The sequence below is a fragment of the Anopheles nili genome, chromosome 3, assembly GCF_943737925.1.
Source record: "Anopheles nili chromosome 3, idAnoNiliSN_F5_01, whole genome shotgun sequence".
In the NCBI taxonomy this organism is placed as follows: Eukaryota; Metazoa; Arthropoda; class Insecta; order Diptera; family Culicidae; genus Anopheles; species Anopheles nili.
Window position 1 is genome coordinate 21,893,654 of NC_071292.1, and position 288,358 is coordinate 22,182,011.

The 288,358-nt window shown below is 47.1% G+C and overlaps 12 protein-coding genes across 16 annotated transcripts; 4 read left to right on the forward strand and 8 right to left on the reverse strand.

Moving 5' to 3' along the window:
* Positions 1-14,365: 14,365 nt before the first annotated feature.
* LOC128727160 (protein quick-to-court) lies at positions 14,366-22,714 on the reverse strand. Its single transcript, XM_053821037.1, has 5 exons — positions 22,149-22,714; positions 18,133-19,131; positions 17,818-18,057; positions 16,657-16,746; positions 14,366-15,901 (listed from the first exon to the last, which is right to left on the reverse strand). Exons 1-5 carry the CDS (start codon positions 22,707-22,709, stop codon positions 15,698-15,700), a joined length of 2,094 nt encoding a protein of 697 aa, XP_053677012.1. The 5' UTR covers positions 22,710-22,714; the 3' UTR covers positions 14,366-15,697.
* A 14,250-nt stretch (positions 22,715-36,964) lies between these two features.
* On the forward strand, positions 36,965-38,755 carry LOC128723534 (prolactin regulatory element-binding protein). The gene is made up of 3 exons (XM_053817287.1): positions 36,965-37,105; positions 37,173-38,286; positions 38,366-38,755. Exons 1-3 carry the CDS (start codon positions 36,965-36,967, stop codon positions 38,449-38,451), a joined length of 1,341 nt encoding a protein of 446 aa, XP_053673262.1. The 3' UTR covers positions 38,452-38,755.
* A 3,023-nt stretch (positions 38,756-41,778) lies between these two features.
* On the forward strand, positions 41,779-72,433 carry LOC128726292 (stathmin-1-A). 3 transcript variants are annotated; one of them, XM_053820091.1, is made up of 6 exons: positions 47,868-47,943; positions 55,625-55,708; positions 65,949-66,304; positions 66,453-66,602; positions 67,887-68,042; positions 68,515-72,433. In XM_053820091.1, exons 1-6 carry the CDS (start codon positions 47,868-47,870, stop codon positions 68,590-68,592), a joined length of 900 nt encoding a protein of 299 aa, XP_053676066.1. In that variant the 3' UTR covers positions 68,593-72,433. The 3 variants fall into 3 exon arrangements, with proteins under 3 accessions (XP_053676068.1, XP_053676066.1, XP_053676069.1); XM_053820093.1 differs by lacking the exons at positions 47,868-47,943; positions 55,625-55,708 and adding an exon at positions 41,779-41,905; XM_053820094.1 differs by lacking the exon at positions 67,887-68,042.
* A 217-nt stretch (positions 72,434-72,650) lies between these two features.
* LOC128725201 (inhibitor of Bruton tyrosine kinase) lies at positions 72,651-76,942 on the reverse strand. The gene is made up of 6 exons (XM_053818926.1): positions 76,706-76,942; positions 76,087-76,632; positions 75,906-76,006; positions 75,518-75,832; positions 74,564-75,448; positions 72,651-74,493 (listed from the first exon to the last, which is right to left on the reverse strand). The coding sequence occupies exons 1-6, from the start codon at positions 76,940-76,942 to the stop codon at positions 72,693-72,695; spliced, it is 3,885 nt and encodes a 1,294-aa protein (XP_053674901.1). The 3' UTR covers positions 72,651-72,692.
* A 2,049-nt stretch (positions 76,943-78,991) lies between these two features.
* Positions 78,992-131,931, reverse strand: LOC128727156 (ankyrin-3-like). Its single transcript, XM_053821033.1, has 16 exons — positions 131,728-131,931; positions 101,373-101,480; positions 100,992-101,288; positions 100,749-100,904; positions 99,617-100,470; positions 98,518-99,545; positions 97,418-97,534; positions 92,603-92,852; positions 90,375-90,470; positions 89,447-89,677; positions 87,686-89,373; positions 87,347-87,616; positions 84,323-85,450; positions 82,616-82,957; positions 81,406-81,541; positions 78,992-81,341 (listed from the first exon to the last, which is right to left on the reverse strand). The coding sequence occupies exons 1-16, from the start codon at positions 131,929-131,931 to the stop codon at positions 80,873-80,875; spliced, it is 7,374 nt and encodes a 2,457-aa protein (XP_053677008.1). The 3' UTR covers positions 78,992-80,872.
* A 2,832-nt stretch (positions 131,932-134,763) lies between these two features.
* LOC128723902 (60S ribosomal protein L10-like) lies at positions 134,764-135,219 on the forward strand. The gene has a single exon (XM_053817666.1). It carries the CDS (start codon positions 134,764-134,766, stop codon positions 135,217-135,219), a length of 456 nt encoding a protein of 151 aa, XP_053673641.1.
* Positions 135,220-135,805: 586 nt separating this feature from the next.
* LOC128725339 (cyclin-dependent kinase 8) lies at positions 135,806-137,686 on the reverse strand. The gene is made up of 6 exons (XM_053819074.1): positions 137,465-137,686; positions 137,146-137,397; positions 136,681-137,084; positions 136,249-136,612; positions 136,125-136,184; positions 135,806-136,054 (listed from the first exon to the last, which is right to left on the reverse strand). Exons 1-6 carry the CDS (start codon positions 137,684-137,686, stop codon positions 135,806-135,808), a joined length of 1,551 nt encoding a protein of 516 aa, XP_053675049.1.
* Positions 137,687-138,105: 419 nt separating this feature from the next.
* On the reverse strand, positions 138,106-145,567 carry LOC128722880 (uncharacterized). Of its 2 annotated transcripts, XR_008410807.1 has the most exons (5): positions 145,439-145,567; positions 140,325-140,584; positions 140,129-140,252; positions 138,767-139,825; positions 138,106-138,639 (listed from the first exon to the last, which is right to left on the reverse strand). XR_008410807.1 is itself a non-coding variant. In XM_053816564.1 (4 exons), the coding sequence occupies exons 2-4, from the start codon at positions 140,516-140,518 to the stop codon at positions 138,532-138,534; spliced, it is 426 nt and encodes a 141-aa protein (XP_053672539.1). In that variant the 5' UTR covers positions 140,519-140,584; positions 145,439-145,567; the 3' UTR covers positions 138,106-138,531. The 2 variants fall into 2 exon arrangements, 1 of the variants encoding a protein (XP_053672539.1); XM_053816564.1 differs by lacking the exon at positions 138,767-139,825.
* A 25,052-nt stretch (positions 145,568-170,619) lies between these two features.
* On the forward strand, positions 170,620-173,285 carry LOC128723294 (serine/threonine-protein kinase meng-po-like). The gene has a single exon (XM_053817019.1). The coding sequence runs from the start codon at positions 170,620-170,622 to the stop codon at positions 172,141-172,143; it is 1,524 nt and encodes a 507-aa protein (XP_053672994.1). The 3' UTR covers positions 172,144-173,285.
* A 6,677-nt stretch (positions 173,286-179,962) lies between these two features.
* Positions 179,963-207,957, reverse strand: LOC128723311 (unconventional myosin-Ia). The gene is given in 12 exon segments (XM_053817038.1): positions 179,963-180,313; positions 180,996-182,404; positions 182,926-183,089; positions 183,186-183,421; positions 183,835-184,197; positions 184,411-184,583; positions 184,797-184,968; positions 189,454-189,665; positions 189,711-189,800; positions 191,383-191,557; positions 191,705-192,054; positions 207,810-207,957. Coding segments are annotated over 12 exon segments (3,843 nt in total).
* A 2,887-nt stretch (positions 207,958-210,844) lies between these two features.
* LOC128723903 (uncharacterized) lies at positions 210,845-216,681 on the reverse strand. The gene is made up of 3 exons (XM_053817667.1): positions 215,858-216,681; positions 215,581-215,783; positions 210,845-210,867 (listed from the first exon to the last, which is right to left on the reverse strand). Exons 1-3 carry the CDS (start codon positions 216,679-216,681, stop codon positions 210,845-210,847), a joined length of 1,050 nt encoding a protein of 349 aa, XP_053673642.1.
* Positions 216,682-259,378: 42,697 nt separating this feature from the next.
* Positions 259,379-265,278, reverse strand: LOC128727883 (calcitonin gene-related peptide type 1 receptor). 2 transcript variants are annotated; one of them, XM_053821837.1, is made up of 10 exons: positions 264,982-265,278; positions 264,481-264,591; positions 264,304-264,410; positions 264,109-264,200; positions 263,157-263,283; positions 262,848-263,074; positions 261,803-261,976; positions 261,276-261,399; positions 261,026-261,148; positions 259,379-259,423 (listed from the first exon to the last, which is right to left on the reverse strand). In XM_053821837.1, exons 1-10 carry the CDS (start codon positions 265,082-265,084, stop codon positions 259,379-259,381), a joined length of 1,233 nt encoding a protein of 410 aa, XP_053677812.1. In that variant the 5' UTR covers positions 265,085-265,278. The 2 variants fall into 2 exon arrangements, with proteins under 2 accessions (XP_053677812.1, XP_053677811.1); XM_053821836.1 differs by having other exon boundaries at positions 259,379-259,438.
* Between the last annotated feature and the right edge of the window lie 23,080 nt (positions 265,279-288,358).

The window sequence follows — 288,358 nt, forward strand, 5'->3', positions numbered from 1 at the left end:
GCGAAAATAAAAAAGAATTAGAGCCCTTTTCTATGGTAACAATGACACATTTATTGAAAAATGGCGTAGAAAATGAATCGCTTTGTTTCGACGCAAATGCAAATATGCTACACTTCGTTACCTTCATTGAGACTTCGTTTGAACAAGTGGAAACTTGATATAATATAAAATTTGTGATGCGTACACTAAACTAGCTCGCCTGAAATGTTTCACTTTGCATTGGCATACACAGAAGATGCTTTTCAATTACGAAAAGCAAAATACAGTATTCCAAATTGAATATCCCATCATCCACTTCATCGTGGAATATAATCTATAAACGAAATTACAGCGTTACACGATCGAACGTCAACAGTGTCCTTGACAAATTGAATAGCTATCGTTGGCACCAGCTGCCACAAGCATCGCTAAATTGAGCACATCCCACCAACCTGCAGCACTCTTCGTTTCAATTCAATTCCACTGTACCATACTGTGGACCGACAAAAAAAACATAATTATTTCTACTAAGCGCGTCAAACACGGCATGGTATTATTTTAGCCTCCATTTTCCACTTCTTCAACGTTGCCAGCACCGCCGAGAAGTGCTTTCTCGTAATGTAGTTCTCATTTCGGTTTCCCAGCCCAAAGCAGTCGCATTTTGCAGGACATCGGCAGCGCTCGGGGAGGAAAATGTTAATGAATTCGTCCTCCAAGTTTCCACACACCCGTTCCTTTTTCCTCCACCCGAAAGAAAAGCCGCCCGGGGCCAACCGGTGGGTTGCGATCAAGCTCCACGTCGTTACACGGCATAAGGAGCCGGTATCCGGTTTCGTTCCGGTTTCCGGTTTCCAGCTTCCCCGAGCGGACAGTGTCGGGGACAAAAAGGGTGGCCCAGTTGGCAATCGGACGATCCAGACGGTCCCGCCTTTAACAGCAGTATCGGTCGGGAAAACCCGGAACCGCCCAGACCGGAACGCACTCAGAAAAGTGACCCGCGAGGGAAGCGAAGAAGCAAATAAAAAACGATTTTGCAATCGACCAGTGAGAGAAGGTTGGCTGGAAACTTTGGACCCTTTGGCGGGAAACATTGAACCTGAACCAAACCATGCGGCAACCTTATTGTGGGTGAGTTCCGGTTAGGCTGGATAAGTTATTTTTGCTTTTCAGTTTAGTCTTATCCTATATTTGTCCGGCCTATCCGACCATGTACAAGATTGTGTAAATCTAGCAAAATTCAATATTTTCGCTATTTTAGCATGCAATTTTGTCAAAAGAATTTTTGAACACAGAAAAGAAAACAGATTCACATTCCAACATGGACAAAAAAAGGCCGATCCCGAGCGCCCGTCACATTCGAAGCACATTGAGGAGGTTCGAAGATGGAAGCATGCTAATGAAATGAAATGAGTTTTAAAATTTTCATTGGCCTTGTTCCAATCGAAACCAGACCCTTTTTTGAAGGACCTCGGAGGGTGAAGGGACACGACAAGGGTGTCTCCGCTTCTCGTCATTACGTGCAAAAACAATCTTCATGCGGCAACGTGCGATCGCGCCTCCAGCAACACGGAGGGAAAGTGTAAAAATGGCACCGAAATGGGATCTGTTTTCGAATGGAGCCGAAAATAAATCGACAAAAACGAGCTTCCGCCACTATTCGGGTGCGAAAGAGTGAAAAAGAAAGAGGAACGGGAAAAGCCAGCAGACTGCCAGGGTCCAGGGTGTACATTTTTGCAAGGACACAAACCGTCCCAAACCGACGGCTGGTATAATTTTTCCTTTCAGTGAACACATTACTGGCCAAAGAAATAATCGAATAAAACTGAAACACGAGTACAACCCATCTCATTAAATCGAACGACACACCGAAATTGTTCGCGCATCTGGAAGTGGCCCCAGAGAAATGCCTATGGCGTGAAGTGATTTGCAATACGGTTTGATTTCAAATTCGCCTCTAAGTGGGTGCAAGAAAACGGATCTTGATGCTTAAATAAAATTACAATGAATCCTAACTGCGGGGAGAAATAGTAGCAACGCATAAACTTCAATTTTCGAACCATTCTCCTAGCATCTTGTGTTCGTTGGCAAAAATTAAAATTGAAATCACTGAGTTTACAGCGAATCAGCCATAGTTAAACCACACATCGAAACAGCAATTGGCAACTTATTTTGCAATTTCAATTTTAGAACACAATTTTGCAACAAAAAACACCGATCAGGCACACAGCGCATAACGAATCACGGCACATCCCCGTTTGTAGTGGTAAGCATAACTTGAAAGGAATGCTGGCACCCATACCATCCGTCCCAACTTGGGGTTGCACAGCTGTGCAACTCGTTTGGTTTTGGTCCCGATCATCAATGATTCCGCATACGGGCCGACATACAAATACGAGCGAGAAAAAAAACTAATAGAACCCAGCGCTCTTGAATGGCCACGTATCAACACCAGGCCGCCAGAGCATGGCCGTTGGCAGACGACGGCAGTTGGAGGGCAATTTTCTCATTTATCCAAACCGGTCCCAGCCCCTCCGATCGTGCGTATGTGTATATTGCGCCCCAACGAGATACTGCATTCGATCGCGACGGCAAAGTATGGAAGTGTGCATGTGTAGTGAAAAAAAAATATGAATCTGTATAGAGGAGCAGGCATGCTCCATCGATGGGCTGCCCAGGCTGGCCTTCGTGACGCACCTAGAAGGGCAGGGTACCTTCAACCGGCAGCTAAAAGGTATGGCAACAATGCTATACCATGGGTGTGCGATGAAGATTCCGTTTTAATTCCATTTAAATGACATGATTAAGATGGTTATGCAAGCTGGTACGTCTGATTGTTTATTTAAAAGTATGCCAATATTTACAATTGGAGTTTCTAATAAATAACTAAGATATATAATAAGTAAATAAACGAAAGGTATATAAAACTAATATATAAAGCAATATTATATACAATTTAACAAACAATATATGGGTTCAAACCAAATTATGCCATACCAACACGTAATAAATGGCATATTCGTATCCAAAGCGTACGTAACAAAAAAAACGTAGCATCAAATGCACGATTGCCAAGAACCCATTTTTTGTCCTATCGCCAACAAGCTCATTCCCATCGTCTGTCCACGACGGGCCATGGTTGACTACAGCAGAAGTTTCGCAAAGTTCCACTAACTTGCCGAAATGTCTGGCATTCTTCTGAAGCCAAGAGGGAACGCGTTCCACGGGAGTATTGGATCATTCTTCACGTCAGCAACTTTGGCGAAAGATCGCCCAACGTGGTAGTAAAATTCCTTCCTACGACAGAAATTTATCCGACCTCAACCCATACCTACCGTTCGTCTTGTACGGAACAAGAAGAAGAAAAAAAAAACTTATTGATTCGCCCAACGGAAACCATCCAAGCGAAACGCGAGATGGTTGCATCGTTTACTGCGACGACAGGAGCACACAGCATCCAATCTTGTCACTTTGTAAAGGGCAGATGTGCGAGAGCGAGAGATACCGAGAGAAAGCTGCGACTTCCAGCGCCCATGTCGCCGTGATTTTGACGATCTGGCGACAGGCGGCTCACGCGAAGATGCGTCTGACAAAACGTGGACGAACATAGCTCCCTCGGCCGCCGTGTACAATGGTGAATAGCAAGGAAAAAATATGCGACACCCAACAGATCATGCATAAAACTGTCTTTGTCACCTCATCGATGCTTGTTGGCTGGAGTCGGGATACTCCCAAGTCCAACGTCGAAGATGGTCCGTGTTATAGGGAGTTTTGGTTCAGCTGTTGCTCCGACTCGTAGTTCGAAGTGCAACGCGCCACGAAACGACGCTGTCAACGCGGCATGTTTATGATTTGCGTTCATTACGGAACGTCTTCGCCTGTTCGCCCTCCAAGCTCCTGTTCGGGTGGGGTGACGCGTGAGGGGTTATATCAAACCTTGCCTCAAATGCCAAAGATTCACACGCACACGCGGAGAGGATCGTATTCGTCGTTTGCTATGCAAAATTATTCCGACAAGGGCGTATGCGAAGCACTAGGATATGATTAACATGTTATTGATTTACTTTAGAACCGCCCCACGGACCGCTCTCGTACTGCTTATTATTATCTGTCCAGGTGAGAGCACCAAGTTTAATTCCTTTGCATAATAGGGACTATCCTACGTCCTTTGCATATTATAGTTTGTTGGGCATGGAGAGTAAGATTAATCCATTCTCAGATTCATGCACGGTTGCACCACAAGAGCCAGAGTTCATTTGACAAAATTGTACCATCATCTTCTTTAATAGTGAACGCCAAAATTAGTAGCTAAATTTAAAAGCTTCACTCTAAAACACAAACGTACTTCCTTTGCAATGCTCCACAATGCGTTGGGTTTGCTCAATATGGAAGACAAATAATTTCCTTCTCCATCATTTGGGGCGACTCTTAATGCACTCCGTTTTTTCCGTTTCAACAAATATCCAATTTGTGTCGCTTCCGCACCCGTAAAAGCTTAACGGAAGTAGTAAAATTGAAATCACTTTACTCGCAATTAATCCTCCAAACATTTTACGATTCCCGAATGCTCGTTTCAGAGCCCAAAATGTTCCGGCGACGTTGGTTCGAGCAAATTTCCTCGACTTGAACACCAGTTTTTCCACCCCAAAAACAGAGAACCCAAGTCACAAACGTATCTCGTGTGGCTCGGCGTGGTTTCGTATCTTCTCCTTCCTCGACTCCATTTCGACACCACCTAATAATGTCTGATTTTTATCGCTCAAAATTTTCACCAACTTCCCATACCCTGTTACATTTTTTTTTTCTCTAAGCGCTCGCTGGAATTGCTCCCGCACGTTTCGTCCTAATTTGTTACGACGATACGATGCCCGAAACGGGCGCACGTAGCCGCGATCGACACAGAGACAGACAGATAACCGGCAGTCGATACGGAACGGAATGGCAGCAAACGGACCCACCATGGAACGTACATTCTTTCCACACCCGCTTTTCGCTACATTCCACTTCAGGGTAAACAACGCCCTCGGTGAAGCATGAGAAAAAAAAGCAGATTTTAATGATCGGGAAAATTAACCCCAGCTTCAGTTCCAAAGTTTCAACGGGTCGAGAGAAGCATGGTGGAATTGCCCAAAAAAGCTCAACCAAATCCCACCGAGTTTAATCCTCCCCCCTCCCAATTGTGAGTGTTAATTCAACAGCTGAGCCCTACGCTTTAAAAATGGCGCCACCGAAAGGCACACGTCGGGTGAAAACCCACCGGCACACGAAACGGCTAACAAGACACACAGAATGGGAGTAACATTAACAACAACAAAAAAATACACACAAAAATCCAAAAGAGCACGCCAGCATCATTAGATTTGGCATACGGCTCGGCAAAACGATTAGGAAACCAAATACTGGCGCATAAACGGAATCAAAAATGGGGGGGGGGGGCTCCTTTCGAAAGCACCGCCTCCGGGGGCAGAAGCAAAACCACCGCACCACGTTGAACTCGGCAGTCTCGGTCCGGCAAAGGATCCCTTTTTTCCCATAAAAACCTAAACGGCACTAAAGCTCCTCGATGATGCTTATGACCACACAAACAAGGGTGCACACACAGCCACACGCACGCAATCGCTCCATCACACACAGCAATACAGGCGGAGTTAAAGCCCCGAGAAGGCCCGAGAATCACGAGGTTGCCGGTCAGCACACGCGAGAGCACGGCTCCTACTTGTCCGGCCTGCCAGAAACTAATCCAATTAGTTTATCAGCGTGCTCCAAACCGCAGCAGGGATCATCGGAACCGGAAACGAACCGAAGAGGCAAGGACCGGGGCGAAACAGAAATGCACACCGGGAAACGTGGATTAGGTTCAACGCTGTGGCCTCTCTGCTTTTCCTGCCTGTTACAGTTAATCTCCTTGTTGGGTGGGATGAGGAGTCGCGCTCGACTACTAAAAAAAAGCGGCCAGAGATTAGTGCGGCAAAGAGCGGCCGGTCCGCAAGAAAGACGAACCAGAGACGACATAGGTTTATGGTTTCAGCGCAGAGAAATGACAGCGATACGAATGGGGTGAATCCCTCTTGCGTCTAATATTTTCCTCCTGTAAGCGCCTTTTTCCTTTCCGTGCCGAGCGTCATATTATGCTCGGTGGCCGGTGAGGCTGAGCTAACTGCGGGAATTCAACCCGCTCGGGGCGGTTTTCGGTAGCGTCGCAACAAGATTTGAGACACACACAAAAAAACCCCTCTTCAAAGTCCTTGGAAACGTTCGGATGTTGGCAATCGATTCCATACCGAGAAATCCTTTGACGATTAATTTATTAGACCAGAAGTAAAAATGAAAACTGATATGTTGAAATGGAGCTGATAGCAAAAGCTATCCGGATGGAGTTTCATTTCTTGCAAATGCAATGGAGCTTTCATTTGATGATCGAGAGTGTGCAATTATTTATAGGTCATCTTGAAAAAAGTAAATAAATGTATTTCTGATGGATTTATGAGATGAATTTAAGAAATAAAATAACTTCCTATGGTACAAAAACAATGGATATATGATATCAATCATTTTAAGCACAAATTTTGAGAAGAGTTATTAAATTAAACTGTACGAAAAAATAAAGCCGCCTAATTTCAGTGAGCTATCTTTATGTGCATCACGTTCCAAATAGCAATGCTCACGAAATGGAGTTATCATTCGCTGCCCTGACGAGTGGGATTTCCAAAACCGACGAAAAATTCCATCCCAATCTCAACCCACAAAAAGCAGCTCTGCTCGTGGCTCGCCAGCACCAAACGGCTCTAATTGACCGTGTTTATTACACATCCATTCCCGGAAGAAGATGTACTCGCGCAACTGCACCCGGAACTGGTGGTCCGTACCGACTGACCATGCCGTCACGCACTCGCCCAGTGACCAACGGCGGCCTTACGCCAGTCGGTCAGTTTGTTTGTTTTTTTTCCTCTTTTTGCAAACGGCCTCCATGTCCGCATCATCCTTATTATTGGTGGTAGCACTGGACAACGTGGAGCACGCGGCTTTTCCGTGGACACCGGCAGTTGAGCACACGAAGCCACGTTTCACCTACTGAGCTTATGTAGCAGGGGTGGTGGTTTTGGGTGAAGAAGGAAAAAAAACCCACCCGACACCCAACAACAACAAAAACGGCCGGACATGAACTAGTTCACTTGGTCCGGGTGGTGTGTGTTTTCCTTTTTGTTTCCCATTTTCTCCGGCAGCTAGTTTTTTTTTACTTCTTTTATTTGTCAACGCAGAACAAAAGCGCAGAAGTGAGCCATTTGTGTGCCACGAATGGAAATGGTGGAAAGAGAAAAATGAAGGGGAAAGCGAGAATGAGAGAGATAGTGAAAACTCGGGAAAACGAATGGGGAAAGCTAGTGCGGAAGGGAACTTTTGGAAAACACAAGCTGTTTTCACTCGATGACTAACCTTTGGATGAACATCGGTTAAACAAACGAGCAGTTACAGAAACTTTATTGTTACAGTCGAATTTTTCAAATAACAACGGTAGCAACGTATTTGTTTGGTTATTTTTGGGCGCAACAATTTTCAAACAATTCATGTTTCAAACAACTCGAACCTCTCAACCTAAGGGTTTGCAATTTAAATAGGCTACAGTACACAGCAAAGGACTGGTCTACGTGCTATCGCGGTTCAAAACAGCAACCAGCAAACAGGCGCCCCCACCGATAACGCAAAAAAGGGGAATAGTGACGCGCGTGCTGGTGGTTTTTAGTGCCATTTTTACATGCCTTTATTCGGCATCTATTTTGTGCACTGCTTTCTGCGCATACCATTTTGCAGCTAATCTTATACCCCAGCGATCAGATGCCAGCAAGCAAACACCCGATGGTAACGAGTTCGGTGGGGTGGCAGAAGATCTGCTCGCAGGTTCTCCCTTAATGTCATTTGCCCTGTGAAACGTGATCGCGGGGACCGACTTGGGCCGGGAAAATGGACTGCAATGTTCCGGGCATTGAGCCGCTAAGAGCCGGACATCTTCGCGAGCTCAAACCATAAGCATAACCGAGCCAACGATTCGGTACCGTACGACGTGGACGCTCGCTAGTGTTGCTGGGCCGCGGAGAAAGTTGTTAAAGACCGGCCCAACGCAAACGTCACGATCCGAAATGCGGCTAACGATCGTTTATTTTATTAAGCGGACGAACGCGGGAGAAAAGCGCATCGGCGTCGTGCTAAACAGCGAAAGCAAACGCTGTACCGGGATTGGGGTGTGTTTGTGCGCAAAGAGGGCTTGCATCTGATGGTCCATTGTACGAAGCTTCAATGGGCTGGAGGCGAATGATGTGACGGTTTTATTTTAATGGCCAAATTATCATTTGCCGGAAATTGTTTTACCGGATGCAAAGACGAAGAGACCCACAGTCGTATGAATGGGCGAAAGTGGGAAGATGGTCTAAATATAGTCCACTAATGGTCTAAGACAAAGGCAACGAGCGTATTTACGTTCTTTGAAGCTTTTCAGCACAACAGCTGGTACACCAGTTCTGGGAATATATCATTCGTGGTAGTCATGCGAAATATCACAAGAAAATTTTCACTAGAAAACCAAACAATCGATACTACCGGAAACAAAATCTGTTCCGGATTATGAGCTTTCCATTCACGTATTGTTAGCTCGGTGTATAGATTCCACCTTTCGGGAACCCGTTTTCTATACGTACCGTAACTTGTACGAGGAGGAAAATTTTCCCATGAATAGGAAAATCAGAAACCGTACCGTACCGTACGCACCGTTCATCGACGATGGTGGTCGCGGGACCAATATCGCTTCATTAGTAAGTGCGAACGCCTAAACTGAATTTAATTAAAGGTTCCGGGTCCGTTGTTCCTGGTCCATGTGAAAAGTTACTCCCGAAATGCTACGAACGGATCGAGCCATAGCTAAGTTCATAAAACCACGCACACGTGCATGGTTTTGGTGAACAATCGGGATGCTGCAAAAAGGTTCTTCCAGCGTATGGCTCCCTACCAGGGAAAGGGTGGAATAAAAAGAGGTGCAAAATTACCTAACAGAAGAAAGGAGGTGGCTGAGAATCACTTGAAACTCATCGAACCTAAGCCACGGAAGCGCACGTGATTGTTGGCAGCGTCTTAGTGGTGAGCCGCAATTTTGAGGCTGCCAGCAATTTACCCATTCCCCACGTGGCCCCCAACGAAAGCCGAATCTCGAGCCTCTTCGAAAGGATTAAATAGCTCGGCACCCGCGCCTACCATGCGGACCTCGGCTTTAATCGAAACAAGTACCAAAACCCACCCACTGCTCCTCGAGCCCGCCGTACCAGCAAAATTTTCGCAGCATGATGAACCCACCAACCGGTGATAAGACTTAAGGGATAATTTTTCGCTCAGATTACCCGTGCTTTTCTCTGGCTCCCCTGGCCAACCGAGTATCCCATTCACGAGGCGCCATCGTCTTAGACGGGCGCCAACGGAGGAGTAATTTAAAGTTCTTCAAATTATGATCGATAGCAATCGCGAGCAAAAAGGGCGGGCTGCGAAGCGTGGTTCTTGAGTTGCTGAGAGCTCTCAGCAACAGGTTTCGGGCGAAAAGTCTATCGAACCACTTGGAAACCCGATATCGGCTCACGGAAGCGCGGCATTAAATAATACAGCAGCGAGTAAATGTTGTTGAACCGACTTTAAAGCGTTCAATATTATTCTAGCTTTTGATGATGATTTTTTGAGATTTTTCATCGGAATTCCCTTCGATTGCATTTACTTTGTGCCTCGTTACGAATACTCAACTCATGTTCCACAACACCTGAACACAGCTGAAGGGGTTTTCCGCTCCAACTTCACCATTCGCGAATAAAGCTAAGCATTTCCATCCATGCTTTTCGCTCTTTCTTTTCCCCCCTGACCGGCAAAATCCATGTCGACAGCGATGTATTTGCGCCCGAGAACATAATTATTGCCTCCCTCATCCGCGTCGAACGCGGCGTCTACGCAATCAATCAAGAAGATTTCCCACCGAACCACCAACACTCCCGCCTCTTCGATGGGCTCGTCAATTTTCACTTTCTTCATACTGGCCACGCTTAACGAATCGACGAATTCACGCCACGCTGTAATGCACCCGCCCTAGGAAGATGGGTGGGTGAGTGGGAGTGGTGGGTGGAACGGAAACAATATACCGCTACACCTCCGTACACGTGTTCGGCCCCTCCATCTCACCAATCAGGACCACCACACGGTGGCCAATCAAAGTGTGTTGTTTTTTTTTCTCTTGCTTTTCTTCATTTCCACCTAAGTTTTCCCCCGAAAACATGCCGGGATTCCCCCCCCGGTTTCGGTAAAACTTTCGGCATGTTATATTGCATGTGCAAACAAGCGCCGGTGCAAATCGGCGGCCTCGGTGGTCGTAGGCCGGAAAAGCTGGGAAAAAAGCGAACTCCATTGCCGCGAAACCAGGTGGAGCCGGCGGTAGTCCGTTTCCTTGATACCGCCACTATGCTTCCGGAATTGTTTCAAGTTTAGTTGGCACGCGGGGTGGGTGATTTGGTAGCCGGTTTCCTTGTAGGCCGTAGACGGCCTGGGTAAAACAGCCGAAAAGTTTACAAACGAGCCACGGTCCGTTTGGCGTCTTTGGCCTCCACCACAAGTGAAGGCGCGCACACGACCTGATTCACGTTGCGCCGGTGCATGGAAACGCGCAAGGAAGACGGAAGTTGCTGGGGAGACGTCTACAAAACTAACTTGCTTTCGTGTGGATGTGGTTGGTGTATCCGCGTTTTTGCTGAAGCCGGCGATTTTGTGGAAAAGCATGGCTTTTCTTTCCGTCTGTCTAAAGATCGCTTTTTTTTGCCTTCTTGCGATGCATTACGAAAAGTTTCTGATTGATCTATCCAGGCCGAAACGCAATAGAGGAAAATTACTGCCTGCTCGCTTTGCCCTTTGGAGGCTCCCGCGCGTGTGTTCGTGCGGAGAGAAAAACGCTTTCAAGAAATTAAAAGTGCACAAAGGCAGAACAATCGAAAACCACGCAAAAATATAGCCAGTGTGATCAGTTTTTCAGCTGAAGGCTGAGAATTTTAATTACGAATACAAAGATATTAAATTAATTTTGAATCTCTCAGTCTCTCCATAACAATAAAGATTATTAATAAATTAATATTGCGTGCTGCCACACTGATCCGCCAACTAGTCGTATATCTTCTAATTAGTTCCACTGGAATAAGCATCACGCCGGTGGCGCACATTAATCGATACTTATTTCTTGCAAAATCACGGGTTTGCTCCACGTTTTAGTTTGCACTAGTCGGTATCAGTTCCGCCATCAATCAAGCAAATCGTGACAACCCTGTGCCAGTTTCTGTTCTTAAACACGACGCTAGGCTAAGCTCGCTAACGGAGGCAAATGGAATGGTTCGTTGACAGACTTGCAGCCTTATCAGCAATGTTTCTACATCGCCTACGTGGACCTGCATTAGCCAACCTACACCCACAAACGAAGTTCAAGCCATGCAGCCTTAATCAATTACTCCCAACAGCAACGCGCCACGTGTCGTTGGAATTTTGGCCCTTTTCCTTGACACCCACAGGTCACTCGAAATGCACTTTACGCACCATTCCCTTTTATTGGGAAATGAACCAAGATGTCGCTATCCAATCAAGGTTGGCATTGAAATTCCACCGAATTGGCCTTGCACAGGCTACTTGGATCGCGTTTGGTGATGGTAAACGTAGGAAAGGAAGCTATAAACGCAGCAACTTCAAACAGTCGACCCCCCACTAGAAAGGGATCCCCATTACAATGTCGAATACCCCCGAAAAGTACTCACCTCTCAATCTTGGGGGTTGCTTCAACGTGGCCATCCGCTCCCTGGCGATTCAAACCCCTTGCCGTTCCACGCTGGCTGGGTTTTCCCAGCTCTGGCACTTCTCCGCCTACTCCACTCGTCACTCAGGCACAGGAGAGTCCGGCGCCTGCTGCCCTCCTGTTGCGCTTTTCCTCATTTGAGTATGCATCTTCGTGCTTTCGGTGGGGAACCGGGCGGTTTCACGCCTTCTTCGAAAATATACACACCAAATTCCGCACACACACGCACACGCGCTGGCTGGTATGCTTCACACGGTCTTCCCGGCGGACGAAAATAACAACAAGATCCGGCTTCCAGGCGGGGATGAAAACTGACGCACTCTCAGTCAGCCCGCCTTAATTCGGCGCTTGGCTTCTCGCAAGTAGGAAAAAAATGGGCAAGAAGCGTAGAAAAGGAAATGGAAAAGACCGGACCGGATCGGGCCAGCGTGGCGCTGGTAGCGGGGGTGGGGATGTGCTGTGAACGAAAAACACTCAACACGAATAGGAGGAACCCATTTCATGGATAATTTTACGTTTTCGGTTTTCCAGGCCAACACAGCGACCACACCAGCGCCACCACCACTGCTGGCTACCGTTTCTCCCCATCGGTCAGCCACGATCATCATCATCATCATCATCATTACCACCAATCAGCGCTAACTCTTGGGCCACTTTTCCACTTCACCCCAGTAGTTTGCTGCCTTCACCATGCCACAATCACCGGACACTTCGAGGGCCGCATTTTTTTTTGATTCTTCATTCATGCCTCATTTTCCCCCCTGGCTGGATGTTATCTCTTGTTCATCGTGAAAAAAAAGAAACTATGCTACAGTGATTGACTGGAGATAAACTTTTCGCGAATTTTGGTTTGCCCAATTTAACAGCCACGGGGCTTCGGGCAAGCAATCTAGGCTGAGCAGGATATCTAGCTGGGTGATAACGGGATCTTCAACACAGTAGGCACTTTTATGGGAGAATTTCCAGCGTGCTTAAAGTACTACGAATTTATCTAGCTCCAAACTACCGTCGTGCGTTCTTTGAGCAAAACTGATGGAGCTGGACAAAGAATGTGGGTACGTTTACACTATAGTTCATAGTTTTACTATCTGATTCCTGTTTTGGGCCACGGTCTGGCAAAACGATACACCGGACTACATTGGTTTCCGTCCCCTCCCCCCCGTGTACACAACCATGCGTGCAAGAAATACGAGCTGCACCCTTGTACCCGCTTTGCTCACACGCACGCATTGCATCGGAACGGCGGCCGCGGAACCAGACCCTTCGCGACAACGCCACCCAGATTCCGTGGAGTCGAACGGGAACGCACACACTCGAGAACCTGTCAACAACCCGACGGACACGTCCGCCCGGCCGGAAGCAACGGTGGCACAAGAAACGGAAAAACGGTCTTCAAGCACCTGGAATCTGCGTGGCCGGTGGCCTTCTCTTTGACGGACCACGGAACACACGAACACGGTTCTGGCTGCACGGACTGGTTGTTGTTGTTCGCGTTGTCACGGACGACCGACGGAACGTTGCGCTCGCGATTACAACAACCCGACGGACAACGCGTTTTAGAGTAAACACTCAACGTCATCAGCTAACGGGCCCGTTTTGTTATGGCTCGGTCGGACGGCGCGAGACGGTCTCGAGGAGCCGTCAAACGTCAAACTTGTCAGCTAGCACTGTAGGAGGCATCTTAACTGAGCGAGATCTAAGGCGAGACACGTTTTTCTGCAATCTGACTTTTTACCAAAGAACATGGTAACATAGTTGAATGAAAATAAACTTTGAAAGATAAATGATTTTAAAAGCATCTAGTGCAAATTTAAAAGCTTTGAACCATTTTGTGACTGACGCTACATTCATCTACCGTCTCGCTTAACATTTAGTGTATGCACTCCTAAAGGAACCCTCCATTGTACCATTTGACAGTATGGTCTCAAATAATGGTGGCTTTAGGATGAACATCAATATGGCTACAAATCATTGTTAGTACGGTAATTGTACCATTTATTAGAGCCGTTAAATTACATACATAGCTGAAACTATGGTTTCAGATTTTTATTAGCTTAGCTTTTTGAAAATCGGTCTTCAAATTGTATGATTTTACACCCGCAACTCTCAAATGGAAAAGGTGGCACAAATTGTTCCTTCTCAATCTCGTTTATGCACGAGGTTTAATACTCACTTCAACACGTTACTGATTGCATTAACTTTTACACTACTTTTTAGTAGTAGAGATAGAATACAAATACTTCATTAGCAACGGAACATAAAATAGTAAGATCTTTTGATTTAAAATTAAATACTTTACCACAATAAAAAAAGTTGTGATGCCTAAGACAAGTACATTAAACAACTACTTTTAAATGAAGGATTTGAAGAAATTTAAATACTTAAGAACGAAACCAATTGTAAAGTTGTATCATTCTATATTAATTTTGTAAAACATTGAACGAAAGCAAAAAATTAAAGCATGCAACTCATTATTCAAGATTTAAAGATTTTTCTTTCCAGTTTTAATTTCTTTCAAAAATTTTTCCATCTTATGCCGCATTTTGCAACAATAACGTCTCTTAGTTTTATTTTACTTTAATGATGTAATATTATCTCTCAATCGTCGTAATCAGTTGCATTACCGAATACTTGTATAATTTTCTATCATTCCCTTGCCAGCATGCACCGCTTAGATGCGTTAAGCAGCCTGTAGTCCGAATTATGCTCTACCCTGCCGTTACTGCCATAAAGCGCTGACAAAAATACCTTGCATACATGCACTTCGTTGAGGCACTATTGCATGGATTGCAAACTACTGTTTCTCTCTCGCTCTCTTTATTTATTTCTCTCTCTCTCTCTCTCATTATCTTTCACCTTCATTTTCACTGATCGTGTGTCGAGAAATCACGTTTTCCTTACTGATGACTTTCCTTGCTCTGTTATGTTTTTCCTAGGATTTCGATCGTACAAACCTGAATAGTTCTACGAGGGAAACCTTCAGTAAACGGATTTTTCTGCTCATACGAAAAAAAAATAGGCTCCTTTTCTCACTGGCGTCTGTTATATTTTTTGGTGATAGCTAAATTACTTATCTAATGCATTGAAAGCTGCTCCATCTGGACGTACGCGTTGTTTCGTGTCTATCTTCAAGCGGCAACACAGCGGAAAATTGCTCCGCATCTCTACGGACAACGATTCTATTCTGTTTGTCTACTTTTGTGTCTGTGTTATGTAAAAACGTGGATGGCAGAGAATATTTCATTTCTTTACTTTTGTGGTAGCGTACACGAACAGAAACCTGCAACAATCTTTTTAACGTATAAAATGGAATTCATTTAAAGCACCCGTTTCGTCTAGTCTCCACGAATAATACACAAGAAAAGGAGAATAAGATCATCGAATAAAATCGGTTCTTAAGATAAAATCGTACCAAAACCAACGGTAGCTATCTTTTACGAATAAATACTAAACCGAGAGTAAAGGAACAACGGAGAATGTCTTAACTCGAAATGTTTAAATCTCCGTCACAATTATTCAAAAAAAAAGATCGTTGCACACTCATTTCATCACAACTGTTTGGGTGATGGATAATTTTTCTATGCTTTTTTCAGCTTATAAACTTTGTTAGGCTCTTCTTAAAGATCTATCCATAAATCCGTTCCAGAGTTACTCTCTTGATCGACCACTCGATTCCTCAAGGGCGTAGAATAGTTAACTTGCTATTCAAACTCATTTCAGTACTTCGAGCTGCATTCTTCATAATTCCATAACAATTGTAAAGAGCGTTAAAATCTTATCTACATTTAAGTTTCGGTGTTGCCTAAATTTCTGTGTGTTTGTGTGTTGCAGTAAAACAACTTAATGCTTCTTTGTAATCTAACCGCGGTAGGTCTACTTGTACGCCCGGGCCTTATCAATGTTGGAGCGCTCCACATCCGAAAAACCCAGAATACTTTCGATAGCATTTAAGTGACCCTGGGAATTTTCCTTGTCCGTCAGGAAGTAGTAGATAGCGCTTTTCAGGAATTGCAGCGTTACTTCGGGATCAACCTTGTTCTTAGTCTGCTGGGCGTCTATCAATCGCTTATACATGGTCTAAAATAGAAACGGAGACAAGAAGTGAAAAAATGGAGTTTGAATCCAGACAACAATAAAAAAATATAAAAATAAAATCATTAGGTTCGTTTATATAGTTGTAGAAGCAAAGAGAAGCCAAAACTATGAAAGCAGAAACTGAAAAAAAAGCGCAAGAAATTCAAAGAAAAGATGCAAAGTGTAACTATAGAAAAGCCAGTTGATGTGCAGGAAAAAAATAAAACGCTAGAAGCTGTACCGAACATGACACTGTGCGTCATACATTAGTACACGGTTAACAAAAGCATAACAATAAAAACCTTACAAAAACAGATTATTAGCATGCATCAGGACGGCTTCGCATCAGCCAACCATATTTTTTTAAAGCAGACAAATAAAGATTAATACACTAATATCCCTTACGTATAATACGGATAAGTGAATGGAATCGAACTAACTAATGATAGGTAGATATTAACAAAACCATTAGACAGGCTAACATTGTTTTAAGAATATATTTTAGATCCTTAAGCATTCCCCCTCCAGTCCCTCGTAGCTAAGCTATGGTAATAAATATAAACGCAAAACCCAAGCAAAAAAGCTCTCATGTTGCCAAAACTCTCTTCGCGTGTGGAGATGATGGAAAATTCAAACCAAACATATAAAATCAAAATTAAAATCAAACATTGCTCTAAATGTTCAATACAAATATTATTGCTGCTTAAAGCATGGATCTGAATGGTTTTAGAAAGTTGATTTTTTGTTTTACTACAAACCTTACGGGCACCGAGAAGCCAGAGTGAGATCGCTTCTTTTGCGCTCAGTAAAACCTGCGTACCGCCGTATTCTTGCTGATATTTCGTATCCTGGTGAGAGTGATCGACAGTGGGGAACATGGGGAAAGAGAGTGAGTTATGATGAGTGGTTTTTGAAAGAACGAAAGATGGCTATAAATTTAGTTCTATTGTCCAAATGAAAGCTGCTACATTTTTGCATTCTGCAATTTCCTCAACAGCCCATAACTAGAATTTTTATTGATTGATTGCACTACATGTTTGTAGCTTCGAGTGACCGTGAATGAGCTCAATGTGAGGAGACAGTTTATAGAAATGAACAGGCGGACAGAACAGGGAGGTAACAGCAATACAGAAAAGCAACAGTGCACATAGATATTAGACCTATCCTACATTGGCGAACTTGCTCAGCATAATCAAGCAAACCACGACCGGATAATATGCATGTTTTGCGCACCCAAGAAGCCACTAGTGCTGCTTGCAGGCAAAATAGTACACCAGCATAGCCGAAAAAACATGATTGGAATTTTTCTGGATACATATAACACAACTAAATCCGTTATTAAATGTCTCTTTTTTACAAATATAGCAAATCCATTAACATAGAAAGCCTTCTAATAAGACGCCAGAAGACAGAGAAGAATTACTGAATTAGTAGATCATGAAGCAATAATAATGCTGTCCAACGATTTACATTTTTCCCACTGAATTGATTCAATTACAACCATAAAACGGCAGTGTGAGAAAAGAAAATTTCAAATAAAGAACTTTTGAGTATCGTACACCTTCTGCTTTCTCATTTGAAGCCATTGAATTTTGCGTTGATAGTTCTATGTATATTGGCACTTGAGGCCACCGTCCACAGTCTCCACGTAGTCACACTAAATTCCTTACCAGTGATCACAACCACGACATTGGATATGTGCAAAGCACTCACGAGATTAACATAAAACATAATACATCTTTGTGACACTAAACATCGAATAGTATTCACCATAAGAAACCACAAGATTAAATGGCCCATCATATAGGCCATTATACTAGGGCACCTTCAAAAATCGAATTTGGATAATAGTAACGAAGAACGGCGGCTGCAAACGCACAAATAGACCGTGTCTGCGATAACCGGCCCTGCCTACTTACCCGAATGTTTTCCAACTCGTCTTGCGTGACCTGGAGCTGCTGCAGAAGCTCTGGAACGGACACACGGTTGGGCGAAGCTTGGGCCATGTCACTGACACGATCCGCTTGCTCCAGTCGTTCCCCTTCCTGATCCTTGGTGTACATGTGAAGATACATCTTGTTTGCCTTGTCTTCCTGCTCCTGCAGTTGTGCCTGCAGTTTTTCCAGCTGCTTCTCAAGCTCTCGGATGCGTTCCTTAGCCTGCAACGATTGCAAACATTTACAAGTGAGAGGATCTGGGCAGGTTTCGGGATGTACGCATCAGCTTTGACCTACCTGCTCGTAGTCCGGCACCAGATCGCAATAGCGCGTGTTGGACTCGGCCAGCTTTTGCAGCAACACCTCGAACCGATCGTTGTTCGACGTTCGCAGCTGCTGCTCCTCCGACTGGTGTTGCTTGATCAGCTCCTCGATGCGCTCTTCGTACAGGGCAACCAGACGCTTCTTCTCCGCGTCCATCTCCTCATCGCTGCCACATGCACGATCCTGCGTGTGCACGTACGAGTCCTTCGAGTGGATCGACGAAGTCGTGATGTCTTCGAAGTGGCCAGAATCGGCGAACGAGCTTTGCATCTCCGACGTCGACAGCTTGTCGATGAACTGCACCTGATGGATACCAGCCTGCATGTGATGGTGATGGTGGCGAGGACTCGCCTTCGCGACACCCTCATCAATCTGATCGACGATGGGCGAAATGTCCTGACTGGAGCTCGGTGTGTTCACGTCGTTCGTTGTATTCTCTCGCACCGTAACGGCATCGCTCGAGTTGCTACGCTCCTCCGGGGAGCTGAGCGATGCCTTGAACAACCGCAACTCCACCACCTCCTTAGTCAGACGAAGGATCTCGCTGTCCCGCTGCTCCAGGTCACACCGAGCCTGGGACAACAGCTCCTTTAGCCGCCGGATCTGACGTTGAGCGCGTTGTGTCGGTGTTAGGTAGTCGCCTCCGGTCTGGCCGGCATGGCTTGAACAGTGCACCACGTACTTCATCTTACGGCCACTAAAGGTGGTCCCGTTTCGAGCCACGTACGGATGGTCACACGACATGCCGCTCGCCACCGAGCTGTAGCTGTGCAGGGAGTCTAGATCGTCATCCAAGTAGCTGTTGATCGGCGATTCCGGCGATACGGGCGGCGTCTTCGGGCTCAGTCCTCCAACAATACCTGAAGCGACTACGCGCTGCAATCCTATTCCTGGGCCTCCGTTGGGCGTTTGCGGAGTTCTTGGCGTTCTTTGACTACTGCTACTGTGTCCAGAGTTGACAAGATTCAAAGACTGCGGCAAAAGAGACGAAGAAAATAAGAACGCATCAGCCATTTTTGCTCTGAACCCAACTACCCAAACTCCCCGCTTAGTGTAAATCCTTCTTTAGCTTTATGATTCCGTGCGTACCATCATTTTCAGCACTATTGCCCATAATCTGCGTGCCGAACGAAACACACAACCACTCCACTTTTTCGCGTCCTCTCAAGGTTTTCCTTTCTCTGCAAAACTTCGGAGCACTATTCCTCAAACACAACGTCGGGATACGCTTGACCACGTACGTCGCCGACTCTTCGTACTTCAGTAATAAACTTCTGCCAAGGGAGAAGTTCAACGAGTACACGGCACTTCCCTACCAGGACACAGCCTACTATGCGCGGAGATGCGTTCGCTGGTACACTACACGCACAGCCAGTCTTTGGACGTACAAAACCAAAATGGAGTTCGCTGCACGAATGTTTGCACGCCGTCGGCAACCGTTAGTTTCACCTCAGCCAAAGTCAACTTCTCCAATCGATCGTACGTACGGCGTGGATCGGCTCCGCTCCAAGGGTGCCCACCGTTCGCGGCAAATCGCATCGGAATTGCCCCCAAAACACCAACAAAACGCGTTTCCGATCGCTAACGCGTTACAACACACCGCGTTAAGGCTATGAGCCGTACCGAAAACAAAAAGGAAAACAACCAAAAAAAAACCTCATACACACTATCACTCTAACGATCGATGTCTTCACCGTCCGATTGCAAACGGACCCCCTCTTAAGACCTTAAGAGACCACACAATCAACCTCCCAAAGCGCTAAGAGCGTCAGTTTTCCACGTTTCCACTAACGACCCGCGAACGGCGCTTTCGGAGAGTTCACCTTTTTCGTTCACAGTTCGCTAACTTGCGGGATCTGTTGGTGGTCCGCGTAACGAGACCGATTCGGTTCCGTTTTGGAGCACCGAAACAAGGCTTTTGGCACCTCCAAACACCGCGAGCGCAACACCACTCGGGGATGGGCTTTTCTACTTTTCTGCAGCACAACTAACGAGCGCCTCGCTGTCCGTTCCGTACTCTTCACGCATGCCGGTCACACAACCACCGGTGGGTTCTTACGATTGTTTTGCTCCATTTTCCATTCCCATTTTCCCACTTCTCGGTCGTTAGCGATACACGGGACGAACGGAGGGATGTTTTCCCCAAAAATACCAAATACAAAACGTGTTTCGTTTCGTTCTTCTGTCGGTCGGTCACTTGTACGAACCACTCACCGCGATGGCCAACTAATTAGCCACCAGCGGTTGAAAGATGGCCGAGAAAGGAAACGAAACGCCACCCGGTCACGCTTCCGTCCGATCGCACGGAATGTCCACGGGAGAATGAACGGATCGTGCAGCTCGTGGCGCTGATAAGCCACGGTATTGGGCCGATGGTTTTGGATGCGGATTTCCAAGCCGCCTCCACACGGAGCAATCAGGCGCATCTCAGGCTCGTTTCGTTGGCAAATCGGTGGGGAAAGAAAAGCAAAAGTTTGACTGCCGTTTTTTTTTCGCCTCTTGCATTTCCCCAGCCGTTGATGAGCATCGGATGATGGAGTATGATGATTCCAGTTTTTTTCTTTATCCGCTGGCATTGTTGCTTTCTCACATCACCCACCGGTAATGTTCCCAAACAATCCGGCAATCGTGGTCTTCCATACCCATACCGGTCCATCTCTATTACGGGCAACATCTTTCTTTGCACATAATTATGCCGATTTTCCATCGCAAACCCCCCCGTTCCCAATCTTCAAAAGGCTGGATTCAGTGCAATCTGCATTGGCCCCCTGGCCCCGGTGGAATCCGAACGATTCGTGTTTCGCCAATGCCAGTAGTGAGGGGTGAGATTTTTTTAGGCTCCACACCCCCAGGCAGCTTATTTTTTTTTTTGCGCCCCATCAGTGAACGGACCGTGAGTTCGTTTGGTTTGGTGAATGGTGAGCGGAGCGCATGTTGTGTTTATGTTAAATGTAGATCAGCTGATGATGGAAAATCAGGTCCATAATAATCGCACGCGCGAACGCAACTGCAGCACCCATGTTGCGCTGAAAACACACAAAACAGCCTCTCGCTTATGGTAGGTAGATAGGGTACTATCGCGATAGGTGCGCGATGATTTACGATTACCGACTATTAGTACCAGCCGATCGTGCTCTATGGTCCGTGGAAGCCAACACATTCCACAACGTTTGATTACTTTCATATGTTGCCGTTTTTTTTGTTTTCTTTCCCACTAACCGTGCTGCATATTTCTGATTATTGAGCATTAATCAGGGAGAAAACAATTTTTCTATTGACGTTCACAGCCTGAAATCGATAGCTGCTGATTGTGGAGAATTTAATCTACGGTTGCCTTCAGGTCGTGGGCTTAAAGTGAACGGTGTTTGTTGCAGGAGCAACGGAATTCGTTACTTTCGATTTATGCTGAAGTCTACACGTTGAGGTTCATCTAAAATGTAAGCAAAAAGAAAATTCTGCGCAGATGAAAACACCTCCACAAGGTGTAGGTGAGGTCAGCTTCTCGTAAAACCAGCTGGTGACTCAGTAAACGGTTGTTTTTGGTAGTACGTGCGCATAACGTATTGATTTTCTCTCTGACACAGGATGCAGACAGGATATCTCTTCCACCATGTCATCGTTACCTCAAGGATTTGCCACATTTGTGGTATCATACGATGTGACGATTGAAGAGGAAACCTTCCGGTGGTCACTTTGGTTCGTTTTGTGCGACCATTGAAACGGATGTCCTTATTAGCTGAGCACTATGCCGTGCCGGATGTAACTATTGCTCACAATTCACCATTTTGATTGCCGTTCTCTCACTCTCTCACTCTCTCTCTATCTTTTTCCTTTGAACAACTTTGGTTATGGTGAGCACACACACTGGACACGGTTCTTCAATGGCCCACCCAAGTCTCACGCAAGGAACTGGGTCATCCGCGGATATGACCCGGTGTCGATGTCTCCGTTATGTAACCCCGGTGTCACACACCCCGCAAGGAACTTACCATTCCACGTTCATGGTGATTCTGCTGCTGCTTCAGCTGCTGGCAGGATCCCTTCGCTTTGCACAGCGCTCCCAGCGACGACGACGACGACGGTGACGAAATACAGTTTCCAAGGACCTGAGGGCCATCACCGTGCGGTATCACACCGTTCGGTACCGACCCATCCTTTCCGCTGGTGGTTGGAACGACGAATGAGTCCACCTCGTCGCCAGGATTCGAAGTCGCCATCGTCGGTGAATGCTGCTGCGACTGGTGGTGGTGGCCATGGTAGCCATGGGAAGCAATCGATTTATTACCACCGGACGGTGCCACGGGCGCACTTTTCGTCTTCGCGCCCGATCCTTGCATGACTAGGTTGCTTGGATGGCTGCCCAGCTGCTGAGCGATACCACCGTCACAATCGCAGCACTCGCTCCGGTAATGTTGGTAGTCATGGAAGCTTCGGCTGGTGCGCATGCGCAGCGAGTATGACCGGCAGAACGGTTGCGGTATCCTGGTGGATTCGCTTTCGCCGGGATACGGCCGACGCTGCTGGACCGGCGTTACCGGTTTCGAGGACATTTTCAACGTACGGCGTGGTGTTAGCAGGACGTTACCGGATGGTCGTTACCAGTCGTTTGGCGGTGTCGCCGGTAACATCAAACGAGCGTTACGGCGCTGAACCGTAGCCGCTCTAGCGGTTTCGAACGTTTTCCGACGGGCCGGGTCGGGTGACCGCAGCAAAACGAACAGTTTAATGAAACCAAAAACAGGAGAGGAAAACAAAAACAAACAAAAAAACAACAACAAAGCTACGAAACCACCCCCTTCACTGTGGAATGTGCACCTGCAATGGAAGAAGAAGAAGAAGAAAAATGCATAAAAAAATAAGATGTGATGAACAACAACAGCAACCACCCGAGAAAAAAAAACCAACAAATGGAGAAGAATACAGTACATGTTTTAGAAAGTGCCGCTGTAAAGCGATCACATGGCGCCATGATGGGGTGGGACGGGGCGCATGCGATGGCCAAATGGACAATAACCACCATCCGGGCGATGCTTTTGTGTTTTCCATCACCGAGAGCCACGTAATCGAGGGCTGCAAAATGAGCGTCCGTGGTGGCGTAGCGGAAAAAGCAAATAAATAAGAGGCCCCAGATGGTTTTCACAACATCCACATCCACGTCAGGTTGCAAACGTTCATGCGGTTCCATTTAGTTTTTTTTTGTTTTTTTATCTGTGAGAAACCACTTGGATCACATATTTTTTGTCCCACTCACATATTCATCAATATTATCAATCGCATTTTCCCTGGAACTCGCTTTTCATCGTTCCCTCGACATTCGACGTGGAAGCGATCGGACGTTCAAGGTTGCGTGTGACCTTGCGTGTCTCGAAAAGAAACTCCCACTAGTGCGGTACAACGTATTGCCTTTCCACCAGGAAAAGCTGGTCCAGGATAAAAGGTAAACGACGACAACAGTCGGCAGGGGTGCAATTTAATCGCTACTACCAGTGTTGTTTGCTAGCAAAGAAGTTTGCTGTGTGTACCTAATAATATGCTGGACATAATGTTTGAGCAGCAGGCTTTGGTGAAGCCAAGCACTCCCAACGGGGGTAATGTCCTCAGCACGCCATTCCTCAATTAATTTAGAAGCGGTCCTGCAATAGATATTATGCATTCCGTCGGCCCAAATGGCTAAAGGTGACGTGATTAAGCCCAAAAGCGCCTCGTTGCTGTATAGTCTTCCAACAGTCTATGCCCGCACCAGCTGGCTGGCTGAACAGGCGGTTATTTCCAAACAATGATCGCGTCCGTGGCCAACGGCTTAGCACGGTATGCGATAAATTTTCCCAACAATTTTTCACTGCAGAGAACTTGACAGACGATTTACCGTGTGATTGAACAACAAGTAAATGGTTTGTTCTTTTAAATTTCAACCATTTTTCCCATTAATTATGAGAAGGATAGAATAGCAAAGCTTCAAGATGTACAGAGCGCTTTTTCGTCTGATTTTTAATGCCATGCATAAGACTAATTAAGAAATTTCAGACAGTGAAAAATTTACACTTTTCTTGAACAATTATTTCCTATTTATTCTACTTTCCATTCATAATTAATTAACTAGCTTCTTATACCTTTTCCTTGCTAAAAAGTTCATTCACATTATCATCCTGATGCTTTAAAGTATTTCTTTTGCCCGGATCGCGAAAAAAAATCATATTCTTTTGATGAAGTTGAATATGGATGTTTTTTTTACGGATGATAATGAAATTTGGCAAATGGAAAATTCATTTTAAAAAACCCCAAACTGATAGAGCAAACCTGAAGAAAGACGTCAAATGTCAATTATGAATACACAAATTGGCAAAAAATGCGCAGCACGGAAACTCGCACACTCGAGATTTCTTTTAGATGAGAAAATGTTAATTGACCCAAAATTATCCCACCGGACACCAGATGCAGCCGCTGGCATTTTTTTGTTGCTATTGTTCCGTTTGCTTAATGCTTTATGTTTGAAATGTGTTTTGATATCTCTTTACTTATTTATTTTTCTTCCCTCCACCTTTGTGCGATACTTTCTAGTTTTCTTTTCGATATCGTACCTCGAGTAAAAGATGCCGACAAAAATTATGCTCCATATCTCTCCGGTCACTTCGAATGTATGAGTATACCTGGAGTTTTCTTGCCGTTTCTTTTGAACGATGAAAAATGTTTTCGATTCAGTTCTTATTACCGCTGGAGATGTTTGATAGGAACACTTAGGCGCCACGCCACCGCAGAGGTAATGCTTTAATATTTATCGTGAGTAATCCCCTCCTCACCGGTTTGAGGTATGATAACAAACGGCCAGCGCCAGGCGGACGTGCCCACGAAGGATGGACACTATCTGCCAGTCATTATGTAAATTTCGCTAAAATTGGTCCAATCCGGAAAGCTCGAAACAAAAAGCCTCGGCTGAGTCAAAGAAAAGAAAGGAAAGAGATAGAGAGAGAAAGAAGGTGGAAAAACAAACACCGCCACCATTTCCTGCCACATTCCAACCCGATAACGATCGTAAACAGTTGGAAAAAGGCTAGCGTTTTTTTTTCGCCCCTTAGCTTAATGCCTCGGACCTCAAGCACTTCCGGTCGTTCACCTTCCACGGATTATAGTGCATATGGGTGTTTTCGGCATGATCGTGAGCGTAGAGGTTTGTTTTTACCTCTCATCTCCCCTTTATCAGTTCACTTTTAGCGCATTTTCGTGCGTGAGTGCACACCAAAGTGGCTAGGGGGGGAAATTGGGAAAAATAGGAAAAGAAAATGTTGCCACCCCACGAAACCTGGCCGTTGCCGTTCCACTGGGCTGCAGATTTGTTTTGCACCGACCGTCGTTGTTGCAGTGCCGATGAAAGAAGCAGAAACAAGGTAAAAATCATTACACCAGACAAACGACTCCTTTCAATCGACATAGTTGATCCAGTGCTCCACTAAAAACTAGCCTCGTTCAAATTAGTGCACGTCGATGCTGGTTTCAGTAACCTGCTTCCGGTAATGCAGTGTGCTTGATTCAATCGTAAATACCTGCCGTATGCGTCAGGGTACGTCAGAGTACCATCCTCATGCTCAACAGAATGCGCCAAAATCCGTGCCGAATGCCAAAATTGCACAAAAACCTGCGTCAGTATGTAATTTTCTCGTCTCCAATTTATCTATTCCGGACGCGTAAAATCATACCATCCGCTAACGAACGGACTGTTGTTGTGGGCTTTGCATTTCCCTCGTTCGCAATTCCCAGCTAGGAAAGCTGACCAGGAAAGAAACGGTTGATGTTTTAAGTATGGAGCAAAAAAAAAACCGCAACACACATCATTATCTAACCGGTGAGATTTAATCTACCACTCTCGGCTGATCGCGTTGATGGTGCATACGAGCTAGAAATTGATTGCATTATTTCGGCTCTCTCATTCCTAGGCTTGAGTTTTCCTAAAATATTGCGCAATTGGCGTTCGCGAAAGGAGGTGGAAAATTTCGCAAATCAATACGTCTTGGCCCCACATAAACCAAACGTGGCTCCAACTCCAGCAACAACGAGTGTCAGTTAAAGAATATAGTATCGCTTTAGAAATATGTTATTAATTTACTTTAATGTAGATTTAATTACGCCAAAAAACTATCATTCATCTTGACGTGGGGAAATTTTCGACGACACTTCCGCTCCGAATACCTCAGCGAACTAATTAGCCATACGGTTAGGGTCGAATTTTACTTCCAAAAGTCGATTACGTCGAGTGACGCTTTCCACGAATGTCCATTTCACATGCCAGCGATCCCCCTGGTTCTGGTGGTTAGCGGAAAATTTTCCACCACATAATCCATTTGCCGGCTGATTGACGATCATCCGTAATGGGTTGGATTAATATTGATGAGCTAAAGCCATCGTGAAAGCCTTCGAAAGTTGGGCTGATAACCAGTGTGCGGTCCTTGGACATAATTTAAAATCCATCTATTATGTATGGCTGCATGCGGTAGAAAAGCCGTTATGTATGCTGACTGTTGGTCATGGAAAATTATTTTTTAATACTAGACGAAGAACATGTTCCTAGCAATTACAACAAAAGAATTCACTGCAATACAAAAAAGCCCGTTCAAATTAAAACGCCAACCCACTGTTGAAGATGAAACCCAACCAAGACCAATCGTTCTTCACGAATGGATTAGCGAACAATAATTTGTTGCAATGCCATTATCGTTTTTTTTTGTTTCGCATAGCACGTCAAACTCGATTCAGAGTGCAATGGGAACTAGAAAATAACTAAAGAAAAACAAAATGATTTTCTTACGGTGAACCAATTTCGTACCACAACCGTGGCGCTTCTAAAGCAGCCTGCGCTGCACTTGAGGTGTTACGTAAATTAAATTACTTTTGCTCTGCTTGCAAGGGTTGAGAAATGCAAACACTCGACAAGCGGACGAACGTCACACGAATTGCAACGTCGCTGCGGATATGCTTGCATTATGCAGTTTATGTAACGGGCAAATCAACAAACCCCGGTATGACGTTATCGTAAAGTCTCCTGGTTGTTGGGAGTTTTGGAGTTTCGCCAAAAATTGTGGCTCGTCGATGGTTCTTTTTCGATCGTGGCACCTGCTACTAGCGCGTACGGCATGTGTTCGTGACATTTGGTCGTTTCGGGTCAAAAGATGTATGCAAACATGCCAACCATTTCCTGGGTTTGTCAGATTTATGGCTCCTAATTCGCAATAACTTCCCTAGTTGATCAAAAGCAGCTCTCTAACAAGAGGATAAAGTCAGGCAGGCATATTGAAAAATAAATAACACATTCTTACATAATGTTAATGCATCAAAATTTCTCATAAAGATTGTTTTCGTGGTCGTACTTACATTGAGAGTGTAGCAATAATAAATCAAACGGCGGCTTGTTATTGAAACAGCTCAAAACAACCGTAAATGAGGCTCAATAATAATGAGGCAAAGTAAAAAAACCTTAAAAGCCCCTCTACCAGGGAACATCGGACGGACACCATCGCCATAATTGCCCTTTTCCTAGGACGCGGATCATCAACCCGCCACGGTTTCCATCATCATGATGTCGAAAAGGGGAGGGAAACAATCCCATTGCCCACCATTATTCATCATCGGTGTTGTTTTTTCGAATCACCAAAAACTCATCGAAATTCCTTGCAATTACAAAACCGTATATAAACCCGTTCCAATTTCGACCCAATTGTAAATCGGAGCTATAATATTACGGTGCGATCATAATATAGCTGCGCCATGATATATTACCAGCGGCAAGCCGGGAAAAGTGGTTTTAATTTTGTTGACCTATATCGAACGCCTACTGGAACTGAGAGCTTTTTTAGGAGTAGTTCGGTAGCAAATAATCTCACAAAATTATACAGCACTAACGGAGCTCTGCCTTTGCAAGGGCGAACTAACGCCTTGTTTGGTAAGTCAACAACCCCGGCATCCATTTGTGGCTGAAGTTTGTCTGAGTGTGTAGTTTCTTTCAATAGAGACATTTTCAGACACCACCCTTCCGTATTATCTAGCGGGCATAATTTTGCACAAAATTAAGCTCGTTACACGGGAAGAGTTGAAGGTGCCCTCGGACATACCATTGGTAATTAGCTCGATGGCGGCTGGAGCTCGATATTAACGACCATCCGTTTCACAATGCTTCGCCCCGGAACAGGCGTCGAATTACTTCGTAAGGTCAGCTAACTTCCTGCCCCACCGTACCGTGTAAAGCTTGGCCAGTGAATGATCATCGGTGCTGGATAGAACCCAAACCACCGACAATTAGTACGATAACGATCCTCTTCCCATCAGGGGTGACGCACGTTTCGAACTACTCCATCGCAACCGACCAGACCCATCACTAATAACGGGCTCCAAAAGGGGGTGGCTTTTCACTGTGAACGCGGGGTGTGCTTTTCACGCCGCTCCTCCGCACAGCGAAAAGAAGGAAGGAAAATTCTCTCTCCCCACCATCACGCCGGCACGCTTTCGAAATGGGGTCGGTAGCGATTATTTCTCTTATTTTATATTTTGTAGGCCGCCTCAAGGTGGCTGCCGACCGTTTCGGGGGCACCATTTTGCGCGCATTTTATTTATTTTTTTTTACCTTGCTTCCCTCTCCACTACCTTCTATTTTTCTTCTCGAAAACTCGCGCGCAACCTTGAGCTCGGCCCCGGAATGAGTTGCGGTTGATGGTGTTTTTTCCTTCGCTACACCGTGTTTTCCATCAGTCGGTGGTTCGGGTTGCAGTTGCAGGCGAGGAAAATGCAATGGGAGAGGGAAAATGAAGTTGCGAGCTTTGCCGTTCGATGCGCGCAAAAACGCATTTACGATTCCACAAAGTGTCTAATCGTTCGATGGAAATCGAATTTAACGGGCTTTTTTTAGGCTGTTGCGGCAGCTTTAAAAGCACCTGCCGTGCGGCGAATTGCGTCGGTATCCTTTTGGATGTTTTTTTGACGTTGGATAGGTAATGAATTGTTTCAAAAGCCCCAGATTGGATGCATTTCTAATACAAATATTCACCTTATGCTAATCCAGATGGTATACTTCGATGAGAAAAATTATTAATACACACTTTTCAAATGTATATGATTTTGAAAATATAAAAATGTTCCAATCATATATCCCTAACACAGTATAAAACTCATAATAATGAAGAAAATTTTATCTGTATCATTTTTATTCGTGTTAGCCTTTTACAAGCCAATAGAAAACTTTGATTTTAAGCATGTATGCCGGCAAAGGTCAACAAAGTATCCTTCGCCACGTATTCCAAAGCCTACTGGCACGTGAAACCAAAGAAAAGCAGAACAACCTCTATCGATCAACATCACCATGGCGCCCTTACACGTAGCACGGACAAGGTTGATACGATGCGTGCGAAGGGTGTGAAAATCAGAAACCGTCAGAAGATATTACGTAAGCGTTTCCGTTTATAGAGCCTCACGCCTACACGCGCCATATTGCCGAAGGATCCCAAACGTCCCTACCGATTACGTAAGCCAACCGATGGCTCGCAGCTCACGCACTCGAACGTGGAACTTGTTTACCAAAGAACTGTCTGCCAGCTGGGAGTACATAAAACCACCTCAATGCATTTCCGCATGAAAACATAAACTCACTGGTTTTCCTCATGAAAAATTCACCTACCTTCGTGGCAACAAACTCTGCACAAAGCTCGCTATCTATACACATGGTTGTCATCACAAACGGGCAGCTGCCGTTCCCGCCGACAGATTTTTTCGTGGCAAACAGCACTCAGCAGCTGACGAAGCTACCAGCGACAATAGCGAGAACGATGCCATGGCAACGGTTTCCATGACTGCCCACGGTGACTATTGCTCTCAGAGCTGACGTAGCAGCATCTTCCGCCCTTCGGATCGTTTCAGAAACGCGAGCAAGAATAACACCACGGAAAGCGAACTAAACTCCCGGACAACACCAGAACCTTCGCGCGGGAAGGTGCTTTATATGTCGCTGGACCGATATATGCCGTAGGCCTTACTCGTGCGGGAACATATCGTGAGAAGTTTGGAAAAATCCGAACGTTTCTTCCAGCGCGCGTTTCCGCAGAGGTTATGCAACGTTTTCTTCTTCCGGCCAATGGAGCACTGTCAACTACACTACACCTTCAAGCGTGCTCCAAAACCGTTCTGAGGATGCTTGAAGCTGGGAAGCCTCCGGTCCGGATGGAAGAGAACTACCGGCGACCAACGAACGCACGACATCGACTACGATGGTGAACTTGGCAACCGCTGAACTGCAACTCACTGCACTGGTTTCACGCTATCTCGCTCTCTCTCTCTCTCTGTCTCTCTAACTCTCTTTCACGCGGCCTAGCTGTCTCTCTCGCCTTCGCTCCTTGCACTACTCGCGAACCGTCGGCAGGAAAATGTCCAGTTCGAATCGAGGTTTTCCCGCACCGCGAACGGTTGGTTTACCACCGCTGGTGGAGCACTGCAGACCAACCGACCGCGCCTCCTGAGCTGAACCGAGCGAATGAGAGCGTCCACATCGTAGCATGCGGGAAAACCGTAACCACGAAGAAACCAAAAAATAAAGCCCCCAAAAACGCGCACCCGCTGAAGCTGATCTCCCTCTCTGCCCCTCCCATCGGACTCCAACGGTGTAGTTGGAGGATTGGATGAAGTAAAATGCCTCTTTTTCACCGCAAAAAGCTTCATGTTGTTGACCTATGCTGTGGGGTGGCGTTCCGTGTTTCTCCCGAAGCACGCGCACGAGCCCCTTACCAACCAACCGGCACGCAGGTGATACCCACCGAGCGCGAAATAGGTAGCAGAGCGTGGCTCTGATGGAGAGGGCCACTTTTTTTCTGTTGCGCCTCTTTTGACTTACCAGAATAGGGAGCAATAGAGCGAGAAGCAGCACACAGGGGTGGTTAAGGTAAGCGAGAAAGGAAGATCATCCCTCCCCTGGGCCGGTAACAAGGCGTTATGTTGGGTTCTATGTTGCAATCCGGTCGATTAAACAGTGCAAAATCCGCTCACTTTTAGCGGGCGAAAATCGTGAAAAAGTGCCTTTCCACCGTGCCTCCTGGAACACTGGGCCCGCTTTTAATGTCCTTTTTTTATCGTAGCATGTAACGGAAGACCTTCAAAAGTTTGGGTAGACAACAACAAGAAAGCTGGTAGCGCTGCCCTTTAATGAACGCACGTAGGTTTTTGAGGGCCGATTTGGCGAAGAAGGCTCCCGGAGTTGTCCGTGTTTTTGTTTCTGGAGACGGCGGTTTTTGTGGTTTCTTCGCTGCCCCGCAAACGTGATGGAAGGTAATCGTGAAAGCAGACAGGACGCCCTTGAAAAAAGGGACTGGCGCGACTGCTCGAGCACGTTGCCATGCGATAATCCACTTTAAGCGGTTCCTGGGCTGGCTTCCCGGCAAAAAGCGACGTTTTATTCGCGCACTTTATCTATGCCATCTTGTGCTTGGTGTGCTCTGTGAGCATTAAATAGCCCAACGTTCATGAAGCATATTTCCGAGCCAGCTGCACTTATTGATGGTGTGCGGAGAGCGCACTCCATTATTTTAATGCGTCCCGGCAAATGCAACTGCATCGAAATGCCATCTTCAACCATCCACCAGACGCCTGTCGATTTCGTATTAGTCTTTCATCGGTTTTTTCACAGTCATTTCGTTGCACCAGCCGCAGATTATTATCACGCGGTAAATCGCCTTTCAACATGACGATCGCGGCACCGAAGCGATGGAGCCGTTTTGCGACATGCGAGGTGCATTTTTCATCGTACAATACCTTCTTTTACCATCCCGCTTCAAGGTATCCTTTCATTTTTTTTGCACCAACGAATGAAAATAAAACGGCCACAAAACAATCGCAAACCCACTCCGAATTGCGTTCTCCAAATAATTGAAATGGCATTTAATTTGTTTCTGTTTTGTTTTAAGCAGCACCAGACGCCATGACGACAATGGACGGATCGATGTCGTGAATATAAAATGGCGAAAGAATGATCACAAAATGGGAGTCTTTCAACGCGAGAGTGCGTCAAACATTGATTTCGTTTTCAGTTTCCTAACAATCGATGATTGTAAAAGGCGACGATTCAAAATAGCATTCATCGAACGATACCTTCGTTAAGGAAAATGGCGACGTTGCTTCGTAAATTTGGCAGTTCCACGTCCACCGCTTGGCTGAGCATGGAATGCAGATGTCATTTTTCGTAGTAGGAAAACAACAAAAAAAAAGATAGCCTACTCGGGTTTCTTTACGTGAATGTAGCCCAGTCGAAATAAACCCTAAGGCCCACTTCACGGCGCTCCCATGCTCGCTCGACGGAACGGCAATATGGTAAATCATGCGAAAATTATGGCACTCTGCGATGCGGTTAACTTTTCACCGGCTAATCGGCATGGGCTACTTTCTACTTCCCAAGCGCCAGCTGCATACCAACCGTCTAGGTTGGCTGCGAGATATTTCACGGTGACATATGGAAATGGGCAGACCTCATGCGGATGTAGAAATATAGTGCACTAACATGCCGTGCATACGGATTTTTTTCCAAAACTGAAAATGGACATCATTTCGACACCTCAACCAGGTCTTTTCCACAGGCCCGTAGGTAGATGTGTAGGTTTCGATGCCTGCATGGAAATTTGTCGCAATTTTGCTTGCAATTCAGCGGTCAACTCGACACACATAGGTCAACTGCGTTTAAATTACACTGCAAGCCCCTTCCCGATCGCGAAACCGGCGCGAGAAGGAAAGTGAGAATTTCGACCCTGAACGCGAATGGGCACGGTGGTGCGTGAAATATGGTACGTGATGAAATGTCGCTTCACTTTTTGCTGGACACACTTGCATGGGGGAACATCCGGGAGTGGTAGCAATCTGCGCAATGAATCAAACGAACGTTCTTCCTGTGTGAGGACATGTTTTTTGGGCAGCTAGTTTTGGACTGTTCGTCGCCGTGAGATCATCATTTTCGTACGTTGGTTATTGAAATGGGCCCCACACAGTACGATTAATTATTCATTCCTTCCTTGAAGCTTAATTGAATATTGTAATGTGTTTTCAAATGTTCTTTTCGATTTATATACTCCTGAACGTATACGTTTTTTTTTTGTTCGAATAAATGTGATGACATCCTCGTGAATTTTTGCGCGATGAATGACTTCATCGATTTATATACCAGCAGCTTGTGAGATTGATACATTAATCGATTAATCGATTTGAATGAAATTTTTCTCAACTTCACTCCATTGAAAAGCTAACTTCAAAAATAGTCATCACGTGAACTTTGGATTTTCGTTTAAATTAGATTCCTTGTCATCTATATTCCCCTATCTTCAATGGCAAATCTTTTCTAAATAAAACAAAAGCAAACAAACACCGATTATCAACTAAATCGGCTGTTCGCCAATCACGCGCCATTGAGCGAACCCCTCGTAATACACCACAACACGATTACGACCGTTGGTTGTAGCACGCGTTTATAGGTCACGAGAAATTAATTAAATCAAAACCAATCACTCGTGATCGTTTCGCGGGTGGCGTGTGGCCAAAGCCATTTTCTCGTCCAGCCTCTCACCCGCATGGCGCCTGTGCGAGCGTTTGAAGGCGGCGTGTTTTGGTACCGAAACTAACACGCCACTAATGTACGTTACATGATCGAACAAGGGTAGATGTTTTCGGGGGTTTTGCCCCTCATGTGTTGCCTTACCTTGTAATTGTTCAGGTGCCCCGTCGGAGGTTGGAAAACGGAAAGGAAAAACGGCTCACAAACGGCGTGCGTAACGCGCTTAATTCGATTGTCCTCCTATCTAAGCGCCAAACCGTTTTCGCCAAAACCGGATCGGTTTGTCAAGGTCCTGACCGCACAAAGCTCGAAAACGTCGAAAATGTCACTTCGTTTCACTTCACCTTCACCGGTGGTATTCTTATCTTATCAACATCGATTAGTTTTAAATAAATTGTGCTATCGCACACACCACTCGTGGACCTGTTACTTTGCCCCAAACCGATAGCATAGATTGATAAAAAGCCACTGTCTTCGATGTCAATAAAAGCACTTCATCAAATTCATCTTTGCTCTAAATATTGCTTAACGGAATGCTCCATCGCGGGCTTATAGGCGAATATACGTGGCACAGTTTTACACCCGAAAGACACATATTGCTATTCAGCGACAAACTACTCACTGGCGGGAGTGCATTAAAAATCGACTCGAAATTGCGTGCTACCAGCACCGTGGGTCACAACCGGGACACGTTTTGTATGGCGTACCGGAGTAATACGTTAACCGACACGCAACCACTGCCACGCTTGATTTAAACAGATGTTTAGCGCTCGACAATCATCATACAACTCATCATCATTTTGGGCCCTAGAATAGTCCACCCAGGTTACACCGGTGTACGCCGGGGTGTATGGTAGCAAATTTGTATGCCGGTGGTGCCCTCCCCACAAGCACTATGGTGTGGTTATCATCAGCTGGGAGGTCGAATTTGTTTAACTTGTGCGTACGGTGTCATTGGTGTCCTGATCCTTGATTCGAGATCATGGGATTTAGGAAAGATACATTGATATATTCAGTGCTTTATCATTGCAGGTTGATCATATTTTAATTTGTGTAAGGTTGATTTTTCCATCCTTTCGAAGGACATTTATTTATTAATTTTTACCGGTATGAGGTTTATTTGTTTATGTTTTAGGAAAAAAAATGTATAGCAAACTTTACGAATTTTCTGAGCGAGATGATTCGCCAGACCAGTGTGCATTCACCTTTTACCACAGTCCCTCGGATTTCCGACCACTATGTCGAGTGATTGTACGATGCCACGGGCACAATTACCCTCACGTGCGCCTATCAGCAGGAACGTTATGTACACCTGCTCCAAGTAGTGTGTAAACTCAAAAGCTCGACGTGAGTTTTTACAATTACTAACCACCGAGCGTAGGTTAGTAGTATGTAGCGGTCGCGCGAATGGTCTTTCGCTAGTATCGTTGCAAAAACGCACTTCACACGTGGACCGGTACAGTGTTTTTGGCTCGGACATGTCAACCATCCCTCAAAATTTGAGCTGCTGTAGTTATTCATCTAGCATAACCGTTCCATTCCCGGGCTGAAGCCAGCGTTTCGAAACCATACCTGCCTAAACCGAATTATATTACCGAAACTGGAGATCGTCTATATGAGATGTACTGAGAAACGGAGCGACCTATCGCTCGAGGACACGTTTCGCCACGCTGATTGGCCGTTGGATGCAATTTCAAACCTTCACCTAGCGCAATGCTGAAGATGCGCACGAACCACGCCGACACGAAAACATGGTCGACAATTTGCAGAAATTAATAGCTCCATTTCCAGCCCGACGGGCCCACCTCGCTGGGGGCATTCGTCTCAATTCGAGTGCAGCCAATCCGTTTTCACAATGCATTTAGCATTAAGGCAGATATTTTCCCGCCGCTTCAGATAGCGTGTATTTTTACGATGGAATGGAAAATTGGGGACCGACATGGAAGCATCGCACACGTTGTTATTGCAGTACATATAAATTGTTTTATAATTGCAATCTTGCGGGACTCTCGACGTCCATCGCATTTATGAATATCAAATGCCTGGACAAAGTGTTTTAGAGAGGATTTAGTAGGGTAGTATTGGACGAGCACTTTGTGCTCTTTTGAATAAAGTTCCTATTGCGGGTTTGCGTTAAGTAATCCCGAATATTCAGTTATTATTTGGAGCCATAATTCAAGCAGATAGGCACCTAGTTTTTTGATAAAAATATATTGTGCAACAAAAGCATAAAAAGAAAGGCAAAAGTTTTCCATTCAAGTTAAAGAATATGTTATACAACAAAATGAGAACGTTATATCAGCTATGTTACAATGTAAGAATTATTACCATTAAACTCAATTTTTTAACAACATAGTGATATAAAATACAACTTGATTTTTTCAGTTGTTAAATTTATTACTAGAAGCATTTCCGGCTATTCTCAGCAAAATGAACTAAATTGAATGCACCTTTGTTGCAATAAGGAGTTTGAATAAATATATAAATATTGTTTATTACTTACTAATGATACAGAGTTTCATACATGTGTTACATTAATGTATTTTATTTTGAAATTATCTTCCGTTTTTTAACATTATAAATGGTTTAGGTACAACACCAAACGATTTCTACTATTTATTAGCAACGTTTAAAATTTCGAAAAGGTAGATCGATAGCCCACCGGTTGAAATGACATGTAATGTCATTTTAATGTCGATATAGAAGTAGCCAGGTGGGACAAGTAATGATTTTCATATTTTTCAGCTTTTTGGTTTGAAAAAAATTCAAAATAATTTGAGCTGGATTACTGGTATTACTGTAAATGTGGCTATGAGCTACAAATTAGGCTTATGACTCACAATTCCCTCATTAAAATTGACCTAGAATCGATACATTGCATAAGTCTGAGTTCTGTGGCTGCATATACTTAATCTGTAGGGGCTGTTCGTAGATGTTCTCACTCATCTCAGGGGATCATCCGTAGTGATTTTTGCAAAGGTGGTCAGGAGAATGAAATAACAGTACTTATTTTTAAATATAACCAGCTTAATTACTTCTGCGGCTCTCTTTTTAGTGTGCGGTGTGTAGGTTTGCTCTAAGCAATGAAAATCATCAAAACAGTCAACATGACAGTAGCCATATGACAACAAACCGATTACGTGGAGGTGAAAACAAAACGGTGTATGAACGGTGTTTAGTTTAATTAAATTTATTCCATGAAAACATTCCCATTTGCTGGAAAGTAGAGTTTAAGCTAAAAGTGATACCATGTCCGCGGATCGTAAACCCACGGATTCCGTGCTGACACGTGTGAAGTTCCCGCTGTATGCCATCGAAATGCTTACCAGCCGACACGTCCTGGTAGCTGGCGGTGGTGGAGCCTCGAAAACTGGAGTAGCAAATGGATTTGTAAGTGTAAATCGTGCGCATAATTTCAGCTTTACGAACTCTTACTCTGGATGGATTGCTTTTTTAGGAGATTTATGAAATCTACCATGACGGCGAAAAGTACATCGCGAACGAGGTAATAAGGCACGAAACTGGCCCAACGGTGGTGATGAACTGTGCAATCAAGAACGATGAAAAACGGACACTACTGATGGCCGGTCAGGAGAGCCACTGCCAAATGTATCTTGTGAATACTGTGATCGATTCCGGAGAATATCAGCCCGCAACGGTTCCTCCGAATAAGTCTGAATCCGATGGTTTGCGTAAGCGAAGAAGCGTATCCCAGCAACGATCGTTTACTTCAACCGCACCGCCTTTACCGTCGACAAATCCTGATGCGGGACCAAAGAAATCTGACGGTGATCAACCGAGCCCAACGAACCGGAGACAAATCCGTTTCGAGATCAAAACGGCTGACTCGGTGCAGACGGACTTCACCGAGGCGGAACCACTGCAACGGGTTGTGCGGATCAGCCCGAACGGGCGATTGATGGCCACGGGTGGCATGGATGGACATTTGCGCGTATGGAACTTTCCCAAGATGACGATCACCTCGGACATTGCGGCGCACACAAAGGAGATCGACGATCTGGACTTCAGTCCGGACAGCAAACACATCGTGTCGATCGCGAAGGACGGCCTTGGCGTCATCTGGTCGATCAATCCGGACAAGGAGTCGAAGAAGCTGAGTTGGAACTCACCGGCCAACTGTCGCTACTTGCTGAAACGTTGCCGGTACGGTCTGGTCGAGGGGCAGAAGGACAAATTTCGGCTATTCACGCTTGCTAATCCATTCGCCAAGTCGGGCAAGGCGAAGGGTCTGTTGCAGCAATGGGACCCGGAAGCTGGTCGGCTGATGAGCGTGGTTGAGATCGACGAGTCGCTAGCTGCGCTGGCGGTGCGAGACGACGGCCGTTTTGTGGCGATCGGTACCATGTTTAGCGGTTCGGTATCGATCTACATCGCTTTCAGCATGCAGCGAGTACTACACGTTCCGAATGCGCACGCTATGTTCGTGACAGGTTTGGAGTTCTTGCCAGTTACCAACTTTGACGGTCCGTCGATAACCAGCAACACCGAGGCTGCCGTGTTGTCTATCTCTGTCGACAATCGGATCTGTGTTCACAGCTTACCCTATCGACGTAAGTGGAGAAGAACCCACAGAAAAGCTGAATAGCGAGAAACTCTTTTCATTGTGATGTATGCCTCTTTTCTTTTTAGATTCACTGCCAGCGTGGGTAGCTATCATTGCAATCATCTGCATACTGTTCCTCACGTTCTGTTTCTGCTCATATGTTGGGTTGTAGCCTTAAAAATACTTATGATAACCCAAAAAAAGTCAGCTGGAAACTAACGGAAACACTTGAAACCGATCTGATCATAGCCAGCAGGAGAGGGATAAAAATAGCATTTTAAGCACCAATCAGGCAACCTGGAAGGAAGTGCAGGCAATAGGGGTTTTCAAAAACAACGCACCGAAGCACATGTCGTATTATAGTTTATGTAGCTGTTTTTTTGTTTGTTTCAAGCTTGTGGTAAATCTAATTTATTTGACACATAGCATTGTACAGAGATAGAATATGGATAAATAATAAACAATGTTACTCACAGTTAAAAGAAAAAACATGAACATAGTGTGATCATTCTTTGTTGTCTGCCAGGAAATGTTAATCCCCCTGGATAAAAAAGGGAAATCGAGCTAAGCAATGTGTAGAGTAATTTATTTTAAAAACTACACGCAAGTTGTATTTTAATTTACCGTGAGAGTACATACAACTTTTCCAATAGTTTTGAATCGCGAAGTATACTTCTTTTATTCATCAAGCGGAAGTTTAATCCTTCTTTGTTTTACGGCAATATCTGCATGGCACTTTTTCCTGCTTCCAGTCAAGGACCAACGACCGATCGGTACGTTTGAAATTGATCAGCTGTGAAGGCCAAAGCCTGCAGCACACAGTGGGAGAAAAGATTGATGGGTTCATCTTATTTCCTCAAAACATCATACAAAATGATATTTTTCCTTCCAGCAAAAATATAAATTCATAAAATGCTGCTTATAACTTCATAACCGCATCTCTATGAATAAAAGTAAAAAATGTCCACCAGTGCGTTCTATGCTTTCCCAGTGTGCGATTCCGCCGTAGGAGCATCGCAGCAACCGTCATTCGAGCAACCGTTTATATTCGGACAATAGGTGCAGGATAGGTTTTAATTCAAACTGAAATCGCACAACGAGCGCAAGTGTGTCTGAATTTTGCTGTGTTCCGTTGTTCTCGTCCTGTTCACATTGTTCGTGGGTGAAGTTTTAACGCATTAAAAACGAAGTGATAACGCTATTATACATCAAATTTTAGCAGTCGTTTTTGCTGGTCAAACTATTTCGTGCCAAAAAGGGTGAGTACCATCAAAGCGTGAGTCTTCTCGAAAGCACCTTTTGTTCGATTAGAACAGTAAGGAGCGCCGCGCAAAACGTTAGGTGCCTGCCCTAAAATAACGTGTCGCGACGTGTTACCGAGAACAAAAGGAAACAAAAATGACGTCGCAATTTTTTGGGGCCTCATTGCTTTATGCCCTTTTCCTACATGCTTCAGTTTTCGGTAGAACCAAATGGCCGGATTCGCTCTTTCGCTCATCCTGCTACGCGATCGTACGAGCAACGGGTTGCTTTTGTTTCGTTCTCTCCCTGCTGGAATCGCATTGCATATGGCGGATTCTGGTTCACTTTCACGGAAGAACAAACGCTTTCAAAGGGGAATGACGGATTATTTGTTGCTGCTGCCCGTGGCTGTCGGTCACCAGCTGTGTAGTTGGTTTATCGAGGGTGCATCTTGTTTGTTCTACGCACTGCGCATTATCTGTGGCAGCAAACTGTGGTAAAAGTTGCGGTAATTGTAAGATCCAGTGTGCTCACGGAATACGTGCAGTTTAATCTCTCGCGGATCATTTGATTCCATCTTTGTTACGGCGTCTATTGGCTTACTTCACGGTAATGTATCTAATTATCGCAGGCGTATTTAATTTAGAAAAAAACGAAAGGAAACACTATTCAGGAGACCATACTCCCTGATATTTCAAATATCCCGTTTGTCATTCATTTTTGTGACACGCCAAATCATCAAAAAAAATATTTTATTTTCTCCTGAAATCTTGTTCCGGCTTCCCTTCTTCTTCTATTGTGCGTAGTAGTAGTGTTACAGTAGAGAGTACACCTTACCAGATTAGGTAGAAATCTTAGGGGCGTGTATTGCAATTACGATAAGTAAGGTTATTAAATTTACCTATCGTAATTGCGATCAATTTTCCCCTTATCTGCCGATCGTTAAGTGCCATCGATGTAGCGCTTCCTGTCCTACCCCGTCCGACCACTTTTGCTATCTCTCGAGCAGCAGCAGGATGCTTCAAGATGCAACCCGCCAAGGCGACATTGCCCCCTTAAACTTGCACTTTCTTTCGCGCCGCGGCTGGAAATTCTGGTTTTGTACGCATAAAAGGAAATCGAACGACAGCGAGAGAGAGAGAGAGAGAGAGAGAGAGAGAGAGAGAGAGAGAGAAGACCCCACTTCCATGTTGGGTCGGCGCTTCACCACACAAGCATCATCAGCAAACACAGGCAACAAACGGCAATGGCTCGATGGAACTGCACTGTTTTCTTTTCTGGCGTCTGGCTGCAGTCTGGCCCCCGCAAAGTCGCATGAGTCACGGCTACCGGAGGTGCTTTCCCGCATTTGCCAAAGGCTTAGTATTCACGTTCAGTGCGCCTGAGTTTACTCGATCGGACGAAGGGAGTGTTAGGTTCCGTCGGGACAAAGACGACACCCCGGCGATGCCTCGAGGCATTCGAGTTTAAATGACTGTTTTTGTCTTCCTTTTCCAATCGTGCCCATCGTAGCAGTTCTTTGGCCCTGCGATCTTGCAGATCGACATCAAATCGTGCATGTCGTTGCCTTCCGTCCCTTCCACGACGTGTGCTGGTCAAGTCGAGTTGGAAATAGGACCGGTTGGCTGACTGGCACCAAGCAAAGGGAAGAGTAGCCCACGCAGATCGCAGTTCAGTCGTGTCAGTCTTCTTGTTTCGCGATCGCATGCCGAGAGCCGTCGATTGGCTTCGCACGAGCCATGCTTCCATCTCGGGGCAATTCATCTCGTTGCTAGCGAAAAAGGAACTCCCTCACTAAAAAGCTTACCCTCCAATCAAGCACTGCGGGAAGGATGGTGAACGGCCATAAAAACACCGTCCGACAATGGCGATGGGACCATATTTGGGATTAATATTTCTTCTTCCGCCTGCCTGAAGGAGAAGCTGATGGTGGTCTGCTACGATCGCGAACCCAGAAGATGGGCTTTATTTTGAGGTTCTCCTTTGTCCACCCATTTCTAGAGATTCCATCGGCGCTTTCCCTAGATGCTGGCTTCCTTTCGATTTCGATCCTGCTAATGTATTTCGCGCAGATGTCTCATAAATTTCACTTCTGCATTATATTTCCGTCTGCGATCGACTTGATCTCATTGGTTCAGTTTGCTTACCCCTTCTGCGTTTCGTATCTCTTTCAGGGTTAAAATCTGTGTGTGCTTGTCCGTCTATCCGAGGTTCGAACGAAGCGTATCGAGAGCTCGTTGAAAGGACGGCAGATCGCAACAACGTACGTAGTACATCTGTAAATTGTCCCGCACTCTCCTGTCGCTTGCAACAAACCACAACCTCTCTCAACGCCTACACCTTCAAGATGTCGGCCGAACAAGCGAATCTATCCAGCGCCGAAGGTAAGTGCACGCCACGCCGGTACTTTTGTGCCTTGATTATCTTATTGATTTTAGTCCACGGTAAGAAATATTTATTCGCATTAATTATCGCGAAACCCTGATCGCGCTGCGTGCGAGAAACGACGTAGCAACGATGGTGCCCTCGGAGGGAGGTTGCCTTTGTCGGATGGACTCTGACACGGCAGGCAAACAGCATGAGGAAGTGATTCTTTTGCTGCATTGGGCCTCTTCTGCCCACGTGCAATGACGGCTTTCTGGTATAAAGGAACACGATACCTTTAACATCCGTTTGCCTTTTTTCGCGATCCTTCCTGTGGTTGAGGGAAATGAATAGCTAAGCTTTGTTAGCGTGCAAGATTGCGTGTTAACCTAACCACGAAGTTTGAATTTCATCTTCGATCTGCGCTGGGTTTTTAGTCGACATTTGAATGTGTTTTTCGTAGGAGCGCATGTTTGATTGATTTCACACCGTTGGCTCCAACATTTCTTTTCTCCGGTTCCTTATTAGGAATGTGCTAGAAAGTAGTTTACGTAGGAATACGTTTTTTGAATGTCTTTCCATCCAGTGGTTGAACCCACCTACTTGGTTGCCCACATTATACGATTGGGTCAAGCATAACCTTGTTTGCGGAATAGCCAGTTGTACGTAAGTGAATCATTCCCTTAATAAATGGGTAAAAAAATTTGGGTCCGAATATTTTTTTAATATAATGTGCGCTGGTTACCTAAGCAATACGAAAGCGAAGACAAATTAAGAGACAAAATGCTTTATGCCGAGTGCATTTACGATAAATCGTTCGAAGCCATCTATAGATTTGTTTCATGTTCAATTAGTCAAATGAGTTCTTCAAAATCAAAGCTTTCCCGATAATAGTCCATTCTCTGTCCTTTTAGCAACCAGTAGATTGCGTGACCATAAACCGATTATTTCGAAATGTTATTACAGACCCTTCAACAAGATGCTATCTAAATCAATTATGTGTGATTCCTTCGAAGCACCAAAAGGAATTATCTTTTGCGAAGAACAAACACCGACTTAAGCAGATGGTTTAATTTACTCGAGCCTTCGCACTTTCGTTTGGCCGTGGCATCATCCTGCACGTGCCGCGGTAGTTGTCCGTAATGTACACAAATCCAAAAACGCGCCTCCATGAAAGGGATAAAACCTCGGGATACGGTTCGTCGGGGGTCTCCTTTGTCGAGCCTCATTAGTATTATCGCGGTGGGCTCGTTAGGTGTGATTGAGCTGGCAAAAGGGAAGTGCGTGCTAAATTATGCGCCGTAAAGGTAAGGTACCGGTGGCGCGTAGCGATGGCAGATTTTGTTAGGTGGCTAAAGAACGAACGTCTGAGCAGGAAGAATATAAACATACAAGAAAAAGAGTGTGACCTTTTTATGTGAAATTCGGCGGGGTTTCATAATGGGGCAAGGTCGTCTCCCAAACGATTAAGCCCTTTTTTGAGGGTGGATTTGTTTGCCAAATAAACAAAACCACTGCATCAAGCCTTGATTGGATGGTAACACGGATTAGAAAAGCTGTGGATTAAATTAAAATCAATTTGTTATCCGATTGTATATTCCATAGATTCATTCTATAAGTGTACATTTTGCTAGTCTTTATCACCGATCAGAAAGATTATCTGGCAAGTGTAAACTTTCGACCCGATTACCTCGTCACAAGATGAGCGGTTTCACCGAAGGGTGAGCATCAAACGTTCAATTAATACATTCCACACACCATCATCATCGAGCTCTGGGGCGTTATCTTAACGCTGCATCTTGACTGGCGGTTTTCGGGAGATTTTTTGCATCACCTTGGCTGAACCCTCCCGGGCATGATACAAATCGATACGCCTCTCGATAACATTAGCCGCCTGCTCAGCATTTTCTTTTTCTCGGGTCACCCATGGCAGCGAGGAAAATGTTAGCTACGTTTAGCGACAGTTTTCGTTTCTTTTTTTTTCTGTCGCGCTTTCCTTCTCCGTTTCTCTTTCTCTGCTTTCTCTGTCTCACAGCTGGGGGAGCACGTTTGAAACTCACGTCACGCATAATCAGCAGCGCGGCAGCATTGGCGAAGAAACAATGGCAGTGTTATTGGTCATAAAAAAGGCATGATCATGATGCGAAACGGGAGCGCGTGGCTCCACGGGAGGAAGCAGGATGACGCGGGTTTGCGGCGTCTCCACGTGAAAAAAAGGGTCGTTTATGGAAAAAGGTGTGGGTCTTGGTTATAATCGAGATGTATTGGGCAGGTCTTCACGAAGAGGCTTGCCCAGCGACAAGAGGCTCGTCTTGTGTGCTGGTGTTTGCTTGTAGGGCTAGTAACTGGAAAGGCGTAACCAACCAACGCCTATTTTTTCTCCTGTTTCCTAACCTTAAATTGTAAGAGATGATCTGAAGGGTGGTTCTTGTGACATCATTCTTACAACTTGATTTTTAGATGGTTTGATTTTTGTTTAAGAGAAAGGATGCCACTTTTCCCATGATGATGCCTGATGAGGGTCGAATCAAAAGCAATTTGTGATGTTTAAAACAGTGACTATTCATGCTAGACAAGAAGAGACCTGTCGTTCTTTCGAAACTGGATATATTTTCTTTATTGATTTACGCCGTACGAAAAATTATCTAAATTTCAAGATAGCAACAGTATTATGTTAGTTTATGGTGTTGTAAATTAATAGTATTGTCGATCAATTATTCCTGAAAAAAACAATGTAAAATTTTTTGTTCGATCTGTATACATTCTTTAATTTGCTACATGCCTCGGTGCGATGGCCAAGCAGGCCACTTCCCTTCAGCTTTTACGCATACACCATGTTGTTATGTTAAATGTTGGCGACGACATGGTGCGATTGTCGTCACTTATCTGCACGCGATAGTCGTGTTGGGTGTTAGGATGGCCATTGTCCTTAGCCATTGGTCTGATTTTAACAAACCTTTCCGATTTGTTTGTTTGACTCTAACGTAGACTCTTATGTTTTATTTGTTTCTACTATGAAAAATGATATGTTAGTTCTTTTGCTTGTATCGTCTTTTTTTATTTGTTCTCTCCAACGATTACACATTCGTGAAACGAAAATGGCAGAAGCATAAACTGCCTGCCCGCGTGACTTCGTCGCTTGTCCAGCATTACATAAATGCATTTTTCAACGTTGCAAACGCCGGACGTTGTCCTTATTCTGAAAGATGGTCATTGGAACGGCAGAAATGGAAATGCAAGTGGTGCGCGCCAGAGTTCTAATAATATGGTATGGCGACGTGTGGTATGGCGTCGACCCAGTCCTGTTTGCATGAAGTATTGAACCGTCCGTCGGTGACCGACTGGCACCAAAGGTTTTTACATTTTTTTCACTTCATATGTTCTTGATTCCATGTTCCATGTCAGCAGGATCTTTGCGAATATAAAAAACATTACATTTGTAGCTAGTAGTTCTTTAATTTGTTAAAATGTGTTTAATTCTAACAATGCATCAGTCAGTCGAGAGAGGGGAGTGCAATGAAACTAAACTAGATTATTCTTTGTTAGTTTGTGAAAATGTTTGAAATGTTTGAAACAAAACGTTTTCAAACAAAGATTTTCCATCGCCAGAAAAATCTTCTCCGACATCAACAAGCTGCCGGGAGCTGCATCCGCATCAGGAGGAAGTGTTTCCCCATCGGGCTGAAACGGCCAAAGAGAACGGTCTCTGAACCTCCTTCTCCTCGTTCCTTCACCGTCACCTCCGCACCTGTCTGAGTAGCAGATTGGGCCGATTGGGGGTACTTCAAAAACCGGCCCGCTGTCGGGGTTTGTTTTTTTGTTTGCTGTGCTGTTTACGAGCGTTTACCTTATAACGCGACAGCAATCTGCCCCTTCCAGGCGTGTGAGTGTGAATCATAGGGATATGGCAGCTTTTCCTGCCGTCACATGCCGGTGTAGAAAGCTCGTCCTGCGCACAGACAACACGCACTAAAACCACTTCATGCGCCTCCGTTTGGTGCTAGTGTTGGTGGCAAATTTACGTTTGGGAACGTTAGGATATCGATCGATTTTCCATCGCGTTTCACGATGAGTTTTGTGTGTCCTTCGGGTGGGAAAGGTGCACGCTTATGCCTGAGGCTGCCGCCGGACAGTGATAGAGACTTTGGGCGAGACAAGCGCGTTCGGGTTTCGATTTTCCACATCCCGAAGTCGCATGAATGCTGTCAGTTTTCCGATCTAGTGAAACTCGCTGCTTTAAGATTCCTTCGCCTACAAGCACATTCGTGAACGGCTGTAGTCCTGTTTTAGACGCCGATCCGTTTGGGTAACTTTACTGAGGTTAGTCAATGAATAGCAGAACTGCGTAGAGTTTTTCGTTCAAGTAGTGAACTAGGATATGTGCAAGGAAGAGAGACAGAGAGAGAGAGAGGGAAAGCGAAAAAAAACGAAATTTGTAATACAGGAAAAAATAATGAAGAACTAGAAAAGAGACATAGCGCTGTGGAAAAGTACGAGGACATTGGTGTATAAGTATATCAAATACGTAGAGCAGCAAGTTTTGGAGAGATTGTATTTTATATTACTCATATTGCTGCATATGTTTGCCTGTGGATATATTTATGTACGAGTGTATTACGAGTAATAACAATATGTATTTTTTATTTGCAAAAAAAATAAAGAAGCGTATGATGTCGTGTTAGTGCTCCATCAATAATTTAAATCACAAACATAGTGGTTAAACATTTTAAGAGCTTCTTTGCAATGTATTATTTTTGGAGGATTTTTTTTTTGAGACGGTCAGCTCAGCGACGATAAATGTGTCATTTAGGTGAATATTTCCTCAATGCCATGTTTCTTAAGCAACATTTTCTGCTGGCACGACAATTCCTGATGGTTACTACGTCGAGCTGGCCGTTCAACGAAGGAATGCCCCGCCCTGGCGAAATATCCTCTTGCACTGTGCATATGTGTGTGTTTTTGATTGTGTGCGCATTTTTCCGTAAGAATACGTTGTGTGAGTTAGTGCATGCGTAAACGCTGTACATTACTGACAGCTTCTAACCATGCTGTCAGTTAGTTGGTCAAACTTTTAGGTGGAAATAGTATCCTTTCGCTTTCCATTCGGCTCACAAACACATCAACAGCCGAGCGCGTGAATAAGTGTGCGTGTCCAACCGAATGATCGAAGCCGGTCGAAGGGGAAGGAAGCGCACACATTTTACACCCGGAATTATGGGATGCCGGCAGGAGTTGGCAGTACTTTTCTGGAGAGGATGCCTCTGTAGGGCGAGGTAGGAAGCAGTGGCGAGTTTCTATTGGGGCTTTTCCGACTGACGTTTGATTATCGGCCGGGTTTTTCGCTGGGTTCGCTCGTCACTGCCATTGCTCAGAGTTGGTACGTGGAGTTGGGTTCTCTTCAGGGCTCGAGAGGTATGTGGAAATTGAGGAGGTTTGAATGCGGATGCAATGGTAGCGAATGCGTTTCGCTGGAGGACCATTTTAAGAGTGCAGGAATCGATAAGACTGGTTGAGTCATCCTCTCTCGCAAAGTGCAGTACCAATAGAGATTTAAGCTCTTGTCAGTGTAGTGCGATCTGAATGTAATAAGGACACAGAAACGGAGAGAACAATGATCAGCTTAGACGAGATAGAAAATAAAGCGTGTTATTTCTCTTCCTGTAAATAGGTGAAATTGATAAATCAATTGAAAAAAGAACAACCGTTTAAACAAATCCACCCTTTACGGGCACTAGTGATTATATGAGCAAAAGGCAATTTGAATAGTTCTGTATTTCGGTTTCACCAACTACTGCAATTGCCGTCGGATAAAACGTCGAATCTTTCGCAAGTGGCGATCCCTGCGTAAATCAGTTAGTGTTATCCAACTGTGCGGAGATACTTCCAACAGCAGATCCGTGTCTTGAGTGTGGTAGTCCCTACTACTAAGCGAATAGGGTTCGATTCCTTTTTGGACTTTGAGAATCACTTACAACCTGCAAAATGCTGATTGGATTAGTGCGAGATTCCGTGATGCAGTGCTTCTGCCATACGTGCCGAGCACCGGTGCTGCCGGCAGGTAAGAAATCAATCAAATGTCTGCGCGTAATGTGAAATGTCTGGCGAGCGAGCGAATGAAAGCGACCAGAGAGCCGGAGGCTGAGTTCAATCTTGCAGTGTGTGTCTCAAACCAGCCGTTTTATGTCCGAGGAACGATGCTACCCGTTCAATATATTGAGGTGACACTGCAAGATTGACAGGTCTAGTTTCTCCAGGACGCCTGCTTTCGTTACCATTTCATGTAACGTTTAAAACATATGCATACCTGCGAAAAATTGTTTGGCATTTATTAAGACGTTTTAAGAAACATTCACATTTTATTGTTTAACGCTTGGACTGGACGTTTTCTAAGGACTAATTGACGCCACTAGTAATCGTTACACAATGGTATATAGAGCTTTAATATCCTGATTCACTCGCAGCGGGTTGAAAATGCTCTACTGCTCCCTCGGAGTAATAGAATAAACAGCCGCAATTGATTACATTATGGGTGAATGTAGTCTCTATCAAAAAGAACCGCAAACTACCGACAGCAACGGAACGGCAGGTAGGCACACTCTAGGCCTTCTGCTGGACTGGTCTGCTGCTGGCCCCAAGTGGTCACTGGTGGCCATGAATAAGTAATATAATTCCCTGTCTGCGAAACGAAACGAAATGGTATAACTTTGCACAACCGAGGTACGCACATCCGTTCGCAGTTTCTTGTCCTGTTGGGGGCAGGTGTTTCCTGTCGCGGATCCATACGAACGGCAACGCAGGCGGGCATTTTTTGTGTTCTTTTTCCTGTGTAGAGCACGCGCAGCCACCACAAAACGCCGCGACCGAATATTCTCGGGAAAACGAGGGTGAATGCCGGGCGATGGATTATATAACTTTATGTGTGCAAAATAAATAAGAAACGCCAAGTCGGTTTCGGCTTGGAGAGGGGGTCTCTCCATTTTTTCCGTGGGTCCTTCTTGAGTCTGCCGAGGCCTTACCATCATGAATCCCTTTCCCCACACAACGCAGCTTCGTGATGACTCACCCGAAAACCAGACGACGGCCGACTCTCGCAGTCGTTTTATCGTCTTTGGCTGCGTCGTCTCGGGTCTCTGGCATCGTTCGCAATCTTTACCGTCGCCTCTCTGGAGCTTTCGATTTTTCCAGCCAGCCTTTCGGAAGACGGTATAATTTTTATTTCTTCATTTTGTCGGTCGAACGTAATTTCCACTGCGGAGCCGTTGGTTTTTTACTGATGTACTTTTAGAAGCCTAATTCTAGTGGTTTTCGGTGTGTGGATTCATAAGCAATTTGTTACTCCACTCAATGCTTTTATTTTGCTTCAGCTGTTGAACGTGCTGATTCCTTTGTCGGAACATATTTCATCATACATCTATGTAGCGTTTTATCTCTGAAGAATCGTAAATTTTATTAAGTACACATAAAATGTTGTGATATATTTAAATACTATATCCCAGACATGAGACGGATATGCACACGAATATGTTCTTACAAAAACCATTAAATTTTGCCTATCTTGACATTTTAAAAGCCTTAGGTCGTGAACATATTTGTGACCTAAAACCGCACGCTATCTAACCGTATTCCAAAGCAAACTGATGTTGTACAAGGGCTCTTTCTTATATCTGGCCATCCAAAGTCACCTTCAATATGGTAGGTCTCTAAACATTATCTCTGGCCAGCGTAGGATGGGGGTACTCAATGATGCCGACCACGTACAACAGCTGATGACGAAGGAGTTCGGTACGGTTGTCTTCTCTTCCTCACTTGAGTGAAGAATATTTTTTGGGGCTTTGAGTTGTTGGAAAAACGATGGATTGTAAAAAGGTTCCGAACGCTGGAAAATCGTATAGCTTTTTTGAGTTAAGATAGGAGACCGCCCATGATGGCATATTATGTGTGTGTAGCTTTTTGTCGGTATCCATTTGGTTCAGTTTAAAATTACCGAAATGATCGTTTTCATATTCTTGCTAGATTAATCTTTCACGAAAGAGAAAGCCAGGTAATAATAAAGTTCCCTTCCCTGAAAATTGTGTACTTCACCACAAAAGACTAATTTTTTATCTTAAGCCCAACACTTGACGAGAAATGTTGGATCTGATGGTATGGTGTACAGAGGCATTTACATAACCCTTGTCTTGCGCGATGTGCCAGCTTGGAAAATGAGCAGAGCCTACCTCCTGGTTTGTGACGTGACAAAGCCGACATTCTCCGCACGTTGAGTCATGCCGTCGGCTTGAAGCTTCTGGCACGGATCCTATCCATCAAAACCTCCCCAATGTTTGAACCGTTTCGATTATTTTGCGTTGGTACAGCACGCTAGAATCGATCCTTCCAAAATTATCCTGCATTCGTTTTCTCAACGCTGGTCTCTGTTCAGCAACATGAAGATGGGAAGGAGCTGCTAAACCGTCGGAAACTGATAGGTAGTAGCTGCGGTTTGGACTTGGCGTGCGCGGAGCTTTTAAGCTTTTCCACCTCATTACCTCATGACGCTACAACTCCAGTGGGTATACTCCAAGGGTGGGTCGTTCGTTTGTATTTTATTCATCGGCTTTTGATGATTCAGCTGTCTACCACTTACCCGAGATCCGTAAAACAATCCAGGTGGTCTTCATAGTGCCGGCTTATGGGTTTCTACAGTTCTTGTTTATGCGGTACTAAAATACGATTAACACATACATATATCGTGCACGACTAGTGGTGCAAACTGCGAGCATCAAGTTGTGCGATAAGCAGACCCCCTTTTTTTGCTTGCAAATTGTTTATACTAAAGAGAAACCTGGCTTGGCTTTTATACGTGCGCGAGTGTGGCGTTGCGCGACCAGCGAGTTCCTCATTAGCGCCGAAGAAAGGGCTTCCGCGTTGATGAATGTTTTAATAAGGATTCTTGCAGCCCCTTCTATCTCTTGGTGCATCCGTCGTTAGATAGATGCATTTCGCGATGGTTTGCGTACGTGTCGGAAAAAGGACGAACTAATGCTCTCTAACAAATACGTCATAGAGAAATGTGCGCGGCAGTTTCCATGTTGCACGAACATTAAAAACTGCCGACCCCCAACCGGGGCCCACGGCATGATGTGTGCACCCTCGTACACTACACACACGTCGGCTCCAGCTAAAATGCAGTCGTATGGGCACTGCAGTTCTTTCCCGTTGCACCTACTTCCTTTCCTGCAGAAGGGCGCCAACCCTTCGTACCGGTTGTGTGATGCGAAATGGTTTGAATTGCCACCTGCAAAGGCTCTGGTAGACTCCACTCTGGCTGGCCTCCCTAGGGTAGAATTAGTGGAGGAAAACGTGGAGCCTGAAAACTGTGCGCGCCCCACACAAGGTGAGACCATAGTGGTGGTCCGGGCGAAGGCGGGCTTAAGGGTACAAACATCAGGCGCCACTCCATGAGCGAGACACACAAGCAGCCCCAGAGCCTTCATTTGATTTTGTGTGACTCATCGCGTTACGGCGCCCCAAGGGGCAGACTTGGCGGAGCCTCTATTTGATTTTGGATAAGAAAAAAAAACATCTACCGTATTCAGGTGCGCGCTTTTCAGGATTATTGTGTGATATTTTTCCACACATTGAAACATTCTTTTTGCGTACTCGGAAAGCATATCAAATCGTGCATCGTATTTGTTTCTTCAGCTTCGACGTGTACGCGAAAGTATTCGAAGAATGTTGCAGCCTTTTTGATATTAGAAGTTTGCTGATGAATGTTTTAACGAAGAACAACCCCGCCACTTCTTCGTGTATGATTGTGGCGCAAGACTAATGAGCTTCGGTTGAGTTTGCTCTCTCTTGTTTGGTTTCAATTATGCCGCAAGGTAGGAAGTTTTTTCTGTACTTCTATTAAAATTGTTTCCAGCTGTCGTGTGGTTGTAGCATTGTTTTTGTGTTTGGGCGTCCTCTTCGTGCAAGAAAATGTCATTGCTTTCACAAGACTCATCCCTGTGTGTGTGTTTTGTCGAGGTGTTTTGTTCTCCATTGCACCCTTGTCATATAATGGATAAGTTACCGTACGTGTATGTATCTTGAAACGTTATCAGAGCAACTTTTGGAGCGATTGCGGAGGGTAATTTTTTCACCCTCTTTTTCGCCAAAGCTTACCGAATGGACTCCTCTGGTAATGAAAATCCCAGTTTCAGTTTCGACTCGCAATTTTCCCCTTTGCAATTTCTTTCGTTCTGTGCGGGGTTGCTTATTCCCCCTTTGGTTGCTGAGGTGGATTTTTTCTCCCAGCGTATGTTACCTTTAGCATTCGTAAGGAAGGAACGATATGTATGGAGCAAAATTGAAGGACAGCGTCGTCGTGTGCGTGACCATTTCGATGGAGGATATAGCGGCAAATGGATTAAGGAAAAGTCAGAGAAAAACTTGGACTAAAAGTGTATTGTTGTCGGAAGAGAGGGAGTGAAATTGTCAAGCAGTAGCGTCGCTGGTTAATGTTTCGTGGTTGGTTCAAGGTTTGTTATATACGAACCCCCATTTTACCAGGCGTACAGTGTGAATCTTGTGTCTTGCAAGAGGGAGTTAAAGCCTTATCGTGCCAGGCTGCCATAGGGACTAAACGACACGGTGACATTCGCCCCCGCTTCAAACGTCAACCGGAACTGTGAAGTTTTTTTGTTTTCGCTTCGTGGGTAATGCGGGTATTTTGTGGTGTGAGTTGAATTTCCAAAGTCAAATAGTTTTTTTTATTTGTAGAACGTTGTTTGAAAAATCAATGTTCATACTCAGTAAATATGTCTTTTAAATGGTTCTGTCTAGCTATTGTTCTTTCGCTTTTGATTCGATCGAAAGCATAAAAATAAATTGTACAACCTATTGCAATTTAATCCATTATTATATACTTTTTACATATCGCTTACATTTATTGAACCGGAAATCAGAAAAAATCGTTCCTCGTTGAATAATGCAAAAAATCTCCAGTAACGAGTTGGTCAATGTTTTATGGCTTCCCGGCTAATCCAGAGAATTGCAAAGATAATGCGCTGCGCAGAGGATCCGAATTTCAAAGCTTTTTTCAAATGGTCGGTCTCTGTCACTATCAAATTTCAATCATCCTGTCCTTAAAGCCTCACCAGTTATGTGTGGATTTTGTTTTTCGGCGAGCGAGTACATAATCATAATGTATTTAAGATTTGCATTGGTGATTAACAAACCTTTGCCATTTCGGAATCGTGTTCCATATCAAATACAACATGAAAATATAAAAGTGAAATTAAATATGCCGTTCTTTTTTTTGGTCCGTTGGATTATATTCGCTTCTTAATTGCTTCCCATGCGCTAGGGAAGAAATATCGGCTCAGCAGCAGTAGGATATACTTTTTTGATTGAGTGCGAGTAAAATATGCATCGCTAGGCAACGGATTCATGATTTCGGTAACATAAACCAAGGCGAGGAATAAAATAAAGCTGCTCAAACAAAAACCAAATCCACGTTTCAGAGCTCCAAGCACCAGTTTGGTTTGTTTCTTGCTTCTGGCATGAATATCGATTTTTCTTCAGCTTTGAAAATTTGCCTAACCAAGGCTGCTTAGTCGGGTTGATTAGCTTTTGTTATGCGATTGGTCGAGTCGAACGGTTTGCACACCGGAAATCTTTCCATAAACTCGCCTAGGTATGTGCTTGAACAGATTATACTAAATTTGCTAATGCATTTTACTCGAAGAATTTCTAATGGTTTCTCGGTTTCTAGTCACAGCGTAACGTATATCATTAGGATTGATGATTGCTATTCGAACATCACGTAATTATGCTGGTGGAAAATCAAACATACACCATCTACCATTGGGAATTTGTCCAAATGACTTTTGGTTCCGGTCCAGCAGCATATTTTGCTAACGACTTTATTAGATATGTCTCCATCTATGGTCAGTGGCTATTTCTCGGATGCTATGGCACTACTGCACTGGATTTGCCTTTGCTTTGCAGCAGTTTATATTAGATCACTGCGGAAGTTTTTGTCACTGGATGTTTGTGTGTGTTCCTGATGCCGGTCAAGGTTGGAAGCGGTAAAAAAAAAACAGCAAAGAATGCTGACTATGTATTTCCCACAGGTGGGGGAAAGGGGAGAGGCATTATGCACATCTAAAATGAGGAGAATAATTCTAATCTGAATTAAATTGATTCGTAAAATGGAGCCTAGATCTCGTGAGTTAGGATAAGAATGCTGCGCTAGAAAAAGAGAGTGTTCAGCGTTGTCATAATGCAGAATGCGCACAGATTTTATATGCAATGTTTGTGCTGTCGCGATAAATGTTTATCGAGAGTTATGTTATCGATAAATGTTCTGATGACAAACTAATGCAGCAAGTAAAATGCGGCCATGCGCGCATTATTAATCCTAAAAGGCTTGGACACTGTTGCATCTATTGAATGATGTCCGCCTTTATCGCAGACCCTGCAGACGCGCAAGCGTGCGAGGTGTTTAATTCGGTCGTTTCGCTTTAGATAATTCACCCAGATGCGACCGAAAGAAACAAAAGCCCTTGGAAGAGAGTCAATATCATCATCAACTGCATCATCACCGACGAGTGAAAAACATCCTCATGGGCTTCCATACCCTCAATACCGTCGCCTCATGATATCCGGCATTTATCGAATCAGCGGTGGCAATTGTGTGTGGTGGTGCTACTCGATGGGGTGACTGTGATGCCAGTGACGGTGCTGAATTCCCCATCGTACGGTCGGTGGTCCAACGGAATGGGGTTGAAAAGCACATTTCGAGGAAGCACTCACTGTGTTATGATGTGGCACCAGCGCGCCTGGGACGCTTTCCGGCGCTAAATTTTCCATTTTCCCGCGAGAAGGGAGGTTGATTTCCGTTCTCGCTTGGTTCCGATGGACCTTCCTTCATCTCACAACTGTGCCGATGCCCGTTGGCACCGTGTCGAGGAAAATGAAATTAATGAACGGAACTGTTCTCGGGAATTGTCACAAAGGGGAAATGATGGTCAAATCGAATTAGCTGCGCTCGCCTGTGGATGGTGGTTGAAGTTCGCTTTCCACACGGGTGTGGCACGTTTCCCTTCAGGAAAGAACACTTCATCGCTCGTCGTTAACGGTCGGTTTGCCAGTGTTTACGCGAGTGTGTCCTAGTCGGAACAGAGATTCGTTGCAATGATGGTCTTTGGTTGTGTAAAGTGACGCCAGAAATCTCAGGTGTCTCTTTAGGGTCGTTCCACCTCCGATGCGGTTTGGCTGTTCGAAAACGCGCTAGAACGTTGCGAATGGGAAGGATACAGTAGTAAGCCAATTATTTCTCCCGACAGAGCTGTTGCACTAATGGATGTAATAGGAATTTATTTGTTGTGGAAATAAACACGGAACAAATGTCACTTTGTATGGCTAGGCGGAAAAATGGGAAAAGTATAATTCGGAGGGAGAACGTTAAAACTAATGAAGATTTTCGTGAAAAACTGTACTTAACCGTTACTTAGTTAATTATCGATCCTAACATCAACAACGTTATGACCGTTTTAGCATTCTTGAAGATCATAAAATGTTATTATTTGTCATTTTAAGACTATCATGACCATGACCTACTCGTACTCCTTATTTTCGTCAAATTTTTTGTTGACTCAACTATGTCCAATATCCTTGATTTTTAGCGCCAAATAATTTTTCACGGGTCATCAAAACATGAATGGTCCGTCGATAAGCTTTACTAACACTAGAACACTAATCTCACTACCTCGCAGTCAATCGACGATCTGCTCCCACAAAAAAGCCAACCAAAACTCGGACCAAACAGCCAAAATCGTCCAAAAAAGTGAAGTTCATAAGTAAGTACATAGTTCGGTTATTGTTGGTTTTCCTACTGTGCTCATTCTTGCGGAAACATGTGACAAAAATAAATCCTATAAATGTTAGACGAATATGATGATTATACAAAGCATTAGATTCTAAACATAAATCTCTGGAAATTAATAAATAGCTTTCACGAAATAATCGTAAAACACCAACGTTGTGGTATCGAATGTAGAGCGCTTCCATTTTACAGACCTAATCACCGGATTTAGCCGTAATTCTTCGAAAGATGTTTCCATTTACGTCGAGGGATTGTACATCAAGGCTATTATTAACTTTTCGAAAGTAGAACCATAAGCTTCAGCTCGTGGCGGCCAGGATACCTCATCTTGTTCTATATTCAAAGCCCGGCTGTTCAACGTACCATGTTTGCCATTATCGTTTACCACGGTGAACGTTCTCACACTTGATAAAAATGCCATAGAGAAGAGCAATTTAGGTTTGTTGATATTTAAAATTGAATTTTAAGCCATAATCAAATTTCGCTATGTTTCGATAAATTAGCAATCATAAACATTTTGTATTCCTTTTAATTTCCAATCTTTCTAAGCATATCTAACTGTGATCCATAAAAAAGGTGCTCAATAGTCAATTCGCTCGACAGTAGTAGTATCTATGGTTCGTTTTTTATATTGAATTAAATAATGTATTAGCTACATTTTCCCAGCAGTGCCTAGCAAATTGACGCCATATTTCTACGTTCTTTATGGTCTCCGTCCAATTGTCGTCGCCATCGTTGTGTCGGTGGGGGCTAACGTGTACGGACGATAGAGTCAAGCGCCCGAGAATAGACCATCCAGAAATGTCTAGCCAATACGTCTGGTCACGCAAACGGATTGCCAGTTTTGCTGGGGTCGGCATATAGGACCTTATTGCCAGTTGGTTAGGGTTGCTGCTGCCAATGGAAATCGATCCCTCCGGGGCACTTTGTTCTCCACCGCTTTTTGCCCACGTGGGGGCCGAGAAGCGGACGATGAGATTTTTGATACCTTTTATCGATTGGTTTGTTATGCCGGCTAAGCTTCTCTATGCTGCGCATTCGAGGGATGATGGCTAATTCCGTATTTCGGAATCGATTTGTGACGCCTCGTTTTGCTCTACTATCTGTTGCAGTTCTAGGGTTTGTTGATTTGTTGTTAGTTGAATATAGACAATGTGTCACGGTTGGAACGCACAAGCGTTGTAATTATAATTTATTTTTACCGTCCACACGCGTCACCCTTCTAATCGGGAGTTAATGAAATCATTGGGTTGTAAAGGTGTCACCGTTTTGGGACTCCGTTGTTCAGTTGCTCTTTTTTCGGGCTTAAATCCTTCCCATTCTCCTTCACACCGCTGTATCGTGGATGTCGTTTTCTCTTTGGTAGTGAATATGAAATGAGTCAATGAACGAGCCCCCTACTCCGTATAATTAATTAATCCATCAGGGTGTTTTGATGAATGTTTTCATCAGCGCCTCATTCCCATCATCACTCTATTATGCGTATGATAAATGCCCGATTACCATATGTATGGACTTCCAGATTTTTAATGCTGCAATTGTATTTGAATTTTTAATCCTAGTGAAGTGATTTTAATATTTTCGAAAATTTATGGCGCCTCCATTCGGCACCACAACTGTCGACGGGGGAGTAATACAAAACGGATTGGCTCACCCGGCGACATTTGACCAATATACGTTGCGACAATGCTTGGTAATGGCAGCCGGTAGGTATGTGTTTTGGTAGTTTGAGATTCTAACGCTTTCCACCTTTTAGTCAGCAATCGCATAAGGTGCGTTGCTATATTTTGATAGTCCTTTTTATCCGTCTTCAAGCTGACTCCCAGATGTGGCATGCCTTCCAAAAGTTTTTCCATTTTCCTTCTGCAATATTGCGTTAGCGAAGTGTAAACGGATTGTGTGTTCGTTCATTTTCCTGGGCATTGTTGCCCCTGCTACGCCTGCTTTTGCGTTCCTTATTTTGGAAACGTTGATTAGACGGAAATTAGTATCATGGTAAGGCGGACGGGTTCGCCGACGAGCGGACGACGCTGTCGAGCGATATAAGATTAATGCCGCGGCTCAAACCAACCGTGTTTCATCCGGCGAGCTCCATGCTGTCCTGAGTATGCTTTATCAAACTGTCTGCTCCGTGGTCCACTCGTCATGGGAGGTTCTCTTAGAGGTCGACATGATGAGTGGGTAAAGCAAGGATATTTTGGTTCGGTCAGGCTATGTGATTACACTCCGCTATCTCTAACGCATACGAAGGGTGATGGCTCGTGCTAGTTATGTGCTACGCTGTTTTTTCGTCATCTCGCTAAACGTGACATCCACTTCCGTTACGGATAGCGAGTGAGGAGCAGGGACAATTATTGTGGGACATAGCTCTAAGTCTGGAATCAAATGGGCCTTAACGTCGTTCAAGACACTGAAGGCTTGCACAGTGACTGGCCGCTAAAAAGGATTTCGATGTGCTGCTGAAGCTGGAGCTACAAAAGCTATTGTTTGTTGTGTGTTCAGCAAGATTCTCACGGTATAAGTATCAAAAGGTCATCCAATTGATAGGCGAGTTAATAAGGATTATATTTAGGTGATCTGTTACAAATCTAGCTATTGGATCATGTTGCACGTGGATCTGGTCAATGGTTAATTGGGAATGGATATTTATTGTATTTTGTAACAAAAATAAATTATTCATAATGACTGAAGAAATTTTAATCATAAAATGTTATGTCTATCAGCTGGGAATCGCTTTTCCAATTGTTTCCTATTTCTTTTGAATGTACTTAAAATGCTTCATATATTTTAAAATGTCTCGCATTATATCATGTTTGTCACTATGTTTCAAATATATTTATCGGTTAGCTTAGTAAATCTTTTAATTACTCGTACCGTTGAGCACTAAAGTCATTGGCAAAATGATTACCCGTGAACCATAAGTGACGGTGACAGAGATTGCAGCTCAAGAAGTAATTTAATTTAATTAATGTCTATCGAAGGAAACCTTCCATCTTCGCTAAGCGAGTGGGAAACACATTTTCGTGGTTCGAAGGATTCGTAAAACCGCGTAGCCATTCTTCGCTACCTGTGCCAGTTGTGTCTATGCTGGAGTTAAAGAAGAAAAGGGATTTCGAATGAAAATGTCGCAGGTCATGCAACAAGAAGCAAGCGAGCGGAAAAGTAAGCGATCCAAAAGGTAAACTAGTGAAGCCGAGGTTTCGGAAAATCTTCCATTATAAATGGAAATTTTGAGAACTGAAAGGCACGGTCGGCGTGCTTTTTGTCAGTTGATTATTGGTATCGCAGTAATGGCCCGAGGCATGACAATTCTTTGCTTATTTACCGTAAATGTTGCAGTACTGTTTTGTAATTCAATTGCATTATGATGATTGCGTGTCTGAATCAGATTTGATGTTGCGTGTTGAATTCGTGTTCGATGAGCACAATGATTAAAAAAATCATTTTAACCAAGGGGTTTATTACTAAAAATATTTGTGACACTAGCTGTATCGAACAACGGTTAACATAGGAACTGTGATTTTATGGAATTGATCAATTCAATTTTGTAATGTATATTTTTCACGCTTCACTCACGTATTCAAAAAATTTAAAGCAGTACTTACTGTAAATTATCAACGGATATAGTATGCATATAATCAGCTGTGGATACGCAAGGTGCTATTTCCTTGGAAATAAGCAGCATTGCAATAGTTAACGAGAAACGTCTGTCGCCAACTAATGGTTACTAACATTGAGGGGATCGGAACATCGCAAGGCAAATGAGTCGTAAGCCAATTACTTTTGGCAAATCCTTCGCCGTAGCTTGCCAAAAGTCAATTTCTTAGCTTGTTCGGCAACAGAACTTGGCACAGTCCTAAAAGTGCAAAAACCCATGTTTAGAAGGAAACGTACTGAAATTGCAGAGAAATATCTATCAGCTATCGACATCGACGTAAGCAGTAAAACCGGTCTTAAAGTGAATCGTTCGTTAATATATCTGTTTGCTTCTCCCTGCAAGAATTCGTTCCCTTTGCTTCGAAACGATACCAGCGAGGGGGTTGGCTCATTTCGTATGGTATAGGCGTAGTCGTCTTTAATTTATATGAAAATTTATTAGCCTATGTCAGGGATCTGCAAAGCCGCACCTCAGGCACGGTGGTCTGGCAAAAGCTGGTGAAGAGTAGAGGGTGTCTCTGGACATCTGCAGCCACGAGGGAGTCTGGTAGACCGAAGCATTCTGTCTAATTTCAAAGCAGAACGCCGGTCCAAGACTTCTCCGGCGTAAGGCGAATGGTTGCTCACCATCAGCCGGTTTGGATTTAATTCATCTTCTGTAGGGTGATTGTAGAGGACACCTGGGGAAGACGCGTCGGTTGGACGGAATGTATTAAACTTTCGACATGGAAGCCAGCAACGTCGTCACCAGAAGGCCACAAAAGCAACACCTTTACGCCCCCTTGGGCATACGAAATTGCTCAAATTCGAGTTTACAGTTCAACTCAACAGCACTTCTCCGTGCATCTATTCATCCCGTTGTTCAGGACACAAACTCAACTTCTGAGGCCAACATGGTTTCCAAGACCATCGTCTGGCCCGGAAAACTGCCCGGAAGGAAGAAATCTTTTGAAGCCAACATTTGGAGCAGAATCAAATTAGGCCTGTCCGCATTTCTTCTTTCTTACGGTTTGGTGGCTATTCGCATAGTTACGTAGCGCGTGTGTTTGTGTTATCTTGGAAGTGGTAGGGTCGGTAACCTCTTTTTTTCCTTTCATCGAAGTGAAAGTGTGTCTCTTCCCCAAGGATCGTAGGCACCAGGATGCCTCGGCTTCAAGCTCGAAACTACCCTTGCTTATGGGTAGGAATTGTTTCACAGTTTTGTTGCTTGTAGGTTCAAACGGCACAAACAGGGGGTTGATGGAAACGACACGAGACATTCGACAGGAAATTTGTAACACAGCCTAGTGAAAGCAACGACAGAGCACGTGAAGGAAGGGTATCACTTGGAGAGGAGTAACTGTTTACTATTCCTCCTTCCCAGTATTTCTCGGGCAGCAGCAGGAGCACCATGAGTGGAATGAGTTTTCCTTGGGGAAATTTCCATGCCGGCAGGAAACGCAGGACATAATCCGGAAAGTGTCATCGGAAGAGCCCGAACAAGTGACACAAAAACAAATAAACATAATCTTTACGACAGGGCGTGAACCAGGCGAACAACGATGCCTGTAGTGTGCCTTGAGTCGGAACTTTAACGAGTGTGAAAAGGCCATATCATCAATGGTGATGTTTTGTTTGGGTTATTTTTTTGTGTAAAACATTGGCTTATTACATTTCAAATCATTCCCTCTATCGCTCTATAACATCAATCCTATAATATGCCTCAAAAATGAAGAGATAAGTCAATATTTCTGCCAGCATCATCCATTACGACGATCCCTTGAAGTGGTCCGTTATTTACTAACCAAAAGCATCTGCTTTCATGTCCCAATCGTGCGCACGAAATGACGATACCCTCTTAATTGATACCTTTCTTCCGGAACGTTTGGCACCAAACTTGACTCATTAGGGCAATGTAGCGTGACCGAAAAATCCCTGGCGGGAATTTAAGGAACTAATTTTGGGTAGAAATTAATTCGACTATATTGTTCCTGCCTGCCACACGCTCTTTGTCTCACGACTCGTCTGGCACCCGTTGGGGACCGATGCCACAGTTCTAGAGGGCGAGAAAAGTAGGTGGTGATTGTTTTGGCACCACATCGAGCCGTTAACCTTTTCCGTCATAGGGAAACCCTCTACCTGTGTATTTGGTGTCGTTCAAACTACCTCATAATCATTACTTTGAGAATTTTAGAACCTACTTTTCTGGCTCCCCTTGGCACGGTGCACCGGAGGTATACAAAACATATAAAATTTATTACTTACTGCTCCCCTTAGTATGTTCTCGAACACAAATACCAGCGACACTCTTGAGTATTAATGAAGTTCTTCCGAGATGCGATTTTGTAGGTACTTTCACAGATGGAGAGGATGAAAAGCAAACAGTTTACAGGAAAATATACCATTTGACTAATGCAGTGTGTTTGGTGCGGATGCTGCGGTGAATTTTGCTTCATACGTTAAAGGCTAGGGTAGCAGGAGGGGGATAACGGAGCATTCAAGATATAGAGGACACGTTGTATTTCCTGCCTTAAAAAGGGAAACTTTTCGGTATCGCATTGTTCTTTCTCGGGAAGTTGACTAGTGTAATGAAGAAATTGAAATTCCACACAACTTGCCAAGAGAAGTTGATCATGGGAAGGAGAATGTGTTTGATAAGAAATTTCTTAGCAGCTTTAACTTACTTACCTCCTTACTCTTGGTTATGCGAAGTAAAGGAGATGATGGTGAATGTTTTTCGAATGACAAAGACATTAAGACGGAGTTTTAGAGGGTGCTAAAATTTTGATTAAAAGACTAATTTCAAAAAGTTTGAGCTGCGCGAAAGTCATTGGTGTTAACCTGTAGCAGCAGTCAACGTGTTACGCGAAGCATTTCATATCTAGCAATGTGTATGTTCTATCATAAAGTTAGTTAAGAAGTTTTTGTTGAGTGGTTAATTTTTTTGGCACTTTCTTTGAGTCTTTGCGAATCGTTATTGCCAGCATAACCGATTTAAGCTGTTTCATCATTTTAAGCTTGAACTTTTCATTTATTTAAACCAAACGGAGGAGCGTGGTGAAATGTAATCCTTCCAATAAAACCGCGATGAAACGGTGAGCAAGCTGCTTCATCATTGACGAATAAAATTATTTTACGACCAATTTTCCAGCGGATTAAAACTGAAAGGATTACAAATCCTTTGCTTTTCCACTCCATTTGCCCATGCAGTTAGCGGTTCACTTTTTGTGAAGGAAAAAAGTCCTGCACGGACTTATAAAAACAACAATAGCATACTTTCTTAGTTTCTACTGTCGATGGTTGTTTTGCACAGCACGTCATCGTATTTTACAACAAATAAAAAAGCCTCCAGGGAGCCTTTTTTACCATCGCCACTTTTACACTCTGTCATAAACTTCGTGTCTTGTGGCGAGAACACACATTTGGGTTTGAATTCTTTCATGTCATAGCACAGCTACCTTGTGTTTTAGTTACCAAGATTTATCATTTGTCAACCATCACCTTTCGTTAATGGGAATTTCAGGTATGCAACGCTTGTCTCCTTGAAAAAAAATTCATTTAGAGATCATAAAAGCGACTATTTAAATTAGAATAATGTACAAAGCGAATTCATCTATTGCACTACTTAGTAAACACTGGAAGGCAAATGCTCTTCAGGCTTTGCTAGTTTGTTATTTCCTTTTTTCCTTTATGCCATGCGCAAAAAGGAACTTCACTTGGCTGGATTTTTTTATTATTTAATGAATAGTATAATATGATTTTCTACTCGTTCTTATTGTTGCGTTAGAAGGCGACGGTATCGGGTATATAACATGCACCTCCGTCTCCTGTACTCATACAAGTCATACTTTGTGTCGGTGGCGTTGGCGTCTTCTTATTCGATGCTCTACGGATGGTTTGTTCCATGAGGCATTCTATGGAGAAGCCAGACAGATTATTCTTGGGATTTGTACTATCAACATGTACCTTAAGCTGGGGAATGATGAAATGCTAGATGTGAAGGAAAAGCCTCCAGAAAGCAGATGCTATTAAACGTCGCCGTCTGGTGGAAGTGATGGTAATGGAGGATGCGGAGTTTCCGATGCCAGCATTGTTGTCAGAATTTAATTGCTTAACTGGCGGGAAAACTGCTAGTGCTCAAATCCAGTTCTGCTGAATAATTTGTTTCAAAGTGAATGAAAAAAAGGTGAAAATTGTCGGAAACAAAACAACCGTTAAGCTTAAATTAATTGCTTTTGATGTGTATATGTATAGATATTTTTTGTTAAATAGCTTTGGATGACATCTTCCACTTCAGTGGAATAGTCTTCCATCCAGTAGTACTGGAAATCCGCATCGGTAAATATGACCCTGCCTGCCACAAGAGATTTAAAATGAATCAATCAACAATACTGTTTGTGATGGAGAGGAATATGCAAAAATATATTGCTGAAACTTAGTGGGTGTAAACGGAAAATAATAGCTAACGAATTGACGTTGATTGATGTGAGTCGTATGTCGAGGTGATGGTTGGAACAAATGAAATCACACATCGCCGGATTAGTGTAATTGATCGTATCATGATAGTAGAACATATTTCTCGTGCCTCTAGCTATTACGGATAAAAAACCATAGCGGCATTTAGGTTTGCCATAAATTTTCTGGTCTCTTTGTGTTACTCTTATCATCATAATTTACAGTAGGCAATATTATCATTTTATTAACAGAAAAGATTTCAAAAAACAATGGAACTGAAGAAAAGTTTTTTTATATCCAGACTAAAAAAGTGTCGAGTATTTTGGTGTATTGAAAGAACTGCTTTTGTAAACATGCTAAAAGTTTACCTGAAACAGTTTGCTCATTCTTTATCGCTAAATTGTTGATTTTCAAATAGGATCGCACGATGGAGACCGTGTTTCAGGAGTTTTTTTTATTTCTATTATTTTTTTCATGAATGCGTTTATAAATAACTTTTTATCGAGTTTAGATCAACTAGAATTTTATTCTAATCATCGAATGAATTGAATCTAGTATTCTTAAATCTTTCATTTTTCATAGCATTTACGGTTAATAAGTCCTGCCTGTAGGTTAACAAGGCATTATATCATTGAAATTTTTTACTTAATATATCGATGGCGATTGAAGCTTCACAGGCAGTAACAACGAGAATAGATTTTCTATTATATTTTTTTATTACATCCACATTCGGTTTCGAGCGTCTTACCTTACCTCTTAGATTACTTTCATCTCTTCTTTTACATGGTCTGCAATATTTTTTTTATTGCCGGTAAAACATGGCTTTGAAAGCCGTCGTTGTAGCGTACATAAGCGTCGATCTTTGCTTGCTTGGGCTACGTGCGTATCGCATATGTCGCGCCCCAATTCTTCCTCCATTCGATAGCGGAAAGAGCAAAATCCAATCTGCTTTCCTCCTACATTGAAGAAGATGCGCTGCAAGGCGTCTTCCATAGCTGTCTGTTTTCGTTTCGGTGTTATTCTTTTTCTTTTCTTACTAGAAGATACCGCAGATTTGGAGGGTAGCTATTCCTATCCAGACAGGCTGGAAATGGTTTCGAAAAAGACAGTACAGACGCTTGTAGCTGATGTTGAGTCGTAGAAAATCGATATTTTCATCTTATCTTTCTTTCATTTGTAAGGCATTGGTAGAAGATGTAAGGCAGTGTGTGTAGTATTATGTGTAATTTTGTTTGTAATTTCTTATTCTTGGAAATGTTTGAATGTGCATAAGGTAAAAAATAAAGATAAATAAAGGGTAAAACATTATCCTTTATAAATAGGAATGTATCATGCTGTAACATTTGTAACAACAGTGTTGAATGTCAGCAAAAAAGACGGGGTTTAATGGCTTGCTGTAACGGACTTGATTCGATACTATCCGATTTTTTGCTGAAGGGATCTTTTTTCGGAAATTGATCCTTTTGTACGCTTAAGCATAAAACTCGACTTCGTAAGCAAATGCACTTACATTTTTTTTTTCAAAACATACAGTATCGTGTTTCTTCCATACGTTTTAGCCTGACCGATTCGTAAAGCCGAAACCGGCGAAATAAACTTGTCGGCCTCTGTTCAATTTCGTTTTTTATTTTTCGGTAGCTCTTTTGATTTTTCGAGTATCAATCGATCAACCAGAAAGAATTATTTTACATGTATTTATTTTAGGCACTTTATCGTTGTCAGGTTAGTATGTTTTTATTATCATTCCCCCCCTGGTGTGGATATTGTTGCTACATGAGTATCGCTTACATGGCAAAAGGGGTTTCAGAAAAAAGTACTTCGGATTCTTTTTCTTTCATTCTTTTGGTTGTAATATTCATTTTTTCGACCAAAAGATATTGCTATAAAAATTCTCCACACATTAGATTATGGTGTTAGAATGTCATTAGGCCAAATGATTCACACTTGATAAAAAAAACAGCATCTTTGTCAAACTGTGTCATCCCCTGCTTCCTGAAGGACCATTGGGTATCCGAAACGACAAACTATGATGAATAAGTTGTTGGGAAAAATCTTTCTTATTAAATGATGTTTATTTGAATTCTCTGTGCAATTTGATAATAGCTTTTATATTCTTATTACAGCCACTGAAATCCGTTGCCAGGAAAAATCGAAGGGAGGTCTATGCTATGAGGTGATCCTGGCTGAACCGGCCGTAAATGTGGCACAACCGAAGCTAGCTCCTGTACCGGGCAAAAATGTGTCCGCCGAGGAAATTGAGGAAAAGTTGAAGGCAGCGGAAGAGCGCCGGCTGTCCTTGGAGGCAAAGAAGATGGCCGACTGGTCGGCAAAGATGGCTAAAATTGAGGAGGCTTCCCGTAAGAAGGACGAACTAGACAAGGAGTTCAAAACGCACGCCAAGGAGGTGTTGCACACCAAAATGGAGCAGTACGAGGAAAAGCGAGAACAACAACTATCGGAAATCAAGGAAAAGCTAAAGGTAGGTTATTCTACGTCCCGATTTTACAAACGATGCTATTAGCTCGTGACCAGTAAAGATCGATCATAAAGATTTTTTAAATCATTACGTGGTTTTATTACATTGTAAAAGCCATTTCGAGTTTTCATAATCATTCGCAACGTTTCAGACGCACGCGTCCGACATTGAGAAAACGCGACAGAGTCTGGAGCAGCAGAAGGTGGAGGAATTGCAGAAGCATCTTGAGGATAAACTGAGAAATGCTGCTACTCTTCGTGATGATAACATCAAGAAAATTTTGGATCGACTAAAGGAGCACGTACGTATAATTTCTTTCTATTTGTATCCAGCTGGCGTTCGTATTGAGCCAGTTTTGATGCTGAGTATCAGGAGTACGGACAATCCGTATCTGTTGATTTATCACGTTCACATTCGTATATTATAGCATTTTAAACTTTCTTAGTTGGCTGGCATGTTTACAGTACTTAACCGTGCGTTAATTTTCTGTTCACTTGAGTCGTTGGTTATTTGTTTCCATTTTCTTTCTATTTCATGTAATATCCACCAACACCACCCACGACACTCTGCGAATGTATTACATGCAAATGACGCCATTGTCCCACCACCGAATTGTTTTGAATACACTTGATTGTACTCTGTACACTGGCTTTTAATCGGCCGTTTTTTTGATGATTTGGGCGTCGTGTTCTGTCAATTCAACCGGATTGAAATGTCCTGGTTTATTACGACGGTTGAAATATTGCGATTTCAATTGTGGAATGAAATGTACTTCATTCATATTCAAAACTGTCAATTATCATTCGTCAAATTGGTCAATAAAATATAAACCATCGTCACAAAACTAACACAACATCCACTCACATCGGAAACACCAAACTGTACAAAATGTGATCAAATTGAAAATGATCATCTCACTTTTGTATATACGTTCATTTGCATGTTTGTCCTTTCCCTTAAACTATTATCATTTCTCCATATTGACACAAACCTGTCGCGTCGCTGATGAAAACTCAATCCGATTTATTTGTGTATATTTGCCATGGCTGTGGCGTCCTTCGTTCGTGTTCTATTTACTCGATGGTGTCGGATATCGGGTTTTCGGGGTTCCGGATTGGTTTGGATGGTGTATTGTATCGATTTTCGGACCATGCTTTTGATTTATTTGCAAATACCATTCCTTTTACTGGCTTACGCTGCGAAAACATTGCGTTGGTCACGTTTTTTACTTGCGTTGCGTACGGCAATTCAATATATTCCTTTTACAAACCAATTCCCACATCTGCACATGTACACCCCTTTGATTCCTTTGGTTTAATGCCAATAATCAACTGTTGGGTGTAATTAATCGATACATTTTATCGACATCGTTATGTCTCAAATCTATCATTCGTCTTCTGTATTATCTTTTGTATCTCCTTACGCGGTTACTATCGTTCCATGGTCGACAAACGCAATTTCTCATCCGTATCACCTCCAACCGTCATTATACTGATAATGTTTAACGCCACGACAATATTCGTCGTGCACATCATACAACGCTTTCATACATCATCACACATCATTGTCATCCTCATGTACACAGAACACAGATAAGTTAAATGAAGTTCGCGCAACCGTCGACCAGATCGAAGCACTTAAGACCACCGAAAAGACGCGTATCATCGAAAATAAGCTGTCCACTGCCGAGCAAAACCGTGAAAAGGAGCTCCAGAAGAAATTGGAAAACATTCGCAAGCACGTAGGTTTCGTTTTATTTCAACTTATTATCTTCCTATTTCAATGAGCTTTCCAACTTCTATCATTTGTAATTATGTCTTTTGTTCTATCGTATCTTAATTATCCTTTTTTACTCTTACTGCATCCACTAGCAATTAGATGTATACAATCAAATCAGCATAAGTTTTGTCCTTATGTACAAATGTTATTATATATGACACTTTCACATTTCACATTTGCTGAAATACATAATTACAGAGCATTCTGTAAGTCAGAAGTCAGTTTAATTTTGAAAAAAAAAAAAATGAATTATCTATTTTCGAATTATCATTATTTTCCTAGAATGGAGTAAACAAGTTCTTCATCCATTTTTAAAAGAATTTATCGCTGATGTGAATTTATTTTTCTTGCAAACATATTTAAAACCATTATATTCATATATGGCGTCGAAACAATATCGGTCGTTAATTATTTTATCATTTATTTCATTTTAGGAACGACGTGCCGAGCTAGTTCGTCAGAACAAGGCGGCCCTGGCGCAGAAGACAGACGTAACGGCGTCGTCAGGCTAAGCATAATTGGTATTACTTCGGTTCAACGTGTAAGCAGCAAAGCATGCATAGAAAATAAACAACAGCTTAAAATGGACACGATCACGAAGTTGAGGCATAAGTATCCAACTATGAAGCGACCACTGAAGCAGGCCATGCCGTGATATAACAATGTCCGACCCTGAATTTTGATTTTTTATATTTGAACTATACTTTTGTCTTGTTTGCAACGCTGCTTTAGTAGATAATGTTGAGCCATTAAATCAGAAAAATAAATTTACCAAATCAAAAAAATCATATGAAAAGATCCCAACAGAAACCGCGAGAAGCAGTTGTAGGTAAACGCCAATGATCTATTAAAAAAAGTAAGTGAACAACAAGCACACGGAAATCTTGAACCATGTATGAATGTATCATTGCAGATCAACATGATCCAAAAAAAGCATACTAACATAATGAAACGTAAATTTATTATTGAACTACTAACACACGTGCATTGCAGTCAGATAGATAGTTAGATATCGAACGTCAACTTGTAGCTGGATGGTAATCGGTGTAACTTCCTAAGCATCAGTTGAACTGTAGATCATTTTTTTGTTTCCTTTTTTTATAATGAAATCCCATCCATATGTAACACGAGTGGCCCCGGGTATCCTTAGTACATTTACGACAAGTTGAAGGGCAAAATGAATTTACTTGTGTTTGACACACGGGCAAACAAACCGATTGTGTTTATCAAATCAGCACAAATGTTGAAGACGCTAGGCATGAAGGTGTAATATGCTCCGCGCTTAGTATGTGCTTCTCTAACGGCTCAAATGATGCGAAACATGCTGATTGCATGCTGTTAATGCACGATCTTGAATCTGGAAGCAAGAATCATGAAAGAATGCACTGCCCTGATTGAATAAGAGAGAAAAACAATCTTTAAGATCTGCAGAAATATCCAAGGATGTTCAGAATACGTGATGCAGCTAGGACGCAACTAACAGTAAATGCACCGAAATAAGAATTCATAAAAGAGATACTAACAGGAAGTAGAAATAGAGCATGCAAAAGAAGCTAAATAAACACACCACTAAATGAAGCAAATATTTATTCACTCCCACTTCCTTTTCTCACTACATAAAGTCTACAGATACAAAAACGTATATATGCATATATTAGATAAACATCTATAGAGCAATGGTTGCGACCGGGGGTCAGCTTTTCGGAACTAAGGAAACGAGAACGTGACAGTTGTGGATCATAATCAGTAAGACGAAAGAAGCTAAGAGCTTATTTTCTGCGCTCTGTTCAAAACGGTCCAAATCTGTGTGAATACATGGTTAGACTTTGTGAAACGCGAACATGAATCATGAACGAACAAACATTTAATCGAAACATGTTAAGAACTCTCGTTCTTCCACACGACCAAAAGGAAGAATTCGCAGCAATGCGAAATAAGGTATGGAATTGAAAGATGTAGTTTGGTTGCACGAGCACAACTACACGAATTTACGCGAATCGATATTTGAACGAAATTTTCCGATGCCTGTTTGATGCTACCCAAAAAATCCTAATTTCTCTTATGTTCGCAGCTTGTAAATGATAATCGTGAAAAGCGAAACAATGGTTAGCTTCAGGATGGAGAAAATGTCCAATGGCGAAGATTTCAGTGTTGTGTTGGCTCTAAGCAAAAACCAGAGAAATTACAAAAGAGAAGCGAAACTTGGTAAAGTGGACTCGATGCTAAATATCTTACTGAAAGCAAGAGGAAAAACGCAACAAAACGCAAGCTAAACCACAGGCGGATACGCTACAAGAGCTAGCATGGATGTAGAAAGGATATCGCAAATGAATTAAAGTAACAGCCAGCAAAAAACGCATTATACATATATCGCCTCTGTGCCGCTATTTATACATTTATTCTAACAAAAAGAAGGCAAGCCAAGAAGGGAGAGACGTGTCTGAAAATGCATAAGAAACTAACCAACAAGAACAGCACGGCTAATGGCGTTCGCTTGCTCCCTCTTGCGACTTGGCATGAGTTTGAAAAAGTAATTATACGCGCAGCATTAATGAATGGAAAGTGCTAGTTTATTATACAAAATATTAGTACACCCGTATATACATATTAAAGCATATATTTACAAGTTTCTTTACGCTTTTGTGAGAGCAAACAGATGGAAGGACAAGATACGAACTTGCGGTGGGCAGGGATTAGGTAAGAATGAACAGAAAGTTGAGCTATCGTGTCACGCTGATAAAAAAAGTGCTTTGCTAAAGAAAATAACGTCGGAGGAAATCGTTCTATCGCTTGTTCTTCCATTCGTAAATGGGAGGAAACGGAGCGAAGGAAATGTTTTCCGGAGTGCAAAAAAAAAAGGCTGCTGCTTTTTGGTAAGCGTTTCTTTTTTGTTTCATATTTTCTCTCTAGCGTTTTCGGCCGCTCCTGTTGTTCTCGTCCATTTGGTAGAGTGATCATTTCTTGGCGCACACGTGCGCGCAAAACCACATCTATCACTCCCGTGTGGGACGTCGCTTAGCCAAGAGAGGGAAGGGAGGAACAATTTATGGAAAATCGCCTTTTGTGTAGTAACTAACAAGTGCATAAGTGTAGAAAGTGTGTGATATGAGCGCAGCGTGCAATGTGATGTCTGATTCCAAAATCTGTGCTTCGCATCGTCATAAAAAAAGGAGAATGGAGAATGAGACGATATTTCAGTAAAGTAAATAACACCGATCGAACAGGATCAATCTGATACTCTAAACAAGCAAACGCTACTAGGGAGGTGCTTTAATTTAATTTTCTTTGCCAACATTACGTTTGAATGTTTTTGAATTAAATAAAAAACAAACACGTTAACGCATTCAGTTTTTCATACAAAATTCAGTTTATTTGTGAAAAACAATTCAGCTTTTTGTTGTTGCTTCGCAATTCCATTTGTTTTTCTTAACTGTACGGTTTCTAGATGTGACTGGCTAGTGTTGGTTTCGGTTAGATCGCTGGAAATAAAACACGCCGTAACACGCTACGATCGAGAATGATTGATTTTTATATGCCCAAAAAATGTCGCATTTGAACTTGATTCAACTTTTCTGCACATTGAAGAAAAAGATCGCGTGTAAAAATCAAAATATGCGATAAATGTGACGAATTTTTTGTACATCCCTTTCAGAGGAGCGAAGATCATTAGAGAGATGCATTTGAGATTACGTTCGAATCATCTCTTCGCGAATGTTGATTGTTCGACACATTCTTGACTAGTGAATCCTGCAAAAATCCCATAATGGTGACAGAAGCAAACCGTTGAAAAGAAAGCTCAAACACACGCTGTAAGCGCTATCATAGCACAAAGTACATGGCAGCATGCAACTAAGCAAGCAGATAGCAGCGTATGAAAGAGGGATAGCTAGTACTACAGCATAATATGCAAACGCAGAAAGTCCCGAAGTTAAGCGGAACAGAATGCACTGCGATTGGGCTTTCTTTTTCAAGCGAATGCCCAGCATAACAAACGCACACACAGATACACAACAGGACCCAAGTAGAACCGATCGCAGCAATGTGCTATGCAAAATTGCGCCATCGCCAACAGAATTATCCTTACGTACGAGAGAGAACAAAAAGCCAACAGGAGAAAGCAAGTGGAAGCGATAAACGCACCACTGCGGAACGATCAAGAAACGAAAAATAATGAGCTGATGTGGGGAAACCCCTATGGCAAGACAAAATAAAGCAAATCAAATCCAACCAAAGGCCGATCTGGTCGTGATGGTGGACGATAAACAAAGCAGGATAGGTGCAACAAAAACGCATATATAAAAACCAAACTTGATTTCCGAATAAAGACAATGGAGCAGAAAAACCAATACAAAACGCAAATGGTCGTTGTTAATCCACTTGTCCACTTGAGTTCTTGTGGCTACCATCAACCGAATTATCGCGCCCACGGTAAGCAGTTTGAAGTATTTCTTTAACGTTTAAATAAAACACAATTGAAGCTATTTCAGGTTTCCGTGATTGAAGGTGCTTAAGCCACATTTATGCTTACATATATCAGTACAAAAATAGGAGGTACATACAAAACACTCGACGCTGTACACGGGGGGACGCGATTCCTGGCAGTCACGTTTACTTACTGGTATTGCCACACGGCAAAATTGGGTGCATTCTCCAGCAGTGGCGGTCGGTACCGCTCGACTGTGATGCTCTCATCGAACACTTGGTCGACGTTGTAGAATGCACGCAGTTCCTCGATCGCACGCTCTTCGATCTGCGTATGCGCCAATGACTTGGATTTGATCATCTCGATGTACCGCTTCTGACGCCGTTCCTCCGCCAGGATCTCGTTGAAGTCTTTCTCTCCGACGCTGCACCGAGTGCTGGACTGCCGCTGGCGCTGTTTCTTCGCGGACGCATCCAAACACAGATCAGCTCCGGTGGCAGTTGTCGCGTTCTGCTGTTGTTTATTTTGCTCTACGTTGGTGCTAGGATTCCGTTGCCGACGGCTTCCAGTTGGTCCCGAAACGTCCGGCGAACCCAAGGGCGGAGAATCGCCAATTTTAAACAGTTCTGCCGCCGGGATGCTGTTGATGTTTTTCCACGGATTAGCCACGGGCACGACCACAGGTGTATCGGAGCCAGATTGTTTGGCTTGGTCTGCTTCGGCCGCTTTCGCTCGTGACTTTTCCGAGTTGAGCCGTTTGCGTTGCTTCTGCGAAAGGTTCCCGTTCTGGATGGCAAAATCCGCCAAGTTGATGGCGCCCCGCGGTACATTGCCGGCCGATTCGTACCCTTCATCCGGTGACCGAATCGGGTGGAGCTGTGGTGCCGTTGGGCTTCGCTCGAGCACGGTACGCAGGCTGGAAAAGTTCGCTTCGGCCAACGGTTGCCGGGCTTCCTCCTTCATGAGCTCGTTAACGCGTAGTGCCGCGGTAAGAGCCGATTTCCGTTTCGCGTCAGCCGCCGCCACCACCGTTTGCCACGGTTTGTTCGATGGCCGTTCGTCTGCGGACTCAACTGGATCGTGCGCGGGAACGCTCAACGGAGGAACCGACGTTCGAGCTTGGGCCGTTTTGCTGGCCGAAATTTTACGCTCCTTGACCGCAGCTGCCTCCTCCAACACCAACCGCTCGAGGTACGCCATGGCTTCCTTTTCGTAGTTACGCTTTTCCCGCTGGAGCTTAGACAAGCCGGAGTGCTTGCTGCGTGGCGTGACCTTGCCGACTCTCCCCAGTTCCGGTGCTCCGTTCGTCTGCTCACCCGCCCTGTCCGATGGTTTGTGGTCGAGATCGACCCGGAAGTCGGTCACAAACTGCTCCAACTCTTCATCTCCGATCGCCACTGCGAAGGGCGTTATCGTACGGTAGTCGGATAGGCGGAAAAACTCCTTGTAGAAGTGGTCGATTTGCAGCAGCACGGTTGGTTCCAGGCCGTCCAGCAGACGCCACTCGAGCAGCCGCGCAAAATTAACGCTGATAAACTGCATGCACACGCTCTTGAGCAATTCACAGTTGTATTGGTACCCGAACTCGAGCAGCTCACCCACGTTACGCAGGTGCACCCGTTGGCTGACAATCGTCTCGAAGATGCTCTTCAACTCCTCGATCAGGAACTGATCGCAGATAATGACCATGCTTAGCAGGAAGTTCTCCGAGTAACGCTGCCGTCGCACCCGACCGTAGTCGTTGTCGTACAGAAACGGAACGATCACGTCCATGTACTCGCGCGGAACCGTTCTCAGATCGACCGTGGTTCGCCGCTCTGTCCAACCGTGCGTGAACATCATGCTGAAGTAGTCGAGTCGGGCGACCAGCACGCACTTGTGCGCTCGCATTCGTTTGTCGTCCTGCAGCTCGATCGTGAGATCATACAGCTCCGGGAAGGAGTCGTGTCGCAGCATCGGGAACGGTTCTATGGGGGGTTCCGTTTGCAGACTGCAAGTGCGAAAGGAAACGAGCGTCAATCGATCCTAGATCTCGCGAGGAAATGCCACCATATACTCACGTTTTTAGCGATTTCGTTAAGGCGGTGAGTTGCATCTGATCGATAATCGTCTTTAGCTTAGCACTCATCGCTTTCACGGCGCCGTGGTCAACCGATGTAGAGCCCGTTTGGACGGGTTTACTCACCAACCGCTCAACGTCCGCCCGCGATATGAGCTGGTTGGTGTACAGGTACCGCATCACCAGTCGAAACGCTCCGATCGTCATGTTCCCGAACCCGTGTTCCTTTAGATCGAACTCCTGTTGCTCCGGGTGTTGCTGCAGGAGCTCGCGCAGCACTTCTGATCGGTGGTACAGGATAAACCGGTGGCTAGCGAACGGTTGCCCCTCGACGTACAGCACCACATCGTGCACGCCGTCCATCTCGGACGCGTCGGCCAGCAGCGTGCCGTAGTCGTAGTTCGATTCAACCAGTTCTGGTACGCAGAAGCAACGCCGCGTGTTCTCGACCAGCGCCGCGTAGTTTTCGCCTTCTGCGTCGCACGCGAAATCCACCACGTTGCTGAGGTTCCGTATGCGTCGTAGCTCGATCCGGCTTTGCAGCGTTTCGCAGAGCTCCTTTCGGGTGTGCGTTTCCTTGAAATCGCTTTGCTGACGCGTACGCACCGTCCGGGGCAGCTTGTTGGTGATGGTGCCTTGGTAAAGATTCCCCAGCAGTAACACCAGCGCATTGTTCGAGCACCACCGGATCTTCTCCACCTCGAGGTTACGCGATTGGGCGAACAGGCAACGCACGAACTGCTGGGAGTCCTCGTACCAGATGTAGATGTTGCGCGACGCTGTAAACACCAGCACCCGCAAATCGGTCGTACCCCGGTGGACATCTTCCTGCTCGGTGGTCTGCAGTTCCCCACCGGCCACCGAGAGGCATTCGATCTTTTCCATTCTGCAAGCGAAACGCCAATAGCAGTGTCATAAACAGGGCGCCCTTCACCTGGTGGTTGGGACTACTTACAGTGGTTTTTTGTACGTTTTCACCTTGAATCCGTAGAAAATGTGCAGAAAGCTTTTCACCGTGTAAACAACGACGGCCGCGTTACACGATTCGACTAGCTTAATGGTCGTGTCCCGCCGCACGGCGTGAGCGTCGTCCTTCAGCATGGTACCCTCCGGTAAGAGCGGGATCGGCTTCGGAAGCATGATCGTCTCGCTTCGCGGGTCCCGCTTCAACCCAAATTGGCCCCCGTTCAGGCCCCACACGTACAGGTCCCCTTCGAGGACGGCGATGGAATGGTAGTCACGCGCTATCACACGTTTTACAGTTTTGCCTCTGCAAGGACCAAAAACGGGATCTCATTTGATGCAACCCGTTGCGGGGCCGTTTGGCCTTCCGAATGACTCACGCAAGTATCGATTGACCAGTTATCTCCTTGAAGGTGAGTAGCTTCGGTGGCGGTGGTTTAATACCCAGCTGGCAGTGTGTGTTCTCTCCGCAGGAGTATATCTGGAATGTGTGAAAGGAAACAATCTCTTCAAACGGTGTCTGTGAAGGCTGGCTGGTCGGGATTGGGATTGAGCTCGTACGTGACTGGCGTCCGTGAGGATGAGTGTGTGATGTTTTGCCGCGGACACGTCCACTATCCGCTCGTCGTCCTTCAACGGGACAGGAACCTTCATCGGGCACGCGATGGTGTCCTCCATCCCCAAGCCTAGCCGTCCGCCGAAACCGTGCCCGACCGTGTACAGCTCGCCCAGCCGGTGCGTCAGGAACACGCTGTGGTACGAGCTGATCTCCAGCTTCCGAATGGTGGTACGCGTTTTGCGGAAGAACTCCATACTCTCGGGGTTGCCCTTGTCTTGCGCATCCCCAAGCCCGAGGTTGTAGTTCTTGTTCTGTCCCCAAACCATCAGCTCTGGGCCGAGCACTTCGCGACCGTTCGCCGCACTGGTGCAGCGTTGCTCCGACACGTTACTGCACAGCTGCACCGGATTCACGAAATCGTCATCCGCAGCGTCCAGGGCGGCACCGTGCTTCACGAGCAGGACGGCCGCGCCTACGCTACCGTAATACATCGCCCGGTGTAACGCCGTGTGACCGGACTCATGATCCTTCAGCGACAGGCTGGCTCCCTAAAAATAGGCAATCAAATGAAAAAAGTTTGCTCCTTGTTTCGTACAGCGCACCAGAAAGCAAAAGCCGAACCTGATTGATCAACCATTCGACGATGGCGTAGCGGCCAACGGATGCGGCCATGTGCAACGCCGACCGGCCGCAATCATCAAGGATGTGGGCGAAATTGCGGCACGTCTTGGCGATAAACGCCGCCAGCAGCTCGTCTGTGATCGCGCGCTTGGTAAGGGCGGCCGTGATGGCGTTGCCATGGCTCACTAGACGACACTTTTTCGTGCACTCATAGTCGTAGTCGCTGATGGTGTACATCGAGGGACCGGGCAACGGATTCGTGAGAAAAGCGGAACGATTTTTGTGTACACTCATAAGATCACAACAAACAAACTTTGCCAACACTTCGCTCGCGGAAGGAAAGTGTCAAAACGGCGGCTAGTGTTTCGGTGGTGTTTATATCAGCGGGTCGAAAAAATGAAAATACATGCCGGCCAAAACGCGGGAGGTGCTAGCGGGCTGCATTTTCGATTTACTGGCCCTGTAAATGATTAAAAACGAATCAAATGATATCTTTATTCGAGATCTGAGTTCATCCTTCAGGATGTCCTTAGGCCGGAATTCAGGCGTGCACGTGAACGAGTATAAGGCTTTCCCATTGGTTGTGATTAGTATGTTTGGTTGGTGGAGATGCTCGTTACAAACTGTAGAAACTACGGAAGGACAATAAGAATTCTGAATGCATGTGTTTTACAAATTGTAAGAATGAATTGATTTGTAATCAAGTTGATATTACATAAATGGATTACAAAACATATGCTAAATATCGTAGAAGTATTGTAATTGTGCTAAATAATGTAAATGTGAGCTGATATGTTATTTTTCGGCTGTTAGCTTTGATGACTGTTAGCTTACTTCTTCCTTTTATTTCTGAAAAAAATAATTGAGAAATTTTTACAATTGCTTAAAACAACAGTTCCATAGAAAAAAAAAGCTGTTCAATCTTTGATAGGACCATCCCTACGCATCCGCCGGCCGGCTTATCGTGGGGGCAAACCATATCACGCAATGATATGGAGAGCGAGTGAGATGAGCACATCGGTATCAGCACTGCAGGTGAAACGGCCGAACGGGGCTCTATCGCCAGTGAGAGAGAAGAGCACACACCTGAGGCGGTGATTTGCTGCTGCTGGTAGCCTGCTGAGAATCATGTTCTCCTGGTATCTGAGATTTCAACGGGACCCAAATATCGAACGCAAAAATTTTCGCGTTTGGAAGGATTTTGGCGTCAGATATCGTTTTCGCGCTCTCTACGTTGGGATTTGTGGGTCTCGTGCAGATCGATATCGGATCGGATAATATGAATAAATCTTGTGAAATTCTAACAATAGAATTGAAAATACTAGCATAATTTTATTTATTGAATAATATTGCAATTTCCGATTAAATGAAAAGGTATAATAATATAAGAATACTAAAAAACCCGTCGAAAATAAAAACGAGGATTAAAACGACAGAATTTTCTTTAATAATCTAACCAATTTAATCAGCCAAGCTGCTAATTTGACCAATCATTTCATTTTATGTTAAAATTTAAGCAATATTAGAGATTAAAATTGTAATACAAACCATGATAATATGAAACAAATCTTGAAGATATTTCCAATTAATGCAATGTACTTTTTCGGAATTATATCGTCTATTATATCGTAACTAAGGAACTATATTGTAAGTTTAAATGAACAACTTGCCTGTTTCAGTTGTAGTTTCGTTTTTCGGATGAAAATAAAGTAAAACTACGTAAAGCACACTCGTAAGTTGTGATCAGTGGAATATATTTAGTAATGATTTCGCGTTTAGGTCACAAGATTATTTTTGTTTTGTGTTTGCTGCATTGAAATGATGCCTTGCATACTAGGAGGATATCGATATCGTCGGGACTCCTATAGCAGCCGAAGGTACAGCGTTTCACACATCAGGGTGCCGGTAAATGTATGTAGATAAGATTCAGTAGACTTTTCGCGTTTCCCACCACGGCCCGGAGGCTCATCCGCGGGAAAACGTGCTTATTTCTTTTGCATGGAGCGAGAGATGCTGGCAAATTTTAGCGCTCAACCACGCTTCATGCGATCACACGTTCCAATCAAGGGTGCAGCAGTATTTTATTCAGTTTCACTTATACTTCCTCTCTGACTATATATGCCTACGCGCTTGTTAATGCAATCGCTTGTAAATAAACTCTATACACAATTCAAAAATATAGTATCATACTCTTACACATCTACTCAGCACGGCATCGCGCCATTCTCGATTATGCTCATTTTAGACATTATGCTTTCACTTTGTTTGCGTGAACCCATTCCAAAGGACGAATTCAAAAATTACTTCTGATAAAATGGTCAACTTATATTCCGTACTTCGCAGTTTGCGTAATTTTGCAATCTTTTTTTTTGTACGCCTTTCCGCGGCCGTTTTCCACAAAAGGGGCAAACATTTCCGAAAAGTTTCTGCGTTAGGAAGCGTCATTTGCAGCACATTGAGATAAATAGTAGCCAGCAGTAGCTAGACAATTGCCTAGAGCTCACAATCAAAGCCACTTGCGCGATAACGTACAACGAAACAGAAATCTTACTTGGTACACCTTTACAATTAAATAAACGCAAACACGAAAATATTCGGTTGCCCTGTGTGCCCATTTATGCTTGAAATCACTGGTAAAAGAAGGGTTAGGTGCAGGGCAATAATATTAATCATAATCATAATAATAAGAAGGAAAACAAACACTAAAAATTGCAAAGCAATTCGTTCGTCGAATGCCTAAACCTAGACAGCACGCAGAATAAATACAGTAAACAATTTAAAATTAAAAAAAAAAAACATCCCTCTCTATGTTGCACGTTTTACACACGTGCTTTAAAAAAATCCTTCACTTGCACTTGCACTAGCGTGTACGTTGAGATTTACCTTGCACTTACTAGCATGAGCACAACGTTAATCGTTTGATGCCTAACTAGCACCACACACCCACATACTATCTTTCTTCCGCCGCAAGGACGCGAACGATAAGCGAAGCGATAATTTATCTTATACAATCATTTCTACGCTGTTTCCTGCAGCAGCGGGAAAGTTTTGATGTGAAGCTTTTCGATTATTTGCTCAAAATTTGAATTCCTCCTAAATGCGCAGAGCCAGCGGAACGCCTAATAATGCCCTGTCGTCTTGTTCGATCGTGGCGATGGCTTCTAATCTATAGCGCTAGTGTGTTGCGGGTACGTCGAATTTCTAGCCTGAATCTACGCAACTTCCAGCAGGAGTGCAGCTTTTCTGAAGGGCGATGCAGTCACTCACACGTCACTCTTTACTTCCCTTCAACTCCTTAGCATTATGTGCTTGAAACATGGTATGTCTTAAAGTTAAAGATAAATATGTATATGAATATGCCCGCTCGTGGATTTACGTTTTTGTTAGGTTCTGAATCTTTGTGTGCTCGACTAACTAGAGTTTTGTATTCGCATGGTTCACAATGCTGTCTCGAATGACTTTCCGCTACGTTCACTAGTGTTCTGACAACGCGCATTCGTTTTGCATGAAGTTTTGTACGTTAAGCTTAATTCCATTTATGCTGGCGTGAGTGGGTGTGTTTATTCTGTTAGATCTCTATTTCATCGCCTACAAACGGGATAGAGCACGTGGTTTCACCGCTCATCATCATTGTAACATCCCATCACGTGAGCGCGTCCTCTAATCTTTGCCGAAACGATCCGTTGTTCACCGTATCGAAGCGTTCCGATGTGAAACAACCATCTCTGGACCCCAGTGCAGACCCACCACCGGGTACTGTGTACTTATGATTGCGGTTTTACAACTCTTGTTTCTTGAAGAAAGAGTTGAAAAGTTCTCCGTGGAATCCGTGGAGCAAGTTTTTCGTTGTGGTCCTCTCGTTCACCCGAAAATCGGGGGCTCTGCCGAAAAGTATGTGAACAACGAGCCTGGATGAGTTGGGCAGGCTAGATAACTGACGGAAAGGGCGGTAGGCTACTTGTTTAACCCGCACCGGGTGCATTTGATAGGTTTGTGCATACAAACCCGACAGCGCATTAGGAAACCCTGGATAGACCTATGTAATGCTGACCGAAATCAGCGATCATGTTACCGCGATGGCCCACGATGAACCGATCGACAAACGCACCGAGTGTTGCGACGCTACGTGCTAGAGAAGAGAAACACTTACAACAACGTGACATACGCTTAATTTCTACGCTCCTGGTTCATGAAGTCGTCTACTATATTGTTGAGTGCTTTCGCGGCCCCGTCTAGCGTTCGCCCATCGACCATTTCCGTCACGGTGACGGTCGTTTCCTTCAACATTTCTGGTACGTTCTGCTGGGAGGTGTGCGTTGTGGTTGTCGTAATCTTCTGCAGCAGCTCATCCTCCGGGAAGTCGCCATCGGGTGTTAGCGTGATGGTTTTGGTCGTCGTGGTTGTCCGCGTCGTTGAGGTGGACGTTGTCTCTAGGCCCGTTTCCGGGTCTTCCTCGGAGGTGGTTGTCGTTATTATCACCGGTTGGTGTTGCTGCTGCTGCTGCTGCTCTCGCTGTTCCTGCAGCAACTGCTGGTCTCGTAGCTGCTTCAGTAGCTGCTCCTCCAGATCCTCCGGCAACTCGTCCCCGGTCGTGTTCAGCGTCGTCGTTGTGGTAATGATTGTAGTGCGGACGGTTCTGTGGAAGACATTGGAAAGCCGTAAGTATATATGACATTGAATTTATTGCCCGTTTTACTGACCCATCGTCCGACTCATCCACGAAGGTGTTTGTCTCCGTTCGATTGGTTCCGTTGCTGAACTGGGTTGTGGGTTCCATTGGCGGTTCGCTTGGCTCCATACCTGCCAGCTGGTCGTTGTTCTGAACAAGATAGTTTTCTGTAAGGTTGGGAAAAGAGATAGACCATTATCAATCGCTTCTTTTGCTGGAATCCACTTGTTGCAGGAGCACTTTCGTACTCTCTCAAACACCACGACTCTGTAGCAGCTCCGTTTGATCACACCAACCGTGAAGTTATCGCACATGAACAATTCAACTTGCTGAGTGTGCATTTTCATTAGTACCGATTGCATGCAAATGTTGCAATTTGGTGTTCATGCTACACCATTCTTACTGTACTCGATATAATACTTGAGGGTTAATAATGGTAATGTTGCTACTTTTCTATTTGTTTCAGATACAAAATGGTTATACCAAACATCCTGCCTAATGTACTACGACAACTATGGAGAGCGACAAACTACTCGTTAGTGTGGATAGGGTTTTTCGTCCAAAAATGCGAAGACTGATAAATTAACTCATTTTTCAACACATGCAAAAATTTAGTTGTGCTGCCAGATTTATGCCTGATTGAGTGATTTATGCTGTGTATTAGTGAAAAACAAAAGGGTATGAAACATCGTCAGGTAACCTGGCAATAGTTTCATTACGCTTTCGTGAAAATGAATACATTGTATCTCAGGCAAGTGTAACGACTTGTTGGAAAGATAGGTAGATAGAATGGTGACGAAAAAGGAAAGACAGGAGAGGATTAAATTTTAGTTATTAAATAATTCACGTAACGTAACTCAAACGATAACAAGAAAATAAAACCGACACATCCTTAGAACGCAAGACAGAATTAGCACAGTTTTGAGAGCAGTTAGGTTTTGAGAGCAGTACAGAAGAGGGACAGAGAGTTTTGAGAAGCATAATTTCTACGACAAAGAAAAATGTACAACATTCACCCATCGAAAAGATACCGAGCGTCGCAAGGAAAGGAGCGAAAACATAGACAATCGAAAGAACGGGTTAGAGATAGAGTGGCCAGCGGATAGAGAAAGAGAAGGTGCAAAGAAGAGGGCATTGTACAGGGGAAGAGAGTTGCAAATAGCAAGTGGACAGGTGGACAAGCACCGGGCAACAGTAGCAAAAAGAACGGCTAAATAACAAGTGTAAGTGGTTCTACATACTAATTTCGGTACTGTTTTCCGCCAGGCCCGATTCCATTTCGACAAGTACAGAGCCACCACCGGTGCTACGTATATCAGTGCTATCGCTGTTAGCTACGATCGCCTCCTGTTCGCCATCGTCACCGTCACCGTAAGCAAGATCGACCAACATATCTTCCACCACCTGTGGCGGTTCTTCATCGTCGATCAGCTCGCTGGACACTTGGGTCACGATCACCGCCACACCGGACGCGGAGACGATCGACGGAGGGTGCGATTCGTCGGCTAATGCCGTGTCCGGTTCCGGTTTGTCACCGGGGCGGTCGCTTTTGGGGACCGCGGGCTGGTTGCTGTTGGCATTACCTTTGAGGGGGATGGAAAAATTTGGGGTGGAATAATTTGGACAAGACACAAATTTTGAGCGTGTTATCTTTTCGATCAACCGATTAAAGCAGCGTGTGTGTATATAAGTGGAGTCGGGGATTTACAACATAAACAGGTACACCAACATCAATGCTCCACGTGTGGGTGATTTTTCAATCACACGGAGATGACCACACGAAGTACAACCAGCGAAGGGGACATGAAAGGATTTAAATAAGCGTCTCGATCTGCTTTACAGCGATCCGAGCATAGTTGACACGTTGATAACGATTGAAGAGAGGTCCAAAAGTAAATCATTACGACATTCAGTTTCAACCTAAACGAGAAAGTGCCTGTAGACCATTCGTAAACAGCACGATCTGCAGCATGTTCTAACCAACCGAAACGCAAAAACAAACAGTTGTTATGTACAATTTTGCATTCAGCACCATAAGAGCCTATGCTACCTAGAGCCGTGTGTTACTTCTTAACAAATCTACCGTCACCAAAAAGCAAGCATTTCAACAGGGGGTGTTGTGTGTTAGGGGGACTTCATTGATCCGCCTGCGGTTCTTTCACCTACCCTGCTCTACAGGACGAAAACAAAACGGTATAAATAACGTAAACCAATACTTTGCCAAACAACCAAGCGATGGAAATGAACGAGAACTGATACTAGAATACGAAACAAATGATGGAACTGAACTACACTTTAATCGTAATTTCCCTTCCAAGCAACAATTTTATACGCTCCCAACAAACGCAAACTGTCCTTTGCGGAAAGTTACGGAGGATGCATTGATTGGGTTTTTTTTAGGTTTTTATTAAGTGTTACAGCCACCTTGAGTGCCTTAGCGAAGGTATGATCAAGTGAAGTATATGTGTGTGCTAGCGAAAATCAGCCCGATCGTCATCGTCCAAAGCACGAGCGAGTGCATGTGCAGAGGATCTTTAACGGCTTTCCTATCACAATTTTCAGATGCAACGTTCGCACGGCCAAACATGATTTTTCCCTTTTCCTTCACACCAGCAGGTACACATACAACTTTACGACACCATACGCCACGAGGGACACGCGAAACGGATGATCGCAAATGGATGGCAAATGAGGTTAAATCGGGACAAGAATCGTGGGTTGCAGGACCTCCGTCACCGGATCTTCGCGAGATCCTCGAAAGAAATCGAAATCGAATTAAAATTAAAAAAAAATAATGCAATAATGGTGGGGCCACGGGTGGGGTGGGCGTGTGAAATTGGGTTCCATCGGGTGGAGGCGTTGGAAGGAAAAGGGACACTTAAAAGCTCATAGTCGGGCAGCGAGATGTGGAGGAGAGAAGTTGGGAGTGAGCTGGTGCGCCAAATTACCTGTTTCATCGTCATCGCTCAGCTCGCCCGCAGTTTCGTGCAAGGCCACATCTGACCCACTCGACGATCCCGGTCCCGTACGGATGGAGAAGTTGTTGCTGGTGCTACTGGAGGGTGGCTGGCCCGGTGGCGGTGGCGGCTGGTTGACGATTATCGACGGGCTGGCGTTGCCCTTCAACACGACCGTTTCGTCCTCGGTAATCGTAAGCCCTGTGGGCACCGGTTTTGTCCGAACCGTGCGCCGTCCGATGGAGGACGCGTGCTCTCGCTGGTGCCGTTGTTGCGGGTCTTCTTCGCTCTCTGAACTACTGCTGCCACCCACAATGAAGCGTTTCTGCGTGCCAGTGTTTGGCTCAGAGGACGGTGCCACTGTGTATCCTTCGAGGTCCTTTTCCTCGGGTGGAGAAGGATCCTCCAGCATGCTCGACGAACGCCGATCGTCATCGCTCGTTAGCTCGTAGTCATAATGCTCCTCCGTTATGATCACTAGGTTGCTGTTGTCGTCTTCGTCCGTGACCACACCACCTGCGGCTTGTTCCTTCTCCATCTTGGCGAAGTTTTCGGGAGACGTTTGCACGAAGATGAATTCGTCGATGTCACCGGAGTAGTCGGCCGGTACCTCAGAGATGTTGTTATCGGACGATATGATGACGATCTGTTCCGATTTCTTCTGGGCGGAATCGCCGGGAGTCGAGAGAGATTTTTCGTACGCCCGGGTACTACCACCGACGGAGAGTCCTTCGGCCACGGGATCAATGTGATCCAAACTGTAGCGCCGATCGTTCGAAACGTCCTCCAGGTTCAAGGAGGAGATCTCAATTTGTGGTTGGCGTGGTTCCGGTTCCGGCGTTTCCCACTCTATGTCACCCACGTTCGGTCGCTGGGCGACTGTTTTGTTGATCTTGATGTTGACCTTGGAGTGTTTCTTGATCGTTCGCACCATGCCACTCTTGTCCGTCTCCAGGTCCACCTCGAACCCTTCGGAGTCTTCATCTCGATCGCTGACCGGCATCGATTCGCTACCAGCCGGTCCCACCGCCACCGCAGCATCGTCTTCCTCGTCCTCGTCATGCGTGTCATGGTCTTTGATGGCCTGCTGAATGATTTCTTGTACGTCCTCGGCAACTGCTGACCGGAGTGAAGGAGTTGGAAGGGATGATCGTATGTTGAGCGTCGTGTGTAGGATTTGTTCGCGTTCGCCATGTGTGTGGCCATTGGTTTGATTCGGTTGTAAATCGTTCGATATTTTAAACAACAATATGGGACGGGCGCAAAAAGGGGAGTCAAAGGATGACATAAGACGAATATGACGAATTTATGATTAGTCGACGAGCAGTATGGATCCTCGGATGGTGATGGTTAACGGAAGGTTAAATAATAACAGATAAAGAGAGGAGGAAATGTTTCCTGACGAAAACATTTCATAAAGAGAAAACTGCTTTCAAGGAGCAAAGAAGAGCTAACTAAAAAGGGCGAAATAGATTGAGCAGAACGGCGACATCACAGTAAAAATGATGCTGTTGTTTGACAGACGATGTGCTGTTGAAAGGATCGGTGCATCGGTTCATTGGAAGTGCATCGGTTGACCGAGCAATGGCAGCAACACACTAGGGATAAATGATTCGGTATGACATCGTACATGAAATATGATGTCCGTTTGAACGGACGGACAAGAGCTTTCCTTTCATCTTTCAGTTAACCTTCAAAATGGTCGCTAAAAAGATGTTGATTTTAAAAATCAAGAAGCAGAGCGAGTTTTAACATACACACACACACGTACGCACGAAATGTGATCGACTACAAAGTAAAACGTAACTCACTCCCAACTACATCGTAGCAGAAACAGTCACCGGACTGTGATGTAAGTATATGATCTGAATGACATGTAAACGTAATATTTTTACCATGAAACAAAATACGAACTGAATGAAAGCAATACTATCGACATAAAAAGATACATGATGTTTTACAAACAACGTATACACAAGAAAACATAAAAAAACGAAAATAATTCACATAAAAATAACATACAGCATAGAACGGGTTTTCAACACACCAGTACGCGAAAAATATGCGCGTTTCAAGAATCCTTTTCCTTTGCATTTGATTCACATTAGTGGAAATCATCGAAGTGAGTATGAATCACTAGATTCCTTGAAGGAATCATTTAAACTAACTAGCAGAAACACGGCGTCTAGACCCACGCAAAATCTATCTATCTACATAACGCAAAACTGTACAGATTATCGAAACGCGATTCTATCACAAGGAAGAAATATTACACAATATTACACACACGGCACCCGCGGTTTTGTTCATTCAGAAGAAGAGAACAGCTAAAGGTAACGTTATGGGAACACAAAAAACAAACAACGAAATTGTCGGTCATAATAAAGAGATTCGTAACACTATCTAAGGTGAGAAGGGAAAACCTCATACCCAAAAAAAACGCGCCTTTAACACACTATGAGCAGGCAAGAGATACGGGAAAATAAAACAGAGAATTCGTACGAATTTACAAAAGTCGATACATTGTTATTAAGGGAACGCTGTTGTGTTTTCGGATACATTAATCCCAGGTCAGGGTACACATGAAGGTCAGACTGATGGTTGATTGACCTTTATAAAATGTGTTATGCGATAGTTTAACCATAAATTAAATAAATTGAGGTAAATTAACGAACATAACAAATCGTATTAAAAGAGGAAAAAAAAACCAGGCAATTCATAATTCGAATCAGGTTAAATAAAACGAATGCATAAAAACAAATCCGACTTGTAGAGAAAGGATCTACTACTGAACACAAAACATTTCTGCAAAAATTCCACAAAACAACTTTCACGAAGTAGTCGACAATAAAACAGGATTGTGAAAAATATGGTAAGAGGTCAGTTTTAAAATGCAAGAAAGGGTACGCATCGGGAATGAACAACAGACGAGCCAGGGAATTTAGAAAACAAAACCACCCGAACGAACGAACAAATAAAAAAATGGCTGTTAGCTAATGGTGACTTCCGACTTACCGTCGTTGCGCCCGTCGTCGACACCCGCCTGGCTGCTGTTCTGGCTGACTTGCGTACTGAAATCAGCCGGACTGGGCGGCGGAGTCGAGAGGTCTTCCTTTTTCATCGCAGCTATTCCAAGGATTTCGCTCTCACGGCGAATCTGCTGGAACGCTTCCGTGTTATCCGGCGACACCGAATCCGTCGGCGAGTCGTTATTCGTTGGTGACTGTTTGTGCTTCTCTACTGCCTCGTGTTCCTGCTTTTCTTCGGTCTGTTCGTGTCCGGATTCTGTGAAGGAGAGCATTCGAATCAATGTAGAACTGACTGGATTACGGATCAATGAAGTGTATTGCTTACCATGTAACATGCCGTTTCCAACTCCGTTTACCTTCGCAGGATCGATTTCATCGAGTCCGTTCATCGAACCGATCTGGCGCTGCGCCACGCGACGCTCGTACTCATCTGTCACCGGTTCCAAATTTGTGATCGATTTGTTCACAATGTCGGGCCGGTTGATTTTGATTAGGGCCTGCTCTAGCACATTGCCAGTCGCATCCTTGCCGGCCTGGCGCAACCACAACCGCAACATCACGACCGACTGCTGGGCCTCATCGTTGGGATATTCCGCTCGGATCAACTCCACGTCCGACGGAGCGATGTCAAGTTCGTCCGCCAACAATGGCCAGTCGGAACCGAGAAGATTGCAGATGTCCGTGATCTTGATGTCTGCCTTGTGTATGTCCCCGGTTGCGTCACCATTTTGGAAAGTGAAATTCAGCGTCTTGCCCCGGTTGGCGGCGGCGATGATGGCCTGCTGTTCGCTATTCAACACCTCCGTCGAGCTCTGGTCAAACTCGGAGGTCGTCTCCAGCTCGTCTCCACCCAAACTAAACTTCTCGGACGGGATCGTAAAGTTGAGCGTGCAAAGGGGCGTCTGAATCGGTTCGCCCTTTGCTACCTTCGGTTCGTTCATGAACGAGATGCGTCCCAGCAGATCGTCCAGACTGTTTTTGATTCTTACCGTGAACGTTAGACGGTTTTCTTTGAACGCGCTGAACTGCAGAGCGAGCTGTTCGCCTGATTTCATCACCGGAACAAGGTTGCCCGCGAACTCGAGATAGATCGTGCGTCCTTCGCACACCTCGATGTCCCGAGATTTCGCTATCTCCGTAAAGTGTTCCTGATGCTCGAGCGTTTTGTCCTCCTTGTCGTCCGTCATGCAGAAGACGCTCAGCTTCGCCTCGCTCTGATCGACGCGTTTCGCAAACACAACAAACTTCACCATGAATGGGACATGCGCCATCTGCGAGTACAGCTCTGTGGCCATCTTCGTCGCTTCGCTGATGTTGCGACAGTCCATCAACCAGAACCGGGCCGACACGGTTGTCGTGAAGGAAACGCAATCATTCACGAATGTGAGTGGCGTCGATCCGGTCACATCCTCCCAAACGGCCTTGTTCTGGCCACCGGTGATCGAACACAGCAGACGTAATGTCGGCGCATTGCCCGAATACTGATTGATCATACCCGAATTGTACGCCTTCGGTGCAGGCATGCTGAGCGTGATCGCCTTGTGGAATTTACGACGACGTGGCTCCACCGTAACGACTGGGGACACCGCCACGCTACGTCCAAGCAGATTCGCCGTGGTATTCATATCGATCGGTTGGGCCTGCAGTCCAACGCGTATCTTCTTCGTGAGCGCATTCTGCGGGAAGATGGCCTGTACTTGCGGTACAGCTGAAGCGGAAACTGTTCCACCTTCCGGTCCGATTGCGTGCACTTCCTGCCGTATGCGAGACACAACTGAGAAATAGTGCGGGAAATCATTGGTTACGACGCGTGTGATGCGGTTCGTGTGAAGATCCTCCAGGAAGTTCAGCGTATCGCCCTTGAACGTTTCATTCAGCACCTCGTGGATGGCTTCTTCGCTGTCGTAGAGTGTATGCTCGCGCCAGGTTTCCCCGTTATCGGAGCGCAGGATGATGATTTCGCGCTCCTTTTCGCGTAATGATGCAAAGTGTGGCACCTCGAGGATGACGGGCCTGTGAAACACGAAATAATCGGTCAATAAAAAGCTGCTATGATCATTGTGGATAAATTACTACGATCACTTACCCAAGGAACTTGGCGCCAACCGGGGCCAGCTCGAGAATGCGGCTTACCAGAGCCTCACCTTCCATCAGCGGTGGTCCGTTTATGACGCGTTGCGATGAGGGCTTTACGTAACGACACGTGATTCTCGTTGGTTGTGCTGCCGATCGTGGAGGTACGATCACTCGTACACCACTGTGACGGCAACCACGCATAGCACCACCACGGGCGTCGACGAGGAAGGACACCAAAAATCTGCACGCCGTGAGTCGTGGGATAGACGGAAGAATAATTAATTAACTCGGTTGCCAAACAAATCTACACCGGATCGATCAAACAACAATCGAGCTAGTTCCGGAGTATGTTACACTCTCTACAAGTTTACTACGATGAACATGAATGAGAATGTATGAGCACTGGGGGATTTTATGATTTTATGGCCAGATATTTATTTCGAACAGTGTAAAACACGGACAACCGCCACCACATTTAAAAAAAAGAGAGAGCTATTGAAAATTAAACATATTACTTGTCTTGGGAAGTTTTCGAATTTGTTTAACAAAGATTCATTAACAAAATATCAATTCAATAGAAGTTATTATTATGCTGAGAATTTAACATCTTGACAGGTTTTATCTAATATTATCAAATCATTTAATGATAGGAAAACGGATCTGTAAATGAACATTAACGAGCAAAATTAATATGAACTTTAACAACTATATTTTAGAGCATGATTAATGGTATATGCATGCGGTTACATATTTGATCAGATATCAAAACCATTAACTACACTTAAAACAAAAACTAATATGAGTTAACGCTACACAAACCAACCCAAACAACAAATACACAAATCAGCAAAATTATTCAAAATTAGATAATGTCAATTGCGAAAAAAAATTAAAAAAAAAAAACAGAACAAACAGAAGCAAAACAAATTTTGGTATACCTTTCCCTACACATCGGAACAAACTTTTTCTGATAACCACAGTACAATTTGGCTAATCGGTCGATTGTCAACGACAGCGCATCGCTGCTTTGCGATCTGTGGATCAAATTTTGGATTGTTTTTTTTTGTTTTTTTCATTTTTACGAATATCACGTCCATCGTTGATAGTGGTCAATCATGGATGCCGATGAGGAGGAGGAAAACGGGAAGCGGGATTGATTTTCAAACATATCCGTAGCAAAACGCGAATACAATTTTATGTGTTCGTGTTCCATACGACAGGCGGTACAGTTTGTGAGTGAAAATGCCAACCAATGCACACGAAAAACACACATCGATAGGTAACAGAAAAGCCGGTTCCGCCGCACACCCGAGAAACGGAGCGATGGGATGAAGCCAAAGTTGTCGTTCGAGGTTATGAAAATAACGAGGAAATGCGAGATGTGTTTATGTTGGTTTTGCACACCAAAATCAACGTGAACGAAAAAAAAACAAATGTTTATGAAGAGGGATGCATGAAAATTGGGATGTTGGAAAAAGAAAAAAAAAAGAAAAGAGAACGGTTTCCAAATTAATACAGCACGTTTACACGGATGATCGTAGTAAATGGCAATGGTAAAGAAATTGCGTTTTGTTTAAGCACGATTCGTAGTGCTTTAAATAATGCACCCAATAGAGAGTGCAGAAAGGGTGATGATGACGGCACTATTATATCATCATGACACAATCATGGTTGTACCTGTTCTAAGCGACTATGCCAATATTAAATGCCTCCACTTACTATCGAGCTAATCATTATTGTAATCGGTTAGTTGATATCTATCTATGTTCACATGATTCAGGCCCTTCGATATGCTTCCTTATATCACTCAAAACCACACTGTTAGAGTGCAAACTGTTAAACATGTTAAATAGGAAGCTTCTAGAGAATGTTCTTATGTTCTACTCAAAAATATTGGCAACACTTGGCTTTTATATACCTAAAACCTACTCACGACTCGTGCACCTAAAAGACAACATGTGCTTCAACATAAATCATTTGATGTAATTAGAAGATTGTTAAAATTAACTAATAATTTAGGAAAAAAATAAATGATTTTTGCGATGAAAATAATCACCAGCAAAAGACTGATGGAGCCGCATGGTACTTCATGTTTTAATAACATGTGTAAACATAGTATTACAAATGGTGCCTCATGTTTTAACAACATGTGTAAATATAGCATAATAAAAAAATATTTAGAATTATATAGAGCATTTAAAAATCAATTTATCTAAAACAAGTACCGCAAGTAGTAAAAGGGTAATGGAGCCGCATGGTACTTCATGTTCAAGTAACATGCGCGAACATTGCACTCCAAATCATTACAAAAAAAATATTTAAAAAATTAAAAAAAAAACACCACAACCCTCGAAAAAATGTGCTTTATATCGCAACTGTACAAATATTGCAAACATGTTCATGCACATAACTTTAAAGTCAGCAACATCACAAGGTCACTTGACCAAGGGTGTATTCAGATCTACGATAAATGCGACTGGTTGACTGGTACTGAGCAGACAAATATTGTTAATGAATGAATGGCATCGAAAACTATGCTCCTAAATACTATATCATACTGAGCTGAGTTGAAGTATATATTACAAAATTGCGAAATGGATATTGTTAATAGCTATAAAGCTAAAAGTTCAAATGAGTGATTTGCCTTATATCTTACATTTAGCTTCGAAAAATGATTTACCAATTCGTGAAATAGTATTTTTACATATGGAAATAGCTACATGTATGATGGATGTACCGCTCGTGGCTTTTGTGAGAATATTTAGTCTATAAAACAAATTCGATCACACACTGCGCGAATGTGCACAAGCAAAAAAGAAGAAAAAAAAATAGTTAAACCTAAACCACAAACCACCGAAAGCGTTCGATTTCATCTAGTCGCGAACGATGAAGCAATCGATGATCGTTTTTAATTTAGCATTTTTACGATCGTTTCTTATTCGTAAGATCTTTGACCTGGCTTCAGAAGGTGATCGTAAAAAAGATGACGAACTAAAGTAAATGGCCCCATAGCCTAGCACCCCTAAAGCGCCAACTACAACAGCACCATCGAATGCGATCGTTAATTGTGATCGAACGAACGACGAGAGCCATTAATCTTGACAGATGGTTCGAATAATCGAACGGCTGAAGATGTCACCTAGAGCTCATGCCCTTTTCTACTTACCCAAGGTGGATCGGTTTGCGGGTGATGTTAACATTGTCCGTCACGGTGATGTCAAGCGGGTTGGGCGTATGGGAGCGATCCATGGCCGACACGGTGTAGTTCTCGGCCCGAGAGATGATCTTCTCCAGGTACTTATCGTCCTTCAACGGATCGATGCTCATGTTGGTGAGGTTTGTATCGTCAAACTGCTTGTTCTCGTCGCTCGTCATATAGTTGTACTGCTGCTGGTCGGACATGATCGGATCCTCACCTGGTGATGCCGGGGACAGAGCGGGCAAGAGAAAGCAAATAGAAAACCCATTACTATGCATGAAGGATCGTTCCCCAACCGAACACTCGAGATGGCGTGCGATGATCGCGAAAGATGCACTGGCGCACACGTTTTTCGCGCGCTTGGGTGCTGATATGAAAGGAGGAGTTGTCACACCGAACGACACTGAGGGCGCCCGCGGCTCCAGGGCGTCGCTACTCATCACTATCGGTGCTTGACACTCGTTCGATGCGATTACGATTGCGAAGTGAATGAAGCATGATTAATCGCGGCAATGCTTATCGATTGTAAGTGCGATGTGATGATGTGATGGCGACATTGGTGAAGTTGTCTCTGTTGATTGCACCTCAACGAGATACCGAGCACAAACATCTAAGTCTACCTTGGATGGCTACAAGTGTTCTAAAAACTATCACTACCGTTTACCGACCGAACGTCACAACCCAACAACGGCCGGTGTACTAGCTACAACCGCAAGGCATGCGTCATTCGAAACCCCAATTCTTGTGCAAACCACTACTGGCTACTGGTCGGAACGGGCATCTCGGTAAACTGACACTTCCCGCGCGAGAAACGATGAGCTACTGACGATGCCGTGCACTACCGCGTGATCGTCGTGAAAACTCCCACAACAACCGAGTATCACGTCAATGTATATGCACAACCACGGGCACGCACTTTTCACGGAGGAGACGCCGCGGGTAATGCACTGAATATAGAGCAACCAGCCGCTCTGATCGACAGGCAGCAAGTGACAGACGACGCGCGGGAGTGTACGAACGAACGTACGGCGATCTCTTTTTATCTTAAAACCTACAGCCCTCCTTCACTACTGACCGGGTATTCTGACCAAAAAAAAAAAATTGGTAGACACACTCTCACACCAAGCGAGCAGCATCCATTCCCTCGCGGTTTCCTGGGAAGCACTCGTGTGCGAATAACACACGAGTTGTGGTGTTTACACCGCACGTGTGGCTCTTAATTTCCTTCAAAACTTCCGATCGGTCGAGATTGAAACCGAACAGCAAAACGGGTCTGATTACAAAGCGGCACCACTTGCGATTTGAGCAAATATTCAACAATACGCGCCACACATGTTCGTCCAGGGTGCACTATTACGCGCTAGCTATAAATATTGGCTTTTATTGTGATGACTCACAAGCGATCTTGTACTACTTTATTGCCGTTTGCAAGCGGTTCACTAGAAAACATGGGTTGGGCGGAAACAAACATGCTTCTTTCGCGGGGTGCATTTCGAAACCTTCGTTTGGTTGGAAAAGAAAGAAGGAACCTCCTCTTAAGGAAAATAATTCACTAAGTCAAGCAGCGACAACGAGAGCAGCGTGTTCGAAGGCGTAACGATCAACTTCCCACCGTCACGTCATCGGCTCACGCGGGATGTTGCCGCGAGTTCAAAGAGAAAATGTATTTTTATCCACCCAAAACACCGGCGAATACGGGGCCACAGTACGGGGCAGTTTGTACCGAGGGGTGTCTCGCATCGATGCAACACTCCGACCAGGCACGGCTTCCAAAAAACGCCAGAAAGGAACTGCCAAATTTTGGGACTAAAATGACGGAAAATACTAAAAAAACCACACATACACACATACATACGCCATCCCACCCCCGTGCTATTGCGATGAAGGTGCCGGGGTCTTCTAGAGGCGGTCTATTTCCGCTCATTTTTCAATTGAGAGAATCATAGGCAAGTAAACGTGCACGCGCGCGCCTGCTCCTTTGCTTGGCCGCTGCTCATCGTTAGCCCGTGCTCTTTGACATCGGAACTCGGTCCAGGAGAGCGCAGTAAATGTCTCTTCCGGTAAGTCGCCGACCGTGGACCTTCAGGAGGGCGAAAGAAACACCGCCCCGGCTCCAAAGCGTTCGCTTGCATCGGGTGCATCAGCAAACCCAATGGTAACGGCTGCCCAGTGGCACCGGCTGTTTATTTATAGCGAACGAAACCGAATCGCAGCCGGAGCGCTACTACTACTGCTGCTGGCACGAGATTCCATTTCCAACCAACCGTCGGGACACGGGTTGCGACGGCGGTTGCGAAGGGACGAGCGTGAACAAGCCACAAACTGCATTCCACAAATTATGAACTCCAATGCATGCACGGTTGGAAATGGACGAGTGGCACGCAAACGGAGCGCACGACGATCGACGCTAGCGCAAGTCGAATGCGCTTCCTCATTTACGCAATGCGTGCCTGTGTCGAAGTGACAAAAATGATTATCCAAAAAACAAACCGCAGCGCCGAAACGCCGCGAACACAGTCAGACTATGATAAATTACATATGTCCCAGTTTTTGTGAGGATCTGTGAACGCGGAGACGCCGTTTCTGTCGGTGCCCGATCGAAGAAGCGATCGGAAAACCCCACGTAAGGCGATTGGGCGGACGAGCGCGAGTGAGAGACAGCATTTAATGTCCGCTTGGTTTATGGTGGAAAGTCTTCCAATCGCTCTAATTTATTCCGTGTGAGGAGGTGGTGCTGACATGGTTATGCCGCGATCGGATCGTAAAGGTGGAGGAACGTCCAGGATCGCGTTTAATTATAAGCATTGGAAGCGATGTTATTTCTAGCCGTTAGAGTCTTACGCCACAAAAACAATCATTTTCTGACGACTTTCGAATGTAAACTAAGCGTAAATTGAGTCTCACCTAAATTATTAGATGATTTGGGAGCTGATTGAGAAGAGAAGTTGTAATATAAAAGAAATTGGACAAACGGATTTCTTGAAAGAGAAAAGAAAGGTATTTCCATTCCTACCACACAAGAAGCAAACCGTGTTAATGGCACGCTAACGTCTCCTCGCTTTCTTAATTTAATAATTGACCCACCCGGCCGCACTCGTCGGCGTGGTTGTGTCCTTTGCCTTGCACACTGACCGAAAGATCCACTTCGCGAACCACTTCAGTGCGCAAAGCGCGCCAGAACTCAAGTACTTACACAATCACCCGCAAAACGGTCACCGGGTGTTATCACTCTCGATGGTGGCCGGCTGCGGCACAAACGCTTCGTTTGGTCAAATTGTTCAATTCGTTTCAAACCGCGTGTAGGGCAGCAACGAAAAAAAAAGTCGCACACTACCAACACTGCAAAACCTCCTTATGTAGGCTTATGTAGGCCGGCACCCTGAGCCACGGTCGGGGTGGAATGAATTGATTGACCACCCCCTGCTTTTTCTCTCTCTCTCTCTGTCACACAAATACACACCAGACTATTTCCGCCCTTAGCACACTGGCGGGGCGATTCACAATGTGTCACAATATGCTGGCGGTCGGGTGTTCCGTCGTCCCCCAACCTTGCGGGGGAAAACAATCAAACTGGCGAATAAACGATAATTAGTGGCATGTGTTCCCTTTTTTTTCCACTAGCACGTTTCGTCTCACCGCGCGAGTCCGGCTCCCGGTGGCCACGTGAATAAACACAAACACACGGATCTAGCTTCTAGCTTTGTGCTGAATATGGGTTGGAATTTTTATGCAAAAACCTCCCTGCAGAAGAGAACACAAATCGAGAAGAAGGAGGGCGTCTAACCTGGGGGCTAAAGAAGGTGCCGAAGGTGGTTATTCGAGACGACCATTCGCCACGATCCGATTTCGAGCGGCCGGTGTTGAACTGTAGGCTGGCTTTTCCGGAGAAGGACAAAACACGACCAACCGGACACTACGCGAGACGACTACTACGGACGCCACCGAAACCGATCCCAACTGCTACCCCGTGCGTGCGTGCGTGCGTCCGCTACTGACTGAAGTCCTAAAAAGACTAGCTCGCACTCATGCCTGTAGTGCCATGCGGCGTTTCCACGAGAGATGTGGTTTGCATGTTTCACCCTTGAGTGTTTTGAATTTGGCGTTTGTTCTCGCTCTAATTTACCCGCCGCGGAATGTACTAAGAACACCCGCGGCGTGAGTGACCGGGTGAGCGTGAGCTAGTGAGTGAACCTAGTTAGTGAGTGATTTAGAACACACGCGCGCCTGCTATTTATGATCGATGCATGGAATGGGACGACTTTCACACAGTGCTGCCTCTACGCTATGGATGGTACCGCGGCAGGAAATAAGAGAACCGAAAAATGAGGCAAACAGGACTGAGAAAAAACGTCGAATACTACTCGAAATGTGTGAAACACACACACACACACACTGCGTCGAATGTACGCGAATGTGATTGAATGAATGGACACGAGATCGAATAGCGCGCGGTGTCCTTTCATGCAGGACGTAGAATGGACGGTACGGTTAAGGACGTTCCCGTGCCGGTGATGAGAAACGGAACTAAAACAACACACCAAACCAGAACCAGAGCAATTCTACGCGCGAAAACGAACGAACCCATCCTCACACCCCGGGAGCGAAAACCGGGTTGTTGAGCGCGCGTGTTAATGGGACGACTAGGTAGGGGTGTGTATGTTTCGGCCTTAGGGCGGGACACTGCAGGAGGAGGGAGGCGTCTGATTAGGGGGTGGAAGTGAGTTTTCTGTTTTTGTTTTGGTGTGAGTAGCTGAAGCTGATTAGTTTTCACGGCGAACTTACGTGTGTAACGCATTTGCGATTGATAGTACTTGATAGCACCGCTGCCACCGTACAATTGCTGCGCCTGCAATAGGGCTTTCACGGCGGTCGCTGGGGGCGGTGTGCCTCCTTCGGGCCCTCCGGGGACGAATGGCGAACGCCATGCGAAACAGTGGGTGCGGACAGCGGACAGTAAAGGGGGTGGAAAAGGGGGGACATTTGCAAGGAGATGCGGAGCGTTATGCGGTACCGTTTCGTTATGTTTCCCGAGCCACAGTCGAAACACGTTCCGAATATGGTGAGGTTTTGTTTTGTGTTCATGGCGCGTATTTTTCAGCACACGAAGCCCACAACAAAGGAACGAGGCCACGCGGGTGTGCGAGATTCGGTTGCCGATTTTGGCGCATTTCGCGTGGGCCGGAAAAGCGTCCATTGAAGGATTCGAACCAGCGCCACAACCGTGGCAGTGGTGCATTGTTTAATTATTTCCATATTGAACATAAGTGGGGGGGAAGAAACCGGCAGAGTTATTAAAAAAAAGAGGATAGAAGAAAGTAAATAGGGATAGAAAGAAAGAGATAGTTAGAGTTACCAAGTGAGAAATTATTGAAAAGTTGAAAGAGAATAAAAGAAAGAAAGCACTAGTATAGCAACTTTGCGGTAATTTATCTCATTAGTAAGCAAAACCGGAAACGAAACATAATGCCACCGAAGGCTCTTATTAGCGCGCCAAAAAGTCACGAAAGAGGCAAGCAAAAACAGGAACAAATCATGGCACTTAATTCAGCTAACTTCAGCTCATTGCCCACAAAGAACGTCCACGAAATCACCCAAAACATAAGCCCTGTCTAGTTGGGGAACCCACAAAAAGGTTTCTAACAGCGACGAATTTGAGTCATTCTTCGATTCGAACGTAACTGTTCGATAGAGAAGGTAACGCTTGCAGACCGACGAAAATGCGAAATTTACAACTCACAAAAAGCAACAAACCTCGAAGGAGCAAGCAACGGAACACAGATACGGATAGTTGCGCTCACGATTATCCCAGGCGCAATTTACAAGCGTAGCCAAACGTAAGTGAAAGCCAAACGGTTCATCCACGAAAACGATCATCAACTTACCTTCGTCTTCCGAATCGGAGAGGAACGTCTCGTGGATGGTTTCCGGTCCGACGATCTTGAACTTCTCATCCACCGTCTGCGTGACGCTTGTTTCCGTGACCACCTTCAGCGTTTCCACAACCGTGATGTATCCCAGCTTGTCCGCGATCGAAAGTGCCGTCTGGCCGCCGTTCGTGACGGCTTCCGGGTTGGCCTTGTTCTTCAGCAAAATGTTGATGATCAGTGTGTGACCCTGCTGGGCGGCCTGATGCAACGGCGTGTGGCCAATGTTCGTTTTCATCTCGATATTTGCGTCGTTCTCGATCAGATACTTCACCATACCAGCCTGACCGAAGTGGGCAGCCACGTGCAGCGGCGTAAAGCCAGTCTTCGTAACCGGATCGATACGTGCCTTGTGATCGAGCAACGTTTCTGCGATCGTTACGTGATCTTCCTGCGCGCACAGATGCAACGGTGTTAGCCCGTTCTTGGCGGCATGGTTCGGATCGGCACCGTTGTTCAGCAGCACCCGAGCCATATCACTGTGGCCTTCCTGGGCGGACAGGTGTAACGGCGTGAAGCCCGTTTTGCTTTCCGCGTTTGCGTCCGCCTTGTACTCGAGCAGCGTGGTGGCGATGTTCAGCTGGTTCTTCTTCGAAGCGATATGCAGTGGCGTGTGGCCGTTTTTAGCCGGCGAGTACGGCGATGCACCCTTCTCGAGAAGCAGTAGAGCCACCTTCTGGTGGTCGTAGTGGCTAGCGACGTGCAGAGGCGTCACACCATTCTTACCCTGCACGTCGACTTGGGCACCTCGTTCCAGCAGCAACTGGGCACACTTGAGGTTGCCATACTTGGCGGCAAGGTGAAGCGGCGTAAAGCCCTTCTTTGTCACCGCCTCGACATTGGCTTCGTTGTCCAGCAGCAGGGATGCTACTTCGTCCTGACCCTCCTTAGCTGCGATGTGCAGCGGCGTGTAGTTGTCCTTGGTAACGGCATCGATCTTGGCGCCGTGCTGCAGCAGCAACATCACGATCTCCATGTTACCGATCCTACAAGAAACCAATCAGAACCAAGATTATAAAAAAATAAGCAAATGCGAAGAATGATAAATTGGTCATACCGTGACGCAACATGGAGAGGTGTCTGATCTTCGCGTGCTTGTGCATTCACGTAGGCCCCGTTTCGTAGCAGAATGCGAATGATGTCCGTTTGCTTAGCCCGTGCCGCCAGATGGAGTGGCGTCTCACCTCGCACGGTCGGAATATCCGGGCTGGCATCGTGCTGCAGCAGGTATATGACAATGTTCATGCATCCCATGAAGCTGGCCACGTGCAGTGGCGTCAGACCGCTCTCCGTCGTTGCCCCGATCGTTGCACCATGATTCAGCAACAGTTCTACCACCTTTATGCGGTTCTTCTTGCAGGCGATATGCAGTGGCGTGAAACCGTTTAGGGCGCGCGCATTTGGATCCGCATTTCGGTCCAGCAACAGCTTCGCCACCTTCACGTGACCACAGTGGGCGGCGACGTGCAGGGCGGTCAAATAGTCGATCGTTATGTCGTCGACAGGGGACTTGTTCATCAGCAGAATGCGTGCCGCACTAACATGTTCACCCTGGGCTGCCATGTGCAACGGGGCAAGACCGTTTTTGGTTTTGGAAATGATCTCCGCACCGTGCTCCAGCAACACCTCGATCACCTGATCATGACCGGAACGTGCGGCACAGTGCAATGGCGTCAATCCGTCTCGGGTGATACTGTCGATGCGGCCATGTTTCTCAATCAGCAGCCGCACCATGTTCAGTTTACCCCACTTGCAGGCCACGTGCAACGGTGTGATATTGTGCTTGGCGGTGAAATTAACGTCGGCACCTTTCTCGATCAGCAGTTGGGCGACGTTTATGTTGCCGTAGTGGGCGGCGATGTGCAGTGGGGTAAAGCCACTCTTCGATGATACATCCGGATTATGCTCGTTCTGAAAGACAAAGTTACGGTCAATGATTATTAATTCTTTTGGAAAATCAACGATCCTAGTCGTTGCCCCGCAAACATAATTTCACTAGCAAGCATGACCTATCTATCACAAAAAGTTTTGACTGTTTACTGTCTTCATCACACGATAACTTTTAGTCAGAATGTATCCAAAGAATCATAGCACATTAATCGTTAACCACCTAATATATCGGTTCCGGCTATAGTGATGCTACCCTGCCCTACTGATGTACGTCTATCATCACCGGCTCTGATTCTCACCTCCAACAGCAGCTTCGCCGCCTTGACGTCATCCTTTTTAGCTGCTATATGCAGCGCTGGTAATCGCACCTTTCCGCGAGTGTCACTCTCAAGCAGCACGGCTACTACTTTATCGTGACCTTGCTGCATCGCCACGGCCAGCGGCGTGAAACCATCCTACGGGTGTGAATGAAGAAAAACGGAGTGCGACGTTTAGTGCAAAGCCATGTCAGGAAGCGAGCGTGTACAGTGGCGTGACCCTACCTCTGTGGCGAGCGCCGGATTAGCACCCTTTGCGAGTAGATAATTTACACACTCGTCGTGGTTTTCCTGCGCGGCCATGTACAGTGGTGTAAAGCCATTCTGGGACTGTACGTTCACCGACGCGTTGTACTGTAGCAGCAGCTGTATGATATCCTTCTGGCCTGCCAACGATGCGATGTGGAGTGCCGTGTTTCCCTTCTTAGTGGCGTTGTCGACGAGAGCTCCACGTTTCAGCAACTCGTTGACGATATCGTAATGGCCGTCCTTAGCCGCAAGGTGCAGTGCGTTGAGACCGTTCTACAACATTAGATTAAAAAAAACGAATCAGAAAACGTGAGATACTACGGGCGTTTTGGCGCTAAGAAGCTTTATTCGTCGTACCGTATTGCACGTGTTGATGTCGGTCACCTGACCTGTTTCGAGGTACTCTATGAGCTTCTGAAGATCGCCCGCTCGAGCTGCCCGCAGGAACGCTGTGTTTGTGTCATTCTGCAAGTGAAACAGGAAAAAGAACGAAGATGATCGTGCATTAATGATCTGTCACAAATGGATGGTGGTTGGGATGAAATTTATTTCGCGCTACTCGACATACGTTCACACCTTGGCCAAGACGATGACTTTAGGAAGATGTTGCTCTGTCAAGATGCTATCGTTAACTGTGCCGATCATGATCATGTGCAAAGTAACTATTTTCAGTCAGGATCGTCCATAAATAAAGCAGAGAAACAAGACTATTCCATATTACATTTTTTTTAATTTACACAACCGGTACTAGCTTGCATTGGATCTCTGTATGATCGTGTCCTAGTTTATCGCCCTTTCGCACGAACAGTCAATGCATTCACCTTCTTCTAAAAGTTGGGGCAATCTGGCTCCAACGAACGCACATTAAGAACTGCGGCTGGCATCAACAAATATGCGCAGACACAAATGAACGAAGCTGATTTCCACGTGCGCCGATACAAAATCTTCAAAACAGCGCACCGAACGCGTCTCTTCAATTCGTTAGAATGGGAGCAAAAGGTTGGCTACTTTCGATACCGGCCGGGAATTGACGCCGTTGCTCGTATGGACGAGATTCAGAGCGTCTGGTTCCCATCACCGATCGCCCGGACCGACTTTGGGGGTAAATGTTTGTGTACACGATTGGGATCTATTATTTTTCACTTTCTTGGCGCTTTCCATCGCCACCGATGATCCTATTTTCGTGCCGAACGGGTCGATCTTGAGCTGGAACTTATAGTAACAAGCTGTGCGCTGGTGGCGTTCAAAGCTCCTCAAGGAAAAGGAATCAAAATTGATGTCGTGGTAAGTTTTATTTTCTCTACAAACATTTTTACAATACTGAAGGTTGCTCTTAACTTTGATAACCTTCAGAAAGTTTTAATAGGTTCTTGGTTGGTATAGTTTAACTTCTTTTCAAAATATAATCCACTCAAAAGGCCTTACAGGTGGCTGTTTTATGCTCCAAAAATGCACTGAAACATTATTATTGTTATTATTCCTCCATCTGGGTATTCTCACATGTCTCGTATTACCGCATATGGACTGTTCCAGATTGTTTCCTCTGTCACTGGCTTGGTTGCTTGCCCCATTCACCGTGCCAGCGACACATGCGACAAGTCTCGAGCCGTAAATCACAATTTCATGCCGCGAATGTGACGTTCCAGAAAAATAATTGGGCGGCACGACATATAAACATATTTATGACAAGTACTGCGCGCGCCCGTTGATGCCTACATAGTTAAGCACCTCCGATGTGATCTGAATGCATATTACACGTGGATTCAGCCACGTCGAATCAGACAAACGCGCGGGCACAAGCAACTGTAGTGAATTTCCCCATCCAGGAACGTTTTAAAATGAGAGCAAACGACGGTGTGCTTCGAAGGAATGGACAATCGAAAAAATTACGCGCCAGTTCTGCGCCTGCGACTCCCGAAATGGTCCGAAATCCAATCTGCGCCGGTTTACGAGTGCTTTCACTTGCCTGGTGGATGCTTTATCCCGCGTTGCATCATGGTGGTTTTTTGGTACGGAGAAGAGAGCGCGAATGACCGCGCCGGGAGGTGATTTAAGATTAAGAAGAAACGCTCAACAGATCCCCCCTCGCGATGCAAGCATGGTGAAGTTATGACCCCATTAATCCCTCCCTTTTATGCCCGGTGGAATGGGAGAGCCTGCATTAAAGTGAATGCGATTCTCAAGAGTCTATTTCCAGGCTATTGCTGGGTATGGGCGGAAAGATTTTTAAACTTGACGAAGAAAGTATGGCTGAAACTATCAACTATCAGCTGCTCAAAAATGGAGGTTCAAAAAGAAGGTTAAACGAAATTGCTCACTAAAACCCTCCAATTTATCGTGGCAGGGTATCACACGACATTCATTTCCATTCGACGGTAGACCCGCTGAGGGAAAAAAAATAATTGGTTTAAAAAAACACACAAAAGAGTAATAATGAGCGCGTCCATCGGAAGCATCTCACATTACATCGAGCTGCAGGACAGCGTCCACGGTGAACATCACCTTTTTGGAACGATCTCACGGTGTACGTGATTCTCGTACGATGCTCGTCTCTGGCACACAAGTATGATTCTTGTGAAATGAACGACACGTCCCAACACGTACCTTCGGTCTGATCGGTAATTGAAAGTACGTCCGATAAGGCAGGAAATTGGAAGACCGTCAGACAGACTTCACAGCTTGTGCACGTACTCCAAGGCAAAACCTTCGAAAGATGAATATCGGCCCAAGCCGTGGCAGGAATGTGACAGATTAGCTCGTTTCAACGTGAGCCTTCCTAATTAACGCACGTGTAAGTTACCATATTGGGAATGGTAAGCTCGCTTGTTCGAGAAAGTGTCGTTACGGGTGTCATTCCAAAGTTGAGTGCGTTGCCATTTAATCAAAACGTAGAGATACTTATTAAAATAGAAATCAGGCTCTTTGGATTTGCGTTAGCTTTGGGTCACAATGTACTATATAAATATAAGCTTTTTTAACCTAACTTAAACAAACAAAATCGAACGTTACAACGGCGGGATGCGCTTCAGTGTAACAACGAAATGAAGCCATCATTATTCACACTTCGACGCACATGCACATTGGGGCGAGATCAGAACGATAAATCTTGGCACAACATCCACCGCCACATGTAACCCGTCCTACCGGGTCCACTGGTGAACCTGTCACAACCCAAAATGGAAATGAAACAACAACAAAAAAAACCCCAAGAAACAATAACAGCCATGAGTAAAATCGTTCCATCAAAACTGATTCCGGAGCCAACGCAGCGGCGTTTGTTCGCGGTGGGACAAAAATAGAACACGGTAAATCAGCAATCAGCGCCAGGAAAACCTGCCGAGTGAGGATCCGATACGAACGCAGGGTAATGGGAGGGAGAAGCAGCACGGTTACGCAATTGCTCCGGCTTGAGGAGAGAGAGACGTGATTAAGTACTTCCGATATGGTATGGCGTTCGCCGGCCCCAATGCCCGTAGTCGGAACGCGAACAAAAAGCAATTAACCTGTCATTGGAACCCGTCCTGACGACAGTGCCCCGAGTTGGCAGGTTTGATAATAATGACTTGTTTTAGACCCTAAAAAACAAAAAAAAAACAGGTGAATCAAATCGTGCCAATTCCTGAACGGGTTGAGCCCTTTTTTTTCGTTTGAATGGTCGTGTTCTAGCTGTCATTTTGGAGCGATGATTCGAATATGATGACAACTTTGAACGCGCGTTACAACGTATGATAAAGGCAGTGAAAACAATGTACCAATCAGAGGGCAACATAGAACGAAGCTAATGGCGCGTGTAGCCGTTTCATCGATGTCCAAAAGACCACGTTGACGAGAATCTCGTCGAGTCAGTAGAGCGGTACTAAAAGCAAAAATTCCGCCTGACTTCTTGGAACCGCGATTGACTGGCAATAAATCGACCGAAATAAGCAAAAAACCGTACACAATGAAACAAATCGAAAGATTAAGTAATCATTACGCGTAAATTGAGCACGCGACCTTATGCGGCGACGTGGTTGTTTTTTTTTACTTACGAGTCGATTCACAGTCTCACTGCTATCAGTTCATTTCACAGTCAATTTCCGAGGAACAGTAAACACATCGCGCTCGTTACAAGTCGGTGGTAGTTGTTTTGTAAATTATTCCGATGTGCTTGGAGCATTAAATCGGATGAAAAAGCGTTTTTAATCGTGAAATAAGTTTTCTCCACTCGCAATACGGCTTGTCGAAGTCCTTGCGCATGGTGAGAGCTGCTCAAACCAAACTCAAATTGTCACGGAACCATGTTGACAGGCTTTGGCATGTTAAAGCGAAGAAACATGATGAGGTGAAAATGTTGCTTCCGCTGCAATGCGACACACGAAACGTGGCGCTCGATGCGGTGGTAGCCAAAAAAAAAATGAATGTCGATGCGGAAATGGGAAAACTACTTCCAGCGGGATGGGTATCCTGTTGTTTTTCTGATACCACACCCAAACCCTGTGGTAGCAAACACGCCCAAGGGTGTCAACCCGAAATCATTCCTTTAAAGTTTAATGGAATAAGCAAAAAGAACGCTGGCAGCAAAATAATCGATTACTTCGTAGCTTTTGGGGTGTCGAACTATACGCGGTCGATATTCGTGCAAACAATAAAACTCAACCTTCGATTAGCTGATTTCTCGCCGTCCTTATCTTGTGCGTGGTCAAGCAGTTTCCCGGTTCTAATTTCCAGCCATCGATCGCTATCGTTATCGTGGCTTTCACTCATCGTAGGGCGATGAAACCGGAAGCTAGGCAATGATACGATCAATTAACACGCGAATGTCCCGTAGGGGCCACACCCAAACCATTTCTCACCATGCCCGCGGTCACTTCAAATTTCATTAGTGTGGTCAACGTGCTAAGGGTCAGCTGGAATCGCCTCCAACCAAGGAAGCCTCCTAAACGTGTTCGTTCGTCCCTTCCCGTTTCGAATGTTATCGCAAGAGCGGGGATGGTGAACGAAAAAGTTAATAACAGTTTCACTTAACGCTCTCCGTTTCATTCAACCGGGGAAAATAAGCATGAAAATGAAGAGACAAACCATCGTGCCGGAGGGGTAGTTCCATTCGGACCCTCCAAACCCTTCGTTTAATGTTGTCTGGACATGAAAACCGCGGTGTCTGTCAGGTTGGGTACGGGGTGTGGGTTGGCTAGATAATCATCGCTGCATCATAAACTCGGTCCGGCGCTGAGGTCCTGGAGGTTAATCCAACGCGGCTGAGCCACGGAATCCATACGCCATGCTCAAAGGCACTCCCAGCTTCGAGATCTATCCTCCGCACACGAAGGGCTTCTCCAACGAAGACTTGGGTTTTGAGGTCCGACGACCATCCAGCAGCTCAGCGACCTGCCGCCGGTGGTTTGAATCAAATTACATCGCATCCAAACCGGCAAGAAAACCCCCGAGACGGTTGCGGTGAGCGCTGCAACAAATCGTACATTTATGCTCGACATGTTGGAATGAAGCAGCGGCTCAAGAGTCCGTAAGTGGATTGAGCGTGTACGCGCTTCCGCCAACGGCTTTCCATCGCGGTTCTCTCTTCTTCGCGAGACACAGGGCGCGCGATCAAAGACATGAGCCATGTTTCGTTGCTAGTATCACACGGGACGAGTTTCTTGCAATTCCATTTCCATTTTCATCGCAATTGCATGATGCAGCTTAGACGCCCTAGCTCGAGAAGCGGAGGAATGTTACAACTGGATCAAAGAAAACTTGCCAGGCCGCGAAAAGGCCTATGTTTCAATTGCTAATTGAGCTCAAATACTGTTAACGTAACGAATCGGTGTTTGGAAGCGGTTTGCACAGAGCTTTTCATTCGTTTAATACACTTTGTTTCTTTGCAGGTTGTGTAAAATTAACTGCAAATTTAAAAATAGAACCGAAAAAATTGTTTCGACTATCTCCCACAGACAGAACGGAAATGAACAAAATCTAATTGCCCCTTGCCAAAAACAAATAAAAATATTCGAGGCTTACATGCAGTGACTTGGCACGTATAAGATGGCCATAAAACGAAAGACAAAAAAAATCGCCGGCTTGCTATGCCGGACGCTTTCAGTAATGTTTGAATTAAGATAACGGCTAATTGCGAGCGCTAACCCGATTAGGCGCCTACGTCCGGAGAAATCCCGCCCAAGAAAAACGGACACGGTGCACACGTTTTGCCACCGTCTGTGTCACGTCCGGGAGGGCAGATTTTATTTCTCCTATCATGCCGGTGAAGCTGTTTGCGGTGCTAATTGCGCTGCCGCGTCAATTAGCAGCTCGCCACCACTAGCACACGCTGAACGATTGCGCTGATAGAATATTACAACAAACCAATTGAATTATGTTGCACTTTTGCTAATGCACAACCTCTACAATCGGACAACACAGTATAGGGTATCGATCGTTCGGAACGGACTCTTCATGACGCACCGATTTTGTAAATCACATCATGCCCTATTTCGGTACGCGCGACACGCCAACCAACTCACTTATTGCCAGCCGTTCGTTTCTGACGGCGATGATTCAATTTTTTCCCACGCAATTTCCTTTCCCATGTGCAGCGCGCGCGCATCCCTCGATCTGCCGGTCTGCTACACGGGACAGGGGCGAGTGAAACGAAATTAAATTTCCACCAGCCCCACCGAGGCAAGAAAGATGGTTTCTTCAGTGCCACTTGTTCAAAGTAGTAAATCAAGCGGCAATATTTGTGCCCCTTGCGAGGGGACACATTGAATTATGGATTTCGAATTCAAGCATCAACACATCTCCCTGCTCTCCGGCGTTCGTGCAGTTTCAGCAAAGTAAAATAAACACAACACACCCTAACCGTTCCCTGACTGCGTGTGACGTTTCATGGGTAAATGGTTTCTCGTTCCGATGCCCTACCAGCAGTACGGCGTTTGGAACCAAGAATTCCAACGTCCGAATCCCCATTCCCGAATTCAGGAATGTCAAGTGCTTTCAAATTTGGGAGCGCGCTTTTTTTTCTTCATCGTCGTAATGCAACAGGAATAGACTTCTACCAGCGACCGTCCAACAACAAAGGCGCATAAATTAAACTCGCCAACGCTGATAGCCTGCACAAGCCCGATCGATGTTGGTAGCCTGCGCTTCGGTTTCGCCCACACTCGAAACGCCAAAGTGCTTGACGTCAAACCGGCGCACAAAATCGGGAAGTGGAAAAACTGTGCCGTATGATGGCCAGCTTCAGCGCTACCGATCGCGATTTTACTCTCCAACGGTTCACTTCCTTTTTCTCTATTCCAACGGCCATTTGTGTGAATTCTGTGCCTCCGACTGGCGCTGGTCACAATCACAATTTGAATATGAATAATTCAGCACGCGGGACAGCCGTCGGCGGACGAACCGGAGGAAGTACCATTTGTTCGGTCAACTAATAGCCATCTTTTTTTTTTACTCTCTAACCCTCCCCTGGGGCTATCTAATGGCCCAGTTTCCGAGCCTTTCGTGGAGCCATCTGACGGAAGAAAGGGAAGTCCTCTCGAGTGCCGACGGGACAGTGCAACAAAACAATCAGCCATGGACGTCAGCCGTCACTCAGGTCTGTCCCTCGGGAACGACGATGCACCGTAGTGGAGCAGCAGCATTATTATGCGTTAATAATGGCACGTTCCAGGGGATGGAGCGAAATGGGAACGCGAAACCCCATTTTCAATCATGAAGGCTAGCGTGAACGTTTCGAAGTATGGTTCGAGAAGTGGAAATGGTATATTAAATTGAATGGTTTATGTCGCTGGGACATGCTACATCGAACTAAAAGTGGATCGCATGACAGTAAAGCTCACTTTTAAAGCCTCGAAATGCACAATAAATTTTCAATCGCTCAGTTTCCATGCACAAAAGAACTTTATTAAAAGTGATAATCAGTTGCATTGTTTCGCACTTATGGCAAATCGATGCGAGCTCATGTTACGCAACATTAAAAATCTTAACGTTAATCCACAAGGTCAACGGAATGCAGGCGGTCGAATAGAAGGGAATTCCAATAAAAATCAAGTTCGTCATCTGTACAAACTCCGAGTGGTTTTGCTTCGAGGTGGAGCCGAGAATGAACGCCACACACGCCCGAATGCTGCCGTAAGCAGAATCAATTTGCATAAACACTGTAATTTATTCGTTACGGCCACGGATCGGCAGCGCTACCGGTGATGATAATCGCTCGGGAAAACACAGTCCTCCAACGAAATAACAACAAAAACTCCGCAACCATTAAGTAACGAAATCGGCGAATCCACCGTCCCATACACTCGTTTCGGGAGGAGTTCGTCACGTCCTTATGGAAGAACCAAAGGAAGTTCCCTTGAGACAATTTATAGCACTGTTGTCGGTTTACATGAAATTGTGACATAATCGAAAATTCAAAACGAGAGAATACGCATTCCATGTGATCGTCTTTGGCTTTGCTCAACTGCGAGACATTGTCGATCGGATGTGGGAACTTCTCTAAAGTTCCACTTCGTCAGCGACGAGAAGTATTCAGTGACCAAACGGTACAGTGTTTATTTTTATGACAGACGAACGGACAACAAATTTGCATAAATTAAAGTAATGCACGAGAAACCAGTTTTTGCATACGCCATCGACATCCCCAACCCGGGCAGTATACACCGAGGGTCAGCTGGTTCAGTAGAGTTGTCAAGGGTTCGCCGGCTTAAGATGGGAGAAACACGGCGTTAGAAACCGATAAGGAGTCCGACCGCTGATGGAGAGCCTGCTAATCGACTCCGGAGGCATGTGCGTACGCGTATGACCGTGAGAAAACGTGCAGCCACTTCGATGGCGCGTTGAGCCAGACACCTTATTTAGAGAGGGTAGAGGGTTGTTGATTAGACACGTTCCGCGATGCCTGGCTTTAGGTAGAGATGGACTCAAAGGTGTAAAGATCGCAATCGAATACATTCCGCAGGAAAGCCTGCGTCAAGGGTAGCTAGTGCTGGTACAAACATCGCAGTACATTAATATTCCAATCAAATGATCAATTTCCACAAATGGCCTTAAAATCAATGATTTCAATTCAATCTGGCAATCCAGCCGAAACTTATGGATACCTTAAAGACGTAAGAGAAAACAACAATGATACAGGGCCACAATACGCGTTTCTGGCGAGATTCCATCAAAACAAACCTATTTTCGAGTGGCCTAAAGGTGATCCATCGCACAGGGCGAAGGGTAAAGCGACAATCAGTCGCAAACGACAAATGTTCGGTGACACCGCACACTCGCACAGGCATGTGACTCACTTCCGCATCTCAAACTTGTCCTCCCCACCAATAGCCAGGTTTTGCTTCTAAGATGGCGTCATCGGGAGCCATCGTTCTCGGGAGGCAATAAAAATATACTTAGCTGGAGCCAGAACCGTGCACGCCTTTGCCATCACACCGATCGCGCAGTTGGTTTCGCATCCATATTCTTCTAACGCACGCACAGTGAGGGTGGTGGGCGCAGTGTTCGAACCGACGGTTACCCATCTGGCCATCGAACACGACGACAAATAGCCAAACAAGCTTGGTCGATCTCTGGCCCAAGGTGTCGCCTTTCGCAGATATGACATCACTCGCCGCAGTATAGACGCACAGTCCTTGGGGTTGTGTGATTTGTTTTACTTCGTTTTTTTTTATGCGCCTCCATTCGTTACGCTCGTCGTCGTAAGCCGTTAAATTCGGTTGGCGGGCGTGACCTTTGACAAACATCAAGATCGCATCATCAACAGTCCTTGTCGGGCGCTCTCCTTATCAAAAGGGAACGCCCGATAGGGCGCAGGGTGATAGATTTCAAATTGATTACAACCCAACCCGAACGATCGAAACACTGTAGCTTGTCCACACCATCGAAGGTGCCTTCCGTTCCGGTGTGCGACCAGCAAAAGTCCCGCAACGCAAAGCAGCTGAGCGATGACATCACCCTGCTGGGGGTGGATGGACAACAGGGTTGTTTTGGAACTAGAGGCCGAGCAGCTGCGTGTTTGGCGAACCTCTGGCTCAGGGGGGAAAGCGACCATTATTGGTGTCAGTTGGTCGCGAAGCCATTGCCCGATTAATATGGCTTCCCTAGTTTGCACATGCCATCCGGGCGCGGGATGGATGTACGGCGTTTTACGGCTAATGAAGGACCTGTTTTGAAGTTTACTACTCACCTCACGTGGACGCTGTTACGCAAAGCGACCAACTAGGTTATTGTATCAATGGGTCGGTGATGTTATGTCAGTAGTGGGTAAAGCAAAGACCGTTAAGGGCCTGCCAGATAAGTGACGTTTTTAGTTCTTCCGTGAAAAAGAAATCGACAAAGCCACATGCACAATATGTCCATTCCAAGGTTCGGGCATTTTTGCATAGCGTTTTTGCTCCTCGTAGATTACCATTCCTTGCGTCCTTGGCTGCATTGAAAACGGACAACGGGCAATTTAAGCGCACCATCCGAAGGGGACACAAACTGTCATTTATGATCCACCACCAAAAGGGGTGGCTCGTTTTGGTGGGCGTAACCCGCCGGCAAACCGACAGTTAGCGGTGATAAACAATCTTCCGAGTCACTCCCTTTGACACCATTATGTTCCTCACTTATCCTTGACACCGAGGGAGATGATTGCTTCAAGGCGGTTATCTTCGAAGCCGCCAAGAAGTTGCAGCGGCCAGCGCTTTACCGAAATTCATGCGACCCGAGCCGCGATCGAGAGGCTCACTTTAGAGCTGACTGATTGAGCGGATGATAAATGGAGTTGCGCTCGGTGTCCAGGCATGGGAACGAACGTTGCCGCCACGCGAATTCACGTCTCCGTTTGAGGGTCCTTCTTTTTTATGGCTTACCTAAATTGCACATATTTCGTCACTTAACTGGTTAATAGTGTGTTTAATTCCATGTAGGTGCCGAAACGGATGGTATGCGCCGAGTCAATTTGGTCTGTAAATTTCGTTTGCTTGCAGACCCCGCAAGGCTTTCCATGTTCCGCGACGCGCAGATGTCATTCGACTACGTGTTGCCTTTTTTATCGTGTGCCAAATGGAGGCCCTGGGGCGAAACGATGAAAGGAATTCGTTCCAGAGACAGTATTGCTGAGATGTAGCGACTTCTTGCAGCAAAAAAAAAATACTCCTCATGTCCCATAATGGCAGTGGGAACACGACCCGCCCCGACGGGTTTCAGAATATAAAACAATTTAAAATGCATTAAGACGCCTCCGTTTACGTGTCGCCCGAATCACGGCGAGCGAAAATGGAAGCGATTGTGTCATTTCGCTCAGTTGAGGCTATGAAATAGAGCTTATATCAATTCGGAGTTCAATATTATTCAAATAAGCACCAGAACGATGATGGCATCTTCAACGTCGTTCACCTTCGTCACGTAGGCCGCCGGTGGTGTCTTCCCATTCTAAAAGCTTAGCACATTACCTACGGGCAAGAAAACGGAGAAAAAGAAGCGAAAATTAATCTCCCGATATGTTCTGATGTGATGGAATGGAGGCAAACTCTTCGTTCGAAGGTTTTGCTTTCCACGTGACTAACACAAAGACCTAGATTTTTCCCCGAAGGCAATGGAGTCAAAACACGCACACGCAACCGACTCGGCAGCATTTCCACCCGGAAAACACATCAACCAACCGACACATCAGTCCGATGCCTACCAGGAACATCGAAGAGCGAAAAGAAAACAAAACTCCAAGCAGATCCACAATGTAGTTGCCCTCGTTGGTGCTCTTCATTCCGCTCTAGAGATTCTCCATTTGACCGCAGCTTGGCGACACGCATGGTCTGGATGGTAATATTATTTATTTCCCCACCACTGTGGAATGGGCGATTGATATGCCAGACGGCCGCTAGCCATACGGATCTATTGCTCTAGCTGTCCGACCTACTGCTCAAGAGCGGCTGTCTCGTGAGGTCTTCCATTTAGCCATACTCACCATCAAGACACATCAGCCGCCCGGGCCGACGTTTCCCATGGTCGGTAGGGTGAAATGTATTGAATTTCCTAAATTAATTAAGAAGAACGCCGGAAATGCCACACGCATGGCGTACGGAGGCACGGTTTGAATAGGGGCGAATTTTCACTAGCAAAAAAAGGTCAAAATACCGAACCGCACGCAGCAGTCGCATCATAATAAAAGCCATGTGTTTTTCTTCATCCACTCGAAATTTGCAACAAAAAAAACCAACCGTTTTGATTCCCTTTTCAGTTTTCTATTTCAAGAGCATGCGCTATGCATCGAATGCTTTCGAACAATCATTCGTGCTTTTAGTGAAGTAAATTATATTCAGCATTTCACACACAAAAAACTGGAAATGATTGACATCAAACGGTTGCATCAATACGGTTCGGAAATCGTGCCGCAGTGTGCAAACGACTAGACACTCTTCGGAAAATTAGGAAACCCTTATAGCCATAACAAACACCAAACGCCTTTCGTCATGCGACGCCCCAGGAGCAACGTACCGAACCAACCTTGGGTGGAAAATCCCCATGAATAGTCAAAACGTATTATGCGCGTCTGGTCGCAAAATTTTCGCCAACAGCCATGAGCGAAAACCAACAATGCGTCGAGCGGTGGGCAACACCAACTTCTATCTTTCGCATTGCCTCACGCTTGGCGGTGGTGGCCGTGGTCAAAACAATAAACTAATGCACGGGACCTACCCGGGGAGCAGGTTTTCCACGCGACGGAAAATGTGGAAGTAGAAAATATATGGTGCGCGAACAGCACTACAAAGCACGCCGTGGGGGGTGGGTTTCAGGCATGCTGCCGGGAACTCGCACGACAACAAAGACGATGGCGCCCGGAGCGTGGAGGCAAAAAAACAGCAACAATGCGCTAAGCGGACTTTTCGGAAGCTTCATGTCTTGCCCAACCTGTCTCCCTTGAACACCACAGAACCAGCTAAATTAGAGCCGAGAGTAAAACCACTCCCGCCATATGCGGGGTGCGTCCAATTGTCGGTGAAGTATGACGACATCCACCATTGCATGGAACTGAGAGTAAACAAGTGCACGTCTAGGGGGAGTAAGCAACGAAAAAAAAAAACACAAACCCTCTCGTGCTGTCGCGGCCGGTGGCACCGAGAAAACATGTGCTGAACAGGTGGCGGAACTCCAATTGGAGTTGGCGAAGTTTGCGTTTTCCCGCTGGAGTTTTTGTATGCCAGGAGACACGAAGACAAGTCCTTCAGCTGCCAGAACCACTCAGCCATAATGCCATGGTTTTAGATCGTGTGCATTGCGAGCGAAAGGCACCGGTCCGCACCCTTTGAGTCACGTTTTATTAGGCACTATTTCTGGAGCCTCGTCTCAAGAAGCGTTCGCGTTTTCCCATGTGCGGTGTTAATGACCTTATCAGGGCGACAGCGCCATCATGTAGTAGCTCTGCGATCGCTCTACGGAGGATTAGGCCTTGCATCGTAAAGCTGGCGACATCGTTCCCTCATGGGAGCGGCGTGGAGACAAATTTAAAATGCACTTCGTTGAGCGTAGTCCTCCCGATTAGTCAGCGCTGATGGAATGAAGATGCACGTTCATGCCGCTACCGTTTGCCAATAAATAACTTATTATATTGCGAGTAATGTTTACATTAACTGAACTCGTGTGAAACAAGTGAAACTAGCACTGGCAAAGCCAGACACAACTTCGCGCGGATTTCAACTTAGATTAACCATCGAGAGTTTATAAATAAAACCACGTACTAATTTCTCCATCCTTCACCAGTGTTAACAGTATCCATTGGGATGCTCGAACGAATTTCCTTTCACCGAAGACCACCGGCATGGGGAAGCCAATTGGAGATAATAAAATCATACAGCAACATTCCGACGCTTATATCACGTTTCCATATCTTTTTCTACCCCCGGCCCATAAAACGGCGCAGGAAACACACCGACTGGTAGGTTTTCGCTTTCTCGTCCCGCAAAACAGGTTGAATTCTACTCGCTGTATGGTACCGATCCTCGCTCAAAAGGCCAAGATCGTGACGTTGATGAGGGGAGGCGATAATGCTGACCATACCACACACTACTGCGTGCTAAATTTATCAGGGCAACTCGCCTCTCCGCGCCGCCATTCGACGAGCGCACGTCCTATTACTTGTCATTATTTCATGTGCTATTTTTACGCCTTGAAAACTTCATTCGAACCATGAAAAAGCGAAATTCAGAAAAGAAAGGAGTACACCCATTTGGTGTTTCGTTGCGGTGAATCATAGTTCACTGTGACTTTTTAGCTTCGCACTGGAGCGTACACTAGAGCATCCGTGAAAGTAAAGAAATTGTACATTTTCGAGAAAAATGAAATCTATTCAATCTCTTATTTTCGTAGCGACGACGATTCGGAGAACTTCTAAGAGGACATTTCTCAAGGGCTGTGTATTATTAAAGCAAAACACAAAAACGAGCACTACAAAGGACATTGCGTTCGAGCATACAACTTGACCCAGCCGATACAGCCTGTGATCATTAAAAATGCTGACGTCAATGATAGCCTACGCCAGCGTTGCTGTTTAGAAGAATTTTCCGGGAAACCCCAACGTAATATTGGCGAAGAGAGTGACTATCGCGCTTCCGCAGTTTGCTTTAGATCCAAAGATATCATCACGACTTCTTTCTCCTCCCCCATCTACGCGGGAAGTCAAGCATTCTTAGCGAAAGGGTCGACATCGAAGAGCTCTTAGCGAGGCAAACTCACTCAATAGCGTTCAATTACTACCACTCCCAACGGAGGGTGAGCGCAACCGTCCGGAATCTCGCGCACGAAGGAAGTTCCTCCCCCTGTTGCGGACCTTAACCAACCGAAGGGGGGTTTTTTACATTTCAATTGAAAAGGGTATTCCACTTAATTAACCCACATATCTGCGCCGTTGGCCATGACGCATCCGCCACCAGGAACGTGACGTTCCCGCGTGTCGTTCGGTACGTGATACGTTTCGTGCCGTTTAGATTATTTTCTATCTATTTCATTGGAAAGCAACGAGCGGGTGGGCTAAAAGGTCCGGCAAGTGCATTTGAAAACATTCTCAGAGGATCGTTTACTACTCGAACGAACGTGAGTTGACAAATTATAATTGAAACAAACACTCAGGCTGACACGCTGTTTTTCTTCTTTTTTTTCTTAGTCATCTACGATTCTCGACATGAATGAGTGGGTAAAATACATTAGAAAAATAAAAAACAAAATAAAGCGATTCCTGCTGCGGCTCTGCCATCCCGTAGAACATCCATCGATACATCGTCTGTTTAATCGATGATCTGACGAAAATGTAACGCGCCTCCCACGGCCCGACAGAACGCCCACGCGCTGTGCTAGGATTTATCGCACCAACCCATCGCCGTGATTCTATGCCACTTCCACAAACACCGCAGCGCCATTTCCTACGAAAAGCATACATATTTACACGCGAACATTGTGGCACGGCAAATTGTGCGAAAACGCGCTTTAATCTTGGCAAACCGCGCGGTTCCCACCCTCATACACGCTACGACGCCGGTGGTGCTGACGAGGCGACGATGGAAGTGACCACACATCACCCCACCAACATCGTAACACCCAACCGCAACCCTCGGCTTTGTTTATACGCGGACGTTGCGCTGGAAACGTGCCTGTTTCCCACTGTATTTCCTCACAATTACGTCAGGGGGCGGTCGCCGTCATCGAGAGCCTGGAACCGGGTGGGAAAATGTGTCGGCCGTGTCCGGATTCAATCTCCTGTCCAGCGCCTCTAGACCACCCGGGCCACCGGTGCAATGGCATGGTGGTTGGCATTTGTTTCCGACGTCCCCCTCGAATAGCGAGCAAGACGAGGAGCGAAGAATAAACAAACAACATTAGAAATTTTAAAATTAGTACCAGCTGTTGACCCGTTCCCGGTCCAGTGAGTGACGCGAATGCTCGGGACACTATGCCATTCTAATGAGAACGATGAAGAGGAAACGTCCCAGAATAACAAAACGTACGCATACAACGATCAATATCACATGCAAAGCATACTAAAGCATCGCCGCAGCAACTCATATCCGTTGCGGAACAGCCAACACCCATTCGTCCCGAGAACGAAGACGATGTTTTGACAAGCGCAGGTCACCATCTTGATCGAACTCGCCTCAACCCTTACGAAGGCCTCTGACGTGCGGTAAGTTCCTGGTGCGAGTTTGTTTGGCAGCAAGCGTCAAGCTACGAGACGTCACCACTTTCTGCTGCCATCTCCACGAACCGTCTGCGATCTACGTTTATCGACGCCATCGAAACTCCCAGAGACCCTGCGCGCGAACCTATCGTTCACGAAATGTATGCACACAGGAAATGGCGAATGTTCCCCACATAGGCCAGCCGGTGGAGGGTCCACGGAAATAGTAAAAATGGGCAACTCGAACTCGGACACCCGGATGAGCACCGAACCAACCGTTAGCTGACCGGTTGTGTGCCTTGATTGCGCTCTTTGGAGGTTGTCCGTAAAATTCACGTCCCACACTCGGTTCCACCGATTTACGTTGCATGGTTGTAAAATAATGCTTCGACAAAGCCGTAAAGCCAGCGAAGCAGTGATAAAGCAAATGCCGTCGGGCCATGGAGGCGCACCGGTTTGTGCACACCTCAAACATGGACCGCCGGGTGTAGCATAAACGGGCAAAAAAACCTCTCACGTCAACTACCGGAAAGTGTTTCCTCACTGATGCCTTTTTGGGGAGAAACAGTGCCGAAGCTATTTCCGCCAACCGTGAACATAAGAGTAGTCAAACCCTAGATTACTCGAACCGTCAACAACTATGATATGATCCTGATCGCCATCATGATCACTGTCAAAACTCACGCATCATCTGTCACGTGTACGCGTCAACCGTCACTTTGATTACTCCTACGGGACTGCAAACGTCGGTTCCGATTCGTTGGCCACTACATGAGCAGCGAAAAAAAAGTATCTACACGTTTGTATTCCTTTTTTTTCGGATGACAGTGCACTGGCACATCTGATGGAGTGGGACACTATTGTCTCCTTCTCAATTTAGTCACGGTCATGCAGGTAATGGCAATAGTTAGGAGGGAAACAAAGACAAAAATCCAGCGTAAAAAGGTGCGCTCAAATGAAGCCATTTGATGGGCACTGAAGATAACTACTGTTACTACCGCTACTACCCGATGGATGAATATGTTGCTGCTTTTTTTTCCTTCCGACCATCAACAACCGATGCATAACGTCCCATTGTTTGTTTGCCCGTGGAACAACTGAACGGTTTCATTGACTCTGGCTTCATTTGGATGGCGTTGAGTAGTGCAGTGGCCCGTTCGATTTGCGTTTTCGGACCCCGGGCCCCGGTACAAAGTGAAAAGTCCACCCCGCTCAAGACGACATCGTCGTGGATGGCGCCTTTACACCATGCACCCTGGGAAGGTAAGCCAACTAATAGCCGTGTCTGGCCCATAAATAGCCACGAAATAGCGCGAAAGAAAGTCCATCCCGCAGTCCGCCCCAGGGCAGACACAGAAACGGGTGGCCGAACAGACGCAACAATTATAGACCAACTCGTAGCCCTTGTTTTTTTTTTAATCCTCGCCAGATCAGTGTTTGGTGCCCGATCGATGTAGCTGACTTCCCGCCGCTCACGCGAACCTTGCCGGCGGCATTCTTGGGCGGTTATATTTAGGCTCCCGTGCGCGAATCAATCGGCGGAACACGGAGGACTGTGAACAATTGGTCACATTTGATCGATCGAGCGGGTTAAGATCGGCGCGGGAAGCATTTCGAAGGGCTAACGTCGATTTTCCCAAGTGAGCAATGTCTTCCACCGGTGGTGCGAGTTGTCGCGCTTGGGCTGCCATAAATCAGGCTCTCAGGAGACTCGGAAGAGGAGCAAGAGAATGCTTCTTTCTGCTGTACGAGGGACACCACCAGAGAAGAGTCGGAACACCCATCAAACAGGCGGCTGCCATTTGCTCCAGATGAAGCCCACCGGAATGCTACAGCAATTACCGATGGCTTCCCCAAAATCGGACGGGAATCGGTGTCGATGCCGGATCGGATCGAAGAAACGGTAGATGAATCGGATTCGGTTGCAACCGACGACGGACGTCTGGCGTTTGGTCACCGTTGGCTCACAGCGGCCGAACCCGGACCCGTGAATGAGGTTAAGAGATCTAATTTATGATTTGTGCCGTGCGATGGTAATTGCCCGCATGATCCTCTTCAGCCGTAATTAATGGGAGAGTGAAAGCAGCAGCAACCGGGCCTTCTTCGGGTGGGGAAAAGAATGCAAACCACGCTCGAAAGCTTGATGAAGATGGATTGAGTTTTTTTTCTTTCATGCATCTCTTTCTTCCCTCCCGACGATCCCAAAATTGGAAGCACTCAACGGTTGCATTCCAGGCGTTGACTTCCCAACCTTCAGCGACATCTGGTTTTGTTTTCACACTTCCAAAAATAAAAAAAAATAAATAAATAAAACAACATCACTACTCCCCCACGCGGGTGTAATAAATTTCACATTTTCCATACACCTTATGGTGTCGGTGTTCGCATTGGCCGCCAATCCGCCTACGGTGTACGTAATTCGTTACAATTTCGATCCCGCCAGCCTACCTGTCGGGGAATCCCAAGGGACGCCCGCCAGATCCTGGCGTCGCAGAAGCCAACACGCCAAATTGAGCTGCGCGCGAAGATTCCATCGTCTCGCCGTCAGAGTCCAAATTTAAACAACTTGCTCGTGTTTTTTTTTGCTCCTTTCATTGGCCCCTGATTTTGAGGCCTTGGGGAATTTTTTTGTTTGGAAATGTGCCGTCAATTTCATCTCCTCCACCGAAAGCACGTCTCGCAATTGCGATCTATTTAAAACTGTTTGCAACTCTTCGAACCGGTTGGGCCGTTTGGAGCAACAACCCTCTGAGCTCGCACACAGACAAAAAAAAACGAACATGGAGGACTTTCCAAGCGTGCTGCGGAACGTGGCCAACTCGAAACGGACACAGTAACACAGAAATCGTCCCATTTGACAGATTGATTGCAGCTGTGGGTGGGGACGCGGGTGGCCACAAAATTGTTGCCGTTTGGCCCACTTCTCTCCCACCTTCACCAGGTTGCTGCACCTTTGGTTGGTTCACAAAGCGAAAGAGCCTCTCAAGGGTGTGGATTGAGGGAGTATGAATAAAATGGAACTGTGCCCGGGATTTCTCTGCCTTCCGATAGGAGATCCGCTTCTCGCATCCAGACGAAATCACCGGTGGAAAGGAAAGGGAAGAAAGGTGAGCGGGTGATCTACCTTTCACCGTGGTTGCGAGCTGCAAAATGGCCGACATGCGCGTGTGGAGGCGTGCAAGTAGCCCACTGGTGAAGGGCCAGACTCAGAAAAGGGCTTTCCTTAGCTGATGGGATTTATCTTGGCTGGCGATCACGGCCGCACGCGTTTCCTCGCCAATTGCCGGAGGGCACCCGTTATGTTGCATCCCTCGACCGGAACAGCCCGCCATCGGCCATGCTTTTGTGGCATGAGTCACACACACGCAAACTGTCTGAGGCTCCAACCCTACCAGTCAACCTGCTCTGTTTTCTTGTGACGGGGGCGATTTCGATCAAAACCAAGCTGCGAATTACAGCTCCTTTGTGAAGTCTTCCGTTCGCTCGTTTGTGTGAGGGCCCGGTAATGGTAACGCCCTGAAAACATTTCAAATTTTGTTCCATTTTGCCCTCATCATCCACGCTAAATGTCCTGTCAGCGGCCAACCAGCGGCCGCGAGCTATCACCAACTACTCAAACTTCTACGAATCGGTGACTACCACCCAATTCCATCGCACTAAAACTGATGCTTCTTTAATGCGCTTCCTATCCCGATAATCTTCCCCATCAGCTCCCACCATGCATTCCGCGGAAACGCCAGCGCCCCTCGAAAAAGCAGAAAAATAAAACATGTCTCTCCGCTGATCGGCTGAATCTACGATTCCGTTTCGGTAGGCTGCCAACAACACGCGGGCCGCATGAAGGGCTGAGAATCGTTCGAGGCAAGAGCCGTAGAGCGAAGGTTTCGATCGCACGAATCAGCGAAGGGAAGAAAAGCAAGAGTCATTTTCCGGCGGCCTGCGCTTGTCTGGCGGGTGATTATTTTTGGAAGCGCCCGAGGGCGGGCAGGCACGAAGAACACGAAAAAATGACCCAAAAAATCCTACACATAACAAACATCCCGTTCCCGCGGCATTAGCGGGATGTGAAAATCATGTACGCAGCGCCAAAGGGCCGATTCACTCCAGCGGCTGATTCCGGCCGTACGATGGAACGGGGATGTGCTGATCCGTTGGAGGCGATTTAATTTTTCTTACTTTGGCAAAGACAAACCGGCTGCTGTCGGGGTTGACAAGAAAAAAAGACCGTATATAAGGGATTATTTTTAGCTACAAAATGTCCGCTTTGTTTCATTGCACGGATGGCAAGACATTTATTGTAACATATAACGGTAACAAATTGCTGTCTTATGCATTCAGACCAACCAAACGGATAATTTCATTCTTAGTTGAATGGTGATTCAAAATAAAGGTTAAAAATAAAACTTCACAAACAAATAGGTGTTGATGAATCATCTAAACGCGATATTTGACGTCTAATATAATCTTATCGAAAATATATTAAAAGCATACTCAAATCCGCCACAAGTTTGAAATTGAAATGTAGTTGAAAAATAAAATCAATAGCCAACTAACAACGCGAAACCCAAGCGATTAGAAGTGAATCACGATTTTATGGAAAAACTTCTCCTTCACCGCCTCCTTTCGCATTCCAACCTTCACACAACGAAATGTATCGTCACGATCGCGCGCGCTCACCCAAAGTACGCCAAACCAATACCATAGCAGGGGGCAATAAAAAGAAAAGCTTATTTACTAAATTGCAGCCTCACGTTCTCACGTGGTGCTTTCTTTTCCTCAAGACCTCATGCATTGCCCACATGCGCACGGCTCAAATCGGGCGCAAACGTCGGAGGGGAATAAATGTTTATGAAATTTATCCTGCCCACCTCCTCCGATCGATCTCGATTAATCCGCTTCCTCGCTTTGGGGGTCCGAAAGGAAAACGCAAAACCACGCATCCGTCCATCCATTAGCATCTTTGCTGGCACAAATTTGGCGGCTACCAGGCCTGAGAGCGCTTGAGACACAGTGCATGCGGCAGGACGCACCCGAGCACCCGATCGGCGGAAGATCGCAGCTCACATAATTGAGCATCGTTTTATCTGCGGGTTTATTTTGCCTTTCTTCCTTTCCTTTTCACGCACGGCACCGGCTCATTGGGTTGTTGAAGTGGGGGGAAACCAGCTCTACTTTAGTTTTTGCTTCCCGTTCACTTTTCTTCACCCACTATTACTCGGTGGGCCAATTTGGGTGGCTTCTCCCATCGGGCAGGGTGGGTGGTTTGATACAACGCTCAAAAATTAAAGAACGATCTGATCGATCGTCCGATACGAGGCGTTTAGCGGTGGTGAGTTTTGTGCGGATGTATGCGCCGCCACATAACAAAGGGGTGAAAAACGCAAAGAAAAACAAAACCAAACCACCTGTTTCGAGGCGAGGAAAGACCGCACAACAGCGAAGAAACAACCAGACGGCTTCGCGCGAACCCAAAGCAGGTCACCGCAAAACGGTTGGTTCGACTTTTCGTTTCCGCGATTTCACATTCGTGAGCAGGAAAATTTCTCTCCCCCTTCGCGAAAGATTAGCACGCGCGCGTGCGCGGCCACCGAAATGACAGGTCAAGTTCAGTGCGAAAGCCGAAACCGAAGCAGAAGCCTACAAGCAGAAGAAGAAATGCGTGGGGATTTTCTTTTCGATTTCACTCGCATCCAAGCGATCGACGATGGCGTACATTATGCGTGATTTATGCTGCTTGAATGCGTGCCTTTCATTTATCGATTGGCGTGTGCCCAGGCAGGAATCGAGAGCCTATCCGATCATAAAATGTAAACGGGCCAGGCCCCGATAAATAATACCGCAGGAAAAATGGCTCCGCTCGGTGGCGGTTTCCTACCGGTGCGGAAGCTACCGTCACGTTCGAAGCATCGCTCATTGATTGTAGGCTTTTGTGCGCGTTTACGCTTCACGGTTCGAAAAGCACAAAGGCCGGCATAGACGGCACGCCGAAGCATAAACATATACGAATGGTGGACCCTACGAACCGAAAGGTTTCCTCCGCTCCATGTATGGTTATTAAAAGAAACCCTAAGACACTTAAATAATATTATTTCACCGCATTAAAATGCAACAGTTGTTTATTGTGGTAACTCCATGAAATGCGATAAAAATTGGGATAAATTACCGTACAAGAGTTAATCCATCCTTCCAACGATCGCTCGCGCATTGAAGCGGCACGTCCAGAAACACTTTCAACGGTGCGACACGGCGGTAGGAAACTCCTCCAGCGGGCGAAAGTGAAACCTTTCGAAATCGGCGGATTTACCTCGCTCGACATAACCGATCGGTTGACGCCGCAATCACAAGTCCTGGACTCCGGCGGCAATTATCCGTCGGTTTCGTGGACCCATCATGGGGCAGCCCAAGATAATGGGGACCCTTTTTGTGTTCAATTAATTAACTTTGCCCGCTAATTAAATTACGCGACCTGCCATTCGCGGCACATCGTGTCCGTGGCGCCGAGCCCTTTTTAAGAGAACGCAATCCTCGAGCCGAACTTGCCCGCTGGTGACAAGGTTGGCCGTCGGAGGTTTGCCTGCACGAGATTCAATTATCCGTGAACAAAATCCATTCCAGGCGCAGTTGAAGGTGCGCCTGAAGCGGTTGCATCGATTGCACGAACGAAAGGAGCCGTATTCTCTTGAAAGGTCTCCTGGAATGATGTCCAATCGTGCATTTCAATGGGAAGATGTTTGTTTCGTTGAGGGAAATGCCGGTGGCATGGCGATGAGACTGACTTCGTTAACACCCGGGTGTTAGATGAAAGCAAGACAAAAACCATGCACACACACACACTGACGTTCACGAATGACACCACAATCCTATTAACGCCTGTCGTTTCCCGTTTCCCAAGACGTACGGGATACCAGCCCAGAAGATACCGATCGACGGTGGCACGTGGTTGAAAAATGATGGCCTCAAGATCAGATACTGGCGGGCGACGAACAAGCACGCGGTTCCTTTCTCGTTGTCCGAGAGCGCACTGGATGGATTAAGAGGAACCTGGAACTGGCGCACCCTTTGAGGTTAAGGGAGGGAGACACCAGGAATGCTCCGGAGCACGATCACGTCGACGAACGGCTGAGCAGCGATCAAAACGCAACGAAAACAAGGACTCTGTCGGTGACAATCGGACAGGTCTCGGAGGTCTGACACGCCGCAGCCATGGAAGGTCATAAATCAATAAAAAAAATTATCCCCCAGTTCGGTGGGTTCGTGTCACGCGACGCCACAAATCCCTGCCAGAGAGGGCGCAAGAAGTGGTCCCAAAAAAAAAGATTAAAAAATGCCCTAAAAATCGTCCACCACTCCAGGGCTCGGATAGTGGAACCTTTCGCTCCCCGATTGGGTAATAAAATAGCCACACTCTACAATTACCTTAATTGGATCCTCGGGAGTGGGAGTGGGAGGAAAAAAAATAAAGGAACACTGACGCCAATCGGCTCCAAAAAGGCGAACATGGCTCTACTCCGGGCATGTTCAATCAGCCATCCCTTCGGGGACTGGTGGTCTTTAAAGGGCGACTCGCCGTCCCACGCGTGCTTAAGCAGTTAATTGAACACGAAGTGCATGCACCACATTGCAGTTGTTCTCGGCAGCCTTGCACAGCCCTGAAGAAAACAGGAACCACCCTTGCTTGAACGAGTGCAACGGCTCTATGCCGAATGGAGGGAGCATCATATTTTATGAAAGCTTCACTCAATTTCAAAAAGAACCACAAGGAATGCACTCTCCCCCCGGACGATCGTAAACCTTGAGAATTGCTCCGTTCGCGGCCGTTGAGTGGAGAGGCTATTTTTTCCTATTTGTTGCAACCCTAAACGACGTGAAAAGGCGCTTCAGCTACCGGAGGATGGCAAACTGGCCGGCGTTTTATCGCACTGACCGGAGAGTAGATCGTAAAATGGGGAACCTCTTTTTTTTTTATCCTGCTTCCTCCAGTGCGCCATCTCACGAGAGTGCGCGACGTGACCAATTTGCGCCTTCATCTCAAGGCAAATGGCGCGAAAGCAAATAAATTTTTAAAACTCGTCTCACTAAGGTGAGTTGCAGGAAAAAAATACGGCCATCGACAAGAAAAAAAAAGCCAGCAAACGAACCGGCGGCGTAGTGTACCGTTTCTTGTCGCACATCGTATGCCATTCGAATCGAATGCGTGTGTGCCCTTGACCAGTGGAGGCACACTGCTATTTATGGGCAGGATTCAAATCGCGACCCAAGAGCCGGTGTTGCGTGCACTTTCCGTTTGGCCAATGATAAGATAAGGGCATTCGTGCCGAAGGAAGGTTACGATTAGCTCGATAGTGGTGACGAGCGGCAAATTGAATCGCACGAATTGATTGACGGCACAAATGGGTGCATTATATCACGCCTGCATTATATCACCAGTGCTTTATCTCACCCAAAATGGATCCGTTTCTTTGGAACTGCAGCAAAACGAAGCGTTGATTTTCATCATGTGATGTGCAAACGGTTCGCACCCCACAAAAAAGATCCTTGATCCTGCACCACTAGGTGCGAGGTCGAAATCTAGAAAATGAAACCAAATGTCCTTCCAAGTAGAAAAGGAAGCCCGTGGAAAACTGTTGTTCTAAAAATAAGCCTCCTCACCCATGAAGGATCTTCACGCACCTACGGCTCGTGAATCCCTTTCGCAGACGGTCGGGTTTGGAAATAAATCGATACGTTTACGATCGAGAAGGCGAAATTCGCCAGTAGCCATTATCGTTCGCCTTGGCGCGTCCTCCCCACGGGAACGATGACGATTGCGCAATCGGCTCGAACGAAGGAATCAGCTCACACGCAAAACGCAGCCCCATCGCAAGGAGCCATCGAGGGATGTGAAGGTTACTGCTTTCCGCCGGTCGGTTCAGCTTTCCATTTTCCGCCCATTTCTCCCGCCGCTCCGGTGATAACGAAAGCATCATCTTTTCTCCCTTTCTCTCGCTCTCTCTCTCTCTGGCTGGAACCGGTTCCAAACCGACCGACCAACCGACCGGTTTGCCTTTTTTGGCCGCGGCTCGCGGATGGACGAGCGGGCAAACATGGGCAGCTAAATAATGAAAGGAGAAAAAGGGAAAAAAACGAGGGAAAAACGTCCACCACAACGGAAAGTAACGAGCGGCGAACGTAAAACTAACGTAACATATGGAGGAAGAAATCCCCCTTGGGGAGGATTGGGGCAAAAACAAAAAAAAAAGAACAAAATAAAATACATCTCGCGGGGTCGCCGTGATTTAATATCTTCCCTAGTTTTTTGTCCTTCTTCTTCAGGCTCGTCCCGAAATCCAACGACCGTTTCGGTGTGACTTTGGAAGCGTCTTCAAACGGGTTTTTTTTTCAACATCGAACATGTCTGTTTCACCCTCACCACCCGCCACACACCCCGCACATCCTAAAGGGGGTTCTGGATGGCGCACGTTTGCTTTCGTTGACCGACCGTTGATGACGTTCGAGTTTGGGCGTTTGGGTTTTTATTTGGGGGTTGATTTCGCCGCTGACGCGCCAACCCAACCGAAACCGCGAGCTGGCTGTTTTCGGGGGGGGGGGGGGGGGGGAGAGTAGAGCGGGATCATGTTCACACGATCAATTTCAAACACGTTCAAAAACCACAGCCACCGGCACCCGAAAGGATGCTGCCTCGCAGTCGTTTCTACGCGGGCTGTTGAGCGAATTTTATTTCCAAATCAAAAAAAAACTAACCTCTATTTGGCACCTCACGCGGATGGGAGAGTGGAGCGGAGGAACAATACACCCCAAATAAGGACCTCTCGCTGCCAGCGACCGAACCCGCCGATTGTTGAAGGCTTTACTTTAAGCTCACGAAATTGGCAACGAACTGCAAGTAGCACAACAGCATAAACAAAAAACAGCCTCACTATTAAACCGGTTTCGATGGATGTGTTGACTCGATCGTTCCGTTCTCGTTGGCTTTTGGTTCGCGGTTTTGGCAAAACCCAAAACGAATGCCGAATGTAGGGTGCTTGGTTTGAGGAAGCAGAAGAGGGATGTAAATTAAATTATCCACCCACAGATCGTGGTCGTCATCCACCGGGAAATCGTTTGGACGTGGGGTGGAGGTTAAAGAAAGTTAAGCATAAATCAGCTCCTTCTTCTTACCACCCATCTGGTAGCCTTCAACAGTTAACAGCAAAATATTCATAAGTGGAAAGGTTAGCAAAAAAGCAGAAAAAACTATATGAATGCAGCAAACACGGAAGCCAGATATTTCGCTTCGGTAGCACGCATCTCGCGAACCGCATCGAAAGATTGGGATTTTGCGTAAAAATTTAATAAACACCGCTAATACCGAGGGGGCGTTGAACATGGAATGAAAAAGAGTTAGAACAACTTTTTTGCTCCACGTCACACACTAAAATTTGCCATGGTTAGGACGGTTGGGATGTGTTTTTCCTCGCCCGAAGCTTATGTACGAACGGTGCGGAAAACACAAGCATAAAAAACAGGCAATCATTTTGCGGACAACGCGCGCTGGATATACGTTTGCGTTGGTGTGCCCAGCTGGAGCACCGAAAGTGGACGTACATAATTTATTAGCCAACGCGAAACGAAAGCAAACCCCACAGCGCCCTGCTCATCGCGGACGGAATCCACTCGCTTCTCGCGCCGGCTCATCCATAGAGAGGAGCATAAATGTATATTTATGACGGAGCGAAACCATCGGCTGCGGTGGTACAAATACTGACGACAACGAGAAAGAAAAACCCTCCCTGCAATAAATAAATGCACTCCATCCTCGCCCACCGCGAAAGGCGAAAGTGTGGTCCGCCGTAATTGCAGTTTTATGCTCACTTCAACTGCGCTTGAATGATCGGGACGAAATCATATTAAATTTAAAACCATGGCGACTCCGGGTCGTGGCAAACCGAAGCGTTTGGAGCTTGTACCTTCTACTTTCCATTCAGCCCGCTCGCGAGTGGTGGGAGGGCATTAAAATCAATGAACTCATTAGAATCCATTTTTTAAGCACAGGAAACCCTCATCGACGAGTGGGGTTGAAAATCGCGAACCATGTGCTCTTCTAGGCTCAAACTATTTCTGTACCATCCATCCGGCGTCACAGTCAGTGGAGCGCGTTCGAGAGTCATTAGGCACACGAGGCACACATACACGCGGCACACCCACACCCTACTGCCGTCACGTGAGCCCTCCGCTGGTGGCACTGATTGGCTGTTCGTTTTTCAATTGGAACAAAAACGTGTACCAGACGGGCTGGAAAAGCCACCGTTGACGGATGAATGTTAGAGATCCTTCTCTGCTTTGGTGGGTGTCCATGAACCCACGGGCACTGGTTGTAGTCTTACATAATCCACCCTGATTCGGATCATTTTACCAACATTTTTTTCTTCTCGAGCGTTCCCACAAATGCCTTATCGATAACAGGCTCTCCGATTGCGCGTTTGGGTGGCGTTTATAACAAGCAACAAGCATGTTGTTGTTTTGTACTCGCCTTCTGCAGCATGTCGACAACACCTTCCTACCATCGCGGTTTTGCTAACGAACCCCGTTACCGATAAGCTTCCAAGGAGACGAACCGTCCCAGTGTGGAGCTCGTTCGATTAGGAACGGAAGGCGAAAAAGCAAAACGCGAATCGCGAAAAGCAAGCAGATACCATCAGCTCGTCATGTGGGCGTAATGTGGAGTAGTATGTTTACTGAAGGGGGAGTTGGTATTACGTCATCCAAAGAAGGGGTGTCTTCAATCTTGAACGACTTTATTTCGCGCTGCTTGAATCATTCTACGCCGAGAAGTGGCACAAATGGGCCAACAAATCTACGACTACGATGTTTCAATTTCGTTAGTTCCGTTCGTGAAGAAGTTCCTAACAATACCCCCATAGTGAGGCATTTCCGCCATTAAACTGCGCATAACTTAAGGAGGAAACGCTGATGAAGACGAACTTCACTTCAATGCGTCGAAACTATGACGAACGCATCCCAGCCAAGGCCGGAAGGTTGGTCGCGTACTAAACCTCGGCTCAGGCGCATCCACACGCGCATTCACTCCCGAGAGATGACCGTATCCCGGTGAGTAGTGCTATTTGTTCGCGAAAACGAGGGCAGCTATAAAAGCATCATCCCCCAATCCACCTCCCAGGGTCGGAATATCCCGCTCATGAGGCCCCTATTATCTTCACTCGAATCGCCAACACCATTTTATTGGTTTACCACGGTCTCTAGCTCGTGGACATCGCGGTTCGGGGACGTTTGGGGACGTGGGGAGATATGTTTCAATTTAGCATATTTCCGCTGAGAGATGACATAAGCGCAACCATCTTCAATGCCATTCGCAACAACGGCGACGGCGAGACAACGTAAAAAAAAGAGCATATTAATTCCGCCAAAGATGCCTTTAGTCACTGGACCGTGAGCGGTTGGTCGTCTCTGGTCCAAACAAGCAGACGGACAAACGACGAGTATCGGATGCCACCGACGGAATTGATACCCGCGGCAAGATAATTCCCTGCCATCGTCAGCACACAAAAAAGGGATTCGTTTCGTTTCTCACCGTAATTGATAGCACTGGACCGGCGGCGGGCGTTAGCAAATCGTGGAGTTCATTTGGCAGGAAATCTGCGGATCATAATTGGACTGGCCGGGATGGGGTGCCGTATCGGTGGATACCAACAAATGGACGTCCATTAAGCGTGATAGATTGTTCGGCTCAAACGGCGGAATTGAGATGTATCTGTTCACCTTTCACCGCTCAAGGAAGCCCCATTTGGGTCGTGTAGTGGGCTGTGTTTCTTTCCGTCTGCAATATTTTATTATAAACAACCCATCGATAGCGCCTATACTGCGCGAATGTTAATTCGAATGCGATAATGTTGCCCACCGCAAAGTGCGCTATTTCGTGGTGGTATTATTTTCCTCCCTTTGGCTGAGGTTTCATCCCCATTTCCCTAAGCCCGAGCGATCTTTGCGTGCTCAACCGCGCGAACAAATGCGAAGGGCAAACACAATTTCGCCAACACCCCGAGCGCACCCCGAGATGTTGCGAGAGCAGAACTTGCCTTCTCTAACAAAGAAAAAATTAAATAAAACCAGAACAGTGTCAGGCCGCCATAGCCCCTGTGGCGTCTGGGGCCAAATTCAACGATGACATCACGCGCAACACGGTCGGTTGCGCTTGTTTGTTGCTGTCTTATGCTCCGCGGTCGCTTGGCTAGCATCCATTCACCCCCTAAAGGCGAGGAATGTGTTCCTTTTTTCGTCCGAAAGGGAAACGAAACCAGAGCGCAGATGCGTGTGCGCGTGTGTGTGCACGACCGGCAGCGGGACCTACCGTTGCGAAAATGTCGTTTTTCGCTCGAATCGATCCGACCGAAAGTGGCGCGTATCTTTCTCAGTGTGGGAAACCACAGAAGCATCTCTTTCGGCTGACCTTGAGATTTTCTCTCGTCTTTTTGAGATTAATTCAGGCGGGATAAAGGGGGGTGCAGATATAGAAGAAAAGTGACTCGTGCTTGTGGGCAAAATCAGGAAGCTCATCAATTCGAGCCTTTCTATCGAACTCGCTCGAGGTACGATTACAACGCCCCGGTTCCGGTGGGTGGAGTGTTGCGGCTGGCGTAAAATTAAATCAAACGGCGCCAAACAAAATGGTTGGTTTCGTTCGTTCAAGAGGGCACGCAAGAGTCTGGAAAACCGACGATAGGTAGGAAATCACGAAAAAGCAAAAAAAAAACATCATCAAACAACTTTGCCGAGGGTGATGCAGCGAATACGCAAACATCCTTTCACAAGGTGCCGCCCATCATCATTTGTCGATAGAGGGTGGGAAGGTAAGTGAGAGCGGAGGAGGCAAGACAAATTTCATTGATAATTTTCAAGCTCAAAACCTGCCAGCTAGAAACACCTAGCTACAGCCACCGGAGTTGCTGATAAGGATGTTGGTTGAGTGCGGCGTCTTGGCGTGTTTTCGTAAACAAACTCTCAAATGCAGTCGAAACGGAACATTTATGTGAGACACTTTACAACCGGCTGATAAACGGCGAGCGATTCACAAAAACGTGTTGGTTTTTAGGTTTGCGCACGTTTGCAAAAGATGTTTTTTAATGCCAGTGTAATGCTATTATTGATCGAATGCAAGCAAACTGAAAGCCTTTCTGCCCTTCGCCATGATGAGCAGAAAACAACGGTCCAAGCAGGCTGTGGAAATTCACCACAAAAACACTTATCCTTCTGCCAGACTGCTTTTCCAGGCTTACTGAGGCTATTTTCCTCCCAAGGTTGGACCTCATCAAGCCGGAAAGCCATTAACGGGGCAGCCCCAGAATCGATGAACGCCCTGTCATTGAACGTTGCCCCCTTTTCTGCAGCTGGGAAAAGCGCTGCGCTGCATTTTCCGAGAGCACCGAAGAGCAAGCGAGAGTGCCTGGCGCCAGCACGAGCGGGAGAGCAACAGTATGCAGTTTGTGAGAAAGGGCAACGAGCAGCACAATGGATCGCGCGAAATGTCAAATGGACAGGAAAATTGGAATCATTTCTTTCCCCCCTCCTCCCTCGGCTCCTTACGATCTTACGTACCTGTTTGTTGTTGGATCGTGACTTTTCCGCAGCGGCACCACCACCACCACCGTTGACGATGTTGTTCAGCTTTTCGTTCGATGTCGACGGTTGGATCTGCGCCTGACCTTGCAGGGGTGGTTGCTGCTTCAGGGGTGGGGGGCCATTTTCCTTGGGGCCTACCGCTACGGCGGACCCATTGTTTTGGGTCTCCTCCAGCGCCATCGGGTTAACTTCCGCTGTCTCCGCCACCCAAAACACTTCGCAAAAAAACGGTTCCGCTATTCGGCCCCGGGTTGGATCACTTTACGGATGTTTCGGTTATTGCTTTTTACGTCGTTTTCGGTTTTTGCTCTGTCGCGGCCACGGAAAGGAAAGGACAATTGCACTCGCGATCACGATTGCAGACGCAGGTGACTATAAAAAGGCAAAATTTATACTTATAGTATACCGATTGCGAGCCAATCATGCGATGGATTTAAGAGACACGTTTAATTCTTCACCGCGAACCTTGCGTTTGTTCGTTTGTTTGTTTGTATGTGGGCACTGTAAAATTCGAACTTCATGAGCAAAGGGTTGGTCACTAGATTTTCCCGAGCGAATCCCAGCCCCCCCTTCCCCTCTTCCCACCCTTGGCCTACCACAATCGAAGACCTGCAATTTATTCTCGATTTTTCACATGCACACACATAATAAATGCACGGCACGAACGATGAACATGAAATGCACGGCAAGAGCCGTCGACGGCGAGGTGGCGACGATAAAATCGACCTACAAAAACAATAACAACAACAAAAAACGCACAACAAAGCAGTCACCGACCGTATCGATTTTTCCGAACTCTCCAGTAAAAGGCGCAGCACTCTCTCTCTCTCTCTCTCTCTCTCTCTCTCGCTTCTCTTTCTTTCTATCGCTCTTTCTCCGTCGCTTCCATTTCCACCGCGTTGGGATGGGCGCATCAACATCGTACATACGCACCCCGCCGCCACCCTTTTTTCCACGGTCCGCACACGTACGCACTCGCACACACACATACACACAAGCACTCTCGCACACGCATCTACATGCAAACACAGCGACGCAAACGCCGTGTCCATCGGCAAAATATCACGGGCCGGAAGGGCAACGTGAACTAACGAACGATTTCCGTCCCACCCAAGTGGGTTGATGGTGTTGTTGGCTAGCCAGCGTTTATGAGTATCAAGCACATCAAGAATGGGGTATTTTTATTTATATCACCGTTGTTCCGAAATGTTCGCGTTTTCATGCTCCCCATCGAGCGCGGGGAAAATCGAGAAAATCATCCACCCAGTGACCCAGGGTGGTGATGATCTCATCTCACTCTCGGCGGTAACGCTGTGTAATTGAGTAACATTTGTCGCGATTGTGCTTTTCCCCGTGCTGCTCGTCGTTCTTTCGATTAAGCATTTTCACCAGAGTTAACACGTTGGGGACACGGACAGTAGGCGATGACTTTCGATGACGTGCACAGGCCTTGCTATGTTTACGAACAATTTTTACACAACTAAAAAAAGGGAACAAAGTAGCGGTTCCTGTATCAGTTGGTAACATTTTCCAGCATTTCCCGGCCCCGAGACCATCGGTGTGGAACCACCGCAGCATAGAATTCCAGACGCCCCTTTTTTCTAACCACCACACAACAGACACACATCCGCACACACACGCTCGCTTGCACACGGGGAACATCGCATCCATAGAGCATTTCCTTTCGCCTTGCCCAGAGTGTTGCGTGTTTTGCAGGAAAATTTACACGCTTTTCATTGCCCAAGTGCCGGTATGATGGCTTCAAGATTGGTTCCTATTACGCACTCACTGAAATTTGCATACGAGCAACTATTTTAACTCCCACCGGAAGAGGCGGCCTTCTTTCGGCGCAAACATAAACAATGCTACCGATGGATGATTTGCGGGTCGAATGATGGAAATGTGGAACAAAATTCGGTATCTTCCTACCGTCGCACGACACTTTTACACTATTTAACTAACCGATATTGTTTTAGATTGATTGAAAGTTGTTCATTTACGGTACGCACTCCGACGAAACGCAACGCACGTCCGTTCGCTTGCCTTAAAAAAATTGAAATGAAAATTTTGTTCGCGCAGAGCTGTCGAACGCACGAAGCCCGCTTCGGATCGTCAAACAATTGGACGAATAAAGATCAGATAGGATAAGAAAAAATGTGCTGTAGTCGTACTACCAAAACTGAGGGTGCATAAACGAGAGAGCACAACGCTGAATCCAAGAGCGAACGAGACGCACGACCAAACTCGTGAGAGAATTCTGAAGAGACCTGTCCGTTAGTTAGAAAGAGAAGCAAACATGAAAAACGTGAGAGACTAAAACAGCCAAGGGTGTCAAACTACCATAATTTTTCCAGGAGTAAGTAATGTGTCTATTTAAACACATTTGATCGTGTTTTTCTATTCAAATAACCGTAATCAATGGTATGATGTAATTTTATGATTTGCAGCTATTTTGTATGGTTAGTTTTTGAAGCATTGTATTTTAAAATATTTCGATAAACATCGCGATGTGCCGTATCCCAATATACATAATTTGACGTTCAGCAAGTCATATAAATGTTACAATTGCAGCTATTCGATAATTGCTTGACGTTTTTTTGAATCGTTATCTAATGACCGTTTTTACCATGGAAAGTTCATAATTTGAAACCGTAAAAAAAACTATACAAAGAATAAATAGTATGCGCATTCATATTTGTTTAATATATGAATGTTTTATATCTAACACAGCATGCCAAATAATTTTGATATCAGTGGATTCTATTGACCAATCTTACGATTTTGTGAAGATAAAAGATTGATTAGTTTCGCTTTAATTTGGTTCATTTAACGGTCAACAATAAAATATAAAAAGCATTCTGTCTCCACTGCACAAAAAATGAAGATTGATGTGAAAATCATTGAGGCAAATGGAACATTTCGAATCATTCATCTATTCTAAAGTGCAAATCGAGATCTCTTGTTTCTGCAGCTTCGATCTTGCTGCACGTGTATACATTTCGCTTTCCCAAAATGGGTCGTCGTCCGGCAAGATGCTATCGCTATTGCAAAAACAATCCGTATCCTAAATCGCGCTTCTGTCGCGGTGTGCCAGACGCGAAGATCCGCATCTTTGATCTGGACCGAAAGAAGGCTGTAGTAGAAGACTTCCCGTTCTGCGTGCATCTCGTATCGGATGAGTACGAACAGCTCAGCTCGGAAGCACTCGAAGCTGGTCGTATTTGCTGCAACAAGTACCTGGTGAAGTACTGCAGCAAAGATCAATTCCATATTCGCATGCGGCTGCATCCGTTCCACGTTATTCGCATGAACAAAATGTTGTCGTGCACCAAGTACGATCGGGATGAATACCAGAAGCACAACGTCGAAGTTCGATTGGTTGCCGATGGCTGCGGTGTCCAGTTCCGTAACGACCACGGCCCGCTGACAAAGTGGGAGCAGCATCAACGTTCGCATTTGTCAGCCTAAAGGTCGAATTTTAAAGATTCTTTTTGATGAAATAAAAGAAAAGCAAATTGATCAGAAAAAAGTGAAAATAGAGATTGAATACCAGATGCTGGTGATCTTCGTTGTCGGAGGGTAAACAGAACATATTTTATTTGATAATTTATTAGGCGAAACAATCGCTTATCGTATGGGTTTGCTTCAGGAGGAATCGGAAGAACCTGCAATCGAGGGCCTTCGTCTGCCATTCAATAATTTTGACCTTTTTGACGGGCGTTCGACAGGGCCAAACAACGCTCATAGATGGCAATTTCGGTAGTCTAATAACTTGTAGAAATTCTAGGTTCTGGCATTTCCTTGATGGTAGATATCATACGAAGCAAACGGTTGAAAATCAATTGATCAGATAGGGAAAGTCATGGTGAGCCTCTTGATGAAACCCTCTTAGCTGTTAAAGAAACGCAAATGCGGGTAGTCAAGTCGGGTGTGATCAAATTGAGATATTGCAGTAAGGAAAAATATTAAACTAAAAAAACGCGATCATATTTACTAGCAATACGTGTTTGTATTTATGAATACGAGAACATAGTTTATTTGTGTCTACGCTCCCTTAATACCGTTGCTGGAAACCACCTTGTTGAGCATTGTTAAACATCATTTGATTTTGTTGCTGTTGCTGCTGTTGTTGCTGATTTTGCTGCTGCTGCTGTTGCTGGTGGTACTCCTGTTGCGTCATCCCGCCCTGTGGGTTATTCGGGTGTCCGTTAGGACCGGATAGCCGGACACGTTTGGCATTATTATGATCCATCCCTCCTCCACCTTGACCAGCACCGCCACCACCTCCACCTTGTTGCATTTGCTAAATAAGAACAGAGCAATCGTTAAGTGAAAATCATTCGGCATTGGAATAAAGTTTGCATATCATTTACATTCCCGGGCTGCTGTTGTTGTTGCTGAGACTGCTGTTGAGGATTTTGCTGCTGCTGTTGCTGAAAGTTAAAGAAAATGATACTATAAAATCAGAGCGATCAAGGCGTACAATTTTATGCCTACATTTCCCTGTTGATTCTGCTGTTGGTTAGCTTGCTGCTGCTGATTATTTTGCTGTTGTTGTTGTTGCTGCTGCTGTTGTTGTTGTTGTTGTTGTTGCTGCTGTTGCTGTTGTCGTTTTTCGCCTTTATCGTCCTGGTCTTCATCGGTGAGGAACTCACGCTTCGGGTACGGTATGGGGCACCCGGCGAAAACATCGGCTGTCGGCATGGGATCCTCCGAAAAATATGGATCCTGCATTGCCTGTTCTGAGGTAATGCGTTTGTTCGGATCCATCAGCAGTAACTTTTGCAACAGATGAAATGCTTTGCTATCCGGTTTGATCTTATGCCGCTCCATATACTTCACTAGGGAGCAGCTTGCGTAGCTGAAAAAAAAAGAAAGCAATGCCATCAAAGCTGCCTTCCAGCACAACCTGGTTCAACCCGTTCTTACTTCGAGCGCTTAAAATCTTTCGTAAGCGTGTGATGCTCAGGCATCTTTCGAATATCCTCCCAATCTTTGTCCTGCGGAAAGCCCATCACATTGAAAATTCGATCCAGCTGGTCGTGATGGTACGGATTGCTCGTCTTGATGTCCTCTTGTCGACAGTGAAAGATCGGCTCCGATGTGAGTAGCTCGGCAAAAATACATCCAATTGCCCAGATATCGATAGCTTTTGTGTAGTGGCGAGCGCCTAACAGCAGTTCTGGTGCACGGTACCAAAAGGTTACAACGACCGGATCGAGATCGGCAAGCGGTTTCAATGGGGCATTAAATAGACGCGCAAAACCCATGTCAGCAATCTTTACGCGACCACGTTCATTGCCTTCACCCATCACGAGGATATTAGCCGGTTTCTAAAATACGCCAACATTTAGAAACTCCATGACGATGTCGAGCAATAAAACTGCTACTCACCAGATCTCGGTGCAAAACCCAATTACTATGAAGATAATGGATGCCATCTAATATTTGATACAGTAAACTCTTAACCATTCCTTTCGGAACCATCACCGGCTTCTTCGTTGCCTTGGCCGCCCGATGAAACTTGATAATGTGCCACAAATCATGTTCGGCGTAGTCAAACAGTAGCCACACTTTGCGATCCGTATGCGATAGGAACACTCGGATGAGATTTATTACATTGGGGTGCTTCAATTCCCGAAGCAGCTGTGTGGGAAATTAAAACAATCAGTTACCACTGATTGCAGATACTTTTTTGACTTCCTATACTTACCGCAATCTCACGACAAGCGGACATCGATAGTCCGGTCCCTTCGATCTGCTTGAGCGCATAATCCTTTGAATCGTTGCCTTCTTTACGTCGTGCTTTGTACACGTGTCCGTATGTTCCCCGACCTACCTTGCAGCCTTCGTATTCGAACAGGTCCTCTACTTTGGCCCGTTCTTGTTGGGTTTTCATCTTGAAATCGTAATCCATCATCACAGCGGTAGTCATCATACGATACGATCGAAACTGGGCTACGATGACTTGATTTCATACGAAGCACGACTCAATGGTAAAAGTATGAGGAACTTCAGATAAAATTGAGCAGATATTAAGTGATTTAACTAGAGAATTCCTTTTCAGATGATGCAGATCAAACGATGCGTTTTGTTTACGTTTTACCAAACATAAACACAAGCAATGTCCTGCTGTCATACGAACGGACGAACTTTGACAGTTCTTTGTGTGCCTACCAATACGGTACCTTAGAAGAAAATGGCATGACCTAGTGACTACGTAGTTCGAAATCAAGAAGCTCACATTTAAAATAGCCGTTACGGCTCTGTTTCGGATTTAATTTTAAGGATTGAGCTTGGATATCTAACATTTAATTATTTAAAACATAAAACCAACAAAAACTCTCATTTGTTTTAGAAGTAGTACTGCTTTATTTAGTAAAAATTACTGCAAACATCGTTAACTACAACATAGTGGTTTGAAATCCAGCATGGCTAAAGGGCCATGTTAATAAGCCAACTAAAAAGGTCGTTTCGACGCACTCATATCTAAAGCAGAAATATTCCGCTGATTATACAACACAGGCAACATTTAAAACAAACTGTTCAACAATTGTAAACCAATTCCCATCGTCCCGAGGTTCATTACCAAAGCAAATGTAGGCTAATATCACTGAAAAATGTTCTTTAACGGTGAATCTTCTCCATTCTTCGTTCCGTTCGTGCGTGGATGGGTCTTATTCTCCGGTTCAAGAAATTCTCAAGCTAAATTGTAGTGTTTTATAAATATGGCATAGCGAACAGAAGCAGTTGGAGGTGTCATTCGATCATTGAACTGTATCAGTGCTTTTTCGATTTAATGCGCTTCATGTCGTCGTCCATATCCATGAATCTGCTCAGCCGCTGTCCATTGAACGGTTCGTCGCTGCCAGGTGGATTTTGCCGCATCTGGGAGAAAAGATCAAACATGTTCCGTGAAAGACAAATAAAAAATCTCCGAACTGGTTGTTTGTTACAAGACATGAGTGACTAGGAACTGAATTCCATTACTGCTATGGCTAGTATTCATACGCACCTTTCGTGTATAGGCCTTCATTTCCCGTGTAATGATTTTAGCTGGCGAAAAAGCAGCAAGGTGTAACGAGTGGGTGCACAGACCCTTCGTGAAATTTCTTGTGCAAAGCGATATATATTTCATTTTCAGAAATGTCTCTCAACCTGTGTCTGTGTGCATTGAGGCGTGGTTTTGGTTTTGTAAGTACATCAAGGAAAGTCTTTTGAAGTGTCTTTTGCCTAACGATGTCCACAGTCACGTTTGAGGGTTAATTCTACCGGCGGCAAGCTGTGAGTATTTGGCCATCGGTTGTTAGTAAAAGTTAGCTAGTAACATCAACGGAACATTTCTTAAAGTAAGTAAAAGTGGCCAAACCGGCTTGTTAGTTTAGTTCACCAAGCATTAGCAGATAAAACCTCTGCACCGTTGTTACGAAAATTTTGGTGTGGATATGAAGTAAGAACGTGGAGTTTTCGAGGATATAATTAAATGTACCCAATTTCCTATTCTTAGGAACGATGGAATGTCCCATTAGGGCATTTCTGTTTATCTTTGTTTGGTAACCGTTAATTTGAGTTTGTTTACTCACTGTCTGTAGATTAGTCGATCATAAAAGAATATCTGCAATGCTCTCTCTTTCGCTATTTAGAAGAGAATGCGGTCTAATTTTACGATTTGGTATTATTTATAATTGGTTTAATTTGACTATAAACTACAAAAAAAGATAGAAAGCAAGTTGAGCAAACATTGAAGTACAGTTCTTTGTTTGAGGTGCGAAAGGATTAAAGAAAAAAGAAAAGTTCTACGGAGAGGAAGATAACGGCCGAATAGTAAAACGTTTTCAACAATAAAGTTTAACTACAATTCATATTATGCAAGTTTTAGTTTAAAGTTGAAATGTACACAAAGACCCTTTCGGGGGGATATGTGGTTTGGGCAAGTCATTGAACGTTTGAAAGGGTTCGGTAGGGTAGAATAAAGTCAGAATGCTTGGTCTTAGTAATCGCTCGCACGAGAAAACGCTGCACACGTGATGCACGAGCCTGCTTAGATCTCAACGTTATCTTTCGCAAAACGCTTCTGTTATCGGTTGCCGCGAGGGACAGAGAAAGAAAAATTGAAGAAAGAAACGAATCGAAAACATTATTGATGGTTTGCTAAACAATCAATCCTCGTTCTGTGTGTTGTTTGTTTTTTATGATTAGTTTGTGTAGCTGGCGGATGCGTCGCTCCAAACGATCCCGATTATTCGTTAGTGAAAATTTCGTCCGCACATCCATAGCGAAGCCAGCACGTGGCCAGGTGGTGTGTCGTGCGTGTGCTTTCACATTCCCGGACGAGTCCGTCCTAATTCGCATTCATTCACAACGGGCGATACTTTACCATTATTCTGTACTTCTCCTTGCAGGCGTAGTTCGACTCATCTACGTCATTGTAGCAGTCCGACTTGTAGTGCGCCGGAAGAGGTTTACCCTCGTGCTCGCACAATTTATGTAGCGGACGTGATCTAGAGCGATATTTGAAGCGTGATTCATCTCATTAATGCCAAATAACATCCGGGAGTCTAATGCTGTCTTACCTCACGATCATCTTATCCATGCCGGTGGGTTTGCTGACAGGGCAGTAGAACACATCGGGTGTGTTTTTGTCGTACACGATCGACTTGCGCAGCAGATCTTTCTCGGTGTACTTGATGTGCTTCTCCTTTGCCATCGCCTGCTGAGCCACCAGGCAGATGACGAGGCTAAGAATTAACACTACGACCTTGCCCATGGTTAGATGCTGGAATGCGTAAGGCAATTGTTAGCTTCTACGACGACGACAAACGACGTGCAGGACCTGGGAAGCAAAATGAAGGCGAAATGAGATGAAACGCTAACGAGAATGTGAGGAAAGTGTTGCGCATATATGTGGAGCGTGGGAGGTGCTGGCTTCACATGAAAATTGCAAGTACAATGGTTTACTTTCACTCCAAGCTACATTTGCAGAGGAATGTATCGTTCGGAAACACCAACATTAACCTATTTTCAATGTCAAACTTTGCTTATTGATGTTTGCACATCTGTAATGCAACGCTCACGCCTTTCAAAAGTTTACTATTCTTCACAAGGTGATCGTTTTGTTTGGTTATTGAGTCACTGACCGTCAGTGAAGGAACTGCTTTGCATTGGTGGGCTGGGCTATAAATCCATCCAACATACATTGAAACCCCTTCACGGGAAATGCAACAGCTTGTGCAAATGACGAACCTGTTTGAAGGTTGAAGTCGGACTGTCCTTGAGGAGGATCGCGCGAACGGAGCTTATGATGTCAGAAAATTAAAACATGAGTCATCGTTAGAATTTACATCTATTTAAATTCTGTACAGCTCATAGCATACAATTGAATCTTTATCACGTTCGTTAATAGATACTTTAGAAGATAAGAGATGTGACATGATAATGAGGCAGCTTCTTGCTTTCCATTGGCTTGGGGAATCCTATTAAACGCTATTCCTCAAAACTCCAAGAGCGAGAGAGATTGGCGATCCCATCGTGAGGCATCGATCGATTAAATTATACACCGATTCTATCTACTTTCTTCAACCGATCACCATCGCTAACGCCAATTCGCACCCGAACGCTGTTGCGCTAATGGGCTCAAATTCAGAGGAACCGCTTCACACTGGCATTTGGCCGATGGAGACGAGGTCGTCTTCTCGTTTTGCGGACGATTTCACGGTATACGCCCCGTCTAGTCTGATGTAACGCCACGTTCCATAGTCCAAAGACTCGACTAGTCATGGTCCACCGTGAACCAGAAGCTGCTCCAGCAGAAGAACGCACCCCATGAGCTCATCATGGCCACTACCACGTTTGGTTCCCTTCCCTTGGGCCATAGCCAGGCAGTCCGGGATAGAGGGGATCACAAAAAAAAGGGCAACGGATTCTAACGGGATCGTGAGCAGCCCCAGAAGCATTTTTGTTATTATTTTACGCTATCCCACGGCTCGCCCCAAGCCAACACCGGTCCCGGGGGTGATGTGATTCCGGTTCCGATTCAGTGTCGGCTGTGGCCGGTGGGTGTTATAAAAAGAAATAAGTGGGACGTCGATGAGAAAATTGACAGCTGCGGTCGTTGTTGGCCGTTTGTGGACGAGCTTCGTTATGAATAATCCCCCCCCGAACAGGGCAGGAAAAAAATCTCGGCGCTCTAGTCCCAAGGGGGAACTCGTTTCATCACCATCTGCTGGGACAAAGTAAAGCGTACCTTTCGGAATGCTTGCTTGTTGGACATTCTGAAGGTATTCTCTGGAACTAATGAGTTGAAAATTAGAGGTAGAACCAACAGCTACGCAACCTGGATCATGAATAAACTGTTCTAAATGAGCGCAAGCGTGATAATTTGATGCTCAAGAGGGCAGTGCCATTAACATCGTTTCGAGAACAGTTACGGATGCATAATTACCTATTAGAGGTATGTTTTTTGAAATTCTTCTAGTACCATAACATTAATTACCGTTAATGAAACAAATACATGGGCATTTATATTTGTTTTACGTCAATTAAATTGGTCGAGAAACAAAAACCTATCCATTCGTTTTTGTTTTACGTCTTAACTTTTGCTCAAATGATTCCGAAATATATTGGAAAAACATTCCATCTATTGTTCCACATTCGATCGTCGTGAGGTTGGCGTCCTTCGCTTGTTCGATGGACTAAAAATCCATCGAAAACGTCCTCCGTTCGATTGTGTCCAGCATCCTTCCCTAAATGGACAGCGATGGCTGGATCGTGTGCGTTCATCGTGTGGGTATTGTGATGACTCGTGCTTCCACGCAAAACTCCCTCCCCCAGACACGTTTGCGCGTTTTGCGAACGGACACCTTGTTCAGCGTTTTAAAACAGCTTTAGACAGCAGGATCTACATCCCACTGCAGACTTCGATCTGGTTTCCAAAACCACTATTCAACGCCAACCCCAACGCATGAGTTGACATTTTACTCAAATGGAGCATCCACAACGTTTTTTTGCTTCATGATCACCTCAATCCCCAGCGTTGTATTGGCACAGATTAAGTTAGGTAAATATTAAGGCCATCCCAGTGCGATCTTACCACCAGCAGGTAACCGGTAATGGAAATGGTTCACCTCGACGAACTGAGCCCGGAATCGGACCACCTTCTGAGTGGACCGATTCGCTCCGCCAGCAGTGGGATGAGAAGCAATTCTCGGCCTCCTTTTAAACTTCACCCGGGCAGAGTCGTAGGTGCGAAGATTGCCTTCACCAGGCGGATGCCCTATGCGGAAGATCGGAAGCCGAGTAGGGAGTGCGATCATGCCAGAGAGATCACCGGTAATTGAATTATTTAATCGATTTGTCCAACGGGACGAGAGTACCCACGAAACGGGTAGGGGATCGGGTTTTGGATCAATCCGATCATTAACGGAGCCGGTTCCCCTTAATGGGAGGTCGCCGTCAGATGGGTTGCATTTCTCCTGTCATTTTCTTTGGCAACACTTGCCGCTCGAGACGAGCGGCCAGAAATAGGCACGATACACGGTTATCGGTTTTCCATCTAATGCCACCACAGGCACAGCGATGGGTTGATCGACGAATAAACTAAGCCATTACCTCTTATTAGCCTCACGGCGGTGGTTACCAACGAACCGGAGCCTCGAGTGTCGAAAGCCCCGTCGGAAATCGTGCAGTTTACATCCTTTTCAGTGGCATTCATCCGTTCAAGGCCTCCACTAGGTCGGGTTTCTGAAAGTCGGCCCAAATCGGCGACGGTTAAAAGCGCCCCCCATTACCATACGACCCGAAACAAGCTCCGGCAGGTGTGAGCTCAAGGATATACAGTCGAGCTCGATGTGCAACGCTACATGCCAAAACACGAACCACTCACATCTACCACCGAAAGGCAATTATGCCGCTTTTGCGCCCGGCGCCATTTGCATCGTTTTCTCTTTTTTTTCTCGTGTTGCCATCATCGGTGCCGCGAGTTGCGATAGTGGTTGCGCTATCCATCATCGATCGCGTACTTGATCATAGCTCGAAACCGGCGTACCATAACGCGTGGCTGGGCCATCCGTCTGCTGACGCAATGAGTGAAAGTTTTGCGTATGAGTTTCGGTTTTGTTGATGGCTTTTGAGAAGACATCTATCTTGCAGACGTCGGGGAGTTTTCTCCTTTTTCCTTTTCTTCCGCATATGGCTGATACAATCGCGCCATTACGGTAGATGCTCGTCAGGAATCAACCACCCTAGCGGTTGGTGCATGATACTGGCATGGAAGCGAATACATTCTAGGAGGATACTTTTTCTTTAACAACGAGTGCTTGTAAATAAATATTCCAACGCTCTAATAAATAATACATATAGGAGAAACGACACCAATCAAGCCGTAAATAAAATTGACCATAAAGTCGAATCGATGGCAGTACCATAAAATAGACATTTTTTTACTTAGATTCAAGTAAAACGAGAGCCGTGCTGGTACTGTGAACCTGTTGAATGGTTGAATGTTAGCACCTCACGATCACTTCCGGTCCGTGCGCCGTTCCAAATATCCGGGGCGCGTTCAACAAGCTTGCAAATACAAAATTCGTCAGCAACAGGGGACGCGCAAATGTCTGTTTGGCTTTGCAAATGCCCAGTTTTCGTTCACCTTTACGCGATATTAAACCCATTCACATTATGAAAATCTGTTCGGCCATACGGTGAGCTCACTCACAGAAGAAGGCCGCTCGATCGAAGCAAGGCGGAGTTGTCTCCCATGCGCGGAAGGCTAAAGAAAAACCGGTTTCCGCGTCAGCTTGAAGCGTGTACACGTGTGTTATCAAGCCGTAGCTGACGTAGCCAACGAACGTGCTGGTTACGAGGCTGTGGTTTGTGGGATCTGTGGTTCCCTGCGGTCGTGCGCCCAAACCGATCGCTCCGGCTGTACGAGAAGCCTTGGTTCGACCTATTTTTCTGCTCTGGCAGCGCGTTGGGCGCGAGGTGCTTTCGTTTTCCGATCACGATTGACCTAGCGTCGATAGGCATTCCGTTGTTGGTGCAATTACGAGCTCCAGGCGGGAGCGAAAGGGATAAGAAGGCGGGCGTGAAATGTGAAGTTCTTATAGTTTCGTAAATTATAGTTTCTCCTTGCGGATCACTCCACGATCCCGGGCTCGCCTGCGGTCAGACGGCCTGAATCGAGAAGGAAGTCAAAACAAAAGACTTCAACGCCCTCGATTTGTGGGATGAAATGAGCGCTTTTCTTTCGGAATTCGCTCCGATGGGGTTTCAAACGTGGCGGGATTTTAATCCTAGCTCCCGGTTATGCGTATCTCGGATCGATGGATGACGACGACGATCGTAGCAGCGACCTTAAACATGATCGCCTTCGGTAGGCGACGAACCCGAATAACAAAACGAAACGCTACTGACGATCTCCTACCCACGCAGGGCCACTTCACTTGAATGCTGTCACCAGCGGCCTATTCGAACGTTGACTCATGCTGATCGTGTTTGTTACAAGCACCATCAACTGGTTTCATTCCATTGTAGCCACCGATTTCACCAACGATTTTAACACTCGTCCGTACCAAACCACAGCAAGTGTGAGGTAATTTTGTATATTTAAATGAAGCTGAACAAGGCAACCTTACGCCGTTGCCAGCCGGACAACGTGAGCCATTAACGGCACGTACGTAACGCAAACACACACCTTTCGAATGCGACGACAAGCAGTGCTGTGAAGCTGGAACGATCTGACCGCGTGAACGGGTACGAAAGACTTGAGACTTTCGTGCGCAGGCAAGCGACGAACGCGCGTCCGCTTTCGTAGACAAACAAATCCAAACTGGTGCCCAGTTCAGGTTGGAGGCGACTCCATCGAGTGGGTTGTTGTGAATGGCCGCGAGAGCTGCCGGAGCGGAACTGCGAAAGAGAGTTACGAGAAGAGTTGAGAGTAGCATCTCGAAGAAATGCAGTCGTTGGGAAAACGGTGCAGTAAGGATAAAGTTGTTTTTGGAGAGCATGTGATTATAATAGCTTAAGTTTTTCAATAAATATATGTTTGTTGAATTTCTTATCCTAAGAAAAATCCATATTTCAATGGGGAAAAGTGTAAGTAGTACTTATTTGAACAATGGTTTTCGCAACATCTTTATGGCGAAATTGCAGTCTGGTTTCGTTGGAAAAGCGGCACTAAAAGTCACTTATATTCGCACACGTGATCAGCCGACCGTCTACGGACCGACGCACGGTTTACGGGAGCCGGTGAAAGAAAATCGTTAACAATCTAACGAACCTGTTTGGCCATGTGCACCGAGGCGCGTTTAATGCGATTCACTTTCGCTTTCGTGCCTCCGAACGGATGGCTTCCGAGTGTGTGGCTGAAGATCGATTGCTGGAATCGTTACATTTGCCGTGTGTCGGAAACGCTGCTGATTTATTGCAGCTTTTTGAGAAGAGATTTTTTCCCCCAAAAAAGGTACAATTTTCACAAGCCCACCGGCCAGTCTAAAGCACAAAGAACCACCCTTCACAGCATGATGCCGCGTTTTTGTGGCCGTCTTGCCGTCGAGAACTCATGCCGCTGCATTCCGGGCGCTTGTTCCCTTTAAATCTCACGCCATTTTCCGACGGCCGTAATGCCACGACGAGGCGCAACCAATGGTAAGAACGAACCGTAAACCAAAACCACGGCCAGCGTTCCCATCCGTGGCGACAGCACGAATTGAAAAAACCGCAGCGAAACTTTCCAGCAAACCCCACCCTGTGGGGGTTGTGGGTATTCTAACGGGGTTTTAATGGCGTCGAGAGCATTCGTGTGATTGTCGGTAGTTTACCGGCATATGGCCGCCGGCGTACACCTGGCAGTGTGCCCTGCAGGTGAACAGAGGAAGCTAGGCGTGAGGCACGAAACTCTCCAGCTCGGTTCAACAGCTTGTGGCAGAATTAATTCGACATTACCGGCGGGGCTCTAAGATGAGCGACCGTGATGGGGCCATTCGTTCGTGGACAATCGCTCGTGGATCGTGACGGTGGGTGGAAAAGTTCTTGCCGGAGTCTGGCGAGGTGAGCCTGCCAGGGTGGCTGAGCATAATCCGTCTGTCGGTAAGACGGGCGTACGGTACCAGCTTGGAGAAGCTTGTGGTGCTGAAAGATTGAGAGCTTGGGCGAAAGAGAAATGCGCGGAATGGGTGTACGGCCATGAAGGTGGATTTTTGTGTGCCTCCGCGCATGTTGCCCATGCCCTGATGCCAAGATGCGAATAGCATTAACCTGGAACCTGGATAAGAGGTTGATTTGCACACGAACGTGCATTTGTAAGTAACTGTCTTTATTTCGTGCCCCGCTTTGTTTGGTCGGCAGGGGGGTTTTGTGGGTTCAGGCCGACCGCCCCGGGGAGTAGTTGTTCGTGCAAATTGAGCATTTATCGTGCGATATGTTTCTTTTATCTGCTTCTTTTTGTGGCGAATCCTTCACTCTGTCAGCGCTGAAAGAAGTTTATGTTATCTAGGTCAGCTGAAGTATTTCCGTGTTTGTATCTCAACGTACTGTACCACACAGGTATGTCATTTTGGTATGGAAGCAAGGAAAATTGTTATAAGTTATGTAACGGTTTTATATATTTATCTTACAGTTTGGTTCAATGTGTATACATCAGTGCTTTATTGAACCGAGGATAAGATATTGATGTAATACGATGTGATAAAATGATACTAGATAATTTTAAGCGGATTTAGGAGTTTTGCATGCAGCATACATATTACTTTAGAAGTATGTTTCGGTTTTTTTAATTTTCATACTTGTAATCATGAAATTTTCTACAGTTAAAAAAAATAGATTATAAGCTTTAAAGTAAACCGTTACATAATATGCTAAATAAGTTACGCTGCACTGTAAGCATGGTATGTTATGTTGGAGCATTTTCTCGCGCTCTCAGCATAAGACAGAGATGCAAATAGATGGCAAGACGGTAGGCAAACAAAGATGACCGATATGTTTTTCCGAGTGGCACAGTAGGTGGATCGGATTTCTTGACCGGACAAAATAGGAATTTTACTTTATGCTATAAAGTACTTTAATGTTGCTATGAAGTACTACTCGTATTTGTCATTATGATATACATGTGATGAGGTTTGATTAACCATTATAACACAACTATCGAAATAAACTTTAAACAAATCATTCTATACAGAATTTAAAGACCATATTTCTAATTTTTTTAATGATTTAACTGCTTGCTGGAAACAATCTGCATACTTCTTATACGAGATTCGTTGCTGGAGAGTAACCCTCAGATGCCACTGAACAACTCGACTCGTATTGTGTTAAAGGCTGATGACAAGAAATATACTCTGAAAGGTCACTGTTAAAGACAGCAACTTTATCATAACTAAGTTAAATTTGCTGTCGAAAATAGCTGTTCAAATTTGTCTCACATTCTAACCTTGAACAGTTTGACATTTGTACATCAATTAACATGGTTTCATCCATCTTCAATGATGGTGAACTTTTTTCCCCAAAATTTCTGATGTCACGTACCATCACAACAAGCTACAATAAATAACTCATCGCAGTAGCCTTCGCCAAATTCCTCCGAACTGAGAAAAAAAAGTTGCAAAAATATGTAGATTCAAAACCTGTTGAACGCGAGCACGAATCTTTAAACCTCTAATAATGCCTACTTGCAACCGGTGGCAAATATTGCTCCTCCCCGACAGGTCCGTCACCATAGTAACCATCGTACGGTGGCAACGCGCTCGGTATGATTGAAATCATTCCAATCATTCGCAATCCCCTGATTGCAGCCCGTTCGCCATTAGAGCAGATTGATGCGGGAAAAGTACACACGAGCCGACCAATAGCCCTCGATATTATTGCGTTTTGCGCCCAGTGGAATAGGGATTTTCCTCGATTGGAAACACGCGAGGAGCGGAGCAAAACCGGCGGACCAAAACAAAAATAACACATAAAGCGAAAGCGGGCAATCGTATTTTTCAAAACACTCGCACTCGAGGGTGCGGCGGGTCGTCGCTGAAAGCCGATACCGCACCGATATCGGCGACACGCCAAACGCGGTGGCGCGAAAAACCGACCGCGCTGCCAACCCCAAAAAATCCACCCTTCGGGGACAGCGCCCCCGTACGATGTCGAAGGTTACGGCGGGACCGGGGTGACGAATGTTCGGTTTCGTTTTCGTTTAGACACGTCCCAGCATCAGCGTCGTGTCCCGTGTGGCCTTGTGTACAAACATACTGTGCTTGCGTCTCACATTTGCCACACACTCTCGGCTCTCTCTCTCTCTCACTCGCTGGAAAATGACCCACCACCCGCACGGTCTGTCCGGCCGAAAGGGAGAGGAAAAACTCGTCGTTCGATTTTCCGACGTGGTGCACATTCATTCTCTCGCATTCTCTTTCTCTCGCTCTGACTCAAGCGTGGAATCGAAACCGAGGAAACGCTCTCGAAGCGAGGCCGGTTCCGTCGAAGCGGGAAAAACTCGCACCCGACCGGACTACGGAAAACCCGACAGGACGCGCTGGCAGGAGTTTTCAGTTTCGCGTTGACGTTTGGCGCGCGTGGAGCAAACCGGCCAGTGTCGGCAGCAGTGTTGAGCATCATCGCTCCTGAAAGCGTCGTGGAAGGTTTCGGTGGCCAGGAAAAATAGGCCCAGCTAAATCGCACGAAGGAAGTGTTGAAAAATCGTGAAGAAAATACGGGCTAGAAGTGCCGTAACACGCGACAGGTTCCATTACGGTGATGGTGAAGATTTCCGGGCTTTAGCACGGGACGCTTTAAGACGGGAAAAAGCACATATACAAACACACACGCACACTTAACACCACAGGTGGTTCACGCGTGGAGTTTGTGAAAATCTTCTCAACCCTTTCTTTTTCTCGCCCGAGACAAGACGACGCACGGCGCGTGGTTTTGATCGGTCGATAGTTTATCGGAAAACGCCATCAGCTTCCGCGTCAGACTAAACAAAACCCGAGAAAGACGCAGTTTGAGCACCCGAGTGCGAAAGCAGAAAGTAGGCTGGGAAAACGCGAACTTTTCCTCCCACCAACCATGGAGGCGCGTGGAGAGCAGTGACCGTGCGTTTTTCAAGAGCGAAGTTGCGTTTTATTTTCGTGTGCCGCAAGCAATCCAGGTAGGGGACGAATTTCAGCCGGAAAGTGCGCGAAAAGCGCCGTGAGATGTGCTAGAACCGAAGATGTAACTTTCCAATCCGTGTGCCTCTCGAGACGGGTATTTCCGGGCGTGTGGTTTCGATTTCACAATACTCGTGCTTCCCTTTTAGTAGCGGGTGCCACCCGTGAGTGAATAAATCCTTCCGCGCGGCAGCGTGAAAAGTGTGGCGAGTGTCGAAAGATTGTCTGTTTTCCATCGCAAAAGACGTTCTCCGTTGGGGTTTTGTTGGAGGCGCGATTTTAAGATAGCGAATGAGCGCGCGGAATCCTTCCGAAAACCCCCACACAAATGCCGATAAGGAAGCTAGCTGCGAGAAATTAGTGAAAAGGGATGCAAAAAAAGGATATGAACGGTGTGGTGTACGAGCAAAACAACAAAATTATTTAATTCAATTTGGCATCGAGCAGCGAAAGAGAAACGACCGTAAAAGAGAAAGGTTCATTAGGTCTTCCAAAAACCCGACATCAAGCAAAGTAAACAAGAAACGGACCGATAGCAGCAACAGCCTCGGGAGCGGAGCTTGGAAGGATATATTTTATGCTTAGGTAAGTAAGATGCCCAGCGACGATTTGATGGTTGAAAGATGATGATTTGATGACGGGGGAAAGAAACGTGGGGAGAAAAAATTGCCAGTTTTTAGTACCGATTGACCGGAAGGCGTAATTGGATTAGCGTGAATTCTGCAGCCAGGCTGGGACCGGATTGGTCAGCTCGATGCAGTTCCCGTTTACGGTTGGCTAATGAAAAAAGCTTCCCCGTGTATTGTCCAAAAGATAAAGAGAGCAAATGCTATTCAGACCCTCACACTGGCCGGTTCATTTTGCGCATCTGTTGGAAAATTCGTTTAAATCCGCCCACTGGTGGGATTGTGGCTTTAATCAGATTTACCATCGAGCTTCGTCCTGATCGGACCCGGTGTGATGCCAACAGTAAATCACGCAGTAATGGTAACAGATTTTCCATTAGCTTTTCCTCCGTTGTCCATCGTCCTTGTGATGTATGACGTACGTGCGTGTTGGTGTGTGTGTGTTTATGTGGTCCTTTTTTGTTTTTCCTGCCCTTCTTCCGTCTCTTGACGTAAAAAGAAATTCCAATGGACAAAAGCACCCCATCTGCGAGGAATCACGACGGGACATTGATGTTACGCGACCAGAGGCGGGTTCCGAAAAAAAAACGGTAGCACTTTCCGGTTTGCGGTTGTGTGGCCGATGCCGTCCAATTTATTGGACGGACGCGGCACGAGCTTTCGGCTTTCATTGTCGGTGTTTCGACACGCGATCACACCGCGAGGTATATTTATGTTTTTTGCTTCCGAGAACTGGAGGTGACCAAATATAAAAAAAAATCGAAAATGCCCTTCGGGGGGCCTCCTCGTCACTAGTGCTTAGCGCTAATTGTCAGATGACACCTTTCAGGACGCTACCATTTTCCGACACATTAACCCGATGGAGGCCGATGGCGGGTCGCGTTAATGGCGCTTGGTTCGCTATAAATAAATGGACCGTTCCCCGAGGCGGCGACGACGTTTGTCCGTGGCCGATGACCGCGTATGAGAATGGTGCTAAATTGAGCCATCGATTTAGGTTTTTTTTTCTTCTATTTTTGATCCCACAACCTACGGTGATACTGTTGGATTGATGCGATTGTAGCAGGCCGTTGCTATCCAACAACGTGGCTGGAAATAGTCGGTTGCGATGTGACGGGAACATTTCTTATCATAGTTGAAGTCAAGAACATATCACGTGTCAAATCAGCTCCAAAAATGGATCCAAATTATCCTGGAGTTATTATGGTCATTTAATTTTATTTTCCCTATCACAAAATTATTCATTAATTTAAAAACAGCCGTTCAGTGAAATGTTATCTCTTTCTAAAAGATTGAATTGTATCAAAGTTAGATATTCAAACCGGGGTCAATTATAATGAACTGAAAACAGCATAAGCTCGTTTGACGTGATTAGCTAGAATCCTACGTGTTCTGTTGCGGAATTGTGTGCCTCGCTTCAGAGTTCATCCAACCCGAGCTGATTGACAGCTATTTGCGTTTCGTGTTGATTGTTTCATCCCTGCCATCACGGACATTGGGTTTGCTCCTGTGGGCCCCGGAGCTGTGGAGGCTATTATTATCCGGACGCGTCCTTTTGTACCCAAGCCCTTCCAAGGTCCGATCGGGCGATAGACTATGGCTCCGGTGTGTTTAATTAAAATGGTCGATTCAAACCGATCCCACCACCGGAACATCAGCCGGATTCCAAGCGTCGGGACGATGTTAATTCCAGGGCTTAGATCGAACGCAAACCGCAAGGATTGAAGGGAATAGAATTGCATTTTACCGGGAATTAGCCAAGCAATAGTTTCTAGACAGACCACACTGAAAACCACCGGAACATTTGTGATCGTACCCGGAAAGGAGTGGAGAAATTCAGCAACTCGTGCGTATGCGCATCCTTTGCGGTGCCGTTCAAGGCTGTGGTAGATCCTTACGAAGCTTTCGCTTTTTTTTCTCTTTATCCACTTTTATTTTCCACATTCCAAACCGCCGTGATAATGTGGCGCTTCTTTCTAATTGCGAGAGGCATAATCTGTCCCACCGTATACTTTTTTGCTGTGTTGTTTTCATCCCTCCCTTCCGAGAACACGCTTCGGGTCCACTCGCGTGGTTGCTTCCTTCGGCTTTATCTGGCCTGTCGCCCTTCCATCAGATAGCAGCCGGTTTCCAGGGTGGCCGGGATTTATTCCGACTGCCGGCAAGCTTCACCGCACGGTGCGATAAAACGAGCAGACCCCGATTTCCCAGGACGCGGTGGATCGGTGGGCGCCATTTTCCGACCCTTTTCAGCAGGGTTGTGCCGCACCACCACCACCACCACCAGCACCGTCACCGGCGGTTACACTTGACCGGCGGCGCAAGACTGGGACTAAATTATGCTACTATTTTTAGCCCAGCCCGCCCGCCCAGCGGAAAGCTCCATAAGCCATAAGCTGCAATCCCGTCGCAGGAAATCCACTTAAAATCCGCTCGCACGGGACCGAGCGCTTTCCCCCTTCGTGGGGGAGAGACGGGATGGGAAAAGTTGTACAAAAGTTTCCACCATCCTGGCTCGTGCGGGCGATGTGAAAGCGAAGGTAGGGCCTTTTTCCGTTTCCCCGGTTTTCAAGGTTTAGCGAGCAATGGAGGCGAATGTCCCTGTGGGTGGAAAGCGGCCTCACCACCGAGTTGCTTGGTATTATTCACGCGAGCGGCGAGGAAAAGTATTTCCCTTGCACGTTAGCGGGGAGGCGAAAAAACGAAATCACGCATTCGCTGGAACATGACTGATAGAGACACAAGCTGGGCTGGGAAAAACCGTACACAGTGCCGTACGGTGAAGCGGTTCTTCTCGTTTAATAAAACCATCTCGCTTGGTAAGGAGGTTCGGGACAGGATGCTTCGTGGGAAAACGAACTCTCTAACCCGTTACCATGCGAGCGTGGCTTTTATTTCCACACGATCGAACGTGCGGGCTTTTTGCAGGACGGAATGATCGATAGAGGATCGGTTTGGCACGACCGGATGGATGGATGGCCCGGAAGCGGTGGTGTGTTTTCCGAGCACTTGCCAACCCCCGTTTCTGGAAAAAGAACCAAGTGAGGAAGTTCCTTTCCGTGTGAGCTGTTCTTCTTTCGCCTCCTGCTCGACGACGAAGAAACGGGAAATTGCAACCGAACCGAAGTGGTTCAAGAATTTGATTAAGATCGAGACGGGGTAAAAATTCCGGCACACTGCTCGATGATGGATCTCGGTCGAGAGGTAGCAGCAAACAACGCGGGTGGTCATCCTTTTCCGCGAAAAGCTCATAAATTATGCCGTCACAAAAATGCCCTTCCCGTGGGTTGCTGGTATGCGGCGTGATTTATTTCACCACAATCCGCCTCACGGGTGGAGCGGGTTTTTCTTCATCGGGCGCACTCTCGAAGAAAAGCCACAAACTCGGTAGCTCTATCTGGTTAATAGTGGCACATCGATTCGTGTGCTATTTTTTGGGAAAAAAAGACCGTTAAAAAACGATGGATGAATCAACTTTCATTCGAAAAGAGAAAAAAAAACCCAACAAATTTACGAACCGCGGTTTCCTTTTTTTCCCGTCGCCAACTTTCGCCAAGGTCGTGGTCGCGCAAAACATCCCACATACGCGAGTGGTCGAAAAACAAATCCCTCGAGCCGTGGTTTGAGCGAACGGATTCCAACCGTAGGTGCACGTGAAAGGAATTCCGGTCCGTGAAATGGTTCCACATACATTGAACCACCCAGGTATGGGAGGCGGTCCAGCAACCGTACCGTTCCCAGGCGACACCTACGTGAATGTTTTCTTTCCATTTCCCTTACCAAGCGGACCTGGTGTGTTTCCCGAATGTAGGGAACCGGGCGTTGGTGGGACGTTGGCAACATTTGTCCAAATCCGCGTAATGAACATACGGTGACGAGCCACTTTTTCCTCTCAGGAGGCAGAGTTGGAACGATTTATTCCACCACCTGGACCTGGGGGAGGCGATGAATAATCGCTTCGCTTCACAAGCCGGACCTTTGATCAGGTTCAAGGTTGCGAAGTGGGAGGTGCAGCTAAAAATAAAACAACCACTCTAGCCAACCCAAAACCGATGTTCTAACCCTACCGAACGCGTTATAGGCAGCGAAAAGGTGTGAAGGTGGTTTCAATGGGTGGAGGTGTGGTGACATTTTAGACACATTTTTTTCTTCTTTAACGACTTGGTCGAATCCAAGCACGGGATCGGATCGAATGTCAATCGACAGATTTGTTGCTTTTCTTGGGTTGAGTTTCAGGGAGCTCGAAATTGGTAAAGTCGTAAGGATAACGGCAAAAGCAAACACCGGAAGGGCTGGAAACGTGATTCACCTGGCAAGAAGGGCGTCTAAGCAGGCTTCGCTTTGAAGTAGTTTGAACAGTTCTTGCAAACCGATCGATGTTTATTTTATCACCTGCCCTTTTCCAGGTGGTACCGGCATATCGGTGCGTGTCGGATAATTATTCACATAATTATACACGTCTTCGTTGACTGCGAGCTTGCCCAGAACCGGGCCAAGGCGAGCCGAAGACTCCGAGGATGGTTCCAATTACTACTCGAGCCCTTCCAGGAACTTGTTAGCAGATGTCCTCGCCGCACTAACGTCTCAGCCCTTTCGGCAGCGCGCCTAATTGAATTCCGTACGTCGTTTTACTCGCTCTCGCACGTGCTCTCACGCCATTGCTGGTTTGAAGAACTTCGCCTCGGTTCAGAACACCGACAGCACATGATTTCGCAATTTCCGCTGATTGCTTCCTGGCTCGAAGGACGCATACACACCCGATGAGTGCCGGTTTGAAGTTGCGCTCTTTCGGGCAGTGTGGCACGTCGGTGTTGGGAGCTTTTCCTGGGAAATTTCACTTCCACCAGGGTTGTCATGGTGACCGAGTACCGGGTGGAGTGTCTCCCCACGGGCAGATCAATCTTCTCATTCAATACAGCCTCTAGCTAGGGACGCCCACGTGTGTCCTGGAGCATGCTGCCTGTTGACTATCACTTCCACTGTAAGCGATTCCGGTGCTCGTGAAGCGACCAGAAATGAGCTTCATGTTGGCCATGGAGCCCGGGGTTGGTCAACGGTGCTATCGATTTGCCAACTACACCGGGCGGCGCTCGTGCCGGTATGGTGCTAAAAATAGCGCTCCAGTTTGAGGATCTATTTCGGGAGCTGCTCCAGCATGGGGCCTGGTCCACACGAGCGGTTCGTACAGTTCGCTGGCCTCGTTGTTGGCATGGTTTTTCCGCTGATAGATACATTCTCGGTGGCAGCTGCCGGTGACGGAACGACAGTGACATGAATGCCTTGTTCAGATCAGGCTTGCCAGGTGGATCTGTTGAATCGGTATGTCGGTGCACATGCCACGAGCAGAAACGGCCCACACGAACGTCGTTCACCGTTCACGGCTTGTTGCCATTCGAGATAAGGCCCAGGGCCCAGGTGTACGATAATCGGCTGAGCCAAAAAGCTCCCGTCGTGTAGTGCCTTTTTCCGGAATTCTTTATTAGGGCTGAACTTTGCACGATGAAACGCAAACACCGGGAGGTCAGTATTTAAATGAGTCCTTTTCGGAGTGTTGAGCCAACCCTATCGGGGGTATCACTTCATTATACGATTTTTTAGTCCTTTTCTACCGTACCGATCCCGTTTCGTAATTACATCGCGACCCATGGTTTTTGTTGTCTGGTATCGGATCCTGCCAGCTGTACGGTGCAATAAATTTATGTCAATTTAACTCTATCAACTCGCTCACGGTGCACATGCCGTGACCTTTCGGTGGACGTTCCCTATCCTGCCTTCCGGGAACCTTTTTGCGAACTTTAGCTCAAGGACACCGCGCGGGAGGGATACATTCCTCTCTTTGTCTCTCTCGCTCTCATTGACACTCGCATGGCTTGGTTTCGGGTTGTCGGAGGGTCCTTGTCACGATTCACGAACACGTCGCGATCGCATGTCGTAGGCTTACTGTTTTTCTACCTCACCAAACGCGCTAACAAGCGGTGACGTTTCGCCTTATCGTACCTATAAATTTTCGCGTGCGGATATCCGCTTTCCCATGGCCATGCTTTCCGTGGCCCGATCGATCTCGCACCCCGCAAGCGTACTCGCCGCGATAATTGAAATCATTAGACCGGCAAACATTAGCACCACCCGGCCTGGCAGCTGCGGCCGTTGGGGCAGGTGGCGCGCTTAATCAGGTGGCAAGAGTGTAATCTCGAGTACCGTGCTAGACACGCGCCAGAACGAGGGTGTACACTTGCGAAGGCGGTGCAATCGACGATCATTAGGAGCGATTATTTGGCTCTCGCGTTCACCGGTGCCGGCTCGGGTGATTGTTTATATTGCGCCTTGTGCCGTTCCCGGGTTCGAGAATGGAAAAACGAACGGCCGATGGTCGGCGTTTTCCGTGGAAAAACGCAATCAAACGTTATCCGCTAACGGGCGGCAATTAGGGAGCGCGCACGGTGCCCGGCATCCGTAATGATAGATATTGTTCGAAATGTTTTCGGCACGAGCTGGCCCGGATAATTACGGGGTTCCGCGGAATCGATGCTGGCCGGGTACTTTATTTTCTGCGCTGGAAGTGAAACTAATTTTGTGCCATTTTATGGCATAATTGGGACAATGATTGTTAATTATTTCCAATGCCCGGTCAAGTGTGAGGGAAATTGTACCTCAGTGTGAGCCTCACACGAAATAAACGGCTGGTATTGAAGTTCCGATAATTAACGAGAGCACGCGTTTCGGGGAAAAAAGTTCAGAATAGCATTTTTGGTTGAATTGCTCAAACTTCTGGAATAGGTGCGGCATTTTTCTCTCAATTACAAGGACCCGTCATGGTTCGGCTGTTGTCTTATGTGCCCGCAGAATATGCGGAACAACGCTTTATGCCCTAAAGCTCTAGGTCCTCGCGCTGGTGCAAGTTGGGAAAGCACCAGACGCGACGCACCGGACGACCCGAGGCAAGGAATTACGCTACCAATTTGGCTATTTACGTGCGAAGTGCGCCAGACCAGACGGGTCCAGCGAAAGCGAAGCAAAATAAAGATCCCGTTTCGGAGCCACGTCCTCCGAGAGTAAGACATCGATTAAGCGAGTGCCGGAATGAGCGCACTTTTCCAGCAGTTCCCTGGACCACCCCCGATGCACGGTGTCGTCAGCAGACCAGTCGCGCCCGGTCGGTGGTTTGTTTTACTTTTCCACGGTGCGAGTGGGCGGATGGGTGACGTGTGTCTTATTTGTGTTTTTCCGCTCACCGATTTCAGGGCGCCCGGAATGAAATCGATGCTCATTGGCGAGATAATAAAATGTGGTGCTTGCATCAACAAAAACACGGGTGTAAATGTTCTATTTCCGCCACGGTGCGTAAGCGGGCTTTGACGATGGGGGAATATGGGCTTTTTTCCTGTTTGCAGCGCCCGTTGCGCCTGGAGCTTATTGGCATTGCCTAATGAACGCGGAATATGGCCGGATTTTCATGGAAATGGTACTGCTGCAATCAGTTTGGATCATTTCGACAGAGCGCTGAATAGGCGGCGAGGATTTTAATACATTAAATATTTACGAGACTTATTAACAATCGTCTGCGGCGGTGTCTGCGCTGCTTCGGTTGGAAACAAGGAACGCTTTGTATAAGTTTTAAGTTATTCATACAGCTAAATTAACTAGCAATCGTTCTCTTTTCGTTCCCTCGGTAATAACCTGTACTTTTGATGTCTTCCACGGAGCTTTCATTTCCGCTCGCCTTTAATGAACAATAAAATCCGGTCATTTGCTAGGTATCAACACTCTCTTAAAGAGCAAAGCAAGGGGAATGGTTTTCCAACAATTACAAGCCATTTCACGCAACAGCGCCACCAATAATAATCTTTTCTCTCTGGGAAAAGAGCCGATCCTGGCTCGACGGAAGAGTCAAACTGGAAAACCGTTCATCAAACGACATCGTAACCGTCCTGTGTCCTTTTCACGGGAATCAGCCACCGGGAGTTTACATGAAGCATTCTTCCATTCTCGGTTCTGATTGGTGTTTATCGAAGAAAAACAATTCACAGAACATGAAGTGCTTTTCCCTTTCTGGACCGACCGAGAACCGAGAGTCTCCCGGTAAAAGGGACGAGAATAAAATGATTAATTTTCACGAAATGGCTAACGTTATTTAACCGGCTCGAAGAAATTAACAAACTGATGAGGTGGAAAAAAATAAATTAAAAAAAAAACTATCTCTGGATTAGCTCTACGCAAGTGGCATCTCGAGTAAAAGAAGATTGGAAATTTTAAATGGAAACTTTTTTTTTCGCATCGTTTCCCAATCAACCCGCTTCTCCACCGGGAGATAAGGTTCCTAATTCAATTTGACATTCTTTACCGCAGGGACAAATTGCTCGGAACGGTCGCTACGGCTACGGCAGGCTACCGGAGCCAAAAATTTAATTGAATAAATCAAATTTCGGAGCAACTTTCGATCGGCGCTCTTCGCTAAAAGCGAAAAATCGCCAACCCATTTTAGGCTCACTGGAAGTGGGAGACGGGTGACGAAAGGTGGAGGGTGTGCGGGGAAGTTTAAAGAATTTCGGATGGATGAAAGCGTATCAACTTGAAGAAACCCTCCTCCCGAGGCATTTTCGATGGAGGAAATCAATTACGAAGCAACACCAGCCACCGGTTCGACGCTTTCATGCAGATTTTTCTGCCTCCCAGGAAGCTACAATTTGCATGTTTCCTCTTTTATTGGGTTTTTTATACATCACATCGTGTAGTTTTCCCGTGGCTGGATGGTTTACGTAAATGGCATGATTTCATTAAAAATGCTCCAATTTAATTTCCCCCCACGGCTAGCGTGCACTCGGGCCGGTATTGTGTAATAAGGGGTAGAGTCCTTCAGCAGGAAGTGCACTTGTTGCCATTGATGGAGGCGGAACAGCACTCACCGGTTACGTAGCCGTACGCCGGGAGCGGGTGGCCCGGGAGATTTATCCCGCCACGTCCCAGCATCCGGCATAATAAATTGCCCTTTTTTGCCTCCCCGAGATCGGCAGCACCAGTGCCAGTGTTATCCTGTTCGATAGCAGGGGGCTGCGATTGCGATAAGGTGTGTTTTGCTTCGTACTGCCGAGACGCAGGCAGAGGAACCAGCGTCCTATCGATTGTTACTATTTATAGCACCGACTCGGTGACTGACGAGTCTATCGCTAAATGCTCGGTTTCGGTAAGGAGCTCTGCGAGTGGCACGTGATAGATGAACCGATGTGCGGTTAAGCGAGTTATTACGTAGAAAAGTAGCTCCGTTGGCATGCTGGCATGAACTAATGATTACATCTTGAGGTGCCGATGGACGATAGATGGTTCAGCTTCATGGTTGCTGGATGTCGTCTTGGGGTGCGATGTCATGTATGCGAATGCCGATTATCTGTTCGTGATCACGGGAACAGCGATAAATGACATAAGGTGACGCCGACTGTCACGATGATCGCGCGTCACACAGCAGATGATTTTTGGTTGTAAACATGTCAAACGGTGAAATTTATACAATTTGTAAATATCCGAGGGAAAGTGGGCCATGAGTTATAGTTCCAAGACTCTGTGGATATGACAGGATATGAGTATCTAAGTATGCCGTGATGGGAATGTTGCTAGCGTATGTCGGGACCTTCACAAGATTTCACTTAGGTCGACGAGATCAAACAAGTTAATTAGCGCACATGAAGGAAAATGAAGGATGTATTAATTTTCCATGTTTTTAAACAATCACCACACCGGTTTTGATTTTGTGGCGTAAAATTTTAAAAATATAATTATAATGCAAAAACTTCACCGTGCACGTATGTCCTTTGAACCATTTTTCATTTACATTTATCCTTAATTTTATCATTTCCGGTGCTTTAAATTAAGCCTTGTCACGCGTAAAATTTTCCAATATATTTCATCGATAAACATGGTAACGATACTTCCCTCCGTTCTCGCAAAGCATGCAGCATTGAGCAACTTTGGCCTCAGAAGGCGCTCATGGGATGTAATCGGAAGTTTCATTTCCATTCGCTTCGCTTCACCGACATTTCACCCCAATCCTGCTCGGCTTCTTGCGCAAAATTATAATTGCGCTCCATTGTCTGGTTTGGGATGTTTCCGAGCGGGCACCGGGATGACGTACCGAATGAGGTGAAACTTTTGCGTGGAAGATTTTCCAAAGAAGAGAAGTAGAAAAAAGCACCATTCTTCCCCGATCGATCGATCACAAGACAGACGAGCGGTAAATGATGCTGCTTTTCACCAAGAGGGAAGCTCAAAGCCCACTCGCTGCCTCATAAACGTCGGTTCCAAGGCGGAGAATGCGATTACCATTTCCTATTCTGGAGCAAGCTTCTGGCAGCGAATGATGGCTTGCCTTACGGTTGATTGTGCAGCTAGAGGGAGAGTTTTTTGCCGTCATTTCCGGTCCAGCGGAGACGCCCGTTTCTCGGTGGAGTTCCGAGAGTGATTGGGTTTACGAGCCGATTTGCATTCTTTCCACGAAATGGGGCTATTCGTGTCTTCATTGTTGTATGGAATCACGGGCGACAGCGAACCGAAGACCACAAAAGGCAAAACTTGAGGATGGTGTAACATTTTCCAGTCAAATGGGAAATGTTATTTTTACACTCATCGGCCATCGCTTCATTCGTCAAACCACCGCCAAAGTAGCAACTAACGGGATGGGTGGTCGTGGTTTGCCCTTCATCCGTCGTACCGAAATCACTTCGAATTAATTTCATTCCACAAATCGGAAGGTTTCCATCAATCGAATCACCGCAACGACTAAACAGGGCCCGGCTAAAAATATCACAACCCTCGGAAGGTGCAAACCATTCGTTCTGTTAAAAAAAGGCCAACGAGAGAGAGAGAGGGTCGCATCGATTATGCGACGAACTTGGCTTGCCCTCCTTTCGATCGACCTTACCAGCCCTTTGGTGTGGTTTCGACGTCACCAGCATTAGGCAGAATTGGGAAGGAGGCGGGATGTGGCGTGAACCGATCGGCGTCGGTCGAAGAAGCCGCGCCAAACAGTGGGGCCAAAAATAGATTCGCTCATCTTATTTATGAACACGATTAATCTTAATTTACGCGGACACCGTGTCATGGTCGGTGAAAATTCGGCAAACCGCTAATTCGACCCACCCGCCATCGGTTTCCATCGCCGCTTGACATCTTCTCCCTTTCATCCAAACTCTGCCTAGTTCGACACTACGGAGAATTTGTTCATCGTTTTGTAGCACTTCGCTTCATAATCGTGGGATGCATATAATAAAAAATGAAGCGTAGGCTTACCCCAAAGTAGGGCCGTATTATCGAGAAGACTGCAAGGTATAGCACTTCGGGAAATCCTCTCCCAACGAACACCACCGTAAGCTTTTGGAATCAAATACTGCGTGAGTTTGATTGATGTGTTGCGCACACGGTGAGTGGATCGAAGACCGGAGGCCCAAGCGATTCCTACGTGTGTTCCTACGCTAGGATTTACGCTACGCCAACGTTGTTACCGTGCTTCGTGGGCAGCGTCGTGCAAATGCAGCACGAGTCGTACCATTTTTATTTACCTTCGTAGCCCTTTTGGGAGGAAAATCCGCTTCGTAATGAAGTTTATCCGGCACTTGCGGTAAGATGATGAAAGCGAGCAGGTAAATTGCGTTTTTCAAGTGCTTCCACCCACGAAACAGCTGAGCCTCTGGTGAATCACCGGGGAGCCATTATCACGGCTGAGTAACACTTTTTTCCACTCACTCTCGAAGCGTTTCCACTCGTGCGGTGAATGATGATTCCGAACTCCGATATTCGAAACCTGGAACCTACGATGCGTGATGAATTCGTTCCCAAAATTGGTTTGGTCGAATGATGAATGGGCTTGCTTGGTGTTGAATAATAAATTCCCATTTCTTATGTATGAGCGGAAATCGATTTCTGTTTTCCCGCGCGCAGAATGCCTTACAGGCCGGTAAGGAAGCGCGATTACTCGAACCACCCACACCGGATGCAGCCGGGGGGTTTTGTGGTTTCGGCCTAAAACTGGAATTGCTTCCACGTGGTTCCCCCCGGGGAACCGGATTGTGCTGCCCGATAAGCACCAAAGCCCGGAGCACACAAAGAGGAAACGGACCGTTGTGTACCGTTGCATCTAATGATAGTTTTCGCCCATTCGGTGTGTTTGGAGTTAATTTTAACTTTTGCCCATAAATCACGTTCGCAGAAAGATCGATTTTGGGTGATGCCGGAAGGAATACGCCCCCAGGACCAACCAATGTACTCCGACATGTACGTGGAACTCATTACAGGGTGTTATGCACGCACGAGTGCACCATATAAAACGCGCACTGTTTTCAGGCCGCCCGCCGGTTCGATGGCAGCTGCCCTGGTGCGAAGCTGTCCGGTGGTGAAATGGATCGATTGGAAAAGATCTACCTAGTCGAGCAATGGAAAACGTTAGACCATGGACGGTAATGCCGCCGGGTGGGCGAATGGAACCGCAAACGAACTTTTAATTATAAACAGTCGATGGGTGGTTTGGTTTGGCGCGTGCAGTCGAGTAAGATGCAGTGCCGTAAACTATTATTTTGCAACCGAACGCCGAGATTTAAGACATTCATTCTCCATCTCGCTTTGCAGGTTTATTTTCGACTAGTTATCCTCGTTCGTTTTGGGGACGCTCGATTCATCGACGCTATTGCTTGAAGCGATAGACGGACCAGGCGCCTCCATCGGTGCCAAGGGCGTTAAAATTAATTCGTTCCCGGTGATTAAAAGCCGTTGTAAAATTGGTTTTGCCATTAGGTGGCCGCACTTTCATTATGGCACTCATTTGGCGTCCCCTTTAGCGTCCACTGGGGAGATGCTATTTTCATTTGCGTGCTCTCACATGAGGAGGCTTTTCGATGGTGACCATCCACCGAGGTGTTCCCTTCCAGCTTACCAGCAGACAGAGCCGGTTGTCATCGACCTCTGGGAATATCGGGTTGCCTTTGCCCGGACTCGTACCCTGACGGCCACACACGGGATGTTGTTGTGCGCGGAATTGTGGAAAATACGCTTTTACGATCGGCATCTCGCGCGAAAAAGCGAACACAAAATATAGCAATAAAGGCGTGCTCAACACACGCGGGTGACCCCGTGTGATCGTACGTTTACGGTCGTCCCTGGAGGTTGATGGTTTCGCGGTGCGTTCACTTAACATTCCCGACACTCAGCACCCCCGAGACCGCCCCCAAAGGGGGACAGTGGGACGAATAAATTTGCCTTTCAAAAGTGTCCAATCATAGCGAAATTTATGGGCACCGTTTGGAGGGATGTTTTTTTTTCCACCGCATGCGTAAGAGTTTCAAAGGAGGGAATTCGCAACACTCAACCCACCCGGTGTTCCGGTTTCTTGCGTGAAGAAGCCCACACGAGGAAAGGACGATCGAGCCGGGCCAAGAGGACAAGATGGATAGTGATGCGCTCGAGTTTCAATTAGAATCACGCCGTAAACGTAAATGGTGAATGGTTTACGCCCCGAAAAGATTGCCCCAAAATTTATGGCTGTCTTTTCCGTTCGGAAAATACCGAAAAAGAGTAGCTCACGGTGAATCACGGGCGAGCAAGTTCGTGGGACAAGCGTTCGAAGACATTTGTGTGTATTCTCCAGACGGTACGGTACGGTCACCTACGGTCAAGTTGTTATGATTATCATTGCTATGGGGTTGAATTAGCTTAGCCCAAATCGTGCATCGAGTGCCGGCATGAGAGAAGTAAAAGTAGAGCAGAATTTACGACGCGTTTCTAGGACCGGCGCGTTTATTGCCCCGCGATCGTACAACCGGTCCCCGGTGAAACGAACTTGTCCCAGTTGGTGCGGTGATAAATTAGAGGTACGCCGGTTTGTAGGTGGCCCAGACGTGGCGAGTGAATCACTCGAAGGCGACACCGGGGCTGACAGTTTAAATAAACACATCACCAGACGGGTGGGTAGGGCGTCTCGTCGGCAACGGTGGTCTGGAACTGGTGTGCACGTGTGTGAGTGTGACTTTCTGGCACTGGAGTTCCAAACCCATCACCCCCCGTTGGGGGTCACATTCGAGCGCTCATGGGGGTGTGGAAGAAGCTAGGCAACAATAGGGTGAAAAATAAAACCCAAACCGTCTTGCCGACCATTGCCTTCAGCGGGTCGCAACCGTTGTGATGGTCCATAAAATGGCCAGCAGAAACTATCGCGCTTGCGGGGCAGCAAAGCAGCATATAAAAAGCAACCAAAAGATGTGGGAGAAACGCGTGCTTTCTTTCTCCTCCATTCGTCTTGCACTCAGCGCCCTCATACACAACGAGAAACGGAAGCACGCACGCATACAGCGCTGGGACGCGTGCTGTCGTACGCAACCGTTCACCGTAGACAGCTGAGTTGGTGCGTAGCGAAGCGTTGATGCGTCATCGTGCACGCGAGACCGGTTGACCAGGCAAGGGAAGCAAGGGAAGCAAAGGAAACAACCTCCAAGGAAAAACACTTTTCATCGGATAAACGACCGGTGGGTGACAGGGAAATCTTTTCATCTTTATTCCATTTGCCGGCAGGATCAAGGGGGGCTTGTGGTGACAGGGAGAGAGCGGTACCGCAGGAGGGGTGATTGAGGTGGGGATTTGTATTAAAATGGCGACGGAAGAAAAAAAAAGAGAGAGTGGAAAAGAAACACGAAACGGGCGGCACTCGACGAGCAGAAACACGTTACCGATTTGTTGCTGTGGGCGGGTTAGCGGATGATGGGCGATAAAAGCAAGCTCCGGGGGTGGTGGGGTTGATGGGGGTGAGTGTCGGACAAGTTCAGGAGACGGGTGAAAGAGAGCAACAACAACAGCATACAGAAAAAAAATATCACGAGCGGATCCTCGCGCACCGATGGAGCGGAAAGCGGGCAGGCCACGGGCAAAACCAATCTTCAATATCACTGCTGACGTCATTGCAGTCAACGGTGGTTGGGACGTTTGTGGGTGGTAGTGGGTAACAGGGACGAGCGTTCGTGCGTGTGTGTTGTTTCTGGGGAGGGATTGAATTTTTATCGCAGCATCGAAGCGGGAGCCGATCGGATTCGTTCTGGTGACGCTTTCCAGGAGCCGGTTCGCTGCGTGTGCGCTTTTTGGCCGGTTTGGAATGGTGGCCCTTATTTTGATTTCCGTCAGTCGGCGAACCATGGCACGCGTCTTGTTCGTCGCTCGGGATGATGGTTTATCAAGTGAAGTCGGTGTAAACGGCGCACCGAACCACGACCGATTTGTTAAGTCTACCGGGAGGATTCCTTTTTGTTCGATTAATTCAGCAGTCTGCGTATTGTATCGATTGGTGATGGAATTTGAATGGTTCAATTTTCCGAAGGCGTTAGTACGGTGAGTAAGACTACGCCCGTTATCTGTTCCTGGAAGTACTTATTCAAACATTTAATATGCTGCTCGATTAACGACCGGCGTGGAGTAACGAAATCCGAATCAGGTGGATTTCTTAGAATCTTGGGCAATCATCGGTAACGGTGCATTTGGGTTAGTGTTAGTATTAGTTAGATTGAGAATTGGTTTTTCAAAGGTTGCTTGAAAGCTTTGAGAAAAATACTTTGTTTGTATTGCTAAGAAGAAAAAGAATGTAAACGTTAAAATAAGCAAAATGTGCATCGCTACATTCCTTTATACAATTTTAACACAAAAGCATTCAACAATTCTTCAGTTGTTAATCAAATATTTATTTTAATTGCTTATTTAAATAACTTTGATTGTTATTTTTATATTTGTTTAGTTTTAAAAATTATGTCTAGTTTATATTATTATGTCTAGTTTAAATTTGTAAAACTAGTAATTAAATCATTTATGTGTAGTTTAAAAAATTTAAATTGAAAGTATTTTCAAGCATGACATTTTCGACGAAACAACGAATCAACGATCGTTATTTTGAGAAATGTACCGTTACTTTCTGGCATCTCGTTACTTAAATTTAACACTTCTACTGATTCTGACAGACCAACAGACTGTCGTGCTTCAAGAAAGAGCGAAAAACGAAACCCCTCCTTAACGATGTACAAAGTACCGGGCGTCTCCATCGTTGGTTTGCAAATTATTGCACCGATTATCGGCAGCGTACCACCGTTGGGCAGCGTTTCCACCGTGCAGGAACCAGAAACAGGACGCGAGAAGAGCGTAATCCCATTTGCCGAGAAAACCAGAACCTCCCAGATCCCGGCCAGAGTTCGTGGAACGATGCCAGCAAATGCACACTCGCGTGCTTTTTTTTTTGCCCTCTATTCGCCCACCGACCCCATCTCAGTTGGCCGGGGATTAGAAAATTTCCCGATTGGCGTCATTGGCACGGGGCGTGATACTGAAACGAAGCAGATCGCTCCCGGGCGAAGGGTGATCGCCAGCACGATTTATTCTCTTAAATCAATCAAAAATTATTCGCCCCGACATGTTCCATCTGTTAGTTCACAAATGGAAGGAAGGGCACACTCTTTCTCTCTCTCTCTTTGTTACACACCCATGCCTCCCGTGGGTGAGGTTTTCACAGCAAACAACGGTGACATGTCCCGGCCGGTCTCAACCGGCCCATCCGGCCTGTCCGATCCATCCGGTGTCCCGTGCGGAGTCGATCGAAAAGGGCACATGTTGTGCAGGGCGGCGATGGATAAATTTGCTGTCGATTTATCGCCACCATGCCGGGTGTGCGACGATAGTGAGGAGCTAATGCTTTTGCCAGCAACACCGAGAAACTCGCATGACGCTCGAAGCGACCGAATTTAGCCAGACCAGGCCAACCCCGAAAGGTGAAAGATGCACCCGTAATGCATCGATTGGCATTTGGCGACCACCGACTCGCATCATTAGCTGGGTTTATGGGTTTGCTTTTGCCCTCTCAGCCCGATCGGTCGTTATTTGTGGGTGGGGTTGTACGCTCATTTACGGTGCAGCTGGAGCGGGAAATCGTCCTCGGTGGTTGCCAATAGCTCGGTTGGGTTTTGCATGGAAGAAGACCAGGAGAAAACGCTCGCGAAACAGCTAGACCTGGGTGTCATCTCGTGCTGGCGGGACGCCCGGTAACGACGAAACAACGTGCCAGCGTGCTCCACTCCGTCTATTTTGGGGTGCGACGCTGTTCGACAACGTTTACACGGCTGTTGCGGTTATTGCTGCTCAAGCCCCTTTCCCGATACACCGGGGTTGCGATTGCTCGACTTTCTTTCCGATCGGTTGACGTTTGCTGTTTGCCGTTGGGGTTATTTTCAGCATCCGGGCTCAAATTGGAACGAGCGTTTGATAAAAATATGGCCCCCGACCAGGCTGTTTTCCATACCACCTTGGTGTAAGAGAGAGGTTGGGAGGGAGGTGGGAGGTAGAGAGGGTAAGCAAAATGGCTTTCTGAGTATATTTTCGTCCAGAAACAAAGACAACTAAATTACGGGAATCTCAAACCAGACCGGGGGTTTATTTTTGGCCACGCAAGAAACCAATTCTTATTTCCGCGTTTCGCTCGATCGGTGCCGGAAAAATCCATAAATACGACACTACGGGCGGTGAAAAATGGGCACTCGTCATGACATGGAGCCGACACTAGGAAAAATTCTTTGCTTAAGATCCCAGAAGTGCTGCTTATCATGCTTTTACGAGCTGGCTATGAGTAATGCTTTCCGACGGCCCGTGAGTGATGAGTCCTTTTACCTTATTAGCGTCCACTTGCACAAACGGAAGCCAATTTTTCACCCCAAAGCTCCTGGGGATACCAGAGAATTTTTTAGCTTTTTAATTCCGTTTGGAGGTGGGCTTGGAAGGAAAAATGGGCTTCATAAATCGTACCGTACACGAAGTAAGGTTGCACCAACCACCATAATTTGTCACCCTTTGGACGGCAGAAGTTTTGAGGGAGAAAAGGTTAGCTCATTACGCATTCGTATTCGTACGTCATGATTCACGTGATGCTTCGCGCCCCTATCTCGTGCCACGTGGGACCTTTCCGGGATGAAGTGGAATGCTTGGAAGTGGCCCAACCTCGTCGGCAGAGTGGTTATGATTGCCATTACTTCTGGTTGTACTGTAGCAAAGGTTGAAAATATATCAGCCCTCATCAGCCCACGCGGGAGAGGATTACGAGCAAAGGATTATCATCCCAGCGAGGGGTGGTTTTATTTATACGTTCGTTTCGGTGGCGAACGAATGTGGTGGAAAATCAAACCACACCGCTCGCTTGAATTTATAACAGAACAGAATGAAATCCAACGACCAAAACGAGCAGCGAACAAAAACTAGCTGGAAGAATCCGTCGCCGTCCCGGTTTCGTACCACCCAAAAGCGTCCGTCATCGTGCGAAATGGGATGGAAATGTTTTCACGTCACGTCAGCGCCGCCCGAAGCTCATTTACATCGAACTTTTCGCTCCAGCCAGACGGGGCCACAATGGTGGGCGGATGGGAGAAAAACGCATGCCGAGACAATGCCCCGGATCTCTCCTTCCACTGGCGCAGCCAATTTTCTACCCCATCCCGGACAGCGCAGGAAAACGGTATCTAAACTTTCCGGCTGAAGGGAAGCATAATTTATGCTGCTCGCCGGGCACACCGGAACCCCAAGCCCCAGCGGAAGCGTCCGTCGTTTTGCGTCATCATCGGTGTGTGGCCCCTTCTCAGTTCTCGTTTGCGCTCCAGCTTCGCACCACCACCAGCGCAATCCTACGGGACATCTCGCAAATGCTTCACGTTCTAAAGCCATCGCTGCCACGCGTGGCTCCTTTGTTCGTCCGTCAATGACGTCATGCGGACGGGACGGTCCGGGAAACCATGGCAACCTGTGGCTTCGGCGGGATGGCGCACGGTCTCGACTGTTCCCTTATCAATTAGCCAACGTCCCCGACCGGGGCTACCCTACATTGGGGGTGGGCATGGTGAGTTTGAGAGGCCATGGAAACCCATCACGTGAGCAAGTAAATATGCTTCGGTTTCGCTTCGATGGAGCTCGTTTCGTTCGGTCCGTTTTCCAGCGCTCTTTCATGGGAGTTCTTACCCGTACCAGGAAAAGTGGACGGTTCTTCCTTTGGTATGGAGCCTAGAACCGTCAGGGCCGTGCAAGTTTGTTGAACCAAACAGGCAGAATAAGCCCATAATTTATCTCCGAAGGTCGTGAAATTTGTTTCTGCACGTTTGGTGTGCGCTTCAATTTGCTCCGTTTCGCTACTCCGGTGTTGAGTAAACAGCGCAAGAAGTGAAAAAGATTTTTGGCCCCGAAAAATACGGCAAGTCCATCGAAAGTTTGTCGTCGTCCTTTTTGTTGGAAAGCAGTCCTCCGTACGTGTGGCAATCGGCCTGGCTGATAAATCCCATCGGGAAAGTTTCACGGCCGTTGGGTGCTTTGTTATGCGGAAAAAGTTTTCCACCCGGGCACGGCAACCGATTGGGACGTGGAAAAGCAACAGGAGGGCGATGTAACCGATTTCAAATTCCCATCGGCCTCCCCCAACCCCCCCCTCCTCCTCCTGCTCACCCTCACACGCACCATCTGCCACCGCCGTTCCGTTCCGTGTGCAAATTGCCGTGAAAATGGCCAACCGTCATTTTTGGGGCGGACGAATTTTCTCGCCAACTGGGCAGCCGGTTTTCGGGCAACATGTGTTGCCACATGTGAACCGTGCTCCGCTTGACGTAGGGTCACCGGTAGAGTCCTTCTTCTGCCGTGGTGCTTCTGCGAGGTGCTGGAGGGACAATCCTCACACGACACGAACAGACAGACACGCGGGTTTGTTCGGGTTTAAAAATAAGATTTTATTTATAGTGCAATGAGAGTGGGGGTGGTGCGAGATGTTGTTTAAAATAACTTGCCCCTTGCCGATCGACCTTCTGGTCCACCGTTTGGACAGGTCTGGTCGGGAGTGTGGCCGAAATGACCGCAAGGACGGGTGCGTGTTTAGAGGGCGCTCTCATCTGTACATGATTTTGTAACGATCGCGATGGGATCCGTTGCTGGGTCGCTAGCCTGGTTATGTCACGCACGTGGAGCAGAGTGGCCGAAAATGGGTCAATTACGCTCGAAGAACCCCCCGGAGATACAACGGCCCCGAAACCCACACGCAGATGGAGTAGTTTTCCGATTTTTTTCTCTCTCTCTCTCGCTTGCTCCCACAGATGAGAAATATACCTCCAGCAACCAGCACCATCATGAAGCTATCAGAGAGCAAATCCGACACGTCGATTATCGCGAACCTGTACAAATCGATCAACAACAGCTATCGGCGGCTGTCGAACACCAGCAATGTGCTTCACCGCATCCCGGACATGGAGATTCCGAACATGGCGATCGCGGACGAGTACGACATCGAGAAGATGATCGCGGAGGGTTGTTTCGCGAAGATCTACCTCGCACATCATCGCCCTACAGCGACCACGGTCGTCTTGAAGGCGATTCACACTGAGCTGACGAGTTTGAAGGAGTTTGTGCGCGAGTTTCACTACAACTATCAGCTCAGTCACCACCCGAACATCCTCAGCTGCTACCAGGTGAAGTTTCAGACGAAGGAGTACTACGTGTACGCGCAGGAGCACGCCCCTTTCGGGGATCTAGCCGCGAACGTTGGTGCGTCTGGGCTGCCCGAAAGCAGCTGCAAGAAGATCGCAGAACAGCTCAGCTCGGCACTTGGTTTCATGCACCTAAAGGGCCTTGTACACAGGGATCTAAAGCTCGAGAACGTGCTGGTGTTTACGCCCGACTTCTCGCGCATCAAGCTGTGCGATTTCGGAACGACGACACGAGAGGGCGTGCTGGTGAGCCGGAACAACAAGACCTGGATCGCGTTCCTGCCACCCGAGGTGCTTGAGGTGGTCAAGAACGAGCGGTTCATCTGCAAGGCATCGGCGGACTCGTGGCAGTTTGGGATCGTGCTGTACGTCTGTCTGACCGGAGCGACCCCGTGGAAGTCCGCGGATTGGGTCCGGGATGTGAAGTATGCTGCGTTTATGAAGTACCAGAAACGCGAGACGACTAAGATCCCGGAGAACTTTCGTCGGTTTACACCACGGTTGCTGCGAGCGTTTCGACGCATTTTCGACCATCGGGATGAGGACCGAGCGAAGGTGACGGACATCATGAAGTACATGAAGAACCGGTGGATGGATGGGAAGATCACCGTGTCGAAATCGGCGTCGAACATCGCAACCATGGGTCAAACGGGCCAGCAACAGCATCAGTCGAACCAGCAACACACTAGCTCCGATCAGGACTCGGTGAAGTACATCAACCACCGCGAGAGCCGAAACTCGTTCGATGGAAAGCTGCGAGCGCGGCGTATGACGAGTGTGGGAGCGCTAACGCCCGATTCGGTGCCAGGATCGATGGGTGCCACCGGACCAGACCATCAGGATGCGATCCGGACGAAGGTGTGGGACTGGCTCGAATCGAACGACCTCAGTTGTAGCGGTAGCGCAGATGACCTAACGTTCTGGAGCACCAAGGATACGAAGACGTTGCAACAACAACACCAACAGCAACATCAGCAGCAGCAGCAGGTGTATCAGCAACCCCAGCGACGGCAGAGTCTTGCGAGCCATCCACTGCACCAGCATCACCAGGACCTGATCAGCTTCAGCGAGAGCCACAGTTTCGTGCGGGAAACGCGAACGATCACAAGTGGTGGCGTGAAGCTGTATAAGTGAGCGAGCCTGCGTTGATGGAACAACGGAAACAACCCCTCTAACCTCAGATTCCACCTAGTGTGAACGCGTGAACCGACAGTACACAGAGCGAACAATACTCTCCCGAAGGACCTCCCCCCGGGCAGACTCCCGGGGCGTAAGTAGCAGGTACATGTGATTATATTAATTATGTGTGTGTGATAAATGCGAAAAGTGGACAGAATTGTTAGGACGTACCGATTGATGTGGAGCGAGCTTCTACAGCTGCACGTTAGAAGCAGATTGCGAGAACTCTTGAAGAGAACGTCGCGTGTAGCCATACCGTGTGTCAGGAGCAGTAGAATAGATGGAAAGAAAACTCGTAATTTGTAAGGAATTATTGAAAACGGCGAAACGGAAGGACCATGGGCATGGTTACCGAATTACAAGTGCAGCTCACCGCTCAAAGTGTAAAAGGAAAACAGGGAGAAGCTAGCCATAGAAGGTGTTATCTTTAGTGAACGTGATAAACGTATAAACGAGGGTATTTATACAGATCTATACAGATATACTGAACCATATACACATATTTATGCTAGATGCTAGCGGTAAAAATCGAGCGGTCGAGGTCGAGTTTAGACGGAGCGGTTCAAAAAGGAGCCAAACTGCTCACGGTGTATTAATTGTTTTCCAACTAAGTGTTACCTTGTTTGTATCGCGTAGCGAATCCTGATCACGATTAGGCAGGTAGTGTGGTGAAAACAGACGCAAACACACAAAAAATAAAGAAGCAAACCCCTAGATTGTAGTGCGAGATTGAGGAGATGTAACTAACCGAAGCATAGCGCAAGTTAGACACTTAACCGAACGGTGTTTAGAGTACGCGTGTGTGTGTTTGACAAGGATATCCCCGATCCTTAACGCCGGTGCAGAGACACACCATGAACGATGCAATAATAGCTGACGGAGATAAGAATGGGGCGATTGTTCGCTCAGACCCTATACACTCAAAGAAAGCAAGAAAGAATAGCTGGCGGCCGAAACGAGACGGTGTAGTTTTACCTCCATTTTGGAAGGCGGGCGTTGCGTTTTTGGGGTAATGCGTGTTCGCGGGCATGCCGATTTGTAGATAAACCGCGCTGGAGTTCAGGAGTCTGTTTAGTCGATTAATAAAGTATGTGATAGCGGGTGAATTGAAACCAAACACGTCTCGCGTGGTGTGTCATTTTGTCCGAACGGGTGGGGGCATAAAGGAGCTGACGAAAAAAGAAAAGAAAAGAAAAGGATCCCAGCAACCGGAGGGGGCTCGAATTTCTCGCACCATCTGACAGTCCGCGACACGGATTCGCAAGCACGAATCTGTCACTGAGCGACCGACGTGGGTAACTAGATGCAAAAGGAACGCCGCTGTCGCATCTCGTCGTGCGGTCCATTGCGCGAATTGAGTTTCGTAAACGTCACGTCCATCCGCGCGGGTTCGGTTCCGTGAGCCGTCAATTAGTCGTGCGGTGGTGTGCGCGCGCGTGAGGCAGATGGTGAAAAAGGTGAATTATGTCACAGCCCGCACGGTTCGCGGGGTTGGCCGCGTTTTTAGGGATCGGTTTTCGGGACCGCTGGCGAGCTGTGACAGGCCAAACTCGACCCGGCGATGTGATACAAACGCGAAAAACAACTGCACACGCTGGGCGGGCAATGGGAAATGGAAACTCGAAACCCGGTGGGTTAAAATTGACCGCAAAAGTAGCGTCACCGCTGGTGCGCCATTGGTCCGACCGGTCGGAGCAAACAACTCGCGTCTCTGCCAATTCCGCGCGTCTGTCAGTCAGCCAACTCGACAAAGGAAAAGTAATCCCGCGCGCGCGTTCATACACACACACAGCATACGCAGGCGTACCCATTCGTTTGGAGGTTCAATAACTTTCCCGACCGGGAGGATGGAAGCGAGGAGGATGGTTCGTTTTCCCTGGAGCTCGGACGTACTTCGACACAACGCTTCCTTGTTGTCGCCGTATGCTGGTGCCGTGCTGGTGTAATAGTTTTCCCAAGAAAATCCCAACAGGCGCATCGCTCCGGTGAGACACGATCGCTCGCATGACGTCTGACGTCGATCCGTTACCGTTCGTGGTGAGTTTTCGGTAAACAAGCGAAACCTCTGCCCTCGGGAACGGGGCCAAACTCGCTTTTGTAGCGCGTTGTGAAAGCTGCTGCCGTCACGGCGTGGAAAGTGGCCTTTTCCTTTGCTTTGGTTGTGTTCTTTTCCGGGCGCTTGAAACGATCGATGCGAAGACAATTACCAATTGAAGGGGCGAGTTTATACGTTTCCGCTCGCTGCTTTGACGATTCCAGGATTAACAACCGAAATCAATGATGACATCGATTCAATCAATCGGCTACCTGTGGCGTTTGTTGGTCGTGTTGGTGCATCTTTTGAACAACCACACGATGAAACGTTATAAATTTTAAATGAGCTCTCCTTCACTCCGCCCATGAGTCGTGAGGAAACTTTTCCTAGGAAGCCAGCATCCGGTTTTCACGAGAAACAAGTGGAAAGTTACCTGATTTGCTACCCAAAAGCAAACTCGCATGAAACCGGTGCCTTGATGACGACGGTGCCAGACGGTGTAATGGAGTCGTCTCGGATGTGCTTCCGGTGGGGTTGGAGAGGTCCTTCGGAGAAAATTTCTCATCGGACCCCGTGCTTCAGTTCCGGAATCATATCGACGTGATTTCGATCCTTAGGGGACCGTTTCTTTTCCTCGATTCCTCGGGACATCCTGCCGAGTACAGAAACAAGATTGTCCCTAATATTCGGCCAGCTTCATTCGATTACCGGTATGTCACTGGTGTCACATATGGATCCCGGTGGGTCTGGTCTGCTGTTCAAACGGAGCCTTCGCTTTTCCACCCACTTTCGGTGTCAATTTTCCGGCCGGAAACCCTTCACCGACGGGAATAATGGTTTCGGTAATTTATCGCCTTTCGAAAGAGGTTTCGGGTGGTTTCAAAAAGGAGCAACAAAACAGCAACAACAGCAAAAAATCCCCTTTAAAAACGCCTCGTAAATGATGCGGACGAAGAACCCACCCAAAATTGCGCGCAGGAGAAAATTAATGCGCGCGTAGTGAAATATTTTGTAAATACATCGCCCAGGATGGATCGAAACGGATCGACGATCTGTGGCCCCGAGCGAGCTCCACTTGTCTTATGTTTACATTCCTTGCCAGACACGCGGAATCTAAGACCTGCTCGACCTTTTCTCGCCATACGTGTCCCACCGACAGTGTTCCCACGTGTTCGTTTGCCTCGCGTCCGGCACATATGTCTCCATCTGGCGTGTGGAGAGCGATGCTGCCACCGCAAACAGAACCGCGCAAAAGAAACATCCTTCTTTTGCTGCCGATATGCAACACCGATCAAAGGTAATTTGTTTCCCCAAGCATCGTGTTTGGTCCCGAAAGGCGTTCGAGGGCACTTTCCCACGTGATCGCGTGGTGGTTAAAAAGAAAGTGGCCCGCGTGTGGGAACGAGAAGGATACCCCGCGGGGTAAATAAAGCCAACCGAGGGGCCAACCGAGCGACCAGCCCGCTTTGCTTACGCGATCGCGCCCTGATGGGGCACTAATAACTTATTCTGTCTGCCCACGGACGCTCGTGACGCTGGTGCAGCGGTTCAGCTGCGGCTGTTTGATGGGTCCGCGAGAACGGTCCGGCATGATGATGACGGTTAAAAATAAACAGAACATATGCCAAACAATTTGTGTTCAATGTTTCCCCGCTCGCCCGGGTCGTGACACCTTTGGTTCGGTCGTTTTCCCGCGGGATCCTTCCATCTCCGCATGGGCGAGAGCAGCCCGATGCAACAGGCGGTACCGAGGCAAAATCCACAATCAACAAAAAAAAAACAGCAAAACACAAATGAAAGATCACAGCTCACGATCGCCGCTCGATTGGCGAACGATTGGGGTGTTTTCCCCTTCTTTTTTCTAAACTGTATTTGTATGGGGAACTTCTGCGCGAAAATACACACCCCCCTTGGTCGATGGAAAGATCGGGGCACGATCGGGGGTTATTTTTCTTCGTCTTCGTTTTGTTTTGATTTCACACTTGCGGGAAAAAGCATTTATGCTCCCCGTCTCTCGGGTTTGTCGTCTCGTTCGCGCGCTCACCGCACGCTGACCGCGGTTTGGTTTGTTTGCGTTTGTGGCGATGGAAAATCGATACATTTTTCTTCGGCACCTTCAGCCCCACCGCCTATCGGTTTCGTGGAGTGGGAAAATATATATATATATTTTTAAATTCCCCGCGCTGCCAAAGGTTAATCGGTTTCCGAATGGCGAGCGGTGGTGTAAAAATAGTACCGCCGAGGATTTGCCGTGGGGCACTATTTGCAAACCGCACGTTCTGTGGATCGGGGTGATTGGTGGGTTGTTGGGTTTCACTGGCCCTACCGGAAGGGCGTAAAGCACACGTTTTGGCGTACGAACGGTGCTGGCCCTTGCCGGCGGAGGGATCGTTTATCATCCCGATCGCTCCGTGTTGGATTTGGCTGAGAGGGACAGACGGCCTTTACGAAAAAATAAACGATTGTAGGATCCTTTTTTGGTGGTCTGGTTTGCATTTGCAGGGAGCCTCGCGGATGGCGAGCTAGTGTGATTTGTGTTTTATTTTACGTTATAAATATTTACAGATCCATTTTGCTTTTGGATTCAACTTCGTCACGTTTGCTTTAACCAAACGAATAGCACAAGCAAGCGACTAGATAAGATGCTGTACCACGCTAGTGAAATTGGTTTTGTTATAATTATTGCATTTATGTTATAATTCATGATTTATGCCACAGATTTTTAATATCATGTGCTACTAGCATATCCTAGAAATGCTGATATTGAAAGCAATACCAATGAAGAAAAATGATGATAATGATGGCACTTTTGCAGCGAAAAAAAAAACATATAATAAAAAACCAAATAAAATAAATAGATTTCAGAAAGCAAAAACGTGATGCACGTGATAGTCATAATGGTCATAATTATACTATATCAGATTGCTCTGTTGTAGAAAGGAAAAAGGGGAACTCTTCTGGGATCGCAGTTGATGCGTGCGTTCGTGGTAAAATCAGATCACAATCATTACATTAAAATAGTTGTTCAAAACAAACAACAACAGTAATAAAATACGGAGTGTTACATTAATATTCACGAATGTGACTAGCGATACTATCTCGTTTAGTTTCCAATAAAAGATGAGAACTGTAGAGAACAAGCTTCCATTGCATAGCACATTGCGGTAGATGAGCGTAGCAGGTTGAAAAAAATTGCAATTTGGTTAGACTTTTCATCGTTCCAGCTCCACTGAAACCATGCCACGCTGTTCTCGATGGACGATGGTGATTGTGCTCGTGACACCGCTAATTATGTGTGACGTGAACATTCAGTGGAGTATGGTGGAAAATCAGCGAAACTCATCGATCGCCACCAGTGACGTCCGGGTGGCCAAAGTGAACCGAAGTCAGGCCGGCTTACGCGGAACCGTATCCCTGCTGAAGGACATGGGTAACGAGGTACTGGTGAGTAGAGCGCATCTCCAATCAACTGCCAAAGCGCACCGTCAACTGATGTACCACCGACGGCAGCTTTCTACCGAGTTTTTTCACAGCCCCATGGGTAATAACCAGTTCTCAAAGACACCGTTCCGGTTGCCGGTGATGGGTATGTGCAATTTCCAGCAGTACTTTCTCCAGTACTACCGTAAGTATTTCGAGCAAGATATGGAGAACTTTCCGCTCGACATTGAGTGCCCGATTCAGGCGAGGACGATCCTGTTCAAGGACAAGGTGTTTGATGTGGAGTCAGTGCCGGAGTACTTGCGGCCTGGGCTGTGGCGAGGCGAGTTGAAGCTTATCGATGCTCTAACTAGGAGTATTATGCTTGAGATGCACTTTTTTGCGAATGTCTATCAATACTAGAGCGTTAGCAATAAACGCCGGTAAACAAGGCTTGGAATTCGAACCGTGATATTTCACATAAGGCTTAAAGGATGGATCCCGAAAGAAAGCACACACTCGGTGTAAATGTTACAGAATTTTCGATTCAATTTTACTTCCATCATTGGTGAAGGTAAACCACACTAATCCTAACTGATGTGTCTAGCTGCATTGTCCGGAGTAAACATACTGATAAGAGTAAAATATAAAAAAAATGGCGCAGACGGGCGGCGTCCGTAAACGCAGTACGCGAAGTCGTGGAAACACTACCTTATTATTGCTCACACACATTCTCAATCTCATTCACACTTACGTTCGTAAAAGTCACTGGTAAATCGATTGGTTTATCAATGGGACAGGCAAACTCAGCTTGCGGAGTAGGCATAGCCTACTTCTACTAGAACGGAGAAGAAGCGAGATGATAGCGAAGGAATACGGAAATATGATACATGGTACACGGACTCGGATGAGCCATTACGTAACGCGAAAGCTAAGGATTCAAACGAAAAACAGCTCCCCTTTGCGTCTGGTGAAAACGGTACGTCTGTGGCCGGATATTAACAGCTTACAAGTGGTCTTCCAAACACAAGCCCTTCCTCCCAACCGAATGGTTTCAGATGATGAAACACACGCAACCAGTTCGAGAACTGAGGGTGGGAAATTACCCACCCTTCTTCTTTCTCTACCACTTTCTTCAAATCCAACGGACATCATCCTCTTGACCCCGAACGATACGACGAATACAACGACAGAATCGCTACACGAGAGGTGGAATCGTTCCCAGCGAAACAATTGACTTGGTGGCTCGGATCGGCATTGTGTCGGAAAAAGCGACAAACAGTGGGTGGCCCTGCCCATCCCTGCTCGCCATCACCCTGAAGTGACCGAGAAGTCCTTGAGGACGGTAAGGCACGGGAAATGGGACGGCGAGCAAACAGGACGCACCCCAAAAACGTCTTGAAGTCCATTCCAAGCTCTTCAGACGGTCCGCAAACGACGGGAATGGGCAGGGGGTACCGGCAAGGGCAGCAAGGATCGCGGGGGTGGGAAAAACGATAAAAGTTTCGACGGTTTAATCTCGTGCGATTATGATGTCTTCGTCTATTGATGCCGGTCCGGAATGGGACTTGTTGGTCCATCATCAGCAACTTTTGTTTCCAGGGCGTCCTTTTATGCTATCGTCCTTGCCCTCCCTCCCCCCTCCCCCTTCATCTTTCTATCCTTGTCGGTGGAACAGACAAATCCGGTCTGCGAACAACTGTGTGGGGTGGGAAAAAGTATTGCATTCGTTTGGAGATATTTGCTTCTCGCTCTATCATGCCTAATAAATTCTCTCATCAACTCGCATCGGGCTGACACACGCAAGCCAGCTTAGCATGGTAAAACTTAATCTAAACAAACACGCACATTCTCACACTCACACAAATCCTACTACACGTAGGGCGACGCATCACTCTTAGCCTAATTTTCGTTGCTCATAAAACACGCTACACTTGGCACTTGTGGAAGTCTCGCGAAGAGAGACGAAGAAGGACGAATGAAAAAACTTAAAAAAGGCGATCAAAGCGCCGCTCTCTTCTTACGCTAATAATAACTTTAACGCGCTTACACTTATCGGAGTAATCCCAGAAAAAAAAGTAAACGTTCCCGGGAGAACGGTACACGGCACCGCAAGGATGCTGAAGGGCTTTCTATAGTTCCTAGGTGTCCTTAGAGCTACCGCCACGTTTCGTCTTGTTAGCTGCTTTTGTTTCTTCCTGTTTTGTTCCATTAAATCTCACTTCCCACACGCAAAATAAAAACAATCAGTTTGAAATGCACCCACACACGATCTCAAGATCCGCAAGATCAGCTGATCGTCACCAATTGGCTAATCGGTTAAATATTGACCGCGGTGGCTGTGGGTGGTGGTGGGGCTCCAGTCGTCCCATTTGGGGCACCTGTCGCAGTTCCTGGCCCAGCCGGTCCTGGTGCGATCGTTTTCACGAGCTCCATGTACTGGAACGGCACGTGTAGGCTGATTCCGTTGTGTTCCACGATCAGATGGCCCCGACGATGAGACGCTCCCGTCACCGTGACAGCTTCCCCCTTGCGCAGCTGCTCTCCCAACCCAACCGCGGCCGGATCCTCCGGGAAGTTCATCTTCATGATGCGCGTTTGCGGGTAGCCAAGCTTCGAGTTTCCGGTGACGGTGTACGAGCGGGACGGTGGGACGGGTGGTGGTCGTTCCTGGAAGCGGGGTGAAGGGAAAGAAAAGGGACATTAAAATGATTAATTTGCAGGCGCGCGCTTTCGATTCACGCAGTGCGAACTGTTGAGGGGGTGGGGATGGAAATCGATAAAAAAATTCACGCCAGTTTATTAGCGCAGCATGTTTGTGGATTCGCGGACCGGAAGCCACCGCTTGCTTTAATGGCGCTTGTGAAAACACGTTTACAATGCGGGAGTTGGGTTAACATTGGCGTACGATTGAGCGGGCAACCGATTTCCGGTGCTATTATGGGGATTTATTTGTTTTCTGTCAGTGCAGGGGTTTATGAGTGGATTTTAATCGAAGTATGATTTGGAGTAAAACAGCTCAGGTTGTGGACTTATCTTATGGATGGCCTTTAAGAGATTTCTTGTGCTTAAGAAACGTTCGAGAAAATGCAGTTGAATATGTTCTAAGACCCAAACATGCTTAAAGAAAATGTTGGAATGCCATTTCTATTCAATACGCTTGAAATGTCCACCATTTTCTCATACATCAGAACCATAATGAACGCTCTTGGCTGTAGGAATGATGATGGTTTTCACAGCAGGCACTTTAAACGTCGGACGTAACCACGAACGACAAACACCAAGAGCAAGAAAATGTGATCTTATTTAGCAAATACCACCCTTGGAGAGGATCTCGCTGGGTGCCACTTACCAAGTCCAATCCGAACAGGGTGCAGGTCTGGGCGATGATCTTCGAGTCGCACTTCTCGTTCGGATCTGGAGGAGGCGTACCAGCGATCGGTTGTGGTCTTGGTCTCGTCGCCGTACCCGTGTTTCCGTTGCTGTTCCCGTGCGTAACGTTGCTGGTTCGAGTGCCTGAAAATGTGTTAAAAACGAACGGTGGTTAGTGGTCGAAAGAGAGAGACACAACAGCAGCAATTCGACCGAGGTCTTTACCTGAGGTCTTGTTGATGGAATGAAGCGCACCACCCATCAGCTGGATGTCGTGCGTGCGTCGGATCGTTCCGAGGCGCTTACGCAAATTCCACCCACGCCAGGTCGCTTGGATAAGGGTGGCACTTTTCATACGCACTTCCGCTCGCAATCGCTCCAGATGCTGGCGGATGCCTTCGCTTAGGAAAATGTGTCGTTTTCCGGGTGCCCACGAAAGCGTCACTGAGCCGTCCAGCTCGGGTGGGTTTTCGAGCGCGTAGTCCAACACCACCTTACAGTCTTCGAGGGCCTTTTCCTCACAGCGACGTAGCAGACGGAATGGAGCCAACATGCGGTATCGCGAGGTGAATTGTTTGAAGCGCATCCGATGTGGAAATCCACTCGCCATTAGGTTGACTGTCTCAAGGACCTGCAGGGCACGGATTTGCCGCACAACTGCACCACGGTCGAAGGCACCACTCTGTTCGGCTGTGTTGCTGCGAATGCATCGAACGAAATGTGGTCGCGCGTGAACGAGCGTACGCAGCAGGTTGTCTAAGCGCGTGTGGAAGTCCTGCGTCAATGTTGAGACGGGTTCGTCTCCGTTTAGCAGATCTGTGTGGGAGGTGGGTGCAATGCGGAAGCTGAGTCCTCGAGGGCCACTTTCTTGTGCGTATAGAGCTTTCAGCTCAGTTCCGAACAGGTGCGTTGCGAAGCCAAAGCTGCACGTGTGTTTGTAGAACACCGAAACTAGATCGTCTGGTACGACATCCCGGTTGGTGTCAAGGAAATCGGTAGTGTCGTACTCGACTCGCCCAGCAAAGTGCCGGATCGCGAAGAGTCGCGGATCGTACGGTTCGAGGGCGCGTTGTTCGAGACGAGCTGAGTTGCGGTGTTGCACCTTGATCTTAGCGACATAGCTTTCGGCTGTACCGCGTACCGAGCACTCCGCGTCCAGCATGCTCAGCAGGCCGGTGCGCAAGGACGAGATCAAGTCAATGCAAGGCACGTTGTCCACGTAGTCAACTTCTGTGTCGCAAATGATGCCCTCTTCTCGGCACGATTCGACGGAGCTTTTGAAGATGTGCGTGTTGTAGAAGTGCTGCATAGTTTCCGCGCACAGGTTGATGCACAGGTGCTCGAGCTGGGCAGGGCGAGGTTCCTCGAAACCGAACATGTCCAAAATGCCTATTCGAGTGGAAAAGGAAGAAAAATAGGATTGATAAGAGTGGTTTGGTTAAAAACATTGAATTGCAATCGTCAAAGTAAGATGCAACTTGCTTGCAAGAGATTCTATTGTACCCAACCATAGCACGCTTCTTAGACTGGTTGCGTGCTGCCAAATATGCATCTATTGAGCTGCGTACTGTTGGATGCAAACTTGCATGCATACGCAACGTCCGCTAGGTGACGCTACTTGCAACATTGTCTATTTTTAGAAACGTAGAATTATGTCTCATACATGAGATAGTAATTTGTGAACTTTGATAGAAAGATGCGGCTATCCTTCTTATATTACTAGTGCCTATGTGCAACCTGTTTCCGAAAGCGTTTGAAACAGAACATACTTTATGAACCCCTTTTGAAGTAGTACAGTTTTAAAGAATTGCACGTATGGAATCCTCGTCCTGGTAGTAGAATAGTAGTCGTGATTCCTTTCACGATTTTCCCTCCCACATGTCAACCAGCATCCCTAGCCATCCACTTACCGATGAAACCGTCCGTCGCGTGTCGGACGGCATTGTTAAGGGCCGCCATCGATTTAGATCCCGCGTTTCCACCGATCGTGGACGCATGCTGGCTGGCCACCTCGGCCTGATTGTGCACGGACTCGTTGCTGTCGGAGCTAAGCGTACCGAGCGTCGAACCGAGACTGTATGTCGAGAGATTGGGGTCGTCAAGAGTGAGACAAATCTTATTAAGCATTCACGAAGGTGCACCTATTTTTTATAGCTATTTCAATACGTACCGCTTCAAACTGTTCGCCCGCCGGACGATCGTCGCTACCGTTCGACAGTACAGTGCCTTGGCTAGGCAATCGCGCGTCATGTTGGACATGTTGGCGTCACACACCGACTTGATGAGTTGACCCCGGGCGTTGTGAGTGCGTGTTGTCAACCCGCGGAAAAGCTGGGCTGGCGGAACGCCTAGCAGGTTGGCCACTGCGTTTAGTTCCGTTTCCCCGACGACCTCCACTTCGAGTCCCTGTGATAGAGAAGAAGGGGAGCAACCGAGAGAAATCGCGGTGCATCGATTACATTATTAAAACGAAAACTCAATCAATTGCAGTAGTTACAGAATTAATCTCATCTAATCTCCAAAAAAGTCCTACGATATTTTGCAGCATAACTCAGACGCTAAGAGTATTATCATTTTCCAGCAGAAAACTGCTAGTCAACCGTAAATTACCCATATAAGAAAAGACTTTCATCATTATTATTCTGCAACATCGTAGTCATCAACCACTCTTGAAGAAAAATTCAAGAATTTTCCTTGGGAAAACCAAGAATTGAACGAAGACCACATGGCGTGCTATGTATGAGCGCTAGCACGCAGCCAAAGTTTTTCCTACCCTGCTGGTCACTATTGGCTGTAACAATGCCGCAGGGAATACTTGCCTGGCCATCCACGAACTGTACGTTGCCAAGCAGGAGAACTGCAGCGAGCACGCGCACCACGTCCAGGAACGGGATTCCAAGGATGCCTAGACAGGCTTTCCACGCCTGGAAACGGGCCGCGTCCTCCTGCTCGTCCTGCCGGATGTCGCCGTGCTGTAGGTAGCGCAGGTTCGCTGGCGAGTACCCCTCCAGGTTGAGCCGGGCACATTCGTCTGCGTTCAGACCCGCCAGCATTTGGTAGAAGATGTGGTAGTTTTTCTCGTTCGGAAGCGGACGTATGACGCGCGTCTGGTCGAGGAAGTAGCAGTGGATTTTGGTGCGGTAGAGCGCTCCGTCCGTCACTTGCACCTCGATGAATTGGCCCTGGTAGAGATAAGGGAGAAGAATAATACATAAGTATGTTGACTTTTGAACGCAAATCGGGCTCATTGTATTATCAACTAGTCGGAAGCTTGCTGCATCACGAAATGTCCACAACCATCCAGTTAGTTTGTTAAGTATGTTAGTTGACAAAATTAAAATACAGTATCCATCCAAACCGTTCAACCATGATTGACCCCACAACGGGGTACTTACGATTCTACTCGACTCAGAGTTAGTCGCAGTCTTTGCCGATCCAAGCGAACGCAGCACAGTGAAGGCTGCGGCCAGATGCTTGAAAGCGTCGGTTTCCGGACCGCCGCCGGCCACTGCGAACAGCTGCCTCAGCAGCAACATCGAACAGTGGGTCTTGCCTGAACCGGAAGTGCCTAATAGGGAGAAAAAGAGCGCCAATAGAAAAAAAAACCATTGTCAGCAAGACCTTGGGCTGGGCACGCGCGCTAATGAGCCCGGGTGGAGAAAGTCGCGCCCTTATCTCGCGGTCCGCTTCCTGATGTCATCGGGAGCCGTTTCATTTCACCTCAATCCAGGCGACCCGACGGTAACCTGAGCCAGCCGTTTTTGGAGACGTTGTCGCTTACCAGAAAGAATGATCGCCTGGGGGTAGCCGGTTTCCGCCTGCTGCCGGACAGCCTCCTGGACGATCTTGCGCAGCTGTGGTGCGAGGGGCACGGACCGGGTTGAAGACAGGGTCAACGGGTTGCCAACGTCGTGGTATGGGTTGACGGATAGCAGGATCGGACCGACGTTGGTCTGTGGGAGAGTAAACCCGCGTGGGAACGAGAGTATCAGTAACTGCGGAGGCTCGAAACATTTCTTATCGATTGATCAAACGGAACGCGGTTTGGTGATGATAGTTTAGAACTACGAATCGAATACTGGCCACTAGCCGTTGAGGTAAATCCATAAATGTCCGGCCTGACACTCGTAAAATCATTCAAACGAGCTCAATACGTTGACACCTTTTGAAGGAAATCCATGGGAACGGACCAACAGTGATTGCACGTGTGCATATTTTTGCAACCACACACAGACACACCAGCTCAAACACCCACCCACCAGAGTGTCACCCAGCCGGTCTTATCTTGGAGCGGGGGATTTTCTCATGCGGCCAGTGAATGGGAAATTATGCAACTCGTGTTCTGTAGCCGTCAGCTAGCTTGTGAAGCTAATCCTAGTGCTGCGGTCCAGCATCGATCGAGCCGGAGCCAATAGCCACACGTGGTCAACATGTTGTTGCCGTTTTTATGCAGCTGTAAGAACCGCTTGAGGTTGACCGACGGTTGGGTTTAATGCGAGTTCGATCGGAAGGCGGGCTGTCAAATTTCATTACTGCTGCGGCACGACACGTACGACATTATGCTACACGCGGGCGAAGTAATTGATTGAACGGCTGTGTAATAAATTCAAATGGAGATTTTCCCCTTCCCAGACGATCATAGTAATTGCGGATAGTTGACCGAAGTTAACCGCCACGTAGGTTAGGTGGGCCTTGATTACACCGCATTTAATAAACGTGCATTCGGTCAATTGCATTTGTCTTTAAAAACCTGTTAAAAGTTATGAAAAGCATTAATATATCGATCATTTGGCTCGACTTAGAAACATCAGGTTTAAATCATTAGTTCACTCAGTTTCGTACCGTATCAAAATATTGCTATTTTCCATTAACTCAAATTACTATTATGATATCAATTTCTCTTCGTTTCGAATAGACAGCCTGTCAAATTCGCATCAAAATACGGTACCAATATGATGCTTGGGATGCTCGAGAGCCTCACCCTAGAAAGCCCATCACGGGTTTTCTTCGATCCCGCGCGGGTAACGGGTTTTGACGCTCCACCCAAAATCCTCCCACCCCCCCCCCCCTCTCTCCGCAGCTTATAAAAAGAGCCCTCCCAAACCCGGACGGAGGTAATTCCCTGTCAAGGATTAATCGATCGACAGGCAGCCGCCGCCAAACCGCCACAAGGTGCCGAACGAACGAAGATCGATTGTGATTTATGTGCGGAGGGTCGAGAAAGTCGATGCCGGAGGGCCCATCGATGTTGCCTCTCGGAGGGTCTACGGGCTCCAAGTAGGTCGTCGGCGACGGTGACGTCCAACGACGAAGCGACGATGGTATGCTGAGGGTTCCCTTCCGGCTTGGGGGCCGTTTAAGAGCCGCTTAAGAATGTCCTCAACCGAGCACTTGCATTCCAGCAGCGCTGGATCGAGAAGCGATCGTCAGGGATGGTTGAGAGGGTGAGTGGGTGGTGGAGAGGGCACCAAGATCGCATACACACACACACGCGCAGGGAAGATTCTTGCTTGCGAAACATTCGCGAGGTCGCCGACATTACCCCCAACGCGAACGATGCTGTTCATTCGAACGTACGCTTAATCCCATCGCGAATGGATACCAGGGTGAGTGGGAGAGCAGGAAAAGCCCGGGAAGAGGAAGAAGCAGTGAGAATCTGGAAATCGATTTCTGCGCTCCCGATTGCGGTGCGTGTGCAGCTGTTGCGCCGACTCGATCCTCCCTTTTTTCCTCCCCAACCCAAATGATGATTCCCACCTTCGTATGATTATTTTTAATCCTCCGTATTTCCGAAGCCGCTCGTCTTCGCGCCACCCACCTAATGAACCCTCCGGCCGTTTAATTGGATTGGGCTACAGAACTTCTGCTCTCGGGCGCCTGTCTACCTCCCTTTCCCGAAGATCACGCACCACCCATTCATGCTGGGGCAACCAAAATGGCAGCCAACGCAGGCCAGCGTCGATCGTGAGAGGGAGGCACGAATGGCTTCCAAGATGGTCATCGCTTCGTCCTGGATGTGCTCGTTCGTGTGGGTAATGAGAAGTTGCCTCGTGGCACCACACCCGTTAGATGGGTACGTGCCGGTTCCGCCCCCCCGCCCCCACCACGAAAAGCAGTGGAGAAAAAAAATGGCGACAAACAAGTGCGAGATGTACGCAAAATCAAAGCAAAAAAAACTGAACAGCCCAAAACACTGCACATGCACAGTTTAGTGATTTTTGTCCGTACGCTTCGTTTTATGACTACTTATGTTGTGGTTTTTTGGTTTGTTTGTTTGTCGTGGCGTGTTGCGTCTCGTCAAGATCACGGATTGCAAACCAGGCAGGGTGGAAAAAGAAGGACGCCTTGACGAAGGAAGCCCTCGGCAGTGGGCTGCGCGCGGTTTTTTTTTATCGTAACAAAATGAAATGAATATAAACACGGAATGCCCGCGGAACGGCGAGCGAAAGCCCACAGGCAAACGGGCGAAAAGCGAGCGAGAGAAGACCACACCAGCGCGCAATCGGACCGGTTCCGCCGGTGTGGTGGAATTCGAGAGGAAACGGCGGAAATGCCGCGGATCGTTGGAATATCTCCGCGCATGGCGATGGGTGTTGATTGTTTTATTTTCATCCCGGTTGTTTCTTGTGTTCGGTGTTTTTTTTTTGTCAGGTTCGTATGGCAGGGTTTTATTTTTCTCATTTCGTGTGCTCACCGGGTACGAACGGAACGGGAGAATTATGGAAAGCATTTCGCAACTATTTTATCTAGCCTAATTAGTGCTGCGATCGGGTGTTTAACAACCATTAAAAAATTCACAGCCAAGGGAAAAAATAACCAACCCCAAAAACGCCCATCGGCAGCAGCAGTGGCGGAAATGAAACTCAGCGTGTCATTTTCAACGATTGGATGGAATGGAGAGGATTATCCAATTATACCGCTTGTGTGTTAGGCGTTCGTTTTTCCAACCCATCGTTATCAATTCGATGCGGCGCGGACGCCGAAGGCAACTATCGCGCTCGTCCGATGATCGAAACTTGCCCTTGTTTCGAACACCGTCACTTTCCAATGTCCCCGATTGCGGGTGTGCGTGGACGTGTGAATGATGGTGTGGCAGTGTGATTCACTTTTCATTTTCCCATCGGTCATCGGCAACGATCAAAGCGCTCACTTTCCTTTCGAATCGCGGACGCGTCCCAGCTCCGACACACAATGGGTCGCTAGCGCAATTTTCTACACACACACACATGTGGCAGTATCAATGCCGGACAGCTGAATTGAGACGCTGATCAATCAACGCTGATGGTATTACTTTCCGATCGATCGGGTCTGGAGATCGCCGAATTACGGTGAACCAGTTTCGTGAAGGCGTGAACAGCGGGATCGTGAGAAACGAGGAAAATGTGTACAATTTCCCGCTAAACGGCCATCAGCAACGGTCGGTGGAAACCACCACATGGTCGAATATGCTGGGGACGGAAAAATCGACAACGTACACGCGAATAAACGGAACGCCACAAAACAAACACACCCGAAACCCAGTTTGCTTGGCCTTTAAAGCGTCCTCATTAGATGTAATTCACTGACCGAGACGCCTCTGGGGAAGAAAAAGTGAATGCACAAACGATCATGGTATTCATTTCACCTTTTCCTAGACTAGTCATCGAGTCGGCCAGAGATTTTTGCCAGATCAACAGCACGCGTCAGATCGAACACGATTGAGAAAAAGTAAAATTTGCTTCTCCCGCGAGCCGTCGATCTCGAAGGAATTAAATCTGACCCTGACATCGATCGGGTGGTGCTTTTTTCCAAGCAGCAAGCCCGTGTTTGATTGGAGTTTTTCACCACGCAGGGTGTGGAACGTTCGAGAGGAAAATTAAAACCAACCAAAGCCACGAAAGCTCCCCAACCGGGTCAAACCAATCCGAGCTGGGTGAGAGAAGCTTCCGAGTTTTTCCCTAACCGACGCGGCCCCATAAACTCATTAATTCTCGCAACTTTTAATGTATGTTTTATTGTGTTTCTTCAGCGCCCGCCTGACTCCGTACGGTGGAAATTAAACCTCCGCAGCTCGAACATTTCCAGTCAAGCGAAAGTGGCCCAGTGAAGGTGAATTCCATTTCGGTGCGCACCCATTAGCCGTACAATCGACGTCCCCAAGCCCAGTGGGAGGACATAATGGACAGACCGGGCCATATTTTGTTCATAAACCCCATTAGCTAATGAACCGACCGGGACGGGACGGGGACGGGTTTACGAACGAAGCCGTGTAAGTACGTAAATTAATAGAAACAGCTGATCGCAATCGCTATGTGTTTAATTCTCTGCTGTTCTTTGGGAATTAGGACGACCTATTTCGTAGTCTAACGACATACTACCACTGCGGTTTCTTACATCACCAAGCGCCAAAGATGTCGTCGTCGTGATCGATGATGGAGATTGCGATCGGGGATACTTACGAAATATTTCCCATCATTAAAGCGGTTGTGCAGAGTGCGCATGACCGCGTCCTCCGTGAGTGGGCCGGGCAGATGGATCAGATCATCCATCTCATTTCCAGTGGGTCCTTCCTGCCGATCGCGGAACTGCGTCGCTGTGGGTCCTGTTCCTGCCAGCACCATACCGGATCCGGTTCCACTGGGGGATGCAAACGAACCGAGTCCGCCGGCTCCTGTAGTCCCGCCAGCACCACCAATACCACCATTTATGCCACCACCAGTGACGTGTCCCATGCCGTATGAGGTCGCATTTCCACCAAAACCCATCGCCGTGCGTCTGGGAAGCGTTCCACCGCACGGTATCGTGTCTGTTTGGAAGGGAGAGATCAGAAAATGGAGAGAAAAAAAATGCGAGATTAAATCGATGATCATCGAGAGGCAAGCGCAACAGTGGGATCAGAGCCAGGACTCATGTGGTGCTGGAATGATTATTCCACATTTCCCGCCTGATCGAGATCGATCGTGAGCCGTGAAAGGTGCCCAGCGTCTTAACGGTGTCGGCTAATGCGGTGCGATTTGTTACCTTAATGGTGGACGCACCGAGCCACTGGCCACCAGTGGGATGAAATCGTATAACTTTCGCCGTGCGTTTCGCGCAACCTAGCGCAACCCAGTGGGCCATAAATTACCGAATATTCAAATGAGCCATCAGCGGAATCGTTAGCTTCGATGATTAGAGCCCTGCAGCAGTGGACAGGTTCGCGCCCGTCTCGGCTTCAGTTTTCACCGTGGCATCGTGGCGAAGAGAAATCAATGGAATTAACCGGCACAAGCTCCACTGATGAGGCTGACGTTGGGGCTCACATTAAATAATGGATTAGAAATTCTACCGTTCGTCGGGGGTTGAACGAGCGAGGATCAAACAAGAAAAAGCCACATGCTTAACATGCGTTTCGTTCTCTAAGCTATGAGCAAAAAAAAACACATTCATACACACACGCCTTGGCGCTTCTCGCATGGAGCCGCATTTTATTAAGCCACCATGCATTGCTTCGACCGGATCACGACGCGAACCAGGCGTCTGTTTGTTTGGCCTGCGGGAAGGCGAGCAAATGATACGTTGCGCCATTTTATTCTACGTCGCCCGTGCTCCGTCGTGTTCTGATTTATGTCGGCACGCTGGAGCAAATTATATGCTCAATAATTTAAACAACGCGCTCGGTGAGGATGCATGCGATGCCGGCCGGTGCGTACTCCGCCCTTATTACTACCCTGTACCACCCTTCCCGTGTTGAGTGCATCCGGAGTGGGACGAGAGGATGGAAAAGCAAAAACAACAACAAAAAATCGCTCACAAGCCATGCATTCTTTTTCATTCTTCGATGCGGGGCTCGGCGAACGAAAGTAAAATGAACCATAATCGCGCGGGCAGAAGCGGCGCTGTCGCCGTGCCATAGCATTATGCAATGGCGGTGGTGGAGAGGGTCATCATATGGAAGGAGGTCCCGGAAAGGTTCGGAACACCGGCACGAACGAATTATTATGCCGCTCAGGCCCGGACCGGCTGACGGATGATCGTGGACATGCCGTGCGAGCCAAAAGAGCGAACGTCGAGCCCAGGGTCATGCGGATCGTTTTTCGTGCGGCTTGGCAGGTTTTGGAGCAGACCGCACCACGAGAAGAAAAGAAGAAAAGCAATCCACCGAGCCATGTCCAGCCGGGGTCCCGAAGGAACAAAAAAACTGCGTCGTTTTGGTTCAGCTCATTTCCGTTTCTTTCGTTCGGCTACGTTCCGCCAGTTGTAAATGTCACGCTAATGAGAGCAAAAGCCTTACGACTCTCAGATATTGCTTGGGAAATTCAATTGTCCTTGTGTCTTAGTAGTGGATGTCACGTCCTGATTACTGGCCCCGAACCACGTACATAAAGGGTCGCCCGAAATTTGCTTACCTCCGTGCAACAGCGTGCTGGTGCCGGTGTTGTGATGTGGCAACGGGTACGGGATTGAGGTATTCCTTGGTGAAACTACCGGCAAGACGTTGGCGTTAGGCTGCGAGGCGTTCAGATTGCTGCTCGCCTGGCTGGACGGTATGCACTGGGCCGCACTCGGCACCAGCATGTGGTTCTGTTGGAAGGAGAAAAAAATGGAGCCATTAGAAATTGCGATCTCGTGAAATCCTGGCTTCCACTTGACAGCTGTCAAGTTAGCGAGCCGTCAGGATCTTAGGCGTAGCTTGTCGATAAATCAATCGCTAGCAGATCGCCTACAAACCTTAGCATTATTGGTAGCGTTGCTGGTGGAGTTGCCAGTGTTCGAACAACCATTGGCCAGGTGTGGTAGCACGTTGATGCCATTCGCACCAACCGTTCCTGAAGCTAACAGGCCGTTACTGGTCGCGTGCTGTCCGAGTCCGGTTGTACCATGGCCTCCGCCACTCTGGTTCGTGCCAGTGTTGTTAGGTCCGGTGGATTGCGAGACGACGCCTCCACCAACGGTCACGCCACCGGCTCCATTTGGGGGTTGTCCGCCCGTGTGCAGTCGATTCCTCAGCGTCACCAACTCCGAGCTGAGGCTCTTCAGTCTTTGCTGCAGGTGGACGGCTTCGTTCGATGAAGATGCATCTGGAAATGAGAGAAGGTTGGCGTGTTTTAAATGAAGGAAAAACCGCATTCGACATCATAACAATCGGCTGTCAAAGTTGACAGTGACATTCGACAAATTTTCAAGGACTACTACGACGGTCGGCAGTTCAGTAGATGCACGGCCATAATTGCCGTTTTCCTCCGTTTACGTTAATCCCTCAGAAGCTTGCAAGGAAAATAACAAAGAAGCTTCATCTCCATTCACCATCGTGCGAATGGACCCAATTTGAGTACTTGCGAAAATACGTTCCAAATCGCCACGACCTCAAACCCGGTCGTTCCGGAGCAGACGGAACCGAGATAATGGCTCCCGGAGAGCGCCGGTTTCGATCACGCAATGGTGGATCACCGCCCAGTTTGTCCGTGCCGCCATTGACTGATCCCCAACGGGGATCGGGATTGCCCTGAACTGCCAGCTGCACGCAATCAGGCCTGGTCGAGACCTGCTACCCAGTGCGCGTTCATTCACTTACCGCGCACATACGGATAATTACGCACCAGCGCTGTTGCTACAGCCTCCTGCCGTGAAACGGGACGAACCATCGCGTGGAGCTGATCTTAATCTTATTATATCATTAAAATTCTCAAACAACACCGCGTCCCAGCAACCCATTCCAGGTACGACTGGGGTCCGGATCGATAGCTGTCGGGTTTGAGAACGCTCCCAGAGGCGATCAGCACCGCGCACGGGATCAATGGAGCATGAAGGGCTTTCGTACCAATTTAGACATCCATCGGGACGTCGATCGGGGCGATCGGAGGTCCGTGTGACATATTTTCGCCCTGGAAGGGTTCAGCGAGCGAGCTGAACCAATTTGCGGAAATCGCCGAATCGTGACCGGCGTCCTGTACGGTGGTGCAGAGGACGGTACGGAGAGCCGTTCCCGTTATGATAATCGCACCCCTCTTCAGAGGGCACCCTTCGCCAAAGGGTGCGGAAGATGCGAGCGGCTCGAACCAAACGGAACGGTGCAACCCCAAAGGCCATCATTTCGTAAATAAGCATTACGAAATAATTGACTCCGGATTGCTGCCCACGGGAGCCGAGAGTCCCACTGGGGTGTCTATATTTTCCACCATTTTTTTTGTTGTTGCCGTTGCTGCTCAGTGTGTGCCGATTGCACCCGTTTTGCCATCATGCTTGGTTTCCTTGACGATGGGTTCGGTGTGAGCTTTACTTTACTTTTTGTCCCGTCAAAGAGGGCACGCATTTTTTCTTCCTTCGCGTGAGGAAAAGTTGCGTCAAACCGGCGACGCACCGGATTGCGTACGTGGCCCCATTTCGCGCTTCTTTCGCGGGTCGGATGATTGGAAAACCTGCCAAAAGAAAGCAAAACCCCTGCCCGAACGGATTCCTGCCGAATTTCGAAGGTGACGGCCTTCCGTCGGTTCGTGCTAGTTTTTCATTAACGGGTTTTTATGATAAACATAAAGCGTAATGATATGTTTTATGCCGCCTCATTTAGCGGACATCTTGTGAACAAACGGGGCCCGTGCCGGTAAAGCGTCCCACCGAACGCAGCGCGAGGTTGGTAATGTATGAGATTTTGCACATAAAATGAGCTGCTAACTGAGCCATACTGCGACCGGTCACCGACGAAAAAGGTTGTAAGACACCGCCCAAGGGTTCAGAAGGAATCTTCAGTCTGTGGGGCAGATGAAAGCGCGAGCCACGTTGCTTGAGCTAACCTCTGGTGGCCTCAATCTTGTTCGAGGGCCGTTTGGCTCGCAATGGGCAAAAACCACCCAGGAGGCTATATTGTCGGGGTATACGCGAGTGAATTGCTATGAAAGGGCTTTCATGAGTCATGAGGGTTTCTATTTCCACACTAACCTCTAGCCGCCTCTAAAAACCAAACAGGTTTAGTACGGGTTAAAGCTAACTAACGCTGATGGTAGACATGACGTCAAAACGTAAGAAATTGTGTATGGATCGTCCTAGAGATGGCAAAAATGTCAAAGGTACAGAGATCTTTGGATGTCAACATCAGTCAAATAATCTCATTTTCTCAGTGACCATTTCAGTACTATTCTAAAGATGTCGAATATAAAAAAAACAGCCGTGTATGGTAGAGTTTTGTCGTGATTTAAGAAGTCCTCGATCACTACCCTAAAGGGACGTTGAGGCTCTTTCACAAGCCTTTTCCCTACCAGAGCTTCTCCAACCAGGTCCAGCAAAGGTTCAGAAGAGAAAACCGTCCACAGGCGACGCGTTGTAATGGTGGTTAATTAAATTTACATCTCCATCAGCGCCTGCTGGCTAATGATAACCGGAGATGCCAGCAACGCCATCCTCACCCTTCCTCGCCTCTTTCGCCATCACTCGACCGGTGGCATGCGACACGGATCACAGATTCCGGCACCGAACCAAGCACACGGGGCCACTTTCTACCCTTTTTATTTTCTTTCTCGCGACAGACGAGCATATTGTACGTAGGTCATCCGTTTCCTGCCATCTCAGATTTTCCCCCTCCTCGGTAGAAGTAGGACGATCCGACCAGGGAAGGTTCAACGACCACCGGCACCACCCGATACGGAAGATAGCCCGCGTGGCCGGTTGTTCAACCGGGTGGCTCAGATCATCGTGCAGCTGTTACCGTGCTCGGGCGGATCTTCACGCCTCACTCGAATGGCGGTCTGAAGTAGGATAGGAATGCCATGGCGGTGGCGAGAGCCCCATGCAAACGGACATTGGAGGAAAAAATATGCCTTGCGAGGGTTTGCGAGTTTTGTTTCTTTTTCACCGTTTTGACGCTGTTTACTTCTTCCAACGCTTCTAGCCGTACCAGACCGATCGGCCATCTTGTAACTGAAGTTCCGATCGGCTCGGGTTGAGGCCGGCAATCTGTAAGGCACGATCGGGAAGGCAATTGCGCTGCAAATTCGATTGTAACTGAACGAAGATGAGCAGATTGATTGGTTGATTGGTAGATTTGAAGATAAAGCGAATAAATTTTTGTTGAATAAGTTGTACAAGTTGCTGTTTTTCTCCTCGAAGATAACTTCTAAAAAAACGGACACTTCTCATCCGAAGAAACGCCTAGCACGTTCCAAAAAAAACCCCTGAAGGGGCTGTCAGAGTGGCGTCGCGTAACGAATCTTTGAACGAGGTGCGCTAATGGATTGGAAACGTGGCCGAAACGAAATGGGGGACGAAAACAGAACCACCGATGATGGCCGGTGCGTGTGAGAGTGTCCAGAAATAATCCGCACAATTTCAACCCCGTCTCCGGTGCGGCCCAAAACCGAAACCGATCAGCGATCGATGCGTGCGCGTGTGTGTGTGTGTGTATGGGCACTGACCGCGTCCTGGTGGCTTGGGGGTTGTGTCAGGTCACTTGAGGCTCACCCCTTAAAGGAGCCATCGTCGTAAAGCCATGTAAAACCTCGCTCCGTGAGTCGACACGTAGGCAGCCAATGTGAACGGCAGGAAATGCAGATTGCAGCGACGGGCCGAGATGGCGATAATAGTAATGCAACTGATGGTGGGCTTCGTGGCACAGTTTGCCCGCGGAAAGGTAAAATGCACGGCTGCTATCTCGTGCTGGGTATCGTAATGAATTCGCGTTTATATTCAAGCATGCGGTGGCTTCGTGATATGATTTTAACAGCGGATGGTAGAGAAATTTAAGGCTACAATTTCATTTACTATTCCCGGCAAATTTCCAGCATAAAAAGCTGGATTTTTTTTTGTAATAAAACAATGTAGTTACAAACATTGTTAAGCCAATGTTTCCTGAAAAACCTTGTGTCATATCTGCAGATCTTTTAGCGCTGATCTCCAATGATAGGCCACCTGCGCGACAGAAGATCTGCGCAGAAAGCCACCTAAGCGATCCGTGCGCATCCCGCAACAACTCAATTCCACTTCTTCCTGCCAATTAAAAGCGACCATCCAGAGCCACCTCCAGGAACTGCGCTTCGCGTTTGTATCAAATGCAAAGATAAACGGCTCTTCATCATCATTTCAATTTCCCGTGCAGAGGATCCGTGGGGCAGTTTTTTTTTCCGGATCAGCCACTCGCGTTTCCCGCCGTTACACTCGTTGATGTCTTTCGATATCGTAGACCACACCACCCGGTATGCCCGGTAGCCAGCTACACTGTAGCGGTAATAGCGTTTAGTCGCTGATCGCACTTTGCAGCCCATTACAGCGGAGTGGGGGCTCGTTTTGTTTTCGTGTCTGTTTTACTGAATTTTCCCGAGCATGCTTGTTTGCCCAGGCCGCACAAATGTGCCCGGTACAGTTAGTGCGGCTTCCCGAATGAAACCCGTACCTAAACCGGTCCCGAGGCGTCGGTTCCATGTTCTACTGGAAATGGGGTCGAAACGGGGGCGAGAGGATTAGACAACAGATGCTGGGCGTTTGAAAGAGGGCGCAATCAGGCAGCAGCCCTACAGCTATCAAACCTCATCAGAAGCGATCCCGAGGCTACTTCCCGAAACCGCCCAAAAACCACCATACGCCGTACCGCGCGGTACGGCGAAAAGTTCTTCTCATTAATGGCAATCATTAGAGCCCGCTAATAGCCCGACACTAAGTGCGGTTGCCGGTGGTTGTCCGCCCGACAGAGCACACGATCTCCATCAGGCAGCGATCAGCCGCCGGACGAAGCGACTCTCGAGGGCCGAAGAAGCTGGGGAAAAGAAGAAAGTGGCTGCGACCTAAAAGGGCAGCCTTCCATCGTTCGGCCGTGCACGTGTAGAACGGACGGATCCCGAGGCGGCTATTCCTGTTTGTCCGTTCGTTTTTGGAAGAGTGAGGCTTCGTTTGAGCGCCGTTTGACCGAAGTTTCTAGCACCTCCGTTCCGTCTTGGCAAGCTTTCCACAGAGGGTGGTGAGGGGGGGGGGGTGTTTTCAGGGTGGAGTTGGGGGATAGGAAAACTTGAACTTCGTTGTCGATCGTAGCCTCGAAAGCCCGCACGCAGGCTCGAATGGAATCTCGCGCCCTGTACGCTTTCGAGCAGGTTTCTCGAGGGCACGTGTGAGTTTGTGTGTGGAACGTCTCTCTGACGCGTCCTGAAGGCTTCGGGAGGGTGCAAAGAAGAACAAGAGAGAGAGAGAGATAAGAAACCTCAGGGAGTCTGTGATGGTTTATTTCAAAGAATTCACCCCCAGGACGTCGGACCCCTTGTGGATAGGGTTAATTGGGCCTAAAATAAGGCTCCCTGCTCAGGCGAGGGCGATGACGCACGACAAGTGGATCACGTTCGAGAGATCTCTCTCTCTCTCTCTCTCTCTCTCTCATTCACTCTGCCCCTCATTACAACCCCCACACTGGCCGCTTTCTTCCCGACTCTCGGTGGAGCTAATCCGGCAACGGTGGCGTCGCAAATTCGTCACAAAAACCAGCCCCCTAGCCCGGAGGCTACGATTGCCCTCGTTGTGTGGTGAGCCCGGAGTATAACGGGGGCATCGTTTAAACGGTGAAACGTGTCAACGCAAGCAATCGGTGATGGACGCGTTCGTTCCGGGTTGACCTTTCGGCGGAATGCCGTCCCAGAAAGAAATTCGCGTGTCGTCCCGTGACAGGAGAGCTTCGATTGCGACTTACTGGCCGCTCGAGGGTGGTTGGTGAAAATGTGATCGACAAAACGGTCCACTACCGGTTCTTCCCCGGTTGCAGCCAACCGTCATCTAATCAAATCCGTTCACGACGTCCAATTAGGAAGCTGTCCGGTAGCGGCGGCTCACGTCATTCAACCGCATCATTTACGCATGATGGTCCGGGAAAATGCCACGTTCCAGTCGGTCAGCAACGCACTGGCGCACCCGGATCGGGTGGAGAAAATAGAAGCCAACAGCTTTTCCGCGTTCCCATTCCCGCCACACGCGAGTAGATTTCACCGCAAATAAAAATGCGCAAAATGCGTGGACCCGGCCACGAAACGCGCAATCATTGCGTCGATCCACGTTGGGTTGGCCGGCGACACAGAGTGATCGGAGAGGGGCGCAAATTAACGATTTCGGCACCTGCCGAAATTGGACGCCCGTTGGACGCATGAAGGGTCCACGGCCTTTCGATGGCACCGCGGGATGCATGGAAATAAAATTGAACGACATGGCATCAGTCTGACCAACAGAGGAAGAGAAAGAGAGAGAGAGAGAGAGAGAGAGAGAGAGAGAGAGAGAGAGAGAGAATAGCCGAGTGGCTTTGAATGGAGAGAACGAGAAGAACAACACGGGTCCGGGCAGTGTTTGTCCCAGTGTCATCAATTAATCACCCATCTTCGGAGCAAGTCTCCCAGCGCAAACCAAGGCGCAATAAATTGGCGCGTGAAATAACGTGGCTCGTGGTGGAAAAGGCCCAATTGGTGGTCAGACGAGACAAACCGCAAGGCTGGCTTCGAAGTGCCTCGAAAGGCTTCATGTTTTTGACGATGCTGCCGTCTGTTGGCCTTCACTCGGGGCACGCATCTCGCTGGCAGGTTTGGTGGGAGCTTATTGCTTTTCCGTTGTTGTTTATTTGTGTGCTTTCCACGAGGGGGTTTTTCCATGCAATCACACTCGTGTGATGACCTATTGGCAATTTTGTTGGGTAATTATCGGCGCTTCTTAGGCGGTATTATGTAATGCTTTAATTCCAGCGAATTTTACTGCATGCTCTGGTTCGAGACTTAGTTCCGGATAATTTTCAGCTGATTCAATGATCTCGCAATCGCATAATAAACTCTGCTGCACAAGGAAACGAAATTTTGCACCACACTGTTCCAACGGTAAGCAACGCATTGAATTCTCTTCAGGCTACCTCCATCTGATACATCTTCCCCGTCAAAACGAGAACGTGTTGAAGAAAAAGGTGCGATCAGAAAACGAGGAGCTGAGTGTTGCGTCAGCAAAACGATCTGCCATGTTGGGCTATCGCGTTCATTGGAACATCGGCGGACGACGTCACCATAAGACACCGGCCTCAAGCTTTCACGCACAGAACGGTGCGCGCTCTCTCTCTCTCTCTCTCCGGGCGGTGGTTGGATGAAATATTCGATACAATTAATTTTACGAATCGATATAAATTTATGCAAATAACAGCATATTCCGTCCGTGCATCTCGTGGGTCGTCCGTCCCCATCGGGGATGAAAGTTTTCACCGCGTGTCACCAACACCAGCCCGTGGGGTTGGTTGGGTGCTTGTTTCGGATGATGTTTTTTTTCGCACTGCACGACACAACGACGCAGGGTGAAACCGGGTGCGGTTATCCTGTTATCTTCCCGGTTCACCGCGTCACCCGAAGCCAGCGGCGACGGGGATCGAAACAAAATAAACGACTCGATCAAAACATTTGACTGGTTCTGGCCGTCAGGTCGGATGGTGTCCATTTCTTTCTTCGTTTCCATCCGTCCGTCCGGTCGGTGGGCTTTCGGAACTGGTTTTCAGGGCGATCGGTTGAAGTTTAGTCACATCCAGCCAAAGTGTCAAACCAGGACCTGGGTTTATCGGAACAGCAAGACTGTGAGGTGGAATGGGGAAAAATAAAACCACCAAAACAGAACCTCGTATCGTATACAACAACAAAAAATGCCAGTGACCGGGTCGAAATGATGGTGAAATGCGTGACGATGTTCATAACGGGGTGTAAGATAGGGCTTAACGTGGGGAAAGCATAGTTTGAATTCATAACGTAGCGGGGGAGCTTTTATTTCGACCGAAAAACACACACACACACCCATACATAGCGATCATAAAAACCATCGTAGCCGGTTTTCCTAATCCAGCCACCTGCCCGGAAAGAGGGTTAGCGCGACGTGATAAATAATTCCAGCCGTTTGATTGATTGTTAATATCACAAAAGGTCGACACTGAGGAGGCAACTTCCAGTCCGCAGGTCGAGAACTTGCGGCGAATCACACGCAGCTCCCCATCGGAGCAGATCATCAACGAAGGCATTAAACGCGAGCTCGGAAAATCACGAAATAAAATAGAAACAACAACAGCACCGACTAGCAATGCGTCTAGCAGCGCAGGAATAACAGAGGGGAAGAAATATTTTAATTTTATGTTCCACGCTTTGCCTCATCTGGGTTCTGTGTTCATGCATCCAGTCACCGCTAAGCTTGGATCCGTTTAGATTGGCATCACGAAGCACGATGTGGAGAAGGCCAAACCAAAACCGTGCGTCCGGGAACCGCGGGAGCTTTCGTATAACCAGCGGGGTTGTTTGTCTGGCACCGCACCGGCGTTCGTTGATTTGATTTTTGGATCTCCCCACTCGATCCGATCATTATCTTGGCCATCATTTGGCCAGCGCGCTGACGATGCCAGGTACGAAAGCCCTAAAGCGACCGAGAAAGGATAAGCCGTACGCCCGTAAGCGACGTCCTCGATGAAGATAATTTTCTCCCATTTTTGGGTTGTTGACATACCGGGCATTGTTGGTGGGACTGAACAAGCGTGAAAAGCTAAAGCGATTGCTTCGCCAAAATTGTGCTCGAGAGCTGGAAGAAGCATTATTAGCAGCGAAAACAGGTCAAATAGCGTGCTGGTGAGATCCTATGGAAGAGAACGCTCACAATGGAAGAGAACAATCGCAACGTTTACGTGTTGCAAATATTTCGCGTCTAAACGTAGCCTAATGATTCGGGAGACGACATCATCATCGTCAACATGATGCCTTTCGAAACGCTACTGAGGCGAATGAATCTTTCAACAGAAAAGTGTCTAAAAAAATCCTCAACGCTACTGATGCAAATCTGCGAAGGGGTTCGTCGCTTAAAAATACCATCCACGCGTTGAAGTCTTTTGTATGCTTTCGGTCGATTCAAGCGCAAATGTTACCGAATTTTCTCTCCCGTTCTTTTGTTTTTCTCTCTTTCTTTCTTTCTCTCTCTCTCTCTCTTTTTTCCTTTCTCCTTGGTTTTAGCGTCCCCCTCATTGTCGTCCAGCGGGACAGTTTTCGCACGCACGATAATCAACTGTCAGTCACCTGTCATCGGCAAACGATCCGTTTTCGGGGACGATGGCGGTGAATCGGTGGCATCGTCGGCTTTGTCGACCGTCCGCCGCGATAGGGCACGGGGCCACACTTGGTCGTAGATTTTGCCGCGAGCTTTCCCGCAACGGTACCGATGGGCACGGGCCTCGCGTGCACACCGCGATGCGCTAATCGGCCGTACCGTCGCTGACAGGTGATGGAAGATTTCCTGGAAGAGAATTCCACCCGGCACTTACGTGCATGCCTTGTGGTGCTGTTCTTTCCCCTTGTGGATGCGTGGATGCTCATGACGGCCCGGTTGGCTGACTTTCCCTCGGAGCGGCAATTATGTTCGTATTATCATTCTTCGTTAATTTAATTTCAAAGCTCGCTAACGTGTGCCGCAAGAACCGCGCGGCACGCACGTGATGCTACGCTTTTGAATAGCATTAACGGCTAAGTCGTACGCATTTCGGCGAGGGCAAGAAATAACGCGGATGGTGTAATGTTTTTTGCTCATTTAAAGACCATTCAAGCGGGACCAACAATTAAACAACAAAGTACACCCGTGAGCATCGCCGGTGCGCTGCCGGATCGCTTTGACATTGATCGATGGCCCACCGGAAGCTCATCAGGGAAGTAGATGAACTCACAGTATCATTAGATTGATCGAGCCACTTTTTTTTCTCTCCTCGGACCAACCAGCGATCAACTTTCTTCTGACCATCCCGTGAACTAAACACCGTGAGGTGAAATGTACGCACCGGAGTCCATTTCGGGCACACCGCAATATTTATGACCACAAAACTGAGCCCTCTCTTTTGACGCCCTTTCACGGTACCTTTCACGAGCCGGAATGGGAGGGCTTCTAAAAATGGGTGGTAATTAAAATTCTTCTGTCCGTGCGGGCGCCATAGCCGAATCAAGCCGCTTACTCGTGGATGCAAAACGATGACCGTCGGATGACGCTGTGGAAATTTGTAGCGTTCGCTCGATAGGTCGCGCAGGGCAGAGCACTTTTTTCCTTTGCGGCCAGGGCGTGTGCTGTTTTTTTTTGTGGACGTCATTCAGGGCAAGTTTTACGATGATTATATGTTTGGTGTGGCGATCCGTCGAATAGAAAACTCGCGCAACGTTCGGTCGCATAGAAAAACTTGAACGACGGGAACTGGCTTGAGCGTTCCATTGCCTGCGAGAAACGTTTGCCGTTCTCCGATGGTTACGTCGTGGGTTGTTTTTTCCTCTTTTTCTAAGTGTTATGGGTTCGTTTTGCCCTCTGGTACTCGCGCTGGAACGTTCACACTTCAGCAGCCGTGAGCAAATATCGAAGGGTATAAAAAAGCACCCAACGACCCACCGAGTGTAGCCATCTCATAAATACATAAATTGGCTATGAGGCAATAAGAATGCTTCCCGTCCGTCCTTCGCGCCGTTGGTTTCACCATCGGTTTCACACATTTTGCAGGGGGTTGTATTTATTTTTTTCTTCTTCATTTGCAGCTCCTTTTACGCTGGAAATCCCGCGTCCCCGCGTCGACTGCGAGACTCGCGACTCTCGCGAAAGCCGCCAATTTAAACCATTCCATTCCGGTCCCGTTCAGGCCAAAAACCAAACCGAACCTCCCCGTGCATCGAGCAAGCGTACCGTTTGAAGATAGCACGACCACACTCGGACCGCCGTCCTCACGCTGTGCGCTTTTCCGTAAGGAAATTTGCAATAAAAATAAATTTTTGTTTTAAACTTTCTGCCCCGGTATGTTTACGAGCGACGGTTGCCGCCGCGCCAGTCGATGTCGACTGGCACGGTTGCATTTTACTGCTTTTAATGCTCCCGGCCGTGCTGGAGCTGGTTGGCGCGTCACCTCGATCGCCGCTGGATGCGGTGCGTTCGAGCGGAAAAGCGATCGCTTGCTGCCAATTGCGGGACATCGAATGGAAATGGAAGATTTGTTACTGTTATTTACGGATTCGTTCTGCTCTCTTTGGCTTCACTGCAGCTCGGACGCTGAGTGCGAGTGGTGAAAACCATGTCTAAAGATGTACGTTAAGGACGTTTAACGTTAGCAAATATTGTTGAGTAAACTGAAGTGTGTAGAAATGCAGCATTAATCCTCTAAAGCAATAAACTGTACCCATTTTAACTCATACGAGCTAGGCTGTGCAGGAGTGGGCCAAACTTAAGCATGTTAAATCTGTGAAAGTGATTAAATGGAGCGCGTTGGGAGCGCGCCTATATTATACACCCTTGTTTCTGTTCCGTAATTGGGCAGCAAAAGCTTCATCCTAAACCAGAGCTCCCAAAAACTCCACCAGTGAGCGATACATTCATAGCCGGACTACCACCGAATAAGCACCGTCATGAAATGGGAAATCGTGACAAACTATTTTTCGCTTTTATTCGCAAACGAAAAGTGTGTCTCCCTGTCTTCAAAGACCTCCCTCTTCATCGTTTCACCTTGGCCAGCTTGGATGTTGGTGCTGGTGCTGGCGAGTAACACAAGCGGGTGATGAAGAAAAAGGCAGAAACGTTACCCTTTCTAAATAGGGCTCCATCCACGCGGGCTCTTTGGCACGTAGCTAGAGCTTTCAAGAGGGACTCTGACGACCGTGCCAGAGGAAAGCCCCGAAGGGGTCAAACGACGATGCTGCTAGCTTATGTTTCGTACGCTCGGTCCGGCAAGCTGGAAGAATGGACCGCAAGTGTGAAGGGTTTCGTTATGCAGAAATAAAATGAAAAAAAGAAACACTTCACGACCACAGCTGCTGAAAACCTATATACGCCTCGGCGTTCAGGTTTGGTGTGGCATGGAACAGTAGGCTAGCTCCGACCTGTAACACGTTCCGTAGGCTGAATAAGCGACAAAAGCTGCCACGGATTGTATTCAAAAAGAAAACTAAAAGCGTTGGAACCAAGCGATGGTGACGGTATTCCATTTTATTTGATAGTCACTTGCCACATGGGCTAGGAATGCTGATTTGAGGAAATATTGTGCCACATATTCTATTATTTATTTTGCACCTGATATAGATTTTCAATTTTTTGCTCTCATCCTTTAGATCTTTTCGCTCACTCACACTCTCTAGCACTGTGACATAAATTCATTCCGAACCTCCATTCTTTCCAACAACCAGACAATCCATTCAATCAGCCACACAAGAGCCATAGTTTCCCACCAACCGAAGGCTTATTAATCGAGCGGCTGTTGTTCCTCCAGTGGCGTACTGAGGCGCAGAATGCCGGCACAGCACAATAAGCTCCCGAAACGCGCTGGGGCCACCGATCAAGTGGCAGGGTTTAATTAAAAAATTGAAATTTGATACGGCCGGCGGTTCGCTCGACCTGCCCCGATGGGAACGCAGAGCAGCACGAGAAACACGAGAAAGCGAGCCCACCGACGGACCCGAAACTAACATAAATTATGTATGAATATAATTTGTTCTGTGTGTGAATTCTTTTCGAATTTAACTTCAACTTCGGCCCCGTCCATCGGGATGATGTGCATTCCGAGAGCAGGGGAAACACGAGAGACAGAGTGAGAGAAAAAGAAGCCTTAAAAGAATTTCGTGAAGAGAAAAAAGGCACGAACATTCGCAAGAATGCAAAAGATGCGATAGTCCCCGTACGTTCATAATAAAGCAGAATTCGTATCCCGCTCGGTCGGACGCGAGGTAAACAAAACAACGACCAACCTCCCCGTGTTTTTGGTGGAGCGTGCCAGGGTAGACGGTTTGGGGTGGAAAATGGAACGAACGCCACAAAACGGCAGCGTACATTGCGTCAAATGGCGCGGCTGCACTGAGGCGACACAATGGATGTTGCATCCCGGATGGTTGAGCGTTTGCGGGGCGAGAACAAGAACTGCATCGTGCAGACAAAAGCAAACGACATAAAACGGCACTGGACGATGCGCACAGCAATCGCACACAAAAATGGCCACCACAAATCATTGCATAAACATCACCGCGGTGGTAACTTTTATCCGTTTGCATCCGGCTCCGGCTACCCTCGGTTCTGCGGCAAGGTGCACCTTTGCTTCTCCCACCAAGGGCTCTAAAGGGGTCGTTTTTCATCCGTTTGTCGGTACACGGCAACGGCAAACACTTGCGCTACGGGTACGCGTTTCTTGGAAGTGCATCGAAGGACGCAGCCACAGCCGACGCGGTCCATTGCGCGCCAAATCGCCAACCATCGGGAAGCCACCCTCCCGTGTGTATGCACGTGTGCATGTGTATGTGCGATGGTCCCGATGAATGCAACGATAAATTTTGTTCCGCCGGAGGAAAAACGGAAGGAAACGAGCGACGATCGAGACGAGGTGTGATCGAAGAGTACGACGAAGAGGACGAACCGAGAGGAAATCAAGTTCCGAACATGAAATCGGAACATCCACCACCAGATGCCTGCCTGGCCGTCGGTGGTCGGTCCTGTTTATCGCTTTGCTGTGCATGCTGTAGCTAGAAGGGGGTTCGTCGCTTCTGCTCCCGTTCAGCTCGATCGTTGCCACATGAAGCCAAGAAAGCATGCACTCGGTCGCGCGAGATTGCCACACATTGCATTCGCCACACGGTTCCATGAATAGGATGAAAAATAATCGTTGCTATACAACATCAAATCTCTGCACGGGAGAATACTTCAACAAAAAGTGTGTTTAAAAAAGCCAAAATCAAACGCACAAGCACATTGAACATACTTTACAATTGTATGGAGCGAAAAATGCCGAGAAAGAACATTTGATTCCTTTCGTTTACATCATCGCACGATTGCAACAGTCGAGCAAAAAAAGGCGCGTGCAAACATTCTACTGACATTGAAAACAATTTCGATCCATGGCGACTCTTCCTTCTTCCAGGGCATTGCGAAACCGGCTGAAATAACTCCACAAGCAGCGTGGTGATCGCGCCAACAGGCCTGCCAAAAGAAAAGCAGTGCGCAGAACAAAACGAACGACGCCAAGAATACCCGCACTCGTCCGTTGTGTTGGAGATGGGGCAATTTTTCGAACATCCCGAAGAACGAAAAAGAAAGAAACCTTCGGGATGACGAGTAGAAGGGGCCCACCTTAAGGAGTGCGGCATCGTCAACCTTCACCGAGACGCAGATAGCTCGTGGCAGGCTCCAGACCGAAGTGGACGCAAGGTTCAAGGTTCCACCACCCAGTGGTCTCACCAGTTGGATCCTCGCCTCGTCTCGATTGCAATCGAAAATCGTTAAATAACAGCGCCGAGGAGAAAAGAACGAAAAGGCAGACGAGCGCACCGAAAGCGAACAGAATATATATATATAAGTTATAATTTTCGGAACGATGTTTTCCTTTTTATTCCATTCTCGCCAGTTGCATGCAGCCGGGCGACCAAATCGACGATCGCGGACAGGCGAGACAAGTAATAAAAAAAAGTCAAGAAAATTCAATGGATCCCGCGCGGCACTGGGAAGGAAACGATCGAGAACGATCGTTTGATAAAGCGCACTCAAACGAACCGGGCCAATAATTAGAAATCCATCGCGATATCGAGGCGGGTTTCGGTTGGTTTTGAGATGGCATTTCCATTTCCCCATTTGAATGGCGCACCCGGAGGGTCGATTGTTGGATGGGCGGCTTTGAAAAATGCACTTTTGCAATCAACGGTTCGGTTAGCGAACAATCGATGAGAGGCCTCGGAGCCCAGTGGGACCTTTGGGTGTCTCGTTTCGAGCCCCGTTCCCGGCAGCTGCACGCCTGGCTGCGATGGGCGAGTCGCGTGATAGGTTAAGTCAGTGCCTTCATTTATTAGCCGAGGGCAACGGACCGCGCTTCGAACGAGCTGTGCAAGATCATTTTATTCACACAGCCACACACAGCTGCAAAGGGTTGCCGTTAAAAGAGTAATGAAACGAGAAACGAATCCCACTGGCATAGGCAGTAGAAGATAAAATGGCTTGCTGCTAGTAGAACCCGACGCTTAGCACTTCAAATAAAGCGATCGCAATGGAAGCAATTGCGCGTTGAATGGTAAGCACTTAATTCGTAGTTCCCGGAATGGAGCATCGCTTTCGGACAGGCTCCCATTATTGCGTAGTTGACAATTTTCCTACCACGGGCTAGCTGACGGGTCGTTTGCTCGTTCGTCCCCTAAAAAAAAACGGCACAATGACGGTGCCTCCCATTAATGGGCCTCTCATCTGTCCATCTACAGGCGAACCTATGCGGAGGATCCTTCGCTTTTATTCCCCGGTTTTATTTTTGTCTCCTTCGCCCGCCATTCCCGTCATCAAAACCCGACCCCAGCCTGGAGTCATTTTCATGAGTAACGATATAAATAGCATAATTTCGTTTCAAAATTAATGACGTGCGTCATTAGGCTCGGCCCGGATCGTTGGCCTCCGGGAACGGTCGCATCAGCCACCGCGTGGCCGGTGTCCGAGCATCCGAGCTTGGGCGGGAAAGGCGAACGATCGGTTTCGGAGCGAAACCAATTTTGCTGCCGCGCGAGCAGAACGTCCGAAGAACGCCATCTTGCGCTCTGCTCCACGCGCGGGACCGTTCCAGCAAATGGGTGTTGGGTTTTCTAATTAGAGAGTATGGCGTGTTGTTGTGTATTTTTTTTGTTGCTTCCATTTTCCTCGTTCGCTCGGGTGGCTATAAGAACGATTTCCTTACGATTTCACCTGCCACAGACGATCGAACAGAAGTCGAAAACGAAAAAACCCACCATTCGGAGTGAACCATGCGATACGTGAGTTTTCCTTCCACCAGTCTCTGATCGTTGAGGTGGTAAGAGTGGAAAATATGATGGAAAACACGGACGCATTAGCGCCCTACCCACATACGCGGTGACGGGCTTACCTTGCAGCTTCTTTTCCGTTTCCCAGAACTTCTGCAGCTCGGTAAAGTACTTGTCTAGGATGAACACCTTCGATAGGCCGAGGGTGGCCATCTTGCTCGGTGAGGCGCTTCCGCGATGCTCGCTCGCACACTCCCTCACGTCCACCATGCACCGTGCGGGTGTGTTCACGGACGTCCCGCGATCATCGATTACACCCGGGCCGTTATCACTCGTAGGTTTTCCGCGATGTCGACGAACAATTGCGCCTCCTCGAAACTTGCCGCACACTTGACTTCGAGGTCGGAATCGGTGGTGTTGTGTTTTTTTTTTCTCTTCTCGTTTTACTGGTCACTCCTCTCCCCGTTTGTCTCGATCCTCTTTAATGATCGTTTCTCGTATCCTATTTCAGCTCGGTTTTTTGCACGTTTTCTGGCGCTAAGATAGGCGATTATGTTTTGCTGTAATTATCGGTTTGAGAAGTCGTTTTTTACTTCTTCCATTGCCCTCCCGTTTTCTCGCTCTTTTCAGCCCGTTCGTTCAGCTGTGTTGTTATTTTCTCCCATACCCTTCCTGATCTTCCTACCCTAGCTGCCTAAAGCATTTGTGGAGCGAACCGGGCCGATGGACGGCTATTTTTCATTCAACTTCTCGATCCCGTCAAAATCACAGTGGTGAGCGCACCGTTTTCGGCCTCTTTGCGATCGCGCTGGACGTTTTGCCCTTCACCACACACCGATACACACAAACACAAACACCAGCTAAAAATATACACAGACACACGTGCGCTTAGGAGGCCCAAACGCTCGATCCCTAACGCTCTATCCTCCGATCGATCGGTAGATTATTGTTACGAGCGGTATCCCTATTTTTCTTGCCTTTCCCAGCGTCCACCGCACTTTCGAAGCCGTTCACGTTATCGCTCGCTCTCTTTCATTTTGCCCTGTCCCGGTTTGCTCTGTCGTCGCTTATATTTTTTTTTCATCTAATAGCACCTTCGACCTCTCCACCCGTGCACCATTCTCATCTGTTTGAATTTCTTTTCTGCCCACTGGTGGCTCCTTTATTCGCTCCGTTCGTAACAGCACCGCCTTCACGCGCAGCGGCGTCTCGAAAGGATGGAGGAAAAAGGCAGAGAGTGAGAAGGATAGAGCAAATGGAACTGAGAAAAAGCACACCCGTTCCCAATTTCCCGTTCCCAGCCCGGCTTAATCCACCATCAAAAACCGTCGCACGTCCGTTTCTCTCACAGGTTTCCCTCCGAAAGCCCTACCGGAGCCTATGATTTATAATGCTTCATTTGGACGGAGGCCGAAGAACGAGACCCGGGTAGCTTTCGTAGCTGCGTCTCGCTCAAACGCAATCCTTCACTCTCCGTGCGCTTGTCTGCGCTGGGTTCTGGCTGGCTGGCCCTTTCTTTCAGCCCTTTCAAAAGCACCGACTGGGATAATTTGAACGTTGTCACTATTGTGGCTCGCTTTCCGTTCCTTTCTATTGCGTGCTGTTCGGTTTGTTGATGCTGCCGTCGCTAATGGCTCAACTAAACCTGCCCTACAGCGAATGGGGGTCACGCGAGCCCACTCTCCAAACGTTTGTTTCTACGTTTGTTTTGTACCGAACTAAAACAAAGCGCCTTATAAGGTGCTGCACCGGGGAGAATGGATCCCGGCAGGGATGCTACTTTGCGTCACCACACCACTTGTTTGAATGTAACACAATTTGGCATCCTTTCAGTGCAAGTTGCTCTTGTATCGCGGGAGACGACTATCGTCTCCGTTTTATTTTTTCACACACAACCTTTAACATGTACACACCTTACTGCACTAGCTTTCGGTTTACGGTTCGCGGCTGAGATAAACAGAACCAAACTTAGCCACCATTGCTGGAACAGTTCTCCAGTGCCTTCACACTAGCGTGACGCATTCGCAACAACACACGCGCGCTGCCATCGTCAGCGAAAACTTTCTCGATTCTGAAGCCGCGCACGGGACCGATCAACGATCGAGCCACCGTTGCAAGCTTTTCTCTCCCATTTCCACAGTCTCTCTCGATCGCCAGTTGTGTTGGTTCTCTTATTTTCTTCCCATCGATCGGATCATACACACACACACACACACCGTAGATCGCTTGAAACGTAAGGAAGAGCAACTATCCAAATGACCTGCTCGGAGTGGACCAACACTCCATTCCATGCCACTAGAGTCGACCAGCGACACAAGCGCGCGTGTAGTTGTGTCGAGAAATCGAAAGACTTGTCCGCGCGATCAAGCGACGAACCTGGTGCCCTAACGGCGGTGTAAAGCTTCGAGCGAAATGTAAGGATTGTGGAAGCTTACAACGTGATGGGAAGGTCGTGGAGCGAAAATGCCAAAAGATTTATTCATGTTCTCCCGTTTGCATCCCTTCGGATCTTGCCCGTGTCTCGAGGCGAGCTTTTGCTCTTACCCACACCCTACTCGCTCTCCTTCTTGAGGTTCTCTTTCTCGCTTATTTGTGGCGTGCACCCGCTCACGTTTCTGTTCACTCACGAGCGAGATGTTATCCGCATGGGTCCGCAGGTCTTTTGCCTGGCACGAAGGGTTTTGCGTAACGTTCTCCTGGGACGTCTTGTTTTGAACGAGGCAAACGAGCGAACAGAAAGAAAAGGAAAGACATGATGGCAGCAGCATGATCAGAGTGCTGCACTGGATGCAAATGCACCGCCGCGATGTCGGTGTACCGAGGGGAAATTAAAATACTGAACGATTTTTCCATTTATCATGATCGCGTGCATCTTAGGGCAGCAGAACAAAATCGTTGGAGTTAATTTCTCGCTGCATTCGTGCCGGCCTATTCGTCGGTATTTCGTTTTGCTTTCATTTTGTCGTGCCCTACCGTGGAATTGCAGATTTTATAAATAAATATTTTATGGAGTAGGACGAAGAATAATTCGAATAACCAGCTCATAGAAGAAAAGGTTAATTAGACTTCTAGTGAGATTTTGTACAGCAGTGTATTAATTTGAGCTCAAATAGAACCATCCGCTTTTGTGTAACAAGTACTATTAGTGTAGGAACTATCAGTGTCCCAACTGTGTTAAACCTAAAAAAAAGTTGGTCAAATTTAACCCAGCATCCGCACAGGTGTTCATCGGAAAGCTCGGTCATACCTTGAAAAGCTCCCGAGTCGAGTGAACTCCTTGTGGTCATTTGCGGCTCGCGAAAGGAAGTGAAGAATGGAAAAGAAACGCCACCATTCAGCTCTGGAGCAACGTGGAAACCAGCAGCGTCCGTCAGGGAGCACTTGTGTGCGTGTATGCATGGTTTCGTCCATTTCCGAGACCTTTCCAAGAGTTCCGCTTCAATACAGGTTGCCTGCGCGGTGAAACACACGCGTAAACGTTCGGTCAAGTGAGCAGGTTTTTTATTTATATTTTCACGTGCTCCCTCTCTGGCTCACAGTTGCGTGTGTTTTCCTCTCACACTCACGCTTTCGGCAGGCATCAGACGAAAGTTTATGTTGTGAGGCATCCCCCCCCCCCCCCCCCCCCCCGTCCGAAAAGGCTCGTTTCAGGCGAAAGAACAGCTCTAAGGAAACATGAACGCAGCAAAGGAAGAAAAAACAACAATACCACTACCTATCGGTCCCGAACATGGGTTTGTGCAAGCCGTCGTCTCTGTGGCTGATTCGGCGGAGAAGGAACCTGTTTCTAAGCACCACGGCTGGGTCATTTGAATTCCGGGCCGTTTCTAATCGTATCGAAAACCTTTCGCCGATATTTAATTAGGAGAAAACGGCTCCCCAATCCGTGGGCAGGAGCATCCTAGCGGGTCAATGATGGGGATTGATCGATTATTTCGTTACTGGGGCGTGTGGCAAGGGCAAGGGTGAGGATCCGGCACGAACCGACCCCGGAGGTGTGTTGTGTTCCTTTAATGGGCGAATTTAACCTGATTGCATCACCGTGTGACCCCTTGGCCGCCCGGGCGTGGCTTTCTGCATTATCAATACGCGCCCTTCCGTGGCATGAATGATGGGGCCCGATTCGGGAACTTGCCGTCTGAAACAACCACCGGCCATGAAACTTACCGCCAAGCCAAGGAGAAGGGGGCAAAAAAAAACCACGAATAAATAACAACATCACCCAGCGAGAATGCATTTCCCCGTGGCAGAGATTCGTGCGCACAATGTACGGGGCAGGACCGGAGAAATATCGCTTGCCAAAGGCTGGTTCTCATTACACGAAAAATTACCTTCGCAACAATGTAGAGAGTCCTTTTTTTCATGAGGCAGGGATCCCTTCAGCTCCATCCTCCTAGCGGATGGTGCCCTAAGATGGAAACAATGAGCGTATTCGGGATCTTTTTGTACGTTGCTCGTAATTTTCGAGGACTTATTATCAGCGGTTGCAATCATCGAAACGTTGGCGAGACGACGGCAGCTTCGGTGTTGAGGATGAGTCGTCTCCAAATGAAATCACCTCTCCAGCAACGCAGACACGTTGAAAATAAAAAAAAAACACATTGTACGGAGGTTTTGCTTGCCGAGGGGCGATTGCTGAAGGCGCGGAATGCTTTTGTTCGAAATGGAGCTTGCCTCAGTGAGCACCCACTCCTTCGTGGATCGCCCGATCGGTGATTGTATCTCAGATTTATTATGCTAATTCATAATGTTTTGGGTTAATCTGTCCATTAGGCTTGCGTGAAAGTGGCAGCAAGTGGCAGGTCCAGCGGTGCTGATGCGATTGGTGAGCGCCTTCGAGAGAGAAATGTGTCTGATAATGGCTTATTGTGCCGAGTGGATTTGCAAAAGTGCAATTTCTTTTCATTGGTCAGGATCAGCACAGGGATTGTATGTTAGCATATTTAACACTGCTCGCATGTGGCGTGACCATTAAGTTGAGAAACCGCGAACGATGCTCAGAAATTCCACAAATTTTCGTTGCTTTGGGTAAAAAAATCTGGGTATGACATCTCATTGAAACCATCGAGCATTGAAGCTTAAATATCAATATTGTGCTTAGATCAAGTGTTGTTGTAAATTTTTGTTATTCCAGGGATTGTTTAAAAAACAATTTCAATAGTTCGAAATATTCAGTTCAATATTCAGTTTCAAAAAATACTGTCATAATAGTTTGGTTTCAGATAACTCTTGAATTTGAATAATGAAAAATATTATGAATTAAATTGTGAATTCAAATAATACCTGCTTTCATAAATTCGTTAAATTGAATGATCGTATAGCTTTTAAATTTGAAATCAAGCCAAAAGGGTCTAAAAGCTTTCGTTATGTTTCGCCCATCGAAAACGGAAAGCTTTTTTCCACCAGAGCTTTCATGCTCGGTATAAAGCTCTCCTTATTCGTTATATGCTCGTTATGCTTGACGATGCTTTAAGCACAAATTTTAGTACAAGGATTTAGGCTTGCTGAGCGACAGCAGAAATATTGTAAAACCGAAGAAGGCGTTGCTGTTACTCCCAACAAATTTGTTGTATTGTTTAACAGCAATATTCACGCTGTTACCCAGTACCCATGAATTGCATCTTAGTCAGTTCGTGGGTACTGTTGGCCTGCTGCTGTGGTGAATTTTATGTACTCTCTAGAGAAGGAACGCACGGGACACTATCTTCACGTGCGATCTTGGCCATTCCACAAGCCATTCCGCACAATGCGCTTATCAACGTTGTTCTCACCCGCGCTACATGCAATCGTTATCATGTTTATCTCATTAAAAAGATGCTCGCTCTACATGCGGCCAAAAGCTTCGGCCCTTCTCCTTCAACTTCTGCGTGCACTCGATGCCAACGGCTGAGCCTTGTCGTCCAGCCGGGTTCGTTCGTTCGCACCACGTTCGCATTATCACGCTCCGAGTTTGCTCGGTTTCCCTCGCCTTTTATTCGCTCGCTCGCGTTATGCACCGAGCGAATGGGGTCCATTTTCTGGTATTTCACGAATCATAAATTTTAATCGCGCCAGGCATACTTATGTTAATCAAAATTGAATTTAAACCGATAACATCGCTCACTTGCAACGTATAATTGGGTGAGCCCTTTGGCGTTTTCGCATCGTTCCGAACCGGCCACATGCAGCGAAATGTGGTTTATTTTTATGCTTGGTTTATTTATTTTTCCCAACATACAACGTCCTTACGCGATGCAGCACCACCGGGCGATCGTGAGGATCTGCACGCGGCAAAATGAATTGTTGAAAATCACTCCGATTCGAGTGCAAGAGACGATGAAAAAAAGCACACACACACACACAGCTGAGACCAGTGAATGAAAACAGAGGAAATGGGTCCCAAGCTAGAGTGAAGAAGCGGTTGCAAGGAGAAAAAACGATCTCCCGGTGAACGGATGGAAGAAAAAGGAGCGAAAAAAAAACCTTCAACCCCCCAACGATCTGACCGGTCGTGGAACCATCGCAGACAATCGAAAGCGTAAACTCACTCTTCAAAAATCATGAACGATGAAGGAAAAATTACCTGCCACGGAACTGTTAATACAACTTAAATTATCATTTTTTGTTCCTCCACGATGCCCTCTCACCTGGATCCGAGAACGTGCCTCGTGCTGGCACATGCTGACCGACTGTCGATGCCCATTCTGTCATTCGAAATCGTCTCATCAGGAGCCTGACGAATGGGTGCTCCATCGAGAAAGATTCGACGATTTCAGATCGCAGCAGACATGGGGTGCGTTTTGGGCTGTTGTCAAACATAATGATAACTTGTCAACCACACAATGCCAGCCGTAATCGCAGGAAAATGAATTATTTAACGAAATAATCATCATCGTTTAGGGGTAAAGGCAGATCGAAATAAAATGTGAACAATTTTGGAAGGGATTATAGGCTGAAGGAACACAAAAATCAAACCTGCTTGCGAGATGGATTCTGAACGATCATCTTCGCGCGTAAATGCTCTAAGGGAAATACCGTTGAAAGCACATCTTACACCTCGTCATACATGCTGCATGTTGTATGTTTGTAATCGATCATCAGCGAACGTTCGTTGTCACTCTCATCATTCCACCAAAGCATCATCTCTCTGCCGAAAAAGTGCATCGATCATTCCACCGAAATCAAGAGTCCTCTTTTCACATGGCGGCGCTTTCATCGCAAGCCAAACATCTTCCTTGGTTGGGTGATGGATATGTCGGCGATAATATGCTCGTGAGCATGGGAACGCAAATGAAGGCCGCAAGGTTTGCGATGCCGCGATGCTTTGTTGAAATTCCATTCGCAAATATTGACTGGAACGTGCTGACAGGACGCTCCCATCAGCACCCGAATGATTGACGTGTGGCGGCCGAGGCGCTGTGGTAAAGCGGTCCTGAACCTGTCAAATTAATCTTGCCAAAATTCATCCAATCAAATTGTGGCAAATTTCAAACCCCGGGTTTGGACTGACCTTACGAAAGGGGATTTACATTTACCGCAAGATATTACTGCATCTCCAACAGGAATTTTGGTTGGTGAATGTTCTCTCAAAAATTTCACCCCCTTCTGTAAACCTTCTTGAGTCAACGCAAAAAGTTTGGGACCTCCAGGGGCTTTTTTTTCTCAAGTCAGCTCCCAGTGCGAGGCGAAGAAAAATCCCACCAGCTCCCGGTGCCGGTAATTAATTACGACGTTTCACATTTCGGACATCGCTTGGCTTCCCTGGCGTTTTGCTGGCAACCGGCGTTCGGTCGATGATCGGATTAATTTGGTCATTAATTTCAATTTGGGAGCAAAAAACCTCCAGCACCCATCATGACGCTAGCTCACGACGCACGTGGCACAAAATCGCGTGTTCGAAAGCACAATACTCACCCGCGTTTGGACGTCGCTTTTTGCCTGCACGGTTCGGCACGCTGTAGATGGGTCCGGTGCGATCACCAGCAGCAGGAAGAGTCGCTGTGGCACGCGAAGCCGGTCGATGCATCGGCGGGGACAGACTCTTAGGCTTCCGGACTTCGTCGATGGGCGTTCTCGCGCGAGATAACGGAAATGACGCCGGTGCTGATGCGGTTGGGCTGTGGAGAAAAACATGAAATAGATCCTCGGTCAGTTGGCCACGTAGCTCACTTGTTAACGCATGCAAACTCACTTCATGGCCGTTTTGTACTTGCAGAAGAAGTCAGGTCGCATCCGATGGCGTACCAGGAACAGTTCGCACGCGCGCAGCACATCCACGTTCGTCCTTATGCCACTCCAATTCGGCTCGGTACGCTTACCGGTGATGCTGAACGGTCCGAGAGCTTCACCCTGGAACTCAGGAATGTTGTTGAAGAAATCGGACGTCTTGTCGTAATCATCACCAGGTGTTCCGGTAACTGTCCACCTGCTGGTACCATTTTCCGGAGGTGCTGGTGGTGCCGAACGTCGTCTCACTGGTAGGCCTTCCTCGTCGTCACTCGAACCACTCGTGTAGCTGAGACTACTTCCATGGGAACTTGCCGAATCGAGCCCAATGCCCCGATCAGTTTGATCCGACCGCGTGGGTTGATCCTTGCTCCGGATTGGTGGCGCCCTCTGGCTGGTACGCGAGCGACATCTACCGGGACCGGGCGTATTCGTGTGACTTCCAGCAGGTCCACTCCAGAGACTATCCGCATCCGCCGAGGATCGCTTGCCACCACCTGGCAACCGCACGTCCAACCCCTGGGTCCGTTTGGCTCCTCCATCACCTGAGCTACCAACGCCTGAGCTACTGCCTTCAGCGGCGTCCTCGGACGCACCGGTGCCGAATTTCATCTCATTATTCGCGAGCACGCCCGCCAACTCCTCACCCACGCCGGCGTATAGCTCCTGCAGGCGGCATAATCGCGGGAAAGCTCCACCATCGTCGTCGTCGTCGTACGGTGCTGCCGACCGGCGCAGACGCTCCTGGCGCAGGTTCGCCTGCTCGTACGTTTGGTCCGGCAGCAACATGTCACCATGTCAACTGGCCGGCGCGGAACTGGTTTGACCGTTTGTCGTTTGCCTTTCGAGAAGGGGGTGGTAGAAGGATCACCAAGGGAAGTTGATCGATTGGCGGAATCGGGGCCCTTTTTCGGGTCTCAGCTAAGCGACAGGACGGGGGTGGGTTTGAAATGGAGGCGGGTGGTTGAAATATTCCACCCCTCGTGGCCCACCCAGCCCAGCAAGGATCCACCGTGTTGCAATCGAGGGGCAATCAGACGAAAATGTCGCCTCAAATTTTGCGCCTCCCCATGCCAGTCGGTTGGCCAAGCTGACCGAATCGTGTGGCAAAAGGAGCGAGAGATAAAAAAAACCCTTACACACACACACACGCGTTCGCACGCACGCACAGGACAATCGAGTAACGAGTTGGCCACGTCCGGATGCCTTCTTGAGGCAATTGTAAATTTCACTTGCCCCGAACGCGCTCAGTTGGAGCAGACCAGGCGCGAACCGTGGACAATTTGGTGCCGTTCGGGTGAATTTTCATTCCGCGCGCTTTTCCCGGAGCCCGGTTTGGTGTGTTTGTTTGCTCAGGGGTTTGTTTTTTTTTGTTTTTGATTTCGATGACAGCGTTTTTGGATGGTTTTGTTCCACTCCACCTTGGCTTCATACGCTTGGCCCACTGCTGCAAAACAGGTTCCTCGTGATGCGACCCTTTTCGGTGGCTGCTGATGGATTGTCAACCCTGTGAAGACAAGAGACGAAAGCGAGACGAGTTGGCGGTTAGTATTTTGGGGCGTTTTTATCCATCGCCTCACCGCAACCCGATGCTGCGCCTCTGGGCGATGCGGATGGGACGTTTCCGTCCCGACTTTTGATGATACGTTTGCGACGATGCGCGTTTTGTTCTTCCGGAAACGTCGACGATTTGTCGGCGGTTGGTTGGTGAAGTTTTGGAGCGAAACGAAAAAAAAGAACGCTGGGCCACCCTTCACGGGCTGGGATTAATGGTTAACACGATACGACAGCCGTTAGTTGCGGACGTCATTCGTTGAGCGTGGAATAAATCGCGCCCGATGACACGGTTGACGTCCAATGCGTGCTTAACACCACCTAAACGATCACCGTATAATTTTTCTTCTTCCAACCGCTATCTAGCGGGAATTAGGGCCAGTTCTCAAAAAAAAGACGAACGCTAGAGAAGGAAAATAATTAGAAGACTCCAAAGGAAGACGAATCTCTGGCAGGTGAGGGTACGAATTAAACCAAACGCTTCTATTATGATGCTTCTCTGCCCACAGAGCCCACGATGCAGCTCGATCGAGCAATAACTTGTGGCATTACACACTGACCCGCCCGCAATCGCTACCAACGAAAGCAGCATCATGCCAAGACATTCAATCCTGCCCAGCCGCTCGAGCGTAATGCGAGCGTAATCCATTGGGAAAATGAAGATATTGTGCCGGCCCCAACAAGTTAGGCCCGTGGCGCAGCAACTCAAGAACGCACCGAGAATGAGAAGTGTCATAATTATTCCCCATCAATTTCCAGCCGCACCGGTTCCCGGCGATCCGAATCATCATAATCGGATCATTCGCTGACAGCACCGTCGAGGGGAAACGGTGGAAAGATACGTTCTGCCCTGTCCAGTTGGGTTGCCCTTCGATGTTAAGTAGACAACATCATCACTGCCGTGGCCGTTTGCGCGATGCCCTGTCGGGAGCGCTCGCTTACGGCTTGCGGAATACAAACAAACAAACAAACATGGGCTTTTTCCGTGCGGCAGCAAGAAAACAGCAACGAAAAAGCTTCACCCTTTCCTTCGCGGGTGCACAAAAGGGTCCACCGGTACGAGATGCACGGCGGGAAGAAGCGATCACGGGGAGCCGAGGGCTTTCGTAGCCATTTATCTTGGAGGCCTCCCAGAACGGAACACAACTTATGCAAGTCGGATTCATTGTTTTCGGATACACTTCCTCTGATCGCGGCGATGGAACAAGACCCACCACCGAAACCCGGGCAAGAGAGCATACGCCGAGTGACGGGGAAGATAATTTAATTCAATTGTGGCCACTACAAAACAGAACTAGTTCGGCTTAAACGCATAAAAACCAACCGGAGCGTGTCGTCGTAGTCCGGGTTGTCGGACGTGCCGGTCGTCCATCGGTCGGGTCCTGTTGGATGCCAAAAGAGGAGCTTACGGAGGAGACCCCGACTCACCGAGGTTATCTAGTAACTAGTTTGTTATTTTACACCAACTGCACCGCTGCGGAGATGGGCGGGGATGATATGTTCTCTTATTTTTCTCTGACGTCGTGCCGACACTAAGCAACGTTCGGCGAAAGATGAAGCCAAGCGCCAGTCGACATGGCCGAGCATGGTGCGGGTTTAATTTATTCGAGCGCAGATCAGCAACTTCACCTCGATCGTGGCGCTGGGAAGCGTTCTGGCGAGATTCGTTGCCACAAATTTCTGCTTGTCCTCAATTAGTTCCGTTTGAGAAGTGACGACTGGGGAATGTCGGTGTCACTGATAGCACCGATAAATTGAATTGCAAAGAGCGGGCGATAAATTCACTCGTAAAATGTTTTTCGAATAATTTGAAGTCTAGTCGGAAGTATTACTGATTCAAATTTATTAGATTAAATAAACCATTTAAACCATTTGCGGTATGGCTGAACGTCGATTCGGATTAAGTCATTCTCTAGAAATAGATTTTGCTGCGGTTGAACAATGCGACCCTCTTCAACATTTGCATGTTTGGTCGAGCTAATGCAGCAACCACCAACTTCCCACAGTACTCAGCGACCACTCAGCATCCTCCTACAACGTTACGCCGATCGTGAATAAACAAAATATGGCCCAAGGATGGTCAACTCATCCGATCGATCGTCCAGAGCGACCAACGTGAACGTGGAAGCGATCGTGAAGAAAACCTTCCTCGTAAGTAGCCCATAAAAAGACACGCCACTTGGAAACGGACTCGAGCTTTCCTTCCTGCCTTCCCGTGGACCGGTGACCGCTTTGGGAACCGATTTGTCTTCCTCCGCAAAAATCCCGCACTGTGGTAGGGCTCCGGGCAGCTTCGAGTAGCATGACAATGGCCTCAAGAGGGCTGGACGAGTAGCTTGAGACACAACATAAACACCAAGCCAGCGAAGGTTCCGGGGTTTCGACAAGGGCAGGCCCTCGCACTCGTTCGGCTTCTATTTAGAGTGCGCTGGACGAGTGCTGGCGCTTGTGTGTTTTCGTACGGGTGGGATGGGAAAATGGGCGAAAGATGTTGATTTGATTTTCATTTTCGATTTATGGGTGCCGGGGCAGCCATTGCGCCACACATCGTGTTGACCGGAAAGCGATGAAATGCGTTCGTAGGAAGTGGGCCGTTTTTTTATGGAGCACCAGCGTTATGTTCCGTTCTCGGATGTGAGCCATTAACCTTGGGCAAGCCGTAGCGATGGTCGCAGCATCCCGAGTAAATTTCAATTAAATTCTACGTCCAATGAGCGACAGAGTCAATTCTATTGATGCCATGAAATTGCATCGTTGAATGGCGGTTCATTGATATGCCTGGGTTTGCAAATATTTCAGTTGATATTTTGAAATATTTATCTCCGAAGGAGTTCACAATCGCTGTTTCTCAGTGGAAAGAAAGATTCGGCTGTGATTAATTACACACCTAAGCAAACCCGAAAATACGACGCGCTTCAATCAAGATCGCAAGTTAAGTCAATTTCGTGCGAAATAAATTCCCCCTGCCGATCCCGTCCATGCCCCTATCATTAATCCAGTCCTTCACGGTCAATCAATCGAGCGTAATCCTGACTGCGAGACGATGAAAAACAGAGACGGAATGGAATCGACGAGAGACAAGGAGTAGAAATGTTAAGCTCCCTTCAAAGATAATACCCGATAAGTCGTCGCTTTTCTCGTACGGCCAGGTTCCCGGTACGTTGGGGCGTTCCAAGCGTCCGGTTGAATAATTGTAACAAACCACCACGGGAACAATTTTCCCGTCACGACTTCCATGTAGTTTCGGTGCCGAGATTAAGCGCCCAGCTCGGCCGTCTTCGCTGGCGTGGCGTCTCGATTCCACCCGGAGTGTGTTGTTTTGCAACGCGCGAATGCCCCGTGGCCCCAAAGCGCACTGATCGTCCTTGCCGGCCTAAAATGGCCCGCAAGGGGCATCCGGGACATCTGGGACGGCGATGTCTGACCGCGGGTCTCCATTTCCAATCGAATTTCTCAACATTTCCACCGTGTCGCGGGGCAAGGATCGCCCCAAATCACCGGGGCGAGAAGAATGCCTGCGATGTGTACGCTATGTTCAGTTGTTTTCATTTTACTGCTCTTTTTCACTTCACCAGTTGTCCCTGCTTGTCGCGCAGCTCGAACTTGACGCGAGGATTTCAACGGCCACTCGAAGGCGTATCGTTTTATTTCTATTCTTTTTTTGTGTGTGTATGTTAAGCAACGTGCCTCTATTTGCAGTAGTGGGTTGATAGCGTGCCGGAACGCCACTGCGTTCGTTGCATGTTCGACAGGATTTCGAAAGAGTTGTCCATTTTCCCGTGGACTCGCAGTAAATTGGTGATCGTCTCTCGCTTTGCCGCAGGCTGGTGGTGATTTCACATTCGCTCATTAGACAAATAGAACCGAGCGAAAGGCAAGCTCTTCCCTAGCTCACTGACCAGATAGACAGGAACAAAGCGGCGGCGAATGCTGGCAAGCGATGGTTACGGTGGGCTTCTTCAGTGGAGGAATTGCACACACAGCAGCAACAAACGGCAAGGAGAAACCAACCCTTTCGACAGGAGTGTTAACGTCGGGCACCCGTTTCGCAAATGCATGTAAATTGCCGATAATAAAAGAGACACTGGGTGCTGCCGGTGCACGGGTTCGTCGCTTGTCGCGCGTCGACGTCTCGTAGTGGGGTAAATTAGAACCACTCGCCCCAGATGCTGCGTTGCGTGGCGTTTCTGCTCAATCAAAATGCTCCGAGTGGAATCGAGCTTCGAACGATAAAGCCATCGCTATTGGGTGCCTTTTGCGGGTCAAAACCTGTGGTCCCGTTGAAGCGTTGGAGGTTCTTTCGAAATGCTCTCTCTTTCTCCGCCGTTTTTCCCGAAGCATAACCTGTTCACCGCTGACGGAAACTACGCGCAGCGATTAGATAAATATTATACACCTCTTTCTGCAGTCCGGTTGAGCTGCTTTGCATAGAATCTGGACCAGACCGTTCGATCTGGTGTGGTTTGATTTTCTTCTAATGATCGATAAGAAATTTGCGGTGCACTGAGGAGCGCGATACAGGTTTGGCTACTCGTTGGTCGTAAGTGGCTAAGCCCAAAGCGGTCAAGCAACAAATGTATGAAAGAGGTGTGCAGAGTGCGCGATGTGTGATAATTTTCGACAGAAAGACAAACAAGCGTGGGTGTGGGTACACGTTCTGGGAGAATATTAAGCCATCAATCATAAAACATAATTCTTAACTCGATTTAAAAAGAGAGTCCTTCGCCGCTATTTCTCAAGGCTTTTGTTGATGAACTTTAACTCAATCCAACACAACGCATTACAGTGAACAACTCAACGCATTCAGAATCTCGAACTACACTAAATCACGTCTTCCGAGTGGCGTTGTTGGTGATAAAAACTAGCTCAGGATAATGAACGCTACCTTCATGGCGTACTGCAGCTGCATCGGTGGACGTCATCATCATCATCAGCATCGAGCCGGCTGCCGAAACCATTAAGCTGACCATGATGTATGCTGACGCCGGCTGCGAAACAGACAGTTCTCGATCTTTCCCGTAGGTCACGCGCAGTCCGCGGAATCATACTCTCACGTACGCCAAGACCCAACCTCAATGGCAATGTGTCCGACAGTTCACCTGGCGTAATTTAATTAGCAAAAAACCTGCCGTACTGCGCGCCACATTGTCAATCGGAATGCGCCGAGGCCCAGCAAGGCTCAGTGCAGTATACGCCAATGAAGGAAGGCACTGGGGCTACGGATCCGAGCAAAGAACACCTTATCGGTTCGTTGGAATCGGCTACCATTGCCTTCCCCGGTGCTGGTGTCGCGAGTCTCAACCTCGAGCGACCTTTTCTTTTTGCCGTAGACCTTGACCACGACGCGATGGAAAGCGATGGAATGCGAATTCCGACAGCATAGACTAGGAGCCAACATTTCCATCCGACCGCCGGGTGGCTCTAGCCTCCAGCACTGGCACCGGAAGCGAACAGGGGAGGCAAAAAGTGGCAAAAAAAGCTCGCTTATACGCGACGGTAAAATTTATCTCCTCAAACTTTGACCACACGCGCCATGTTCGCTCTCCCTGTCCGCATGCGGTAGCGGCGGAAAGAATAAAAAGTTATGACCCTTTTGGCAGCCCACAAATCATCCCGTTGGCGAGTGAGCGTGCGGCCATCTACTGGACAAAAAAAATCGGAAGGGGGCACAAAAAGAAAACCATTTTCCTCTTTCACTTTCGGGTTCCGGCCGTGTGTGCGCGAGTGTTGGTGGGTCGGTCCGAAGTGCACTGATTAGTGGACGAATGTCGTCTAATTAAACGCTCCATGTTCGAGGGTATCTTAGCCCAAGGGTTCCAGGACTTGGAGGAGCTACGCAAGAAAACCCACGAGTAGCATTGCGACGTCGTAATTTCGTTACCCTTAATTTCCTCATGGCAATCCCAGGCAAATGGACGTTGGGGCCAAATTTCGGGCATCAACTTTATCGCCAACCATGTGAGCTCGTGTGTGTGGTTTTTTTCTCGCCTTTCGATGCCTGTTCTTGGTCAACATAATTATCATCGTCATTATTCATACCGTAAGCTCGGGTTGCGAGAGGCCCCGTGATTGCGTTGAAGGATGGAAGCCACGCGTTGAATTGCGTAATTAAATGATGAGCCGGTGTGCGGCTTTAAAGGTTACGTTCGTCTCGGGCACGCCCGGGGGTGAAAGATGATCAATTTGGACGAAACAGATCGCCAGCCGCGAAGGAAGTGCAAGAGATAACGTTGGATTTCTTCGAAATAAAACAATCATTAAACCAGACACATCGGGGACCTACACATTCGCGCCGCATGCTGAATGCCAGGGTAGGTATCGCGCGTTTTCCCTTTCCCAAGAAGGGGCTACAATCCCGGTAGCCCTTGGTGTCGTAAAGCCACGGATTGGTGCAATAAAAATCGACCATAAAGTGGTAAATCTGCAACTGGACCACCTTCGAGCAAAGGGCAGTGTCGGATGGATCGGGATTTCAAGAGCAGGATGGCAATGGCGAAGGTGTGCTGTTTGCAGTTGCAGTTGTGCCTTTTCCCATCCGCCCGTCGATGCCATTGGTCCGTTTGAGTGTGATGATTTATTTTCTCGCTTCCCGCTGGAGCGCTTGGTATGGTTCCGGCGGGTGACACCAGGTTTCGCCAGAAGCCATCCGTGCGGACGAGGTCCGGCAACACCGGAGGAAAATTAATTAGCATGTGTACGAGGATTATGTTAATCAGGCACAGGAACAAGGGGGCTGTGATGCAGTGTAGTAAGCAATTGTCAGTTAAACTTACCGATCGTATGTTTGCATTCGGAGTGTTTCTTACACAGGTGGAGAAAAAAGTCACGTTTTGCGCCTTAAATATTTATACTTTCAATTTGCATTTGTTTGTTGTTAGTATTACTTGGAAGTGTCTGAAGATTATTTTTCCAAAAACTGTATTTGAACCGAAACAATAGAACTAAACTTTAAATACTAAACCTAAGCAAAGCGAAACCAAATCATACTAGCCAGTGATTTTTCGTACAATAAGGATACGTTGTAGAATAAAAGAATGGTCTCATAAATAAAACAAAAGTGAAGAATTTGTTGAGCTAGATAAACTGAATTAAGGGAAGTGAATCCAATCTATATTGAAGCACTGAAGGGTATTCTAATATCAAAATGTTATTAGAACTTAAATTATTTGACAACATGAAAAAGTACCGTTACACGAATATGACACAACAATTGACGTTTCTGACAAACTTGGCAAAACAAGCCACCGCTTAGAGAAATGGAGGTGCTTTCTTAATCACAAATTAGTGAAGCGTGAGGTTTACTAAACTCATCCATTATAGCTTATCAATCACAGATCATAGCTACCTAATAATCGATCACAGTTGCACTTGTTGTTCAGGGATACGTTTAGGGCGTTATCACTTATAACTACTAGCTATGGAAGGATAGTTTTATTTGGGGTGTTTTTGCTTAGTATTGTGCTCTTGGTTCATATGAAACATAAACATTGTGCGTCGTGCCTAATAATCAGGGAACATTAATACTTCTTTGTATATCAACACGTTGGCTAAAATCTTAAGTTCTTGTTTAGTACTCGCGGATTCCGGCCATGACAGTGCGTAAAGTTAATTACAAAATGCAAGAGTACAATGGCCTTTAGATAGGAGTGCTGCTGAAAAAAAAGCAAAAAAACGCTGTCATTTTAGTGATTCGACTAACGCCAACAATGATGTCGCGTGATTACGAACAACTTGAAGCAATGCAGTGGACCAAATTAATTATATAAACACTACATCACAACGGAGAAGAATTTGTTGCTGTGCTGCGAATTACGGAGGTGACAAATGAGGAACATTCACCGAGCACATAAATCGATGCAGTTTAAACCAAGGTAAGCATGAACATACAATATTCGTTATGCATTTGAGGTATATATGTTCACTTCAGTAGCAAAACTAACTAACGATACAGTTTGTAAGTAAATGACGAGACGATTTTGATTGCTCTTCAAAAAGCGATTAAATACCATTTTTGCAAAATGTTTCCTTCGTAACCGATAGTCAACTACCTTTCCTGTTTGTCGGCGCGAGCGATAATTTAACGCAATAAACAGTTCCCATAGCGTTTCTCTCGACCAATGGCACCACCTACCGGGGGTTGCGTGCACGAGATGCCGCTTTTTCAAGGGATTCCCACGAGACAGAACCTTTGCGTTGCCCCAGGTTGGACGTGCGAACGCCAATAACGATATTTCGTAAAGTATCATCCCACCATTAACTGCGAGTGCGAGTGATCGCGAGTCCCGATCGGGATCATTACCGATAATGGTTCCTGTCCCGCGAACGCCAAATGCTGCGATTGTTGCAACTGTGCAGAAGGAGCATTTCACGTTCACAGCATCGCGCCTGCACCGGGAAACGATCACGACATTCGCCCCTCTGGCCGGAACGCCTCGTTTCTTCGCGGGTCGGTGTCGGATCGGAATTCGATCGCTTTTTTTCGCCCGTTTGCGGCATTTCACGCACGATGATGGCGGAGGTTTAAGAGAGACGAAACTCACACATACACACGACCAGCTACACGATCTCATAATGATCTCGTGGGGGAAGATCGTGGGCACACGGTGAATCCGTTCCCGGCCGTGATTAAGTGATCGTTTCGGCGGCAAAAAGGAAAAGGCCCACCGATATGAAGCCACCACGGTTTGGTACAGTGCGTTTTGCCTTTGCATGGCATCTGTACGCCACCGGCCAGGCCGACCGATTGATGTATGGATTATTACGTCTTGTTTTATGCGCCCGACGAATCGTGCCGATGTAATTATTTTAATGGAAATTACCCTCGTCGTCCGTGATTGAGGCGGCGCTCGGAACAGAGTAACGAGAGCGGGAGCCGGAAAATTATGGCCACGGCGACTGTTGCACCATCGCCGGTGCTCAGTGGAGAGTTTTTCCTATCGCGTGCACCATTTGAAACGCGTCGCAACTGACCACTTTTACCACGGATCGTTGACGTGGGAGGCTGTGTAGTTTGCCAGATCAAGTCACAAAGTTCCCTAAAGGGTATCGGTGATCTGGCCGGGATCGGTTCGATTGTTTCGATCCTGCCCGCAGGCGTGGACCTCTCGTTTGCTTCACATCTTAATCTAGCATTGACGTTCCGGCTTCTTCCGACATCTATGACGATCGGGCCTCTGAAATCCCTTCCGGCTTGGCTTGGCTCAGAAATCGGAGCCATGCGGAATGATACATTACCCCATAATTTAATAAACTTTATGATAAGCACATAATGCGCCGCACCGTACCGGGGTGCCTCAGCGTAACATTCTCCGCGACTAATGGTTATTTTATGCAAAAAGAAGGAAGGAAAAAATAACCATGCCTCATTAAGTGTAGGCCCAAAGATTAGTCTCCGAACGAGCGCGTGTGGTTGAGGATGGAATGGAAAACCACGCCAGGTATGGTTTCGGTTTCTCCGATGACCCTTTTGCTTCAGGGCGCGCCACATCGCCGGGGCTGTGTTGTTTTTTCCTTCTTTCGGCCGATTAGAGGGCGTTGGAAAAGCGATCTCTATTAATATAAAGTAAATTTATACCGAGTTTGGACACCCGAGCCCTTTACGGGACCGGCTGGAAGCTATTACGGACCATAGGGACTATGGTATGGGAATAAATTTTAATTTGGATAACATTATAATTTTCTCTGAAACGATAGCGCACCAGGCGGCAATCGTGTGGAACGCTAGAGGGCTATTCCAGACGAAGATAAACACCGACACCGTCCCGCAAAGGTATGTCTAGTGGTGGAATTGTCGGGTTTACATTCTTTCTGTTTGGTGGCTTTTTTGTAAGGGAATGTCAAATGTTGTTTTGGAGAAATTAAATTCATTTTTAAAAGTGGAAGAACATCTTAAACGATATAGAAGAAAAGAAGAAGCAAAACGTAACCATCGCAGCAAAAGTTGTAAAAACACAAACGGAACGCACATGCGACATTCGACGAAATCGAATGAAAGAGCCGATAAGAGGAAAACCAAAAAAGACACATTCGAAATACGAAACACACAACAGAACGGTGACACGCGTGAAGGTAGGGCAAGATTAAACGCCGCCGGAATCGCTAATTAATACGGCTATTATTGCTAATGGCCACTTGAGGGTTCTATGTTCCTTTTTGTTATGTCAGGAACCTTCCATTTGCTCTGCTTGTTTCGACGATGGCGAGTTCGGCTCCCGGTAGGCCGGTTCGGTATCCCGTCGGGCAGGAAATGTTGGCATGCCATTTCTGCTCCATAAGGATGTGTTTTTCTGAGCAGAGAGAGAGAGAGAGTCATGGTCCATTTTTTAGTTTTTTATGCCGATTTTAGAGTGTTGTTGTGTTTAGTGCACGGAAGCACCAATTTCATTCGCAGCGCTTCCGCAATTGATTTTGGATAATTTTTCTGGCGACAATTCCGCCGATCGTAAACATGACCGTGATCGTGAGTGATCGCTACCGGTGGTGTAGGCTGTTGATCAGCAGCGTCTTTCGCATTTAAATGAAACACAGTTTATATACGGTGCGCGATAGAGGCTTCGTTTAAAGCGCCCCGGCACGTGATGACATATTCATCCACGCAAACCGGCTACAACCGACGGAAGCAAATAAATTCATAGATCATACCGTTTTGATAGCGCACAATGTCGCGGCAGATCGCAAGACTACCGAGGGTCCCGGGTCTTATCGGTACACTCGTCATCTGTGACAGCAGAGTTGGCGACTGGGGATCTTTACCTTTAGCGAATTTCCCGGGAAAACGCAAACCTAGTCAGCGACAACACATGGGCTTCCGGCGACAGGCCCCAAGCGAGCGTGACCAGTGTCGCCTGGATCGGTGATGTACTGGCATCACACAAGTCTCGGCATCCTATCGCTTGGCCCCATCGCTACTACACGTTTGTGCGCGTTAGCGAGTTACCTTTCCCAGGGGCGCAAGATTAATAAACAACACGAGTGAAAGTGTTACTCACGAAACGGATGGTGCTGAAACAGTGACTAGCACAACAAAGCACACACAATGCATTCACAGGCTGCACTAATCATCACGTTATGGCGAAGGTCTTCACTGGCTTCGCTAAGGCCATTCATTCCCATAGCATTCCCATAAGCGTTGAGACATCACGACCGGATGCTGCCCGATGGCATCGGTTCGGATCTCGTCCCAGGCGATGTTTATCGTTTGTTTGCAGATCAACTTACAAATTGAACTTCCACCTGCCATAAATTGTGCGTCATAATTTGCTTGCGCTTTGTTTTTATGTTCCCCCGCCGTTCGTACCGATCTGCGTATCTTCGATCGTCTAGGATGGCATTTGTCATTTTCTTGTGCGATTGCAAACTCAGAAGATGTAAAGATTTGCTTGAAAAATTATCCTCACGATCGAGATGGTGAGAAAATAGCCAATAGGAGGGTTGTGTACATGTAGTTTGTAATTTTCCCCCGAATGGGTGTTTTGTTAGGCATGGATCTGCGTGTGATGCAGTAAATGACAATCATACGTCGGCCTTCGATTTCTAAATCATATGCCGAACGTCATTCGAGCTGGTCTATGGTGAAATGAGCAGGAAATTATTCACTGGGCATCGGTTGTAAATTTCACCCCGTGGAGTTGCGGCAGTCGACTCGTCGAATGGGGCACGTAATTTATCGCCCCCGATTTACATAATCGATTATCATGCGGCTCGGTCTGATCGGGCTGCTCGCGCTCTAATCGATATGCTTCTTGGGAGATTTCGATCAATGCTTCCGACTGCGGGCGGCACGCACCCGCGGGGCAGCCCCATTAACGACATAACGGCCGACGACGGAATTCGACGGTGAAGATGAGCCGGAATGCCCAACACGTACCGCTCTACATAATCCACCTGAATAGGAAAATAACTAAAATGAGAGAAAAAAAAACTCACTGAAGGGAGCTTTTTACTAGACGGACGCATTCGAGCTTTCGTAATCGATCTGCGCTAGGTCCGTTCGGCCTTCAAGATGTGGCTCAATAAAAAAGCGATAAAATTACTTCAACATCATAAACGAGCCATATTTTATCTGTCACCTCTGCGTAAATATTTGTGGCTCAGTTTAATGGGGCTTCTTTCTAGCGGTGTTCCTACGCACTCGTGTGACGGCATGCGAGTCGAGATGGGCTATCTAATCGAGAATGCCTTCCACCACACGCATAAACGATCGCTTGGAACTGTCTATACTCTTTCCGGATGCGATCGAGCAGGAATACGAATATTCCCAATTTTACAACTTAACCGGCCCGTAGAAGATCGCCATCATTAAGGCGTGTGATGGTGAAAGGTGAAGCATACATATATAATTTGCAAGTCGCACGAGCTACGGAAAGCGTCGGGAAACCGTCTCGAAAGACACAGCCAGAGCGTGGTTCGTCGGATTGCGCGAATTCTAACGGTCTCCATTGATGTCCGATTCGTCGATGATAGGGGATGTGCCTTGCTTTTTCTTTATTCTTTTTTTAAATTTATTTTATCGCTCATTCTTCACACCATAAATTATCTAGCCGAAACCGGTAGAGGATTAGATAAAAGTGTGCCCGTGCGCGCGATCGTAAAAGGCTGCCCAGCCATTCAGTCGGTGCGGTGTGTGTTTTCCCGCGATCGATCGCGTTCGAGCGGTTCCGGATTGAATCGGCACCTTTATGGTCGAATTTAGTGCGTCCCTCTAAAACTGAAATTAAGTGTGAAATGTGTCGGGCGCTGTTCGAACATCGGTCCGCGAGGGTCACTCTCGGCGAGAAGAGTTAGGAGTCGATAAACACAGGAAAGGCTATTGAAATCTTTAAACACGTGATTATTTTTGTTCTGAACAATCTGGCTCGGCATTCTTGGATCCCTTTATCTGGATAGAAAAGATATCGTAAAATATCTTTATTCCCAAATATGCGGTAAAACTGCACTAAATTTCAAAAGTTGATGTTGAGTGAGGTGCTGAGGCGCTAGATCACGACGATAGAAGAAAAACATTTCCATCCATATGATAGATAAACGAAACGAACTAACTGCCCTTTCTAATTATCCACACGCCTCCAGGGAGCTATAAAAAAGCATGACAGCTCCATTAGAATGGCTTTATAGGACCTGGATCTTCAGTTTCCTTCTCATCTCACCGGCTGAGTAGCATAAAAATCTTCTTCTATTGCACAATCATATGGCAAAAAAAAATCTCCCGCGCGGAAGATATGGCGAAAAGAGAAGTAGGCAACAGAAAAACAAAACGGTTAAAACTAACATCACTCTCAATAAACGTCACGAGCGTTCGCTGGGGAATCTTCCTGAGCCACAACGGGAACAAAAACAGCAAATACTGTAGCATAAAAACTGTCCGTTTTGCCCCTCACAAATCGCAGAAGGAGAAAGAAACGAACGGTCGCTAGATTGACACCTCCGATAAGTCATCTTTTCCGTACCACGTTCCGTGTTTCGAGGCTGCCGTTTGTCCTCTGTTTTTGCGCACTGTCGTGTGTGTCGGGCATTATCCTGGTTGGCGCAGCTGCATGTGCTGCTACTGGTGAGGATGCGTTATCACGAAAGCGGGTTTTTGTTTTTTCTTAACTTGCTTCGATCTTCTACCAATGTGAATCAGAACAGCAAACCTTTAGCTTGGCCCCTGGAGTCGAAACGCTGACACGGTGGCGGACAAATGCCGCGCCTGGGAATTGATTTTCATCGCCATCCGGGTAGTGTCAATTGCTGTCACATTTTGCCCTCGCAACGACACAACAAACAAGGGAGCCCTACAGATAGGGCCGCATTCCTTCGGCTCCGCTTTTTTTTATGTGAAGGCTGGTTCGTTTACGTGCGTTGTTTTGCGGATTTATTTTTAGCTCTTTCCGTGTTTCGCCAACTTGCAAAACCTACGTGCCAAAAACCCGACGCAGAAGCGCATCGCGACGGGAATGCCTTAATCCGCCGGTTTTACCAGCTTATCACGGGCCCACAGGACGTCTCGATAGCGTGTGCAGCTGGAGGTCAGCTAGCGGGAAGCAAATAAAGGGATAAAAAACCTACTTAACCCGTCGCCAGGATCGCCAGTTCGATGCACGAGCGCGGGAACGCAATATAAAGGCAGGCGGAAAATCACCCGTAATAGCATGCCATTGCATAAGCGGTTTGCTGATAAGAGACGCCGGTCGGCATTCGGGCTTCGGCGCGATGCTGTGCAGGGCCACCTTCGAGGAACCGTTGCCGTCTGCTGGTGAGAACCCTTCGGTGTGAGCCTAGCGTCTATGGCAGGCTCCAGCTCGCGGTATCGAGCACACGCAACGCGTTCCGTTCCGGTGGTCGAGCGCCCTTGGAGGTCGGAAAAATCGGAACAACCCCCAGGTATGGCCACGTGGAGAAATGATCGCGGTCGGGCGCGAAAGGCGGGGCTCACGCGTGTAAATTATAGCTGGTTAGAGCGATCTGACACCAAATCGATTAATCGTCTGACGGCGTTCGCCGTCCGCGTGTTCCGAAACCACCCAAAACCGGTCCGACTCGACCCCATGACGGCGCCGGGGAGGAAGGTTCTATTCACTCGCCAGCCAGTTTTGCTTTCCTGCACGCCTTCTTGCGTGCGCCAGCTGATGTGGAGGAGATGGTAGGATTTAATTGACGGAGTTCTTGCATCACACCTTGGCCACGGTCTCGGGCGAGTGGCTTGCGACGGGCTAGGATCCGTAGAATTTCGGAAGCCCCAAACGTGGCCCGATCGGGGCGGTATTTCTGAATGGTTCTAATTGCTTCACGCAGGCGGGAAATGCCATGCGCATTGCTGCTCGCCATTCGTTGGTAATGAGATTTTCACCGCAACGGTAGCCGGGAGATGGAGATGGATCTAATTTTGACACTATTGTTAGCATGTTTGGGGTTGTTACCTGTGTGAGTGTAGCCATGTGTGTGAAACTTTCCCCATGTTGCGATGCGTTAGGATTTGGAGTAAATCGCGGTGTATAAGATAAAGTTGAATGAAACGGGTTTCAAGAAATTCCCTGGAGAATTGGCTGCTACAAAGCCCTCTCGATAGTACACACAACGAATAAGAAAAAAATCCAATCGCTCTCGCAGCCAAGGAAGCTTGCCCCGAAAGGCAATAATTACAGCTCACGTACACCGGTGGACATTCCTTTCCCATCCGAGAGCCAACGGCAGCGGCAGCGGCTCACCGCGATCCTTCGCGCACATAATTACTGTCAACAGGTGATCGCGCAATTAAACAGCCACCGGGTTGAAGCGCGGTGACACATTTATCAAGCCGTTTACTTTGCGCCCAGCCGTCGGCTTTACGTGATCTCAGTGGTGTTTTAGTTTTAACTTGTATTTTTTTTATCGCAGCTTCTGTACCCAAAAACATTTCGCTCAAGGCGCTGGTTAATCGTGAGGGGTATTAAAGAGGGTTATTTATTGGGATACCGAGTGAGCATTTTTCAGCGTGGTGATGGATGTGTGACAAGACAAGGGCGACCTACTGGACTTATTCGAAATACAGTTAGGTAGGGGTTTTCTTAGCTTTAGCTTAACATGATATTATATTTATTGAGGTAAGGAAAAGCTACTTATGCTGAATGAATACGCGCTTGAAATATGTTCTCAACGTGAAACTGTGCCCTCAAACAAACTGCTTACTGCGTGATCGCGATCGTTTCCCATGGAGGAGATATTGCCCACGAATAAATTACGCATCACGTTCCCACCCATAAAAAAGCACCTCCTGCATCGTGGTTAAACGCGGAAAAAGATCTCCCGAACAAGCCGTTGAAATGCATTCGCACGCAAACGTCCGCGAGTCGGCCCACGAAAACCACACTTTCCTGGCACACAAATCGAACCACGTCAGCCGTCGTGGAGCAGGGCAGTTGAAAGTTGCCATTTCTCGCAAGAGAATCCCGAGCCTCGAGAATCCCGGCGTCCGTGTGTGCGCCCCGGGAGCTTCTAATAATATTCATTACCCGTCATTAGCGGACCATTCTACCGTGGTGGCTTCCTGAGCCTCCGGGTCGGGCGGTGGTCCGTAGGAATGCTAACGGCTCGCGTGGCGCGATGGACCGAAAGTGTGCCACTGAAGCGCCGTGTTCGCGCAGTGGCATGCCCGCCCGTTGCATGAGCGATGACCGTTTCTGGGTGAGCCCTGGAACCGAGTGGCGATCGAGGCTCATTTGGCAATGTTCGACACGAATAAAAACATTTTATTGATTAGCCCCGGTCGTGGCTGTGGCGTGCGTTCGCGAAACGATCCCGGTGCGGCGGAACCGAATCCCGATGAAACCCATTTTCCTGCACCGTGCACCGATCACCATTAGCCCCGTTTGAAGCGGGCGGGAAAATGTGTGTGAATAGCCAAGCGGCGGGCGCGCACGATAAGCAGGCGCGTAAACTGATAGCGGTTCCGACCGCTCGTGGCAATCACAAAACGTGACTCATTAATTTGAGCATTACACTCGCGATCCCGAGCTCGAGGACGACCGGTTTCCGGATCGCGCTCGTGGTGGTGTGACAAATAAATTACCGAATGATGCCACGGACGGTGATGGTGAACTAATTGGAACCTAATAGTGGACACCCCGCGGATACGAAGCGGTGGCTTGCCGATAGTCGGGACGAATGGGACGACAAAATTGCGAACTCCTCTTTGATTGAAATGTTTTTCAATGATATGAGATAGTAATGGCAAAGGTTGTGACAAAAGAATATCGTTTTCAAACATGATGCTTAAATATGAGAATAGATTTCTTTTCAAATATTTGAATTGTTCGAAGTATAAATGTTTCTGATTTTATAAGTATGCTCCTGATTAATTATTGATCTTTGCTTCATTATGTTAAAAATTATTGTTTCGGATTGTAAGTCTTTCACCGTTTTTGATGAAATCATGTTTAGATACTTCAGAAAAACAATTCTTTAACGATGCTTTATAGATTTTTTTGAAATGCGTACATGATATATTGTCAAAGTACAAGTGATCATACTAGTATTGCGGTTCTACTAGTATTGCTAACAAATTTTATAGCACTATATTTTACAGTCATTTTGCATTTGTATCAAATATCGACAGAAAGCAACAATCAAAATTACCCACGCTCAAAAATGGATCACAACAAATTGTCGGTGAAAGCATTCGGTTATCGGGTTTCGGGGATCGCACACAACGCATGTACTAAAAAATAATCTCGACAAAAACATTTACGACCGAATGCAATCCTGAGTTCTGAGATAACCACCCACGGCACCAACCGGCATCAATGATCACCGACGCAAATTAACGATTAAACACCACCCTTGAGTAATGACGTGATTTTGCTGCCAACCAGTTTCCGACACCAGTCTGCCGCGTATCGACGTTGGGATTGGTTAAAATTCAATGATTTTTAATGCAATTTCTTCTCCCTCCGATGAAACGGAATGGATGGCCGGTGTAGAGACGATTGGCATATAAGAAAAAGAATCAATTTACCACTCTGGCTCAGGTGCGGGCTTCGGCCGACTGGCATTCCAACCTGGGTGGTCAGCACTCATCAAAAGCAGTGTTTTGTGAGCGTGTTTGGACGGTTGGACACCAAGATGCCAAGGAGAGAGACTTAATCTCGTATCGCACTTGATCTTGGAACCGTGCCCAATCGGCAACTCCTGTGCGGTCAGCAATCGCCGTCGGTAGGACCGGACAAACACGCAACCCGGCCAATGGTATAAATTAAAATCTTATGAATACCTTTAATTTGCCATCAAAAACCCACCGGGAGGGCCACCGAGCTTCGGCGCCGTAAAATGCGTGTTTAATTTCCATAACGATTCTTCTTCCCACCTTAAAGCGTTCTGTTTTGTTGGGTCCGACCGGTGAACGGATGGTTGACAGTCTTGGCGTGCTCGTACAAACCACGGCCACCGAACGGACGCTAGAGTCGCTTTCTAACAGTTCGCTACCAACGTGATCATCTCGGTGCCATCGAAAATGCACCTTCGCGAAGGTACACACGATGGCGATCAGCCTCGGAAGCCTCAATCGCACCGATTCGATTGTCGTCTTTATCGGTTAATAAAACCATCAGGCCCGTCCCGCACATGCGTCCATGCCGGGGCGTTAAAAGGGTTCGTCGCTTATCCCATCGATAGTCTTTCGAAACTCTTTCACCACAGCCGAGGCAACATCGATGATGGGCAATCTGACCAATAGACGATCCGACGATCAAAATCAGTCACTTACGGTACGAAGCATTCCCGCACGCCCGCTATGGTTCGCGCTGGAATTATTGTACATCAATTATTTGCCTCTTTTAGAGGGATGCGTTCGAAGGGATGCGATCGTATCGGGAAACCATTTCGAAAGGAACGGCGCGTCTGCCTCCGGAGAAGCTGGAGAAACGTGAAGAGCTTAATGACCTCCTTAAGCTTCCTTCTTAAGTAAAGTGCCCGGGACCAGGATGGGTAGGAAATTATCGTAACAATTTGTTTACTTTTCGGTAAAATCATTTCCTGGAAACGGACGAAATGCGTATCGCTCGACTCATTTGCACCCCGAAGTCAGGTCAGAACCAAGAAGCATTTTGGTAGTTGAGCTAATAAAATTCTCTCGGGTTCTCTTGAGTTCTACTTGGTGTGAAATTATCTCTTTAAAACATCCTCCAGTAGAGTTCTAGAGAGCTTCCAGCAAGAAAACTCTCAGCCAAACTCGACTTGTGGCGAATGATTGCTCTCGATCAAACCCGTTCGCGAGCAGGCGTTTTAATCGTAGCGAGACCGTTGAATAAGTGTTAAAACCTTCTACCATGTGATAAAACTCACGAGTCGCCTAAGCACTAAATAGCGACGCCGTATCCTAAAGAACCCCTTCTCGCCGTTCCTTTCGTTCCGCTTATCGTCGGTCCGGTGCACTGCAATAGGATTCCTCACCATGCGGACCTTTCCATCTGTGGCGTGGCTGCGTTAATCGTGTCAATTTTTTTGCGCTCAAATTGTGCGCAATCTCCTTTCCCGCTCAGTGCTTGCTGGGTTGTGGGGAACAGAAAAAATGAAAGAAAAGAGGGAGAATAAAAATAACACACCATCCAACATCCTTCAACCGGACACCGGCCCAATCATGGTGCCATAGGACCGCGAAAGGTTCGCCATCGAGGCCAACACTGTGGCGTATGCTTGCATGGGAGCTCGCTCCATTGCCACGCTGCAGCATGATCGGTGGGCACTGTTATTATCGAGTTTGCGAATTTGTGCCGCCCGCCCGCTGGAACCTGGGCGATTTTCCTCGACCTGTTAGCGTTTAGTTCGTTTCGCTTGAACTGCATTGCTGTGCGCTTATCTGGTGGTGGTGTTGATTATCCTGACAGTGTAATTAGATTTGTCGGGGTAAATATTGGGATTACGCATCATTAATCATTGACAATATCGTGCGGGATGGAAGTTGTGATAGTGAAGTGGGCTTTATATCTTCCAACGTGTAGCAAACAGAACAGCCCAATGGAAATTTCATATCGCTTACATCAGTCAAGGCGAGAGGAAAAACAAAAATATGAAAAGGTTAACGCAGTTCAACCAGCATCGGTGTAATGTATTCCAGCGTCTCAACCCACGAGCGTTCCAACTGAAGACATTTCTATTTAGATTCGAGCATACAACATCAAACGTACTTGACCTTCCTGTGAAACCGCGCTTGGTATATCAACGGCAACATTCCACCTGGGCAGTGGCTTGCTGCCGACCGCTTAATGGGCAACCATTTAGCAACTCCGCGAAGCGCAAGGAAAACATCAATTATCTTAGAATCCGGAAAGAATTTCCCCCCAAACGGCGGTGGCCCTCAGGCACGCCGTCGAGCGCACTGAACCACAAACTTTATGACCGCACCGAAATCTCATCGCCTCGCCTGCTCGGCCCTCGATGCTCGGCACTCCACCCGGCCGCTTAAAAGTCGATAATTAGCTGAATAACATAATTATAAATTTAGATTATTGTCATAAACTGCGCCGCGCGGTGGCCGGAAAGCGCCAAAAGGGAGCCCCAGAAGCCGCGGGTAACAAACAATAAACCAGCGCACGGTCCCGGCATGCCCACGCTGGAAACCAGCCGTTCTTAGAGTGTGGCCGCGAACGGTTCGAAGGAAGAAATGAGCAATAGTAGCACGAAGCAACGGAGGAAAAGCAAGCGATATCGGCGCTTGGTGAGAGAAAAAAAAACCGCGGGAGCCAAAATCCCGTCGTCCCGGCGGGACGCGACCGGTCAGCCTCCGATCGCAGCTCGTATGATGAAGGAAAATAAACAGAAAATTATGGTTAATTGATTCCGTTCTCGCAGGCCCGTCCCTGCCAATGGTTCGAACTCGGTACTCACGGGTGAAGGGACCGCAAGTGTCGGCTCTTGGTATGGACAGGACGAAACAATCGGTAGTTGATTCGATGCGCGAAACCTCCTCGTGAAAAACCTTAGGAAACGAGGCGATGAAAACAACCACCATCGGGATCGTTTGAGGCTAGAAGGTTGCGTCCCAGGTGATTAACAGGTTACGACGGTTTAGCGAGGTCGGAGAAATAGGTCAGGTTGGTTTTACCTAGAGACGTGGGCATCACAGCGGCTTTGGGGCGTAAAAACAAAAACCGTAATCTCAAACGGTCCGTTTTATTCGCTCTCTCTACTCAGGGTCGTCAGTAGTGGGGCGGACGTGCGATCCAATTTCCGATCAAACGGTTCGTGCCAGTACGTGTGCCAGGTAGCCGGAATCGCCTCACCCAAAACACGGCCATTGTTCCATCTTTCAAACTCATTTAAAGCTCTAAAGGCAGTTGGGCCAATCTGTCAAGATCGCGAGAAGAAGCGAGTGGGAAGAGACCGCGGAAAAGCGAACGAAAAAAAAACGCCCATCCAGCAGCACAACTAAAAAGCGGTTCGTCGCCTGATTGAAGTCTTTTGTTCGTGCAGCGAACGTCAAATGATGGCACAATGCGAACGGCGAATCGGCGTCACCATCGTCCGGTGCAACGTGCAGCTTCTCTCGCTTTTGGGGGACCTTTGCCGCGCCATTCTTCCACCATTGGTTTGGCTCTACCACAAACCCTGCCGGTTAACCAACCATTTAATGACCGATCAAGGCCAGTGACATTCACATTGCAAACGGTCATAATTCGCGACCCGTACCGTGCACCGAAACGGTCGCACCGAATCGTTGGTCGGTTTGCGATGGGGAATGGGAAAAACAGCCATCCACACCATGCTTCGTGACGCCTTGCTGGGTTGGCACTCGGGAGAAAAGTGAGTGGATTGAATTGGCGACGTCTGGCGGCGACTGGACGCGGTTTTCGCGTCGCGGTTGGGAGAATTGACGAGAAATTCGAAACTCGATGCCACACACAATCCCATCAATCGCAACTTGACTCTTCTGGCCGCAGTAGCATTCGCCGGTCGGTTCGCATCCAGTTTCGACGTCTCGACCGATTCAGGCGTACGGTTTTCATCGCCCCATGGCAGCATAAATTACGCGGCAAACTGTCACATTCGTGACGTTTATGCGACCAATCGAAGAAAGTCGATGCACCAGCAACTCGAGCTCGATCGTGTGGTATCAAATGCGTGGCTAACGATGATCGCACAGCGGCTCATAAGCAGATCCTACTTTATGATATTAAACAACCATTCCAGCGGTGGGATCATGGCGCAGGTTTGTGAGCGTGCGCGTAAGCCGTATAGGAGTATGGCATAAAATAACTCAAACCAGGCTAATTTAAATGCGTATAATCCGTAACGAATTAAACCACTTTATTAGGCGCTATACACCGCTGCCGATATAAATCATTAGCGTGCTCTCGGTTTCACTCGCCATAATCTCCTTCGCATTGATACGTGGCGGTTGATAATGCGATGCACCTGACTCCTGTTGATGGCGATTTTTTTTTCGCTCTCTCTCTGAAGGCGCTTAAATCCGGCCTCATTAGCAACCCACAAACGTCCTCCGTACGGCTTATCAGGCGACGCGGCAACACAACAACGATAGGTAGTTGCTTTAGAGCTCTTCCGTTCCGGGCAGCCCGGTATCGAGGTCGGCCCGGACCCGTGGTGACATATCACCTAAACAGCTTACAGCCACGACACGCGACACACACGCCAAGCGGCCGATAAAAGTAAAAACTCGGCTTGTCATCGTGACAGTTTCCTTTTCACTACTTATCGGCCGGTGAGCCCCGGACGCTTAGGCCCTTTGCGTGGCACGAAATTTTCCCACCACAAATCGGTTCCTACGATGGCGAGACATACTTTTCCCATCCGGTCCTCACCAAGAGGGGTTGCAAAACACACACACACACACACATACACAGCATAGAACTTGGCTCCCTCGTTTCCCCGTGGGGTTGGAAAACGCAACCGTCTCCCGGAGTGTCACCCGACGGTCCGGCGTGAGGCCGCGGTTGAGTGATGATTAGCAACCGAACCGGTTCCTGCTGCCTCAGGCAACCCGCAAGCTCCCGCGGTTGGTCAATGAAACTGAAAACTTCTTTTCTCACTCGATCTACGAAGGAGGAGATCGCGAACCATGTGGCCTGGTGCACCGCTTCATCGTCCCGCAAGCGTGGGGATCCATTTCCGCATGAAGCCTTTTCCGGCCGGTGGCCTAGGTCCATTATCGCGCACCGGGATCGGGGATTGGTTTTCGATTTCACATTAAAACGGCTAGAATTTCGATCGCACCACTCGGGGATGGAAGGACCAGTGGGTCGATTAAATCGCGTTGCCACCGTTGCAGCCAACCGGTTGCCTGGTGTTTCTCTATCGAGCTTACCCAAGCCATACGACGGGTGTCTGTCAGCTATCGGCCGCATCATCGCGGACTGGCATGCTCGGTACGAGATCTCTTCATCTGGCCACCGGTTTTCGTCCCGATCAAAATCGAATTCTTCTCTGTCGATTTAAGTCAGAAGTAATGATATACAGAGAGACAGAGAGAGAGAGAGAGTAAGAGAGAGTGAGAGAGAGATAAATCATACTAGAAGAAAAAAAACGCCCAGTTCGCATCCGACCTCGAGCAAAGTGCGGACAATGAAATCAATTACCCATTACCAATTCAGATTATTTCCGGCCGCGGCTATGCTCGAAGCGGGCTATTAACGAAAAACGAAAACCAAACCACCAAACTAAACCCCAGTCGATTCTTTTGGCACCAGCATCCCACCGGTGCCAGCTCATCCAATCGGGACTTTAATCGATTTCGGAAGATGAAAGCGATCGACGAGCCGGTGAAGATGCGGCGTGCAGTTGTTTTATCTCCTAGGCTTGCCCACCGGCACCGGCGCAATCTGAATCCGATGCTGGAACTAATGCGCTCGAGTCAGCGTGGAACTGGATGAAAAGGATGAACTTTCAGTGCTCCCGCCAGCGCCAAGGGGAAACACTTTGCGATAATTACATCCCTACAATGAGGATGAGCTTTCCATTGCCCCTTTGGTTTGGCACGGGACGGTGGAAGCCGCCGAGGAAGGAAATCGTGAACAATAAGAACGGGGAGATTCCGTTTGGTTCGCCAGTGCCAGCTGTTGGAAATGGGCCACTTAGGGAGCGTGTTTCGAGCGCTGGAACAATATCGAAGTGATTCCGTTCAGACGTTCGCATTGTGCGTTTGTAACAATGGCAATTGGCCGCATGATTTGGCCCTCGATTGCTGCCACAAATCATGATCAAAATTGGAGCTAAAATGAGTTTTGATGTACTGTAGTTTTTCACTACTCTCGTCTCGATGTACGGCAAAGCTGCATTTTTGCGTAAGCAGTCTTGCCAAATGGCATCTGGAAGATTTCGCCACCTAGTTACCTTGAGTCAATGGTACGAAAACACAGACAAAAAAGTGCATCTCTACACTTGAAATTATGTCGAATTACGGCGCCAAAGTGCAAACACCTTCGCACCGTGCAATTAAAGCCCATATGCAACACGACGCGGTGCAGCGCAATTCAAGTGCAATTTAAGACACGCACGACAAGTCCGGCCTCATTCGATCAACCCGAACGGGCACGTTCAAGGCAAAAGCACATAAAACAAAGGCGCTAAATATTTATTGGAGTATAATTTAAGGGTAAAATATTGCCCGCACGACAACGGCAATGAGCATTCGTGTCAAACGGTCCTGCTCGTGGTCGGAGAGCGTGAACGAAAGGATGCAGTGTATGAAAAAAAAAAATGTATAAAAAAACTGCGGATTCATCCCAACGCCAAACGGCGCGCAAATCACACGAACGCGGGACGCGCCCTTAAGGGCATGATTGTTTTCGCGGAGCAAGAATCGGTTCTGAAAGGTAATAATCATATTATATCCATCTTTTTCTTAGCCCGTCCAACGCAGAGGTCAGCCCACGACCGCGGTGCCCATTATAGGAGCGAACAGGTACGCTCCATTACGGGTATTATCGGGAACAATTTTAAGTATTCGCCCGCGCCCAGGGTCCGGTCCTGTCTGTAATGGTTTTTTATCTTCCCATCCCGGATTCCGATGCAAAATTACAGAAACTACTTTGCGCGCCAGCAGCGCTTTCGGTGCGGGTTTGGTTGGCGAGGCATGGATAAATAGAAACGGCCACACAGGTTCCTGTGTCGGGTGGGAGATTTTTCTCCTCGATTTTCTTCCTTCTCTTTGGGCGCTCTCTCTCTCTCTTTCTTTCTTTTCCTCTGCATGATTCTATTACATGAGCCTGTGCAGGATCTTGCTGCATCACGGCCCTGCAAAAGAGCCCTTTTTCCGATTGATTGGCGTGCGGTTTTGCAAGTCGATGTGGAATCTTCTCACCGTCGCAAGTTGCATTCCTTTTCTCTTCGTGGACCGCTGCGAGAAGCGCATCCTCAGCCCGATCGGACGTTTTGATCAAATTCCATCGCAAGCAAATCCCTTCCGGCGGATAGGCCTTGATTTGCGTCCCGAAATCGATCCTGGTTCCCGTGCGTATGCTTGTGTTAAAAGCACGCGGAGAAAATAGCTTAAAAATGCACACCCGCAAGAATGAAAATAATAACAATATTGCACTGAAGAGCCGTTGGCTTTAGCTCGAGATTATGGGCTTGCTAGTCCCGGGGGATACGTTCGTGATGCTTGGTCCCTGATTGCTGGGCGGCGTGGAAGGATCAAGGGCATTGATGTGCTCGATCGATTAGGAATGAGAAGAGCCCGATTTGGCGTAATCATTGTACAGCGTGACCGGTCAGGTTTAAACGGCGGTATGTTGCCACAGGCTCGATAAATGCGTTAGCTCTTTCGATCGAATTGATAAATAAAGAGCGGGTGAAATGATCACTTCATATGAAGCGCAGGAGTTCGCTACAACCAACAAAGTAGCAAAATGGATTGCACCTGTTACCGGTTTTTACAAACGGGTACGTTCTTAATGCTTTTAAATCGATTTAAAATTCAATTATGTTGAAACATTCGATGAAGCCTTTCGGTTTCGTTACCGAGACGGCAATGAGTTATGTGAAAGTCTTAATAATGAATTATTCATCCAGAACTCGCTTCCAAAACGTGTTTTTCGCGGCTCGACCGGCGCTTGATGTCCCTGGTTTACGCCCAGCCGAGCAGCAGCGAAACATATTAACTATTTACTGCGCGCCGCATTTAGCGCGCATCATTTGCATCACTTACCCTCATTAGTGTGATTTATCCTGGCCGCTGTGTGCCCCAAACGTCCGTTGTGAATCGCCTTTCACCCGTCGAGCAGCCTTTCGTGCCCGATGCGCTAGCGATGCAATTACTTAATGCGCTCGTGCATCTATTTTTCACCACCTAACGAACGCCACCGCATCCGTGGAGCGGAAATAGATTTAGAATCGATTCGCGTGCAGCGGCCCAGCCAGTCTGGAACCGGCCACAAACCGGCGTGTTGTTGTGCGTCGGCCGTCTTCACGGGATGGGTGCGCACATTTTTCACACTAATAACATCATTTGTTAGAACGCAACGCACCGGAAAGCCACCGCACGAAGCAGAGCGGCGATGAATCGCTTTGCCGTTCTCGAAACGCCTTCCCTGCTCGGTGTTGGGAAGGATCCAGAGAGGCACGTTCCCCTTTGGGCTGTTATTTGTTAGCACGACCAAGCACTGCAACATACACACTGCACTCACTTAACGGACCGGTAATGCACGTCCCAGCTGGAATTCATGCACGTCACGCCACTACACTGTGATCTTGCGTTGATCTTTATACTCGAGGTGCACTAGATCGATGTCAGTACGTGTCATGGGTTAGAGCGGTGTAAAAGAGCATATGTCTGATAGGAGAAGAGGTTTGTTGTGACGCTGGGCGTATCCTACATCTGCATATTATGAGAGGAGAATTACCACACTGGAACGAGACGGTAGAATTTTTTTTCCTGATTGAAGAGCGTTATTATTAGCGGCTTGGTGGAGATTCTAAAAATAAAAGGTAGCTTTCTAGCCGAAGCCTTTCCAAAATGGCATTTCTTTCACACTTGCACTTTTAACGAAGATTATCTCTATGTCCGTGTGCGTTAGGATACTATATATTTCCCAGACAACCACCGGAATCTTGGGCCCAAATCAGTGGGTTTAAATCTTGTACCATGTTTGTCCGATCAAGGAGATAATCAACCGCCAGCGCAATCCCCAACGAACGTGCGACATCTTCGAAGTTCCAGGAGAGGGAAAAAACCTGTCAACTGTTTTGATGTATTGTCCACCGATGGACCGTCCGCCGAGACCAACCCCATTCATCAAGATACATTCACAGGGCCGACACCTCGCGAACGGGCCGAAAAAGTGTATACGATCCGAATCGTAGGTGAGCAGGTTAACCGAAGTTTTGCCGAAACTAGCCGGATGGTCGGACACTAGTGCTTGAACTGGAGCACATGTCCGCGACCACATGTCACGGTGAGGCACCCGGTGTGGTTGATTGATTAGGCCGGTTCCCAACGCTCCAGGTAACATGACACCCCGTTTGATTCGAGTTTTTTTTCGGAATTCTTAGAATTCGTCCCCCATGAGAGGCGGTGTTTGACTTTTTCGAAACGTCGCCGCATTGTTTCAGCTTGGAAGGATTGTTTTACGTCCGTCAGCGGGTTTAGCGAGAGGTTTCGAGGGAATGAAACATTCCCAAGCGCGGGAATCGTTGAATGCAGGTGACATTTCATAGCCGTGCGTTCGAAAGACCCTTTAAAGTATTCGATTCTTACCCGCAGGGGGGCTCTTGATTGATTGTAAACTAGAGGTTTTAATTTCCAAATGCACTCCTTTACGAATGAAAGTGAAACGGTTGTCCTTAAATGGTCCGACAAATTTTGGAGGGACACAAATCCGCAACGTTAAACAAACCATCGCCCAATATCATGACGAAATAAGTCGCTCAAGCGTTTCGCTTTGGCGATCGACCCACGATCCTCGCTTGCTGGAGGTGGACACAAATCCGCTTAGCCGGCTTCGTTTGCCCGGCACGACGTAACCGAGAAGGTATGAGCGCAGTGGTTCTTCCTTCGTTCATAACTAATTCGACGATTGACAGCTCTTGCTGGCTCCTCGTTTGGCGCGTCATCCGTCCGGCCAGGTGCGCTGATTGCGTTGTCCTAGCGTAGGCCCTATTGGCGTATGCGCCAGTGTGTTTACTGTCACTTGTTATTAAATCTTATGACGGATCCGATGATAGACTCGACCCGGTTCAGTCCCGTGACAATGAGGCGTGACGGAGTATTGAAAAGGTTTTGTTCGACGACTGCGACGATCTACGTTATCGCCATCCTTTTTGATTGCAAGCGATGGGAATTTCGAGCTACTGGCATCGATTGCTGGATGTTTGCTGAGCGTAAGAAAATCCTCCTATGAAGCTAATAGGTCTGTTTTTGTTGTTGTTTGTTGTATGTTTATGAATATTCCCTCTCCATAGCAATATCGTAAATATGAATGTTTGTTTTGGTTTGAGCCTTTTCTCGAAAGCCGTTTGATTACCGCCTGATAGCTCCAATCAAAACCCCTCATAACTGTTTTCAAATTTATCGCGGCGTTAGAACAGCTGGCACCAGAATTCTGCCTTTGGTTAATTTGGAGATTTGAAATAGCCCCATCGTACCTCCGCTGTGACTCCCTTTTCGAGGGCGCATCCTTTGTGGCAGCTCTTCACCCATTAGCACCAACAATTTATCGACGGCTTCAGTGGTGACGAGATGCCGGGCTGAGCGGTCGGGTTTTTCGTTTAAGGCAACAAATCAAACAAAACCGACCGCTCGCGGTGGGTTCGTCCGGCCAATTAGCTTCCATCACGCGACGGGTGGCGCACAGGTGGAGCTAGATTGGAGGGCATCACGTCGAATCAAACAATCATCAGTATTGCTGTTCCGCTGATAGCACCGTGGGTATCGCACCGGGTACGGCATGAACAGACGTTTGGCTTTTTTTTTCCATGTCCGCTAGATGAAGAAATTCTCTGGACCCAACGACGTCAACCGGGGGTGCCAATTATGGCCATTCGGGAACGCGAAACCCATACGCGGAGCATTTTTCCAGCTCCCGATATAATCCTATGAAGGTGTTTTTTTCTGCTCCATTCGCTTCATCACATGAAAGAGCTGCACGCTGCAGCAAGCGACGAACCGGGCCATGGTAGCCATGGCAACCGTACCGAAACCTTCCACCGATCAGCGCACGCTTATCAAACCTGCCGTTAGAGAGCCGAGGCGGAATGAGCTGCCAATGGACAGATTTGGTGCGTGATAAATGGCAACGGTGATTGATCGTTCGATCGATTTACGGGGCCAAGTTCCCACACCACGAGCTCAGTCCCGTCGCTGGCGGCGAACCAGCTCGCTGGCATGCGACCGGTGACCAGTTTTTATCATCGCTCAATTACCATTCAGATTAAATTATAATCATTTTTCAACACTTTACAGCTCCAAATCCTCTCCCGGGCCTGGCTCGGCGGATGGTGGTTTGCTAATTGATTGTGGGCTTGATATTTCTTTTCTCCCTTCACCCGTTCACCAGAGGGCCGGGAATTGGTGCGGGTCGGCACACCATTAACGGCGTTCACCGCCGTGGAAGGGATTTATGTCTCCGGCCTTTCCCCGGGGGCACGCATTGCAACTCAATTGCATTATGATTAATGTGCTGTGGTACGCTCGCATCGATCGCGGGCAACGGTAGGCACACGCGTCGATCCCTTGCCGGTGAAGGCGCACGCTGTAGTGTTTCGCTTATGCTCGTTCGTCAGCATGCCGTGAAATCGATGATGGAAGAAGCGAGGCAAAAGGGGTCGCATTACAAATCATCTGCTCCCATCTTCACATCGACACACATCCGACGATCGAGCGGTGGAACATCTCTGGAATTCGCGTGCGGGCGCACGCCGCCGTACTGGGCCGTGCTTTGCGTAATACTCGCAGGTAAACACTTTGTAATTATTGTGGGTCTAATGAATTGATAGGGCGGCCCTCCTTGACTGGCCTGCGAACGACGGAAGGATGCCGGATTTGCGACCGAACGGCCAAGCCTCTGCAATTAGCCTACACCGAGGGTAGGATGATTAGATCGCGTCCGCACGGTAAGCGTGTTACGTTGTGCTAACAGCGCTACGCGAGCGAAGGGCCAACCGTTGGGTGTAGAGCCCTTTTTGCGATGGCGGTGGTTAAGGAGATAAGATTTATAAGCCCGATCGAAAGGGAAAATCCATTACGCTAATCGGATTGGATGATTAGAGCGCGGGAAGCCTTCGCAAATGGGTCTGCTCGCTTATGGTTCGTTGACATGCACGGACTATTCGTTTGAGTTAAGCAACAATGTAGCTGCTATTGAGTGGTGCAATAAATCTCAACAGAAGTTTAATATTCTCTCTGAAACGAGAGTCATCTCAAAGCTTGTTTGTATTGTTTAGAAAGAAAATTCAAATATTGTTGTTGAAACGCCTATAAAGTAAAAAAGATAGCAAGCAATAGCTTAAGGATGTAGATCGATGCATAGCTACATGTGATTGTTTGCTTCCTCCCATGGAATGCCTTTTAGAGACATTATCCGGGGGCATTCACTTGTGTAACATATCCTCCACACAAGGCAGGACTGAGGGCACTGCACGTTCCAACTTCGGTTCACTTTTTTCCCCCCACTCAGGTTGAATACACGTTTGTAATTTGCACCAAAACCTGCTGCCTGAGGAGCACGGATCCTCCAACCATGGCGTCCGCTCAACCGCATGCATCCCCGTATCGGCGCATCCGTACGCCGCCACTTATGATTTATGCGCCACGGAGCGTTCACTTTCGCGGGATGATCCCGGTGAGAAAATTCGTTTGCCTCGAAGGCACCACCGTCGATCGAGCGTGTGGGCGGGCTCAATGGCGATCTCGTTGGGGGCTAAAGCGTATTTCGGGGAAGAGGAACCGGCCTGCGGGGAGGTAATTTCATTTATTATTTTCCCATCATAAATTAAGCACGGTCCCGAGGATGGACGCCTTCGACCTCGGGTATGAGCCTCATGTAAAGGGGTTGAGGTTCAGGAACGAGGACGGATGTGCATGTGTTTCTTCTCTTCACTTCGATAGAGATAAGGCGCTAAGGCTTTACACGCGTTAAAATACAACCCCATACACTCACACCATTATGGGGGAAAAAGAAGCACGAGTGCTTCCTTGCAAGAGAGAGAAACGAACGATAAGAAACCGGCGAACCGTACCGTGGTCAACACTCGTCTCGTGATCCATGGTTGACCCTTCGCGCGGGGTCCATCTTGCTCGCGCTAAAACCCTTACTCGGTGGTAGTTTTTCGGTTTTATTTCTACCCCGTTTTATTTTGCACGACCACGAACCGACCCGATGCAGAGGTGGACGATTGTCATTCCTTTCCACCTGGTGGAATGGGTGGGTGGAAAGGGTGGAAGAACACCCGATCGACGGTTTGTCGATTGCAGCAGTCTTCACGGCATGGGAAATGGTTCGAGTGAAAATCCATAAATCACCACCAGCGATGCATGGAGCAGACTGCATCGTGATGTGTGCTTCTCGTCTTTCCCTTGCAGCAGGCGTGACGAACTGGTTGCGGGCGGACAGGGAAATTATTCGATTATGAGTTGATGGCCACAATGGCGTGGAGGAATAATTATAGGGCGCGCGTTTTTTCACCCAAAATTCTCTTTTCCCCAGTACACGAGCAAGATTCCGCTAGCGTGTTTTATCCGTTGTTTGTTGGCCACAAAACACTCAAATTTTGCTCCCTATTCTCGGCTCGCTCGGCTCATTCTTCGAGCACGACCGTACAATATCAGGAATCGTGATTTGTTAAAATTTGCTTCCCCTGAAACCCGGCCGCATGTGGAAAGCCCACGGCAAGGATCTGAAATCTGGATCGCGTATCAGTTACACCGACGAACCGACGCGGCGAATGTCGGTACACATCGCAAGCGTGATGTGTGACGGAGGAGGAATTTTATGGCTGTGCAGCCGCATCACACTAGCAGCAGACAACGGTCAAGCTGACGGTACAAAAAGAAGACCCAAAAGAACAACTATCTCAAACAAGGGCACACTGAAAGCACATGCATACGCTGGGGCAACTGAATGTGTTCCTTTTTTTGTGTTAAACTCCATAAACTCCAAACATCACGTTTGTTGGCGGACTCGCGGAATTCGCTGCCATTTTTCTACACGTTACACTTTTTTCCCTCCACTCGCCGGCAGGCAATGGGTGCGGGAATATTCCGGGTGATAATAAAACTCCGTTTCACATTTTCCTTCACCCGGGTGCCGAGCCGGCTTTGGCACTTCACTCAATTTTTATCCATAAATCTCACAATTTCGCAATTATGTGCTCGTTCGCGAACCGCGCCCCGTTCACAGGACACCAGGCTCCTTGGGCCGCTATGTAGGTGTGTGCCATTTTTATACGTCTTCATACAGGCAGACCTTAAGACCATTTTCCTTCAGCCCTTAGGCATCGAAAACGGCCCATTCTTTGGTGCATGGCTGCAGTTGCGATAAGGCAAAGCCTTCCTTCCGGCACAGGTGCGTTTATTGACGTGGATCGCGATCGATCGGTGCACAACGTCGTATTCCATCAAAAGCCGTTCACTCACTTGATCGATTCGCTCGAACGTCGCCAGAAAGGGTTCACTTCAATTCAACGCTCGCGAACGTACGTACGGAATCACTGGACTAACCGCGGCGAAGGAAAACACACGCAGCTCTTCCGCGCGGTGCAACGTTTGACGATCATCTGATGGGGGCTGCTGTGAGCTCCGATTCCTGACGGCCCGAGAGGTTTTCCAGCGGTCCGTGCTCACGCTCCGTCTTTGCTTGTTTCTATCACGCTCTCTGGGTCGCGCTCTCGCGGGTGCTCTTTGGGGTAGGAAAACAGAGAGATTCGACCGACCAGCTGTTTGGGCAGTTTCATTCTTGACGCGGAGAGTGAGAGAAAACTTGGTTTTTAAGATTAGAAAATTAGAGTCGCGTGTTTTTTCACAGGTTGGAGGAAAATGTACGCCTTTGATAAATTTTGCTACCAGCACTGAGACTAAGGATAACGATTATTTAATTATATTTTCATCAGCCTAATCGAAGTACTTGATCTTCACTCGCGATCGCTTTACAAATCGTCCATCACGACGGGCATTCGAATTGTTATTGCTTACTCGGCAACGCAACTGCCTTATCCGGCGATCTAAGCCCATGTCTTACATTAAATCCTGCTTAGGGGTGCTCTCGAAACCGGCCCCAATCGAGTTGCTAGGAAACCGGATACCGGCGTTCTTGGCAGAATTTCCCTTGCCCTAGGAGCGAAGAAACCCAGAGCGGGGGACAAATTGTGCAGCGAGTCTAAGCTTCCGATTGGCGTTTCCGAGCGCTTTGCGACATGTATTTATCAATCTTGCGTCAAGGAATTGCCGTTCGAGAAGGCAAGAGGTACTGGTTGATTTTTATCTGCCGGTGAGTGATGTTTGCACGTTTCCGAGAACGGATCGAAGAAAACGATTCTTGTGTTCGAATTAAATAAATCTATCGTGAGCATACATGTATGCCATTTGAGTTACATTGGTTTAATCGCCGTGCGATCACTTGTTGCGATGAATATTCTAGCGAGCAAATTAATAAGTAGGAAAACAATTATACGGAATTAATTGAGGAATAGAAAATCTGTGTCATGGCGCTTCTTCTGAAGACGAGAGAGATAAGTTGGTGTATACATAATTTTAATATCTCTCCAAACAGCACTGTGCTATGATAAAAGAAAGCACTTTTATTGCCTTTTTAAGCTTGCAAAAATTTTATTACACATTACCCTAAATGCCATTGCTCAAAGGGAACCGCAAATTTTTATGGCTCTCGCTAGATGAGACACAATGATGCCCAAGTTGAGAACTGAGAGCTACGCTTCCAAATGTAAACCACGCGCGATAACCTTTGAGAGTAATTATGGCACGCCTTTACTTTTTCCCTACCCAGCAGCCCCAAAACGCCGTCCTCAGTCGTTTGAGGTAGTTGATCGTCAAAAAAAAATCACTCATTATTTGGTTTGCCTTTAGTTCCAACAATACTGCGCGCTACAAGAAGCATGAATAATACATGTCCCATATTCAATGCCAACCCTTTTTCGCTAATTAAAAGCAACCGATGTCACATATTCAAAGCCCGCTCGGTGGTCGCCTGTGGCCGTGCTCAAAATCCGCCAATAAATCCATCTGGAATCCCAAAAACGTCACCGTCATCGCGCCGGGAAATGATCGTGCCGAGAGACATTGTTACGCCCGTTCGTTCTCGTTCCCATCGTGCAAGAACGGGGAAACGAGTCCAGGCGTGCAGTAAAACGAAGAAGCGCAAATTTATCCCGCAACAACGGCGAACTTTCAACACATCCCTCACCTGACGGATGGGCGCTCGGTGTGGGTCTGAAATAATACGCGCGTAAATGATAACCGGCACAACACGCGCAGCATGGAGTCCGTCTTCGGACGTGGCTGGACGAGGCGGCAGGTTGAAAAATTAATCCCGCCCGCGGAAATTCACCTCAGTCGGTTCCACGTCGTCCCACGGTGGAGTGATTTTTATCCTCCGGGTGTGTGGTGCGTATTTTTTCTTTTGAAGATTTTTCTCTCTCCTTCCCATGGAAAGCGGTAATGATGGGCCCGATGACGACGAAATTCAGCCACCGCAAACGAACCGTGCCCGGCGGCCCGTGGTGAGATGAATTATTTTGGGGGTGAAATGAATTGAAGTCGATAAAAAGCTGAAGTCGTGAGCGATAAATGCAAACACCGGCCCCGGGAAGGTCAGTGCGAAGTGTCGGCAAAGTGTGTTGGGTGAGTGCAGAAAAAAGCGACGAAGAAAACGGAAATACCCTTAAGACAACTGGCAAACGCTAAGCAAGGTAGCAAGGACGTTAAAAATTTCCATGCAAGACAGGCCCCGGGAATGATCGTCGCTTCCAACGGCTATTGAAACATATATATCTCATCGGAGTATCCAAAACGGCATTGGAATGTAAGAGAGACAGAGAGTGTGTGAGAGAGAGAGAGAGAGAGAGAGAGAAAATTAGAGTTGCAGTATCATTGGGAATAATTTATTGTCGAATTACGCACCGCATTATTGGTATAATTTATGTCCGTGCGCATACATTAGAGTCCGAAGAGCTTCCGAGAGAGGAATCGAGCGCTACCCAAACCGGATGGAAGTGTGATGTTTCGGGTGGATGTTTCACTTTCCGTTCCAATCTTATCCGGTAGCGAACGATAGCGCATGCGTAAGTGTTTTTGTCTCGCAACGGTAATAAGCTTTTAAAAAGGTAGCGCAATAAAGATATGGCTTTCGAATTAGGAATACTTTATTTTGTTTCATGTTTGGTTTACGTGAAGAAGGTGTATTAGACAAAAGTTGTGCCATCTCAAGCAGAACCTTGCCAGGATCGAACGAAACATCGGTAGGTGATAAGCCATCATTTTCACGACACCCTGACAAATCGTGCGTTCGTTCTGGTTGTGTGGTAAACTTTTCTTTCCTGGATGAGAATCGACCTGCTGTACGGTCACCTCGAACACCGCACAATGAAAAGCATGAACAACCGCCGGCAAAGCATCGTTGCCCGAGAGCTCGAGAAATTTATTAGCACCCCCAGAGTATCCGTGGATTTTTATTGCTTTCTTGTTCTCGCGATGAATGGGTTCCAGCGCTGTACCGTTGCTTGACGAAGGTGGGACGGCCACTAAACAAACTGTCCACGTTTTTTTTTACACCTACCTCCGTGGTGCGCGGTTGTTGCCGCGTTTTACGCCTGATTTTCGACCACCGACCTAACGAACGATCGCGCGGTGGCCCGTGGACATGATTGTTGGTTTTCGGTACGGCCGGCCGGATAGATTGAAAAATAGAATCCACAATGGAAAAACATAATTATGCTCTCGCGGTTCCCTTGGCCATGACGCGCGTGCTCTTGGGTCTGTACGGCTGAACGGAAGGCCGTTTGCCTGCGATCAGTTGTAGTCTGGAGAGGAAGAAAAAGTGCAAATCACTTACGGTAATAACAGCGCAACCAGGCGCTCGGCAGCCGCCACATTCGGCGATCGGGATTATCGGTATGATGCGTGACAGTCGTAACGCCCACGGTGGAAGGTGTGATGGCCGTACGCCGACGAATAATGGGTAAAATGCAACAATGGGTGCAGGGAATTCGTTCTTATTCTCTCTATCATTTAGGACGCAATTTATCTGTGAATTCTTTTGACAATAAATTTACAAAAAATCATTGCTACACGATTAAAATTGACCTTAGAAATGAAGTACGATATAATGTCCTTCGCATGTTCTTCTAATCAACCAATCAATATGACTATATTGGTTTGATGTATGACCACTTTGCACCGTAAATATCTGGTTGCCATTATTCGGCTGGCAAATTTGTCCAAAACTTAAGCTCATAATCCTTACAGTCCCATCGTTCTACACCGCATTCGATTACCAGGCGGTCACTTCCTAACATCCAGAGGGAGGCAAAAATGACTAATTGGTCTCGCGCGCAGAGTCCGCGAAAGAAGCCCCCAGACAACCACCTGGAGGTTCTTTTGCACGGTCCTCTCTCTATCCAGGTCGAATAAATCAACGGGGAGTCCCTCGTCAAAGATCGAACGGTGAAACCATGGGCAGGTCTCGTCTGCCGATCCACAGCCAGCTCGTCGGCGTGAAAATGGGAATAAATTGTGCGCACGATACATATTTTGACATCCGGAGCAGTGGAGTTGGAATCGCGTGTCGTTCCCGGGGATCCGAGGGAAACCCAATTTTCACGCGCATTATCGCGCACCCAGCGGGAGCTTGTGAAATCATCATTCACCGGCGACACCTGCCGCCGCAGGTGCTTTCCGGTGGCAGCCCAGCTGGTAGCCGGAGTTGACTTTTCTCTTTGGTTAATGTTGTGTTTCCTTCCCTCCGGTAGCATTAGCTACCGTCGGTAATCTGATAACATTGTAAACGCGCGAGCGGAACGGATTCTGGCAAATGGCAATCCGAAACCATGCAACGGAATGCACTTTTAGCCGGTGCAAATGCACTTGGCACTTGGGTCTTTGGTATGCCTCGAAAAACGTCGAATCGGAGCACCTTATCGGAGCTATTTGCTTTTTAAATTAAGGAAAATTTGCACACGAATTTCAATCGACGATCGTGGCTAATGAATTGCCCACGGGAGCGGTGTTTTAATGAACTTTTGCACTCGTATAATCCACGCTACTGGCTCAGCGATTTCGTCTGTTATCGCGCATTCTCGTCAACCAAATGAGTTTCTCCAGCATCCGCACTTCTCTGATGTTGCCTTGAGCTGATCGATATATAATTTCTTGAGGTTATAATTTAGAAAAAAAGCTAATGTCGCTTAGAGGGAGGTTGAGAAAAATGAAGCCTTAAAATTCATAAACCTACATAAGCAAAGCATTAAATTTTCAAATCCCACTGAGGCGGATCTTTAACAAATACCCCTTTTCGTCCAAACGGGTTGAGAGGAGCCAAGCTGATGAGTTTTACGACCGTCGACTAATCGCCACCGCCGCTGATGGATGAGGTGCGATAGCTGACCCGATCCTAACGAACGAGATCGGGTGATCCCGCGCAGGAAGTAGGCGGTTGATGATCGGAAACGGTTCGTATGACATGCAGCGGCAACCTACCGGCGCTGGCAGCGTGAGAAACCGTTTCGATTCAACCGTGACACACTTCGGCACGTTCAATCGGGAGAAACACGTTCGCGAAACAGGTGTTAACACGCTCATCGGGCCGTGTTTGCCGGCTAATGTCTCACTTTTTTGCCCTGGGGGCGATCAACGAGAAGAGTAGAACAGAACGGAAGGTACGGCGGATGGAATAATGACACACTGAGCAGAAGCAAAAAATAAAGAGCGCATCATGAAGGTGCACCTCGGCCCTCTGGGCGGAAGGGTGCACCGAGCGTGCGTGAATATTTATTCCATGTAGATCGAACCGGACGATAATCGTGTCCGCTGTACTGAACGGTGTCGACAGTGCACCTGAACGAATGTGGAATTCATTCATTCGCAGAGCGTTGTGTTGCGTTTTTATGATGTTGTGGTGGTTTTTTTGTTTGGCGCATGCGACCCACCACAAAGAGTATGCAAAACGGATCGTCAGTGGCCCTCCTTATGCGGCTGTACTTTGAATATAGTAGCGTTCTTGTGAGTTTAGTGTATTTTTGTCTGATGTACAACTCTTCATATGTTTCAAGCGGTTCTATTATATGATCAGCAATGGAATATGGTTAAAATGGCCAGCAAATTCTAGGGAATGGTTCTTCTCATTTTCTTGTGGAAATAAAATGGAGTTAACATTCATGCAGGCAAAACAAATGTGAAACAAATGGAGCGTGGTGTAAAGGCAACAGAGAAAGCAGACTTGAAGAATAGAACTTGAACGCATTAACATACAAGAGCTCCGCGAAGCAGTTTGTTTTGAATTAAACGCTACGAAACACCATGAACAGCAGGTAAAAATCTAAATCCATACGAGAGCGCGTCGTTAAACGCGCGTGCTCGCACATGGTTGCATCTATGCGGCGATAATAGAAACGTTCGACGCTTGTCCCGGAATCGAGATAGCATCTGTGGTCGTTTTTAATACACTGGCTTTGATGCGATATATGTTGCTTTCCAGAAACAAAAACGCTGAAAACAAAAGGCCGCCGTATCCCTGGCTGCCATCACTGGTTAGTAGTTGTTTTGTTGGAGCAAATTGATTTAACAACCGTAGGCAGGAAAAAAACAGATGCTTATCGATGGCTCTACGATGTAGCCATGGATCCGCGTGATAAGCTCGGGCGTAAAAGCTTGTATGCTTCTGTTATGTTGCGTATGTTGTCCTTGCGAAGGAATGAAGCATAACTTGCGTGCAAACTTTGTGGGTGCTTGAATGCAATGCTCGGGTTGATGCCCCGGATAAGCTACAGCGCCAACGTACCGCGTATTGCATACCTATTGGGCGTTGAATCGATTACATTTGAAAATAGTAACATATAATTGGGTTTTACAGTTACCTGAGGTAAATATACCGTTTAAGATGTATAAAAATAACGTTAAAATGCATCTTTATTCTTTATTTACTAATATGTGCACAATCTTTGAGACAATATACGATCGAACCATTCAGAAAATTCAAGTGTATGTTGCATCCACCACGTGCGTAGGAAACAAAGGTGGAAAAATCAGCAATTTTACATTACCTTTGATGTTCAGAAATTTACTTTAGAATGAACCACACAAAATACATTCTCCAATACGCTGCATGAAGTAGAACAGGCAAAACGATATAATTAAATCACAGTACCACGTTTAATCGAGTTTAAATTCACTCTTCTCCGGAATGGGTAACAATCTGATTTGCTTTCCGCATGTTTGCGCGAATACATTATCAATCAATTGTGTTGCTTTGGTGTTTCTCGCTAATGGAAACGAAACCCAAACACTAAGGAAGAACAAAGAGGCACACTGATAGAAAAAAAAGAGATAGAAAATTAGAGAGAAAATACGGTTTAAGATAGGAGCTCAATTTTGAACGAAATAATATTTACCGAGATATAATTCGATTCGATTTCATCGCCATATCGAAAACACAGCATGCATTGAACTGCTGAAGCGTGTGATGTGGTCGCTCAATTGATTGATGACACCGGAAGAAGGAATATCGATCGAGCTGGCGGGAGATGGATGAATATCGGCTGAATTTAACTGGCGCAGACGACGCGGCCGCCATGAAATAAGTAATGGCGTCAGTTTCCATATTTACATTGGCAGCAATAATGATTGCCTTCTACAAAATAGTCTTAACTTTTTCGTTCTGAACGGTTTCAGAGCTGTGTGTATGATCGATCAATTGGCTTTGCCAATCTGCTTGAGATTTACGTCAGCCAAATCGTGCTACGTGTCTGAATCTTCAAGCGTGTGTTTGATGAAAAAACACCGCATCTTGCGTTAGTCGTCACCCATGTGTTTGACGCTGTAGAAGAGACCTACCTACAATGACACGATATGTTCTTAGATCGTCAATTTATGTTTGCTTTACAAAATGCCTGTGAAACTTTGTAGGACATTCCCTGATTAGAGTTTCACGCTTTGCCTCCGAACTAATACCATTTTCTTTGACGAGTGCACACAACATCTGGAGTTCTCGTACGGGTACTTTGCGGAGAAAGATATGTGATAGCTCACCGCGCCCTAGTGGCTGACATAATTCCTCCTACACCGCTCAATTTCCTTCCATCTACGCTCGATTAATGCAGCTTGGTTCAGATGGCGGCATCGAAGCTCGGTCTCCGCTTCCTTCCCGCATCGAACTTTGGTGGGCACTCGACGAGAGCGACAAATGTTGTTTTTGCTAAAATGAAACACAAACACACCCCCCAACGACGCAAGCAGGCGAGCTGTTATCCTCGTGAATCGTTTTTAATGTGGCGACACAATGGAAAACAAATACGTCTCCATGGGTTTCCTGCTCTACTGCGTTTCCAAACCCGGCCCGGAAAGGCTACCCGTGGAGACCGTTGTTTAATCGGCTCTGTTTCGAGGGGAAGCCATCCATATCTCCGGCTTTGCTGCGGGACTGATGACAGCAGTGACGCATCATGTTTCCTTCTCGCAATCGCAGGTGGTGCTCGGCCGCACCGCGAATCATGGTTGGAACAGCTAGCTCAAAAGCTTAGCACCAATTAAGCTGTGGTAGCTCAAACACCGAGTTGGCTGATAGTCGAATAGTACGGATAGTTAACAACGCCAAACATTCAATCCGGCTGCGTTATTGACGAATTTCAATGTAATTGGAATGCGATATGACAGAAAGCATTGTTACAATGTCGCTGCATTTGCTGCAAGGAGAAGTACCATTTTTGGAGTGGGTTTGCAGAATCCTACGTTTTGGAATGCTCAACAGGATTGTTTGATGGCATTTCAGACATTGGCATCTATTCCTGTAACAGTATTTAACATCAAAGAGATGCTCAATATTCCCCCACCTACGAGTAACTGGGCGTCTCCATCAAATACCAGGCGTCTCCATTGCGGAAACTAACTCATCACTGGGTTGAGTTAGAACTATGCATACAGCAGAATTTAATCATCGCTTTCGGTGTACACACATTATTATGTATTTAGCTGGATTTTTTTTTTTTTGAATTTTACTTCATACCATTCAAGCACAATCAGTTATTATGAACAAGTGTTTTATTTTCTTCTTTTATTATAATTTCGGCGCACAATTACAACGATTGAGAATGTGAAAAACTTTCGCGACGCACGAACGACGGCTGACAGTGACGATTAACACCAGTGGGTTTAAATAGTTACTTATTTTTCCTTTGTTCTTCCGCCAATGGAATCTTTGCTACTACGTTACTATTCTGTGGAAACGTTCATTGAATGTGTACGATTTGTGGAGCGTTTGCTTCGCTTAACGCTTTGCGTTTTCTTCTTTGACCTACTCTACCATTAATTCTATCGCCCATTCGAACATTGTTCGAGAATATCGCATTAAGTGTGTGTGAGTGTGTGTGTTTACAAGGGTTTCCCCAAGACGGAGAGCTAATTGGACACTTCCTTTTTCTAGCTCTTTTACACCATCGTTGTGTAAGCCACGTCTCAGTCGCCTACATTATTGGACAGTGTCTGCTTCTAAACTTTAACGTGCAGAAGTACATCACCTATCGGGGTTTGGGATTGGGTTTCGAAAAGCCTCGAACGGGTGTAAAACTTAACCGAAAAGAATAAGGAAACCGCTTTTAAAATATCTACAGGTGGTTCTGTGCACCGTGGGTAGTGTGTTTTTTTTAACTATATCTCTTTAAACATTCTTTTTGCAACCGTTCCTTAAAAGGGTACAGATGTCAGCTCATGGGATAGTTTTTTGTTGGTTAGTTTGTTTGTTTTTGGCCGTACGCGTTCCATTCACAGCAACTTAAACCTACACATACAGGATCCATTTAAAGCTAGTAATGAACCGATCGCAACCGATGCAGTTGCCTGCTTCTCTCAGCATCCCTACAAGATCTCATCCGCGGGGGCACCGGCATCGACGACATCGTCGTCGTCGTTGTCGGGGAAATTGCGCTCACCTGTCGCATAGCAACCGTTGAGCGGAGCCGAACCCGTCCAGTGGCCGTTTTTGACGTCCGGAATCGGGCGTAGATCGGCTACCGGTTCCGGCCGGAAGTGCACCCTTTGCGTGGTCGCACTCGCGGTATCGGTGGTCGTTGTAGCGGTGACACGAGCGGCGGATGTGGTAAAATCAGTGTCCCGGGCCTTTGGTGAGGAACATTGGTCGCGGCCGTCACGATCGAATGGGCGCGAAGTTGTGCTGGCGACGGGTGGGAGTGGCGGTTCCGGAGATGATGGCAACAGCGACCGCTTCCGGTGGCGACTGCCACCACTGCTGCGGTTACTGTTCGGCTTCCGGGCGGACTTGGCCGTGCCGCAGTCGGAGTACTCGTTTAGTCAAACTTTCTCCTCTCCTGGCACCGGTGGACCGCAACGGACGAACTGCAAGGTGACCGGCTGTGATTAGAATTGGGGATTTATTTTACATTCGGACAATACAGACGAACACAAAGCAACAGAGAAGAAGATAAAGAGAATGATAAAGTAGTGAGAGAAAAGGAGTGAGCAAACAGTGAGCAAGAACGGGAGCTAGAATGGAGAAGCTTGAGAGATAATGGAGAGAGACAGTGCAAAAGTATATCGCTGGAAAGTTGGTGTTTTGGATAGTATTGGAGGAAAGTTTCAGAAGAACAGGGAATCACATGTGCAACAGGTGAGTAAGTAATTTGAAACAAGCATTAAAAACGGAGCAAATAAAAAACAAACATGATAGCGAAACATCATACAATAAATAGTTAAATTTGAATAAGGAAAACAAAATGTAGCAACGGTTTTTAAACACATATATAACCTTACGAGGGAGATAAATAAATTTAGCTGAAAACCATACAACAAAAAAATCAACACCACTTTTCCATACGACTGGATCTTGTGGGACTTTGAGTTTTATTCAAACAAAGTCAAATCAAGAGCAAGCTAGGGAAAGCTTAGGCGTTAGATGACATTTCATGGTGATTGGAAAAAAAGGCAAACCAGTAGAGGAAAAATGGAGCAAAGAAAAATACGGTACTTGCATTGCAATTTACTTAAAAACTCGTCTCAGATATAGCGTAGGACTGAAAGTACAGGACGAAAGAAGAAAATAGAGAAGAAATGCGGGAGAAAAAGAGAAAGAGAGAGAGAGAAAATGAGCCAGAAAAAGTGTGCCTGTGTGTGATATTCTGTGAATGAATCTACAAATGCACACCAACGCGCGCACACATACACATGCATCTGCAAATTCACTCACAGTCACACGCATACACACATCCACACAAACGAACAAGGATAGGGAATGGTCAACTAGAAGCTTTAGTTTAGTCTCCGGGTGTGGATAGTGGATCCGCAGAAGGAAGGGAAAAGCAACCGATAAGGAAAGTAAGTGGCGCCTTCTGTTTATCTTCCCTAATCCAGCACTATCGTTTGCAATGCACCGACACCGGGGTGCTTGGATGCGTGCAGGTACGTCATTGCACTAGCACTCGCTTGAAGTAGGCCACGAGACGACCGTTAGCCAAAGGGGAATTAGATTTCACCTAGCGCCTGAGAACATCGTGTTAAGCTTTGATTTAACAGGCAGTCCAAGGGCAAGATCGACCAACAGGTGGAATGCGAAGGTAGGACATGTAAACGAGGTGCGCAAAAGCGGTGTCAGGGTCGGTACCGGTTGCGGATGATAAGCGTGTTTGTTGCTGGCACAAGATACCTACGGGGATTGGCGAACGGTTTTGCAAGCGATGCAGGATTCATCGGAAAGGAACTCGCGCTTCAGCGTGCCCTTTAAGGCAATGATGAGTCGTAGAATGCACCGATAACGAGTGCAAGCCACGGCAACCGGCTCCTTTCCGATGACTCTTGTCAATTCCTGCGCACAGGTTTTGCCGATGCATTTTTTTTTTGCCAAGTACAGGTGCAAAAGCGGAGGAGGATTTTGTAGTGCCGAAACAAAAAATAACAAACAAACGGCGAGCAAAACGGCCATTCTGAAGCCGGCAGCATACTTACGGACACTTGCGTCGCGGTGTAGGAGTTGGCGCGGGTGCGCAGGAACACGGTACGCCATTTGCGTTTTACTTGTGCGATCACCTCGCCGTTCAGGAAGCAGAACAGAACTGCCACGAACAAGCCCTATGGTGCCCCGGTGTTGTGGCCGCAACGGGAAGGTAAACACGTTAATCTCTGAGCATTTTTTGTTTGTTTTCATTTTTTTCGTGAGCTATGAGGACACGCCGTCTTAGTAAAAGAGAGTCCCTACCTGAAAGGAGGAGGTGCAAGCGAGCATCGTTTCGTACGTCCGCTCGTACGGATGTCCATGATCTGGACGGAACGGTGTCAGCATGTACTGGAGACCTAGCAGCGGCACAAGCAGAAGCGTTGCCCTAGAGTGAGAAATTTCTCATTTATTTAACTTTTTTTTTACGTACGGAAGTTGGCAACTTTTTGTTACGGCTAAAACGGAACTTAATTAAGCGAAAAACGAAACAGTTTCCCAGTAAACCCGAAGCGTTTAGAGCTTTCTAAAGTCTGCTTCATGCCAAGCTGTGGTGCACCCCGGTGGGAAAACTTAATTCATACATTCCCTTTGAAAATCCATTGCTGTTGAAAATGTGTAACCATGAAACGAAACCCAAACACACGCCCACAAAAGAAACCGGATGCCAGCCGGACTCCGAGTGGAGCGGAACACATGAAACCTCAAAAAATGGCAAATAAATAACGAACTAACAAAACAGCAACCCGGAACGGCTTGATTCCCTACGCCCTTGGGGCTCGTGTACCTACCGAAAGGCTTGCAGAATCGTCCTCGAGGGGCCCGCTCCGTGCGGTCCGGCGGGAGCCTTTAGCTTCAGCAGCAACACTCGCATGATGTTGAACAAAAACACGAGATTCAGCAGCATCGAAATGCAGACCGGTCCGACGAACACCTTGTTGAAGGAGCTATCGTTCATCCAGCATCTACCCACGGCAACAGGTGTAGTAAAAAAGCGGAAACGGAAGTATAAAAAAAGGAAACGAAGTACCTGAGATTAGAGGGATTCGAGTAGGGGCGAATGAATAAATGAGAAACCGGGAAATGGTCGAAAGCAGCGCGTGAAAGCACATTTCCATGAGTCATGCTGCAACCAGACATAATGGGTTAAGCGACACAAAAAATATACTCGACCAAAACCGAGTACGTATTGTAGCGTCAAACGGTTATTTTCCATGAGAAGGAACAGGAAAAAACTCATTTCAATGCAACTCTGTCCTGGAGGAGTGAAAAAAGAACCATACAAAAATGCATTTCTAAAATACGCTTCAGTAACGCTCAAAATGCATATAACGCATTATGTCAGTAACAAAGAGCTGCATTTTGACCATTTCAGTAGAATAAGAAATAAAGTAGAATTTACGCTAGCGTTAAGCTACATGCTCGTATAGAATTGAACTCAAAAAAAAACATCCAACAAAATTATTTTGTTTGAAATCAAATTTAAAATATTAAAGAGAAACAGACGCTATACAGCAAAAAACTGAATGCAAAAACCAAAATGCAGTTCCTCCTAGGCGCTACTTTAACTTTGTTTGCATCATCGGCCTAACAATTCAGAAGATAAAATGACTTGAGTATAATGCTGAAAAATCCATAACGATGTTGTCCCGTCGCTTCCGCCGGAGAAAGCCGATAATAAATGCGCATCAATTTCAATGCGCCTGCAAATACGGCTCATAATTGGATCATTGGTGATTGCAGACGCATCAATCGTTCGCCTCCCGTTCGTTCATAATACCATCCAAACGCCACGGGCAGGAAAACTCCCTCCCGATGGTAGTCGATTCTTCTTACTCTATCGTGTCATGCGGAGGGCTGGCATATCCGCGCAGAAACCCGTACAGGACGATAAAGATGGCAGGCGAACCCCAGCCGAGCGCCAGCAGCCATTTGAGCAGCTTCTTCTCGGAGACGAACGCCGACACTAGCACCGTGTGTAGGTAGAAGCCCTCGCACAGCATCCACGAGTAGTTGGTCAGCAGGAAGTAGTGCAACACCAGGTGCAGCGTGATGCAGCCAGCCTGCAACGGGTGAAGAGAAACCAGGGAATCATTAGCCACAACCGGAAGGAGGGTGTCACACGGACGCTAGGGCACAGCTTACACCGCTCTGTTGCAGGACATCGAGATCGGTCAGGACGAGCCGGTACCACAACAGCCACAGGCAGTTGTTGCAGGCGAACGATGCAAACAGGTTCATGTGTAGCGTTATCCGTGCGCACTTCAACGACCTGCAACAACATGGAAGAGCATGAAGGTAGAAAGTGGGTGGCGCATTTGGATGTGTGGGTGAGTTTGCACGGAAGAGCAAAGATGCGATATTGAATTCCGTGCTCAAACGAGGGTTTGTTTTATGGGTTTGCAGGCTCCCGGTGGTGGAAATATTGCCAGGCTCTGACTGAGAAAGCGAAATTAACGATCCTGCCTGGCAGTTGGCGAGGGAAAATTTTAATCATAGTTGGATGATAATAAACAGGTGAATAGGATTAGGCTAATCACAAAGGGTTACATTAATAAAGGTCCGTGTGGGATGTCTCTAAGCGTGAATTGCTTATTTTGCAATGGAGTATTGCCTGCGCAGCGAATTCATTTTGAACGAAGGTAATTTCCCCGGGGAAACCAACCGTGATCGAGTGATTTGAAACAAATAAATCTCAAAATTAACGTTGGGTGAGGAATAGAATTCATAAATCAATTGCTAAGCCTTCAAGTGCTGGTTGAACTGAAATGAAACAAATCGAGTCGAATTCGCACGTTGTGGCCAAAAGTAGGGAATTAAGTGGTAATGCGCAAAATAATACCAGTCACTTTGCTATTTATAATTGGTTGACCTTTTCCTTCACCTTTGTTTGCTTGGTGGTGTTTGCCCTAGGCGTGCCTTCGATGCTCACCACTTGAGCTTCATTACGAACACCACAATGAATGGCCGATCCTTTCGGGTCGAGTAACTTAACCCTAATGAGCGAGAACGAAATTCATCATCTCGACACCAAGTAATCCACCCGGGAGGCGCTCCCAAAAATAAAAACCCCCCAAACGTACGAAAATGAGCTTACCTAAAGTAGCTTAAAATAGCGAGCGACAGCAGAATGGCTATCAGCGAGATGGCGTATCCGGTTTCGTATATTAGGTTCACCTGCCTTCGCCACTGCGAATGGGAGAAAAAGAGAGCGAGAGAGCGAGACAACGCGTTAAGAGGCGTGGGAAAACAAATGCGATTAAAATGGGCACACTCTCGCCGTCGAAGTTACCTCGTAGTCGTCTAGGTTGATGCAGGTTGTGTAGTTCGACCAGCTCTTGTTCGTATGCGGATGCCGGAACCACTCACCGTTCTCTTCGCACGCCTTGTGCGCGAATCCTGTAACGGAGAAAACACTTTAAACAGTGGGAAAACCCCCACGACCAACACGACCGTTCGATCGACTTACTCGTTGGATCGAAACCTGATATGAACGCGGGGCAAAGCGCGTACGCCGAGGTGCCCGCAGCCGTGTCCGGCCAACACAGCCATCCGTCCCATGTCCCGGGGCAGAAGAGTCCTGTCGGAAACGGAAAACGAAAGCATCGAAACGTTGGAAACGCAATATCAGACACCGTGCTTGGGTCAACCGGCGGGATCGTCTCGGGCGATCGATTGTGCGGCAATAATGATTCACCCTTCTAATTAACTATAAATCCAATGATTATGCAGCTGAAGCGGTGCAGCAGTCGTAACCGAACCGAGCGGTTCTAGCGTCCAAGCCAGACCATTGCTGCATCATTAATCAGATAAACTTTTAATTGGATTTTCGCCACAACGCTCGTCCGTTTTCTCTGTTTTTTTTGTTTTGCTTCATCCATTGCTCTGAAGGAGAGTTTTCCTGCATTTCCACCCTTTCTTCTGCATGGCGACGAAAGCACGAAAAAGTGTCCCACTCCATCGCACTTACCCGATATCGTCGTATCGGCGGTTTCATTGAGCGTCTCCAGACACTCGAGCCGTTTTTGTGCGATGACATCCACCGACGCATCGGTCGTCGTACTGAGGGCCATGCTGCTACTGCTGCTACTGCTGCTACTTCTGCGAATGAACGAGACTTGTCTCTTTCGTTTCCGCTTCCTTGGCTAACTATTTTTTGTTCAACTACGAAAGGTGACGCTTGCTTTTTGCCTCGAAATGTGCTTAATCGAATTGGGAGGGAACTATCACTACACTTTACACTAATTTACTGTTTACTTTGTACGTAATGTGCTTTGGCGTGGGTGTGGGATCGCATGTCGATGGAAGCTGTCACGCTGGAATTGAAAGAGAGCGCACGTGAGTCCATTAGTATTCCGTTTGGTTTAGTAACGATTCGATTTCGTTTTGGTTGGATTGTGTGGAGAATGCAAACAGAATCCCAGATAGTTGCTCTTTGACCTTTGCGTATACCCAGTCCGGGGCTGGGTTTATTTTTGTATATTTTATTTCAGTTTCTATTCCTGTACTTACGCTTCGAAATGACCCATCAATGCGTCAGCGTGATACGTTCATATAAAATAATGTCACACAGCTATCAGCACTGAGTATATTGTCCTGTTTTGAAATGAGTGTGATTGAAGTCAATTTTCGATTCGTCCTTCATTGTGCAGATTCCTCAAACAAGCAATCATCGAAACCAATCTGCAAAACGTTCAATAGCCAGTGCGGTACATTATTCCGGAACACAGCTGACACTATCGAACTGTTGAAGCGGAAGATAATCGCCAGTAGCACAATGGATAGCGAACTGTGAGTCACTTCCAACGCCACTATGTATGTTCCTAAGAGGCTATCACCTCCCGAGTTCAACACGCCACCATTTTCTCGGCTAGTGTGTATCGAAACCGGCATCATCGTTCCATTTCGATTTCCTCAATTTCCAGCAACAAGTGCTCTCGTAGGGAAATCGTCACTCACCAAAAGATACAAAAGCCGCATCGTTTCTCCTGCACCCGGACGAGTGAAAATGTAGATCCGAGTGAAGAACGACGGTTCGATAAATGCACCAATGGTTTCGTGGGGTTTCGCTTCATCCGCTGCACTATGTTCACATCCGGTTCGAAACATTTCCCGGGCATCGCACGTTTCTTGGAAGTGTCTCTTGGTTTGAGAATGTTCACTTCGAGCAACTACAACTGAATATCCGCTCGATTGCACCGTCGCACGGTGAGGATTTCCACCTCCAGGAATCGCATCCATCCGATCGGAAACGGAACTTACCGGTGCACCGGTAGTCGAGACCGGAAGCGACACAACAGCTCCTTCCTTCTTGAAGGCTTGTGGTTATTTCAACCGTATGCAGTCGGAAATGAGCCAAGCCGGAAGAGGGAGAAGCACTTTCCCACTGTGCGCCATCGAATGCCATCTGCCATTGACGTTGAATGGATGCGGTCCAACTCCCGAAAGGTCACGGAGGGCCGTGGAGGATGGTATTTGATGAGCTTCCGGCTTTCTTTCATGGTGTGAGTGAAAGCGAAAAGGAAAGCCTTTTCCCACCGGAAGGTGCGATATGCCAAACACAACCGTCGTGCCTGTTCGCAGGCTTCACGAAAGCCAATAAATCCTTCAAACTATTCTGCCAAAGCGGTGGAACTGAGCCCCAACGATGAGGGTTTCCCATCAGCACAAATTAAAAACGCTGTCAAATGGAGCGAAGACGAAGTGAAGCCACCTCACTTCGCGCTCGTTAATAATCTGTTCAACAGTCTTCCGATCCGATGTCAATTTGCCGGCCTTTAACCTCGATCAAAACGCCCGAGGCCGTGAAGCGAAACGGTTATTATAAACTGTAATTAAAAAGTTTATCAGAAACTTTGGCATCCTGCCAGGGAAAGCCGGTGCTTCCTTGCGTTTATGAGACCAGGGGTTGAAGCTCATGGGAAGTAAAAACTAAAGAAGAGAAGAAAATTTCATCCTCTCGTTTCTTCTATTTGGGAGCTGTACGAATGACTTATAAATATGCAAAATAGAGACCATTTTCAGCCGACTACCACCGTCGTTCATTTGTCGTCGTTCATCACGATGGAGAAACGGTTCTCCTACGAGCATCGACTACTGTCGCGTCCAGCGCAAACGACATGCCGGCTTTTCTATACCACTACGGATGCCATAGGCGACACAGTAGTCCAGCTGACCGGGGCAGGCCACCGGCAGAATGCTTCATCTTTCACGTATATTTAATTTTTTTTGCCTCCCTTACATTCACTCGCCAACGCGCCAACGAATGGTTCGTACGATTCGTCATTCGATTCCAGGCCCGTGTGGCACCGGTTGGTAGTACGTTTGCTTTTTTTTACATTGTGCTGCTTCTTCTTCTTCTTTGCCCACCGGCCAGCTGGTGAAGCACACGATTCAGAAGGTCAATACTAACTCAATTACGCTAATGGAAGAACAAATACGAGTGAAAGCCGAGCGGACGGCTGGTTCGAGGTTCACGAGCACGCGTTCTTACTCGAATCCTTCGTGGAGGAGGCCACGCACTTGCGACACGGGAAAGCAATTGAAATTTCATAAATCCGACAGCCCGTTGGCAACCGGTGCCGTGATTAACATCAATAATTCATCGCGCAATCTTTGCGTCGTCCCGCCGGGCTCGTTCCAGGAAAATCGACGTCGGAAGTGATCCGTCGCGCGCTCGTCGGTGACGGTGGTGACTGGACGCATTTTGGAGTCGTGTAGGTCCGTCGGAGAAAGGAGATGATTTATTCCCTCCAAGGGCAACACCGACAGGTTCCAATCATGGACCACTTATCCTTCACCCTGAAACGGTCGTGCCCGGAAGGCAGGCCCAGAACTCGCGGGGTGCGTGTTCTAGGGATACACGATGACACACGTTGGACGGTTTGGACGCTCTCGTTATGGTTTGGGCGGTTCGGGTGTTCGGTTACATGATTGATGTTGCGGTGACTGCCCCCGATTCCCACGCGGAACCGAAGGGCGACCGGACTAGATTGACTTTGACATTAAAGAGCAGCTGTTCCATATCGCTTCGGCTTTTTTCTACGCATTTCCGACCCACTCCAGGGGCTTAGTGTGAAATTTGTGCATATTTTTGTCTCGATAACCCGACCATTCGACGTAGCGTCGCAGTTCGCTGGAATGCAAAATCTAGTTTCTCCACAACAATCGCCACCCCCTAATCAGCTTTGCGAAACTGGCTCTGAATCGGCGTTCATTATCAGGATCGCTTCTGTGCTTAACCATGCAATCAGTGCGTTACTGTTGCATGACGTCCGGCAAAACGTCCAGCGTGCGTATGATTCCGTGAAATGATAATTCCATGCTGATTGTGCAGTTTCTCGCCCCGTTTCCACAGAATAGTTTACGGAGACCGATCTCGAATCTTCCCTGGCTCGCCCTCTCCTGACACGTGTGGACGTGGTATTGTTGCACAATTGGTTGGCAGTTCATTATCGTCCCGTTTTCAAGCGAAAAAAAAAGAGTGACGCTTCAGCAAATCCTGTAAGCGCAATTCGCTGAATAGAGCCCTTTTCACCCGGATACGTTGGCATTATTTCACATTCCGCCAGCCCTTATCTCTTGATGTGAAGTGCATTTCATAATGTTGGTTAAGGTAAGCTTTCAGAATTTTACAGCAACAAAAAGCCCACCCTCGGTTTCGATCGGTTTCCAGGAATTTGCCGTTTTTGGTTTCTTTTCCTCGCAAAACCGTGTATCATTAACATTCCACCGGTGGTTCCGTGCCACCATAAATAAGCCACCCCACGTTTTCCGAGTTTCCACCTCGAAAATCACACCACACTCACGGGTTCGGGCAGCCGTGAAACGTACGATTCCCTTCGGTGCTTTTCCGGGGCCACTGGCCGGGGAGTGCTTCCGATTCGGTATATGAAAACCAGCGTGGGATGGCGCAGCCATCGGGGAGTTTTCCACCGTGATAACAATTTTACCTTTTTACCTGGCTTCTCGAGAAAACGCAAAACGCGACAAGAATGCCGCGCGCCCGTTCGCCCTCTCAAGGGGCAATGGGAATAATTTCATTCCACCATTCTGCCTTTACAGCAACAGCCGTATATCGGAAGATATCGGGAGGAAAAATATGCGCTACGGAAAGCGAGATTCAAGCAAGCCGCAGAGTGGAAAAAAAATGGCACGGAATGTTTTTATACAAAAAAGCAAACTTAAAACATCCCTCAAGATGCGCCCGTCCGACACCGGTATGCGTGGCGAGCGCGTTCAAGGGAAGGAAAATAGGAAATGGAATCAGAAAATTGGCAAATAATTTGGCATTCTTCTCGGGCAGCAAAATTTCAGCCAACCGAAAACGGAAATGCTCCACAGCAAAACCGAACGGTAAACACGCGAAAACGAAGCCGGGCGCATTAGAACGCCTTAGTGTTTCCTTGATTGGAGGGCGGCCATTAGAAATGAACTCGCATTTCCAGCGTGCCTTCCTCCATATTTTTACTCTTGTTTCCAATTCAAATGATTGAAATTGAACGAAAGGATCCCCTGGCAGTGGGAGGCAAACTGCGGATGCGATAAGCGGAGCACCGGAAACGGATGGACTTTTTTTTTGTCGGGTAAATTCTCGGTACTGCTCGGCACACAAATGAACACTGTTTATGCGAAATTCGTTCCGCTGCTCATCAATTATCGGCAAATCGAATTCTGGTACGGGCTTCATATTTAATTTCGCTCTTCTCGTGAACCACCCTCGTGCAGTCGGCACGGGTTGATGTCGCTAATTTCCTACCACAACAAAGCGATCGTACGCGTGCGTGTGTGTATTTTTCCCACCCATCGTACGCCGCTGAAAGACGAACAAATGTGCGATGAAAATCCAATTTCATTTGGAGATGCATTAACATTCTCGCACGTCGTCGGCGGTGCCATTTTCGTGCGCGCCGGCTCATCCAACGGCTATTAAAGTCAATCCAGGCGTGCTCGGGGCATGGATCAACACCAACTTCGCGTGGCAGGCCAACGAAATGGATGCGAATTAACTCGCCTGATCCGAGCCCGCGCGCACGTGGCGCCAGTGAAAAGGGCGGACCGCCATAAATCACGCTTCGAGCGCGACCGATCGGTACCATATGTGAGCCAATAAATAAATTCATACACGCGACACGCGGCATCGTAAGCGTGCGGGAGCAAATGAATGGGATTTTTATTGCACCGCAACGGAGCGTGGGGCATTGTGTAATAATTATTTCCCGTTTCGCACGCCACTCATCGGCACATCCAGCTGAGGGGTCACGGTGTCGTAAAATGGTGTCTGACGGGTGGCGCGTTAATACATTATAATTTTCGTCCAATGCATCAGTGGGTGTGTCACTCTATCGTATCCTTTTCGATGGTTCATTCCCCAAATGAGCATTGGTATTTGGTTGCTAGTGAGCTTTTGGCAAAAACAATCCAAAGTTCCAAAGGCTTCACCGCGAAACATTGTATGTGTTTTATGTCGCTTAGATCGTGTGCGGTAGTGTGCACACATTGAGAGGTCACACTCCGTCGCTAAATCACCCCCATTGCCTAGGCTATTCATTAATATAATGAACTCTTATTAATCACGAAATGCGCACGAGTGCGCAGCGACATTCGTTCGTCTCCCAAACAGACACCAACCGTAAACCTCGATCCGTACAATGTTTCAAACAATGGTGGACACGCGCTTTGTCGTTCGTGTTTCCATTTGTGCAGAATGGTGTGAGTGTGCATCGGGAAAGGAAATTAAATGTCCTCGTTCCGCTCTCCACACAAAACTCGACCCTGTAATACTGCACGGATTACTGAGAAGTGCTAAATTGTTGGCACTATGCCGTGTCATTTCTGCGTGATTCGCCACCCACCCAAACAGCGCTCGTAGTGTGGGCTTATTTGTTGCGTGTTAAAGTGACGGTAAAACTGCATTCGCTGTGCGTGGCATTCGGGAATATAGTGCAACAGGAACGAAGCGCCGTTCCATTCTGGTTTCTAGTTTTTGTTCCGGTTTTTTTTTTTATCAACCCACCCACGATGGTTTGGAATGACCATTCTTCTCTCCCCGACGCAGGGGACAACCATTGAGCATGCGATATTTATTTAGTCATCACCGAGCGAAAGTGTGCGACCGTACGTATGTGTTCCGGTTCGGCCATCATGGCTTAATTCGAGGGAACAACAATGGGAAACGCATTCACCCGACCTAACCACATTTCGAACGATGCGTCGCGTGAAGCGCCACAATATGGATTTCCATTTCGTTTCCTTTCTCATGGGCAGGAAATTCAACACCCGAACACACGCGCACTCAGCAGGCATAAATGATGCCTGCTGTAATACCAGCACAGGCGTGAGCCTTCAAACAGAGCCTATTTTAAGAACATTACCAATGCAGCCCGTTTGTCATAATCACAACCTAGGTGGTGGTGGCCTAGCAAACAATCCCTCACGATAGGCAGCTCATTATCAGGTGCACCGTTCCGGACATTAGCACCATTTAGTGCCGTAGCGCCATCGTTTCGTGGTGGAAATGGTGGTGGTATGAATTAAATTATTTACCAATTACTTTGGCATCGGGCTGTGCCGGACCGGTTTCGGCCGCCAAATGCAAAAGCCCCCGAAGGGACGCTACGCCTGCGTTCGAATGCACGATCCTGCGGTCCTGGATTCAATCGAACGATGCACTTCGCTGTGGTCGATTTGGGCCAGGCCGGATTAAATTGTTTCGCCAGTTGCGCCTAATTTATGCATCGGTGCTAACAGTGTTGCCTGATGCAGTTGCATTTGCATTAGCAGCATGTCCGGAAGCATTTCAACGCCTGCACGGGAACTCAATTAGGGAGTGAAATTGAAATCCTTGACCTGACTATTATTTTTATCCCATGTAAATCGTGTTCTCAGCACAAACGTTTGAGGCTTTTCGACCAAACTCAATTCCCTTGTTTCGATAATGTTTGCTCGGTTTTATAGAGTCAGAATTTTAAGCTTATCTACTAAGGCTAATCGCTCTCGATCGTTGTAAATTTTCTCTGTTCGCATTTCAAGTGTAGGGAGTTTCTTTCTGTTTAAACGAGACGTGGGAAATACTAAAAACATTACCCTTTTCGGAATGGTCAAACACAATCTTAGAAATCCCCAATATCATACGGTAAGTGGTTTGGAATAGCATGCATTCAAACAGATGCTATGCATCACTAGTTGTATGGAAGGTGCCACAACGCCTTTTAAGTATTAGCATATTTGCAACACATAAAGGTCACATCGGACAACTAATATCCACAGCACATCAATAAGCGCGCTAATCCGAAATGCATGGCATGTGCACGTCTGCGCTTTATCCTTTATGCTGCCTGACATTTCGCAAAACACAAACCCAGCGTCGGAGCATTTTTGGTTCGCTCCGGATGCAAAGTAACCTATTTCTATGCACGTCGAACGTAACCCACGTGCTGGAACGTCCGACACGGAGAGGATCTCTTTCGAATCATATCACAATCAAATACGGCCAATAAACCACTTCCAATCCGACGGGAGCGAAAGATACTTTCGATCCGGGTGGAAGGTGCATATTTTTCCACCATCGCGTATATTTCGCGTTCCAGCTGAGTTGCACCGTACAGAAAATCGATTCCTCGCATGCTCTCCTTTTGCATGACCGTTTCGACTCCTACTGGAGCCTTTCTTTTTTCCCGTGTGGCACCGTTGTCACCCTCGTCCAGCCTAATCTTGTGCCTTATGCAACCCACCGTCGGAAGTCTCTCCGGTGGCAGGTCCCCAAGCCACGGGTAGCTGGTTCTAGGTGGGATGGTAAGAAAGAGCTAACATGTCGCAGCACGTCTTGGGTGTTTTCCTTTCTATTGCGCCGCGTGTGACAGGTCCGCGTGTGCTGTCCCGGCATACCGAAGCGGTTCGTCTGTCAAATGTAAGCCATCGCAGAGCGTTAGAGCGCTCCCATAGCTAACGACTTGCAAATACTGGCTGGGGCAAGCAAGCAAGCAAGCAAGCAGGCATGCATGCAGGCAGGCAGGTAACTCCCCCAAGACGAGGCGCGCGTGTCAGACCGCGTGACATGGTGCACCTTTGGCGCGCCCGTGAAAGTGCTCGTCCCGGTATGTTCCAGCTGCGGCACGGTATGGAGAAGGTTTTCAATTTCCTTCTTTCCCGTGAATTGATGCCAGAACGCGGGTATGATAATGAGCCTGGGAAGGGAACGTAAGTAATACATTCCTTGGCAATAGTGCGATATGGGAGCAGCTAGCACACAGGAAATGGTTGGCTGAGTGCACTACTACTAGAAGCATCAGCAGCAGCAGCAGCATTCCTGTTCGTTACACTTCGCACGATCGATTCTCGAAACGGTTAGTTAGCTGTCCATATCGACCGGTACACTTCCAAAGAGATGGAAATCCATTTCCGGAGCTATCAATTGTCGTAAATTGAAGGGTTTTTTTTGTATGGGATGATGACAAATTTGCCTTTCCGGTGTGTCCACAAAATGAGCCTCTTTAAGAAACCACTACCGGCCAGTACCGGAAGGGAAATGGTTTTAATTAAAAACAAACCCTTATTACCTGCTGCAACTTCCCTGGTGTTTCATTCGACTGCAAAAGCAGCCCTGTTGAAGTCGAGGGCAAACAATAATTTACTGATGCTCCACCGCCGTCCACAGTGATCCCGGGCTCTTTACGTTGGAATCAAAGCCCACGGGAGCACACAACATTCGACGTTAGAGCGCCATCCGCTCGGAAAGGATGTGGGAACATAAAAGTGCATTCCAGCGTATCTGCTCAACGCCCACTCTTCCTGGGGCAGTAAACGACAACATTTCGTGTCCGGAAGAATTCTTTGCCCTCGCTTCCGGAATGTACCCGCTCCATTCACCGAGTCGTGAGTCCTTCCTCACGTGGGCATACGTGAGCCTGTGAACCCGTGGCGAAGAATCCCTGCCGAACGGACACAAAATCTTGCCCGGGGCAGCTCGAGCACAATGGACCGGCGGGGCGTTGGAAAGACAAATTCCTCCCGGGAGAACAACTTGCAAATAATAGCACCACCACTCGTGGTCGGAAAGTCTCGATAAGACTCCCGAAGGGCTGCTTGTTGAGGAGTAACCTGTGCCCTGCCCGGCTTGGTCAGGCCGTAAAGTAAACGCACAGCCAAGTGGTGATTGCTCGCGAGGCTACGTGCGGTGAGGCTTGACATGCAATTTCCTTACGATGAAGATGCACCCTTTTTGCTTTCTTCAAAGGGCTTTTTGCGTTTTATTTTCGTCCCGCTTATGGGAAGGAGCAGCAACGTGCCGTAAACCGAAGCCACCAGGTAGCCTTCCGGTGAGCGCTTTTAATCCGGCCTTAAAGGAAGGTGGCTTTACCGCGTTTGATGTTTGCGCTTTTGCAAGTGCCCGGACGCTGACAAAACCACCGTTGGGTTAAGGCAGCAACCAACGCTGTTGGTAGCATACCGGGCATTGTGTTTAATTAAATAAATTTCTCATGCTAACAATACGACGAAAAGTGAACGACTTTGTGCAGGGTAACAGTCGATGTCCGGAATGACTGGTTATTTCTAGCGTTCGTTTTCAGGACGTGCTCATCAATAACTGCTTTCACCACCCATCGGTTCACTCATCAGTTTATCAGAGAACATTAAACCGCACGGAAGCTAAGGTCAATATCTTCTCCCCCCACCGAACGGTCAGCTTCGTTCGCATCAGTCAAGCACGAGCGAGCAAACACAGAATTTATCCTCTTCAGCTGAGGTTGACCGCAACCAGGCACGCGGCCAAACGGACGCAAGATAAAACCGGGCGCGGTTGTAAATAATGCGCGACATCCCGCGCTTGACAAGCTTGTTTATATCATTTTGATTCAATTTAGCTGAATGCCGGGTGATGTATGGTTCGCGGCGGTGGCGGAATCTTTCTCGCGGGAGAATCGCCAACGTGGCTCCAGCGGTGCATTGGTGCCGTTGTAATCCGTGTGGCCGTTGGGTGCCATTTGCTAGCCATTTGTGAACCAAAGCTGTACCATCATCACTCATCGGTTCTGCTGGTTCTTTAGAGACTTCTCTTAAGCGTACGTGATTTAGGGTGGGAACGTGCATTTTTGAAATTGCTTACTGCAAAAACAAAAACACCATCAGCAGCCACTATTATTTTTGTTCTTACATAACAGATAAAAAAAGATAGTGTCGCAATCACTTTATACACAAAGTCACAAAACCAGCATACGTACGTTCGCATGCCTTCACATAACAGCTAATCGTTTGAGGCTGATTCATTCGCACAACACTATTAACGCCCATTTCCTCTGCCGTAAGATTTATTCCTTTCGCTTGATTGCAGCTGCACTTCACTCGGAACACCGATCGTACTCGATCGAGCGTGCGCACCGTTTCTATGGTTGATTCGTTCGTTCCGACGAAAAAGAGAAACAAAAAATGCTCCCATAAATCTAACCACGGTTTAGTGTCTCCTCATCGCCCCAAAGACCTCCCCCAAAAAGGGAGCAGTTACGTTGAACTAACCCGAGCAGGTCACGCTTTTCGCGTGCCACCCTCGATCACGCGGAGTGTGCACCCCGATCGGTTGCGCACTATCAATCGACCAATAATTTATTAATTGGCGCAAAGCAACGTATGATTGGATCAATTTGTAATATCCGCCCTTCGCCGGGGCAATCGTGTCGAGCAGGAGAAGTGTAAGCCGCCGTGCACGGGATCGCATCAACAAGTTAATTAAAACTTGCCTTCCTTGTTCGGGTTCACCCGGGAGGTTTGTTGGCCCGTTCGTGTGCGGTTCCATTCATCATCCGCACACGTGTGCCTGTGTGTGTGCGTGTGTATGTGTCGGATTCTGCGGTGCCCATGGTGTGCCTGACAGGAGCGACTTGCGTGTCGTGTTGGGATTTGCACCCCCAGGTTTCCCGCCAGTGGGAGATAATCTGATTTATGTTGCGGCCTAACGGAAGGCTGCAGTTAAGTGCACCTGCTGAGCTTTACTTTCATGCAGAAAAAAAAAGTAAAACGGGAGCAGAGCACACGCCTAAGGGCACCCAAAGGCAACGTCTTAAGACAGCATCGGTTTTTTGCGGTTTTGTTGGAAGAAACGAAGAATCGACCCGGTAGTCAAACCGTTTGCCATTCACCATTCGAACCGGACGTGTGCGCAGTTGATAACGGAAAGGGCGCAAGACAGACCAGCCGTGTGGGCAGTGTGGTGAATTTGAAGAAGGAAAATGGAATTATTTCACACCAGCGCTGTGAAAGGGACACTGGGTTTTGTGAGCATTTTTAGCTAGAGGAATAAAACGACCCCATCAGCATCGCATCGTAATCGCAGATAAAGAGGCAAAATTCGATTTCGGAAACGTAAAATGCAAATAGCACGTCCCGAACCCAAATTCCTTGCCAACCACTCCAAACGAGATGCCATATTCAGCTGGAACACGGCGTGATTTGCTCGGTTTCGAGCACACCACAACCGCGCGTCGTGTGCTTGGGTGGTACTTGTTCCTTCCAAGTGCTTGCTTGAAATTGTACATGCGAGCGAGTGCTCGAAAGCCACCAACCGAGGGGAACATCTCAATTGAGTTAGCTTCTCGCTAAGGGTGTAGAGAACCGCTGTAACCGAGTTGCCACGACACGCGCTTCAATTGAACCACGCAGGAGCACTCTCAAGACGCTCCAGGGTGGCCGTTTATTTAGCGTTAGAAATTGAAATTGCTGTAGTTTCGGTGAGATAAGGCAGTATGCTGATGCGGTAGGCTTGCAGATAAGCGCAAGCCATCGCCACGACCCAAGGAGAATGAATAATTAAATTTGGTAAATAAGTTTTCACCAGTGCAACAACAAAAAATCCGATCCCAAATTGCAAATCCGACAGGAGGATCAACGGCCCAAACCGAGCCGATAAAACAGTGGCAGCGAAAAGCGCTCGGATGGCGCCTGACTGTGACAGATTGTAATTTGTGGAAACTTGTTTCCACGACCCCACGAACGCACATCCGGCGCATCGGACCATGACCGCGGTGGAATGCTCGCGATGAACTTCTACAAAACTGCCCCCAGGCGAGCCGGTTCCTTAGCTGATGGAACGATTCTGCGATACAAAGCATTTTTTTTTTGTTTTATTTTTCTGCTTCTGTTTGTCATTATTCAGCCGTTTGCTTCCGTCTGCGGACTTGACCAGGCTCAGTTACTCGTCTGCCGCCGGATACAAACGGAAAACGAAAAGCTGAACTAACCAAAGCTGGCTGGACGCAAGCAGGAACATCATTAATAATTCATCCATCATCCAACAGTCGATGCTGGTCGGAAAAAAAGGCCGGAATGTTAACCGAGCGGGTTTTAGGCCGGTTAGCGACAATTTTTTGGCAACTCAATAAATCTGTTGACATCGTTTGGAATGTGGCCTTTGCGACCGACACGCGTGGCGTCTATTTTCGGAAAAATTTAGCTCCACCCCGAAAGTTGAACAATCGCACACCCAGCTAAATGGAAGGAAAATGAACGACAAATAAGATCGTCCTTTCCTTTTCTCTTTATCGCATACACTCTTTTGCTAATTCTTTCTCGTAAGAGAAAAGCGAAGAAAATTTGGTGTAATTTACTGTCTGCTGCATACCAGATGAGACACTAATGAGGGCACGCCGACGGTGATCAATTTGTTGCTTTATCGACCGAATCGTGCCAAACGGATATAACGTAATCGCAATGCCGACTCATCCCGTGCACTCATAATCTGGAAATTTATCCTCCTTCATAATCCCGATCGTTTATATCGCCGTAATGGGAGTTTTCTTGGATTGTTTCTTCTGGAGCAATCGCCATAAAGGCCGACATGCACTGACGCACAATTGACGCTCGAGTAAAGCCAAAGCCCGTTCGTAATGCGAACGATAAACAAACATCCAAGTGATCTGTTTACAAATAAAACACCCGCCCGTCGGTGATAATTGCAAATACATTGTTTTGTTTTCATGTTTTTTATCCCCTTTTCGATCACACCCGTGGACCGATCTTGCCTCTGCGAGTTCGGTGGCACTTGAACTGGAGGTAAATATTTAATCAACCGCTCCGTCACGTGCAACGAGTGGCCTCGGACGACAATTAGCTGCCGCCGAATTGAGTTTCCCTTTATCTCCTACTGCCGCCCAGATTGCCGTTTAACTCGTGGCCGCTCGGATCCGAGGGAGCGAGATTTCGCTTTAATCTCGTCCATTAATCAGATTCAAGTTCGGAACCAACGCAAACACAGCAAACGGGAAGAAAACCGACCACCCATCGAACAGGGACCGACCCTATCGAAAGGGTTTGATTGAGAAAGTTTTCCCGGGCTAATTGATTGAGTTTCCCTCGGTCCAGGGTACCGTTTCATTTTCTCATCCTATCTCTTTCCTCACGGTCATCGCAGCGTCAAGGGCAACGGTGTTGGTGTTCTGGTTTGGATTGTTCACGTTTTCACAACTTTGCATCGATTAAGATTGAATTTCCCAACCGTTTCTCAATCTTTAACGCAACGGGAAGAGATACGAGTTTGTTTCCTCATATTTGGCCCAATTGTTTTGGCTAATCAAGGAATAATTTTGATAAACAAATTCGTTAGATTAGACCGTCTATACGTCTATGCATTGAGGAAAATGTGTTTGTTTTGCCTGTAACTAAAGCAATCTTCCTCACCTTACGATGCAGTGAAAACTAGCTCTATTGGACTCGACGGCTCACTGTTACCACAAAGTTATTGTACTAACAAGCTCCATTAATTATGTCGGTGTCCGGTTTCCACTTTTGATTGAGTTGCCTGTTTCTTCTCGGAACGTACAATTGAGAGATGCTTTCGAAACTTTTTCCCTCGGAATGTAGTCCATTTCTTCGGTTGCGTTCCGTGCAAAAGCGTATCCTTTTGTGTGCGGTACCAACCGCAGGTTCTCTAACCACCACCGTTTCCACTAGCCTCTGAAAAATTTAACAAAAGTTTTCATCAACCTCTCCCTCGTGTATCATTGGTGTGCTGGGCGTGCCTCAAAGAGCACGCCACAAATCACGAAACGGCGTAATGGAACTGCATCAGATTTCTTGAGAAAGTTGATTTTTCATTCCAATCATCGACCGCCAAGGTGTTGTTGCCGCGGTACAATTGTTACGGCTAGCGCAAGCTCACCATTCCTCATGGGTGGGTGAACTTTTCCCGCACAAGCACACGCAGTGCAAGTCATGTGGCTCTTACCTACCAGCCGCCAAAAGAGCGCTCGTCTCGGCTCTTTTCAACACGAAGTGCTTCATCGTCCAGCACCAGCTGCTGCATCGATTGCATCAAACACACGCACATACACACACATCGAAAACGGGCTGGTAAAAGTTTAATGGCAGGAAAACTTGTAACAAGTTGGCGCCGCTGAAAAAGGCCGGTGTGATGAAGATGGGAAAATTTGTTGCGATCGTGTACCTCTGGCTAGGGTTGCAAGGGTGGAAAGTTTTGCTTGCCATATTAGAAGGCAACCAGCAGGAAGTTTCGTTCGAGTGGACGCTCTCAAGGACGCGCGCGCTCGCCGGATGCAGTTATGGGCTCTTAGCGTTGGGTGGAAAATCCCCACTCTTCCTTGCGTATGTTGCCTTTGATATTCGGGGGTAAAACGGGTAAAACTTGTTTCTGTGCATTTCATAAAGCGCCCAATTCACACGATCGAAGCGGGATGATTGATGTGCAACCGCTTCCTGCTGCATTTGCTGCAGTGATGCGAGCGAGTGTCGTGGGTGATGGCATTGAGGGTTGGTGTTGTAAATTTTAATTAAATCCCATCATGCATGAAGAAGCCATTTGCTTTCAGCGCGCTAAGGGCTGGCACATTCCGGCGCTCCCTTAGACGGTGGGTAATTTTCATCCAATAACGCACATTGTTCCTATCAAGTGAATAACGCAAATTTGCTTTCAAAAGACACCGGGAAATGATCCCCTCGTTGTCCGGAGGGATATTGCTGTCGAATTATTACTCCAGGATGAGCGCACACAAATACACCGAGAAGTTGACGGCTGCTTTTGCCAATCTACTTACCGGGTTGATCCCTTAAACAAAGGCGCTCTCTAAAAGGATCGCACGGGCGGGCTTTTGTCCTCTTTACATAGCACCGCAAGCTCCCTGCTAATGGAGAACAGGTCAAGCGTTCTGTTAACTGCCACAAAATCCACTTAAAAACACCCAGCAGACGAACGAGATGGATGGGAGAGAGAGAGAGAAAGAGAGAGAGAGAGAGAGAGAGAAAATAGACAAAAATTTCTCCACCCTTCTAGGTTGTTGGTTTGGGTGGCTCATTTTTTTTTTCATTTTCTCCCTTCATACCGCACTCATCAGCAGTGGTGTCTCGAAGCGACACTTCGCACGACACACTCCCGACCGCACGTGTCGTGAAAAGCGCTGCTCCGTGGGGGCAAAAATGATCCCCGTGCGAAGATGGATGAGCTGCCCGTTAAATTAGGGATTCGACAAAACGACCAGACCGAGGCACCAGACCGGACCGCAGCAGCAGATGACACAAATTTTACGCTTCCCTTATCATTCGCACGTGCGAAAGGGTTGCCTAGGGATGCGATCCCGCGATGATACTATCGGATCATTAATCTTGCTCCACTCATTCGAACACGCGGCTAGTCGGTTGCTGCCGCCATCTTGCCTTCGAGTATGTCACACTCACGCAACGTCAACTTTTACAGGACGAATATTTTTCTCTCCCTTACACGCTCGGGTTCTCGCTCACACATGCATGTGCTCGATCATTTCAGTGTCACTTCTGGTTAGGGTATTATCTCCATCTGAGTTGCGGGCCAATTAGTTAATTTGCAGCACAATAACACAGCAGCGTGCTAATACCGACAACATCAGCATCCCCGAGGTCGATTTCTTACCCGGCGAGAGTTGACGATGATTAAAGAAACACGTTTTAAGTAAAGCCCTGCACAAGGGTTAAAATATGCCGACTATGATCCTTAATGTGAGAAGAGTGTAAAAGCGCCTTCACCAACAAAGTACTCGCCAAGATGGTGACAAGATCGGATGTTCTCGGATCGGATGCACCGGGCGGTAATTGATGCAAATTCGCATGCAACGTGAGCACCGTTCTACTTGCTCTGAGACGTTGGGGTCGAACTACGGTTCGTCAATTACCCGTTATTAATCCTCAACCTCGGTGTCAAGCAACAGGGGATATCCGTACCTTCCAGATCAACCTGCTCTAGCGTAGCACTTATCCGTAAATGGGCTCGTCATATCCGAGTATTGATCACCGGGGTATTTTTACGAGCGTGCCGATCGAGAAGGTCTTGAGGACGTACGTTCCGAAACTCAATGAACCTGTGGAATTTCATCCTCCTGCACTCCTGCACGCTGGCTCCATTTTGCGTCACTCGATACGCTCGAAACCGTTGTGGAGTGGGGTTTATGATTGCAAATGAACCGTAACGAACGTTCGGTTCGGAAGCAACAACGACCCGTGGCCGGTTCACCAACGTTGCCAATCGGCTCTAAACGGGCAGGGCGGCATCGTTTGTTTGCCCCTAATCGATACCACCCCAACGCTGCGTCCCCGGCACAGGATCGGGTGGGGCCAAATTTGCATAAAAGCCACACCGGAAACTATTGCTTTATCTCTGGTGTTTGCGCGCGATGGCACGCTAATGCTGTTTGAGTCGGAAAATTAAAAAAAATATTTATGTACACACACACGCACACACACACGCATATATATTGCCCCGCTTTGGGTAGGCAAACATTAACCAGATCCCACAAGCCACGAGCCACGGATGCTGGAGCGGGAATGTATGATGGCCCAGTCGAAGAAAGGGTTTTACGATACCACCGCGGTGGTGGGAGGCTATTTTTAGATACCACCCCGATGCCGCTTTAACCCGTGTGTGTGATGATTTAAGAGCTATTACCGAGGAAACGGGAGCGGCCAAGGGCATAAAAACATACCCCCGGGGAGCGACGAGGGTGGATTTTATTGGCTCGGATGCAACGAGAGATGTTTACCGTACGCGTTTCGCAACTCATCTGCTTAGTTCCATACCCCGCAAGGCCTAACAGCTATGATAACAAAGTTGGCGCAGTTTACCCGAGCGAGAACTTTCTCGAACGCTGCTAATAGTTTTCAACCCTTCTGGTTTTGTGGGGCGAACGAGAATGCCGCGAATTCCGTTGCTTGTTCGCCTGGGTCTTCCACCCATCGTTTGTCGGGGTGTTTTTTTTTTCCTCATCGTTTTGTGTCGTTGGCGCCACTTTTTGTGCGGTTGCTCACCCCTCGGTCCGTTGCAGAGGGATTAAAATTAATGTTTGAAGAGTGTTTAAGCTCGCGACCCATGGAAACACGTGGGGTGGTGATTTTTCAGTCACCGCCACGCTGCGAGTTTGGGCGTGTGTAGGACGCAGCTGGATTGTTCCTTTGCTGCAGCCACCAATTACTTTCGCGTTTTCGAGCGCAACCGTGAATGTCAAGCCCCGGGAAATCATGATTTCCTTTTCCGCTTCCCCACGGTGCGCCCGGGAAGGGATGATGTATTTGATTTCACGTGTGCAATCACTCTGCAACCGCAGCAGCTGTTAGGTTTGTTTTTGGCTGAATTATTAAACGACAGTTGGAGCGATTGCGGCGTTGGTGGTAGTGGTTTTGTTTTGTGTGATGTGACAATTCCAAGCGTTCGTTATCGTTTGGAGCCATAGATCCTTTCTGGTTAGGATATGAAATCCATGCAGCCAAATTTACTCCATCACAGCATTTGGTTGTTTTTTTCAGCTTTCCAATCTAGGACATCCCATAACGGAGGATGATTTTAACAGAGCTCTCGTAGGCGGATTTAATTAAACCTTCAAATAGTCAAGAGAGTATTAAGCTCCGAACAGTTTCACTAAGCCGCCTGGTAATTGCTGGTTTTGACATGGTATGGTCGAGAAAAAAACCATGCTGTGAAGTGATTTTTAATTAGATTTTTCATCCCACCAGGCCATCCCAAAAGGCTGGAGACAATGGCCGACAGTTTGCTTCCCGTATGGCAGGCATGAAAATTAATTATGCTTTGAGAAGCATTTATTTTTTCGCTCAATGATATCCCAAGAGGAGTATTTGAATCTTTAATACCACAAACAAAAAACACAACATCTATACAAATACGATTCCTCCAAGCCATAGCCAGTATACTCGTGATCGAAAATATGGTTAGAGACATCAATCATTTGTTAGCCGGTGGTAAAAAAGCAAAACCTAGCGTCAGCGGTGGATTCTGTTCGCAATCAACTCCAGACACGAGCACTTTCCCTCAATCTCAATTACGGCGGGTAAAAACGGTGCTAAAAAAATACGACTCTCCTGAATCGGATGACCTTTTTTACCGTATGCCACTCGATCAGCATCTAGGTGACCACCCTCAATAGCACCATGGGACGAGAGATAAAAAATGAGATCCTTCCCCACGAGGACACACTTCCGAGAGGAAAACATTCCGGTGTCTGTTCTTTATTTTCTAATCCTCTTTCGCTCGCCTAAGCGAACACCGAATGTGACGGTATTTCCATACTGCGATCGGCTATTTCCGAGTAGTAATACGACTGGCGGAAATTGGCTTCTCGATGCGAAGGTACAAGTCACCTCCATCAGTGCTCAATGTCATTGCGACCAGAATGTCGAACCATTCCGATCTTCCGAACCGCACGGTCAGTGCGTATCGATCCGGGGCGACATGTTAAAAGGTACCCGTTTAATGTACTCCGTGCCAGTCCGTCCCCAACGGCCGTCAATCAATGGACCGGTGGGCTAGTGCAGAGTCAGGAAGTTTCGATACCGTTGATTAAAGTAAACAATTTGTACGATCTGTTGCCCACTTGTTCCACAATGACAGATCGAACGCTGGCATTAGCTGTGCTGTCAGTTTTCATCAACATAAACATTCGAACAGTACCGGCGATGGACGACAACGTTTTCGGGAAAGGAATCTGTACCGAATCGCTCCGATCAAATAAATATCTATATATACGTGCAGATTGTAGCTCGGTCTCGGAATTAAATACGCCAGCGTAATCCTCGCTTGACCCAATATTGTACAATGATCGTTTACCAACCGCGCATTACACGATTGGTGTCAGCGTTTGCGAGTGAGCTACAATGGTTGCGATGGATATTATTCATGACTGACGGAAATTGTCGAGCTCTGGAAATTCTACCGGTGCGAAATGTAATTTTTAAAATAATGAAAAATAATATTGTCCTTTTAGGAGGCACATCGTTTTAATTGGGAAAACGTGATACGGTACGCATCAGATGTAATATCGATGGTTACCAGAATGGGGTTCAATTTCATTCGAAAACTGTGAAAAACTCGTTGCCTAGCAGTTTTCCAACAACTCCATGGAACCGTTCCTCATACTCCTTTCTTCTGTGTGTTCATGATTTTCCATTCACGGCAATGATGCATTAACGTTTCCCTATGGCCAGCGATATCCCCATCAGTGATTACTGCGACATGCGAGGTATGCTTTGGACGCGGTGCAGAGCCATGCCATCGATACAATGTCTAAATCTCTACACCGTGCACAGCACACAATCAAGCACACCAAACAAAGCCCCTTGCAAAATCTCCCTCAAATCCATTAGGGGATGAAAAATGGCCTCCTCCGGCTATTCCACGCCTGGCTAACGCCATCATCAATCGACCGAATGATCGTTGCTGTCGTTTCGATCGCTCCGCAGTGTGATTTGTTGGGCAAGCACTCTACCCGCAGGACATCGTTGCCGCTAGTGCACAGTGAGGCTTAAATTTAAAAGCATTCTTTTTGCTAAGGCAGGAAATGGAAGGTGAAATATTATTCACTCCTAATTTCATAGCTTCCTGCAAGTGAACGTGCCATTTTGTGGTAAGAAAGCGCTACCATCAGCTGAATTATGTCGTTCGCTCCATGGGCACTTAGTTCATATGCAGGACGTCGTCTCTTAGGCCGGTCATTTATCTTAATTTTCGTTCCATTTCTTGAATAAAAATGCAACCCATGCTTGAAAAATGTCTTAAATTTCGCTTGAATCGCGGTCGACGGTACGAATTAGAACCCTCCACTAAGCCCAATGGAATTTTTCATTCGAGATCACGGTAAAAATCCCGGTAAATGCCGACACATCAGAATAAGCGTAAAGTACGATAATTATAATAGCCGTCAAATTAATCATCGCGCAGATTCCTGGTGGGCGGCGAAGGGTTTTTGCTGGTATCGCTTACGGCTCAATTATTTAGCACTTGCCGGAACAGCAACGGTGCTGTCGCAACACAAAGTACCCACCGACCTTGTTGGGTGGAATGCATCGTTGGAACTAACGAAAATAATCACCTAACCGGATGGCCAGTTGCCAGCCGTAATTGGTCGGAAATTGCTACGCAATCGGCAACGAGGGAAACATAATCCGGGCTTCATTATTTAATGCCACTTTGATGGTATGTAGCAAATTATGTTTTATGAAAGGTGTTTTTTTTTTGTTCATACATTTGTTACGCTAGTTATACCCTCAGGTAGTCTCTTTGTGCGTGTGCATTTTTTTTGCAAGCGAACACCAGTGAAAAAAACCCTTATGGCTCTCCCTTTCCTGGAAACCTCCGGTAAAGCTGTGAAAACAAACAGAGAAACTCAACACGGGTGAGTTGCGTTTTCGGTAATGCCGGTGGTATCAAACAAACGAGCCAAAGAGGGAACGAGCACAATGAACCCTTCTGCCGCCCGCCCTAATAAGCCGTTTGGTATGAAGCGAACACAATTCCTCGCCCATTCACGTGAACCACCAGGCTGCTCCATCAGGGCTGGTGGGCCAGGGTGACCCCGAGACAACGACCTGGTTGAGAGGGTCGTTTGTTCACCGGCCGGTGCAACTGGAGCTGGCAGCTTCCAGTTTGGGTACAGCTCGAGCGTGATAAGCCTGCCGTACCTTCCTGTTCCTGCTCACGGTTTTCCTGCACCTTTGCCGGATGTTGACGATTAGGACCGACCCGACGTCCCGGCCGTGGTACGTTCTAATTAAAAAGGGTCACCTCCGCCGGCAAGCATGATTCGTGTACTCGTGCCTTTTTTCTTCCACGACAGCAACGTGCAATCCACTAACGAGGTGGAAAATGGACCCCTGCAGCAGATCCGGAATTTTTGCTACATTTTTTTTTGTCTTTGGCATGAAAAAGGGAAACCGACCTGACAGGAGTATTATGAAAATTTTGGAAAAGCTTTGCCTAACTACTAAAGCGATTAAAAATATTGTTCACCTTGCCGAGGCTGGGCGGAGGTCGACGCTAGCGACGAGAAATAAAAAAAAAGATAAAAACAAATACCCTACACGTGGTCCCAATCGGGAGACTTGTGGCGCGTGGGAAATGGGAATTGGTGCTGAATAATTCATAATTGCTAATCTCGTCGGCGTAAGAAGCCGCTTTTAAAAGTGGATGAGGATGCTTTTGTCAAACCATCTTACCTCGGCGCACGGGAGATTGCCGCAAGCTCCACTGACTTCATTATAGGGCAAGCGGTATCGCAACGACCTTGAAAACCGTTTACAAGAAAGCACCCACTGCAGCACGTTGAGCCGGTAAATCCTTTGCAATCGCTTTTCTTCATTTGTAGGTGGTTTTGTTAGCAGAGAAATTCACCGTGCGCATACTCAATGATAATCAACCCCGTGCCCATACACCGGCCAGCGGTAGAATACAAATGCTGCAGCACACTTAGCGGTGCATTGTGTTAATTAATCACATTTACATTTTCTCTAATACTCTTAAGAGATAAACTTGAATGCCCGCAACGTTGTAAGCTTCATGTTGGCACAATATCATACGGCGGAAAATGTATGGCTACTGGCTGTGGGTAGGAAAAGAAGAGTTCCATTCTAGGACACATATGGCAGCTCCTGTGGTACCGTATGCGTCGTTGAGAGCGTGAGAATGTGGAACTATACCGTTGCTTGTCAGTTTTACTTCCCCAACATAATCCTCCACGATCCGGTATGCTTTCCGGGGGGCTAATGTTCGGTGGAACAATCTTGTCCCTCCTACGGGCCTGATGCGTATGCTCTTCAGTTCATTACATACGCTTACCAGTGCATAAACCCCTGCTGGCAGCGCGTCTTACACGACCGAACGCCTCCGTGGTGTTGTGGGTCAAGACTCATTAGGCGCTTCTTTCGTTTGACCCAGGTTTTATCGGGCAAGAAAAACATCCGACCCCGAGGTCGACAGCAAACTTATGGCCCCGGGAGCACGCAATCTAATTATCTTGCGTTCGATCAGCACCCATTTCGTGATCCACCCACCATCGTTGGTCGACTTGCTGATTGAGTATTTGTCTTTCGTTTGCCGGGGTTCGGTCGACCAGGACGAGACGATTCTCTCGCACCCTGCGGCCAGCCGTCCAGTGAATCGAGTGGTTTTCCTTTCGCTCAAGCACATAATTATATTCCACTCCACCGCCGAGCCACTGCTTTGCGAACGATTCCGTTTCGATAACGTGGAGCAGCTGGAAAAGCGCCGGGGCGCTTTATTAACGCCCGGTGTGACACTAATCGAAACCGGAAAATAATTTTCGCCACCGTTCGTCTGTCGCGGTTATCTATGCGATGGAAGCGTGGGACGAAAACGACGATCGTTTGCCGCTGGAATGCGATGGCCGTCCGGCAAATCGTTTTACGAGTGGTGGTAACGTGCGATGGAACATATTTTTCCCGACATTATTGCCACCCGAAACATATACGTGCGAGGACGGTAAACGAAACGGCGACCGGATCTTCGTATCGAAGACGTTCGATTGCAATTTGATTAAAAGAAGACAGAAGTGACTCTCGAAAAATAATATAAAACAACGCTATTGCGAAAAAGGTTACTGAACCATTTAGGGCGAGTGAAAGAAACACATTTTTAGAGGCTTGTTTTTTCCGAGAAAAAAAACCAAAACAACCTTCTCGACTTGTGGATAGCAACAACTCGTACATAGCGATCAGGATGCCACGGGCCGGTATCGATCGAATAATCACCAGGGAAAAGACAAAGCATCTCGAGTCCATTATTATCCTGGGGCTACGCCTTCCTCCACCATTTATCACATTTCCATTACAACCACTCGGTGCACTTTGTTTTTCCGTACCGTTGGCAATGGGGACAAAATGCATTTCTCGGCTGAGTTCAATCGAAAAGTATAGACAGACATAAAAAGGTACACTCGGAGTCCGGAAAAGGGTCATTCGAACCGTAACACATAAAAAAACCTTCGCGAAACTATTTTGCAACGGATAAAAAAAAACAATAAGAAAACAAACAAAGCAAACATGCAGCAAGAATCCATGGGACCGCTTCCATTGGGTAC

Excerpts from the sequence above, each read along its gene's own strand:
- LOC128723902 (XM_053817666.1), top strand. The coding sequence starts at position 134,764 with ATGGGTCGTCGTCCGGCAAGATGCTATCGCTATTGCAAAAACAATCCG.
- LOC128727156 (XM_053821033.1), bottom strand. The coding sequence starts at position 131,931 with ATGGCGCTGGAGGAGACCCAAAACAATGGGTCCGCCGTAGCGGTAGGC. Across the intron at positions 101,481-131,727 it reads CACGATCCAACAACAAACAG|AATGACACAAACACAGCGTT; the intron begins GTACGTAAGATC and ends TTTCACTTGCAG. Across the intron at positions 90,471-92,602 it reads CGCAAACCGATCCACCTTGG|ATCGCAAAGCAGCGATGCGC; the intron begins GTAAGTAGAAAA and ends TTTGATCCACAG.
- LOC128727160 (XM_053821037.1), bottom strand. The coding sequence starts at position 22,709 with ATGTCCTCGAAACCGGTAACGCCGGTCCAGCAGCGTCGGCCGTATCCC. Across the intron at positions 16,747-17,817 it reads ACGAGTTGGAAAACATTCGG|GATACGAAATATCAGCAAGA; the intron begins GTAAGTAGGCAG and ends CACTCTCACCAG. Across the intron at positions 15,902-16,656 it reads GGCTTCTCGGTGCCCGTAAG|ACCATGTATAAGCGATTGAT; the intron begins GTTTGTAGTAAA and ends TTTCTATTTTAG.
- LOC128725339 (XM_053819074.1), bottom strand. The coding sequence starts at position 137,686 with ATGACTACCGCTGTGATGATGGATTACGATTTCAAGATGAAAACCCAA. Across the intron at positions 137,085-137,145 it reads GGGTTTTGCACCGAGATCTG|AAACCGGCTAATATCCTCGT; the intron begins GTGAGTAGCAGT and ends GGCGTATTTTAG. Across the intron at positions 136,185-136,248 it reads AGCAGAATCAACAGGGAAAT|CAACAGCAGCAGCAAAATCC; the intron begins GTAGGCATAAAA and ends TTTAACTTTCAG.
- LOC128726292 (XM_053820091.1), top strand. The coding sequence starts at position 47,868 with ATGCTGATTGGATTAGTGCGAGATTCCGTGATGCAGTGCTTCTGCCAT. Across the intron at positions 47,944-55,624 it reads AGCACCGGTGCTGCCGGCAG|TCAATCGACGATCTGCTCCC; the intron begins GTAAGAAATCAA and ends ACTACCTCGCAG. Across the intron at positions 68,043-68,514 it reads TGGAAAACATTCGCAAGCAC|GAACGACGTGCCGAGCTAGT; the intron begins GTAGGTTTCGTT and ends ATTTCATTTTAG.
- LOC128727883 (XM_053821836.1), bottom strand. The coding sequence starts at position 265,084 with ATGGCCCTCAGTACGACGACCGATGCGTCGGTGGATGTCATCGCACAA. Across the intron at positions 263,284-264,108 it reads GCTATTTTAAGCTACTTTAG|GTCGTTGAAGTGCGCACGGA; the intron begins GTAAGCTCATTT and ends ATGTTGTTGCAG. Across the intron at positions 259,439-261,025 it reads ACACCGCGACGCAAGTGTCC|CCGGTCACCTTGCAGTTCGT; the intron begins GTAAGTATGCTG and ends TTCTAATCACAG.
- LOC128723534 (XM_053817287.1), top strand. The coding sequence starts at position 36,965 with ATGTCCGCGGATCGTAAACCCACGGATTCCGTGCTGACACGTGTGAAG. Across the intron at positions 37,106-37,172 it reads CTGGAGTAGCAAATGGATTT|GAGATTTATGAAATCTACCA; the intron begins GTAAGTGTAAAT and ends TTGCTTTTTTAG. Across the intron at positions 38,287-38,365 it reads TCACAGCTTACCCTATCGAC|ATTCACTGCCAGCGTGGGTA; the intron begins GTAAGTGGAGAA and ends TTTTCTTTTTAG.
- LOC128723903 (XM_053817667.1), bottom strand. The coding sequence starts at position 216,681 with ATGTTGCTGCCGGACCAAACGTACGAGCAGGCGAACCTGCGCCAGGAG. Across the intron at positions 215,784-215,857 it reads AAGTACAAAACGGCCATGAA|CCCAACCGCATCAGCACCGG; the intron begins GTGAGTTTGCAT and ends TTTTCTCCACAG. Across the intron at positions 210,868-215,580 it reads AAAGCGACGTCCAAACGCGG|GTTTAACACAGTTGGGACAC; the intron begins GTGAGTATTGTG and ends ACTTTTTTTTAG.
- LOC128725201 (XM_053818926.1), bottom strand. The coding sequence starts at position 76,942 with ATGTACACCATCAGCGACTACGACTATGAGTGCACGAAAAAGTGTCGT. Across the intron at positions 76,007-76,086 it reads TCCTCACGGACGCCAGTCAC|ATATACTCCTGCGGAGAGAA; the intron begins GTACGAGCTCAA and ends CACACATTCCAG. Across the intron at positions 75,833-75,905 it reads ACTGGTCAATCGATACTTGC|AGGCAAAACTGTAAAACGTG; the intron begins GTGAGTCATTCG and ends TGGTCCTTGCAG.
- LOC128722880 (XM_053816564.1), bottom strand. The coding sequence starts at position 140,518 with ATGGGCAAGGTCGTAGTGTTAATTCTTAGCCTCGTCATCTGCCTGGTG. Across the intron at positions 140,253-140,324 it reads ATGGATAAGATGATCGTGAG|ATCACGTCCGCTACATAAAT; the intron begins GTAAGACAGCAT and ends ATATCGCTCTAG. Across the intron at positions 138,640-140,128 it reads AGGAGAAGTACAGAATAATG|ATGCGGCAAAATCCACCTGG; the intron begins GTAAAGTATCGC and ends CTTTTCTCCCAG.
- LOC128723294 (XM_053817019.1), top strand. The coding sequence starts at position 170,620 with ATGAGAAATATACCTCCAGCAACCAGCACCATCATGAAGCTATCAGAG.